Raw genomic sequence first — 288,358 nt, forward strand, 5'->3', positions numbered from 1 at the left:
ACGTACTGAAAAGTACTTAATCTAGCTTTGGTTGCTTGTAATGAATTTTTTAAAAATCATTTATGTAATAATGAACATTTGAGTAATATCGTGCCTAGTGTTATCAGTAGTGACTGTCATCACAATGATTTAATTATTAACATTGAATACAACTGACAGCACTGAATTATTGTATTGAAAATATGTATCACTGAATTCTTACTTTGTATTTTGCTGATAAGACTTTCTGTATCAATAACACCACAGTTTTTTATTTGGACTTAGCACATATTTAGAATCGCATCACTAAAGAAAGAATACGACTCTTTTAATTCTGGTATGATGGTCGTAGTAGCGTCGGTAAACAAGGGCACGTTACACTTACCTCGAATTTGTAGAAAGGAAACAAGCGCACTACTAGTGTTACTCCAGAATTATTCGACTTGCCTTTGCTGTGATTCTGTATACTCTTCGTGAGAAAGAGGAACTGACTATGGATATGATTAAAGGAAAAAAAATCTGCAGATATAAATGTGCCAAAAGTTTTAGACACCATTTTAGACAAGGAAATATGATAAAATTTCTTTGACAAAGATCTTTGACGTGGCGCTAGAAAGGGGTATTACACTGTCGTCTATCTTTCGTCAAAATTCAAGATTCCGGATAACAACTTGTTATTATGTTCTACATTTGCTAGTACTAGTGTGTGTATTTGGAAGAAAAGCGACGGGAGAAAAGGAAACATATTTGGATGAATCCGTAGGTAAGTAAAAGCATTCAGTAAAATTTGCTACAAGAGCTGCAAGTGGAAGGCGTCAAGCTTCATATATAAATTAATTACGAATGGATGAGAGTGTATTTAAGTATTTGTTCAGTAAAGTGGTTTCTCATATTACAAAACAATACTCGCTTGAGAAATGCTTGCCGGCCGTGGTGGCCGTGCGGTTCTAGGCACTTCAGTCCGGAACCGCGTGACTGCTACGGTCGCAGGTTCGAATCCTGCCTCGGGCATGGATGTGTGTGATGGCCTTAGGTTAGTTAGGTTTAAGTAGTTCTAAGTTCTAGGGGACTGATGACCTCAGATGTTGAGTCCATAGTGCTCAAAGCCATTTGAGAAATGCAGCAGAAGGCACGCAAACTGTGACGCTGGGATTTCTTCACACAGGAGACAGCTACTCTAATGTACAACACAGCACCCGAATATGAAATTGCACATTAACGAAAATAATTCCAGAGACGCATGTAGCGGTTTATAAGGCGCTCAAGACGGAGTATGTAAAGGTAAATAAATGTTTCGTATACTATATGGGCAATAAGAACTAATTTTACATTTGAATAATTTACTTAATGTAATTAGTGTTCCAGCAACAACAAAATTAAGAAAAAGTACGAAACAGATGAAGTGCTTTTCAACTTGTGGCATCGAGAGTTCGAAAATAGACAATAGAACGGAAAGCTACGAAAGTTCTTTTTTTATTTTAGAGTGTGACCACATCTTCTATTCCAGCTTGCTGAAAAACTGCCGTGATGTTTTCAGATGCAGAGGACGATGGCTGTAGCTGTGATTGTGGAAATATGTCGCCTGCTGCATATTCCACCTGCCCATCAACACACAATTAATAGCATGCACTGTGCTCCTTGCTCATCCCTGCCCCGCCCCGACCCTAATCAAAGCAAGTACATTAAAAAAAGAAAAAAGTAAACAAGTCGGATGACCATATTATCTCTGACAAAGACGTCAATTAGCTGTAGCGACGCCAGCGCTCCAAGTGGCTACATTTCACATTGCAGTGAACAGAAGAAAACGAGTTTTATGATCAAATCTACGGCGAGACCCTAAATTTGATCATATTTGTTTGACGACAGGTGATATTTGACGAAGTTCCCTATTACACCATCAAAATTCTTTGAAATAAATATTTGACATTTCAACTTTGACGAAGAAATATGATAGTGTAAGACCGGCCTTATTATTTTCCCAAGTTGTGATAAAATACGAAAAAGTCCGACATTATAAAATAGTGAACTACTACTCAGTGGAATCTTTGTACCCAATGATAGGTATCAGTCTTTCCCACGCAACACAAAACAAAATAATTCAAACATCGGGAGCTTCATTACAAGCAGTCTCCAGAATATTAAGCAACCGTCTGGAATTTCTTTCCCATAGTTCCAAATCAAAGATTCTGATATTTTGACGTAATTGAAACTGGAACTTACTGTTGCTTTGTTGTTGGAGCGCAGTGTCGTCATACATCCGCTCGTTGCCAAGGGTCTCAAACAAAGGGAGCTGCGTATAGTGTGACCTTGTTTGCCGGCAGTACTACGATCATCTTACCAGGTATTAAAAAAAGCAGTATTCTTCCCGTAATGATCCCATTCCAAAAATGTGGTAAGACCAAATTAAAAATTACATTTTTATTTATACAGAAAGTCTTATCAGCAAAATCCAAAATAAGAATTCAGTATTACTGCAGTGCAGTAATTCAGTATTGTCAGTTGTATTCAGTGTCAATAACTAAACCACTGTAATGATACGCACTGGTGATAATGAATGGCGCAATAGTAGTCAAATGTTAGTTGTTACGTAAATGTTTTTGAACAAATTCCTTTCAAGCCAAGCGTACCTTCAGTACGCTTATTACTGTATTAATTACTACTTGTCATTGGCACGTAAGGGAATTAATTAAAAGTCCGTTAGCATGTATTTAACTCTGTGTTAGTTGGTAGATTCTCTTGTTTCCGTCCGTAGTGTAGAAGGTACCGTGTGCCAGTATCGACAGACGACGAGCGAGAGGTGCGACTCCCGAGCGGGAGGTGGCCATGCAGCTGGTCGTAACGTGTGTGAAATATGCAGAGAGCCAGACTTGCAGAACTGCCTTCCAGCTGACAGCCACGCTGGGAGAATTTGCCGCTCCGCTCCTGACTCGTTGCTCTACCACTCCGATTGATGCCAGAGCCCTTACCACAATAATTTAATTATTAAGTAACGCCTTTCTTGGAACATACTAACACATTTACGTAAGCCAACAGACTGTAATTAATTACTTATTCACACAAAAAAGAAACGTGAACAGACCGATAATGTAAAAAAAAACGGTTATCAAAACATAACAGTGTTGTTCTAGATATCACTGAAGATACCCTAGCGTGAAAAAAGGAGAAACGCGTGTAGAAAAAAAAATTACTGTGCAGCAAGAGAAGGCGATTTTACTTACAAAACAAGTATTTTAATGAGTTAAGAGACAGAGCAAGAGCACGAAAATCAACAAAAGAGTAAACAAAATGTAAACTTCTACGTGCTATAAATTTACAGACGTTATGCTGTCAAGTGATGACACTAGATGACTGTCAGTCTAGCTGTAAGTGAACTCGGTAATAGGTGAGTGCTTGAAGTCAATTACAATGAAGCGCTGTTGTCTCTAACACATAAACTTGTCGACTTAACGCAGATTGATCCGCCGACATAAGGTCTCAGTCCACCGCCGAAATGGGGAGGTGTCAGTACTCAGCACACCGTTCTTTATGTCGTTGTTATTTATTCCCCCCCCCCCCCCCCCCAAGAACCATGGACCTTGCCATTAGTGGGGAGCCTTGTGTGCCTCACCGATACAGATAGCCGTACCGTAGATGCAATCTCAACGGAGCGGTATCTGTTGAGAGGACAGCAAACGTGTGGTTCCTGAAGAGGGGCAGCAGCCTTTTCAGCAGTTGCAGGGGCAACAATCTGGATGACTGACTGATCTGGCCTTGTAACATTTACCAAAACGGCCTTTCTGTGCTGGTACTGCGAACGGCTGAAAGCAAGGGGAAACTACGGCCGTAATTTTTCCCGAGGACATGCAGCTTTACTGTATGGTCAAATGATGATAGCGTCCTCTTGGGTAAAATATTCCGGAGGTAAAACAGCCCCCCATTCGGATCTCCGGGCGGGGACTACTCAGGAAGACGTTGTTATCACGAGAAAGAAAACTGGGGTCCCATATGTCGGAACGTGGAATGTCAGATCTCTTAATCGGGCAAGTAGGTTAGAAAATTTAAAAAAGGAAATGGATAGGTTAAAGTTAGATATAGTGGGAATTAAAAGTGAAGTTCGGTGGCAGGAGGAACAAGACATCTGGTCAGGTGAAAACATGGCTATAAATACAAAATCAAATAGGGGTAATGCAGGAGTAGGTATAATAATGAATAAAAAAATAGGAGTGCGGGTAAGCTACTACATACAGCAAGTGAACGCGTTATTGTGGCCAAGATACACACGAAGCCCATGCCTACCACAGTAGTAAAAGTTTATATGCCAACTAGCTCCGTAGATGCTGAAGAGACTGATGAAATGTATGAGGGGCTAAAAGAAATTATTCAGATAGTAAAGGGAGACGAAAATTTAATAGTCATGGGTGACTGGAATCCGATAGTAGGAAAAGGAAGAGAAGGAAACGTAGCAGGTGAATATGGAATGAGGTAAGAAATGAAAGCTGGAGCCGCCTGGTAGAATTTTGTTCAGAGCATAACTTAATCATAGCTAACACTTGGTTCAATAATCATAAAAGAAGGTTGTATACATGGAAGAGGCCTGGAGATACTCGAAGGTATCAAATAGATTATATAATGGTAAGACAGAGATTTAGTAACCAGGTTTTAAATTGTAAGACATTTCCAGGGGCAGATGTGGACTCTGACCACAATCTATTGGTTATGAACTGTATATTAAAACTGAAGAAACTGCAAGAAGGTGAGAAATTTAAGGAGATGGGATCTGGATAAACTGATAGAAACAGAGGTTGTAGAGAGTTTCAGGGCAAGCATTAGGGAACGATTGACAGTAATGGGGGAAAGAAATAGAGTAGAAGAAGGATGGGTAACTTTGAGGGATGAAATAGTGAAGGCAGCAGAGAATCAAGTAGGTAATAAAACAAGGGCTGGTAGAAATCCTTGGGTAACAGAGCAGATATTGAATTTAATTGATGAAAGGAGAAAATATAAAAATGCAGTAAATAAAGCAGGGAAAAAAGAATAAAAACGTCTCAAAAATGAGATCGACAGTAAGTGCAAAATGGCTGAGCAGGCATGGATAGAGGACAAATGAAAGTATGTAGAGGCTTATCTCACTAGGAGTAAGATAGATACTGCCTACAGGAAAAATAAAGGGACTTTTGCAGAAAAGAGAACCACTTGTATGAATGTATCAAGAGCTCAGATGGAAACCCAATTCTAAGTAAAGAAGAGAAAGAAAGGTGGAAGGAGTACATAGTGGATCTGTACAAGGGTGATGTACTTGAGGACAATATTATGGAAATGGAAGAGGATGTAGATGAAGATAAAATGGGAGATATGATACTGCGTGAAGAGTTGGACAGAGCACTGACACACGTAAGCCGAAACAAGGCCCCGGGAGTAGACAACATTCCATTAGAACTACTAATAGCCTTGGGAGAGCCAGCCCTGACAAAACTCTATCGTCTGGTGAGCAAGATATATTAGACAGGCGAAATACCCTCAGACTTCAAGAACAATATAATAATTCCAATCCCAAAGAAAGCAGGTGTTGACAGGTGTGAAAATTACCATACTATAAGTTTAATAATCCACGGCTGCAAAATACTAACACGAAATCGTTACAGACGAATGGAAAAAGTGGTAGAAGCCGACCTCGGGGAAGATCAGTTTGATTCCGTAGAAATGTTGGAACACGTGAGGCAATGTTGACCCTACGACTTATCTTAGAAAATAGATTAAGGAGAGCCAAACCTACGTTTCTAGCATTTGTAGACTTAGAGAAAGCTTTTGACAAATTTGACTGGAATACTCTCTTTCAAATTCTGAAGGTGGCAGGGATAAAATACAGGGAGCCAAAGGCTATTTACAATTTATGCAGAAACCAGATGGCAGTTATAAGAGTCGACTGCCATGAAAGGGAAGCAGTAATTGGGAAGGGAGTGAGACAGGGTGGTAGCCTCTCCCCGATGTTGTTCAATCTGTATATTGGTCAAGCAGTAAAGGAAACTAAAGAAAAATTCGGAGTAGGATTTAAAATCCATGGAGAAGAAACAAAAACTTTCTGGTTTGCAAATGACATTGTAATTCTGTCAGAGACAGCAAAGGACGTTGAAGAGCAGTTGAAAGGAATGGACAGTGTCTTGAAAAGACGATATAAGATGAACATCAATAAAAGCAAAACGTGGATAATGGAATGTAGTCGAATTAAGTCGGCGATGCTGAGGGAAATAGGTTAGGAAATGAGACGCTTAAAGTAGTAAAGGAGTTTTGCTATTTGTGTAGGAAAATAACTGATGGTGGTCGAAATAGAGAGGATATAAAATGTAGACTGGAAATGACAAGGAAAGCGTTTCTGAAGAAGAGAAGTTTGTTAACATCGAGTACAGATTTAGTCGTTAGGAAGTCGTTTCTGAAAGTATTTGTATGGAGTGTGGTCATATATGGAAGTGAAACATGGGCGATAAATAGTTCGGACAAGAAGAGAATAGAAGCTTTTGACATGTGGTGCTGCAGAAGAATGCTGAAGATTAGAGGGGTAAATCATATAACTAATGAGGAGGTATTGAATAGAATTAGGGAGAAGAGAAATTTGTGGCATACCTTGACTAGAAGAAGGGATCGGTTGGTAGGACATGTTCTGAGGCATCAAGGGATGGCCAATTTACTATTGGAGGGCAGCGTGGAGGGTAAAAGTCATAGAGCGAGACCAAGAGATGAATACGCTAAGCAGATTCAGAAGGTTGTAGGTTGTAGTAGGTACTGGGAGATGAAGAAACTTGCGCAGGACAGAGTAGCATGGAGAGCAGCATCAAACCATTCTCAGGACTGAAGGCAGCAACAACAACAACAACAACATTTATCACGTAGCGTCTCAGTTGTTTCTAGGGGCTCCATCCACTTTGTTGCTGCCTTCCTGTCGCCGAATATGTCCTTCTTGTATCAGAAATCAAACTCGCTTCCTGACATGTCAGCCACAGAGGCCATCAATAGACACATTGCACTACGTGAGTATTAGAATCGTAATGAGGTCATTATACGTAAGTTTCCACATAAAAATGGTAAAATAATTAGATGACAAATGTAAAAGTGTACCAAGCCCAAAGGTTGTTTTGAACACCACAATGTTGTACTAATTACAGTCACATTCCAGTTGGATTAAATATTGTCCTTTTCCAGCCTGTGAATCGTGTAACGTAGCTAGAACGAAAATTGTGTAAGATATGCAGCAAACAAGGAGCGACGCTTTATCTATTTTACTTAATCTTGGCGATGACACAATACGCCGTAACTACGTCTGAAGGCAGTAAGTGAGAATAATTTGGCATAGATTTCTTGTATGAGATGTGTTCAAGCTCTAAGATATTCGTTTATCCTTCACAGGGCTGGGAACTGACAGAAACAAACGATTCGGCTTAAAATACGCGGGCAGTAGTGTATGTGCGACGCAAATGATAGTAGTCCTCATCGTACACAGAATTCTAGCAACTGTGGTGAGAGTTAGGTGCGGATTTGGTACTAGAAACAGTGACGTTTCCAGATGTTCCTTATTTCAATATTTGATCACAATATGAATTCTTTAGACGGGTTGCAATAATGACTGTGTGGACGATGCGGCATATTCTACACCTTAGTTTAGATCTATATGACGATGCTATGCTGATTATATTTGTATGTTTTGGCGATGACATTAAGGCCTTATCACTTTAGGACATGGTGTGAAAAATATTTGATGATGGTCATTACGGACTGAAACCGGTCATCATCTGAAGAATTCATATTGTGATCAAAGACTGAAATAAAAAACATTTGACAGTATTGGATCACTGTTTGTCTACGCGACCATGTCGCAGTTGGTGAAAGTGGCGTTTCCATTAGATAATAGCGATTATTCATTCTTTTTCTCCGCTTGTGTGGTGTGACATCCATTGAAATTCATTGCCAGTTGAATGAGACGTGTGGTAATAGCGTCATGAACGTGAAGGCCGTACGCTAGGGTGTGACTGTTCGAAGAAGGCCGAAGCCGTATGAAAACAAAGCAAGAGCCTGTCTGACAGTGTGGCGGTCGGGGCGGCCGAGCTGTTCTAGGCGCTACAGTCTGGAACCGCGCGACCGCTAAGGGTCGCAGGTTCGAATCCTGCCTCGGGAATGGATGAATGTGTGTCATTAGGTCAGTTAGGTTTAAGTAGTTCTAAGTTCTAGGGGACTGATAACCTTAGAAGTTGAGTCCCATAGTGCTCAGAGCCATTTGAACGCGAGTGGAGGCAGTCTTTGGATGATTGTTCATTGCCTGTGGAACATATTGCCTCCAGCGTTTTCATTTCTGTGGATTGTGCTCAGTCCCGCATAATGACCTGAAAATGCAGTAAGTACCCTGCAGCTGGGAGTTGCGACTGTCGGAGACGAGGTGATAGCGTGATTGCGGCTTTCTTTTAAACAACTGAACCACTTATTTTTAAAAGGAGACAACTCGCGATTGAGAAATTACTCAGGAGAAATACAAAAATTCACAAATTTATTTAACAATTTAATGGTGAATTTATTTCTGCTGTGGAAAACAACTTTTTGACTGTGTGATGCTAACGTTACCTTGTTTCGAAAATATTTGTTCCTGCTTTGGTAATTTTTATTTCTTTGCGTTCTCCTCTTACAGCAATAAATGGGAAATAAATATATTCCAAGAAAATTATTAAAATTACGTGAAAGTATGAACTTATGATCAATGAATGACAGCGTGGTGAGTGCAGTAATGTAATGTAAATACGCCCGTCTGAGAGTACTATTACATTTGAATGAAATCTAATTAACATGGCGTTTCTCAATGCTTCTGAACCAAAATAACTCAGTACGTTTAATATCAACTTTAGCATACTATGTGTTCAGAAAGCTGCCTGAAGTCCATACAAAAATGAATACAAATCATGTTCCAAACAAGATTGGTTCTAATCAACTTCATCCACTTCTGTACTAGGCCACGTCTCCATTATAAATGACGTGATATTGTGGAGCTGTAATGTATTTCAGTAATTTCTCAGTTTCATCTTGCCCTTTCTTTTGCCGGCCGGTGTGGCTGAGCGGGTCTAGGCGCTACAGTCTGGAACCGCGCTTCCGCTACGGTCGCAGGCTCGAATCCTGCCTCGGGCATGGATGTGTGTGATGTCCTTAGGTTAGTGAGGTTTAAGTAGTTCTAAGTTCTAGGGGACTGATGACCTCAGAAATTAAGTCCCATAGTGCTCAGAGCCATTTGAACCCTTTCTTTTCTGAACTACTTACAGCAAAAATCACTGATTGGTTCACCACCATTTCATGCCTGCGACACATTTATTTCTACACCGTGACAAATCTTGCAGTTGTCCCCTATTAGAAATGATTTAAGACTTCAGTCCGCTCTCTACAAGAGGCAAGACAATGACGACATCCCGTTTTAGTTCCAGACGATCCATCTGTGTGTCAATTAACCTAACGTGACAATTTTGTTCCTTTTTTAATTTTTGAGGAGATATCCTGTGTTAGTAATAAACAATTCATTTGCGACAGCCGATGAAACGAACCACTGGTATCCTCAAGGGATGCAAAAAAGTGTGAGTGGGGCAGTCAAGGCATAATCTTCACTCATTAAATCCGAAAGTGAACACTTTGAAGACAAATGCGAGCTGGCCATGCACTTTGATGAACAGCTCTTCTAATACAGTGAGATCGGTCAAACTTGCGGGTGGTGTGGTCCTAGCGGTTAGCTAGCGACGTGGGTGTCCGTCCGTCCCTTATCGTAGGGCCTTCCAGCTTAACACGGTTCTGCTCTCGGCTTCTGTTCTCGTTTCTCCCCTCGGAACTGCGTCTGTCTCACGGTGGGAAGGTATGACATGCATTTAGGCATTCTTGTGTTAGTCTGTGGTATTCCATTTGCTCACACGTTACTCGTATTACTTTGGTTAATTTAATGTCACGATTTATTCGGAGCTATGTGACATACTACTGGATTTGCTTATCATGTCAGGGTTTTCATGGAAGGTGTTGGATTTGCCTGACACCTTACAATATCAGTGGATGAATCAACTTAAAGAAAGGTGAGACTTTCTCGTGTGTGTTAGGTATCACATAAGCTTCATGATGAGACATACAGAAATTCCATTGCCGGTCCGGTCAGACAATCAGTTTTAATCGGCCATAACGTTTCATAACGGCGCATACTTCGCTTCAGAATGAAAGATTTATACTGGGTCTGAGCGAGTGATTATAAATAGCACTAGCTTTGCAGAGTATTGACGAATGAAAAAAGTACACGGAAAATAAGAACGAGAGATATAAAGTGTGTGTGTGTGTGTGTGTGTAAATAGCGTTCGGAGTGTCACAGTATTTTTGAAACTTAATGTATCGTTTTTTTTTGTTTTTTTGAGGCGTTAGCTCAAATGAGCTTGGAAAATTGCCTAGAGACCATATTCAGGCTAATCGGTGCAGCAGGTCAACAACCGTCTGTGGCTGAGGTACACCTCACTGTCTTGCAAGACATAGCACTGCACGTTAAACTATAATCGAACAGGTCATCGTCAATTTTTTGTAGTAGTTATGTATTACATCAAATCCAGTCTGCATCTATTGACTAAAGTCGTCTAATATAGATTTTGTACTGTGTTTTCCCTGGTTTCATGTTCAAAACTGAATGAAATTGTTATAACCAGTACATGAAAGTCCAAGTGCGAGCAACAAATACGTTCATTGACACGACACCCTATGTGTGCCCACTGCTTCACTTGAACGAGACAATCAAACTGACAAATACAAATAATATGTTGTGCGGTAGCAGGAGTATCCGGCTGCAAAGTTAAAATAAAATGATTCTGACCCTAAGTAATGAAAAATGTGAGATCATCTACACGAGTGATGAAAGGAATCCGCTCGAATTCGGTTATACGATAGATCAGTCGAATCCAAAGGCCGTCAATTCATCTAAATACCAAGGAATTACAATTACAAACAACTTAAATTGGAGAGAACGAATGTGAGATGTTGTGTGGGAGGCGAAACAAACTGTGCGCTTTCTTGTCAGAACACTTAAAAGATGCAACAAATCTACCAAAGAGACTGCCTAGACTACTGCTGTCCGTCCTCTTTTGGAGTACTGCTACGCGGCAGGGGAGAGAGTTTCACGGACATGATACAGAATTTGGGGTGTACATCATTAAAACAAAGGCGTTTCTCATTGTGGCGCGAACTTCTCAAGAAATTTCAGTCACTAACTTCCTCCTTAATAAAATAAGGGAAATCAGGGGTCGCGCGGAAAGATATAGGTGTTCGTTTTTTCTTCGCGCTGTTCCAGGGTGATAAAATAGAGAATTAGTGTGCCTGGCAGAGTATCCATGTAGATGCAGATGTTCGAGTGGTACAGAGAATCCAGTACGATGGGGAAACTCTAGAAGAGACAGAGAAAAGTTCTGGAGACGGCTTATTAAGGGCCGAAATGGTATTAGAAAAAAGTAAGTAAACACTGCGATCAAGAAGTTATACATTCCCATTTCAGAAAGGGAAAGCTGCTCTCTCCTAAAGATGTGGTATGCAGCTTGACAAAATATTAAAATATTACGGGGTTACGCGCAATAGTAGAATCGTCGCTTCAGAGATTACTAATCGTAAAGTATTATTCTTGAAAGCGCTGTAATTAATCCGATGTGTTTTACCAGTAGTCGCGAAGAATGACAAAGACACTGTTCCCTACGCCATTTGGTTGCTGCACGAGATTACATTCCCGTGTGGGCAGTGGCCACCGCTAGCAGCACTTAAACAGCACTCTCCACTCGCCGCCCTGCTTGTGACAGCAGACTACGGCGACCGCCTGTTTAATCTTGCATCGCTCCCTGTCGGGAGCCGGCCCCGCCGACAAGTAATCCAACACTGTCAGTGCGACGTAATGGGACACGCGTCCCGGCACCCCTAACGCAATAAAACTCTGCCTTCCGCCTCTCTGATGTCATATTATCGACGGCTCCCTCGGGCAGCGTTTTGCGTTTCACACGACCGGCCCCTGGGCTGACTTCAGGCTCTCCCTTCCGGGTAGGTCTTTCACAGAATTACCTAGGCTCTTTCTATTCCTCTCCCTCCTCTTCCATCCTGCTTTCATACACACACACACACTACGTATCTCCTTTTTGCTTCTCTATATTTGTCACGCATCTTATTCCCTAACAAATGTGAGACAGATTGGACCGAAACAATAGCACTGAGGCGCGAGACGCGGCAGGGAAGGTATAGAAGCGGAGCAGAGACGAATGGAAAATCTTTGTAGCCACGATTCGAGCCACGAACTGAAAACGGTTCATATAAACGACTTTGACAAAACATCGCCTTCTCTGTAACCCAGGATATGCTGCGATGTGTAACAGAAGTAACGACAGATTACGAAGTTGGTGCAGGCACAAGTGTTTCGCTGCCTGCCTTCTCTGTATGTTGTGGAACATAGGACTGCGCGGCAGGTAACCGGTACGTGGTCTCATGTTGGCCCAAAGATATCGCCAATTGTGGGCACGGGCAAATAACTAACCAGTAATTTGAGGGAACTGCATGACTTATGCACACATATCTGGCGCTACATATCTCCAGAAAACTACCAAAGGATTTGTTGAATCCATCACACGCAGACTCGCTGATGTGTTGCGTTCCGGACGTGGACCAGCAAAGTAGCAAGAAGGTGCTTATAATGTTTTGGATCCTCAGAGCATCCTTAAATAGAAACGGTTCAAATGGCTCTGAGCACTATGGGACTTATCTTCTGAGTTCATCAGTCCCCTAGAACTTAGAACTACTTAAACCTCACTAACCTAAGGACAACACACACATCCATGCCCGAGGCAGGATTCGAACCTGCGACCTTAGCGGTCGCACGGTTCCAGTCTGTAGCACCCAGAACCGCTCAGCCACCCTGGCCGGCCCTTACATAGAGGTTAGATTTTTTATGTGTATGGAAAATGAGACAGATAACGCCTCACGGAATGGAAATGTTTTGCACTATTTCTCAAGCTAACAAGTAATGATTGCTATTTTTCTACAGCACAAAAATTACATGTCATAAGAGCGAACATAAAACTATCCACGAATAAAATGAATATATTATAAGGATTTTGTGGAGTTGCTTCCTCTAACATAAGCACGTTTCTCATAAAATACACAGATACAGAGTTGTAAAGCTACCGCAACCTGCTGTAGACTATCGTAAATAAGTGTAGAATACGTTAGTTTTCCTAGTAACTTTGGTCAGCTAAATCATAATCGCGTTACTTGTACATTACCTTTGTTGCATAAATATCATGCGTTACCTCATTTCGATCGCTGTGTTTGAGTATGCTATCAGTGTCTTATTCGATTCTCTCGGAAACCGTAAGCGGTAAACCATCCAGTGAGTGAGGATATACAGAGTTTTTCCATAACAGCGTGAAAAAATTTAACAAGACATAGAGGATACTCCACTGAACAAGTTGAGGTAGGGAACCTGGACTCGGAGACGCCAGATTAAGGAGGAAATAGGAATAAAATCACATTACTGTGCACTTTTTTATTTACGGTAGTTACAATTAACTGAAAATACTATCACTGACAGAATGAACGTATCATTTCTACTAAACCCTACAAAATGTGTTGAAACTGACGGCCATCAATCTCAATGCAAACATGACATCGGCGAACAAGAAATTTGATACAGAAGTACGGGGGTCCATAAGTTTTCTTTAGAGCATAAGACTTACATAACTTTAAAACTGTACTAGATATTAACAAATGGTTATCAGCATGTGATAAGACAACTGATAAAGCTTCTTTTACTTCTAGGTGACATAATTTGACACAAAATGTAACTTGAAAAGCTGATAAAATGTGGACGCCAAAGAAGAAAGCTCAGTGTGTCCTGGTTCACACAGACGATGTCCGATACCTAAATGCAATGAAACTTTCCAACTCGGAACGGATGGCAACCACCGTCGCGATCAACTATTCGGGCTTACGTCAGTTATGGAAACAGAAAGCGTTCTCCATAAAAATGTTGCCCATCTGTTTCTTAGGCCAACGTGGACCTGGTTCGGCATCCGTTTGCAAGATGTTCGACAAAATCGGTGTGTAAGGCGGCCAGAAAGTAGAAAATGAGACAATCAACACTGCATAATGTCTTGCATTAGAGATTACGGCTACATCCCTACAAGGATGGGGGTGTTTCAGGTGTTAAAACCCAATGACAAACTTCAGCGGGAACATTTTGCAACGGATATGCTAGGCAAGATTGACAGAAAAATAACTTATTTTTGGAAAGGATTTGTTTCTCCAATGGAAAGAGAGAGTCCCAGGGTCAACGCTTAGTGCTGACTGATGCAAAATTATATCATTGGTCCATTCTTCTTCATCGAGTCTGGCGTCAACGGCGGCGCTTACCTGCACATGATACAAGTTTGCTCTGCCACTATCCGAACCCTGAAACCTGGTGTCATATTCCAGCAGGGTAGGGCACCACCCCGCTGGTCTGTAAATGTCAGTCAATTTCTAGATAAAGAGTTTCCGAATAGATGGATAGGACTAGACGATCGAATTCGATGGGTGCCACTACCACCTGACCTCACACACTAGACTTCTTCCTCTGGATTTTTGTACAGAATATGGTGTACCGAAACAAGCTTAGAGATATACAGGGCTTGAAGGCACGTATCTGCGGTTCAGTTTATCATGTCACCGTGGAGGCCTTGCATCGTACGTGAAGAGAAATGTAATTCCGGCTACACATTATCTGTGCCATTTAAGGGTACCCCGCCCCCCCCCCCCACGAACCATGGGCCATGCCGTTGGTGGGGAGGGTTGCGTGCCTCAATGATACAGATAGCCGTACCGTAGGTGCAACCACAACGGAGGGATATCTGTTGAGAGGGCAGACAAACGTGTAGTTCCTGAAGAGTGGCAACAGCCTTTTCAGTAGCTGCTGGGGCAACAGTCTAACAGTCTGGATGATTGACTGATCTGGCCCTGTAACACTAACCAAAACGGCCTTGCTGTTGTGGTACTGCGAACGGCTGAAAGCAAGGGGAAACTACAGCCGTAATTTTTCCCGAGGGCATGCAGCTTTACTGTATGATTAAATGATGATGGAGTCCTCTTGGGTAAAATATTCCGGAGGTAAAATAGTCCCCCATTCAGATCTCCGGGCGGGCACTTCTCGGCGTCGTTATCAAGAGAAAGAAAACTGGCGTTCTACGGATCGGAGCGTGGAATGTCAGATCCCCTTAATGGGGCAGGTAGGTTAAAAAATTTAAAAAGGGAAATGGATAGGTTAAAGTTGGATATAGTGGGAATTAGTGAAGTTCGGTGGCAGGAGGAACAAGCCTTTTGGTCAGGTGAATACAGGGTTATAAATACAAAATCAAATAGGGGTAATGCAGGAGTAGGTTTAACAATGAATAAAAAAATAGGAGTGCGGGTAAGCTACTGCAGACAGCATAGTGAACGCATTATTGTGGCCAAGATAGACACGAAGCCCACGCCTACTACAGTAGTACAAGTTTATATGCCAACTAGCTCCGCAGATGATGAAGAAATTGATAAATTGTATGATGAGATAAAAGATCTTATTCAGGTTGTGAAGGGAGACGAAAATTTAATAGTCATGGGTGACTGGAACTCGACAGCAGGAAAAGGAAGAGAAGTAAACGTAGTAGATGAATATTGATTGGGGCTAAGGAATGAAAGTGGAAGCCGCCTGGTAGAAGTTTGCACAGAGCATAACTTAATCATAGCTAACATTTGGTTCAAGAATGATGAAAGAAAGTTGTATACATGGAAGAACCCTGGAGATACTAAAAGGTTTCAGATTTAGGAACCAGATTTTAAATTGTAAGACATTTCCAGGGGCAGATGTGGACTCTGACCACAATCTATTGCTTATGATGATGAAAGGAGAAAATACAAAAATGCAGTAAGTGAAGCAGGCAAAAAGGAATACAAACGTCTCAAAAATGAAATCGACAGGAAGTGCAAAATGGCTCAGCAGGGATGGCTAGAGGACAAATGTAAGGATGTAGAGGCTTATTTCACTAGGTGTAAGATAGATACTACCTACAGGAAAATTAAAGAGATATTTGGAGAAAAGAGAGCCACTTGTATGAATATCAAGAGCTCAGATGGAAACCAAGTTCTAAGCAAAGAAGGGAAAGCAGACAGGTGGAAGGAGTATATAGAGAGTCTATATAGGAGCGATGTTCTTGAGGACAATATTATGGAAATGGAAGAGGAGGTAGATGAAGATGAAATGGGAGATATCATACTGCGTAAAGAGTTTGACAGAGCACTGAAAGACCTATGTCGAAACAAGGCCCCGGGAGTAGACAACATTTCATTAGAACTACTGACAGCCTTGGGAGAGCCAGCCCTGACAAAACTCTACCATGTGGTGAGTAAGATGTATGAGACAGGCGAAATACCCTCAGACTTCAAGAAGAATATAATAATTCCAATCCCAAAGAAAGCAGGTGCTGTCAGATGTGAAAATTACCGAACTATCAGTTTAACAAGTCACAGCTGCAAAATACTAACGCGAATTCCTTACAGACGAATGGAAAAACTGGTTGAAGCTGACCTCGGGGAAGATCAGTTTGGATTCCGTAGAAATGTTGGAACACGTGAGGCAATACTGACCCTACGACTTATCTTGGAAGAAAGATTAAGGAAAGGCAAACCTACGTTTTTAGCGTTTGTAGACTTAGAGAAAGCTTTTGACAATGTTGACTGGAATACTCTCTTTCAAATTCTGAAGGTGGCAGGTGTAAAATACAGGGAGCGAAAAGCTATTTACAATTCGTACAGAAACCAGATGGCAGTTATAAGAGTCGAGGTACATGAAAGGGAAACAGTGGTTTGGAAGAGAGTGAGACAGGGTTGTAGCCTGTCCCCGATGCTATGCAATCAGTATATTGAGCAAGTAGTAAAGGAGTAGGTATTAAAATCCCTGGAGAAGAAATAAAAACATTGTAATTCTGTCAGAGACAGCAAAGGACTCGGAAGAGCAGTTGAACGGAATGGACAGTGTCCTGAAAGGAGGGTATAAGATGAACAGCAACAAAAGCAAAACGAGGATAATGGAATGTAGTCGAATTAAATCGGGTGATGCTGAGGGAGTTAGATTAGGAAATGAGACACTTAAAATAATAAAGGAGTTTTGCTATTTGGGGAGCAAAATAACTGATGATGGTCGAAGTAGAGAGGATATAAAATGTAGACTGGCAATGGCAAGGAAAGCGTTTCTGAAGAAGAGAAATTTGTTAACATCGAGTATAGATTTAAGTGTCAGGAAGTCGTTTCTGAAAGTATTTGTATGGAGTGTAGCCATGTATGGAAGTGAAACATGGACGATAAATAGTTTAGACAAGAAGAGAATACAAGCTTTCCAAATGTGGTGCTATAGAAGAATGCTGAAGATTAGATGGGTAGATCACGTAACTAATGAGGAGGTATTGAATAGGATTGGGGAGAAGACGAGTTTGTGGCACAACTTGACTAGAAGGAGGGATCGGTTGGTAGGACATGTTCTGAGGCATCAAGGGATGACCGATTTGGTACTGGAGGGCAGCGTGGAGGGTAAAAATCATAGAGGGAGACCTAGAGATAAATACACTAAACAGATTCAGAAGGATGTAGGCTGCAGTAGGTACTGGGAGATGAATAAGGTTGCACAGGATAGAGTAGCATGGAGAGCTGCATCAAACCAGTCTTAGGACTGAAGACAACAACAACAACAACAACAACAACAACAACAACAAATGACTTATCTCATCACATCTGGAAAACAATTAAAATCTAGTATAGTTTCAATGGTATTAAAATCTTAAGTTGTAATGTTAATTGAAGGACACTCTTTATTTGTATCATGAGTCTGGAAAGTGGCAGAAGACAGATCAATGAGCTAATAACAATGTTATCAAGTTCTTTAAACTGTTAAAACACCATATATCGTCCTATGACCGTCCAACAAAGGTGAATGGCTCAAATGGTTCAAATGACTCTGAGCACTATGGGACTACTGTGGTCATCAGTCCCCTAGAACTTAGAACTACTTAAACCTAACCAACCCAAGGACACCACACACATCCATGGCCGAGGCAGGATTCGAACCAGCGACGGTAGCAGTCGCGCGGTTCCGGACTGCTCGCCTAGAACCGCTAGACCACCGCGGCCGGCAAAGGTAAATGGCCAAGAGAGAAAAATATATTTGACTTCCCTATTGACTAAAATATTAAAAGTCAAGAAGCCACTTGGAATTTACATACAATTTATTCCGTTCGATACTCTAGAAGCTACGTCCAGTGACTGGAAAAGAATTCAACTCTCAACCTATTACAAGAAGGTCTCTTATTGCTTACACCTACGGCTAGGCGATAAATTCCTCGAACAGGCCTCTTACGTTGCGACATAAAGTCGCGCAGGAGACTTGCGATCATTTTGTGAATATTGGGCATGCCTTTGTTAACGACTTCATTCCGCCGCTAGTAATAACAATGTTAAAAATATTTATTTGTTCGAACTTTTCGAACATCTACATCTATACGCTGCAAACCACAGTGAAATGCATGGCAGAGTGTACGTCCCATTGAACCAGTTATTAGCGTTTCTGCCTGTTCCATTCGCGTATGGAGCGTGGGAAGAATGATTGTTTGAATACCTCTGTGCGTGCAGTAATTCTCCTAATCTTATCCTCACGATCCCTGTGTGTGAATGATACGTAGGGGTTTGTAGTATATCACTAGAGTAATCATTTAAAGCCGATTCTTGAAACTCTGCTAACAGACTGTCTCGGGATAGTTTCCATCTGTCTTGAAGAGTGTGCCGTTTAAGTTCCTTCAGTATCTCTGTGACATTCTCCCATGGATTAAACAAATTCTAGAACGAGTCGCACGAGTGATTTGTAAGCAATCTCCTTTGTGGACTGATTGCACTTCCCCAGTATTTTACCAATAAATTGAAGTCTACCACCTTCTTTACCCACGAATGAGCCTATGTGATCATTCCATTTCACATCCCTACAAAGCGTTATAACCAGGTATTTATAAAAGTGTTTCACCCAGGTATTTGTATGAGTTGACCGATTACAACAGGGACTCATTGATATTATAGTCTTAGGATACTACTTTTTTCGTTTTGTGAAGTGCAAAATTTTACATTTCAGGACATTTAGAGCAAGTTGCAAATCTCTGCACCATGTTGAAATCTTATCAAAATCTGACTGAATATTTTTGCAGCTTCTCTCAGAACGTACTTCATTATAGATAACTGCATCATTTGCAAAAAGCCTGATTTTACTGTTAATATTTTCTGCAAGGTGATTAATATACAGGGTGAGCACAAAGTCTTGCCCTGATTACAACAATTTATTACAGAATAACCGCTTGATATAATAATTTACATTTGATGCCGTTACATAGGTTAGTGTTGTTAGTTTTTTGTAAGACCACTGACGTTAGTAAACCTCAATGTGTGCTTCCTTACTAGCTCGGAGAACGTCGAGGCGGTATTCCAGTCCCCGCCAGATGTTTCGTAACATGTGTTCTGTCACAGTACCCACAGCAGCTTGTATCATAGACTTCAGTTCGTCGACGTCAGCAACTGGTGTGACGAAGACTCTGTCCTTAATATAGCCCCAGAAAAAGAAGGGACCTAATGTCTGGAGAGCGGTGTGGCCAGGGTGTTGGACCGTTCCTTCCAGTGACGGAAATGTTTCACCCAGGAAACCACGCACTATCAAATCCCAATTGGGGAGGGGGGGAGGAGGTGCTTCATCTTGCTGGAAAATTATCCATGGTTGATATTCTTCGAATTATGGGCCAATGAACTGTTGCAAAACCTCTAAGTAAATGTTTGCGGTAATGATTTTTTCCGCGAAGAAAAACGGTCTAAAAACATTGTTGTGCATGAGGCCGCACCAAACATTTACTTTTTCGCTGTCTTGCTTTAACTGTACAGTAGCATGTGTAGATACTGAACCCCATATACTGACATTATGACTAGTTACCATTCCACTGACATGAAAGGTGGATTCATCGGTAAAGCATATGTGATTTTAGTAATCGTTAGCGCCATCAATCCTGTTGAGATTCACAGTTGCAAATTCAGCATGTGTCAGCAAATCATTCAGCTACATGGCCTGGACGATTTGCACTTTGTAAGCATGCAACCTAAGCCTTTCATGAAGAATCTTCACCATACTTGCTTGCGGTATTTGAAGTTCACGTGATGCTTGATGAGTTGATTTAGACAGACTCCGTTGAAACGACTGCCGAACACGATCAACAGTTGCGTCACTCACACGAGGACTGCCACTTCGAGGACGATCTTCAACGCTGCCTGTTTCGTTAAACTTTGCATACCATCGTTTTATTGATTTAAAGTCAGGAGGGTTGCTTCCATAAGAATCCCAAAATTCACGCTGAACACTGATGGGCGATTTCGTTTCGTGAAACCAAATTACACATTGCGCTTTCTGCTGCTTCGATGCCATTTCGCCAACAACTATCGTGACCTAACAGACCGCGTCGGTGTTGTGGAGCACTAGTGTCATCTATTGGTCACAACAACTAGTAACACTAACCTATGTAACGGCAACAAATGTAACTTACTATGTCAAACGGTTATTCTGTTATAATTTTTTATAATCAGGGCAAGACTTTGTGCTCACCCTGTACAAGATGAACAGCAAGGATCCCAACACACTTCCCGGCTTCACACCCGAAATTACTTCTACATCTGACTATGACTCTACAGCCAAGATAACATGCTTTGTCGTGACTACCAAAAAGTCCTCAATCCAGTCACAAATTTCACTTGATACTCCGTATGGTCGCACTTTTGACTATAGGCATTTGTGCAGTACTGAGCAAATGGTTTTCGGAAATCAAGAAACACTGCCTCTATCTGTTGTCTTGATCCAAAGCTTTCAGCGTGTCATGTGAAAAAAGTGCGAGTTGGGTTTCACATGATCGTTGTTTTCAGAAACCCTACTGGTTAACACTGCGGTCATTCAGTTCAAGATACCTCATTATGCTTGATCTCATAATATGCCCTAAGATTCTACAACAAATCGATGTCAAGGACATTTGGGCGGTAGTTTTGTCGATCATTTCTACTACCCTTTTTGCAGAAGGGTGTGACCTATGCCTTTTGCCACGAACTCAGCATGGTTTTTTGTTCGAGGGATCTACAATAGACTGTTGTGAGAAGAGGGGCTAACTCAGCTAGAAATTCAGTATAGACTCTGACTGAAGCTTTGTTCAGTTTTAACGAGTTCAGCTGTTTCTCAACACCATGACACTAATACTTATGTCGTTCATGTTTTTGCTGGTACGAGAATTAAATTGGCGCAATTCTCCAGGGTTTTCCTTTGTAAAGAAACGTTTGAAAACGGAGTTAGGCATATCAGCTTTTGCTCTGATACCCTCAATTTCAGTTCCTGTCTCATTCGCTAGGGGCTGGACACTAACTTTGGTGCCACTAACAGCCTTCACATACGACCAGAATTTCTTTGGGTTTTGTGAAATGTCACTTTATAATATTCTGCTACGCTAGTTCCTGAAGGCATCACGCAATGCTCTCTTGACAGCCAAACTTGTTTTATTCAGCATCTCTCTATCTATGGCACTACGATTTATTTCACCTCTATTATGCAGTAATCTCCTTTTCTTTAGAAGTTTCTTTACAGTGACTGTATACCATGCAGGTTCCCTCCCATTATGAACTGTTCTACTGGGTACATATCTATCCAGTGCGCGGTCAACTATTCGTTTAAACTTCAGCCGAGGTTCCTCCACATGCTCCTGCCCTGTGCTGAAAGTTCCAAGTCCTCATTGAGATATGACACTTCTGATTTTTTATCTAGTTTACTGCCCATATAGATCTTCCTGCTTCTTTTAGTTGTCCTTTATACTTTGGTAATGATTGTTGCCACAAACGCGTCATGGTCACTGATACCAGTTTCGATGTGGGCATTCCGAAAGAGGTCAGGTCTATTTGTTGCCATTAGGTCCAATATATTTGCATCTTGATTAGCGTTCCTAATTATCTGTTCTAGGTAGTTTCCACAGAAGGCATTTCGTAAAGTCTCACAAGTTGCCTTATCAGGGCCACCACTAACAAAACTGTAATTGTTCCAATTAATTGTTGGGGGATTAAAGCCTCCACCGATGATTGCAGTATGATTGAGGAACTTACATACAAGTGAACTGAGAGTTTCTCTAAAGTTTTCAGTTACGTCAGGGGACGAGTCTTGTTGGCAATAGAAGGATCCAATTATCATTGTATGTCCACCCCTGTTACTGTCTTGCCCAAACAATCTTACATGCATCTTTATGTTCTGTCTCGGTGGATTTTCATTTCTGGTCTAGTGCAACAAATACAGCACCTCCATTTCCCATTTACCTATCCTTTCGATATACACTTAAATTTTCCCCAACGATCTCACTGCTCTCAATTTCAGATTTCATCAAGTCTTCTGTAGCTGGTATTATGTGAGATTGACTGCTTTTCATGAGCGCTTCAAACTCTGGCACTTTGGTGAGAATTCTTCTGCAGTTTACCATTAGTATTTTAATACTATCACCTATAGAAGGCATTTCATTCGATATTACAATGGTACTTCTGGGTTTCCTACAGCTATCATTATCTGGATTGGATGGAGGGTAACCTACTCTAAAAAAAACCTTGTGTGCACCACACACACACACACACACACAGTCAGTTGCATGAGTAGCAGTCTCTGATGTGTAGTGCACACCTGACCTATTCGTGGGGACCCTACGGTTCTTTACCCTGTGGCGCAAGCCCAGGAAGTAGCAGCCTATCTTTTCAAATAACTCTCGAAGTCTCTGGTCCAGTCCTTCCAGCCTATTGAGCCGTGCCACGACCTATCGATAACCGTAGCACGTCTTTGAGGCAAAGATTCTGATTTCCGGAAAGGGTCAGTGAGGTGCGTGTGGTGAAAAACGGAGATCTGGCTGTACGACGCGACGCGAGGCGGACGGAGCTGAGTGGTGGTTGCGGATTGAAGCGGTGCGATGTTAGGCCGTGGCATTCTGGCCTCTCGTGTTTCTGGGTCCGACAGAAGACGCTGTGATCACACAAGACGCGGGGCGTGGGGAGTGCGACTCTGGTTGGGACGTCTGGTGATCGATGCAGATCAGTTTGACGGATGGTTCAGGGCTCCGCAGTAACGGTTCCCGCCAGAATCATAGCGGTCGCTAGTTGCACTGTCTGTAGTGTATTTTTGACAAAGTTCTGTAGACTGGTTCCTCTCTGCCTCCCTGTATTGTAAGTGTTCCCGGATTAGTGGTACTTGTGTCCACTCAGATGTGTTCCTTATATGACAGGTCATAATACCCGTGTCTACCTGGCCGTTGACTTGTGGGTTCTGGTTATATAAACTTTGCTGATTATTTTCTGAGTAAGATACTAGTGCTGTGGTAATTGATACCATACCTAAAAACGGGAATAGGAATAATCCACTGAATTAAAGGCTCATATCACTAACGTCGATTTTCAGTAGGGTTTTGGAACATATACTGTGCTCGAACATTGTGAATTACCTCAAAGGAAACTATTTATTGGCACATAGTCAGCACGGATTCAGAAAATATCGTTCTTGCGATACACAACTAGCTCTTTATACTCGTGAAGTAATGAGTGTCATCGGCAGGGGATGTCAAATTGTTTCCATATTTTTAGATCTCCAGAAAGCTTTCGCCACTGATCCTCACAATCGTCTTCTAACCAAACTGCGTGCTTATGGAATAGCGTCTCAGTTGTATGACTGGATTCGTGATTACTTGTCAGAAAGGTCACAGTTCGTAGTAATAGATGGAAAGTCATCGAGTAAAACAGAAATAATATCCGGCGTTCCCCAAGCAAGTGTTATAGTCCCTCTATTGTTCCTGATCTGTATTAATGACATAGGAACAATCTGAGTAGCCCTATTAAATTGTTAGCAGATGACGCTGACATTTACCGTCTTGTAAAGTCATCAGACGACGAAAACGGATTGCAAAATGATTTAGATGAGATGTTTGCTTGGTCTGGAAAGTGGCAATTGAGACAAGTGTGAAGTTATTCACACGAGTACTAAAAGAAATCCGATAAATTCCGATTACGCGATAAGTCACGCAAATCTGAATGCTGTAAATTCAACTAAATACTTAGAGACTACAAACAACCCATATTGGAACGAACACACGGATAGTGCTGTGGGTAGAGCAAACCAAAGACTGCGCTTCGCCTGCAGAAGTCTTAGAAGTTGCTACAAGTCTAGTAAAGGGACTGCTTACACTACGTTTATCCACCCTATTCTGGAGTATTGCTGTGCAGTGTGGGCTCTGCATCAGGTGGGACTGACAGATGACGTCGAAATAGTCCAAAGAAGGGAAGCTCGCTTTGTATTATAGAGAAATTGGGGAGATGTGCCACAGACATGAAACGTGAATTGAAGTGGCAATCATTAAACCAAAGGTGTATCTCGTTGCAACGGATCTTCTCATGAAATTTCAATCTTTGTTTTTCTCCTCCGATTGCGCAGACATTCTGTTGGTACCCACCTACATAGGGAGAATTGGCCATCACCATAAAATAAGAGAAATCAGGGCTCGCACAAAAAAATTTAAGTGCTCGTTTTTCCCGCGCGCAGTTCGAGATTGGAGCTTGATGGTGGTTCATTGAACCTTCTGCCCGGCTTTATATTATGAATAGCGGAGTAATACAGGGTGCTCCATTGATCGTGACTGGGCCAAATATCTCACAAAATAAGGGTCAAACGAAAAAACTACACATAACGAAACTTGTCTAGCTTGAAGGGGGAAATCAGATGGCGCTATGGTTGGACCGCTAGATGGCGCTGCCATAGGTCCAACGGATATCAACTGCGTTTTTTTAAAATAAGAACTCCCATTTTTATTACAAATTCATGTAGTACGTAAATAAATATAAATGTTTTAGTTGGACCACTATTTTCGCTTTGTGATAGATGGCGCTGTAATAGTCACAAACATATGGCTCACAATTTTAGACGAACAGTTGGTAACAGGAAGGTTTTTTAAATTAAAATACAGAAAGTATGTTCATTTGAACATTTTATTTCGGTTGTTCCAATGTGATACATGTACACTCTTTGACATAAAACTCGACCGGCGGCCGGCCGCTTCAGAGGCTAAGTCCCCGCCGATCGCGACATGGGACAAAAAAACTGGCCAACTCGCTAATTCTCAAAGTCCGGTTATCTGCACGATCGGGCAACACTGTAGACTGCGGCACTTCCTGGAAGAAAACTTCTCCCATGATAGAGAAAGCCTACGCTGATTACGCCTGTGGTCTAGCGGTAGCGTGCGTTGTTTTTGTTCATAATGTCAGTGGATCGAGAGCAGCTGGCATAAAATATTTTTATAGCCTCTTCTGTCTGAATGCTGAAGACGTGACTGTAATGGAAGCGCTGATTCAATCTATTTCGCTTTCTGACACACCGATATCAAAATTTTATCCTGTAACGATTTTGCAGCAGATTTCCTGCAGACTGTCCTCCTCTGGACGCCGTTTGCGGCAAAGCTCCGGGATCCATTTGCTGGCTACTGGCAGCGGCCGTGGCGACAGCAGAGGCGCTGCACTCCCCCGTTCTTTATCGAAAGCGCCTGCTACCGCTCATCGCTTTTGTTGATTTAAAACGCTTTATTATTAAATGTTGCTCCACAGAAAATTTCTACAATTTCCATTCACGTCCAAGAGCAACGGAGACAGACGCACTGATTAGTAGGCGGGTATTATATTACATTAATCGGCAAGAGCTGAGTATGGCCCGAAATTAATTTTATAGACTGGGACGAAATTAAATCACCTCACTACATTCGATGAATTTATAAATGCTTCGTACCTCGTTTCTTTTCCTTTCAAACTCAATTATTTGTGCAACTTTTGGTCAATGTTTGGATGTTTTCGTCAAGCCAGAGTGAGCGTCTGTGGTGTAAAGTGTATTACAGTTCTTGTTTCATTCCTTATGGTAAGTCTATGCGATAAACTGTGTGAATAGCATGCAATGCATGCTCTGTAGCAGTGCAGGAACACTGCACATTTGGAGTTCCATGTATGGGTTCATGAAGTATTTATTGTTGATCGGAAGGGATAGTTAAGATCATCAAATTTAAACCAGAAAAATTTGTCGTTTTGAAGGTTTCAGAGAACGGAAAGGAATTGCTAACGCCGGTCTTAGAAAACGTCTACAGTTAAATGCTATTGCAAAAATTTAGAAGAAGGGAACTATATTAATCAACATGTGCACAGTCGGTTTGAATCTTTTCAGGACCTATTTTACAGTGAAGCACCTTGGCATTTGCAAAGCAGACATCCATGGTATTAACTTAATTTACTAAGTTGAAATCGGACGAAGATTGATGTTTAAAGGCATTCTTCAGATTTCGCATAAGGAATTTTTACTAGCAGTTTGGAACTCCATTAACTAAAATGGAAAATAAAAGGTTGTAGTCAGCGGCTTCTACCGTGATTCGAACTGCTATGTCATATAGTACGAGCACTGCAACGCACAAGGGAACCTCTGAGCTAACGACACACTGGCGGCAAGAGGCGGACTATAGTCACTGCGATGTTGCCTGAGCCTCAAAACGCAACCTTAAACATACAAACAGAGGAGGAGGAGATTACTGTTTTAACGTCCCGTCGACAACGATGTCATTAGAGATGGAGCACAAGCTCGGATTATGGAAGCATGGGGAAGGAAATCGGCCGTGCCCTTCCTAAGGAACCATCCCGGCATTTGCCTGAAGCGATTTAGGGAAATCATTGAAAACCTAAATCAGGATGGCCGGCGCGGGATTGCACCGTCGTCCTCCCGAATGCACACACAAACAGGTGTTACTTATGTGAAGAACGCTGTTCTTGGAGTCCAGAAATTAAATATACTTTCTAATTGTGTCGTCTTACAGTGGATTATATCGTACGAGTCTTCGATGTGGAAAACGAATGTCAAGTGAATTTAGCGAGGTAATGCCGGCCTACACCCGGAAGTAAATGCACTATCAGAGTGTTGACAAGTACTTGGTACGACGCTGCCATTTCTCGGCTCTCTGACGAGGCAGCTCTTCAGCGAAATGCTTGCCGTGATTCTCTGATACGGTTCTTCAGAGTGGAGACGCGCGTGCACGTTTGGTCTTTATGCGGCGTTCTCCCCTGATGGTTTCTGATGTCGCCTTGTGGGCTATGTATACATTTGAGACATTCAATTATCATTAATCCAGAATGATACAAGTGTCAGCTTCCGGCGTGGAAGAAGGCTGTTGACGCCGACATTATATCATTTCAACGTAGGGAAAGCAAAACGGATCATTCAATGTTTCTCATTCGACATAAAGCATGTGAGATAATTTTCCGTAACGTTCATAATCATCTAAAAATACAAACGAAGTAAAAATACATCGGAAGCTTATTCGAATTGAATATAATGTAAGATACCAAACGCTTTGCACCTCGATGTCGAATTTGTCCACGTGCAATCTTTTGCAGCATACACACAGAATGTCATGATTACCACGAGAATGAAGAAATATGTTGGTAAGGATGGAAGCAAGAAGAGACGCAGTCAACAAATATTCGATTCCTCATGGCATTCATTTCATTTGAGACGTAAGAAGAGGTAAAGCGGGAATTTACTTTCTTTAACACGAAAGATATGCCGCACATATTGATAACGAGGTAGTCTGCATCTTCATACGTTTCCTCCTTGAAATCTGTATGCTCTATTATATACTAAGTAGCCCGATCACTGTTTCAGTAATGTTACCCTCTTGTTTGACCCCGTAACGATGAACAGATTCCAAATGCATGTCTCTGCATGAAAGTTAGCTGTTCGAACCCTTCCTGGTTTGTTTTTTGTGTTTTATTGCTTGGAATTCCTGAAGCAGACCATTGCGCCTTCGCCCCTCGTGGGTTAGGTCTCAAAACTAAACCGCTTTTTATCCAATGGCATAATTTATTCAGACAGCATCAGCACAAGACTATCAAACAAAGCCTTCCATTTACAGTTGCAACACTCTAACCAGCACTGACCGAAGTATAATCCACGGTCATGGTCCGAAATTAGCAGCTGTCTGCTACTGTGGCAAATTCCGTACTACAGTTTCGATTCCGCAGCACCATTTTATCTGGTAACACTGTGTAGTTGCAGAATTGTGCCAGCATGTCTGTCCTCACACTGTCAACTTTATGTATCTCACGTCTCCTGTAGCGTAGATCACGAGGAGCCGAAGTAAATGAGTGTATTCTGCATGACGTAACATTCAGTATTCCCTTCTTTCATAGCCACTCTTCATGTGCATCGATACCAAATAGGAATGTGAAAACTCTTGCGAGTGAGAGAATGACAATAACAATCGTAACAAGAACAGGCAAATAATGGATGATGTTTATTCCAACGCAGAACGAGAATGGCTTTAAATACAAAAATCTATATGTATATCTGTATCCACATCTACTGATCTTTGAGTTGGCACAATGCAAATATATTCTTAGCATTTAGTTACTGAATTTAGTTCTGGATGTTTGCAGAGAAAAGGAAAAATCGGTACTTCTCGCTAGTGTAATATAATGTGAACCAGCAACTACCCTTTCCTTAGAACACGACTCAAGCAAGTCCTCAAGTAAGTATCAAGGCACTGCTGCATTCTGTTCCCTGTCATTGCTCTGATGACGGTTAATGCAGATAGTTCCGATTATGAAATACAAAACGTATTGCAGGTTAGTTTCTAGGATGGTAACATTAAATTTGCGTTGTAGACGGCACATGAACGTGACGATTATCCATATTACTCATCAATATAAAAAGACAATATTATGGGAATTTAGCAGGATTACTCAACATAAATTCTGAAATTGGGTGACTGACCGCACAGGTGTATACGATGTCCTAATCGCATTAGGAATATGAAGATCGTCTTCGACAGCTCGCAACTTTCACATTGCTATCTCCACCCTACTCCAGACAGCCCTCGGTGGAGTTGCACTACGTTGCCGATGTTATGTAAGGCCTTCAAACCGACAACAGACCACATATTGAAAAATACAAGCGAATTCTCTTGCAGCGTATGCTTATTGTAACTAATCTAAAAATTATTGGAGAGGAGCATTGTCCTATTCAAAAAAAGTAAAATGTTACACATTGTTGACGTCAAACGGACATAATCTATGTCCTGTCTTGTGTCCTACTCATCTATAATATCAAGTGTACTGTCAAAATGATTATATATAATGGATGAGAATGTAATTCATTGATACCAGATGGTGGGGGCTGGCCGGTGTGGCCGTGCGGTTCTAGGCGCTTCAGTCTGGATCCGCACGACCGCTACGTTCGCAGGTTCGAATCCCGCCTCGGGCATGGATGTGGGTGATGTCCTTAGGTTAGTTAGGGTTAAGTAGTTCTAAGTTCTAGGGGACTGATGACCACAAATGTGAAGCCCCATAGTGCTCAGAGCCATTTGAACCATTTGAACCAGATGGTGGGTTCACAACAGTATTGATGCGAAAATAAAACAGAAGTTCGCAAAAGTGCAGTTGTGCGTTTTCGTACGTTTTCACCTCGAGATGTACAGTCGTGCTCAAAAGTATCCGAACGACCAGAATTGCATTTCGCCTGATTCGCATGCAACCGGCATAACGCAGCTGTCTAGCAGGTCCTCTAATCGCTCCTTGGTACAGTCGTTTGACTATTGAAAATGGTTCCAATAAGTCACCACTAGAAAACACTGCTCTGTATCGCAATAACTCAAGATGTAAAGTAATACCACGATACTACAAATATCAGGGAACACCTTATCACAGATAAGACTGTCCTTAAGGCTTGTAAGCTCACATTTATTACAATAAATGACATACCTGAAATGTTACCACTCTCATTATTACGTCGGAATGGTATTGCACGTAATAAGTTCGTAGTATTCATGATTTTCTCTTCAATGTAACATACCGTACTTATTATTTAACACAAAATGACATTAAAAATTTAAGTTATTCACGAGCAGCTAGTTGAGATTATGTATGAACTTTAAATGACACGACAAACCGTCTTGTTCCGCATATGGATTCAAACCCAGCTCATGCAGACTAAGCAAAGATTTCGTGACTGACGGAAACTAACAGTCATTCCTGATTAGGCATAGAGAGAGTGATATACCTCGATTTTAGACAGTACCAGTTAGCAAATATCAACTTTAAATTGCGTAACGCAAACATTTTTAACAGACGCGAATTCCTACCCAGCATCTGTTGTCCCTGTTAACGAACTACGAGGGATGTTAAATATTGCTTCTTCACAAGTAACTTACTTGAAATGCCGTGATGTAAAGCTTTGTGTTGGACACAGATTCGAACCCAGAACCTAATCGGATTGCTATCGAAGAACAGTCAAATGTGACATATCGGATTTTCGCGGCAGTAGCTAGATGTTTTAACTGAAATGACGAGACGAAACATTAATTCTTTCCTTCTCAGGACTCCAACCCGGCACCTATTGCTGTTATATTCTAGAGAAAACGAACGTTAAATATGGGTTTGTTGCACCAGCAGTGACATGTGAGCATGTTTGAACTAGAAATAATATGACGAAGAGTTCAGCGCTCACTGGGAATAGAGCCCCATACATATCGTTGTTGACTACACACAAAGAGACGTCAGCTACCGAATTTTTCTCCACCAGCTGCTTAGGATACCATCTAGAACTTACAGTCATCTCGCAAATAGTTCTGTGTCTCACTGGGAGTTAAAAACGTCGGATATCGTTGGTGTTGACAACGAATGAAAATACATTAAAAATCAAAATTATTATCCAGCAGCAGATAGGTGTTCTCATGCTAGAGCTTGATAATACATAATTAAATCTTTAGTGCCGGGCCAGGATTCGATCCCATTCACGCGTAATATGTGAAGGTGTTGAGTAATCTGCAGTTTTGAACAAACAACAGATTGTAGCCGAGCTGTATTGCCACGAAATGATCAAATTCCGCGTTAAGGGCGGTCTGAGTTGCATTCCCAGTTCAGAACCAATTTTATCGACGTACAAAGAGAAAGATGGAATAAGTGTCCTGTGACCATACATAGCGATTGTTTCGTCACTTGAAATAAATAACTAGTATAAGAAAGGTTACTGGTGATAGAGTTTCTACATGTCGCCACTCCAGACTTGATTGTGGTTCAACCTACCGTCTACTTGGTAGACAAGGAATATCATCTTTAATGTGAATTTTCAAATCACGTAACTGCCACCTACACAGAACTGCCAACAGTGTAGGATGCAGAAGTTTAAATAGGGAGTGTTCCTTTCCACTTGAGCTATTCTATTGCGCCATCTGTTACTAGAAAAAGTCGTTCAGTCCAAAAGAAAAGCTGTAACTGTTTGTCTCTCAGAAGTCAAGACCTGGCCATATGCATAATCTTACAGTGCTGTGGAATCCAAAAGCTCTGGAGGAATAGTTGTCGAGCTCTGGAGCTGTTGCAGCTACGTGTCAGCTTGTAGCATAGATAAGATGTCGCGAATTCGGATACATTCAGTGCTACATTTTTTAAAAGGCAATTCTGCTGTCTGCTGAAGTTATCAATCTAATGGAACTTTGAACATAATTCCCTTCACTTCTCAACCCAAAGTAGCCGCATGTGGAAAAAGGGATAACTACTGTGACATTTTGTTCTATTCAGGTTTAATAGACAGCAGGCAGCAGATGCATCTCGAAGATGTGTAGGGAGAGCGCATCGTGCCATAATATGTCAGAAAAGTATTTCCTACATTAGCTGTCGTGTGGTAGTGAGATTTTATTCTTCTTCAAACTTTGTTTGACAGCTTTAACTCAGAACAAGTTTTCTACATGCATGTAATCAATAAACTGCATGTGCATTGTCAGACTGTCATAGGTAACGTCAGAGAATTCGCATATATCGTTGATGATTAATTTCTCTCTCATGTTTACTATTGTTTTAACAACACTAAAGGAAACCTTACGAAAATTGTGCACTGTATTATAAGAAATGCAATAAAACTAACAACGATAACCTTGCGACGAAAGTCTGTTTTAATAAAACCGAGTATCTGTACACAAGCATGCCTCTATCGACACGAATTAGTAAAATACTACTCGCTTAGATTTTGATTGGGTCTGTGTTTAATTGGTATGCTATATCATACTCAAGAGGTAAGCAAATGTGGCATTTCATAAATATAGTTACGTATTCCTAGAAACCCCAAATTCCCTTGTCAGCAGCGGAAAGAGGCGTTACCCGTTGTGCAGCATTGTAAGTTTTTCAACATTGCACTATGAGCTGAAAGCATTTTCTTGCGATTTCCTTATTGACGATTGAACCGATTGCTTGTAGCTCTTTCACAGAAGGGATAAAAACGTTGCAGCCAGTGAGACTGGAACTGCGAACCATAACAGACGCTTTTTCACATGTCAGCACTTTACCACAGAGCTGGCGAAAAGGTATGGGTCTCAGCTTATTATTACGAGGGCAATAGTAACCAGAACTCGTAAACCGCTATTTAAAGGTCGAGATTAGTTGAGATTTCCACCTGCAACGACTTTCCTGGGCTGAAAACCGTAAATTTACAATCTTTTGTTACCCTTCAAGCGATAATAACTCAGATTATTCAATGGAAATGACAGGTAAAATCAAGTGAACTTTGAGGCTTAATTCCGTGCACACCAGGAAGTAACTCGTCGATCACAGAGTTGCCAAACACACGTTACCTTGTTGCCAAATCTCAGTTACAGTACCAGCAGGAAGAAGACGAACCGATGTGATCCTACAGCGGGCTGGGAAGTGACCATAGCTGGTGTCTCCAAGTCGCGGCTGCTACGGCCTGGAATACGTAATGCGTCTGATTCGCTTTCTGTAACTAGTTTTAGGGACTGGAGCTTAGTTACTAATAATACTCAGAACTGACTGCAAACTGAGCATCATAAATCAGCAACTCTCATTGTTGTTTTTATATTTCTTTCGTAAGTGTACTCAAAACTAAGAAACTCATTCACAGGCGTTTTCGTGCCTCGCCGATAGTCGAACATAACATACAAATAAAAACAGAAAAGAATGTGTTTGTATGTGTGTGTGTGTGTGTGTGTGTGTGTGTGTGTGTGTGTGTATGAGAAAGAGACAGAGAGAGAGAGAGAGAGAGAGAAATAAAAAGCTATGAGAGTGTAAAAAGTTGTTGTAAAGAAATTGAATCATGGTATTAAAAGAAATCTTTCATTAAAATGACACGTTCCACATCATTACGAAATGTCGTATTCATGATCTATGGAACAAGAGTTAATCTAATGTAATCTAATCTAATCTAATCACATCATATTGATGATTAGCCATGAAGAGTCATGAATTACCGAAATTTTTGCCAATACCAGTAACAAAATCTAAACTTGAAAATAAAAGACGACAATTTTTGTAATAAACCGTGACTCCTATCAAGACCCTTTCGTCCCTGTTATCCAACCACGAAAGATGTCTGATATACCTCCATTCTGAAGTAACAAAGTGTGCATGCATTTAAAGATGAAGTGCATGATGTGAAGATCTGTGACGGAGATACGAACCCAACACGTAATCGGATTGTTAACTAAGAGAAATCAAATGTTACGCATCGGTTTCTCTTACGAACCGCTAGGTGTCTGAATCTAAAATAAGGATACAACCTTTTGTGCCTAAGTGACAATCAAACTGCACACCTACCGTTCATCCACGAATATAGCTTAAGTATCAGTTGCTTACTCATGAACAGTAAGATGTGTGCGTGTTTGACCAGAAATAACGACACCTGTTGCGATTGTTGGCAACACATGAACAGACATTGAAAATGCGCGTTAATTTTCACTAGCAGGTGGGTGCGCTCTTGATAAAGCTTGAAATGAAATTATGAATATTTTTGTACTGAATCAGGTTTCAGACCCACATTCTTACGTTTGGAGGAGACCTAGAGAAGATTGCAGTCTTGGGAAAAGGAACGAAATGACTGAACTGTACTGTTCCGAGGGATTCAGATCCTCGAAAGAGGACATACGAATTCGCATCACAGTCCAGTACCAAATTTTTAAACGTCTGTAGTTCAATCAAGTACAAGTAAAATAAGAGCCCTGTCCCTTTAAATGGTTATCGGTTCATCAAATAAAATGAAATATCCTAATGTAAGTAAGTTTACTGGCGACAGTATTTCTGTTTACCATCACTCCGCTTATGTCATTTCCCAACGTAAACCGGCTCTGCCCAGTTGGTAATGAAGGAACCTGATGTTTAATGCGGATCCTGGATTATAACGTCTTCCTCTTGAGGTTACCAGAGGTAAAATAAATCTGTTTGTGCCTCTTAAAAGTAAATGCCTGAACCCACCCATTGCACCCGTGTTAGTTCGTTCCACCAGACCATTGTGGCCACATTACCCAGCCCCAGGAGTGTGCTGTAACGGATGATATGCTTAGCTTACAAAATTAGTCACGGTGGAAAAAATGCGAGTCTATTAAATGGTCAAGTAGAAGCAACCTTCTGACGAAGAGATTATGCTATTCTCATATCATCAGGATGTAAAGACTCTTCTAGGCATCGTAGGCTGGATATGAAGCCATTTTGATTTTTCACATATTCAGTAAATTTCTTAGTTCGAGAAAATCCACTGTGAAGTGTGAAGTTTCCGGATAATTCGTATATTACTGTTATTATAACTATAATTTTATTCATACCGCTGCTGGAACGCGACCGTAGTCTGGTGGAACGAACTATCACGGCTGCAATGCGTGGGTTCAGGCATTTACTTTTAAGAGGCACAAACAGATTTATTTTACCTCTGGTAACCTCAAGAGGAAGACGTTATAATCCAGGATCCGCATTAAACATCACGTTCCTTCATTACCAACTGGGCAGGGCCGGTTTACGTTGGGAAATGACATAAGCGGAGTGATCGTAAAGAGAAATACTGTCGCCAGTAAACTTACTTACATTAGAAACTTTTATTTTATTTGATTGAACTACAGACGTTTAAAAATTTGGTGCTGGACTGTGATGCGAATTCGTATGTCCTCTTTCGAGGATCTGAATCCCTCGGAACAGTACAGTTCAGTCATTTCGTTCCTTTTCCCAAGACTGCAATCTTCTCTAGGTCTCCTCCAAACGTAAGAATGTGGGTCTGAAACCTGATCCAGTACAAAAATATTCATAATTTCATTTAAGGCTTTATCAAGTGCACACCCACCTGCTAGTGAAAATTAACGCGCATTTTCAATGTCTGTTCATGTGTTGCCAACAATCGCAACAGGTGTCGTTATTTCTGGTCAAACACGCACACATCTTACTGTTCATGAGTAAGCAACTGATACTTAAGCTATATTCGTGGCTGAACGGTAGGTGTGCAGTTTGATTGTCACTTAGGCACAAAAGGTTGTATCCTTATTTTAGATTCAGACACCTAGCGGTTCGTAAGAGAAACCGATGCGTAACATTTGATTTCTCTTAGTTAACAATCCGATAACGTGTTGGGTTCGTATCACAGTCACAGAACTTCACATCATGCACTTCATCTTTAAATGCATGCACACTTTGTTACTTCAGAATGGAGGTATATCAGAGATCTTTCGTGGTTAGATAACAGGGACGAAAGGGTCTTGATAGGAGTCACGGTTTATTACAAAAATTGTCGTCTTTTATTTTCAAGTTTAGATTTTGTTACTGGTATTGGCAAAAATTTCGGTAATTCATGACTCTTCATGGCTAATCATCAATATGATGTGATTAGATTAGATTAGATTACATTAGATTAACTCTTGTTCCATAGATCATGAATACGACATTTCGTAATGATGTGGAACGTGTCATTTTAATGAAAGATTTCTTTTAATACCATGATTCAATTTCCTTACGACATCTTTTTACACTCTCATAGCTTTTTATTTCTCTCTCTCTCTCTCTCTCTCTGTCTCTTTCTCATACACACACACACACACACACACACACACACACATACAAACACATTCTTTTCTGTTTTTATTTGTATGTTATGTTCGACTATCGGCGAGGCACGAAAACGCCTGTGAATGAGTTTCTTAGTTTTGAGTACACTTACGAAAGAAATATAAAAACAACAATGAGAGTTGCTGATTTATGATGCTCAGTTTGCAGTCAGTTCTGAGTATTATTAGTAACTACGCTCCAGGCCCTAAACCTAGTTACAGAAAGCGAATCAGACGCATTACGTATTCCAGGCCGTAGCAGCCGTGACTTGGAGACACCAGCTATGGTCACTTCCCAGCCCGCTGTAGGATCACATCGGTTCGTCTTCTTCCTGCTGGTACTGTAACTGAGATTTGGCAACAAGGCAACGTATGTTTGGCAACTCTGTGATCGACGAGTTACTTCCTGGTGTGCACGGAATTAAGCCTCAAAGTTCACTTGATTTTATCTGTCATTTCCATTGAATAATCTGAGTTATTATCGCTTGAAGGGTAACAAAAGATTGTAAATTTACGGTTTTCAGCCCAGGAAAGTCGTTGCAGGTGGAAATCTCAACTAATCTCGACCTTCAAATAGCGGTTTACGAGTTCTGGTTACTATTGCCCTCGTAATAATAAGCTGAGACCCATACCTTTTCGCCAGCTCTGTGGTAACGTGCTGACATGTGAAAAAGCGTCTGTTATGGTTCGCAGTTCCAGTCTCACTGGCTGCAACGTTTTTATCCCTTCTGTGAAAGAGCTACAAGCAATCGGTTCAATCGTCAATAAGGAAATCGCAAGAAAATGCTTTCAGCTCATAGTGCAATGTTGAAAAACTTACAATGCTGCACAACGGGTAACGCCTCTTTCCGCTGCTGACAAGGGAATTTGGGGTTTCTAGGAATACGTAACTATATTTATGAAATGCCACATTTGCTTACCTCTTGAGTATGACACAGCATACCAATTAAACACAGACCCAATCAAAATCTAAGCGAGTAGTATTTTACTAATTCGTGTCGATAGAGGCATGCTTGTGTACAGATACTCGGTTTTATTAAAACAGACTTTCGTCGCAAGGTTATCGTGGTTAGTTTTATTTCATTTCTTATAATACAGTGCACAATTTTCGTAAGGTTTCCTTTAGTATTGTTAAAACAATAGTAAACATGAGAGAGAAATTAATCATCAACGATATATGCGAATTCTCTGACGTTACCTATGACAGTCTGACAATGCACATGCAGTTTATTGATTACATGCATGTAGAAAACTTGTTCTGAGTTAAAGCTGTCAAACAAAGTTTGAAGAAGAATAAAATCTCACTACCACACGACAGCTAATGTAGGAAATACTTTTCTGACATATTATGGCACGATGCGCTCTCCCTACACATCTTCGAGATGCATCTGCTGCCTGCTGTCTATTAAACCTGAATAGAACAAAATGTCACAGTAGTTATCCCTTTTTCCACATGCGGCTACTTTGGGTTGAGAAGTGAAGGGAATTATGTTCAAAGTTCCATTAGATTGATAACTTCAGCAGACAGCAGAATTGCCTTTTAAAAAATGTAGCACTGAATGTATCCGAACTCGCGACATCTTATCTATGCTACAAGCTGACACGTAGCTGCAACAGCTCCAGAGCTCGACAACTATTCCTCCAGAGCTTTTGGATTCCACAGCACTGTAAGATTATGCATATGGCCAGGTCTTGACTTCTGAGAGACAAACAGTTACAGCTTTTCTTTTGGACTGAACGACTTTTTCTAGTAACAGATGGCGCAATAGAATAGCTCAAGTGGAAAGGAACACTCCCTATTTAAACTTCTGCATCCTACACTGTTGGCAGTTCTGTGTAGGTGGCAGTTACGTGATTTGAAAATTCACATTAAAGATGATATTCCTTGTCTACCAAGTAGACGGTAGGTTGAACCACAATCAAGTCTGGAGTGGCGACATGTAGAAACTCTATCACCAGTAACCTTTCTTATACTAATTATTTATTTCAAGTGACGAAACAATCGCTATGTATGGTCACAGGACACTTATTTCATCTTTCTCTTTGTACGTCGATAAAATTGGTTCTGAACTGGGAATGCAACTCAGACCGCCCTTAACGCGGAATTTGATCATTTCGTGGCAATACAGCTCGGCTACAATCTGTTGTTTGTTCAAAACTGCAGATTACTCAACACCTTCACATATTACGCGTGAATGGGATCGAATCCTGGCCCGGCACTAAAGATTTAATTATGTATTATCAAGCTCTAGCATGAGAACACCTATCTGCTGCTGGATAATAATTTTGATTTTTAATGTATTTTCATTCGTTGTCAACACTAATGATATCTGACGTTTTTAACTCCCAGTGAGACACAGAACTATTTGCGAGATGACTGTAAGTCCAAGATGCTATCCTGAGCAGCTGGTGGAGAAAAATTCGGTAGCTGACGTCTCTTTGTGTGTAGTCAACAACGATATGTATGGGGCTCTATTCCCAGTGAGCGCTGAACTCTTCGTCATATTATTTCTAGTTCAAACATGCTCACATGTCACTGCTGGTGCAACAAACCCAAATTTGACGTTCGTTTTCTCTAGAATATAACAGCGATAGGTGCCGAGTTGGAGTCCTGGGAAGGAAAAAATTAATGTTTCGTCTCGTCATTTCAGTTAAAACATCTAGCTACTGCCGCGAAAATCCGATATGTCACATTTGACTGTTCTTCGATAGCAATCCGATTAGGTTCTGGGTTCGAATCTGTGTCCAACACAAAGCTTTACCTCACGGCATTTCAAGTAAGTTACTTGTGAAGAAGCAATATTTAACATCCCTCGTAGTTCGTTAACAGGGACAACAGATGCTGGGTAGGAATTCGCGTCTGTTAAAAATGTTTGCGTTACGCAATTTAAAGTTGATATTTGCTAACTGATACTGTCCAAATCGAGGTATATCACTCTCTGTATGCCTAATCAGGAATGACTGTTAGTTTCCGTCAGTCACGAAATCTTTGCTTAGTCTGCATGAGCTGGGTTTGAATCCATATGCGGAACAAGACGGTTTGTCGTGTCATTTAAAGTTCATACATAATCTCAACTAGCTGCTCGTGAATAACTTAAATTTTTAATGTCATTTTGTGTTAAATAATAAGTACGGTATGTTACTTTGAAGAGAAAATCATGAATACTACGAACTTACTACGTGCATTACCAATCTGACGTAATAATGAGAGTGGTAACATTTCAGGTATGTCATTTATTGTAATAAATGTGAGCTTACAAGCCTTAAGGACAGTCTTATCTGTGATAAGGTGTTCCCTGATATTTGTAGTATCGTGGTATTACTTTACATCTTGAGTTATTGCGATACAGAGCAGTGTTTTCTAGTGGTGACTTATTGGAACCATTTTCAATAGTCAAACGACTGTACCAAGGAGCGATTAGAGGACCTGCTAGACAGCTGCGTTATGCCGGTTGCATGCGAATCAGGCGAAATGCAATTCTGGTCGTTCGGATACTTTTGAGCACGACTGTACATCTCGAGGTGAAAACGTACGAAAACGCACAACTGCACTTTTGCGAACTTCTGTTTTATTTTCGCATCAATACTGTTGTGAACCCACCATCTGGTTCAAATGGTTCAAATGGCTCTGAGCACTATGGGACTTCACATCTGTGGTCATCAGTCCCCTAGAACTTAGAACTACTTAAACCTAACTAACCTAAGGACATCACCCACATCCATGCCCGAGGCGGGATTCGAACCTGCGAACGTAGCGGTCGTGCGGATCCAGACTGAAGCGCCTAGAACCGCACGGCCACACCGGCCAGCCCCCACCATCTGGTATCAATGAATTACATTATCATCCATTATATATAATCATTTGACAGTACACTTGATATTATAGATGAGTAGGACACAAGACAGCACATAGATAATGTCCGTTTGACGTCAACAGTGTGTAACATTTTCCTTTTTTTTTAATAGGACAATGTTCCTCTCCAATAATTTTTAGATTAGTTACAATAAGCATACGCTGCAAGAGAATTCGCTTGTATTTTTCAATATGTGGTCTGTTGTCGGTTTGAAGGCCTTACATAACATCGGCAACGTAGTGCAACTCCACCGAGGGCTGTCTGGAGTAGGGCGGAGATAGCAATATGAAAGTTGCGAGCTGTCGAAGACGATCTTCATATTCCTAATGCGATTAGGACATCGTATACACCTGTGCGGTCAGTCACCCAATTTCAGAATTTATGTTGAGTAATCCTGCTAAATTCCCATAATATTGTCTTTTTATATTGATGAGTAATATGGATAGTCGTCACGTTCATGTGCCGTCTACAACGCATATTTAATGTTACTATCCTAGGAACTAACCTGCAATACGTTTTTGTATTTTCATAATCGGAACTATCTGTATTAACCGTCATCAGAGCAATGCAGCAGTGCCTTGGTACTTACTTGAGGACCTGCTTGAGACGTGTTCTAAGGAAAGGGTAGTTGCTGGTTCACATTATATTACAGTAGCGAGAAGTACCGATTTTTCCTTTTCTCTGCAAACATCCAGAACTAAATTCAGTAACTAAATGCTAAGAATATATTTGCATTGTGCCAACTCAAAGATCAGTAGATGTGGATACAGATATACATATAGATTTTTATATTTAAAGCCATTCTCGTTCTGCGTTTGGAATAAACATCATCCATTATTTTCCTGTTCTTGTTACGATTGTTATTGTCATTCTCTCACTCGTAAGAGTTTTCACATTCCTATTTGGTATCGATGCACATGAAGAGTGGCTATGAAAGAAGGGAATACTGAATGTTACGTCATGCAGAATACACTCATTTACTTCGGCTCCTCGTGATCAACGCTACAGGAGAAGTGAGATACATAAAGTTGACAGTGTGAGGACAGACATGCTGGCACAATTCTGCAACTACACAGTGTTACCAGATAAAATGGTGCTGCGGAATCGAAACTGTAGTACGGAATTTGCCACAGTATCAGACAGCTGCTAATTTTGGACCATGACCGTGGATTATACTTCGGTCAGTGCTGGTTAGAGTGTTGCAACTGTAAATGGAAGGCTTTGTTTGATAGTCTTGTGCTGATGCTGTCTGAATAAATTATGCCATTGGATAAAAAGCGGTTTAGTTTTGAGACCTAACCCACGAGGGGCGAAGGCGCAGTGGTCTGCTTCAGGAATTCCAAGCAATAAAACACAAAAAACAACCCAGGAAGGGTTCGAACAGCTAACTTTCATGCAGAGACATGCATTTGGAATCTGTTCATCGTTACGGGGTCAAACAAGAGGGTAACATTACTGAAACAATGATCGGGCTACTTAGTATATAATAGAGCATACAGATTTCAAGGAGGAAACGTATGAAGATGCAGACTACCTCGTTATCAATATGTGCGGCATATCTTTCGTGTTAACGAAAGTAAATTCCCGCTTTACCTCTTCTTACGTCTCAAATGAAATGAATGCCATGAGGAATCGAATATTTGTTGACTGCGTCTCTTCTTGCTTCCATCCTTACCAACATATTTCTTCATTCTCGTGGTAATCATGACATTCTGTGTGTATGCTGCAAAAGATTGCACGTGGACAAATTCGACATCGAGGTGCAAAGCGTTTGGTATCTTACATTATATTCAATTCGAATAAGCTTCCGATGTATTTTTACTTCGTTTGTATTTTTAGATGATTATGAACGTTACGGAAAATTATCTCACATGCTTTATGTCGAATGAGAAACATTGAATGATCCGTTTTGCTTTCCCTACGTTGAAATGATATAATGTCGGCGTCAACAGCCTTCTTCCACGCCGGAAGCTGACACTTGTATCATTCTGGATTAATGATAATTGAATGTCTCAAATGTATACATAGCCCACAAGGCGACGTCAGAAACCATCAGGGGAGAACGCCGCATAAAGACCAAACGTGCACGCGCGTCTCCATTCTGAAGAACCGTATCGGAGAATCACGGCAAGCATTTCGCTGAAGAGCTGCCTCGTCAGAGAGCCGAGATATGGCAGCGTCGTACCAAGTACTTGTTAACACTCTGATAGTGCATTTACTTCTGGGTGTAGGCCGGCATTACCTCGCTAAATTCACATGACATTCGTTTTCCACATCGAAGACTCGTACGATATAATCCACTGTAAGATGACACAATTAGAAAGTATATTTAATTTCTGGACTCCAAGAACAGCGTTCTTCACATAAGTAACACCTGTTTGTGTGTGCATTCGGGAGGACGACGGTGCAATCCCGCGCCCGGCCATCCTGATTTAGGTTTTCAGTGATTTCCCTAAATCGCTTCAGGCAAATTAGGAAGGGCACGGCCGATTTCCTTCCCCATCCTTCCCTAATCCGAGCTTGTGCTCCGTCTCTAATGACATCGTTGTCGACGGGACGTTAAAACAGTAATCTCCTCCTCCTCTGTTTGTAAGTTTAAGGTTGCGTTTTGAGGCTCAGGCAACATCGCAGTGACTATAGTCCGCCTCTTGCCGCCAGTGTGTCGTTAGCTCAGTTCAGTGACAGCGTGGTGGTGGTGGTGTTGATTAAGTGCCTTTGATGCAGGTAACGTTCTACAATGGCTCGTTGGCAAGTTCTGGTGCCAGTTTTTCTGTGTTTAGTATGCTACGTTGTTGCTGCGGAGGGTGATCAAAAGAAAGGCCCTAAAGTAACAGATAAGGTATGGTTTCACATAAAGATCGGAGATGAGACTGTGGGCAGAATAGAGATTGGTCTGTTCGGTAAAACTGTTCCAAAGACAGGTAAGAATTTTGTTGAGCTTGCACAAAAGCCTCCAGGTGAAGGTTACAAGGGAAGTAAGTTTCATAGAGTGATTAAAGACTTCATGATACAAGGAGGTGATTTTACCAGGGGTGATGGAACTGGAGGTCGAAGCATCTATGGAGATAAGTTTGCTGATGAAAATTTCAAGCTAAAGCACTATGGAGCAGGTTGGCTCTCAATGGCCAATGCAGGAAAGGACACAAATGGCTCTCAGTTCTTCATCACCACAAAACAAACACCATGGCTTGATGGGAGGCATGTTGTATTTGGAAAAGTGTTGAAGGGAATGGATGTTGTAAGGAAGATTGAATCCACACCTACGGATGCAAGAGACAGGCCAAACCAAGATGTTGTTATAGCAGACTCTGGTGCAGAAACTGTCTCTGAACCCTTTTCAGTGGCTAAGGAAGACGCGACCGAATGAAGATGTGTAAGTGGAACTCGAAGTGAAAGAACATCACAGAAGCAGAAGTTACAGTGAACTCAGTGGGAAGGTCATTCCAGAAATGTTTGATAAATGATCTTTGTATAACTTTGAACTTTTGTGTGTCTGTTTCTACAAGTGGAGAATAAAGATTTTTTTATAAAAAAAAAAAAAAAAAAAAAAAGTGGTTCCCTTGTGCGTTGCAGTGCTCGTACTATATGACATAGCAGTTCGAATCACGGTAGAAGCCGCTGACTACAACCTTTTATTTTCCATTTTAATTAATGGAGTTCCAAACTGCTAGTAAAAATTCCTTATGCGAAATCTGAAGAATGCCTTTAAACATCAATCTTCGTCCGATTTCAACTTAGTAAATTAAGTTAATATCATGGATGTCTGCTTTGCAAATGCCAAGGTGCTTCACTGTAAAATAGGTCCTGAAAAGATTCAAACCGACTGTGCACATGTTGTTGATTAATATAGTTCCCTTCTTCTAAATTTTTGCAATAGCATTTAACTGTAGACGTTTTCTAAGACCGGCGTTAGCAATTCCTTTCCGTTCTCTGAAACCTTCAAAATGACAAATTTTTCTGGTTTAAATCTGATGATCTTAACTATCACTTCCGATCAACAATAAATACTTCATGAACCCATACATGGAACTCCAAATGTGCAGTGTTCCTGCACTGCTACAGAGCATGTATTGCAAGGTATTCACACAGTATATCGCAAAGACTTACCATAAGAAATGAAATAAGAACTGTAATACACTCTACAGCACAGACGCTCACTCTGGCTTGACGAAAACATCCAAACATTGACCAAAAGTTGCACAAATAATTGAGTTTGAAAGGAAAAGAAACGAGGTATGAAGCATATATAATTTCATCGAATGTAGTGAGGTGGTTTAATTTCGTCCCAGTCTATAAAATTAATTTCGGGCCATACTCAGCTCTTGCCGATTAATGTAATATAATACCCGCCTACTAATCAGGGTGTCTGTCTCCGTTGCTTTTGAGCGTGAATGGAAATTGTAGAAATTTCTGTGGAGCAACATTTAATAATAAAGCGTTTTAAATCATCAAAAGCGATGAGCGGTAGCAGGCGCTTTCGATAAAGAACGGGGGAGTGCAGCGCCTCTGCTGTCGCCACGGCCGCTGCCAGTAGCCAGCAAATGGATCCCGGAGCTTTGCCGCATACGGCGTCCAGAGGAGGACAGTCTGCAGGAAATCTGCTGCAAAATCGTTACAGGATAAAATTTTGATATCGGTGTGTCAGAGAGCGAAATAGATTGAATCTGCGCTGCTATTACATTCACGTCTTCAGCATTCAGACAGAAGAGGCTATAAAAATATTTTATGCCAGCTGCTCTCGATCCACTGACATTATGAACAAAAACAACCCACGCTACCGCTAGACCACAGGCGTAATCAGCCTAGGGTTTCTCTATCATGGGACAAGTTTTCTTCCAGGAAGTGCCGCAGTCTACAGTGTTGCCAGATTGTGCAGATAACCGGACTTAGAGAATTAGCGAGTTGGCCAGTTTTTTTGTCCCATGTCGCGATCGGCACGGACTTAGCCTCTGAAGCGGCTGGCCGCCGGTCGAGTTTTATGTCAAAGAGTGTACCTTTGTGAACTTATCATTTCTGAGAACGGATGTTGTTACAGTGTGATTACCTGTAAATACCACATTAATGCAATAAATGCTCAAAATGTTGTCCGTCAACCTCAATGCATTTGGCAATACGTGTAACGACATTCCTCTCAGCAGCGAGTATTTCGCCTTCCGCAATGTTCGCACATGCATTGACAACGCGCTGACGCATGTTGTCAGGCGTTGTCGGTGGATCACGATAGCAAATATCCATCAACTTTCCCCACAGAAAGAAATACGGGGACGCCATATCCAGTGAACGTGCGGGCCATGGTATGGTTCATCGACAACCAATCCACCGGTCATGAAATATGCTATTCAATACCGCTTCAACCGCACGCGACCTATGTGCCGGACGTCCATCATGTTGGAAGTACATCGTCATTCTGTCATGCAGTGAAACATCTTGTAGTGACATCGGTAGAACATTACGTACGAAATCAGCATACATTGCACCATTTAGATTGCAATCGATAAAATGGGGACAAATTATCCATCCTTCCATAATGCCGCACCATAGATTAACCCGCCAAGGTCGCTGATGTTCCACTTGTCGCAGCCATCGTGGATTTTCCGTTGCCCAATAGTGCATATTATGCCTGTTTACGTTACCACTGTTGGTGAATTTGACGCTTCGTCGCTAAATAGAACGCGTGCAAAAAATCAGTCATCGTCTCGTAATTTCTCTTGGCCCAGTGGCAGAACTGCACACTGCATTCAAAGTCGTCGCCATGCAATTCCTGCTGCATAGAAATATGGTACAGGTACAATCGATGTTGATGTAGCATTCTCAACACCGACATTTTGGATATCCCGAATCTACTTGGGCATCATTATTTGTTGCAGGTCGTGGTTGACGTTTCACATGTGGCTAAACACTTCCTGTTTCCTTAAATAACTAACTATCCAGCGAAAGGTCCAGACACTTGGATGATGTCGTCCAGGATACCGAGCAGCATACTTAGCACAGGCACGGTGGGCATTTTGATCACAGTTGCCATATATCAACACGATATAGACCTTTTCCGCAATTGGTAAACGATCCATTTTAACACGGATAATGTATCACGAAGCAAATACCGTCCGCATTGGCGGAATGTTACGTGATAACACGTACTTACAGCGCAGTCTATCACAAAGCGAAAAAAGTGGTCCAACTAAAACATTCATATTTCTTTACGTACTACATGAATATGTAATAAAAATTGGGGTTCCTATTTAAAAAAAGGCAGTTGATATCCGTTTGACCTATGGCAGCGCCATCTAGCGGGCCAACCATAGCGCCATCTGGTTTCCCCCTTCAAGCTAGACAAGTTTCGTCCTTTGTAGTTTTTTCGTTTGACGCTTATTTCGTGAGATATTTGGCCCGGTCACTATCAACGGTCAACCCTGTATATATATATATTCTGCGTGTATAGAGCAATTGTAACGTGTTGTATGCAACTGTCGTTAAATAGGTAACGTTTAATTATTTTTATCACTGATCTCCTTAAGCTGTTTCAAACTGTAAAAATCTGGACGCAGACTTATTTCACCCAGTGGTTCCATGCGCTAAATAATTGATTATTATTATTTCCTTTTATTGAAGTTACTTTAACGTACAGTTAACTTACTGCACATCGAAGGGATGGCCACATAAGAACATGAAGGCTTTTGGTGTCAGGGTTTGAAACATTAGGGTTTGAAACGTCCCCTTTGAAGAATTATACATGACTGTGCTTAAACTGACATAAAATATTTTTAGCGCAACGCAATCTATCAAAGATCCCTGCGAAAGAATGGCCCTGACTAACATTAACCTATACCTTTCACAAATCACTTACCTCACAAAAATCTTCGCTACTCAAGCTACTGCAATACAGCGAACGCCACTACTGCCAGCTAAATAAAAGATTCAAACTACTGAAGGCACTAACTACTGATAGGGATAGTTAGCAAATGAAAGATATTAATAGAGAACAAACAATGTATTTACCTTAATATCATCACAAGTCATAATATATATATCAGTTCATGACAAATTACAAACCTCCGCCATCTCTCTCCCCACATCCACCACTGCTGGCGGCTCACCTCCAACTGCGCAACGCTACACGCTGTTAACATCCAGCTGCCCCTCTACAATGGCAGACAACAATGCAAACTAGCCACAGACTGCACACAGCACAGCCAGTGATTTCATTTTCATACAGAGAGCGCTACGTGGCGGCGGCGTTACCAATATAAGAACCTAAACAGCCTACTTACATAAAGAAAACATAAACAGCCTACTTGCATAGCCCCCATGCTCCCCACAAAAAATTTTTACAAATGGTGTGGGGCACTGGCCAATACAGATTTGACAAAATTTGTTCACAATTACAGTAACAAAGATATAAAATGCACACACTTATTGATACAATGTTGGTCAAAAGCTAAAATTTTCTCACGGTCCATAAAGATAGTCCTGATCATTCATCATAATAGTAATTACAGTTTCTCATTAGTAAAAGAAATTGCACACAGAAGTAGTGGATTTCCATACAGTCTTGAAGAAGTAGTGTTGTCATTCCAACGGAAAGACAGTGCTGGCTCTTGACATGCTGACAGGTAATGGGCCACAACAGAGCAAACCCACAGCAGAGTCATTCGAAGTTGGTGAATATAGGTAGGTAGGTCATCACAGAGCAGACCCACTGTAGTCCTTGTAGAGATTACGATATTGGTGGGCCACCAGAGGTGCAGACCCACTGTAGTCCTTGTAGAAATAATGGTATTGGTGGGTCATCAAAGATGCAGACCCACTGTAGTCCTTGTAGAGATGGCCAGCAGCCATCTGTTGTGACTGTGCAGGTGCACAATCACCATTGAAGAGTCTTGCGGAGAATATAGCAAGTCCATAAACCACCACTTGTGCACTCACAAAGTTTTTGGAATTGTCCTTAGAACCAGCAATGCTGTTATCCAGTCCCTTGCTGAATTATCATCACACGTGCAAACACTAACAATCTCTGCTTCTCACATATTGTCCATATACTATGACCAACAGAAACGTGTGCAGCGAAATGGAACTTACAAGTTAAGAATATGATGAACTGGTGTCAATTACAATTTTATAACATAAGAATACAATTACAAAGGAACAAAACAATACAGACAACATTTGTAGTACAGGATTTACAAAAGAATTGAAATAACATATACATCAGTGTTACAGGAAATATGACATAAGTAAATACATAAAAGATCAGAATAACTTGCGAAACATCAACTTCACACATGAGCATTTAAACAGAATGAATAATGTCTAACATCTTTACAAAGTAAATAACATATTATTAATGCCAATTATATTTGAGGTTAACAGTATTCCTCATCATAGTGAATGTAGCTTAATATTAAAAGAAGAAAAAATTCTATGAAACTACACAGAGACAGGAAGAAAACAACTACACAAGGGTACACAAACACATAGTGGGATAACATAAAAGGAAAGGACAGGGTTTGTTTCATTGCAGTATTTTGCAAACAAAACTTTCTTTGCTTCTTGGAGATCTCCCTTCATTCATCATTATTCCCAAAAGTCCTATCTAAGCTTGCCTTCTGTATTCTGTTCACATCCTCTGCCAAAAATAGTTTTTCTCCACTGTACAGTATCCTTCTTTTTCGCCCAAACCATTTTCATATAGCTTCTCAACACATTTCTTCCAAGTCATCATAGTTAGTTTCTTATATAGTCTACCCCTCTTAAGCTAACTTAAATCTACTGAGCCCAGATATATATACCAACGGACGAGGCAATGCAGCATCACATAAAACAATTAATATAAACAGCAATGAAAAAAAACGCAGATTTGCAAAGCAAGCAGCATTAAGAAATTAGAAAAGCAATTGTAATATGACAACTAATCTAAGGCAATGTGCAGCAAACAATAAAAATAAATCATTAGTAAAAATGGCTTAACAGAATAATACAAAGTCAAATTCAATAACACTATGCCTGGCAAACAGCAGCAACTTATACCTAAACATGACATAGCTCAAGCAGAAAAAATATTACAGTAAAAACAACAATGCAGAAAAGGAAAATGTATATTCACATCTTAATGTCTATGTAATTAAAGTGGTGCACCACAACAACTTATTGTAAAAAAAATATTACCATGTACTTGAAAAGAAAATTATGTGTCCAGTTACTGTTACTAGTCCCTTCTTATTGTTCTTTCCTTTCCAAGTGCTCCTTTTTTTTTAAGAATGTGGATTACAAAATTATTATTTAATAGATCTGTTGACAGAAAGTGTTCACATTAGCAAATGCATTTTATTTTATAAAAGCAATGCTGCAACACAGCTGGAAACTAGATATCACATGAAATAAGCAACTATGAAAAGCAAAGCATAAAAATATCATTCAATAGTCATGTGACATTTCATAAGCTAGTAGAAATTCTCTCAACTCTCGTAGAAAGACGCTTGTCATAATCAGGTGTGCAGATGTAAAAATATTTCTCGTCATTTCATTAGGCATTTCAGTAAATATCATAAATTACGAGCTCCACAGTATGCTTTCAACAAGGAAATGTCAATATGGAGGATAATGGCCTCCCCCCCTTTTTTTTTTTTTCTACCTGTGCTTCCGGAAAGGCACACCCTAATGGCTTGTTCTCCAGGTGTCTGACACAGCGGTGTGCCAACGACGCACGTGCAGGTGGTCACTTAACTTTCTTACGGAAATATTTACGACAGCAGTTTCCGCTACAGTGACAGTCTCACATAAAAATATTTCACAGGTCAAGAATTAGCGTTGCAAATCTGTAGAAAGAAAATCCTATAAATATAAGTGTCCAAATAAAATATTCGTCAGCATTGTGATACAGTCACGCATTTACGCACATTTCATAACTCTTAAAGTACGATTCTTGGTTTCCAACATACTTCTTATTCCTCATATACGGTAGCATCATCTTATTGATCATAAACATATCTCAACAGCATAGTACACATCGTCGCCGTAATAATAACATCATAACACCTCAGTCAAATCTCAAAAACGTCGTAGCTTTCTGCAATAATTTCAAACCCTAAAAAAAATTCTCTGCTCATTTCAAACGTGTCATCTACCTCAAACGTACTTTAAAATCATGCTCCCTTACCAAATACATCATTCAAAGCTCTCATAGTATCACAATGATTCCGAAAAAATATGAACAGTTTACAAAGTACAGACAAAATACATTTTCATAAGTGTGAAGTTACCCAACTGTGTATTGCGTAAACATGTGTCACTGATGTAGTAAAAAAATGTTTATCTCTCAGTTAAATGATCAGATAGCTGTGTAATTTGTGTGTTAGAGAAATATGGTACCGATGTGTAAAGTTGTAGAAGCAAATACCATATTAGCTAGGGTTCCTTGTGGTTGCCACACACATGGTACACAACGTAAGCGTGTACCCCCCTGAGGATTAATGTAATTATGCTCCCAGGTGTTACAAATTACAGCAATGGAATGAAATGTATCATGGAAAACTTTCTTTGTAATTAAAAAAAATCTTTAAAAATAAGTGTTTTAAGTATAAGATTAATCACTCAAATGCGTGTACTGTAGCGCTAAACTGTGCATCTTGTCGCAACATAATCTCTGTGGAAGTGTCGTAGTTATCGTCCTCCGAAAGCTAAGTTCTGCAGAAGTCAATGTACTTACCACATGATAAACAAAAGTGAAATGCTTTGCGTATAGATATCGTAGTTATTATGCTTATTGGCGTGATGAAGAAATTACTGTACAGTAACGTATTGTTATGCCACGAAAAAGGCTGTCTCATTGTTGCTATACCACAAAAGTTACTACTAAAACATGTTTTTCTTCCTAGAAGAATTCAGAAAACTGTGCAGATATAAAACAGATACACTGCAAAAGCAACATTGTGAATTGTCACTCATTAGTAGCGTCGTGATAACATCGTGTAGCTGTCACATAAACTAACCACTGTGTCCTCTGGTATCTCACAGAAAGTACTTTAAACCCAGAATGTATTTTCAAGTAAACCAAAAGTTGCATTAAAATCTCATTAGCAGTACCAGTATGTGTCCTAAGTATGTAAGCCTGATAGTCGTTACGTAATCGTGCAACTAACAAGCAAGAATGTACAATTAACAACACTGTGTCGTCTGTTCATTATAACAATGCATTCGTAATTTCTGTTTAAATAAGTTCTCTTGGTTCTTGACTGGATATTTCACTTCAAACATTGTTACATGTTAACAGATTCTAAATCTGACAAAGCATACTAGAAATGTGAAGTGAAAAGTTTTATGGCAAAGACAAAGTTAAAAAGCAGATTATCTTTCGATAAACGGTTTTACATGTGAAATGTGGTGTAAACCTTTACTCTTCCTAGTACGCAGAGTTTCAACTTCAACGCAATTATCATGTGGTATACGTCGGATTCTGTAAGGTCCATTGTAAACTAGAAAGAATTTGTGACTCAAGTGTTTCTTCTTATGTGACAATGAATGAGCTTTAATGAGAACTTTCTGACCAATATACAATTTCTTTGCATTTGCTTTACCGTGTAGTTTTCTCCTTTTGTCTGCTGCAGATTTTATATTTTTAAGAGCCAAATCAATTATGTCTTTGTGTCGAAGTTTACGTGTATTTGGGAAAGGTACAAGCTCTCTGATTCTGTTCGGTGGTTCTTCATTCTTTAGTACAAGAGTAGGTGGTAAAGCAGTGGAATCATGAGGCATTTCATTCAGCACATTTTGAAATAAGTGTAAATATCTGTCCCAATGCTGATGCTTTCTGTGACAATAAAGTCTGCAAAGCTTATTGATTTCTTTCATAATCCGTTCAGACGGGTTACAATGTGGTGAGTACAATGAAATAAAAACAGGTTTGATTTTATGGTTGCGAAGCATGCGTGACGAAACAGCAGATCTGAATTGCGGTCCGTTATCTGAAATGACTTTACTAACGTGTCCAACTTCACGTAAGAAATTTTTAACAAAGGCGTTGGATACAGATCGTCCAGTGGCTTTACGTAACGGAGTGAAAGAAACAAATTTTGAAGTAAGTTCAACAGCGACTAGAACGTACGAAAATCCATTAGATGTTCTGACAAGCGGTCCCAAGAGATCAACAGCAGCAAATTCTTTTAATTTAGAAGGAATGATAGGAAATAACGGAGCACGATGTGAGACAGTAGATGGTTTCGCCTTTTGACAAAGTTTACAAATAGACAAGACTCTTCGAATTCGCTTTTCCATATTGTTAAAATAACAAGTCGTTCGAAGAATATGATAACATTTTCGTGGGCCAAAATGTGCGTAGCTGAAATGAATGTACCAAATGAGCTTATTAGCAAAATCGTCTGGAATGCAAAGTACCCATAGCTTGTCATCAACAGTGCAGCGCTTGAAGAGTGTGTTGTTTCTAACCAGGTAATAATGCCGAATCTGTGTGTGTGTCTTTTCATGCCATTTGCTCTTGATGTCTTTCCAAATCGGATCTTTATCTTGTTCATGAGCAATGTCCTTTAAAGATGTGGTGATGAAGTTTTCAAAGGCGACTTTCTGAATGTAGAGAATACTGAAATTTTTCTCAATGTTGCCTTCTGTGTTACTTTTCTCAAGCCCAGCCGGTGCGCGTGACAGTGCGTCCGCAACAATGTTCTCCTTGCCGGGAATGTAGACTATTGTGAAGCGGAATTCTTGCAGAAACAATGCCCAACGTTTTAACCTGTCATGATTTAATTTCGAAGACATAAGAAATTGTAATGCACGATGATCACTGTATACTTTTACGTGCTTACCAGAAAGAAAGAAACGGAATTTGTTAAATGCCCAAACGATTGCCAAAGCTTCTAATTCAGTAACGGAATAATTTTTTTCAGATTTTGTTAGCACTCGGCTAGCAAAAGCAATGGTTTTCTGAACAGTAATGTCATTTTCTATGGCTTCTTGAAATAAATGGGCACCAAGACCGACTTTAGAAGAATCCGTGCTAAGGCAGAAATCTTGTGATAGATCTGAATGAGCTAATATTGGCGCATGAAGTAACGCTTCTTTTAAAGAATCGAATTCCAACTGTGCTTGTTCGTCCCAGTTCCAAATAGTATTTTTTCCAGTGAGAGAACAAAGTTTTGGTGTAACAAGAATTTGCATATTCAGAAAACGACGGTAAAAATTTACGAGACCTAGAAAACTGCGGACTTGTCTTTTTGTGGATGGAACTGGAATGGCTCTGATTGCTTCTAACTTTTCAGGATCCGGCTGAATGCCTTTAGAAGAAATAATATGTCCCAAAAACTTCACCTTTGTCCTACCGAATTCAGGGTTTGAAACATTAGGGTTTGAAACGTCCCCTTTGAAGAATTATACATGACTGTGCTTAAACTGACATAAAATATTTTTAGCGCAACGCAATCTATCAAAGATCCCTGCAAAAGAATGCCCTGACTAACATTAACCTATACCTTTCACAAATCACTTACCTCACAAAAATCTTCGCTACTCAAGCTACTGCAATACAGCGAACGCCACTACTGCCAGCTAAATAAAAGATTCAAACTACTGAAGGCACTAACTACTGATAGGGATAGTTACCAAATGAAAGATATTAATAGAGAACAAACAATGTATTTACCTTAATATCATCACAAGTCATAATATATATATCAGTTCATGACAAATTACAAACCTCCGCCATCTCTCTCCCCACATCCACCACTGCTGGCGGCTCACCTCCAACTGCGCAACGCTACGCGCTGTTAACATCCAGCTGCCCCTCTACAATGGCAGACAACAATGCAAACTAGCCACAGACTGCACACAGCACAGCCAGTGATTTCATTTTCATACAGAGAGCGCTACGTGGCTGCGGTGTTACCAATATAAGAACCTAAACAGCCTACTTACATAAAGAAAACATAAACAGCCTACTTACAGGTTCTGTATGTATATTTATTTGTAACACACTGGTTTGTTAATTTTAACTGCATGAAGCATATTTAGTTACAGCTTCCTCTGTAATGGTAGCTACGTGAAAAATAACCTGCTCGACATTGTTGGCCCAATATGGCAAAATTTGCAAATTTGCATAAGAAAATGAAAATAATGACGGAGATTCTTTACTACTTTCATAATGCATAAAATGAATAAGTATACTCAACAATATCTGGGCTAGAAGAGTCGTCATTAACAAAAATAGTTGTACCGACCGTAATGGCGGAGAACAATAAGGTAAGATCTTAACTAATAAAACTTTCAGTCACTGCAGGAAAGGGCACAATTTTCCTACAAATAAAAGATGTTTCAATAACAAATAGCATATTGTATTCTGAAAACGATTTAGATAAATTAATAATTATTACTCTTATTATAGACCTCTTAACATTGAATGTAGGAAGAATGTGTCTTGGTAGGGCAGTGGTACTACTCGAAATGTTACAACGTCTTCCGTTTTATCAGACAAATGAAAATTAACAGAGTATGTATTTTCTTCTTTAATCAATGTCTACACAGATAATAAATCGTGCATCCTTTCCACTCGATGCTCTTCACATGAAAAAATGTTAATGTTCTCCTCATATTACAGAAAAATATTAAATCTTTTGCTCAAGTATATTCACAGGGAAAAATACAACAGGTGACGGCACGATTCGCCCTGGTGCGTGCTTGTTCAGTTGTAAAAGCAGTGTCAGCGAACCTACTTCAATTTTATGGCTCTTTCTGTTACTTTTGTGCGCTCTCTTCTCCCATGTTATATTTTGTCAGTAGGATAACCTGACTTCTTTCTGGAGCTCCTAGCAACTTGTTTAATATTCCGGGAGGAGGCGAGGCAGATAACATCTTAAAACCAATAACTCATTGCGTTCTTAACTCGTTCACCCGAATATTTTGTTTCACTGATCTGCCCTAAGCTGAGCTCACACCCAATTTTGCTGTCGGAGCCTTGAATTGGTATTTATAAGAAAGCAGTTTATGTATTAGACGTGTTCTGTTCCCGTGCTTAGCCAGAGGCGCAGTTCCCACCGGCCACGCCGCCAGGTCTTGGTTTCCATGGATATGCCGTGAGCACGCGGCATGGCCGGTTCTGCGTGGCGGTTTGCCCATGCCGAACCACGACCACTGCAGATTCGCGCCGCCATTGACGAATCATCAGTAATGAAATGTGTAAACAGCATATCGTAAGGAAAACAAAGATTGTTAGGTCTTCAGCCAACTCCGTCTTTTTTCCACGTGGGTTCACAGCATAGTTAATGCAATGCACTGCGTCTTTCAGTGGGTCACGGCCCGTACATCAGTGGCGGTCCCGCATTAGCCGTCAATAATTTCTGCCGCTTCCAGGCAGCAACGTCAATGCCGCCAGCTGCCTCGTCACTGCGGAAAACGCTTCAAAATTCAAATGGTTCATATGCCTCCGGGCACTATGGGACTTAACATCTGAGGTCCTCAGTCCCCTAGAACTTATAACCACTTGAACTCAACTGACCTAAGGACATCACACACATCCATGACCGAGGGAGGATTCGAACCTGCGACCGTAACGGTCGCGCGGTTCCAGACTGAAGCGCCTAGAACCGCACGGTCACAACGGCCAGCGGAAAACGCTTGCCGCTGCCGTTACCGCAAGCCGCGTTGCCGGTCTGCATTGGGAAACGGCCTTTAAAGGTCAGTGTAGGGGGTCGGTTGACCACTCGGTGAGGCGTGGGTGGCTACGGCGGTTTCCACAAAATCTCGTGTTGCTGTGTTTATGATACCACTTTAGTTCTATAATTGCTCTTGTTGGTAAAATTTTATTTTAATTTGGCCACACCCCTTGAAATGCTTGATATTTCCCGTTTTGGGTTTCTAAATGTTGTTGTTATTGTCTTCAGTCCTGAGACTGGTTTGATGCAGCTCTCCATGCTACTCTAACCTGTGCAACCCTCTTCCTCTCCCAGTGCATCCTGCAACCTACTTCCTTCTGAATCTGCTTAGTGTATTCATCTCTTGGTCTCCCTCTACGATTTTTACCCTCCACGATGCCCTCCCATGCTAAATTTGTGATCCCTTGATGCCTCAGAACATGTCCTATCAACCGATCCCTTCTTCTTGTCAAGTTGTGCCACAAACTCCTCTCCTCCCCAATTCTATTCAATACCTCCTCATTAGTTATGTGATCTACCCATCTAATCTTCAGCATTCTTCTGTAGCACCACATTTGGAAAGCTTCTATTCTCTTCTTGTCCAAACTACATATCGTCCATGTTTCACTTCCATACATGGCTACACTCCATACAAACACTTTCAGAAACGACTTCCTGACCCTTAATTCTATACTCGATGTTAACAAATTTCTCTTCTTCAGAAACGATTTCCTTGCCATTGCCAGTCTACATTTTATATCCTTTCTACTTTGACCATCATCAGTTATTATGCTCCCCGAATAGCAAAACTCCTTTATTACTTTAAGTGTCTCATTTCCTAGTCTAATTCCCTCAGCATCACCCGATTTAATTCGACTACATCCCATTACCCGCGTTTTGCTTTTGTTGATGTTTATCTTTTACCCTCCTTTCAAGACACTGTCTATTCCATTCAACTGCTCTTCCAAGTCCTTCGCACACTCTGACAGAATTACAATGTCATCGGCGAACATCACAGTTTTTATTTCTTCTCCATGGATTTTAATACCTACTCCGAATTTTTCTTTTGTTTCCTTTACTGCTTGCTCAATATACAGATTGAATAACATCGCTCCCTTCCCAACCGCTGCTTCCCTTTCATACCCCTCGACTCTTATAACTGCCATCTGGTTTCTATACAAATTGTAAACAGCCTTTCGCTCCCTGTATTTTACCCCTGCCACCTTTAGAATTTGAAAGAGAGTATTCCAGTCAACATTGTCAAAAGCTTTCTCTAAGTCTACAAATGCTAGAAATGTAGGTTTGCCTTTCCTTAATCTAGCTTCTAAGATAAGGCGTAGGGTCAGTATTGCCTCACATGTTCCAACATTTCTGCGGAATCCAAACTGATCTCCGTCGAGGTTGGCTTCTACCAGTTTCTCCATTCGTCTGTAAAGAATTTGGGTTAGTATTTTGCAGCTGTGACTCATAAAACTGATAGTTCGGTAATTTTCACATCTGTCAACCCCTGCTTTTTTTTGGGATTGGAATTATTATATTCTTCTTGAAGTCTGACGGTATTTCGCATGTCTCATACATCTTGCTCACCAGATGGTAGAGTTTTGTCAGGACTGGCTCTCCCAAGGCCGTCAGCAGTTCCAGTGGAATGTTGTCTACTCCCGGGGCCTTGTTTCGACTCAGGTCTTTCAGTGCTCTGTCAAACTCTTCACGCAATATCGTATCTTCCATTTCATGTTCATCTATATCCTCTTCCATTTCCATAATTTTGTCCTCAAGTACATTGCCCTTGTATAGACCCTCTATATACTCCTACCACATTTCTGCTTTCCCTTCTTTGCTTAGAACTGGGTTTCCACCCGTGCTCTTGATATTCATACAAGTGGCTCTCTTTTGTCCAAACGTCTCTTTAATTTTCCCGTATGCAGTATCTATCTTACTCCTAGTGAGATAAGCCTCTACATCCTTACATTTGTCCTCTAGCCATCCCTGCTTAGCCATTTTGCACTTCTTGTGGATTTCATTTTTGAGACGTTTGTATACCCTTTTGCCTGCTTCATTCACTGCGTTTTTATATTTTCTCCTTTCATCAATTAAATTCAATATTTTTTCTGTTACCCTCGTCTTTTTAGCTACTTGATTCTCTGCTGGCTTCACTACTTCATCCCTCAGAGCTACCCATTGTTCTTCTAGTGTTTTTCTTTCCCCCATTCCTGTCAATTGTTCCCTTATGCTCTCCCTGAAACTCTGTACAACCTCTGGTTCTTTATCCAGGTCCCATCTCCTTAAGTTCCCACCTTTTTGCAGTTTCTTCAGTTTTAATCTACAGTTAATAACCAATAGATTGTGGTCGGAGTCCACATCTGCCCCTGGAAACGTCTTACAATTTAAAACCTGGTTCCTAAATCTCTGTCTTACCATTACATAATCCATCTGATACCTTCTAGTATCTCCAGGGTTCTTCCATGTATACAACCTTCTTTTATGATTCTTGAACGAAGTGTTAGCTATGATTAAGTTATGCTCTGTGCAAAATTCTACCAGACGGCTTCCTCTTTCATTTCTCTCCCCCAATCCTTATTCACCCACTATGTTTCGTTCTCTCCCTTTTCCTACTCTCGAATTCCAGTCACTCATGACTAATAAATTTTCGTCTCCATTCACCACGTGAATAATTTATTACATCTCATCATACATTTCATCAATTTCTTCATCATCTGCAGAGCTAGTTGGCATATAAACTTGTACTACTGTAGTAGGCATGGGCTTCGTGTCTATCTTGGCCACAATAATGCGTTCACTATGCTGTTGGTAGTAGCTTACCGCACTCCTATATTTTGATTCATTATTAAACATGCTCCTGCATTACCCCTATTTGATTTTGAATTTATAACCGTGTATTCACCTGGCCAAAAGTCTTGTTCCTCCTGCCATCGAACTTCACTAATTCCCACTATATATAACTTCAACCTATCCATTTCCCTTTTTAAATTTTCTAACCTACCTGCCCGATTAAGGGATCTGACATTCCGTAGAACGCCAGTTTCCTTTCTACTGATAACGACGTCCTTTTGAATAGTCCCCGCCCGAAGATCCGAATGGGGGACTATTTTACCTCCGGAATATTTTACCCAAGAGGCCGCCATCATCATTTAACCATACAGTAAAGCTGCATGCCCTCTGAAAAAATTACAGCTGTAATTTCCCCTTGTTTTCAGCCGTTCGCAGTGCCAGCACTGCAAGGCCGTTTTGGTTAGTGTTGTAAGGCCAGATCAGTCAATCATCCAGACTGTTGCCCCTGCAACTACTGAAAAGGCTGCTGCCCCTCTTCAGGAACTACACGTTTGTCTGGCCTCTCAACAGATACCCCTCCGTTGTGGTTGCACCTACGGTACGGCCATCTGTATCGCTGAGGCATGCAAGCCCCCGACCAACGGCAAGGTCCATGGTTCATGGGGGTAGGGGGTTTCTAATTACCGAAGTTAATTATCATTCCTGTAAAGTCTAAAAACTGCTAAATAATCGTTGTTAAATTGTATTCGGTTTGTGCCATGGTTTGCCATTATCATTTCAGAATAATTGTTCTGCTGTTATTTCCAAGCTCTAACGAAGTCTAAAGGCTCTTGTAATGTGTTAATCGAAATATCATTGTCACCACTAAAATTGTTTTAAATATTCTCTGAACATAGCTTTTCCATCTTGTTACGTAATTTTAAATAAATTGTCCTAAGTATGTTACGAATGGTACTAAATATTCATTTTGGCCTAAGTCTTCAAACTCTTGAGCAGTCAATAAATCGCAGGAATCGCATGACACATCGAAGAACGTAATATTATAAGACTTAATACGTAGCACTACACCACACGAATTCAATCTTAACAGCAGTCCTCAACTCAAATGCCGATGATAAAAAATTCAGTTCACGTGACATTTTGATAATTATTGTTGCCACAACCGCGTCACGGCCACTGATACTAGTTTCTTTGTGGACATCCTGAAGGAGGTCAGGTATTTGTTGCCATTAGATCAAATATGTTTCCATCATGAGTAGCGTTCCCAACTATCCGGTCTATGTAGTTTTCACAGAAGGTATTTAGTAAAGTCTTATGAGGGCCACAACTAACAAAACTGTAATTTTCTCAATTAATTGTTGGATGATTAACGCGTCCACGCTGGCCGAAGTGGCCGTGCGGTTCTAGGCGCTGGAGTCTGGAACCGCGAGACCGCTACGGTCGCATGTTCGAATCCTGCCTCGGGCATGGATGTGTGTGATGTCCTTAGGTTAGTTAGGTTTAAGTGGTTCTAAGTTCTAGGGGACTAATGACCTCAGAAGTTGAGTCCCATAGTGCTCAGAGCCATTTGAACCATTTTTTGAACGCGTCCACCGACGATTACAATATGATTGGGTAACTTACGTTCAAGTGAACTGAGCCGGCCGCTGTGGCCGAGCGGTTGTAGGCGCTTAAGTCCGGACCCGCGCTGCTGCTACGGTCGCAGGTTCGAATCCTGCGTCGGGCATGGATGTGTGTGATGTTCTTAGGTTAATTAGGTTTAAGTAGTTCTACGTCTAGGGGACTGATGATCTCAGAAGTTAAGTCCCATAGTGCTTGGAGTCATTTGAACCATTTGAACTGAGGTTTTCTCTGAATATTACGATTACGTCACAAGGTGAGTCTGGTGGGATAAAATTGAATTCAAGTGACACTATACTATGTATTACGTCTATAAGATGTTCTGGTGATGGGCTAATCTTGAAAATCGTAAACAACTAAACGCTTTTAACAAGTGACACATATTATTAGTTACTAAATAAAGTGATAAACAAAGCCTTGGGCAATATTTAAGGAAATATACATTGCTTGGTAGTAAAAAAGAAATAGGAAGGAACTGAGGAAGGAAATAACGAGTGACAGTTCACGTGGTGAGAGGGTATATGATGCTATTCAGTCATTAAGGATCCAAGTAAAATGTAAAAATGTCGTGTGACTGGGGCCTCCCGTCGGGTAGATCGCTCGCCTGGTGCAAGTCTTTCGATCTGACGCCACTTCGGCGACTTGCGCGTCGATGGGGATGTAAGCATGATGATTAGGACAACACAACACCCAGCCCCTGAGCGGAGAGTATCTCCGACCCAGCCGGGAATCGAACTCGGGTCCTTAGGAGTGACATTCTTTCGCGCTAACCACTCAGCTACAGGGGTGGACAAGGATCCAAGTCAAATTTACAAATGAGTATCAGCTCATTAATCATCATGACACTGCACGCCTCTGGGCTGGATGCATTCTCTGATTCAGTTGGGAAGCCGTTGTCTATTCTCCTAAGGCATGATGGCCCACAGGTGTTGCAACTGGTCGGTCCTTCATTCCCTAATCCTGCCAGTGGGACGGAGCTGGTTCCACATATGTTCTGTCAGTGACAGATCTGTGGATCTTGTTGGCCTCGCAGATAGTTCATCGAGAAACGTGTCATACATGGACGATCACTGTCATGTGGAAAAATGGCTCCACGATAATGGACGACCACTGTCATGTGGAAAAATGGATCCACGATAATGTCGCATGAGTTGTAACACGAGAAGACGCCGAATTCCGTGACGTACTCATGTGACGTCAGAGTTCCTTTGTCTTTACCAGCCGAGACCTGAAATCATTCAAGACGGTCCTCCACACCTCGACGCCAGGAGTAACACCGCTGTGCGTGTCCAAAACATTGAAAGGACGGGCCCTCTTCGCTGTCATGTCCATACTCGCCGACAATCTTCCGGAGTAGTCTAGACTCGCGATTCATCACTGGAAACAATACGATGCTATTCAATAGTAGTTTAGGCTCCGTGGACACCACTCCAAACACAACCATTTGTTTTGTGATGGTAATGGCAGCGTACTCATGGGACGATAATACCTTAGTAGGGTTGTTACTAATCTTCACCCAATAGTGTGGGATGACACAGAATGATCCCGGGAGTCTATTACACTACTGGCCATTAAAATTGCTACACCAAGAAGAAATGTAGATGATAAAGGGGTATTCATTAGACCAATATACACTCCTGGAAATTGAAATAAGAACACCGTGAATCCATTGTCCCAGGAAGGGGAAACTTTATTGACACATTCCTGGGGTCAGATACATCACATGATCACACTGACAGAACCACAGGCACATAGACACAGGCAACAGAGCATGCACAATGTCGGCACTAGTACAGTGTATATCCACCTTTCGCAGCAATGCAGGCTGCTATTCTCCCATGGAGACGATCGTAGAGATGATGGATGTAGTCCTGTGGAACGGCTTGCCATGCCATTTCCACCTGGCGCCTCAGTTGGACCAGCGTTCGTGCTGGACGTGCAGACCGCGTGAGGCGACGCTTCATCCAGTCCCAAACATGCTCAATGGGGGACAGATCCGGAGATCTTGCTGGCCAGGGTAGTTGACTTACACCTTCTAGAGCACGTTGGGTGGCACGGGATACATGCGAACGTGCATTGTCCTGTTGGAACAGCAAGTTCCCTTGCCGGTCTAGGAATGGTAGAACGATGGGTTCGATGACGGTTTGGATGTACCGTGCACTATTCAGTGTCCCCTCGACGATCACCAGTGGTGTATGGCCAGTGTAAGAGACCGCTCCCCACACCATGATGCCGGGTGTTGGCCCTGTGTGCCTCGGTCGTATGCAGTCCTGATTGTGGCGCTCACATGCACGGCGCCAAACACGCATACGCCCATCATTGGCACCAAGGCAGAAGCGAATCTCATTGCTGAAGACGACACGTCTCCATTCGTCCCTCCATTCACGCCTGTCGCGACACCACTGGAGGCGGGCTGCACGATGTTGGGGCGTGAGCGGAAGACGGCCTAACGGTGTGCGGGACCGTAGCCCAGCTTCATGGAGACGGTTGCGAATGGTCCTCGCCGATACCCCAGGAGCAACAGTGTCCCTAATTTGCTGGGAAGTGGCGGTGCGGTCCCCTACGGCACTGCGTAGGATCCTACGGTCTTGGCGTGCATCCGTGCGTCGCTGCGGTCCGGTCCCAGGTCGACGGGCACGTGCACCTTCCGCCGACCACTGGCGACAACATCGATGTACTGTGGAGACCTCGCGACCCACGTGTTGAGCAATTCGGCGGTACGTCCACCCGGCCTCCCGCATGCCCACTATACGCCCTCGCTCAAAGTCCGTCAACTGCACATACGGTTCACGTTCACGCTGTCGCGGCATGCTACCAGTGTTAAAGACTGCGATGGAGCTCCGTATGCCACGGCAAACTGGCTGACACTGACGGCGGCGGTGCACAAATGCTGCGCAGCTAGCGCCATTCGACGGCCAACACCGCGGTTCCTGGTGTGTCCACTGTGCCGTGCGTGTGATCATTGCTTGTACAGCCCTCTCGCAGTGTCCGGAGCAAGTATGGTGGGTCTGACACACCGGTGCCAATGTGTTCTTTTTTCCATTTCCAGGAGTGTATTATACTAGAAATGACATGAGATTACATTTTCACTTAATTTGGGTGCGTAGATCTTGAGAAACTAGTACCCAGAACAACCACCTCTGGCCGTAATAACGTCCTTCATACGCCTGGGCATTGAGTCAAACAAAGCGCCTACAGGTACAGCTGCTAATGCAGCTTCAACACGATACCGCAGTTCATCAAGAGTAGTAATTGGCGTATAGTGACGAGCTAGTTGCTCGGCCACCATTGACCAGACGTTTTCAATAGGTGAGAGATCTGGCGAATGCAGTGGCCAGGGCAGCAGTCGAACATTTGCTTTATCCAGAAAGGCCCGTACAGGACCTGCAACATGCGGTCCTGCATTATCCTACTGAAATGTAGGGTTTCGCAGGGATCGAAAGAAGGGTAGAACCACGAATCGTAACACAACTGAAATGTAACGTCCACTGTTCAAATTGCTGTCAATGCGAACAAGAGGTAAGCGAGACGTGAAACCAATACCCCATACCATCACGCCGGGTGGATACGCCAGTATGGCGATGACGAATACACCCTTCCAATGTGCTTTCACCCCGATGTCGCCAAACACGGATGCGACCATCATGATGCTGTAAACAGAACCTTGATTATCCGCAAAAATGACGTTTTGCCGTTCGTGCACCCAGGTTCGTCGTTGAGCACACCATCGCAGGGGCTCCTGTCTGTGATGCAGCGTCATGGGTAACCGCAGCCATGCTCTTCGAGCTGACAGTCCATGCTGCTGCTGCAAACGTCGTCGAACTGTTCATGCAAATTTTTGTTGTCTTGCGAACGTCCCCATTTGTTGACTCAGGGATCGAGACGTGGCTGCATCATCCGTTACAGCCATGCGGATAAGATTCCTGTCATCTTGACTGCTAGTGATACGAGGCCGTTGGGATACCGCACGGCGTTCTGTATTACCCTCCTGAACCCACCGATTCCATATTCTGGTAATAGTGATTGGATCTCGACCAACGTGAGCAGCAATGTCGCGATACGATAAACCGCAATCGCGATAGGCTACCATCCGACCTTTATCAAAGTCGGAAACGTGATAGTACGCATTTCTCCTCCTTACACGAGGCATCACAACAACGTTTCACCAGGCAACACCGGTCAACTGCTGTTTGTGTATGAGAAATCGGTTGGAAACTTTCCTCATGTCATCACGTTGTAGGTGTCGCCACCGGCGCCAGTCTTGTGTGAATGCTCTGAAAAGCTAATCATTTGCATATCACAGCATCTTCTTCCTGTCGGTTAAATTTCTCGTCTGTAGCACTTCATCTTCGTGGTGTAGCAATTTTAATGACCAGTAGTGTACTTATTTTCGGATATCAGGTGCAGGCTAAAGCGATTACGACGCGCTTTAAGCACGATACGGCAATCCTTGTGTGTGGTGATCATGCGCGATCAACCCGAACCCTAATGACGATTGTGCGTGCCCTCCAGTTTACTTGCAGTCAAATATCGGGCCACCGTCGTATTCGATTGCCGCACAAACCTCGATTCTTTTGTCAGGTGCTGATAAATGTGCCTCACACGTGTACGTTGCATCTCTGTGTCTCCTTAGTGAACACTCAACACCTGGCGGTGGTCAAGCCACTTATATACCCTACCCGGCCAGATAAATACAATAAACACGAAGAATACTAACTCACTCTGGTGGTAGTTTGGTCATATAGAATTGCAGCTCTTATCATTAAAACACCCGCTGATGGCGCATCTGTGTATGCATTTGCACTTACTTTTGACCATGGGGTTTGGCTCCTTAATTTTCCTTGCCAGGCAGTTGATTTTTCCCTATGTTAATCCTTACACGATTCTGAAACTTGATACCTAAAAATCAGCTTGCACTGTATCAATTCATATTCTGAAAACACCAAAGCGATAAAATGGAACCGGTGATTCTGAAGTGTCACTAACCATTAGGCTTTTTTACTTCAACTACTTCTGCTGAAAAAATAAATTTATGTTCTATCTGCGAAACAGGGCAATGGCCTTGCTGCAGTGGATACAGCGGTTCCCGTGAGATCACCGAAGTTAAGCGCTGTTGGGTGTGGCCGGCACTTGGATGGGTGACTGCCGCCATGCGCTGTTGCCATTTTTCGGGGTGCAGTCAGCCTCGTGATGCCAATTGAGGAGCTACTCGACCGAATAGTAGCGGCTTCGGTCAAGAATACCATCATAACGACCGGGAGAGCGGTGTGCTGACCCAACGGCCCTCCTATCCGCATCCTCCTCAGAGGCTGACACGGCGGTCGAATGGTCCCGGTAGGCCAGTCGTGGCCTGAAGACGGAGTGCTTTTATCTTCTAAACAACATTTCTGTCTCATATGAAAAAACAATGTGCAACTTGTTGTGAATGTATTAGAGGCTGCTGTATTCTCGGAAAGATGGTATGGGGTAGAATGAAGCCCAAATGTGAGTTGTATTGAATTCATATGCAATTGTGCGAGAGCAGAGAGTGGTGTGGCGTGAGATGACCAGCTAGTGTACCATTTGTTTGTCTACCTACTGGTTCTCCTGGCGAGATGAGTGCTAAAATTCTGGCTGGGTCTGTGAGCCGGAGTGCCCAGATAAGTTCACTTGCGGTTGCGTCCCGGTGAGCAGTCGGTCCAGCTATCAGCCAGCTCCCTCCTCTGCTCTGAAAGTCCTTGCAAGATGCAATTTCGGTATCGAACTAATAAAGAGAAGGGATGCTTCGTGTGTATTTTTCTAATTTGACGAGGAAAGTAAATGCATCATGCTAAGTGGTAGTCATTACAGATCAGAGACCGAAGTGATGAGGAAACCGTTGTTAGAATTTGGAGTAAATAGTAGCTTCGTCGATTGCTGGTAGTTGAAATGGCGCTCTGTAGCTCTCTAAGCTACCTGCCTCTTTTCGAGTAGCTCATGACACTCGTTCTGCCCTTGGTGTTGACCACTTGATTGCTGCGACCAGTAGATTATCGACTTCTTACTGTTCAAGTTGCCGGCCGCTGTGGCCGAGCGGTTTTAGACGCTTCAGTCACGAACTGCTCTGCTGCTAGGTCACAGGTTCGAATCCTGCTCGGGCATGGATGTCTGTAATATTCTTAGGTTAGTTAGGTTTAAGTAGTTCTAAGTCTAGGGGACTAATGACCTCAGATGTAAAGTCCTGTTGTACTTAGACACATTTGAACCATTTGAACTGTTCAAGTTTTAACAGCAACATTTGGCGTCGTTGGAAAAAACAGATAAAAATCTTTGCGGGACACAGTCTCCACACCTTCCAAATTAACAATGTCATTGTAGAAAATACGTGGCTTGGATTCAAATAAATAGTATCGACAGCAATTGAGAGATTTTTACAAAACAAATTAAAAAGGACGCAGCTGATCCCCAATGATACACAAAAAAGATCAGAGCCATGTTTCAAAAATAATGAAGAAAGCATGACAAATTTAAACGAACGCAAATTCCTAAGGATTTTCAATCCCTTACAGAAGCTCGAAATTTAGCACGGGTTTCAATGGAAGGTGCTTACAAAAGTTTCTACAGTGAAACTTTGCCTCTAAACCTGACAGAAAATCCAAAGAGATACTTGTCGTATCTCAAGAATGTTAGGGGCAAGACACAATCAATTCCTTCTCTGTGCGATAGCATTGATAGCATTGAACATACTATCGACACTGGTGGCAAATCAGAGCCCCCTCTCATTTTTCTATCTTACTCTGAGTAATTCGATTTTCCTCTCTAATTGCATGTGGTGAAAAGTTGCTATTCCTTTACACACGGACTTCCCACGCAGCGTCTCTCGTCACCCGGGTAGTCCGGTGACAGGCGGGTTCTGCTGAGTTTGAAAGGGTTAAGTCGACGGGTGTGAGGGAGTCGAGTGGATGTTTTCCAGACGCCGACATTGTCCTAAGAGTGGCGGCAACACGCCCGCAGAGGCCTGAAGAAGCGGCAGGGCTAGAAATTCTGCTACCTCGTAGGAACTTAGTGAAAACACTTTCTGGCGGGCTACCAGCGAGGCGTGGGAATGACTTGTGTTCCCAGGCAGTCTTGGAGGGCAAATTCCCGCGTTTTCTGCAAAATCGTAACTGTGATTGGCTTGCTCAGGGCATAGCTCTGTGACGTAGCAAAATCGGCGCAGAAATTGGCGCCAAGAATATCCATTGGTGGAATGGTAGTGCTTCGGCAATAGAGTGGAGTTTTCCGCCAGTTTTCGAGTTGGTCATTGGAACATTTAACCACGACCTCTGTCGTGGGGGGGGGAATGTTCTGTGTTCGGCTTGTACAGGTGCTCTTGAGAGAGTCGGCTCTCGCCTTTCGGTCGGAGTAGGTTACAAGACTGAGCTCTTGCTGCTCTGGACAGCCTGCCTTCTGTTGGCTGTCTAATATACTTTTATTTCATTGTAACTGTCTGACGAAGTTGCTGAAGTACCGACTTCAACGTAACTTTCCGAGTACAGTTGGCAATTGAGCGTTCTGCGTATAAGCGGCCTATGTTGTCTGTCTTGAGCAGGTTTGGCTAAAGTTGACTCTATCGGAGTTACTGTGTGACTTCCATTGTTAAAATCAATCACTGTACCATCAGTGATTGTGTGGCGAGCCTTCTTCGTCTCCCTCAGAGGCGCATTTGTATTGCTAGGAAGTCTTTAGTCAGGAATAACCAGACCAGTATAATTTGTTTTGGGCTATACTCGCGACATTATCATCACCACGACGGGACGTCGAAGCAACCAGCCATCGCCTCTGGTAAGCCAGATCGTGTTCTTGCAGTTAAGAAGACAGCTAGGTAATGTATGTCCGCAGCACCGGCAGATTAGGGATTTTCCTAGCTGATAATCAGAGCTCAGCACAGCACGCCTGTGCGTCTTTTTCTTTGTTCTGTCTTGGGTGTTCATTGTCTGAGTTCTCACTACTGTAGCAGCAATTAATGTTGGGTTGGCTGTGTGTTTCTCTTAAGATATGAGTTGCAAGGAATTGGCTCCACATACCACTTCGTCATAAATGTCACAATCTAGTTTAGGAACAACTTCACCTTCACAGCATTTATTTGAGTGTCCAATTTGAGCCAATTTGATGCATTGTAAATGTTTCATGTGTTTTGTTTATTATTTTGAGTTTAATCGTAATAAATCATTTTGTTATTTTGGACGGAACTATCATTCTGTTAATCGGTTGAGCAAACCCTTCCATTTCTCACTACTTTAACTTATTTATCAAATTAAATTATTGCAGGTGCCAAACTCTTTTCTACTCCACTTGCAGGGTCGATTACAGTCAGTTCGCTTTTCATTTTAATCCATGTGCAACAGCAAAAGTCGGAGTTAGAATAGGGGGGGCTTAGAACATGATTTATATATGAAAATTCTAGCCCCGGCACCTCGCATAAAATGGCGACCCTTAGCCATGGATCTTTCCTGTGAATCGCTGATAAGCAAACAGTATTATCAGTAGGAACACTCAAAATTGTTTACTTAATTTTTTAATGATTAATACCCATGTTCTTTTTCGTGTAGTTCTGCCATTAGTTTTAAGTAGCGACACATGATTACTGTTTTTGTTTTCAGCGTTTATATTTGTTTGTTTGTTCATTGTTTTATGTGTTTCTTTGATGTCGCGTCTGGACCACATCACACATTGTCGGATTTGTGTGCAGTCTCTGTACCACAACAAATCGTGCATGTCATTACAGCGTTGGAACAGCGTTGTGGAAATTTTATGTCTATGTGGAAAAGTATTGGGAGTAGATGATTTTATTGTGCATTTTCGATAAATTTGTTTTTTCATGAATTATCACGAGAAGTAAGGCACGACTATTATCGAGCGAAACTAAAACAAAAGAGGATAGCATAATGGATAATGGGCACGTTACTGACGAGGATAGGTTCGGAGATGAGATGGGCACATTTCAGGCAGGACAGGACGACAGGGTCATTGATGTGGAAGGTGATTTGGACGCGATGTTAGAGCAACGTCGCGGCCATGATTATGATAGTGAGGTGGAGGATGAAAGACAGACAGGCACACAGGTCGAGACGGTAGCAGAAGTTTATAGTCAAACGAACGAGTGCAGACAGAGGCCAGCTCGGTCACGTCAGAGCTCTAGTGCCCAGGTGTCCAGAGTTACATCGCCCATGTGTGACGAGGATCAAAATGATGACATTAACCCAATACCAAGCTTCCTACGATCAATGAAAGAAGAAGCTGACGAACAACGTAAGAAGGAGAAGGAAGAAGATGAGAAACAACGTAAGAAGGAGAAGGAATAAGATGAGAAACAACGTAAGAAGGAGAAGGAAGAAACTGACGAACAGCGTAAGAAGGACACTCAGACAATAATTTCGCATATAGGGGAAATTCGTGGGGAATTACTAACAATAAAGGAAGAATGTGGAGAAGCAAAACAAATGTCAAAGGTAGCACAAAAAGTAGCAGGCCTAGCCAAAACGGCAGCAACAGGGGCAATGAAAATCGCAAACGTAACTTCTCAACTCGCAGCTCGCTTGCGACGTGCGACAAAAGCCCACTCAAAATCCCTAGCGTTCTTAAAAACCCAAGGTAATACCGAGGTTACGAACATCACGAAACGAATGAAAGAAGTAGAGTATCGAATAGCACAACTAGAGCGAAACGGGCACACGAGCACTGCGCGTTCGGATACCAATGATGGAGTACACAGAATTGTGTCTCCGAGGAAAAGCTCGCCGTGCTCTAGCCCAGTGACAGAGTGCGGAACTAACAGTGCACACGCAGAAACAGCGAGTAATAGCTCCAATAATTGCAGCCCCCTTAGAAGAGTGAATGGTGAGTGCCACTTCCACTGTGATACAGAAGTAGCACATCACAGTTATCATCAAGATAGATCAGTACACTCAGCAGGCGTGCAAGTGTCGGAAACGAGTGACAACACTAGTGCGAGGATCCGGCAGGATTTTGATCACAATCACTTCCTGTCGATACTAAAATTCCAAAAGTTCGAGGTAATGGAGGGTCGATGCATCCCAAGAGCTGGGTGATGCAGTTTACAAATTCACTACCGTCATCATGGCCAACCATGGCAAAATTAGAATTCATGTGTGGACACATCGAAGGCCAAGCCGCGGAAAAGATGAGGGGTGTGGCAGCGACGTGTCAGACTTATCAGGAATTTGTTGATGCGTTCATGGGAATCTACTGGTCAAACGGAACGCAAGACAAGATTAAAGAGGAAATAATATTTTGTCCTGAACTGGAAGTGTCTGGGCAAAGGAGCGCAATCAAATTTTTTGATGATTTACTCAAGAAGAATCAATTTTTAGATAGTCCATATAGCAAGGGAGAAATCATCAAATTTTGTTTTTCCAAATTGCCGGTTAGGTACCAACTGACACTTGTCGGGAAGTGTGGATCTGACATAGAATCATTCAAGAGTCTATTGCGTGAACTCGAAGTTGTCTTTGACAAACAAGACGCAAAGGACAGGAAGAAGGGGCAGAGTAACAAATACCGACGACGAACAAGGGAGGACGACAACATACGGCATAATCGCACTGGTCATTTAGGAAACCAGGGTTACGGAAATCAAGATTACGCTAACCAAGGTTTTGGAAACCAGAGACACGGAAACCAGAACGTCAGGGAACAGGGTCATGCTAGACAAGGAAGAGGGGACAGGAGGAATAACGAACGGCAAAGCGACCGTAATTGGAGAGAGCGAAATCAAGGACAACAGGAGAACCAGGAGATTGAAATTAGACCTGCAAATCCTAATGCACGTCAGAGGAGGGGGAGTCTAACAAGGGATTGGCGCTAGTCCATAGGACTCCACCACATCTCTCACACAAAGAAGTTCATGGAATAATAGTAGTTTAAGTGGTGTACACAGTAGAATAGGTAAATATATGAACCTTTCTTCGGGGAACAATAATCGTTGCATTAATAGATTAAGATTGTTAAAGCATTAACACGCTGCGTTGTCTTGTAAGAGAATTTACTGCTGCTAGTCTTTTTTTTTTTTGGTTTAGGTTCGCGACTTCCCATGTCGATGTAGTAGGAGGCACTACCATTCCATGAGGAATGTTTTTGTCCTTTCCTGTCTGGTGTTCATGTTGAGGGATAATGATGAGTGAGGAGATGTTGCACAAACGGGCGCATACAAGAACGTGCTCTTAGAAGCGTTCTGGGAAGTCGTGATACGCTCCATAGCGGCCACAACCAGTTCGTGAGACGTTCATACCAATGCTTGCAGGCACGCGTCAGTTCACTGCAAGATTGTGGTATATTGCGTGATTTTGAGGATGAATATGGGCAGTATAGTTTTTACAGTGATGCGCCAGCATCGTTGTCTTGCAAGTCGCGGTGAACCTGTGAGCTTTTTACTCCAATGGTGCCCTAGAAGGTAGAAATGCGGGCATAAAGCCTACCATGCCAATTTGCTGGTTGGGGATTTAGCGTGATGCTCGTGACTGTCACAGATGAATAACCAAGGAACTATACTTGGAGATTCGTGACATACTGTGTAGCTGGCGTGCGCTGGGCGACTGAATCCTCAACAGGAACCAGTCCTGGCTTGGTCATATTACATTGCCTCTGGAAAGGTGTGCTTTGATCGCGAAAACCGCATCACATAGAAAAAAAGAAGTTGCAACTATAAATCTATCGTCTTGTATAGCCATGGCTAACCCAGTCTCTGGAGTTTCAGTGAGGCGTAGCGAGAACTCGGAGAGGCCATGTCGTACGACGCGCACATCATTGTCGTCAATAGCGGCGAGCAGCGAGACATCTCAGCGTAACAGGAATTATGTAAGTTGGATAAGGTAAAAAAAAACAAAAAGGGAGAGAGAGAGAGAGAGAGAGAATACTATATGTTAGGATAAGTTAAACTTTAGGATTTAACAATAACTAGATCCTTAATATTGTGGGGGTTTTCTACCACAAGTGTTTGGCGGGCGCCTGTTGGGTTGCTATTTTTCAGGTCACCAAACCACAGACCCGAGATGGAGGGACAACGGGCGAGCGAAAGTAGAATAGTTGCATGTTCTTTATAGCACAGTAAAACTTAAACCTGAATAATAACATAATTTATTCAAAAGACATAGAATGTAGATCGTTGGCATATGGTAGTTAATTCTTGAGCATGTCTACTGTCCATCTATATAAGTAATGGTAATATTAGTGCAGGACCGCACATTTAGTTGTTCATCTAATACATGTACAGTAGTGAAATCGATCTCCACACAAATATCAAAATAAATTATTTCCATGTCTAGGTTAGATACACCAAGATTTTCTTATAATGATAGTCATAGATTAATAACTATAAAATTAAAATAAGAGTGTATGAAATGACAGACCATCAATGTATCGTTATGTAAATTTATTATAACATAGAAGATAATGGAAAAAAGTTAGGCAAAAGATTTTTGTCAGAACTGTGCAGATGACGGGTATCCTGGCAATGCACAGGCCAGCCGGAGCAGGAACAAGAGGTCATCCGCTACCTGCAAGAAGAGGAGAGTCAGTGCGCCACCTGACGAGAAGGGCGCGGGAGCGTCCGGTCCTACAAGCTGTCAGTCACTGGGCCGTATATCTGAGGGATTAGGCGGGAGACAATCCTCGCCGGGCCACAAGCGAAAGTGAGGCTGGCCGTCGACACTGACATGCGACCACCACGCTACAACCAGCTAGCTCTCTGGACGCGGCAGCGATTTGGAGGGATTCACTGCGGCAGACCACGTTGTCGTGAGTACACGAAGAAGATCATGTACGGTGTCACAACCTGTGCCTCATGTGCCTCAGGACAGAAAGAGACGCTATATACTCACCTGTTTGAGTTTTTACAACTCACTAGCATTGTCCGATCTGCATACACGAAGCAGTATCGTGCCACAAACTCTAACAAATGAATAGTCTCATTTGTAACTTCTCCTCTCACTTAGAGAGCAGTTGTAGCAATCGTCGCTCCTAGTTCGATCCTGTCTGGATGACCTCACACACCTGTGGAGTCACTCCACGTGCCATAATCCCTCGTCGAACTGCAATATTGGGAAACGTAAAGTACTGTCCAGGGAGAGAAGATATCTGGTCTAGTGATGTATCCCGACTAGTAGACCACGGAGACAATTAATCGACGTGAGGACAGCCTATCACTATGTCTTCCTACTGTACTGCCGTGATTATATGCGTGGGTCTTGCTGCAATCTCAACAGTGTACTGCAGATGCTCCAGCACTCCCTATTGCTGTTGCAACAATGTAGCAACAATATCCGACGTTTAGCACTATGTGATGTCAGAACTGTGGCTCCATCCCAAAAGCCTCCTCCGATGCTCAAGACATGGAACCACGTGCATCAATGCATATGACTCAACGTACCAACCCCCTCAGAGAAACTAACGAATTTGTGAAGTGCATCGAATATTTCTAACAATGTGATTTACTGCCTCATTCTCACCACAGTCGTGAACATTGTGCAATGTGCAAGCACAACTGGACACCCCATGAACCTTGTTTTCTTCTTAAATTTCCTTCTCTAGTGTTGTTTTTGTAATGTATGTTAAACCTTGCATGTGTTTGTGTTTTGCACTGTAATTCTTACGTAAGTGATAGAGTAAGGCACACAAATTACAAATTACTGTACTGTTCTCTACACCATGTTTTTCTTTGTATTCTGTACTTATTGTTGTGTGCAAGCAAACAGTGTGCCTGAAGTCCCCATAAACTGAAGCAGATACCACCACTGCCATTGTGAATGGACCATCAGTTCAGGGAACATTTTGTAAAGGTTATTCTTGCTGCAGGGAGACAGAATGAATCGGAGGTTGTAATTAGATTCTGAAAGCCGCTAAACCTGACAGAAAATCCAAAGAGATACTGGTTGTACCGCAAGACTATTAGGGGCAAGACTCAATCAATTCCCTCTATGCGCGATAGCATTGAACATACTATTGACACTGCTGCCAACTCAGAGCCCCCTTTCATTATTCTATTGTACTATGAGTAATTCAACTTTCCTCTTTAAATTGCATGTGGTGAAAAGTTGCTATTCCTTCACACGCGGACTTCCCATGCAGCGTCTCTCGTCACCCGGGTGGTCCAGTGACAGGCGAGTTCTGCTTAGCTTGAAAGGGTTAAGTCGACAGATATGAGGGAGTCGAGTGGATGCTTTCCAGACGCCAACATTGTCATAAGAGCGGTGGCGACACGCCCGCAGGGGCCTGTGCTAGAGATTCTGTTACTTCGCAGAAACTTAGTGAAAACACTTTCTGGCGGGCTACCAGCGAGGCGTGGGAATGACTTGTGTTCCCAGGCAGTCTTGGCGGGCAAATTCCCGCGTTTTCTCCAAAATCGTAACTGTGATTGGTTTGCTCAGGGCATAGCTCTGTGACGTAGGAAAATCGGCGCAGAAATTGACGCCAAGAATGTCCATTGGTGGAATGATAGTGCTTCGGCAATAGAGTGGAATTTTCCGCTGGTTTTCGAGTTGCTCATTGGAACATTTAACCACGACCTCTGTCGTGGAGGCGGGAATATTCTGCGTTCGGCTTGTAGGAGTGCTCTCGAGAGAGTCGGCTCTCACCTTTCGGTCGGAGTAGGTTACAAGACTGAGCTCTCGCTGCTCTGGACAGCCTGCCTTCCGTTGGCTGTCTAATATACTTTTATTTCATTGTAACTGTTTGATGAAGTTGCTGAAGTTCCGACTTCAACGTAACTCTCGAGTAAGTTGGCAATTGACTTTTCTGCGTATAAGCGGCCTATGTTGTCTGTCTTGAGCAGATTTGGCTAAAGTTGACTGTATTGGAGTTACTGTGTGACTTCGATTGTTAAAATCAATCACTGTACCGTCAGTGATTGTGTGGCGAGCCTTCTTCATCTCCCTCAGAGGCGCATTAGTATTGCTAGGAAGTCTTTAGTCAGGAATAACCAGACCAGGATACTTTGTTTCGGGCTACACTCGTGACATTATTATCACCACGACGGGACGTTGAAGCAACCAGCCATCGCCTCTGGTAAGCCAGATCGTGTTCTTGCAGTTAAGAAGACAGCTTGGTATTGTATGTCCGCAGCACCGGCAGATTAGGAATTTGCCTAGGTGATAATCAGAGCTCAGCACAGCACGCCTGTGCGTCTTTTTCTAACTTTGTTCTGTCTTGGGTGTTCATTGTCTGAGTTCTCACTACTGTAGCAGCAATTAATGTTGGGTTGGCTGTGTGTTTCTCTTAAGATTTGAGTTGCAAGGAATTGGCTCCACTTCGTCATAAATGTCACAATCTAGTTTAGGAACAACTTCACCTTCACAGCATTTATTTGAGTTTCCAATTTGAGCCAATTTGATGCATTGTAAATGTTTCATGTGTTTTGTTTATTATTTTGAGTTTAGTCGTAATAAATCGTATTGTTATTTTGGACAGAACTGTCATTCTGTTAATCGGTTGATCGGTTGAGCAACCCTTCCATTTCTCACTACTTTAATGAAACTTCGCTTTATTTAACTTATTTATCAAATTAAATTATTGCAGGTGCCCAACTCTTTTCTAGTCCACTTGCAGGGTCGATTACAGTCAGTTAGCGTTTCTTTTTAATCCATGTGCAACAGCAAAAGTCGGAGTTAGAAAAGGGGGGGGGGGCTTACAGCATCATTTATATATGAAAATTGTAGAAGAATTTATTGTTAAATAAACTGCTAGCCCCGGCACCTCGCAACGTAACCGGCTTGTAGTGAAACTGCATAATTAAATAATATCGTCTCAGTTATGCCACTGGATTCGTGATCTACTGTCAGAGAGGTCACAGTTCGTAGTAACTCAAGGAGCGTCATCGAGTAAAACAGAAGTGATTTCTTGCACTTCCCAATTTAGTGTTATAGGCCCTCTGCTGCTCCTTATCTACAGAAACGACCTAGGAGACAATCTCAGTAGCTGTCTCAGGATGTCTGGCATTGACGCTGTCGTTTATCGTCTAGTAAAATCGTCAGAAAATCAAAACCAAATGCAAACATCTGTATGGGGCAGAATGTCCCTAAATGTTGAAAGTATGAAGTCATCCACATGGGTGCTAATAGGAATGCGTTAAACTTTAGCTACACGATGAATCAATGAAGACCATAAATACACAGCATTTGCAAATACGAACAACTTAAATTGCGAAGAACGTATAGAAAATGTTGTGGGGAGGCGAATCAACGACTGCGTTTTATTGACGGAACACTTAGAAGGTGCAAGAGATCAACCAAAGAGACTGCCTACACTACCGTTGTCGGTCTTCTCTTGGAGTACTGCTGCACGTTTTTTGGATCCTTACCAAATAGGATTAACGGAGGACATCGAGAAAGTTCAAAGAAGGGCAGCGCGCTTTCTGTTACCGAGAAATAATGGAAAGATTGGCGCTGACCTGATATAGGATTTGGGATGGAAATTATTAATTGAAAGGAGTTTTTCGTTTGCAGCGTGATCTTCTCAGGGAATTTCAACCACCGGCATTCTCCTCCGCATGCGAAAACATTTTGTTGACGTCGACCTACATAGGGAGAAAATATCATCACAATCAAATAAGGGAAATCAGAGATCGCACGGAAGAATGTAAGTTCAAAAATGGCTCTGAGCACTATGGGACTTAACAGCTGATGTCATCAGTTCCTAGAACTTAGAAGTACTTAAACCTAACTAACCTAAGGACATCACACACATCCACGCCCGAGGCAGGATTGGAACCTGCGACGGTAGCGGTGGCGCGGTTGCAGACTGAAGCGCCTAGAAGCGCGCGGCCACTCCGGCCAGCAGGATGTAAGTATTATTTTCTTCCGAGGGCTGTTCGAGAGTGACTACTAGAGAATTAGTGTGGGGGTGGTTTGATGAACCTTCTGCCATACACTTCAGTGTCACTTCCAGAGTAGCCATGTAGATGTAGATGTAGAAGGCCTTCATCCCCATGTGTTGATTTCGCTCCTAATTCATAGCACCGTACGACGTAAGAACTTGTTGACGTTAGTTACAATGCTTTGCTGTGCTTCGTTATCAGCATCATCAGGCTAGCTTTCTGCGGCTGCAGCCCTCTTTCACCACATCTATTACGTCGTTTGAATCCCCACATTTCCAGACGGTAAACCTATTCTGTCAGGGTTGTAATCTTTTAATTCTCCCAGGGGAAGCCCACTTTCGCTATTTCCTGGGTCACCTGCCAAAGACTTAACGTATTCAAGCCACATGAGCATTTCGGTTACAGCTGTCTCTAATATTACTTATAATTCCGACTGTCCCTCCTATTTCTCAACTTTTTATACATCCCTTCTTAATCAACAGCCGGACATCCAGTGTTGTATTCTTCATATTTCACTTTTTTCTGCTTTTTAATTTCCCAGGTATAATATCCATTTATAGTACTTTGGACTATTGTTTTGTATATTCCGTTCTTTGTAACCAGAACATCTCCAATTCACAGTTCCACTTTTCTTTGTTTTATTGCTATCCTACATTGACCAACTCTTCACAATTTTTGCTACTGACAGCGGAAAAAATTATGAATCATCGAGAAAAATGCAGCGCGTACAGAATATCTACGTCAACTTCTAAGTAACTACTTTGCAATTCACACTTAAGTGGCTGGTAAAGGTCTCATAGAACACCTTCATTTTCCAACCCAGAAACAGTCTTGCTTGCAGGGGAAACAATGATTATACTGATGCGTTTCAACCTTCAGGACATCATGAGAAAATCTATGAGGAAAAAGGAATAATGTTCGCATTGATTGACTGTTGCGTCGTTTCTTCGTAGAATATTTTTATACATTACCAATGAATCACACACAACATTCGTGTTTACAGTATTTATTATTTGTTAGACGAACCGGACTTCGCCTGTTACGCCGTCATCAGGTACAAAGATAAGTATGTGGAGCAGTGTAATTTGTTTGGATCACAGATTTTTAACTAGTGCATGTAAAGAGTACCTCTATTTCCAGAGAAGAAAAATTTTAACTTTACAATTACGAATACAATAAGCGGGATTATTTCAGTGTATATACGATGCAAGTTTATTTAACTAAGATAAAATAGTTCATTAGTTAAAGTGTCACATGTGTTAACTATCCCTTGTTTTATTATGATGATCGTTTCTCTCTATGTACATCAGCGTCAACAAAATGATTTCGAATTCGGAGGAGAATGTTGGTGATTGAAATTTCGTGAGTAGATACCGCCGCAGCGAAAAACTCTTTTAATTTAACGATTTCCACTTCGAATTCTGCATCACGTCTTTGCCACTCGCTTCCCTATATCTCGATAGTACGAAACATGCTGCCCTTCTTTGAACTTTCACGACGTCCTCAGTTAATTCTATTTGATAAGGATCCCAAAACGCGCAGCAGTACTCCAAAAGAGGACCGACACCAGTAGTGTAGGCATTCCCTTTGGTAGATCTCTTGCATCTTCTACGTGTTTCGCTAATAAAACGCAGTCTTTGATTCGCCTTCTGCACAACATTTTCTATGCGATCTTTCCAATTTAAGTTGTTCATTCCTAGATAGTTACTTTGATTGATTTATGTGTAACTCAAGTTTAACGCATTCGTTTTAGCACTCAAGTGGACCTCATACTTTTTATCATTTTAGGTCAATTGCTAATTTTTGCACCGTACGGATACCTTATGTATATCATTTTGCGTTTGTTTTTGATCTTCTGACGACTTTACTAGACGATAAACGACAGCATCATTGCCATACATCCTAAGACGGATGCACATATTGTCTTCTAAACCGTTTCGATAGACAAGAAACATCAGAGGGCCTATAACACTATCTTAGGGAACACCATAAATTTCTTCTGTTTCACTCGATGACTTCCCTTGATTAACTACGGTCTGTGACCTCTATGACAGGAAACAGCGAATCCAATTTCCAAAAGTACGCAATTTCGCTACAAACCGCATATGAGGCACCGTGTCGAAAGCCTTCTGGAAATCTAGAAATGTGGAATCAATTTGAATCCCTTGTCGATAGCACTCAACACTTCGTATAAGTAAAGATCTAGTTTTGTTTGACAAGAACGATGTTTTCTAAATCCGTGTTGACTATTTGGCAAAAGACCGTTCTCTTCGAAGTAATTCATGATGTTCGAACACACATGCTCCAAAATTCTGCTGCATATCGACGTTAATGAGATGCGTCTCTAATTTCTTCAATATTGTTGTGACCTGTGCAACTTACCAGTCTTTGGGTTTGAGTCTTTTGTCGTGCGAGCGTTTGTATATTATTGTTAAGTATGGAGCTATCGCACCAGCATATTCTGAAAGGAACGTAATTGATAGGAACACTTGTTTTTATTAAGTGATTTAAGCTGATCAAATATTCCGAGGACATCTACTTCTACGTTACTCATATTGGCAGCTGTTCTTGATTCGAATTCTGGAATATTTACTTCGTTTTCTTTGTAGAAGAAATTTCGAAAGGCTGTGTTTAGTAACTCCGCTTTAGCAACACTGTCACCAATAGTATTTCCATTGCTGTCACGCAGAGAAGGCATCGATTGTGTGTTCCCACTAGCATGCTTTGCATAAGACCAGAATGGAATTGTACTAAGCAAAAATTTTTCAACACATCGAGAGCAGTTATAGTAACTCCTATTTCCTCTCAAGAACACTGGTGTGATTTATGCACCTTCCAGTCTTTATGTACGGATCTTTGTTCGAGTGAGTGGCTGTGTATATTGCTAAGTATGGAGCTATTCTGTCAACATATTCTGAAAGGAACCTCACTGGATCGGAAGATTTGCGTTTGTTAAATGATTTAAGCAGCTTCCCTACACCGAGGACATTTATTTCTGATTTACTGATGTTCTTAATTCAGATTCTGGAGTATTTACCACGTCTTCTGTGATGAAAGCATGTCGAAAACCTGTGCCTGAGCTACTAAATAAAGCTCAAAACTGAATGAAATGAAATGCCAAGGTAGGGTATAACCTTCCTAATGGTTTAATCTGTGAATCGCTTTGAAATTGCGAGCACTGTTGTTCTGGAACACTACTCTACCAGCTCAGACGTCACGATATTCACTAAGTTATGCTTGTTATCCATTTATATCAATGACAAGGGCTCATTCAGAATAATGTTATTTCCAAATAGTCAATGACTAGAGAATGGGTAACTGAGAAGAACCTTAATGCTCATAGAAGACGTCATCACATTTACTGCAACATAATGAAATATAAATGGAACAGCTTTCTGACACTATGATACTAATTATTTTTCATCATTTGCCGGTGATTAAAATGATCTGATTTGCAGAAACGGCGCTACCAAAATTAAAAACACAAAATATTCAACAGTAAAGTGGACATCTAGGTAACGCAGAACCAAAGAGATGCTGCATACTTACAGTTTTTGTACATGTATAGTACATGAGATGTTTAAGCAACTGGACTCATTTTCATCGAACATCAAATGTAACAAATATCAGCATGCAGCAGATTCTGGCCGTACTTCACCCATAAGTATAGTTTACTCTTGCATAATTTGTGTTTCCTCCCCATGAACCATCGACGTTGCCGTTGGTGGCGAGGCTTGCGTGCCTCAGCGATACAGATAGCCGTACCGTAGGTGCAACCGTAGCGGAGCGGTATCTGTTCAGAGGCCAGACAAACGTGTGGTTGCTGAAGAGGGGCAGCAGCCTTTTCAGTAGTTGCAGGGGCAACAGTCTGAATGACTGACTAATCTGCCCTTGTAACATCAACCAAAACGGCCTTGCCGTGCAGGTTCTACGAACGGCTGAAACCGAGGGCAGACTCACTACAGCCGTAATTTTTCTCGAGGGAGTGCAGCTCTGCTTTATGGTTATATGATGATGGCATCCTCTTGGGAAAAATATTGCAGGGGTAAAATAGTCTCCCTTTCGGATCTGTGGGCGGGGACTATTCAGGAGAACGTCGTTATCAGGAGAAACAAAACTGGCGTTCTACTCATCGGAGCGTGGAATAACAGATCCCAAAATTGGGCAGGTAAATTAGAAAATTTACAGAGGGAAATGGATAGGTTAAGGTAAAATATAGTGGGAATTAGTGAAGTTCGGTCGTGGGAGGAACTGGATTTCTGGTCAGGTGAATACAGGGTTATAAATAGAAAATCAAATGGGAGTAATGCAGGAGAAAGTTTAATAATGACTAAATTATGGTAACGTGGATAAGCTACTATGAACAACATTGTGAACGCATTATTGTAGTCAAGATAGACACGAAACACACAGCCCATACAGTAGTACAAGTTTATATACCAACTAGCTCCGCAGATGAGGACGAGATTGAGGAAATGTATGATGAGATAAAAGATATTATTCAGATAGCTAAGGGAGGTGATAACTTAATTGTCATCGGGGAATGCAATTCGATAGTAAGAAAAGAAAGAGAAGGAAAAGTATTAAGTGAATATGGACTCGGGGAAAGGAATAAAAGAGGAAGCCACCTGGTAGAATTTTGCACAGAGAATAATTTAATCATAGCTAACACGTGGTTTAATAATCATGAGAGAAGGTTGTGTACGTGGAAGAGACCTGGAGACACCCGAAGGCTTCAGATTGATTATATATATTGGGATTTAGGAACCAGATTTTAAATTGCATGACATTTCCAGCGGCATATGTTGACTATGACCACAATTTATTGATTATGAACTGCAGATTAAAACTCAAGGAATTGCAAAAAGGTAACAATTTAAAAAAGATGGGACCTGGATAAACTCAAAGAACCAGAGGTTGTAGAGGGTTTCAGAGGGAGCATTATGGAACAATTTACAAGAACAGGGGAAAGGAATACAATAGAAGAAGAGTGGGAAGCTCTGACAGATGAAATAGTGCAGTCAAAAGAGGGTCAAGTAGGTAAAAAGACGAGGGCCAGTAGAAATCCTTGGGTAACACAAGAGATATTGAATTTAATCGATGAAAGGAGAAAATATAAAAATGCAATAAATGAAGCGTCTAAAAAACGAAATCGACAGGAATTGAAAAATTGCTAAGCAGGAATGGCTAGAGGACAAATGTAGAAGCATATATCACTAGTGGTAAGATAGATACTACCTGCAGTAAAATTAATAGGACCTTCGGAGAAAAGAGAACCACCTGTACGACTATCAAGAGCTCAGGTGAGAAACCATTCCTAGGCAAAGAAGGGAAAGCAGAGAGGTGGAACAGTATATAGAGCGTCTGTACAAGAGCGATGCAGTTAAGGGCAATATTATGGAACCGGAAGAGGACGTAGAGGAATATGAGAAAGGAGACATGATACTGCGTGAAGAATTTGACAAATCACTGAAAGACTTAAGTCAAAACATGTCCACAGGATGACCGCAACTCGTGGTCGTGCGGTAGCGTTCTCGCTTCCCGCGCACCGGTTCCCGGGTTCGATTCCCGGCGGGGTCAGGAATTTTCTCTGCCTCGAGATGAGGTGTTGTGTAATGTCCTTAGGTTAGTTAGGATTAAGTACTTCTAAGTTCTCGGGGACTGATGACCATAGATGTTAAGTCCCATAGTGCTCAGAGCCATTTTTTTTTTTTTGCCCCAGGAGTAGACAACATTCCGTTAAGAGTCACTGATAGCTCTGGGAGACCTAGCCATGACAAAACTTCTCCATCCGGTGAGAATGATGTACATTATGAGACAGGTGAAATACCCGCAGACTTTAAGAATAACTTAACAATCCCAGTTCCAAAGACAGCAGGTGCTGACAGATGTGAAAATTACCGAACTATCAGTTCAATAAGTCAGGGCTGTAAAATACTGATACAAATCCTTTACAGAAGATGGAAAAACTGGTAGAAGCTGATCTCGGGGAAGATCAGTATGTTTTCCGGAGAAATGTAGGAATACGCGAGGCAATACCAACCATACGAAATTTCATAGGAAATAGGTTAAGGAAGAGCAAACCTACGTTTATAGCAATCGTAGACTTAGAGACAGCTTTGGACAATGTTGACTGGAACACCCTCATTCAAATTATAAAGGTGGCAGAGGTAAAACACAGGAGCGAAATGCTATTTCCAATTTGTATACAAACCAGATGGCAGTTATAAGAGTCTAGAGGCATGGAAGGGAAGCAGTGGATGAGAAGGGAGTGAGACAAGTTTGTAGCCTATCCCCGATGTTACTCAATCTGTATATTAAGCAAACAGTAAATGAAACAAAAGGAAAATTGGAGCAGGGAGTAAGGTCCAGAGAGACGACATTGTAATTCTGTCAGCCAGAGTGAAGAAATAAAAACTTCGAGATTTTCCGATGACATTGTAATTCTCTCAGAGACAGCAAATGACATAGAAGAGGAGTTGAACGGAATGGACAGTGTTTTGACAGGAGGACATAAGATGTACATCAACAAAAGCAAAACGAGGATAATGGAATGTAGTCGAATTAAATGGATGTTACTGAGGAAATCAGATTAGGAAAAATGTGTGGTAAGTTCCTACGGGACCAAACTGCTGGGATGATCGGGCGGTCCCCAGGTTTACACAGAACTTAATCCAACTTAAACTAACTTACGCTAAGGACAACAAACACCCATGCCCGAGGGAGGACTCGAACCTCCGACGAGAGGAACAGCGCGAACCATGGCAAGGTGCCCTAGACCGCTAGGCTACCCCTCGCGGCTCAGGTTAGGGAATAAGACGCTTAAAGTAGTAGATACGTTTTGCTATTTGGGATGCAAAATAACGGATGATGGTCGAAGTACGGAGGACATGAAATGTAGGCTGACAATGGCAACAAAAGCGTTTCCGAAGAAGAGAAATTCGTTAACATCGAGTATAGATACAAGTGTCAGGAAGTCCTTTCTGAAAGTATTTATATGGAGTGCAGCCATGTATGTAAGTGAAACATGGACGACAAACAATTTAGACAAGAAGAGAATAGAAGCCTTTGAAATGAGGTACTACAGAAGAATGCTGAAGATTGGGTGGGTCGATCACGTAACTAATGAGGAGGTAATGAATAGAAAAGGGGAGAAGGGGAATTTGTGGGACAACTTGACTAGATGAAGAGATTGGTTGGTAGGAAACATTCTGACGCATCAAGCGATCGCCAGGTTAGTTCTGGAGGGAAGCGTGAGGAGTAAAAATCGTAGAGGGAGACCAGATTCAGGGGAATGCAGGTTTCAATAGTTACTCGGAGATGAAGAGACTTCCACAGGATATAGTGGCAAGGAGAGCTGAGTCAAACCAGTCTTTGGATGAAGCCGACCAGAGTGGCCGAGCGGTTAAAGGCGCTACAGTCTGGAACCGCATGACCGCTACGGTCGCAGGTTCGAATCCTGCCTCGGACATGGATTTGTGTGATGTTCTTAGGTTAGTTCGGTTTAAGTAGTTCTAAGTTCCAGGGGACTTATGACCACAGCAGTTGAGTCCCATAGTGCTCAGAGCCCTTTGAACCATTTTTTTGGATGAAGACCACAACAACAGCAACAATTTATGTTTGTAATTTAGTAATACTGATTCTAAGGAAAAATGTTTTTATCATTAGAGAAAGAAAAAACGCAATTAGTTTTTCACTTTACCCGCCGCAGTAAAAAGTGATCTGTGCTCTACACAAATACCAATAACGTAACTACATATTGCCTCATCTGAAGATTATAGTTTGAACTGTCGAAACGTGTGCTTTAACAATAAACAAGTGTTGACTCCGTCACTTACGAAAGGAAGACTTCGTAGCGAATAGGACAATTTCACTTCATTTGTAAATCGACAAAAACTCCCCAACGTTGTAAACAGGAATTAACGTTCTGCAGTACACGTCCTCAGACTGACAAATGTTGATGAAATTATATACCTTATTTATTATTGCCAGCTTCACAGAAGCAACTATCTTTCTCTCGTTTCCCCTGTTAGTATTTCGTTCATAATATCAACACCCTCGATACCCATACCCTCGATACATGTCCTGTACCTAGGCTCTAACAACTGAGATCCGATCCTCTGGAAAACGAGTAGATGAAAGACACAATCGAAGCGAGTGCCTCCTATTTCTGGAAACTGCGCTCGGTGTAATAGTTGAATAACGCCGCGCTGCGTCCAGTGAGATCCTCCTCGGGTGCGCTCTGCAGCGGACGCTGAATTTTGCAGGCGCCCCTTTTTTCCGTACGTCTCTGCAAACAGGCAACTTGCCGGCCGGCCTCTGCAGCGCTAACAATGGCCGCTGCCCCAGCACGGCGCCCATTGTCTCCGCGTAATAACCGCCACGGAATGCAGCGCCGCGCTGAGGCGCGCCGCCTGCTCCTGGGGGACAGTCGCTGCTACAATTTGTCAGTCCCCTGGAAAATTGTTTTGTTGCTGCTCACGCGGAATATTACACTTTACACGTGTTCTTTCACGTGCATATACGTGGAGGACAGTTCAGGAAGCTACGTGTTGTTCTGTTCATTCGTGTGCTCGTAGGGCGATTCTGTCCGAGATATCTGTCTTTGAAATTCATCATCAGTTTTGTCTGCTGATTAATTGCATAATGACTCCGCGCTAATCTTAAATCACTTAGTTATCATGGAAGAACGTACCACTACTAGCTGGCCAAAGTCATTTAATTGCCCTTCAAAAGCGGCAAGCTTTTCTACTTGTCTCTCCTCATTCAGTACGATACAAAATTCAACGACTGCTTGGTAACCTGTTGTATTTATTACCTTTTTCACATTTAATCTTTTGCTGGGTCTAAACTCTGCTTTTCTGAGAGAGCTTGGCAACAGCACGCACAGTGGATGCAGGACAGACGATGCAGGATGTAACAGAGAAAAGCAGGGCTTGGTATACAGCTGAGACATAAACATTTGGAGAAACATAGCCAGGCCATGCCACAGGTAGAGAGAGAAGTGTTGTCAGAGTGAAAATTGTGTCACCAGACGACTTCCTGTCGGACTACAGCTGTTGTTCGGTTTTATGGCATGTTTACACTCTAGCCATAAAATCAGAGAACTGTTGGATTGCAGAAAGAACTTGCATCAGCAGGTTGCTGGCCCACTGCCCACGCTAAAAATTTGGTTCAAATGGCTCTGAGCACTATGGGACTTAACATCTGAGGTCATCAGTCCCATAGAACTTAGAACTACTTAAACCTAACTAACCTACGGACATCACACACGTCCATGCCCGAGGCAGGATTCGAACCTGCGACCGTGGCAGTCGCGCGGTTTCGGACTGAAGCGCCTAGAACCGCACGCCCAGCGCGGCTGGCCCACTCTAAAAATAGTGCCTTCGTCAGATATGAATCTCTAGCTTTCCAAAAACATGAAGTTATTACAAAATTAGCTGCTAGTCTCGAGCACAGTTCCTCAACTTTCCAAGGACCTGGCAAATGACGCTAGCTGCTGGATACAAAAATGCCCATTGGTAAAATGCATGTAACATCATGATACCGGATCTTGTATAAGGAAGTATTTTAGAGTAGAGAAGAGAACAGAAAATGAAGTGAGCGTATGGCATTGTTGGCCTGGAGGCCCAGTCCAGGGAAGTTCGGCCGCCAGGTGCAAGTCTTATTGCAGGTGACGCCACATTGGGTGACTTGCCCCTCGGTGATGACCAGATGATGACAACACAACACCCAGTCCATTGGCGGAGAAAATCTCCAACCCGACCGGGAATCGAACCCGGGCCCGCTACGTGCACGTTGCTACTCAGCTAAGCAGGCGGGCAGGAGACGACAGGCAAATCATTAAAGCTTTTAGCGAGACACGCTTCCTTGGTAGGATATTTTGCTAAAGAAGCATTTATACCACTGGCAGAGAAAGAGTACTTGTAAAATGATTGGTGGTCATGTTTTCTTGGCGAAGAAAAAGAGCAGTCTGTTCGACTCAGACAGCTCCCTGCTCGTCTTATTCTTACAATTCACGGTGAGCAGTAATGGTAGCACTGGCATTTTACGACAATCCCTGATCAGGATTCTGTCTGAGCATTGCAAGCAATTTTTCCAGGTGCATGAATGCATATGTAGATCCATAAGGTTTGTTTTGTTTCTTTCTTTTTTTTTTTTAATTCAGCATTCAGCGAACGAACCTTTGTAATCGACCAGTAAGAAATTCGTGAGGTATTTCAGAACATCTGTTGTGGTTATAGGTGCCATTTTCAAACTTTTGAAGTAACTTTCCCAACTGGAAGACTCAATTTATTTGTAGCTCTTGTACGTTTTAGGATTTTTTAATTTTGTTTAACAGCAGGTAGTCAGACGCATTTACGTATTTCTGCTTTGTCTGAACAAATTAATGTCCTCACTCAAATCTTGTTAGCACCTTAAATATTTTCACTTTTTATATTAGGTAGTTTCCACCCCCTCCCCTCCTTTAACATCCACTGCAAAGACATTAAAATTGCGTTGCGTTAAGTAGTCCATTTATGAACAGCAGTTTAGCTTGGGTCTTAAGGATGTACCTGTGTGATAACAACTTTTCTGATTCAGTTTATTACGTTCTATGCACGTGGGGTTTGTACCTTCAGGGACACCGACTCAGTGGGTGCTCAGCGGGTGTCATACTCGCACCCCGTCGCATCCCCTACTCAGCATCCCTGATTTTTTATGGGCGCTCAGTACCCACACAAAATGGGGAAGGAAAAAAAAGACAAAATATAAAAGTCGTTACTCATGCAAATTCTGATGTCACACTCTCACGTTGGCCCATGCACGCACGACCTAGCACTTCTCTGTCCTCTAGAAACAACTTGACAAGTGCCCAGTGCCACTCTCTTGCGGAAGTTTTCCAGCGCTTCGCCCAACGGTCAACAGCCGGCAGAGATTTCGAGAGAACAGGGTTACTAGAGAACATGGACTTGGTAGCAGGAATAAAAAAAGTAGGGAAACTAATTGAGTTTCGCTATAAATTTCAGATGGTAACAGCGAATACTCTGTTCGGTAATCACAAGAGAAGGAGTTATACTTGGAAAACACCGGGTATAAGGAAAGATTTCCGTTATATTACATCATGGTCAGACAGAGATTCCGAAATCAGATACTGGACTGTAAGGCGTACCCAGGATCAGATATAGACTCAGATGAAGAGTAGGCTAAAATTTAAGAGATTAGTCACGAAAAATCAATGAGCAAAGAAGTGGGATACGGAAGCACTAAGGAATAAAGAGATACGCTTTAAGTTCTCTAAGGCTAAAGATACTGTGATAACGAATAGCTCAGAAGGCAGTTCACTTGAAGAAATGCAAGCACAGAAACTGGAAAGGAAAATGTAGATACAAAGAAATGAAGAGCGAAGAATAAATACTTCTATTGGTAGATGAAAGAAGGCTACAAAAATATTCAGGGAAATTTAGAAGTACAGAAATAAAAGTCATTTAGGAATGAAATAAACAAAAAGTGCAGGGAAGCCGAGGAGAAATGCCTACATGAAAAACAGGAAGAAATTACTCGTAAAAAAGGAATGATTGTCGGAAGGACTGACTCAGCATACAGAAAAGTCAAAGAGATCTTCAGTGACATAAAAAAACAAGGGTAATAATATGAAGAGTGTAATGGCGATTTCACTGTTAACTGCAGAGGAGAGAGCGGATAGGAGGAAGAAGTACACTGAGGGTCTCTATTAGGAGGAGGACACGTCCGACGACATGTTAGAAGAGGAAGAATCAGGAGTTGATAGGGAACAGGTACGGGGTCCAGCATTAAAATCAGAATTTAGAAGAGCTTTGAAAGACTTAAAATCAAATAAGGCAGAAGGGTAGGATAATATTCAATCGGAGTTTCTAAAAATTGTTGCGGGACGTGGCAGCAAAACGATTATTTATGTCAGTGTGTAGAATGTATGAAGCTGGCGATATACCCTCAAACTTTCTGAGTAACATCATACACACAGTTTCCAAGATTGCAAGAGGCGACAAGTGCGAGAATTATCACAGAATCACCTTACCATCTCATACTTCCAAGCTGCAGACAAGGTTAGAGTACAGAAGAATGGTTCTGTTAGGTGTCGATCAGTTTGGTTTTAGGAAAGGTAAACGCACCGCAGAGGCAGTTCTGACGCTGTCGTTGATAATGGAAGCAAGACTGAAGGAAAATCACGATATGTTCATGGGATGTGTCGAACAGGGAAAAGCGTTCGGCAACGTAAAATTGTGCAAGATGTTCAGAGTCCTGAGACCTATAGTGTTTAGCTGTAGGGAAAGACGGGAATTATATGATATGTACAAGAACCAGGAGGGAAGACCGAGAACGAAGTGTCGGGATTAAAAAGGGTGTAATGCAGGGATGTAGTCTCTCGCCCCTGCTGTTCAACCTACACGTCAAAAAAGCAATGACTGAAAGGAAAGGTTAAAGAGTGGGAATAACATTCAAGGTGAAAGGATATCAATGTTAAGATTCACTGATGATATTTATGTTCTCAGTGAAAGTGAAGAAGCGTTAGAGGATCTGTTGTGAAACTTAGAACAATTATACGTGACTGTGCTTAAACTGATACACAATATTTCTTAGCGCAACGCAATCTGACTTTCAAAAAATCCCTACAAAAGAATGGCCCTGTCTAACATTAACCTATACGTTTCACAAATCACTTACCTCACCAAAAATCTTCGTTACTCGAACTACTGCAAAACAGCGAGCGCCACTACTGCCAGCTAAATAAAAGATTCAAACTACGGAAGGCACTAACTACTGATAGGCATAGTTAGCAAATGAAAGATTTTAATAGAGAACAAACAATGTATTTACCTTAATAGTCATAATATATATAGCAGTTCATGACAAATTTCAAAACTCCGCCATCTCTCTCCCCACATCCACCACTGCTGGCGGCTCACCTCCAACTGCGCAACGCTACGCACGGTTCACATCCAGCTGCCGCTGCCCAACACTACAATGTCAGACAACAATGCAAACTAGACACAGACTGCACACAGCACAGCCAGTGATTTTTATACAGAGGTGGCGTTACCAATAAAAAAAAACCCTAAACAGCCTACTTACAGTTGAATGGAATTTACAATCTAATGAACACAAAGTGTGGATTGTGGTTCAAATGGCTCTGAGCACTATGGGACTTAACTTCTAAGGTCATCAGTCCCCTAGAACTTAAAACTACTTAAACCTAACTAACCTAAGGACATCACACACATCCATGCCCGAGGCAGGATTCGAACCTGCGACTGGAGCGGTCGCGCGGTTCCAGACTGTAGCGCCTTTAACCGCTTGGCCACCACGGCCGGCGTGGATTGTGAGTAAATCGAAGAGAGACGAAAGAAAAGAGAAGTAGCAGAAATGGGATCACCGAGAAACTTTAGGTCAGGACTGGTTTGAAGTTAAGGAATTCTGCTACCTAGGCAACAAAATGACCCAGGACGGTCGGAGCAAGGAGGACATCAAAAACAGATTAGCATAGGCAGAAAGGGTATTTCTGCCTAGGAAAAGTCTACTAGTATCGAACATAGGCTTTAATTTGAGGAAGAAATTTGTGAGAATATACGTTTGGACCACAGCGTTGTTTGATAAAACTCGGACTGTAGGAAAACCAGAAAAGAAGAGAATCGAAACATTTGAGATGTAGTGCTGCAGAAGAATGTTGAAAATTAGTTGCACTTAAGAATGTTGAAAACTCGGTGGACTTACAAGGGATGAGGAGGTTTTCCACAGAATCGGTGAGGAAAGGAGTATATGGAAAAGATGATGGGAGAGGATGACAGTACATCTGTAGAGATGTCAGGGAATAAGTTCCATGGTATTAGAGAGGGTTGTAGAGCATAAAAACTGTAGAGGGACACAGAGACTGGGATACATCCAGCAAATAACTGAGGACGTAGGTTGTTAGTGCTACTTTGACATGGAAAAATTAACACTGGAGAGGAATACGTGGCGGGCGCATCAAACCTGTCAGAAAATTGATGACTCAAAAAAAAAATTAGTTTACATTTTTCTTGCGTAGCACAGTATTATTTGCAATTACAATATATTTTATTTATTTGTTTGTTGTAGTTGGTTTATGGAATTGATAAATTCAATGTTTACTCGTCAATGAAGAAATGTGATTGAGCTATGACATACGCAAGTATTGCTTCAGGTGGCTCCGATTCATCTGCTTTATCAAATGAAACAAGGAGAGCTGGTGGTGGCCGTTGTCTTCAGAAATAGACAAATAAAAGTGGAAAGACAAAAAGAAGTGGATATTACTCGAAGAGAAATGTGGTAAAATCTTTTATTTTGTGTGTAAGGAAATGAGTAGTAGACCTCTCGCGAAGAAAACTAAACAAGACGAAGTCGTAATAAAAGTATTCGCTGAAGTCGGTTTTCTTCTTGGAACAAAGCGTTAGAAAGGTTTACTTGTCATGAAAAGTGGAATTATCGTGTGTCTTGTTGTAGTAGGAAGTGTGCAACTGATAAAAGTGTGAACTTGGAACTCTAACACTACAACACAGTTTCTCACGTATTTTTGTAGCTACTTGATTTTATTAGTTTAGAATCATTTTTAAGTATCTGTATGTATGAATTTTATCAGTAATTAGTGTTCATTAAAATTTAATCTACGTTGAAAAAATATGCAAGAAATAATTAGATCAGATCTTTGTATTAAACACGCTGACAATTTCATGGAAATTTATATCATACAAAGCACGAATAATATCTTTACTGTAATATAACTTCATTGGCGGTAGAGCGCGCAGTCAAAGATGTAAGGGCAGAGAGAGCTGCAAAGCATCTGTGGTGTGGTACAGATCTCTGTGTGTTGGCGTGCAAATACCAAATGGAAACTGTGATGAAAATGATGTTATATTATGTGGCAAGATAAGGTACGAGTGAACCAGCGCGTATATGTGCCCAGTACATGGTCGCAAAAAAGATTTTGAAATTAATGAAGACTGCTGTGACCCCAATTTATTAAACCTGTTCGATAATTACGAAGAGGCTATTAGCCAGTAATGAATTTCATAACAAGCATTACGACGCGCAACAAGCAACTCATGCTAAAGGAAGATCGAGCCAGTATTTTGTAGCTTTGAAATAGGTATTCCAGCGTTATGTTAAGGTTGTTTTGGAACATTGAAGTGTGTTTTGTCAAAGCACAATCTTTGCGAGTGAAATTTTGTTGACCCAAGTTGTTAACGACCAGCTGGGTCCTATCCTTCTCATCCACATGAGCCTTAGGAAGTCATAAATGAACCAAAAATATTGGCATCTTACCTAAAACAGCCAAAATTATAAAACACATGAGCCTTAGGAAGTCATAAATGAACCAAAAATATTGGCATCTTAACTACGAAAGCCAAAATTATAAATACATAAAACTAACTTCCGAGAAAGTTATAATTGAAGAAATAGTTAATCAGAAAAATGGTTCATTTAGATTTACAGTTGATTTTCAGTCAAGCAGTTGCTGTAGTGAAGAGCAGTAGTAACAAAATTATGATTTAAATGTATGCTCACTCGCAGCCAATATCTGTATTTCATTTACATCTTTATTCCTAATGGCTACTAGACCAAAATGGTGCCTGTTCTTTAGGACATACATATAATTTCAAAATCATTTCAGTCATTACTATTACGTTGATGCATAGGTTTGTAGCATGTGGCCATATATGCATCTCTGCTTGCTTGTCACCAATTAGCTCATGAACAACACCCGACCATTCCTGTTCAGCATTGTTACTGTTGACGAGAAATGGCGTGCTTATAGTAACATAAGGAAAAGAAAGGAGTGGTTGAGCCAAAACAAAGCAGCAAATGCGCGTTCAGACCTGCGCGCATCCACAAAAGATAATGTTATGCAACTGGTCGCACAGCGATGGTGTGGTGTACTACGAATTGCTTCTCCGAGACGTAACCATCACTGCTGACATTTCTTGTCAACAATTGAGACATCTTGCAGACGCAAACCAACACCAACGAACAGAAGACTGCGTGAAGTGATGCTCCTCGCTGCTCGATGATAACGTCTGCCCATATTCTGCCAGACTGACAAACTGTATACATGAGTTGTATTGGGGGTGTCATTTGACACCCTCCTTATTCACCTGACTTTGCGCCCTCAGATTTTCATCTTTTCCACACTCTATCGAACAACTTTCTAGGAACTTCCTTTCCCGATGAAAATGCTTCCCAAAATGTTTCGACGAGTTCTTCCTACAGTAGCAGAATCACACCGAGCGAGGTGGCGCAGTGGTTAGCACACTGGACTCGCATTCGGGAGGACGACGGTTCAATCCCGCGTCCGACCATCCTGATTTAGGTTTTCCGTGATTTCCCTAAATCGCTCCAGGCAAATGCCGGGATGGTTCCTTTGAAAGGGCGCGGTCGACTTCCTTCCCTAATCCGATGAGACCGATGACCTCGCTGTTTGGTCTCTTCCCCCAAACAATCCAACAAAAAGTAGCAGAATCGAAAAGTTACCCCAGCATTGGTAGACTTTTGTAAATAATGAAGGGGGATATATTATTGATGATAAAGTCTCTGTTATGTGTATATGTTGCGTTTATTAAACTTATGGAAAAACGCTACGGACTTATGCACCAATAAATGTAACCTTTGCTCATTTTGGAGCTGGCGACCGTCTTTGTTCTGCAATGTAAATTCATTCGGGGAGTTTTGTTAAACAAAATTACGGCAAACTATTTAAGTGGGCTGTTTAGGTTTTTATGTTGGTACCACCATGTAGCGCTCTGTATGAAAATCGCTGACTGTGCTGTGTGCAGTCTGTGGTTGGTTTGCATTGTTGGAATTTGCTATTGTAGTGTTGGACAGTTGGCTGTTAACAGCGCGTAGCGTTGCGCAGTTGGAAGTGTGCCACCAGCAGTGGTGGATGTGGGGAGTGAGATGGCGGAGTTTTGAGAGCGGATGATCTGGACGTGTGTCCATTAGAAAGACTAAATTTGTAAGACTGGATGTCATGAACTGATCACTATTAAGGTAAATACATTATTTATTCTCTATCAAAATCTTTCATTTGCTAACTATGCATATCAGTAGTTAGTGCCTTCAGTAGTTAGAATCTTTTATTCAGCTGGCAGTATTGGCGCACGCTCTATTGCAGTAGTTTGAGTAACGAAGATTTTTGTGAGGTAAGTGAGTCATGAAAGATATAGGTTATTGTTAGTCAGGGCCATTCTTTTGTAGGGATTTTTGGAAGTCAGATTGCGCTGCGCTAAAAATATTGTGTGTCAGTTTAAGCACAGTCATTTATAATTTTTCTAAGGGGACGTTTCACAACTACAATGGCTCTTTACCATTTTTTTTTAACTTTCTATCGTTGTACACAATAAACACTCGTGCAATAACGATCTTCGTGTAAGCACTGATCTTCGGATTTGATGCCTTGTTTCCATTTGCTACGGAATATGAGGTACACATGTCACTAAAACCCTTTTTATACACCGGGGAGTGTAGGTATATTATGCACTGTTTAAAGTCTAAGAGCAAGGAGAGAGAAATGAAGTGTGCAAGAACAGTTTTGTTCAGAATGTTATCTTCACTGCAGGGCTTAGCAATCCGTGTCATACAGATGTAAATCATAATTGCAATGGAATAGCTGTTACCCGCGGCTACACTCGCATATCAGCAGTTCTGTTACGATAAGTAATGGTGGGGAAGTGTGCTATTGATCTATAAATACCTGGGTATAGAGTGATGTAGATATGTATTGGGTGTGAATGAATGTTTATAGTGCTCGTTTGTACATACGCAATGAAAGGGCGAGTAACACAGCGTTTTTAGAAATAATTTGACTGTCGTTATTTGTCAGACACTTTCTTCATTAAATACGCTGTAAGGAAGCGCAGAGATGCTGACATTTCTCCCTTTGGCTAGCCTATGTAGCTACTGTCGTTAGGAATGCTACATTACAGCGTTTTGTACTTGTTTTCAGGGAAGCTCACTTTAAATAAAAGTTGAATATATTTTATTTATCTTTTAGATCAAGCCACATGCTTCTTCTGCTATTAATTGTTTAATATACATATTCAGAACGTTTCCACGTATGCATAAACTGTTGACAGACCACATTCCGACCTTAAGTACGTTGAAGTTTATGTTTCTGCGAAAACTGTGTCATGGAGCCACAGAAATATTTTAATTTTAACGAATGAGGAGGATCTATAAAGTACAGCGAATATACTGGGCGATGGATGCCGCAGAATGTGATTCATTGTAAACACGCAATTGATAGTCGTTTATTTGTAACCGTGGGAAATGTTGCGTACAGACGCTACACGCGTACAGGCTACAACAGTGCGCTGCTGCTCGCTGCAGACGTTTACAGGACGTTGCTCCGTTCACACATGGCAGGTCCCCCGTCAGCGGTCCTTGCGTTTAAAGCGGATGGCAGCTTGTGTATTTCCCTTCTAGAGCAACAAATATACGGGGATAGAACATCTACACAAAGGCGAAGTAAGGTGGTGAGAATTGTGAGTAGGGTGAGCTGAATAATGTTGGTAGTTTGTAAAGAGTCACAGTTCTAGTCTCCCTATAAGGTTATAGTAAGTTATGAGACGATGTTGCCTCAGAACTGGCCATGTTTCTTACGATTATCAATTGCGACAATTGGCGTGCTGCAACTAATACTGCTCAGTTAATATGAATGTTGTCTGCGTTTGAATCGGGTTCCTAACCTGTCAGGGAGTTTGATACTAGCACAAAATTGCCTTGTAATGTACACTGCTGGCCACTAAAATTGCAACATCATGATGGCGACATGCGACAAATGTCAAATCTGTATGAAGTGTACCATACGCTTCTATATACAAACCGTTAGGATTACAGCACAACCACACCAAGTATGTAGGCGAAATACTATCTATGCTCTTTATATGAACGGTCTAGTATAATTAATGTGACCACCATTTATCTCGAATTCAGCGTGCAGTAACCACAGGCAGACAACAGGTGTCAGCACTAGCAGTGGGCTGTATACAACGCGAGTCAGGGGCAAACTGAAAACATTGCAGTCGTTGTCGTAAAGTGGAAACGGAGCGATTTATCTGACGTCCAACAGGGCATGATCATTAGCTTTCGGGTCAAGGGTGAAACTACTTCCGAAACGACGAAGTTTGTAAATTGTTCATGTGCAGCTATGATTAAAGTGCACCACGTATGGAAAAATCCAAAAACAGCGTCGAGGCAACTGTAGTACACAACTGGCCATAGATGACAGAGGTGAACGACGGTTGCGGATAAGTGTACGGGCGACAGAAGTGCAACAGTTGAGCAGTGGCCACCCAGATCAACTAAGGACTACCTGTAGCGTCTCCCCAACGACCGTCCGGCGTGCTTTGTTGTGTATGGGCCTCTCCAGGAGGTGCCTTGTTGATGCACCCATGGCGAATACTGTTCACCGACGACAACGACCGGAATTTGCACAGCAACATCGCAACTGGACATCCACCGAGTGGCGAGAGGCGGCCTTTTCGGTTGAATCACATTTTATGCTCCATCAGACAGATGGCCATTGGATCGTCGGAAGGGTTTATGCTGGAGGAGGGAGCGGTTTGGTCTGGAGAATGTTTTCGTGCCACTCCCTGATCTCGTCATGTTAAAAGGCCCAATGGATCAACACAAGTACGCATCTGTCCTCGCGGACCGTGTCCATCCCTACATGCAGATTGTCTTCCCTCAGCACGGTGGCATCTATCGGCAGCACTGTGCAGCGTGTGGCACAACTCGCAGTGTACATGCGTGGTTCGAAGAGTACCAGGATGTGTTTACCTTAATCCCCTGGTCATCAGACTACCCGGATTTAAACCCAATCGAGAATCTGCAGAACATCCTCGATCGGACTGTTCGCACCACGGATCCTCAGCCGAGAAACCTATCGCAGCTGGCCACACCACGGAGTTGGCATCGCTCCACATCGCAGTAGGTACCTCATTAACTCTCTTCTTGCATGTCTCGCAGTTATTTACGTTTTCGACAGGTGTCTCACTAATGTGACTGTACAATGTTGAATAAAAATAAAATTATACGGACATGTGCCCTAAAACGATTTATTTCCTTTTAAAGCTCGTTTCCAGCGTCTCTTCATCATATATTAATCGTGTGAAACACCAAGGTCCAGGACATACCAAAGTAGCACTTGAAATTATTTCTTACTTATATTGGTCTGCTTTAACCTTGATACATGCATCAACATGCCGTCGCACTGAATGTCGAATGCACTAATTCGCTCTACTGTACTGCGCATGGTATTGAATTTTTCCACAATGCAGACCAGAAGACTGTCTACATTTCATACTACAGATCAATACAGAAGAGCTTTCAACAGCATCAGCCGATAGGTATGATGAGTTTCGGTCCGGAGAAGTTGGAAGCCAGCGAATTAATCCACTTATTCTAACCACCTGTCACAGGAACTAATTCCGTGATGAATATCAGCAAACAACTGCTCGCCAAGTTCGTAGCGATCGCTTAAACGATTGATTATAAGTCTAAATAAGCTAATGAAGTGAGCCACACATCTACAAAGCAATGAAGTGACTTGCATCTCAGCATTACCTTTGATCAAGTGAAACACAAAATACTGAAGCTAGGAATTACAGTTTAATCAGACGTCACATACACTGGGTTGTAGGACGGCCGGGATAGCCGATCGGTTCCGCTGCGGTCGCAGGTTCGAATCCTGCCTCGGGCATGGATGTGTGTGACGTCCTTAGGTTAGTTAGGTTTAAGTAGTTCTAAGTCCTAGGGGACTAATGACCTCAGAAGTTTAGTCACATAGTGCTCAGAGCCATTTGAACCATTTTTGAACTGAGTTGTAGGAAAAGAGTCCCGATAGAGAAATAAACCTTTTCGGACCCACGGCCATAAAATACATTTTCTTATTATACATGTGAGGATTATCTCTTGGTTTGAACGTATTTTTGCTGTTGTGTTATGGGAAATATATATAATTTTGTTTAGCTATGAAGTAGATAAGTCAGTCTCAATAAGTAACTACCGCTCATCACATTTTTCCATGCGACTCCCAGCGTTAGCGGAAAGCGTCGGTTTATTTTACTCACGCATAAAAGACCTTTTAAAGTTGAATTTTGTGTACTAATTCATCTGTTCAACAGCACTATCAGCAGAGAAAATTCGAAAAGTGCCCAGGAATCTAGCAGCGACCTACCAGTACTGTCGCACCGCAGTGGTGGCACGCTAACAGCACGGCATGAGCCGCCACACGGGATAATCACAAATTTTCAACAATATCACAAGTGATAGGGAACATACCGTTAAACTAAATATCGTATTAGATTAATGTCAGACCCTCACGTAGAACAGACCAAGCAGAAAACCACTTCAATAGAAAACTGTTTCTAACGAGAGGCAAAGCCACCTTTCCCGTTAACAATGGGCATCGCAAGAAAGAAGTGATTAACAGAATTTTTTGATGTAAGTCCTTCTACATACTGAAACTTCAGTTATTTTCCGAAAAAGTGGAGAAAATAGACGTTGATGATTTGGGAGTGTCATCAACAGCGTTTGTGTACATTAAGAACATCACCGACGAATTATTTCCTGGTAAAAATGGTAAAGCAAGTAATATCGCCGAAACTATTTTCATTGTTTTGACTGAATGGAAGGAAATACGCATCAGAATTAATCCAGACCAGTTAGACAATTCACTCTTTCCAGATAATATTGTACTTCCGGGTAATGACAACGAACTCTGGTTTCTAGCCTCATTTATGGTACTTACTATAAACCTCTCGAAGATGGAACAATATTTAAAAAGTCCGCGAAGCATGGAACCGTCATCTTTGGAACAAAGACACTAAAACAACTAAAAAGTATGTAAGTTTAACGTTAAATGAGCACATAGGTCGCTTTTGAGCGCTATAGCTGATGCACAGTTGGTGCCATGCGCCCATATGACACTCCACCGCTGACGTATGGCGTGGTAACGAGGCAGCGTGGTGGTACGGAATCCGCGCAGTAAGACTTTTCGACGTGGAGACTGACAGAATGGGAAAAGGAGTGAACTTATTGGCGTGTTCATGGCCGTGTCATGAACGAAGTAGCCCTATTTGTTGCTATATTAATGTGCACTGTCCATAGTCCTTACAAGGAATAGCGGTGCCACTCGCTACCTTATAATACGGCGTAAGAACAGTAGTCGTCAAAATGTCCGACTCGACAGGGACCGGAGACGAGTGTCACCCGTTGTCAATGACAATCGGTTTCAGTCTACATCTACATTTGAATTTGCATTTACATACTTTGTAAGTCACCATACGGTGCATGACAGTCATTTTTTTTTTCCTGTTCCACTCGCAAACAGAACGAGGAGGAGGAGGAGGAGGAGGAGGAGATTACTGTTTAACGTCCCGTCGACAACGAGGTCATTAGAGACGGAGCACAAGCTCGAATTACGGAAGGACGGGTAAGGAAATCGGCCGTGCCCTTTCTAAGGAACCATTCCGGCATTTGCCTCAAGCGATTTAGGAAAATCACGGACAACGTAAATCAGGATGGCCTGACGCAGGATTGAACCGTCGTCCTCCCGAATGCGAGTCCAGTGTGCTAACCACTGCACCACCTCGCTCGGTCAAACAGAACGAGCGGAAAAGAGCTGTGTCTATGTTTCAGTGCGAACCATAATTTCTCGGATATATTCCTCGTGATATTTGTGGGAAGTGTATATTGGCGGCAATATAATCGTCCAGCTGTCAGCTTCAAATGCCGGTTCTCTCAATTTTCTCAGCAGGGTTCCGTGAAAAGAGCGTCGTCTTGCCACCAGAGGTCCCAATTTGAGCCCACGAAGCATCTCTGTAACAGTCTCGTGATGGTCGAATCTACCGCTAACAACTATAAGAGCACGCCTCTGCATTGCTTTGATTTCTTTCTTCAATAGGACCTGGTGGGGAGTATAAACACTCGAGTAGCACTCAAGAATGGTCCGCATTAGTTTCCATACGCTGTCTTCTTTACAGATCAACTAAACTTTCCTAAAATTGGCCCAATATATCGAAGTAGAACGCTGACCTTCCTAACTACCATACTTACGCGCTCGCACCGTGTCATATCGCTTTGCAGTGTTACATCTACATACGAGGCGTGTTTTTTAAGTAAGGTCCGTTTTGTTGCAGACAGTAGTATTTCAGGCGCATTCCGCAACGAGCGCATGCCTCGTGTACTGGCATGCCTCTGGAACAACTGTGCTCAGTTTCAGCTCTGTAGCTAACCTGTACAGTTCTGTTCTGCGCTTTCAATATGTTCAAGTCTATCAAGTCGCCCACCGCGTATGAGGTTCGCTCAGTGATACGGTTTTTGTCAGCAAGGAACCAGTCTGCTGCAGAAATTCATCGATAGGTTTATGAAGTGTACGGTGATACTGTTATGAGTGAAAGCAAAGCGCGAAAATGGCTACGAGAATTCAAAGATGGCCGTGACAACGTCCATGATGAAGACCGCTTCGGTCGCCCTTCTTTAATTACAGTCGATCAGGTGGCTTCAGTTGAAGGGAGGATTCGTGAGAACAGGCGCTTCACAATAACAGGTCCCCAAACGAATTTCCTGACGTGTCGAGATCAGTGTTTACAACATTGTTTCTGAACACCTAATGTTTAGGAAACTGTGCTCCCGTTGGGTCCCAAAACTCCTAACAGAGGACCACAAAAACCAAAGATGAGTGTGTGATGAAGTTCTTGAGTCATTATCGCGAAGAAGGTAACGGCTTCTTGAGTCAGATCGTAACTGGAGACGAAACATGGGCTTCGCATATCACGCCCGAATCGAAGCAACAGAGCATGAAATGGAGACATACACACTCTCCTGTAAAAGTGAAAGCCAAAATGGCTCTATCCCAGCGCAAAATCATTGTGTCTGTGTTTTGGGATAGACATGGTGTTTTGTTGGTCGACGTCATGCAATGTGGAACCACTATCAATACAGATGCATACTGCCAAACCCTCAGAAAGCTACGCGGAGCGATTCAAAATAAAAGATGTACCATGCTGACTAAGGGAATTGTCCTTCTCCATGACAATGCAACCCGCGATTTATTGGACACTTTCGGCTGGGAAGTTTTAAACCACCCGCCCTACAGTCCTGATCTTGCTCCGAGCGATTACTATCTGTTCTTCCACCTCAAACAAAACCTTAGTGCAACCGTTACAATGATGATGACGACGTGAAAACGGCAGTGAACTCTTTGTTATCGGAGCAGGCGGCAAGTATTTATGAAGAGGGTATTTTAAAATTGGTTGGGAGGTACGATACATGTTTCAACAAACTTGGCAACTATGTAGAAAAATAGAGTGAAGTATGTACTTTCTGAAAATAAATTTACTTTTTTGAAATAACCTTTCGTTGTGTAGTTATGTTCAAACGGACCTTACTTAAAAAACACGCCTCATATTTATTGGGCGTGACTGTGACAGGCAGCGCACTACCGATGCTTTATTAGAACGTTACAGAACAAATTCTCCTACTGATCTCCATTAAACTACATTTTTCCATATTTAGAGGAAGCAACCACTCATCACTCCAATGGAAATTTTGTTTGAGTCATGTTTACTCCTCCTTTTTGTCATTCATTTTCTAACGTTTTTGGTGCGGCCTGCCACGGATTCCTCTCCTGCTCCATCCTCTTCATATCAGAGTAGCACTTGCAACCTGCGTCCTAAATTATTTGGTGAATGCATTCAAATCTCTGTCTTCCTCTACAGTTTTTACCCTCCGCAGTACGCTGTAGTACCATTGAAAATATTCCCCGATGTCTTAACAGATATCCTATCATCCTGTCCCTTGTCAGTATTTTCCGTAAATCCCTTCCTTCCACCGATTCTGCGCAGAACCTCCTCATTCCTTATCAGTCCACCTACTTTTCAACATTCTTCTCCTATAGTAGCTCAACGGTAACACATTCCCGTAAATCACAGCACCACAAGCCAACAGCGGCAGGCTGCTGCTTACCCTGTTGGTCATTCATGTCTATAGAGAAGAATAACGGTCCTATCACACTTACCCGGAGCACTGATATATCCTCGTCTGTGATGGAAAGTGGCCATCATGGTAAACGTACTGCGTACTGTTACGGGACAAGTCTTCGAGCGATTCCAAAATCAGGGTACCTACTCCATATGCTTGGTTGTTCTGAGTCAGGCACCGTGTCAAACGCTTTCCGGAAATGTGTGGATACCGAAAGAATCTGCCTCTGTCGGTGAAGATTGGTACATCTCAACCAGTTTCCCTAAGCAACAAAGAAGCTGGACAGAGGTCGAGTGGAGTCGTGCAGTGGGGTCAGCCGAGTCATGATTTTGCCTCTTTTCAGATGATGGGATGCGTCTAGTGCACCAGACGGCCCAATGAGGTGTTTAACTAGCAGTGTGTGGGGATTGTAGTTCAGGCCACAGCTAATTCTGTGATGTTTCGGGGGCGTTTTTCGTAACGCGGTCCAGTCATTCAGAATACCGTGAAATGCCAAAGGACAGGGCGTGTGGAAAGAAGAAAAATCGATGGGGGGTGGAGACCAGCAGCTCTAGAGTGGTACCCAATAGAGGGGAATGTCACAAAAGGCATACACTTTCAAGAACGTACTGTTTGCATGTACAACTAATGTTAGTAAATGGTATATATAAGGAATCCTTAATTTGTCAAAATATGTCTAACTGATTAGCTTCAACTCTGAAAGTTGTGGAAAATAAGAAAATAAAAACACAGTTATTCATTTTATTCCTTTTTCATACACCACAGAAATTCCAACAATTTTTACAACAGGAGATAGGGTCGGTGCCTTGTGCTAATTTTTATTGGGGTTCAGTACCTCAATCGGTAAAAATGGAACCCTTATAAGCCCACTTCCTTGTCCATCTATCTGTCTGTCTGTCCATCCGACAATTAAAAACCATTTTTGTCTGGAACGGGTAGACGCCTCAAGCTGAAATTGATGTCAAACACTAAGATCTATGGTCCATTAGCGGTATAATAAACGTTAGTTTCTATGCAATCAGAAGGTACTGCCATTCATACCACATGTTTTGATAGACGCAAACTCACTCGTCGAAACTTGTAGTATACTTCCCGTTGATGTACAATCATGAAATCTGGCAAGAAGCAAGGTTTCAAAGTACAAGTAAAGAAAAACTCCCAAAAATTATTAATTTGTAACTTTCACACGAAAATGATTCTCCTTTTGTCATTTGTTATCAGACGTCAAACTGAGAATTAATACAATGAGTAGTTCTGCTTTCAGGCTGACTGGATCGTAATCGTAAAAGTGAAACATCAGGGAAGGCATGATTTAATTGTTCATATGACGCGTTTCGGAATTTATCCAGCATCAGATACCCAAGAGCGATTACTGAACTGGAAACGCCATGTCTTCGTACAATGATCGCTCTGTGGGTATCTGGTGACGGTTAAATTAGTGACGGATAAATTACGAAACGCATCATATGATAAATAAAGTTATCACTTGCCTGATGTTTGACTTTTACCATTGCAGCCCAGTCAGGCTGAATGCGGAACTGCTGATTGTTGTAATAATGGTCGCCTGCCTCCTGAATGACTTCATGCCACATTTATATTAGTGAAATTAAAACTTTTCTAAAATCTTGGAATCTCTGGGACCGATATCTTGCGAGTATCAATGTCGGTACAAGACAAAAATTATCGAGATACTCGATTCCCGTTATAGGTGAACTAACTGTATGCTATGCGCACCAGGCCTACTTTTCTTCTGTTTTATGTTATTTATTATTATTATTATTATTTTAATCTCGATTTAGTAAATCTTAACCATTACATTTGGAAGACGTCTCGCTGCTCTTACCCTTTATTCTATTACCTGTTAGCCACAACAATCTATTAATGTACTATAGTGCCGAAATGACCATAGATGATTGTGTTCAGTTTGTTTTCACTGTATTAATAAGTCTTTTCGATAAAATGAATAATTAATCTTTTACTGGTACTTCACCGAAGCTATCTACTTGCTTCAATTTTAACTGCGTTGTTGACTGTTATGAAGGACAGATGTTATGGCTGCTGTGCTCGAGGAACGTGAAAATCGCCCCCTAGTGTTCTGCATCTTCCCTCGGGAGGCTTCCGTCCTCTAACAATCCCTGCACCCGATCTACGAGTAAAACCTTACTACTCTACAATCGCCTACCTACCTTACGATAGCACTCAGTCAATACATAGCATGAAAATCCCCAGTACGAGGGCCAATCTGCCGATAATTGTAGTATTAAAAGCTAAATTTCGTGTGCGTGTGTGTGTGGTGTGAATGTGTGTGTTTGTGTGTGCGTGTACGTGTGTGTGTGTGTGTTCGTGCTTACGCAGAAAGGGTAAATTCGGGGTACTGGAGCACTCTTTTCTTCAGCATAAAATTTGTGTATTTAACTTTTGACTTCTGGCATCTTGTTCGTACGTAGTGCACTGTACTAGTGAGGCAGTTCTACTTAAAATACGGGAGATATGATAAAATGAAAATATACATGAGGGTTCTGGGAGTGACACACGCTATAAAGTTCCACTTGTTACCGAATGCTGAACAACACTCATGGGACCATCGTGAACAGGAAACACACGGAATGCACTTGTCTTTTTTATTAATTTATAATTGTTTTCACCGTACCCAACGCATTCATTTTCACCTCGTTTATCAGACCTACTTTCGTAATCTTCTACAGTGTCTTCAGTATTCTGCATCTGACGAGCACCATGATTTATTCACAGTATTTCTCTTTTTTTAGCTTATATTCTTTTTCTCTTCACAAGTTACTTGCCGTGGTGATCTTTTTTGTTTGTGTTTTTTGTTTCCTTTCTTTCCCCGTCCATATTTTTCTTTACAGTTTCAATATTTTCTGGAGAGTTTAAATTTTTGGATGCAGTTGTTGCCTTCCTCATATAATTTGTAATGGTATAAATGGAAAGAAAGGTGATATTTCTTTCAAACGTTTCGTAGGTGTTGGCTTAGAAGCAGTCAGTTTCTAGGAGGAGTGGAGTCCGAAGTTCTTTCAGTGAAAGAATTTGACTTGTGCGTCTAACTCTTGTCTTTTAATGTGCTTGGATTCACATGTTCTTTTGATGAGCTTTCAAATGGAATGGTTGACCTGTGCGTGACATTCAGCTCTTCCATTTGTTAGCACATACGGATATTCCGACAAATAAGCATCGTCTAGGACTGCAGTCTTATTTAGTGGTATTATTCCGTTTGCCTTGAAGACACTTGCTAGCATTTTCATTGTTGGCTGATGTAGCCCACTCTGGGTTAAGCAGTTTTCCAAATTGAAGACTGTTAATTTTTATGGGTGGATTATTCGTCACGATAATGATGCAGGCGTTGTAAAAGCAACATTCCTATTATTTGAAAAATGATTGGTCCAGGGGCTGCAGTCAGTGGGATTTATGTGGAAGTAGGCTCATTAAAAATGGTTCAAATGGCTCTAAGAACTATGGGACTTAACATCTGAGGTCATCAGTCCCCTAGACTTAGTACTACTTAAACCTAACTAACCTAAGGACAGCACACGTATCCATGCCCGAGGCAGGATTCGAACCTGCGACCGTAGCAGCAGCGTGGTTCCGGACTGAAGCGCCTAGAACCTCTCGGCCACAGCGGCCGGTTAGACCCATTAAAATAATCCCCTGTTCCTCTGAAAACTACAATGTTTCCAAACAGCTTGCGTGGGACACGCTTGCATCATGTACAGGCAGTACTTTGCCAGCTGGTCTCCTGAACGTGAAATGGGTTTCTAGCCAATACCAATACCAACTATGAAAAAACACATGTATTTCTGTCCCTTTTAAAAAAATAAATTACACTCCCATTATCACCTATGCTAAATTTAACTGTGGCCTAAATCTCTCACGTTAAAACGTGTGGTCCATTGCTCCCCATTGCCCGGTAGCGACGCAATATCGAGACTTCTGTCCATAGAAAGCGAGCTCGGTGGTAATTTTATGCTAGTTTCATACCTACACATTTGTCAAACTGGCAGTAAAAAACTGCATTGCTATTGTGCGAAGTAACCCATAAAATTAAAAACGCGTAATTACATAATAAACCTTTTTGGCTTACCAGAACATAGAATGAGATTTTTCTCGAGAACTAACGTGAAAATAACAGCAACACTTTTACGCCACCTTCGTTCACAAAAGAGCCTACTCACAAGCAGCGTGAGGTATGCAACAGCTGCGCATTTGTGAAATACACCACAGGTCCGTCTCACCCAGTGATCCAACTCTCCCTCACTTAACCTGCTTGGGTTTGTGTGTTTATTTATTTGTATGTGTGTGTGTGTGTGTGTGTGTGTGTGTTTTGTATCTACATGAGCTTACGTATGCCAACCTCTGCTTTATTCCTCACATGTCTTGATCGCTGCTTCGTCAGTGCTAACACGGATCTCAGCGATCTATCGAATTTGGCAAAGCCCCCCAGAAAGTTGGTGCTCGCCTTTCAGCGGGACTGACAAACGGCGCGGGGCGCACGCCGGCCGCTACCTGTTGCTTTCTGTGCGCCCTCTGCTAATCTTCGCTCGTTTTTGTCGATTAGACGCCTGCTCCGTGTCTTGCCGCAGCCGCAGATCTCAATGAGGTCGGAGCGTTCCTGCGCGAGAAAATCGGTTTGCGAGATAGCGATGCCACCGCCTGCTCCATCTGGATGGAAAATACTGCAGCTACGGTATCTTCCTGACGGTAATGAGATTTCGCGCTGCGTCTGGTTGCACACAGAGAAAAAGCAATTTCCGGGACGGTATGCGCCGGCTGGAATGCTCGTTTAACACAATTTCTGAGGACGTAAAAGTGTTCTTCATTTCAGATGTGCTTTTTTCTCCGTACCGTTTGCAGTGGATAGGAATTCTGAAAATATAAATCGCATAGCTGTCTTGTTGAGATGAAATCTCAGATAATAAATATTACATATAGAAACAGTTGGTATCAATCCCTACCAACAGTTTCCAGGACCCTAATCACATCACCATCATATTAAAGAGATATACATCACGTTTACGCTCATACTATCATAAAAATCATCCCTTATTTTTCAATTGCTACATTATTATACATGAATCTAGAACTTCTATGTAATCCAGTGGGTGAAGAGTGGAAACTTGGACTCTGATAAAACGCCCCTAGTTAACCTGTCTCTCTCCATCTCCCCCTTCCTATCTTAATCTCTTTCTCCTTTCAGTATCTCTGTTAGTCGCTTATTTCCTTTCCCTCTATCCATTTTCTCCTCTCCCCTCTCCACAAAGTTTGATGACCAAAATTGAGAAAAGGTCATTTGCCAAAGATACCACTGTTTTATGTATTTAAATTTCATTCAGCTATTATTCCATCATCCAGCGCATAATACTACAGCGATTTGACGTCTTTCTGTCAATCTCCGTCTTCCCGCTTTCTATTTCCATTTCCTCCCACCCCACTGCCCACCTTCCCCCACCCCTTTCCCCCCACTCTGCCAATGTACATTGTTTGAAGCTATTGCAAATTCAGATTCTGTAGTAGTATTCTAATAATCCATAAGTACAACTTTCTTGCTTGCTGACAGTGTTTCACTGTATGTGCTTAAACGTTTATTATAGTAACATGTAAATATTTGAAGTCAATCGAAAAGGTTGGAAGTAGGCTGTTTAGATTTTTATGTTGGCAACGCCACGTAGCGCTCTCTACGAAAATCACTGACTGTGCTGTGTGCAGTCTGTGGCTGGTTAGCATTGTTGGAATATTTGCTATTGTAGTGTTGGGCGGTTGGATGTGAACAGCGCGTAGGGTTGCACAGTTGGAGGTGAGCCGCCAGCAGTGGTGGATGTGGGGAGGAAGATGGCAGAGTTTTGAGAGCGGACGTGTCACTGTCAGAGTAAGGAAGTTTCTAAGACTGGATATCATGAACTGTTGAACACTATTAAAGTAAATACATTGTTTGTTCTCTATCAAAATCTTTCATTTGCTAACTATGCCTATCAGTAGTTAGTGCCTTCAGTAATTAGAATCTTTTAGTTGGCAGTATTGGCGCTCGCTGTATTCCAATATTTCAAGTACCGAAGAATTTTGTGAGGTAAGTGATTCATGAAAGGTATAGGTTATTATTAGTCAGGGCCATTCTTTTGTAGGTATTATTTAAAGTCAGATAGCGTTGCGCTAAAAATATTGTGTGTCAGAGTAGTGAAGATCAGAATCAGTAAAGAGAAAGCTGTTTAAGTACGTTGAGTTTTGCTCAGCTGTTTGAAAATCATATAACGTAAGAGGTTTATGAGCACAGTCATTTATAATTTTTCTAAGGGGACGTTTCAAGGTATATTTGAGATTTTTGGTAAAAATATTATATATATATATATATATATATATACTTTGATGAATTCGATACCTGGAAATACGCCTGTATTAGACCAAACCAACAGTTATATTTTTATAACGTTCCCCCTTTAATTACTTACGAATTACATGCATTCCCTATGGCATTCCAGTAGGTATATATAAACATTTGAGTATTCGAATACAACGTTATGAGAAAATTTCAAAGAAATTAGTGAAGAATCTTCGAAGATTAACGATTTTGAACAAAGAAACATTTACATTTTTATAACGTTCTCCCTTTGCCTCCATGTATATTACATACATACTAGATAACGTTCCATTAGATATATGAAAGGACTCGAGTATTCGAATAAAATGTTGTGTCAAAAATTCAGAGCAATCGGTGAAGAACTTTCTGGGATACGAGATTTTGAAGAACCGAACATATACGTTTGTACTTATAGAGAATCTGTAAACGCTACTAATCGCACATATCCGAAACTTTTGACCAAATAGTTTGAAATTTTGAAACAAGATTGTGATGAAATACGCGACCCTTTATATATATACATATATATATATATATATATATATATATATATATATATATATATATATATATATATATTTCAATACACCTAATAAATATTTTTATAGGTTTAATAATGAGGAAACGTTGGTACAAATAGTCACAAAAAGTATATATATAAAGAACGTTCTGAGACACAGAATTTTGAGCAAACCGACCATTTACTTTTTTATTTACATGGATGGTTTTTCGTAGACAACGCTCTTATCGAATGATCTACGAGGCTTTTAATCTAGTCAACCTCCTTCCTCTATCTGACTCATTTTATCTCAAAACCTCAGAGCTGACAGCCTCTCCAATGCATCTCGGCATCAATGATAAAAATCAGTTATAGTTCCTAGATTATTTATATCTATTTCTAAAAAGGAAAGCACAACCATTTTTCAGTACCTGTGTACCATCTTCAGGCGCATATTAAAATATGAGTCCATAAATCATGCATAACTGGGGTTAAAATAAATTGAATTATGTTAAAATATGCATTTCTGGTACTTGGCATGAAACAGGGTATCCTCTTCGATCCCAGTCCTGCCAACTCGCTAGACCAGCATTCTTGGGAGACAAAACGTTGTGAGGAGGGGTGTAGCGACTGCGCAGCGTTTGTTTACAGGCTGATTCTTTCACTCTGTGACGCAGTGTATAATGTTGTCAAGCCTTCCGAAAGATTAACCAGAGTCACCGGCAGAGGGAAGCTGTGAGGGTTGCTGGTGAGTCGTGTCTGCACACCTCGGTGGTCAATCTATAGGTCTGTAGACTGACGACGTAACTTATATTACGATATGATAATAGTGTATTACTCATGGTTTTATCATCTGACAATAATGATTTTATATTTCGCGTTCACCTTTATTAACCGGATGATGGTCAGACGACTGAAACTGCTTTTATAAATAAAGTATTTTACCAGCAGCTCAACGCGATAATAAGATATTTTTCACATCTATAAGAGCTGTGTGAAATCACCAGCTGAAAATGAGCTAAACTGGCTGCAGTCCGTCCCAGAAGGCTTTTCCCAGGGTTCACTTGCACTATGCAAATATGAATAGGGCAGAGCCATATTTATTTCGTGAAACAATTCAAAATAAATATTAACAATTTCACAAGCTGTGACATGGTCGCGAATAAAACAGTGACCCGAATATAGAATACATTTCCTTTCCTTTACGTATATGGTCACAAATTTTTTGTTATCAGGCTACCAGTTTCGGTCTATAATGACTATCTTGAGATCTGTTTTATAAAAACATGTCCTAATGTACAGCCACTGTGACTGCTGTACATTAGGACATGTTTTTATAAAACAGGTCTGAAGCTGGTCAATATAGATCGAAATCGGTAGTCTCATGACAAACAATTTGTGACCATAGATGTAAAGGAAAGAAAATTCACAGTGACAACAGCCATCGGTCATTTTTATCGACTGTTGCCAATCTACTCTTGGAACACGTTCACAGAGATGCGAGTGTTGTCGGTCTCAACGACCTACCTCATTGTGAAGTCCTCTTCGAGTAACTTTTTGTAAATTTAAGGCACTTTAAGAACTTTTGTACTACTTATGAAAATAATTTTTGAAGGAAAGAAATATTGTTGGGAAAAGTAATGAACACTGAAAAGTGGTCCACCTGTCGAAAATATTAAGATACGCTGATAAAGGCTACAGGAATCACCAATGTCTTTAAAGAGCTAAAATTAGTATGCGGAAAATAAAATGTGGCACTATATATCTCGTCGTGAGAACGGATCTATTTGCTAAGAGGAAGAAAAGTATGCTGCGCCTTGACGAAAACGATATTATCGCATAACAGTGTGTAATGAAAAAAAATCGATTTCTTGATAATTGGACTTTTGTTTTTAGAGGGTGTTATATAACAAGAGCATCAGAATTTGTTGTAGAATTTAATAAATTAATTGAGTTATTTTTATTTGTGAAAACTGGAAGTTATGGGCGTGTTTAGTTTGAAACAAGCCCTGGTATTTTGTAAGTAAGCAGAATGAAATACGTAATATCCTTGAGAACAACGTTAGAAAGAGCATACATTTTCATAAATTCACAACCATAGAAGAAATTGAGTCCCTCCATATCAAAATATTGCATGTGGTACGCGAATGAACTACCTCGTAAACTGCACTGGATGCTGTGAACATGTATCAGCCTTTCACTTGTAGCGTCTAGCTTTGGAATGAGGCAGTCTCCCCACATTAGTAAACATAAACACGAAGTGTGTAACATTATTAGCTAACAGAATAATCGTTTAACAGAACCCTAGCTTCCAGTCGAACACTTTATCAGAGTCCAGTGACACAGTGCAGTCACATGTCTCGCAATAGCACCCAGCATTACAGCATACACAGTCCCATGTTACCCAGTCCCTGTAACATAACTAGCACGCACAGGATTGCCATTTATTACTGTTGTACTTCAGTCATGACATAGCAATCGTAAATTTAAGAATCAGAGTGACTTCCTCTTCAACAGTTACGATACGATGGCTGACAGTCAGTGTGGTGCACTCAGACCGACTGTAAACAAAGAATGACATGTTCTTCTGTAAAGTAAAATCGTGAGAAGTGAGTTTAGCCGAAAGCATGCAGAGGTCAACTATGTAATTCCGAAAGTATATTTAAAACAACGATTCCAAGTATTAGTTCCACAATCAAACGTAACAGACTTCAATCTGTGATAAAACTAGCTTCAGGAGAGGTAAGACCTTGAATTTATAATAACAAAAAGTGTCATACGTAGTACGTAACGCACTAAGTATCTTCCAAACAGTTTTTAATTAGCAACCTATTTGCTACTTCTTCACTGCACAGAATCTTGCCACGGGATCTACACGCTGATGAATACCCATAACATTACCAGCTAACACTACACGCAAAACTAAACTACGTCGCTATATATAAATTTATCTTAATCGAACTCCTTGTAAATCGTAATGTCTGCCAAACAGCGTGCGTCTCCGTCAAACCAAGGTCTATTGTTTCTCAACACTACACAGTTCGGTCGTAACCGAGCAACTCAGAACAGACACCAGACCAAACCAGCATGGAAATAAGAGTGATAGAATGGTAATGGCTCATTCTCTGCGAAGTAGAAAGCCACACCGTTCGCAGCCAGCTGCTGGGTAAGAGGAAAGTCACTCGCCAAAGACTTCATACTAACACAGTGACTAAGCAAAGAGGTTGCGAAATAGCTTGTATCGATAATGAAACTGGTTACAGCGAGATCTCATAGATTAATAACAAAATATGTAGCTCGATTCACAAAAAAGGTAAAATATTCTTCGAAAAATATATTGTGAAACTGACATCCTTCAGCTTCTCCGTTTGATCACTGTTCCTACCATTAACTTGATTGCGTAATATACTGACACCTTCATACAGTTGTTATTCGTAGACAATCGGTTGTTATGCCAAAATGTCCTTCCAAAATCGAAATCTAATCGCTACTGATTTCCTGACTGTAAACAACTGAGCATCGGTATTCTAGGAGCGGTGTTACCAAAATAGAATGTATCTCGTAGACGCATTCTTAACGTCAGACATGGTTACATGGAATGTGCGCTCGTTCTAAGGAATTTCGTCATGCAATTCTACTCGCGTTTCAGCAAACCTGATGACTAGTTGTTGACATTAGCGATCTTGATGTTTCTTTCAAATTTAATTTAGTTCCAAGACCAGGTAGTGCGATAACAAATCCCTTTTTTCTGATACTTATTCGCTACCGTGATTAATTCTATTAACTTTTCAGTAAAACTGCTGGCGAGTTGTTGACATTAGCAATCTTGATGTTTCTTTCAAATCTAGTTTATTTCCAAAACTAGGTAGTGCAATAGCAAATCCCTTTTTTCTCATACTAATTCGCTACTGTGATTAAATTAGCTGTAGAGCGGAAGTAAAAATGGTCATTTCTACTGGGAGAAGCAAAAAATTTGGCCTGTGAGGACAAAGATTTGTATTTCGTTGTTATATTCAAACGCGTAGTACTGTTAACACATTTACAAAAGGCGCGTTCACATATTGAAATACCACAAGTTATTTCTTCTCGGTCTTCATGTTGTTAAAAGTAAATAACTGTAAAATTATTTTCCCACTACCCTTGGAACGTGTAATAGGAACATTCCATTCTCTCACTGTTTTCTCCTACATCGGATCTTATCAACTTTCTTTCAAGTTTAGCACAACGGTTTTGAAAGCCTTCCTGTGTTACCATTTAATCAACTGGTGAACTTTTGAAGTTTTCGGTTCGCTAATCCATTCCGGGTTCTTACAAACTTCGGCCGTTTGTCGGATTATGCTGTTCCGGCAACGCAGCCGCAAGTGGGAAAACTTCTGTAAATATTGGAGGCTCCCTCACAGAGGGCGAGAAATGAAAACATCCGGCACCTCATCTAGTACGGCTTGTTTGGTTGAGCGTTTGTTCTGTTTTTCTTTCCGCACTCTTTCCTCCGTCAGGGACCAATAAAACGATCACAAGCCTTCTTTTTCTCTTATAGCCTGACCTGTTATCGTAGCATGTTACATACATAGGCGTCTCGTGTACCGAACAAAAACTTTCATTTAAAGCCTAATTCCACCGCATTTGCCCGGGAGCGAATGAAAAAAAAATTCCAGTCACTTTCCGAGAATTGTGCTGCTATTTACAATAGAAGATGATAAGGCAAGGTACAGCTTTGTATTCCTTCTTTAAATAATTAATTTCTTCTCAAAACAACACGGTTTATGTATATTTTACTGTTCACTATGTGGTTCCATTTTAGCGCGGCGTCTGTCATTAACTTAAAGTACATAACGCCTGAGTAAATACTACCTCCAATGTAATGTATATCTCCATTACTTTTTATTCACATCCGTCCAGTTCCAAGCTACCAACTCACTATCAGCTGTATTGTTAAAAGTGAGGCTAGAAAGAATTTGCGGCGCACATATCAATGACGTAATTTTCAAAAATCTAGTAAAACTAAAGTATTAAGGATAAGGACAACCACTCGGTTTGAAGATGAGCCATTTGCTAAAAAGTTTAGGTTCTTCTATTACACATCAGTAATATCTTTAATGATCTTCGACACAGAGAGTTTCGGAAATATCTGTGCTCTGGAAGTGAGCGTGTCTTTTGTACCTCCATAATCAAGAATACATTACATGGAAACTATTTCAGGAATGATTAGCTATACGAACTATTCGGCACAAGTTAAAGGAAATAAAGAAATGCTGTCTGTAATAGGAAGCGTAGGGCTTCAGTTATCTTGCAGCTACGATTGCAGGTTTGAAAGATCTCCCATGGTACGGAAGATCCAGTGAGTAATTTCCGTTCCTGAAAAGCGTTACCAGCTATGGTTACAATAATCTTTATTCCTATGATTTCTTTAGTGTGGAAATAGATGGCAGATGTAGAGAAAAAAATCTAGCTTCTCATCCCTTTATTTTCCCATTTTGATTGTAGTTTTACACTACGTTTGACGAACGGCACTTTGCGGCGCCATTCCTGAAGTTGCTCTTCAGCGCACAATGAAAACGGTAGTTGGTAATAAATAGTTGTGATCCGGACGGTGATTGATTACTTATTTAACATACACAGCTGTTACATACGCATTCGCAATAAAGTGTTGCGCATATTGTCCATTTTTTGTTCTGTGGCTATATTACTGGGCGTCGTCAAGGCTGGAAATTTTTAACAAACGCCCGACTACTTCTGATTTAGTCGCCCATTTCATAATCGTTGAATCGGAGGAGCAGAAACGTTGTAAGACTTCAAAAACTTTGGGTTAATTTCTTTTGCATTAAACCGCCTAATGAAACGAAAAAAATTCCATGATATTCTATTCAAATGAAAAACACATATTTTGAGAATTTGTTACAGCCATGTTCGATACTATTCCACAAATCAAGAGTCGAATTTATTTACGTTTTTCCACAACACTTATCCACATAAGTAAATAATTTTATTGATATCAACTTCGTCTTGGTAACAGACAGGAATCATTTCACATTTCCCTCTTGTAGGAAGACATTTAACGTAGTCTGAATGTTATTACAGGATATCTGGCCTGCATGCTCTGCACAAGAGTACACGTCGTACTTTCACAGGCAGGAGTCTAAGATACATGATATTTGAAGAGTAGTTGCAAATAATTTCACATGCTATTTTGTCGCTGAGATGTGTTCCTGTGATTCAAATGGTTCACTTCAGGAAAACTGGATTTTACTTCCTAGCATGGTTTGAATTTAATACAAATTCCGCTATCGATCTAAATATCTTATCATGATAGAACTGTTCGTTGCGGATAAATCCGTACGTGAATCTAGAGCAAAAGAGACATTAATAGCAGCAGTGAAGATAGTGACACAGAGCGCAAGAGCACTAGTTTGAAGAGAGCAGCTCGCTGTGGTTTCCACAACGTAGCCGCCGACGTCCATGTTTCCCACAGAACGAGAATCCGCTGCATCCTTCTTCATCACAGACGGCACTTGTATTGTCACATTATCATGGAAGTAAATTTGATGTTATTTATGACTGTGTCATACAAGTGTTTTTCATGTTTGAATGGTATTACGTGCATGCATGTGAAGTTCCTACAAATGAAAGTCTGACTGAACAAAAAGTTTGATGATGAAAATTGAGAAAAGGTCATTTGCCAAAGAGACCACTGCTTTATGTATATAAATTTCATTCGGCTATTATTCCATCATCCAGCTCGTAATACTATAGCGATTTGACGTAAATATTGGTGGAAGGAACGGGTGAATGTCTGTTTTTTTTTTGTTTTTTTCTTAATTGGACTGTGTGAATTCTCAGTCTAAGTCTATGCTGGAAAATATTTCTTTCGAAAATGTGAAATAATGAGTAATAACCTAATCATTTTTGTTATACGTACTTTATCGTAAGGCCGAGCTTTTTACAATACATTTAGTCTCAGTTCAGTGCGGCTTCTTGTACTGGTGAGACACTAAAGGTGATATGTTCATGTTCTTAAACAAGAAGGTGGACATACCATTATCATTTGATTTACTATGTATAATTTCGACTTCATTAACGCAACTGACTGCACCGCATGTAGCGTTTTAATCTTTGAAGTGTGAAAGCTTTGTAACAATAATTAATAATTTGCACAAGTTGTCTCACATAATTAAAAATTGTTAGCCTGTACGGACATAGCAGCAATATCTTTCTAGGAGATTAAAATTCACACTGGAGCCTCTACATCTTTAGTATAAATGGGTCCCCTTCAGTTACTTCAGAAACCTACTGAATTCTGTTACTGACCCCAAAACAGGACACGTAGCTTACCAGCTGGCGAGAAAAACTTTGTGTCAGCATGCAAAACGAAGTATAGATAGCAGTACACTGAATATTCAGTGCTGGTTTTTCTGTAAACATATCAGCCAGTGCTACTTACCTCAATGTCTAGTGCCGTCACACTAGAGTTAGTACCGCGTACCTGTAACAGGGAAAAAACGATGTTACTGCAAAACAGATTTAAAGACTTACTTACTTAAACCCCTAGTTTCCAAGGGAATTTTTATATTTAAATTCCGAATTTATGAAAAAAGGGCACAATGTCTTTCAATTTTAGTAAACTAAAAAGAAATACAGGTAAGAATTCCCTTCTACATTCGACGCCCACTGGAACTGCAAGACGTAGGCAGTTTATACACCAAATTCGTTTCTCCCTTATTTATTTCCTATAACACACGTTTGTCATCATGCTCGTTCCTCACGTGCAGCGGAGTTGCGTACTCAGCTGATTTTCGTCTCGGAAGCTGCAATCATGAACATATACACTCCTGGAAATTGAAATAAGAACACCGTGAATTCATTGTCCCAGGAAGGGGAAACTTTATTGACACACTCCTGGGGTCAGATACATCACATGATCACACTGACAGAACCACAGGCACATAGACACAGGCAACAGAGCATGCACAATGTCGGCACTAGTACAGTGTATATCCACCTTTCGCAGCAATGCAGGCTGATATTCTCCCATGGAGACGATCGTAGAGATGCTGGATGTAGTCCTGTGGAACGGCTTGCCATGCCATTTCCACCTGGCGCCTCAGTTGGACCAGCGTTCGTGCTGGTCGTGCAGACCGCGTGAGACGACGCTTCATCCAGTCCCAAACGTGCTCAATGGGGGACAGATCCGGAGATCTTGCTGGCCAGGGTAGTTGACTTACACTTCTAGAGCACGTTGGGTGGCACGGGATACATGCGGACGTGCATTGTCCTGTTGGAACAGCAAGTTCCCTTGCCGGTCTAGGAATGGTAGAACGATGGGTTCGATGACGGTTTGGATGTACCGTGCACTATTCAGTGTCCCCTCGACGATCACCAGTGGTGTACGGCCAGTGTAGGAGATCGCTCCCCACACCATGATACCGGGTGTTGGCCCTGTGTGCCTTGGTCGTATGCAGTCCTGATTGTGGCGCTCACCTGCACGGCGCCAAACACGCATACGACCATCATTGGCACCAAGGCAGAAGCGACTCTCATCGCTGAAGACGACACGTCTCCATTCGTCCCTCCATTCACGCTTGTCGCGACACCACTGGAGGCGGGCTGCACGATGTTGGGGCGTGAGCGGAAGACGGCCTAACGGTGTGCGGGACCGTAGCCCAGCTTCATGGAGACGGTTGCGAATGGTCCTCGCCGATACCCCTGGAGCAACAGTGTCCCTAATTTGCTGGGAAGTGGCGGTGCGGTCCCCTACGGCACTGCGTAGGATCCTACGGTCTTGGCGTGCATCCGTGCGTCGCTGCGGTCCGGTCCCAGGTCGACGGGCACGTGCACCTTCCGCCGACCACTGGTGACAACATCGATGTACTGTGGAGACCTCACGCCCCACGTGTTGAGCAATTCGGCGGTACGTCCACCCGGCCTCCCGCATGCCCACTATACGCCCTCGCTCAGAGTCCGTCAACTGCACATACGGTTCACGTCCACGCTGTCGCGGCATGCTACCAGTGTTAAAGACTGCGATGGAGCTCCGTATGCCACGGCAAACTGGCTGACACTGACGGCGGCGGTGCACAAATGCTGCGCAGCTAGCGCCATTCGACGGCCAACACCGCGGTTCCTGGTGTGTCCGCTGTGCCGTGCGTGTGATCATTGCTTGTACAGCCCTCTCGCAGTGTCCGGAGCAAGTATGGTGGGTCTGACACACCGGTGTCAATGTGTTCTTTTTTCCATTTCCAGGAGTGTAGATGAACTTAGCACTGACCTATGGGCGAGTGGGGCTGTGACTCGTTGTGTAGCGTTGCAATGTGTTAACGTTGTCAAGGCATAAGGCATAACAGGGCGTCAATACCGCCTATGCATTCTCCGAGAAAAGTAACCTTAAAGAACCTTCAGAAATTGGAGATATACTTTTCTTCGTGTGTCGCCTGCGCGGCATTCACGTTCAGGACCACACATTTATCCGAATGGTAGAAGTCTTCTTCGCACGTCATCATAAGTCAGTTAATTTTTGAACTTCAATGTGTGATGTATCCATGCGCCGCTCGGTGTATTTTTCGTGTGGGTACCATCGACTGGGGACAGAAATGGGGGAGAAAACAATAAAACTCCAAATCATTGTCTAAGCGAGAGTTGCTACCAAGGAGGACGCAACTTTTTGAAGAGACCACATTGTAACTGGCCATCTAACAGCTTTGCTGACGAAACCTGCGATTACAGTCCGAGCGAAATAGGTGTAAAGTTTATTATTTCTACATTTTGTCGAGAGAAACGTAAGCATTTTTCCTCCGTAGTTCTAGACACATCTCAAGTTCGCGAGATCAGTCTGCTGACTAGTTGCAACAGTCTTATTGAAGCTGTTATCACTGAAACGAGGGCTGTCGACACTAAAGTGAAATTTCAAGTGATCGTCTTTACAGGTCGCAGACTTTGACGGTAATGGAGAAGCCCTTAACAATAATAAACATCCTCTAAAGAGTAAGACGAATCAACCCCAAATGTGGCTGGAGAACGCAACGAATTATTCGCCATGGAATGTAAACTAGGAGGGACGTTTGAACATACACTATACATGACTGGTGCCTGTACTGTCGGAAATGTACGACAGAGATCACTCATGATGACGTAGCAGTAAGATATATGTAAACATAGAATGTAGGAAGGGGAGAGAAAAAGGGAAGGAAAAGGATCTGAGGGAAATAGTGACGGCTAGACGCACAGGGTATAGTGGCAATGTAATGGCGCAAGTTCAAAATCTAGAACCCGGGTTTACCACTTCTCATGAGTGGTTGCTTTAACCGCTTTGACCATCCAGATAAAGTCCCTCACCGATACAAATTTCCAATTTATCGGACGCTTCAATGCTGCGTCCCGCGTCCATGAAACTCTCTACTCGCAAATCCTGATTCTGGTAGGAGTCCAGACGATATTTGTGCATTCATATGAAATAAATGTCGAGAACTCGTTATCTTCTTTTTCAGAAATATGTCAGCTCTGCTGGACTTGCCTGGCCCGAAATCTAATTGACTGGAGCGGCACTGTATTCAGCGATGCGTCTCGCTTCGAGCTGACCTAAGGCGTGTCTGGTGATGGCCCGGGCAGTCGCCCGACATTCGGCCTATCAACCAGGGAATGATGGTCTGGGTGCCATTTTGGTTGTAAACCGCGGATCCCTTACAGCACAGCGGTATGTCGGCGGTATTCTATGCCCCGTTTTGTTCCCCTTCTTGGCAAGACATCCTGGGTTTACATTTCAGCAAGATAATGCCAGCTCGTATACGGCTAGTTTCTATTGCCTGTCCTCGTGCTCTGACCGGTAAGATCGCGTGATGTCTCCCCGACTGACAACGTTAGAAGCGTTATGGGCAGGGCCCTCCTAGCAGTTCAGGATTCTGAAGGTCTAGCGCCCCCGATATGTAGAATTAGGCACGATATCCATCAGGACGACATCCGACAACTCTGTCAATGTCATGCCAAACAACTGCATACATAAGAGCCAGAGGTGGACCATGGCTGTACTGACCTCAATTTGGGAAGCTCTTTCTCTTCCAGAAATCATCCATTTTCTTCTGAAATTGTAATCACTTGCCGGCCGCTGTGGCCGAGCGGTTCTAGGCGCTTCTCTCCGGAACCGTGCGACTGCTATGGTCGCAGGTTCGAATCCTGCCTCGGGCATGGATGTGTGTGATGTCCTTAGGTTAGTTAGGTTTAAGTAGTTCTAAGTTCTATGGGACTGATGACCTCAGATGTTAAGTCCCATAGTACTCAGAGCCATTTGAACCATTTTTATAATCACTTGTTTGTCTGAATATATAAGTCGCATCTAACTGTTCCTTCCCATTTGGATATATCTTTCGTGGTGCGTTGCTTCCTTTCTTCTTTTTTCTTAGGGCGTGTTCTGTTAGCTGCTACGACGCCAGAGGATGCATATTTGTTACACATTATTCGTTGTAGGTATACAGGTTGGAGAAAAATTGTGTTACGAAATTTTAATCCTGGATAGCTGATGCCAGTAGGAACCAAAATTACTAATGATGTGTAGGTCGACGACGCACCATTTTTAAACTACAGAAATTTGACGCCACCCGCTCCGATTGGCCGTGGCATTCCCCTATTGCCGTTCGTCGGTTGACGAGCAGCGCTATGGTTTTCGGTTCACACATACATCCGTCCCTCGTACCGTCACTGCCCCAAAGTGATACAAACAAGTAGCGAATAGTTCTTGCTGCTTGTCTCTGCCCCACCTCACGTCAGAGGCATTCACACGTAAGCTTCGCTTCGGTGCGCACACACGTCACCTGCGATGTAGTCATACAGTAAGCATGGCGACACAGTATTCGTTTGAAGAACAGCGAGATATGGTTTTTGTTTATGGACTAGCCGACGGTGATGCATATGAAGCTCGACGGTTGTATGAGGATCGGTACCCAGCAAATCGCCACCCAGACCCGCAAATGTTTACAGCAGTCCGCCGGCGACTTGGCGAAACAACCTCGTTAGCGGGATATCATGGTGATGCTGGAAGACGTCGAAGACAACGGGTTGCTGCGTTTGAAGAGACTGTTCTCGAGCGCTTCGAAGAAGCGTTTACGACAAGACTCGAGCGGTTGGACACGACATGGGGGTCACTCACGGTTAGTCTGGGAGGTTTTGAGGGATGACGGCCAGCATCTATTTAGTTTCCACCCTGTCCCAGACCTAAATCATACGGCGGACTATGTACACAGGTTGGGTTTTATTCGGTCGTTTCTGCGATGTGTTGCACGAGATCTCGACTTCCCTTCCGTTTTGTTGTTTACCGAAGAGTGCACCTTGCACCAGGGTGGCCTTTGTAACACTCTAAACGTTCGTTAATGGGCAAGGGGAAATCCTCACGTCAAGTACGTCAACGGACACCAGGAACTATTTTGGCTCAACATTTGGGCAGGCATTGCGGTTAACCAACTGATTGGGCCGCTCCTTCTATCTCCTCGATTTACAAGTGCAAATTACCTTCACTTTTTGCAAGAAACTCTACCCGGCCTGCTGGAAGATGTTTCCCTGGACGCATATGGTTGCAGCATAAAGCCGCGTCCGCAAATAAAAGTGGTGCTGTGCGCGGATATTTAAATGAACTCTTTGACGGCTGGATAATTGGCAGTGGTGCTCATAGGACATGGCCCCCGCGATCACCATACTTCACGCCACTGGATTTTTTCCTGTGAGGATTCTTCAAGGTTCTAGTTCACCCACCCGGACGCGAACCACCTAGAAACGAAGAGGAACTAATGGATCGTGTTTAACAGGCTGCCAATCACATCACGGCAATTCCAGGAAAGCTTGAAAGAGTTCGGCAAAACACCGTGCTACTTTACCAAGCTTGTGTCGTGTCAGAGGGTCGCCAGTTCGAGCACCTGCTTTAAGAAAAAAATCCTAGCTACAAAATATTCCCTTTTCAGGGCCGACATAGTTTGTAAAAGACTTTCTGTACGTGAACTGACAGTTGTTGACGGGTTTGTTCTCGGTACGTCTTATCATGAATCTACAATGGATGTGTCAGGACCGCGGCAGATTCGCCCCCTGGAACCCAGAATGGATGGCTGGCGCACTACCACCGAGCGTGCTGGCCGCCTTGGATACTTCACCATCTCCGGCAGGCAAAGCATTTGTGGTCATGCGTTGTCCAGAGCATCTGGCAATAGAGCAATCCCGTAGCCTATCGGAGCGCGTGGCACCAAGTTTCCATCGTTTAAAGATAGTGCGTTGTCGACCTACAAAACATTAGTAATTTTGGTTACTACTGGCATCAGCTTTCCAGTGTTCAAATTTCGTGACAATTTTTCTCCACCCCGTAGAACTCAAAATTGTGAGTGAACAGTATTTTACACTCAATAGGAACTCGAAGGTCAATAATTAGATAATAATGTTTCCACTCTGCTATGTAGATCATGACATGCTGACGAACGGAGGGCTGAAAATTATTCTTTTGGTAAGACATGTATGGCATCCCTGTTCTTCCGTACTGCTACAGCTTTTTTCGATGGTAAACTGTTGATATTAGCAATAAATGAATTAACGATAACTAACCAGTTTTCCATGGAGCTCGTAGCCGAAATATCAACAAACATTGAAATCCTGCTCCTTAAGCACGCTTCATTAATTTTGAACTCAAACCCCTCGACTCGACCCCACCACAGTTTTTTCCTCCATTATTAGAGCCTTCGTCAATAAAATACGCTCACTGGAATCCGAAAGAAACGCCAATAAAATATTCAGTAATTTCCACTTTTTATTGCCGCAGACGCCGGTGGAGGGATATTTTGCGGACGGGGAACTGGCTTATTGGAGTCCTAAGGAGTGAGGCAAAGAATGGGACCGACACGGCACAGCCGGGTTTACGCAGGGCTTATAATGTGAAATAGACGTATAGGCCGCCGGCGTGTTTTAATGCCGATTTGAATACGGGATCTCATGCGGACCATGCATTTAGGGAATAAACGGGGTGGAGCCGCTCTAAACAGGCAATAAACAGATAACTGCCGGCGACGATTTATTGGCAGCGCTGCCGACAGCCTTATCCGGCGATGCTGGCTGGCGTGCACAGGGCCACCGGGGTTTCCGTTCAGGGGCGGATAGGTCACTGCCGGTCTCACCTCCCTAAAGGTACTTCGTGAGATTACGAGGCTGCCACCTCTTAGTAACATACACATTTGTGCAGTGGGCGTCGGGACATTGCGTGGTCTGCCAGACAAAAAACTTTGGCCCTCTGTCTTAGGGTCGACCACACACGATCGTAATATGTTACCCCTGAATTTTAAGTTTTAGTATTTATGGTTTGTAGTAGCTGTTATACAAATGCAACAAATTACTTTCACACTATAATTTTTAGTACGATATTGCTATAAATAGTTCTGAATCGATCGGTACTAAATGTCTCGAGACCGACTCAGTTAAATTTAAATTTGTCTAATTTACCACTGAAACGTTTGTGAAAGACATATTTAAAAAACTGATACATGTTCATCTATGGTTACGTAATTGTGACATTACTGTCAAATACAGCTTCGCGATGTTAATTCACTTCCTGCCTCTTTTTCGCGGCTGTTTTAGTGAGGATACTGGAGGAGTGTCTTTGGAAAGGCAGCCTTGTGTTGGCCACACTGTGGTGGTGTGACGGCAAACTGGTATCTACGGCCATTTTTGTCGCCAGAAGGCCACCTGTGATTTTATTGGGTCAAGACGGGCTGCTGTGGGGACACGGGCAGTTTTGCCTAAGCTGGCAAGCGACCCGCCCCGCAACTATACGACTGGCCATTGAAATTGCTACACCACGAAGATGACGTGCTACAGACGCGAAATTTAACCGACAGGAAGAAGATGCTGTGATATGCAAATAATTAGCTTTTCAGAGCATTCACACAAAGTTGGCACCGGTGGCGACACCTACAACGTGCTGACATGAGGAAAGTTTCCAAACGATTTCTCATTCACAAAAAGTAGTTGACCGGCGTTACCTCGTGAAACGTTGTTGTGATGCCTCGTGTAAGGAGGAGAAATGTGTACCATCACGTTTCCTACTTTAATAGAGGTCGTATTGTAGCCTATCGCGATTGCGCTTTATCGTATCGCTACATTGCTGCTCGCGTTGGTATAGATGCAATGACTGTTAGCAGAATATGGAGTCAGTGGGTTCAGGAGGGTAATACGTAACGCCGTGCTGGATCCCAACGGCCTCGTATCACTAGCAGTCGAGATGACAGGCATCACATCCGCATGGCTGTAACGGATCGTGCAGCCACGTCTCAATCCCTGAGCCAACCGATGGGGACGTTTGCAAGACAACAACCACCTGCACGAACAGTTCGACGACGTTTGCAGCAGCATGGAGTATCAGCTCAGAGACCATGGCTGCGGTTACCCTTGACGATGCTTCATAGACAGAAGCGCCTGCGATGGTGTACTCAACGACGAACCTGGGTGCACGAATGGCAAAACGTCATTTTTTCCGATGAATCCAGGTTCTGTTTACAGCATCATGATGGTCGCATCCGTGTTTGGCCACATAGCGGTGAACGCACATTGGAAGCATGTATTCGTCATCGCTATACTGGCGTAGCACCCGGCGTGATGGTATGGGGTGCCATTGGTTACACTTCTTGGTCAGGTCTTGTTCGCATTGGCGGCCCTTTGAACAGTGGACGTTACATTTCATTTGTGTTAGGACCCGTGGCTCTACCTTCATTGGATCCTTGCGAAACCCTACATTTCAGCAGGATAATGCACGACCGCATGTTGCAGGTCCTGTACGGGCCTTTCTGGATACAGAAAATGTTCGACTGCTGCCCTGGCCAGCACATTCTCCAGATCTCTCACCAATTGAAAACGTCTGGTCAATGGTGGCCGAGAAACTGGCTCGTCACAATACGCCAGGGACTACTCTTGATGAACTGTGGTATCGTGTTGAAGCTGCATGGGCGGGTGTACCTGTACACGCCATCCAAGCTCTGTTTGACTCAATGCCCAGGCGTATCAATGCCGCTATTACGGCAAGAGGTGCTTGTTCTGGGTACTGATTTCTCAGGATATATGCACCCAAATTGCGTGAAAATGTAATCACATGTCAGTTCTAGTATAATATATTTGTCCAATGAATACTCGTTCATCATCTGCATTTTTTCTTGGTGTAGCAATTTTAATGGCCAGTAGTGTATTAAATACCGGGCAAGTGTCTCCACATCTATTGTTAGCGCAGCCGCCCCACAGAATAACTGAGCATGACATTTTTGTTGTTGCAGAGAAGTGGTCGTCTCCGGCGCTGTCTGTTGCTGACTGGAGCAGTCTGCACGATACAGTGACATTAATGGGACCACCACCTACGATGGACATCAGTGTGAAATGACCACTCACAGACGGCAGGTTGGCGTATTAGCAGTGCGGGTATATAAAGCGTGTCAGGGGGATGCGGAAAACACTGCGGTCATTGTCGTAATGCGGAAATGGAGCGGTTTACCTGACGTCCAAAACTCCCTCATCTTTGGCTTTTGGGTCAAGGATGGAGGCATCTCCGAAATGGCTAAGCTTGTAAACTGTTTGCTTGTCGCTGTGCTTAAAATACACCGTGTATGGCAAAATGGCGCTATCCAAAATTAGAACTGAGGCAAGTGTGGTGCACCAGGGACCATGGATGAAAGGGGGTGAAAGACGGCTGCAGAGATGTGTGCGGGCGAGTAGGCAGGAAACTGTTGAGAAACAGACGTCCCAGTTGAACCAAGGGGCTGGCAATAGTGCGTCCTCAACGACCATCTAGTGAACGTTGCTGTGTGCGGGCGTCCGCAGCAGGCGCCTGGTTCAAGCGCCAGTGCTGGCTGCTGTTCATAGGCGACGAAAGTTGGAATTTGCAGTCCAGTACGGCAGCTGGACGTCCACTGAGTGGCGGCAGCTGAGTCACGTTTTTTGTTCCACAAGACAGATGGCCGTTGACGTGTACGGCGTGAAACTTCTGAAGGCAAGCTAGAGTGAGCGTTATTACAGAGACGAAAAACACCCTTGTAAACATATGTTATTGGTGCTGCTAATGGACAAGATTTTTTTCGGAGTAATTTCTCAAGATAAACAATAGATGCGAAAGAGTGAAATGTTTGTTTATTAACTGAAGGAAAACTTTGTCCCTTAGATAACTATTAACATTCACGGTGTATGTTAATTTGATTTCTTCTTTTACATTTTGTCACAAATAACGCAACTGGTTTAAATGCCTGTAACTTTTGTTACGAGAGAATTTCGTAACTGTTAGAGGCTTCTTATGTTGTACAGTCTTCTTTTTGTCAATAATCACAGTGTAATTCCTTAGGATCGGTTTCTTTCGAGTAAAACACATCCCTGTCATTTTTAGTAATTTTTTTAATGTTTTGCCGTGTGTGCACCTTATGCCACACGAAGCCACACATTGTTTCTGACAGGCAAAACCAAATTTGGTAATGAATGTTTTATTTTTTCTTACTGAATCTGCTGATTTTAATTTGCTTTCGAGAACAATACATCAGACATAAAACTGCAGGGTGAACGAGAGGAAAGTTATTTTTATTTCAGGCCAGATCTCACTTTGCATTCTTATGAGGAAGCACTCCGTAGTCAGAATCAACAGGTGTTGTGTTAAGCAAGCAGACTAATTTACAGTGAGCAGTGTAGGTAATTTCAGATTGTTATTTTCCTTCTGAGCAGAGCAGTATTCCATTTTTGTGGACATTTCAAGTCAGAAACTGCACTTCGTATTACGCAACTTTCATAATGTACTTCAGTATTGAGTCTCAGTTAAATAGTCTTCACTGAGTACATAATTAGTTCCTTTTATAATTTAATCATATTCATTTGTTTCACAATTTTTTCATAATGTGGGGCCACAGTCATAATATATTTCTTTAAACTCAGTACCGCCATTAGACTGTTTATTATTTGCAGTGTTACATTTACACGGTCATGATTTCGGCTTTACAATGCCATTATCAAGTGGTTTAATGTTATACAGTGACTTAGATGGCATACTGTCGTATTTAAAATACGCTATTAGACACATTGTCTAAGTGTCAATATTTCTGGTAAAAGCCTACAGCTTTGTTTTATCGCTGAGTATACCATCTCGTTGAGTATACGATGTTGAGTCAAGATGGCATACTCAGTGATAAAACAAAGCAGTAGGCCTTGGCAGGCATCCTAAATATGAAAATAGCACCTGTGGAAATGTAATGAAAAACGCCTACGACCGGTTGCAAGAGCAAACATCACTACACAACATTTCTGCTTATTGGTTAACTTTAAGTTGAAAGTTTGAATAACTTAATTGGAATGGTAACGTAAATATGGCGTTTCTGCGAAAAATCAAGTTAAGAATTTTATATAACGTCTACACTTATTTAATAAAAATCAGGAAAAATAATACTTGATTACTCACTTTACTTAATATAACGATTATATGGAATCCTGGCCCATCATCAGTAATGCCAAACAGAAGTAGCATTTTTATCCAACATCTCCTAACTATGAAGACTACAAGAGCCATCACGCAGAGCATCTACACTCACCAGAGTCTCAAAATGGAATGCCTAACCGTCTCCCCTCATCCAGGGTTCACACACGGTGGCCGGAAGGGCTCAGAGAGTCTGCACAGCGGCTATTTGCCTACCTAATGGGGCCTGCTAAAGCGCGGGGAACATGTCTCTCTGGTTGGCTGAACTGCATCTCCACATTCACAGAACCCACAGCAGACAGCCCACGCCTACATGAGCAGACGACCCGCATTCACACTTGCAGACTTTACTAAGAGTGATAATGTAACATAATTCCGAATAATAAATCTTATATTGCTCTTCCCTGAGTGTCGGATGGGTACCCAGGTGTGTTCTAAGTATGAGACTACTGTGTCAAACTATGTAGCGTCTCACATGGAGCCGTTACACACTCGTGCAAAACACAGTAACTACTATAGCTTTTCCTTTTCTTTCTGGAATGATTCCTATTCGGTGTTGCAGTCGTCAAAGTCATGTATGCATTAAGCCTTCACATTCTGCTAGTATCCTAGTTTTGAAGCTAATTTTCCCACGGTAGCTGTGAATCCTCTCAATCATTCTTCTCTGTAAATGTTGTCCGTCCGATTCGATGCAACACGCAATTTAGCTGTTTTAGGTAGGACCCCAGTATTAAAATCTGCTACTAGTTTGTGCATTAACCCCGCCAAGTACTTCGTTACGAGCTTTACAGGTAAAATGCTAATTTGCTCTATGCCATATAACTACATAGCGACTACTTAACAAATAATCTGTCATTTGTTGTATGATGTTCCTTGTATGATTTATTCTGCTGACCGCATTGTGCCCGATTTACGTGATTTGGATTATGAAGTCTTATGAACAATATTGCCAACAGTATTTGGATTTTGTTAAAATATACAACTTGGAAATGCTTACTTGAACACGTTGATTCTCGATGTCATGTACTGATTCTGCTTGCTTCTAATGTACTTTCATGCAGTTAAAAATAATCACGAACTGAAGACATTACGTAACTTTCTGCTACTTTACGTGGCAAATCCTCTAATACCTTGTCAGTTATAGTGTAGTCAGCACCATATCATAAACAAAGAATGTACTGACGTAGAAATAAATTAGCTTCTGTGACTGCAGCCCACAATATTGTAATAAATTTCAAGCTAGAAAAAAAATCACAAAACGAACACAGGCACATAGAAGATAAAAGTCTACTTACAAATAATTATTGTTTCTTCTCATGTGACAGTTAAACCTTAACATGCTGCTCCGGACAAGTATTAAATGGTAGCCGTTTAAATCAGTAACATTGTTCGCGGTTGAACTCCTACACCTGGCATGATAATTAACAGTTTACTAGACGCTGTATTCAAGTTAGAAACAATGTTTGCTTTGATTTTAGCCTGTTGTTTTCTTTTCTGGGGTATGAAAATACACACACACATGAGTTTATTAATTGCAGTTTGGGAAACACTGTGTAGTAATTCCCTGCCACAATTCCCAGGGCGGTCCGATGAACTGTTCTATGCTCTTTTTAGTCAGAGAAGTTCCCCAGTATAAGTATTCGGGGTGGGAACTCCAGTTTCGCCTTTAGCCTGATGACCGAAGCCAACCCACCAAAGGCATTGGATGAAATGAGAGAATGGAACAACTACCAGTTTGTGAAAATGTTGTAGTACGAAAGCAAAATCCAACGATTAACAAGTAACATAGTTAATTCCAGCCCTGTTAACATCAAAAGTCAAGCTTTGTGTCTTCATTTTTTTTAAATATAAGGTTACATCACAAGTCAACGCTGCCTAAAAATGAAGTATACAGAGCTGTGGCGAACAATGGACAAAAATATTGCCTCGAAAAACTTTCCAAGAGGGTAAACGTCAGAGAAATGTGAACTTCGTGTTGAAGGTAGGCACGACCCGATGCAAAACGGACAACGTTATTTCCAAATAATTGATTTGTTTTATAAGGCCCGGGGTTAGTTTCATGGCGTCAGATATGTGGTATTACCTTCCACGTGGTACTTTCTTTGGATGGCGGCTGTTACGTCGACTTCTTAAGATGCATTTGATTCATGCTCATGGCACACGTTTTAACGAAGATGGACGACATTTTTCGACTTGACATGTTGCTGGTCCGTGAGTAAGCAAGTGAGTACTAGAGACGCGTTTCGGCTTTGTGTGTCACTTCAGAGCTTTCCAAACAAATTTTACTCATGTGCTTCATAGCCCACTGCAAGGCATTCTAAGTGGCACACTTTGGGCTGTTTGGTGTCAGACGTTTTAAACGTAACTATGTCGTGTGTGTGACTGTGATGCATGTGTGTATAATGTATTGTAGTGCATGTGAAGTGTTGATATTGACAAAAGGGAACTGAGTGGGTAAGACTTTCAAAAATTCCAAATGATCTCATACCTTTTTTTCCCCGCATTTATGCATTTATCCAGCATGAAGCGCTAACTGAAAGAAAGCTGGACAGATGTCCAGTCAGAGCTTGATAACGCTTCAAAGTGGTGCTAATTTGGCTATTTGCTTTAAATGGAGAAAAATGTAAAATAGTGTACTTCACAAAACACCTGAAAGTAGAGTCATATGACTAAAATATTAGCGCGTCACGACTGAAACCAATGAAGTCATGCAAATGTCTCGATGTAGCGATATGAGGAGATATGAAAAAATGAACTCATAAACTAAGTCGTAGGTAAACTGGAGACTTCAAACAATAGTTCAACTGGCTCTGAGCACTATGGGACTTAACTTCTGAGGTCATCAGTCCCCTAGAACTTAGAACTACATAAACGTAACCTAACGACATCACACACATCCATGCCCGAGACACGATTCGAACCTGCGACCGTAGCGGTCGCTCGGTTGGAGACTTCCTTTAATTGGCAGGCTACTGGGAAAATTCAGCCTGGCTGCGACAGAGATTGCTTAAAAGGCACTTGTGCGCTCCATGTCAGTAAAGAGATCTCAAGTGTGGAATGCACAGCAAATACAATTAACAGGGAATGTTCAACATATACAAAGAAGGGAAGCCCATACGATCACGTCTGACTCCTGGTAGAGCGTCACGGAAACGGCGAAAAATGGAAAGTGACAGAGTCTGAAGGTTGTCGTCAATTTCTCAGCGGCAGCCTACTTGCGAAGTTTCAAGAATGTGAATGAAGAATCTAATAATATACCGCAACTCACCATGTATCGCTCCCGTAAGGGTCACTAAGATAAGATTAGTTAATTACAACATACACAGAAGTATTTGAGCAAATAGTCTTCCTCCACTCCATATGTGAATTGAAAATGTAATGTTACACAATGGGATGTATCATCTGCTATGCACTTCAAAGTGGTTGGCACGGTATGGGTAGATGTGCGAGGAGCATACAGTAAGTAATGGAGCACATTTTTTTCTAAAAGCAGATTGGTTTTACTCAGGATTTCAATACAACATATTATTTCCCACTCATTGGCTACAAAGCACTATTTTTCAGTATTGTCTCCTTTTAATGCGACGGCTGTACGTCACCTTACTATGAGAGCCTGTACGCCCACTTGGTAGCACTTTACTGGTCGACGTCGGAGCCAGCGCCTTGCTGCATCAATAACTTCGCCATCATCCACGCACTGCATCCCGCAGAGTGGATCCTTTATTGGACCAGACAGATGGAGGTCGACAGGTGCAAGATGTACTTTGAATGAGGAAGAATAGCCCAATGAAGTTTTGTGAGCTCCTCTCGGGTGCGCCTTGCGTTGTGAGACCCTGCGCTGTCTCGCACAAGGAGAAGTTCGTTGGCATTTTTGTGACCATGGCCATGCAGAAGTAATTTCTTCAATTCCCTGATGGGAGCACAGTACACTTGAGAGTTGTTTGTTGCACCATGAGGGAGGACATCAAGCGAAACAACCCCTTCAGGGTCCCAGAAGATCGTCGCCTGACTTTACCAGCTAAGGGTGCCACTTTGATCTTTTTCTTCGAAGGAGAGGTGGTGTGGCGACACTTCACGTGTTATCACTTTGTTTCGGGTTCGAAGTGTTGAACCAATGTCTCATCGCCTGTGACGGTGCCTGACCAAAAATTTTCACGATCAGCCTCATTACACGCTAGTAGTTCACAGAGAGCGTCCTTCGCTCTTCTTTATGATCTCCTGTTAAGCGGCGAGGAACCCAGTAGGCAGACACCAACTGGTGGATGGATGCGTCAACACTATCAAAACAAACGTCCAGGTAAGCAGCGAGGTGTTTGACCGCCATCCGTTGATCTCCTCGAATGAGAGTGTCCGCACGTTCCAACACTGCAGGAGTCACAGCTTTCTGCCGCCGGCCGGCACGTGGGAGATCGGACAAGTTTGTGCAACCTTGTTGCGATGATGACAGAGGCCTCGCCTAACGAGTCTTTGCCAGAATTCCGTAGACATTCTGTAAGCATCTGTTAATAGCTGCGATGCTCTGGTTTTTCGCCAAAAGAAACCCAACGACAGCTCCGTCACAGGCGCCATTTTGAAGGCTGCGTACGCGCCGCCATAAATCGGAACTTCATGAAACTGTAGGGGCTGAAGCGGGAAGATTGCACTATGTCCCACAACAAATTCCACTTTTCTCCAATCGAAATTCGCCTACAAAAAAAGTGTTGCATTATTTATTGAACACCACTCGAAGATGTCCTTATTACGTGGGTCACTGGGAAGAAGTTCAGGATTATAACTAACATACATGAACAAAAATTACAAATGATCACAAGGTACCCGACCAAACAGCTGTATCTCCCAGTAAATATGTAAGACCTATGGACATGTATTACAGTAGTCTGCCAAGCAGTAAATCAGACGACTCTTTCGTTTGATGTTGTGACGTATCTTGTGTGACACCAACGTTTGTATTGCCTGTGGCAGAGTCCACTAACACCGACCAAGCGCGACAATCTGGTCTTTTTTCCTTCATTTTAATTTCGTGGCTCTATGACTTTCTCGTCGCAATAACGTCTGTAATCCTATGGGCGGCAAGTCGTGAGCTTCGTGTTTTTGTGTACAGTTCGAGGTGTGTTGAGACGGTATTATTTTTTCAGTTTTTTGTGTATGAGACGGAGGTGAGCGTCAGCCCAAAATTTGCGTAGACAACTGTGGAAAACAACATAGAAACTACATTCCGGCTATCATGAGCCTGAGACGAATGATTGGTCAACCAGTACGTGGATTCAATCAATTTCATTTTCATGTCTTACTAGCCATCATGCTGCACAGTAAGTTAATTGAGCGTCGGTAAATAAATAATTTTCTTTTTGTTCCAAGTGATACAAGAAAATATTCTTCCATATGATTCAAATCTGCTTTCATTAGAGTTGTGGAACTCTCTCTTCGTTGTGGGTGTAACCCCTCAATCTCGTCCGGCTTTTTTAAGGATTTATCAAATTTATTTTGATTTTGTGGTCTCATGCCCTTTCTATCACCACAGCGTTCAGAATACTTAAGGAAAGTCGTGTGGGACAGTTGCCTGTGAAAGTGTACATTTTGTTGTGTTTATTATCGTATTGTAATTGGTTTTTTGAGGCAGAGTTTGGGGGGCAGTTGCCTAAGCAGGCAGGTGAAACCACCTAAAAACCATACCCAGGATAGACAGTGTACCAAATCAACGGCCGTTAATTCACCACCCGGATTCTATTCGGGTTTGGCTGACTGCCTGTCCCGTAAGCAATCGAGCTAAGCCTTAATCGGAATCCATGTGTCAGCAGAGCCTTGAAACTGCCTCATGGAAATCATGCCATGTCACTATCGTGGTAGTAGAGGGTAAACATACAGTATTTCAAGTTCACTGTGAATGTAATCCTATTTAACCGTTTTACGGTTGTGAAAAGGCTTTTTTGGTTTTCTTATTATGTAAAATGTGAACCGGTGTTTTCGAAATTTTTATGATTAGGCTTACATATTTAGAACGCTGTTGAACGTGAAATGTCTTACTATGATTTCGTCGATGAGTAACATCTGTAAGTAGGCTGTTTAGGTTTTTATGTTGGTAACGTCACCTAACGCCCTGTATGAAAATCACTGGCTGTGCTGTGTGCAGTCTGTGGATGGTTGGCATTGTTGGAATATTCGCCATTGTAGTGTTGAGCAGTTGGATGTGAACAGCGCGTAGCGTTGCGCAGTTGGAGGTGAGCCGCCCGCAATGGTCAGAGACAGTAAATTTGTAAGACTGGATGTTATGAACTGATATATATATATATATATATATATATATATATATATATATATATATATATGTCTTTTGAACATTATTAAGGTAAATACATTGTTTGATCTTTATCAAAATCTTTCATTTGCTGACTATGCCTATCAGTAGTTAGTGCCTTCAGTAGTTAGAATCTTTTACTTAGCTGGCAGTAGTGGCGCTCGCTGTAATGCAGTAGTTCGAGTAACGAAGATTTTTGTGAGTTAAGTGATTCATGAAAGATATAGGTTATTGTTAGTCAGGGCCATTCTTTTGTAGGGATTATTGAAAGTCAGATTGCGTTGCGCTAAAAATATTGTGTGTCAGTTGAAGCACAGTCATTTACAATTTTTCAAGGGGGACGTTTCACATCGTGTTTAGAAAAACATGGGCTCATCTACTGACTTTGCTTAACAACTGGGTACAAGTATTTCTTAAAGTTTCCTAGCTTGACGTCTTAATCTTCTAGCACGGAGTTTCGGTTTCTCGACGAAAACATGTGTAGTGTTTATCATTGGACGCCTCCTGCGATTGTATAATTTTTGACCAAAACACGCTACACGCTCACGCTTTTGGAAGTTTTGTCCTTGCACACTGTCACACCTGGTTTTAACGAATGCTTCTCAATCACTAGGCGACTGACTATCAGTGAGCAGTGAACGGCTAGCAGGCGATGTGCCACATTCTGCGAACCCACCCTCCGCGAGAACGGCTCGGAACGTGTAAGCCGCCACCTGTTGGAATCAATGCTGCCCACTCTTTTCAGCATTGGACGGCAGTAATTCGAAGTCTAATTCACATTCATGGAATCGATTTGTAAGAGCCTAATGAATAATGCAGATATTAATCGCAACGGCGCCCAATGTAATTGAGATAAAGAGATGAGGGTGATTGTTTCTAATGAATCCGGCTGAAAACGTGCGAAAAGCGTCGCTCTCTGCTACAGTTAGGCGTGTGCTAACAGAATGAAAAATTATTTATGCATTTTGTTGGTTCAGTGCTCCGCAGCTACCACTGGCTGTGAGATTAATGTGAAGCCATTGTTCCCTTTCGACTGCGCAATATCGCCTTTACGGTAGGTATTTACTTTGCGACATTTTTCGGCCGCGAGCCATTTTAAACCAATAGATATAACGTAAATACATGCCATACACGTATAAAATGGCTCTGAGCACTATGGGACTTAACTGCTGAGGTCCCCTAGAACGTAGAACTAGTTTAACCTAACTAAACTAAGGACATCACACACATCCATGCCCGAGGCAGGATTCGAACCTGCGACCGTAGCGGTCTCGCAGTTCCAGACTGTAGCGCCTAGAACCGCTCGGCCACTTCGGCCGACCATACACGTATCAGCAGGCATTCTCTAATGTGATAGAGCCACAGGTAAGACTTGAATTACACGGCGCGTACTGTACTATCTTGATTGTTTGAGCTGTACGTAATGTCCGGTAGTAGATACACGCTTTATATATTAACACCTAAGCTCTAATACAGTAGTTAGTTATACGTCACTAGAATGGGTGAAAAGCATGTTGATAGTCCGGGTGCGACGTGTTGAAGCTGTAAGTATTGTTTGGAAACATCAGCTTCGGTACATCTGGTGAAATTTGATAACACGGGTCGCCTAACAACGGGACAAATGGTAATAGGCAGGGTTTTCAAGTGAAAGTCGGTTTCACAATTAGCAGACTTTTATTCAGTTTTGAAGACCAACATGAAAACTTACTGCAGTGTTACTCTTAAAAACAGAAACACAGAAAACTAAGGAGAAAAACTGAAGCTTATTATGTGCTATACCACATTTTTCGCGTCGACGAGTACTGCAACACCATTATAAGTAAGGCATCCAAGACCAACCGGAATAAAACAAGAAGACAAAGAAGTGAAGCTTAACGCAGTGCACTTACTGTGTGTGTGAAGTGCGTCAGTGAACGCCTAGGCAACGTCATCCGCCGATGATGTTTCAACCGAATTTCCGCAGCAGCCACAGGATGCATGATACGGTAGGTTTCATAAAGGACGCAGTGAACAACGTAAATAATGCAGGAAAATATGAGCTACAACGTGAGTGCAGAGCCGTCTACATAGGGGAGACAGGGAAGCCAATCATCACATGTGTGGTAGAACATGAATGCTACGTGCTATCAGAATAGCAGAATCAGTCGGCGATAGAGGGACATGACCGTAATCATGAACAACCTATCCTGTTTCAGGAAGCCCGTCTACTAGTAAAAAATTGTGGATGCGCCAATTCTAAATTCGAAAAGCTCTTCAAATTATCAAGCAGCCAGGCAACATTGATAGGGAGGGCGGCTACAAACTCCCGGCGTCCTGGCTGCCAGCTACCTCAGTCCGACGGGCAGAAGCCTTCCCGGACACGGACGCGACAGCCCGTACAAACAGCTACAGACGGACTGACGGTGCATTTCCAAGCACACCAGCAAGAAATCAGAAGCCAAGCGCTGGTTCGTGAGACTGGTGCCAACAACTAAAAAGCCAGATAGTCAACGAATAGCCTCCTTCCTACCCTCTCCCATTGGTGTTGACTAGTCTGTTATATTCCAGGGCCAAAAAAATCCAGAAATATGTCGTATTGACACAGATAGTTTTCAATAAATAGGGGCACCCTTCCTCCAGTAATACCAGTCATCCCCTGAGTTTTAAAATGGCCGAAAAGTTGGTTATATAGTTTATGCATTGCAAAGTATTTTATACACTGAGTGATACAACATCCAGAATAACGTTAATCATCGTGACCAATTTGTTTCATGTTAATAACAAATCTCGTAAAGGATTCATCTAAATTATTACAGAAAGAATAACGCATGCCGTACAAAGTGATTCAGTTATGGAGCGTGTTGTTACGTAGATTAATTTCTTTATTAGTTTTCCGTCGTGAGAGTTGTGTGGAGCTCAGGGCGAGGTGACAGTCAGGCATACAGGGAAGGTCTACGTGCGCCTCCTAGCCTTCTACGGCATTCGAGAAAGATGTAATTTTCCCATGCAACGGGTACTCAAACTCCTTTCGTTAGAATAGTCTTGGTGAGGCAAAGCTGTTCTAACGGTATCAGTTTGAGTATGCGTGTCATGGGAAAATTAAATCTTTCTCGAAGACCCTAGGAACTAGGTGGCGCACGTCGCCCCGTCGTAGCATGAAAGCAGCTATAAAGGAGTCCCCTTTGATTATCTGCAGGACAAGATATCGAGGTACTGCTGACGCCAGGAAATAGTACGCTAGATTATGTAATCCTTCGGGTTAACTACAATTTATTAAATACCAGAACAAATCCAGAAATGTGGAATGGGACCTCAAAAGACCTGTTATACTTAATTATGTATATCAGGTCACCTATAAATACGAGCTGAAATAGGAGCGGTTCCTAAAGCCTTTGCGCGCACCCTACGCAAAGTACAGACGTATCTACAGACATATTAACCATCGCTAGGTAAAATACTAGCATCAGTACTAGAGCCAACTTTTATAACTGATAATGAAGTCGCCGAGAGCTCAGAAGTGTTATTCAAAATGGCTGTAGAATTTAGATATACGTATATAAAAACCAGTGTACTTGCCGATCAGGCAGTGACATTTATCCGATGAAAAGTACGTTTCTGACTGTACCGTTGTTCAGGATGATGTTAGTTCAAGTTCTTGATGGTGCAGCTACTTCGAGATGAATAACTGCTTCTGGGGCTTGGCTTCGCATTTGCTTTTCTCGATGTTGCTTAGCTTCCACGCAGCCTAATAACCTATTGGTCGTTGAGGAATGACCGAAAATTCCTCGGTGTAGTTGAATTTATTGTACTTCAATTTCCGAGTTTCAAGGTCATTTCTGAACTACGTTACTTAAAGGGTAAAAATATGATAATAAATGAACCGTCAGTTACATATTCCATTGTTCAAGCGATAAGACCAACAGTATTATTATTTTCAATTTTGCTGTTTCGAATAACTACTAGAGTGATTGAAATGAAAACCTTAAATTTGTAATAACAAATCGAACTTTCGCGACGTTATCCTGTAAGTTGGTAAGCGTGCTACAAACAGCGCGCAGAATGGTCTGTAGGTGGCAGCATAGTGTAGATGCACACGTACCGTCGCAGTATCAGTATAAAGATGGCCGCCCCACTTGCGACTTGCACCAGGGAAGAACAGCGTTCTGTTATTCGGTTTTTGCGTACTGAAGGTGTGAAACCTATTGAAATTTTTCGACGAATGAAGGTTCAGTACGGTGATGCGTGTTTGTCACAGCAGGAAGTCTACGAATGAAGTAGGAAGTTTGCAAATGGTGTGACTTCAGTGGAAGATGCTCCTCGTCCAGGTCAAGCACAATGAGTTGTGAGTCCACAGAACATTGCAGCAGTTGAAGCCATAGTGAAGGAAAACCGCCAAGTGACACTCAATGACATTGCAGTATGTTTACCGATTAGTCATGGGTCAGCACACCACATTGTGCAAGATGTGCTCCAGTTTCACAAAGTATCTGCAAGATGGATGCCACGGCAGCTGACTCCTGAAATGAGAGGACGATGTGTTGATGCTTGTGAAGAACTTCTTCGGCGCTTTGAACGATAAGGTGATGGCATCCTTGCAAGAATCGTTACTGGGGACGAAACCTGGGTTCACTTCCACCAACCAGAACCGATGAGAGCGAGCAAGGAATGGCGCCATTCCTCATCATCAAAACCAAAGAAGTTTCGAACAGAACCATCAGCAGGGAAGGCTATGCTGAGTCTCTTTTGGGACGTAAAAGGCGTCATTTTGGAGCATTAGATGCCTAGAGGGACCACTGTCGCCAGTGCATCATACACAGATCTCCTAAAAATTCATCTGCGGCCTGCAATCAAATCAAAGCGACGTGGATTGCTGTCAGCAGGTGTCCTTTCGCAACATGACAATGCAAGATCCCATAGTCTCCGTACAGGAGTTGCAACAATCACAGACCTGCATCTTGAGTGTCTTCCTCATCCACCATACTCACCAGACCTTGCCTCAACTAATTTTCATATGTTTGGACCACTCAAAGACGCAATGGGAGGAAAGAAGTTCCGTTCTGAAGAGGTACGCCACGCGGTGCATGAGTGGTTGCGCGAACTACCAAAACAATTTTTTCTAAAGGAATTTATGCACTTTGTAAGTGCTGGGGGACTTGCATTGAGCGTGGGGGAGATTATTTTGAAAAGTGATACAGCTTTGAACCTCTTCTGCACCAAAAATAATATTTAAAAAAAAAATTTAAGGATTTCATTTGACTCACCCTCGTATTTTTGTAATAATCAAACGATTTATCTTTCGCACTTCTCTCCGGATCTTATTTCAGCTTGAATGATGGCCATCTTGTAAAGGTACTATTAGAGAGGCTGTATCTGAAGACCATCATCCACATGTACTCACACTTAAGTGCCGAACATGACTGTATTCACTAAACCCATGCATTCTTGTACTGCGAACGTAAGAAGACTATGCTCCTCGCTAGTAAAATCTGTCAACTTCATAATACTGGCTACATTACTTCACTGACTTAATACAACCTAGAAAGGGTAACTACAGCGTGTATCAGCAAGGATGGAGCAGCAGGGTTACATTTGAATACAACACGTACAGCGGGTGGACAAAAATACGGAAACACCTCGAGAAATGCATGCCTGAAGATGAATGCAGGTGCTAGGATACCCTGCGGGTTGCGCTGTTATACCTGACAAACAAAGGCACCTGTAGAATCTCTTCATTACTTTTCAAATGTCAATCGTGGTCAGAACCGTGTTCCACGTACTCGTGAGTGCAGTACACAGGGTGTTACAAAAAGGTACAGGAAACATTCCTCACACACAAACAAGGAAAAGATGTTATGTGAACATGTGTCCGGAAACTCTTAATTTCCATGTTAGAGCTCATTTTAGTTTCGTCTATGTACTGTACTTCCTCGATTAACCGCCAGTTGGCCCAATTGAAGGAAGGTAATGTTGACTTCGGTGCTTGTGTTGACATGCGACTCATTGGTCTACAGTACCAGCATCAAGCACATCAGTACGTAGCATCAACAGGTTAGTGTTCATCACGAACGTGGTTTTGCAGTCAGTGCAATGTTTACAAATGCAGAGTTGGCAGATGCCCATTTGATGTATGGATTAACACGGGGCAATAGCCGTGGCGCGGTATGTTTGTATCAAGACAGATTTCCAGAACGAAGGTGTCCCGACAGGAAGACGTTCGAAGCAATTGACCGGCGTCTTAGGGAGCACGGAACGTTCCAGCCTATGACTCGCGACCCTAATGTCAGCGTCAGAGAAGTTGCTGCTGTACAAGTTAACTTTGACCACGTCACTGTATGGAGAGTGCTATGAGAGAACCAATTGTTTCCGTACCATGTACAGCGTGTGCAGGCACTATCAGCAGCTGATTGGCCTCCACGGGTACACTTCTGCAAATGGTTCACCCACAATGTGTCAATCCTCATTTCAGTGCAAATATTCTCTTTACGGACGAGGCTTCATTCCAACGTGATCAAATTGTAAATTTTCGCTATCAACATGTGTGGGCTGACGAGAATCCGCACGCAATTGTGCAATCACGTCATCAACACAGATTTTCTGTGAACGTTTGGGCAGGCATTGTTGGTGATGTCTTGATTAGGCCCCATGTTCTTCCACCTACGCTCAATGGAGCACGTTATCATGATTTCATACGGAATACTCTACCTGTGCTGTAGAACATGTGCCTTTACAATTACGACACAACATGTGGTTCATGCACGATGGAGCTCCTGCAAATTATAGTCGAAGTGTTCGTACGCTTCTCAACAACAGATTCGGTGGCCGATGGATTGGTAGAGGCGGACCAATTCCATGGTCTCCACGCTCTCCTGACCTCAACCCTCTTGACTTTCATTTATGGGGGCATTTGAAAGCTCTTGTCTACGGAACCCTGGTACCAAAGGTAGAGACTTTTCGCACTCGTATTGTGGACGGCTGTGATACAGTACGCCATTCTCCAGGGCTGCATCAACGCATCAGGGATTCCATGCGACGGAGGGTGGCTGCATGTATCCTCGCTAACGGAGGACATTTTGAACATTTCCTGTAAGAAAGTGTTTGACGTGACGCTGGTACGTTCTGTTGCTGTGTGTTTCCATTCCATGATTAATGTGATTTGAAGAAAAGTAATAAAATGAGCTCTAACATGGAAAGTAAGCGTTTCCGGACACATGTCCACATAACATATTTTCTTTCTTTGTGTATGAGGAATGTTTCCTGAAAGTTTGTACCTTTTTGTAACTCCCTGTATAGGAGATAAGTGAGTTCGAACGTGGCCAAATTGTTGGCGCTCGTACGGTGGATGCTTTCGTAACCAATGTAACGAAGTGTTCAGTGTTTCAAGAGGCGCCGTATCGAAGAGATTTATACCACCTACAGATCACTGCAGAACCGAGTGGCGCACTCACGAACCCTGTCAGCACCGAGGCGTCAAAGGGAGCGCTGTAAGCAGGGAATTACAGAGCGAGCTGGAAATACAAAATCGTTCATCAGTGGTGCAGATACCCGTAACGGGAACAGGTGGTGCCGATGCCACAAAATATGGGCTATGGAGAGATGGAAGAAAGTCATTTGGTCAAATGAACCTCGTTCCACTCTCTTTCCCCCTAATGACCGAGTTTACTTCCGAAGAGTGAAACATAGCAGGGGTACTGTCATTATTTGTGCAGCCATATAGTGACATTCCGTGGGCCCATGGGTAATCCGCAAGGACGCATTACTGCCAAGGATTGTGTGACATCTTGGCTGATCAGATCCGTTCCACATATAAGGTTTGTTACCCAATGGTTACGCTGTTTTCCAAGTCGAGAGGGCCCTGGTTCATTCGCGTCGTCCAGGACAGGTTTACTGAGCACCAGGACAAATTGTCGCATCTCCCCTGGCCATCACAATCTCAGGATACCGATACTGTTAATTCTATAACTGACCGATCTACTGCCTTCTACTTAAAATAAAATATCGTAGTGTAATCTGTTTTATTTGTCGTTGTTATTAACTATTGTTATCGTCACCTAAGTTATGATTTAAATTGTATCGACTTAACTTTGAACTTTTGGTAATACATGAGCGACAATGAGATTTTCACTCTGCAGCGGAGTGTGCACTCATATGAAACTTCCTGGCCCATTAGAACTGTTTGCCGGACCGAGACTCGAACTCGGGGCCTTTACCTTTGCCGAGCAAGTGCTCTACCAACTGAGTCCGGCACACAATTTTAATCTGCAACGAAGTTTCATATCAGCGTACTCTCCGCTGCAGAGCGAAAATCTCAGTCTGGAAACATCCCCTAGGCTGTGGCTAAGCCATATCTCCGCATTATCCTTTCTTTCACGACTGCTGGTCCTGCATGGTTGGCAGGAGAGCTTCTGTAAAGTTTGGAAGGTAGGAGACCAGATACTGGCGGAAGTAAAGCTGTGAGGACGGGGCGTGAGTCGTGCTTGGGTAGCTCAGTTGGTAGAGCACTTGCCCACGAAAGGCAAAGGTCCCGAGTTAGCGTCTCGGTCCGGCACACAGTTTTAAACTGCCAGGAAGTTTCAATACATGAGCGAAATTGTCCATACTCGAACTATTTCACACTTTGGAGCAGAAAACAAGTCATGCCGAAAATAGCTGTACACATTCACTGCAAATGTACGTTCTCCTTCGTTAATATATTAGTACAAGCTTGTTCAATTAACTTACGGAAATGTAGTGGGATAACGTTCTCGAAACCGCCGGTATTTCGACAGATGCACATCCTTTCATTTTAAACATATAAAATAAAGGAGAGATCCCTCTTCGTGCAATTGAAGCCCTCAGTGGGCAGGGCTACGCCCATCAGGAGCAGAAAATGACTGCGTATGGAGAAATACAACGCACACACAGCACACTATTAGCGTTATCACGAAGGCAAACAGAACCAGCATCAGACGCGCTCAACAGCGAAATGAAAATTAACAACGGGCGAGCAATTAGCGCTAATTCAGTACCTCTACTGTTTGACTAACGAGACCGCAGGGATCCAGAGTTCAAGCAGAAGTCTCGGTATACCTTTGTAAGTTCACTAGTAGTTTAGTAAACTTCAACCGCTACCTTAATTAATATTTCACTATCGAAAACGTCTTACGTAGATCTTTGGTCGCGTCCTGGCGCTTCTTGTATACAAAGTGCATCGTCTTTCTGCATACGCTGTCATTTGGTTCCTGGTTGGCGTAGCTCCACCCACCGACTGTTTAACTTGCAGTGCACAACCATCTCTTCTTTCATTTGTCCATTGAAAACGACGAGTCGTCGAACTGCGGAGGTAGTCGAGGGTTTTTACCCTAAGCTACATTCAATTATCCCCCAGAATCTCAGGTTTCAGATGCTACAAGCTTCCCTATAATATATTTATGGTTCAAATGGCTCTGAGCACTATGGGACTTAACATCTGAGGTCGTCAGTCCCCTAGAACTTAGAACTACTTAAACCTAACTAACCTAAGGACATCACACACATCCATGCCCGAGGCAGGATTCGAACCTGCGACCGTAGCGGTAGCGTGGTTCCATACTGAAGCGCCTAGAACCGCTCGGCCACATATATTTATGGATACCGACAATGCTCGGAAGAGGAACCCATGCAAGTCGCAAACCTCCAGAAGTTAGTTCTACAAGAGGCAGAGGGCCATCGGCTGTGGGACCACAGCAGACCAAGCCACCTAGTTCCCATAACAGAGGCAGCGCAGACTGTCCACAATTCGGCGTCGTATCGGTCCTGTGAGATCCATCAGTGTGCGTTTAAACTCTTAGATGACGGAGTTTGTGCACAGGCTCTGTGTGTAATGATTTGCTTACATATCAGGACTACCGCTGGGCTTTCTCCGGCATCCGCTCTAATATGTTACATTGCCTTGTGCAATAATAATAGATGGCTACGTAAATGCATATATTATGCGCCGTACTACTACACTGCCGCCTGCCGGAGTGGCCGTGCGGTTCTAGGCGCTACAGTCTGGAACAGCGAGATCGCTACGGTCGCAGGTTCGAATCCTGCCTCGGGCATGGATGTGTGTGATATCCTTAGGTTAGTTAGGTTTAAGTAGTTCTAAGTTCTAGGGGACTCATGACCTCAGAAGTTGAGTCTCAAAGTGCTCAGAGCCATTTTTGAACTACACGGCCTTCCTCGAGGACGGTTGCCTTACCGTGGCGAGGAGGTTTGTGCACTCTGCTGTGATCCAGAGAGCTATGTTGGAGGGAGCATCAAGTAGAAAAAGTATTGATCTCTCGCTGACGACTAAAGCGAGCAAAAAAGGCTAAGAATAAAAGGAGTGGCAAAATGTTGAAATTAGGCACATGGAAGGTAGAGGAATAAAATATTAAAAAAGAAAAACTACCAAGGGAACTAAACAGTGCAAAATTTGACATGGTTATAGTATCAGAAACAAAGAAGTAACTAAAAGGCCCTGAAGTACAGTGGAGCAAGCAGAACTGGATGAACAAAAGCTGGAGTTGCAGTTTTGATCAAAAGTTGCTGCCATCATATACGTCCATAAGTGAAAGACTGATACATGCACAGTTAAAGATACTGGGGAAGCTGGTGAATATACTTGGTGGACTTGCGTCAGTGGAAGAGAAGAGAGAAGAAACGCATGATACCTACGAATGCCAGCAGACGACGATTTATGGAATATCTAACGCAGAATATTTAATGGTTGCTGTAGGTTTCAGCGCAGGGATAGGTGAATCTACCATTAAAGCAATACGGGACCTCATGGAGATCGCACTAAAATGCATAATAGAGATTATTTAAGAGATTTTTCTCTCTTGAAGCACTTAAGTATAGCAAATAGTTTTTCCTCCATAAAGTTATTCATAAATTTGCATAGGACGCTAAGGGAACTAGACCTCTAATGCAATTGAAAAAGCCATCCCATTAACAGAAGACACCAAAGCCTTCACATAATTTTATGTTATTGCCGACCATTTTTTGGTGATATCAAAACCAAGAAAGCCACTGTATAACAATAAAGCGCAATCAAAATCAAAAACGAGAAGAAGTTTACAGAACACATTTACTATACGATCCAACTATGAGGTGGTTGCGCGGAAAACGTTTAGAAGAGATACTAAAACATGTCGAAGAAAAACAGAACATTAATGAATAGCGGAAAGAAATAGTAAGAGTAATACATCTAGCTACTAGTAAAGCTTTAGGGAAAAGGAAGAAATATAAAAACAAAGGGGGACTTCCAGTCTGGAACCAAGAACTAGCAGACACAAGAAAATGCAAGAAATAGGCCCACCTGCAATATCTACAATCAAAGAAACAAGAAGACTACATCGAGCATAAGCGGCACACAGCAGTGGTCAGAAAAGAGACAATAAAAGTAAAGTTGGGAAAATTTTCTGAGTGAAATGGAACATGGTGTCCATGGGAAACAAAATAATGCCTATGAAATTCTGAAACAACTTAATAGTGATGAAAGAGGTGTGGTTGAAATTAATCCAATTTGAGGAAATAAGTGGCTGGATTATTTCCCAAATCTATGGACAGGTGATGAAGAAAACGTGAAAACAGCGGTTAGTGACGAGCATGTCGATCGTATATCAGTGGAAGAACTAAAGATTGTGTTAAAAAGTCCAAAAACAGAAAATCCGCAGGAGAAGACAACCTCAATGCGGAATTATTAAATATGCTTCGGAATTATTACTCATAACACTATCGAATTTTGTAGACAATTGTTAGAAACACAACAAACAAGAAGATTGGCAAACATCAGTTGTTATCCCATTATTTCAAAAATGGGATGGAAGAAAGTGTGACAGTTATCGAGGTGTTAGCTTCTTGAACGCTGGGACCTAATAACAAATAGGCTAAAGGTATTTTCGAAAACGTTTCTTACAGAAGAACAGAATGGGTTTCGGATGGGAAGATCTTGCTTAGAAAGTGTTTTTTCAGTCCGTCAAATTAATGAAAAACACAGACAATAAAATCATTTCACGTGCATAGTCTTCATTGACAATGAGAAAGTTTAAGATTAAGTTAACAAAGTTAAATTATGGGAAATTTTAAAAAACAACGATATACCCCAGCATCTAACAAGTGTAATACAAAGGACGCATATACATAGCAAAAGTATAAAAAGGAAGTCCGTTTGCAAGAAACATCTCTCAAGGAGTGAGACAAGAGTATCCTTTATCAACAATTTGATTTAAAATGCAAATAGACGAAGTTATAAAGACATGGCAGAATAAAGTAGTGCACCAGTACAAACTTAATTATGAAGTTAAAAATACACTCCTGTCTGCAGATGATCAAATAATCTTAGCGGGTTCAGAAAAATTACAGAGAGCAATTTGGTCCTTCCACGAGGTAACAAATGGTTATATATGACAATATCTAACGGTAAAACTAAAATAATCGAATTCAATGGTAAGGTGCATTCAAGAGCTAATGTAATAATAAATGATAAACCTCTAGAACAAATAAATACATGTAAATAACGGGGATGTCAGCTCTCATATGTCACACGATGATCAAAAATACAAACAGCAAAAATTCCAGTTGGTAGATACTATGAATCGCACTCTCCTCAAAAAAGTTAGAAAAGAGACAATACGGAAATTTTGTAATGTTGTGGCAGTGGCAGTTCCAATGTATGAGTCAGAGAGTTTGACGCTAACAGCCATAGTTAAAAGAGAAGCACTGAGGCAGCGGAGATGAGATTCCTAAGACCTCTAGCTGGTTACGAACTCGTAGGTAGGATAAAATATAGTGACATAGGGAATTAACTGGGCGTCAAAAAGCATACTTAAGAAAATAGGGGAGTACAGAAAGAAATGGGGTGAACATATTGAAAGGATGTCAAATGAAGGAATACATAAATTAACATACAAATATACATCCTAAGAACAGATGGGAAGATCAGCTGCATTCTGCTTGAAATTGGAATAGGCAAGGATGCCTAAATCAAAATTGTACGTGTCAGTGATGACTACTACATTGCTTGTCAAAACTGCAACATGCTGTGGGAGGCAGGCGGGCAACAAACGTCGTCAAACCACCATTAAGTACACAAGGTGCTTGAATGTCCAACAGTTAGCATTTCAACACAGCCGCGTATAGTAGGCAGCCGTAAGGCCGTCTACATTATGTACACAATTAAAATTAAAGCAGCGAATTTTTATTCAGAAACTGCGTTTGATTTTTGGGTTTCTGAGAATACCATGCTATGCATCGTAAAGGAAGGAAAACTGTCTACCGGCATTCAATAGGAACTGGAAAGCTGCAGGACAGCAGGCTATCGGGAGTCCGGTTTATCATCCTACGATACTGCTGCTCGCGTTTGTCGGGGTCTCGCGATTGTCATGAAATACGGAATCGATGGTTTCATGAGAACCACACTCAACGCCATCCCAGGTGTGAAAGATCCCACGCGGCTAGCGCTCACCCGTGCATGACAGGACAGCCATGCAGAAATCCGTGCAGGATACGGTGGCCGACGTGCAGTGAGCAGTTTTCGTCCAAAGCGCTGGGCGAGTTCTTTCGTTTGTTAGGAAGGGGACGCACACACTGCATGCCATCTTTCGGCCTGTCAGCGGTGACACAATCGAGGCGCACGCCCTACAATCTTTCTCAAACGATTTTACAGGAAGTATTCGTCAAAAAAAATCATTTTTTGAATACGTTACACGTTTATTTTATACCGAGGTTCTGCGTTTTCATAAGATGCAGACCTTACTTTTCTTCAGTTCCTCGCTTAATAAACCAGTGTTTGGAATACTCTAGTAATTACGTCTGCACAACACGTTAGTGAGGTGAGACTGTGTAAAGTAGGCTTCAGTTTGGAACGGCTCTTCCCCTCCAGCACCTGCCCGCACCTCCATCCCCAACTACCCCCCCCCCTCTACCCCCCTCCCCCCAACCGCGCATGCACTGCCTTGAGCGCATCAAATACCCGCCACGGTATTCTGCACAGACTCTACCATACGGTACCTGAAGTAGGCAAATGGACTTATTTTCAGCGAGACAGACATCCACACGGACATTTCGACGACGCCTGGAGCGTTACGAAGTGTCAGTACGCCGTACACTGTTGTGACTTCGTTTGACATGGAATCAAACAGCGGCGTAGCAAGAGTGGTGTACTTGACGTTCATATTAATACGTGTACTTGACGTTCACATTAATACAGGAACGGTACCACATTAGAATTTCAGACATGGCCCGCCCGTTTCTGCACTTGTCGTCACAACTGAATGTATCACTGAGCGGAGGTTCCGCAGAGAATGAGCGTTGCCAGACTGCTGTGGACTGTTTTCGAAGTCTGTGGCACTTCGTCTTTCGACAAGATAACGCAAGGCTGCAAGATGAACGAGCTTCTTGACCTGTATTAGTACAGTGAGCCTTCGAAAGTTGCCCGGCCAGCAAATTTTTCAGATCTTCCACCCCCTGAAAACATCCCAGCATGTCGTGCGAGAGAATGGCACACCATCACCAACCATCCACTATGATTAACGATCTCTGGCACAGAACAGCGTGTAATGACGTACCCGTACCTGTCAGGTAAGTTCGGTTCGATTCCCAACCGGATTAAGTGAATTGAATTTCGCACCCCAAATTACCTGTAAATGTATTCATCTATTCTTCCTAGAAAACACTCAATAAGTAAAATCTCGTTTGTTGCTATCGTTTCAGAAACAGCATACTTTAACGATCAACAATGCGTTTGTGTGTGTATGTGTGTGTGTGTGTGTGTGTGTGTGTGTGTGTGTGTGTATGTGTGTGTGTGTGTGTGTGCGTGCGTGTGCGTGTGCTTGTGTTAATAGACATACACTCCTGGAAATTGAAATAAGAACACCGTGAATTCATTGTCCCAGGAAGGGGAAACTTTATTGACACATTCCTGGGGTCAGATACATCACATGATCACATTGACAGAACCACAGGCACATAGACACAGGCAACAGAGCATGCACAATGTCGGCACTAGTACAGTGTATATCCACCTTTTGCAGCAATGCAGGCTGCTGTTCTCCCATGGAGACGATCGTAGAGATGCTGGATGTAGTCCTGTGGAACGGCTTGCCATGCCATTTCCACCTGGCGCCTCAGTTGGACCAGCGTTTGTGCTGGACGTGCAGACCGCGTGAGACGACGCTTCATCCAGTCCCAAACATGCTCAATGGGGGACAGATCCGGAGATCTTGCTGGTCAGGGTAGTTGACTTACACCTTCTAGAGCACGTTGGATGGCACGGGATACATGAGGACGTGCATTGTCCTGTTGGAACAGCAAGTTCCCTTGCCGGTCTAGGAATGGTAGAACGATGGGTTCGATGACGGTTTGGATGTACCGTGCACTATTCAGTGTCCCCTCGACGATCACCAGTGGTGTACGGCCAGTGTAGGAGATCGCTCCACACACCATGATGCCGGGTGTTGGACCTGTGTGCCTCGGTCGTATGCAGTCCTGATTGTGGCGCTCACCTGCACGGCACCAAACACGCATACGACCATCATTGGCACCAAGGCAGAAGCGACTCTCATCGCTGAAGACGACACGTCTCCATTCGTCCCTCCATTCACGCCTGTCGCGACACCACTGGAGGCAGGCTGCACGATGTTGGGGCGTGAGCGGAAGACGGCCTAACGGTGTGCGGGACCGTAGCCCAGCTTCATGGAGACGGTTGCGAATGGTCCTCGCCGATACCCCTGGAGCAACAGTGTCCCTAATTTGCTGGGAAGTGGCGGTGCGGTCCCCTACGGCACTGCGTAGGATCCTACGGTCTTGGCGTGCATCCGTGCGTCGCTGCGGTCCGGTCCCAGGTCGACGGGCACGTGCATCTTCCGCCGACCACTGGCGACAACATCGATGTACTGTGGAGACCTCACGCCCCACGTGTTGAGCAATTCGGCGGTACGTCCACCCGGCCTCCCGCATGCCCACTATACGCCCTCGCTCAAAGTCCGTCAACTGCACATACGGTTCACGTCCACGCTGTCGCGGCATGCTACCAGTGTTAAAGACTTTTTTTTTTTTTTTTCACTTGCTGCTCTTTATTTATTGACCCACCTTCTAATTGCTTATGGTGGGTCGTATTAAGCCGCTTAGCCACTGTGACTGGGCTCGGGCCCAGGAGTGGTTATGTGAGTTACCTCCCCTGTTCCCGATCCCACTCACACTGTTGCCCAAGTCTTGCCACGTGGAGGCGGGCTTTTACGTTATTTGTTCGTTTTTGTCCGTTGTGCAGCTTTTAGATACATTACAAATAATATAAATAATACGGAAATGGAAAACAATTTCATTTTGAATTTAAGAAGGAGTAAACAGAAAGATAGGAAAGAAAAGGGTAGAGAAATTACCACCACCTATGTGTGGGTTGCGGTCAGGGTCTTGGAATGACCTTCAAGACGCTGGCCGCCACTCACAGTTCACATATGTACTTGTATACTTCATTAGCTTATTACTACTTACATAGTGCAAAATTAAATATTAACTAGTCTAGATGTGATGGAGTGATTTTATTGAATTTGTTTAGGTCTGTGTTTGTGTCATTATGTGTGGTTGTGGGTGTGTGTGTGTGCTTGTCAGACAAGTTCTCGCTTGATGAATGATTGGCACCTCCCGGCTATATGGCAACTCAGCCTGGACGGTGGTTTTCCCCGATCTACATTGTGTATCTGTCGGGTTGGGCCCAGCTAAGGGGAACCACAATTAAGATCCCTCCATCCAGGCCCAGTGTTGCCTCTCGTCGGGAGGCGTAGGTTCGTATGGTAGGTGCCTATCTTGGAGTTAACCCTTGTTTACAGGTGTCATGTCACCTTTGACTGCATATCCTCTTGTGTGTGTTCTTGTATATATGTGCTATGTGCGTGTGTGTGTATGTGTGTACATGTGCATGTAAGACCAGTTCCCGCCTCCTGGTTACGCGGCAACTCAGCCTGGACGGTGGTTTTCCCCGATCTACGTTAAGTATCCGTCGGGTTGGGCCCAGCTAAGGGGAACCACAGTTAAGATCCTTCCATCCAGGCTGGGTGTTGCTTCTCGCCAGGATGCGTAGGTCCTTGGGGTAAGTGCCTGGCTTTTGACTATTACTCATTTGTGATTTTGTGTGCATGTGTGTGTTCTTTAGTGTTGTTCAGGTACCTAGACTACTCATACGCAGGTTGCCACAATGGGTCGTCGACATGGCTCATCTCAACATCTGTGTCTTCGCCCGAGGTGTTTGTACTGCTATCCATCTCATGGGCACTCTGTGGTCTGCGTCCCCGGCCTTGCCTTCTGAATGGTCTATTGTTTAGATATTCGGTATACAGAGACCTGGATATTTCGTCAGTTAGTGTATTAAGTTTGTCGCATAGGTCTGGGTCTCGTAGAATGGTGTATATTTCATCTTGGGTATTCTGCCGGGTAATGTGTAGTGTGTGTCTAATGTTTGTGCGTTGCCCGCAGAACAGGACAGTGTGTTCTGGGGAGCCTTCTTCCCCACATGTGCATCTGGTAGTCTGCTGCAGACTCATGCGGCTCAGGTGCGTGGGATAAGGGCCGTGGCCTGTCAGAAAATGTACCATACCGCGGCTAGGATCGATATGCTTCAGTCTTAATCGTTCTTTGATGTCAGGGAAAAAGCTATAGACTCGTCGGCCCTTATCGCTGTTAGCCCACTCGCTCTGCCAGGTATCCACACGCCATGCTTTGAGTTGACGTGATGTAGCATATGGTACACCAGTGATCTGCCGAACCTGGTCTAATTTCCCCATCTTTAGCCAGTACCTTGCCGCACGGTATCTTATGGTTACGTCTATTGGGAAGATTCCCATCACGACGCAAAGTGCGTCGACTGAGGTTGTGTTGAAGGCTCCTGTTAGTCGAAGCAGAATGCTTCTTTGCCCCCGCCGTACGGCGGTTCTGTTAGTGGATAGGCTGAGTCTATGGGCCCACGTGCTGGCAGCAAAACATAGTACCGACTCGAAGAGAGCGCAATGATATGTTCGTATGACTGACAGTGGTAGTCTGTATTGTTTCGAGTTTAGCCTTGCCAGTTTGTGCAGTATTTTTTCTGCTTTGCCCGTGGATATTCGTATGTGTTCGTGGAAGTTCAACCGTTCGTCTATGTAGACTCCAAGGTAGCGTGTTACTTTTGATCTTTTAATGTTTGTGTCCCCGATTTTGACTGCTGGGTTCCTATGCAGGATGCCCTTTAGTAGTGTGTAAGTTGTTTTATTTTCTGCTACCTTGAGCTTGTTGTCTGTGCACCATTGTGTAATTGTTTTGAGTGTATCATTGGCTCTGTCTTCTAGCTGGGCACGGTTGTTTGCTGACACTGCCACAAGCAGGTCGTCAGCGTAAGCGACAACTCCATCTGTCGCATTGTGCTCCTCAAGTAATTCTAGGAGCGGTTCTAACATTATGTCCCAGAAGATGGGGCCGCAGATCGATCCTTGTGGACAACCTTTGGTAATGCGTTTGATTACTTTCTTGTCGTCCATGTGCCAAGCGACTGTTCTGTCCCTGCAGTAGTCTACAAGACTGTTGTACAGGGATTCCGGTACCTGCAGGTGTCTGAGCCTCTTGAAGAGGGCCGGCCACCATAGATTGTCAAATGCACCCGAGATGTCAATCATAATGGCTAGTGTGTACTTTGTAGGTGTGTTGTGTACAATTTGAAGTGCTTTGTTGATTGCATCGTCAATAGACTTTCCTTCCCGAAAGCCATATTGGTGTGGTGTCAGTCCCCGAAGTGTGCGATGTGTTTGTAATCTTTTGCAAAGGTGTTTTTCTTGTGTTTTAGCGAGTGTATTGATGAGGCATATGGGTCTGTATGATTTGGGTTCTGAGGGGTCTTTGTCTGGTGCTTTTTTGATGATGACCGCCCTAGAGGCTTTCCACACTGCAGGCACACGGCCTAGCCTTAATGCGTCGTTCAGCAGTGTTGTGAGGTATGGGGTGATCTGCGGTGCTATCTGTTTTAGTACCTCAGAGTGGATACCATCTGGTCCAGGCGCTTTCTTATTTTTAAGTTCTGAGATCGCTATCGCCACCTCTTCCTGCGCAAACGGACAGGTGACGGTTGGTGTGGTGTAGGCTGTGGTAAGTTCTCGTCTCAATGCTGCTTGTTCAGGTGTGTCTGTGGTGGCGATGTCGTCAGGAAGGAGTTTGCCTAGCAGGTACTCCGCTGTGCCTCTCCATCCTTTAGTCATCACCCCGTCATCCTGTCGTAGCGTTCCCAGAACCAGTGGGCTCTTGATTTTTTCGGTCACGATCTTGTAAGGTTCCCCCCATATGTTAAGTTGTGTTTGTCTTGCTACGTAGTCATTCCATTGGTCTTTTCTAGTCTTATTTAGTTCTTGTTTGTATCTGTCCTTGGCAAGCCGGTATTCATGTAGTCTTACTTGTCTTTCTCTGTCTGAGATTGCCCTTTGGTAGAGTCTGCGTCTACGTCTGGTGTCCTGCTTGAGTTGTGTTAGGTGTGCTGTCCAAGGGCTGGTCTGCTGTTTTGTTTTGCGTGATGTGGGGATGCAGGTGTTTTGTATGTGTGTAATGATTTCTGTTAACTTGTGTGCTCTGTAGTCAACACTGCCTCTGATGTTCTGCAGTGATTGTTCCTGTATCTTGTGTCTTACTGTGTCCCAGTCTGTCCTATGAAAGAGCAGTCTTCTGGGTTGTGTTGCAGTGTTGTTGTTTGCTGTCTTCTGTAGAGTTAGTGTGATAACATTATGGTCACTCGTGGTAATGTGGTCATGTACCGTCCAGTCTAGTATGTAGGTAGTCGCGGCGTTATTTGCAAGGGTGATGTCTATGTTGGATGAGGAGCCGTCATGCCCTGTGAATGTAGGATGGTGTCCTTCCTCGTTGATGACGTTCAGTCCATTTTCATGTATTACGTCATTGATTATTCGTCCTCTGTCATCTGTTCTGTTGGAGTGCCATAGAGTGGATTTTGCATTAATATCTGCACAGATTAATAATTTTTTATTGCCGGCGTATTGTGCAATTTTTCTGATAGCATTTGCATAGGGATTAATGCAATGGCTGTATTGAGCATAAATCGATGCAACGACCCATGTATCGCCCCTGTACGTAATCTCCACTGTAGCAACGTGTTCTGTGCATAATTCCGTTATTTTAACTGGGTGAATGTCTGTGTTGAGGATTATGACTGACGCCTTGCAGTCTGCCTTACCCGATATTGATATCGCGTGGGTGGGGATATTGGTGATATGGCCTTGTTTCGTATATGGCTCCTGTATGCACAGGATATCGCAGTTTAGCTCATTCAGGACCTGTGGAAGTTCCAGACTGACGTGTGTGCTTCTCATGGCGTTCAGTTGAGCAACCCTCAGATCGGATGCTTCACGTGAACGTACCACTTACTTCCAGTTTGACTGAAATCGAAGTAGGTCCTTCCATAGGCCCTAACGTGTTAAAGACTGCGATGGAGCTCCGTATGCCACGGCAAACTGGCTGACACTGACGGAGGCGGTGCACAAATGCTGCGCAGCTAGCGCCATTCGACGGCCAACACCGCGGTTCCTGGTGTGTCCGCTGTGCCGTGCGTGTGATCATTGCTTGTACAGCCCTCTCGCAGTGTCCGGAGCAAGTATGGTGGGTCTGACACACCGGTGTCAATGTGTTCTTTTTTCCATTTCTAGGAGTGTATTTTGATGATGACATGAAGTCGACCATGCATTACTTCGCCTGTAGGTGTAGGACAAAAATAAGAAATGTGTGCTTGGACGTAAATGCAGGTGACAGCCAAGCAAGCAGTTGCTATCTTCTATTAGACCACGAACGGCCCCGGTGCAACGTCCTCAATGCATAGCGCCAGTCGTGGTCAGAATAGTATTCCGTGCAGTTATGAGCGTATTATGTCGTAGCTAGATGACTCCGAAGGTGGCCAAATTGTTGGTGCTCGTATGGGAGGTACGTCCGTGACCAAGACAGTCTAAGTGTTTATTCGAGAATGAGATTTTCACTCTGCAGCGGAGCGTGCGCTTTTATGAAACTTCCTGGCATATTAAAACTGTGTGCCGGACCGAGACTTGAACTCGGGACCTTTGTCTTTCGCGGGAAAATGCTCTACCATCTGTGCACCCAATAAGAACTCACGCCCCGTCCTCACAGCTTCACTTCTGCCAGTACCTCGTCTCCTACGACGAGACGAGACGAGGTACTGGCAGAAGTGAAGCTGTGAGGACGGGGCGTGAGTCATGCTTGGGTAGCTCAGATGGTAGAGCACTTGCCCGCGAAAGGCAAAGGTCCCGAGTTCTGCAGTGTCACATTACAGCCAAGTGTTATGTCACCCACATGACTTATCTGGTCCATCCTATGGTACAACGTTTGTTACCCAATGGTGAGACTGTTTTCCAAGATGGCAGCGTCCTTGTTCACACAGCTGGCCTCGTTCAGAACTGATGGTCTTTGGTTTCTCGTAAGTTGCTGTAAATGTTTTCCCAAGCTCTATTAAGCGAATAAATAATCTACCAATGAGTGATGATTGTGCTTTAAGCATTGTTCATCTATCCCCATTCCCAAACGAAATTTGGATGATAACTACTGTCAATGGTTTCATTATTACGTGCAGATATCATTACGACACCCAGGCGATACTGTTTCAACAAATTTTATCGGTGTATAAAAGAAAAATATCGCTCGTTGGGAAATTCCGTGGGGTTTCAGCAGCTTGAATTGGAAAATTTTCCATATTCACTTCTACTGCACAACTTTCTATTGAGGAATGTGGGTGTTATGTTTGAAGTGAGGAGTTTCGTGAAAGCGGGTGTGTTAAGTGTTTGAAGCCAACAGTGGTACCGGCAGCAACAGGCCGACCAACAGACTAACCGACATACAACTTTTCATATACATCGTGTTATCCAAACACACGGCAGCGGGCATTCGCGGCATCAGAGTGGCAAAGTGCAGCACCATCGCGGGTCTGGTGTGTGTGTGTGTGTGTGTGTGTGTGTGTGTGTGTGAATTCATATGCGACCAAACTGCTGAGGTCATCGCTCCCTAGGCTTACGTACTTATTTTAACTTATGCTAAGAACAACACACACACCCACGCCCGAGGGAGGACTCGAACATCCGGAGGGAGGGGCCGCACAATCCGTGACATAGCGCATCAAACCGCGCGGCCACTCCGCACGCTGCTGCTATGGAAATGTTCGCCTGCGGAGCTGAGTGTCAGCTGGCGGCTGTCAACAAAGAGGGAGCGCCACAAAACACGGGAAGGCTTGGCCGGCCGGTGTTTGATGTATCCCGGGAAGACTGCCTGCAGTGCTCGAACGCGGTTGTTATTGGTGTTGTGCACCCTATGCGCAGGATCACTTAACGAAGCTTTCAAGCATTGCAGTGTGCATCTAGTAATCTTTGAAACATGTCACCGATATCACATAGTTGTGCCCTCGTTTTACTTTGAAATTGTGTCTCTAACTGCTCACATTCTACTTCAGACGATTGAAGACGCAATATACCAGTTGGTTGTACTGACGGAGGTCCAGTCTGGGCTGTGTTTATTGTACGGCAGCGAAATTTGATAGATATGCTAATGCCGTAATGTGGAATCGATTTACGCTAGAAAAATCTCTTCCAGTTTTGGCTACCAGGTTCAAATCTGGCGTTGTAGAGCAAGTCGTCAACGACTCCGATGCTTATATTGAACGAACTGTGCAAGTGGCACTTGATAATAAAATCAACATTATGCCTCTCTCACTGTTTTGAGCTTTTCTGACCACGTCCCGTTCCTCATCCATTACATATGGAAACATTACGTACATATGTGATTGGAGGCTTTCCCGGCGTATGCGTGGTTCTGATCAGAGCCACTTCAAGAAAGCGGTAAGGTTATTTGCCGAAATATCGTGGGACTTCAACGGTCGCATCCTGCTGGAGACCCGCGAGCCCTGGAAACATTTCAGTACATCTTTCTTGCATTCACAGCACCAGATGTAATGTGTTAATGCGGAAACGATTCGCCATGCCACCAGATGCACAATATCTAGCAAGTTTCGCTGTCATACGATAATAACAGCTCACACTTGACCTTTGTGAGTAGCTGCACTTTAATTATAGCCACCTGCCAATGAGCATAGTGAGTTTGCTACCTTGCTCAACCTCATTGCTACCGTTAGTGGGAAGGCCTTAGGACAGATTCGTGTTTTTACTGATGAAACGTTGTACGTGGTTATTCGGTTTTAGTTTTAGTTTTAGTTGTAATATTATTTTATGCTTCTTAGATTAGGATTTTTGTGTTAAATTGTTGATTATTCTCTCATTGAGTGTTTCAAATATTATTGAGTTCGAAACCCTACTGAATTCTGAGACTCGTAATATACGTGCACAGTGATTTACTTCCAATGATGGTGAACTACTGATAATGCTATTTCACTCACTGAACAATTTTTTGTTTCTGTGTTTGGGGGCTATTATTACTGACTCCCAACAAGCACGATTTTCCCTGTATTATTGTGCTCTTTTAAAATAATTGTTTGTGGACATGGTATCGCTGATAAACTATCATTAGGCCTTCGCCACCCGAAACTACATTAATCTCTGAAGATTTTTGATCTTTAAGAATGATTTTCTCTGATTTTTCTTAGGAACATTTCAATTTAATTACAAAGTAGGCGTGACATACCTTACGCTCGTATTTTGGGCGACAGTGTGTAACTATCTAGAAAGCATTCCGTTAGACAAGAAATAGTGAACTGGGTTCCATACGATCTTTGTTTGCTGAATCTATTTTCAATCTTAAAGAAAACGTTTTCGATTTCCAAAAAGCGGGCATAAAGTTTTTTACAAAATTAAACAACAGATTGACGTCTGCGATATGGGTCTATAGTAGTGTGTGTGTGTGTGTGTGTGTGTGTGTGTGTGTGTGTGTGTGTGTGTGCGCGCGTGTTTTCCACGACCCTTCGTGAAAACTGAAATGAGTAGCGTATTTTTTCAACCAGTTGAAACATGTGTACCTTCAGTGACCTACAGCGTAGTGCATAATGTAGAACTATAGCGATATTTCATAAGGAGCACAAGCCTTTCCTCTGATAATCAACTTCAGTTCATTTTTTCTGTTCCACGGTCACTCATTTCGACGTCCGTCACTATGGTCTTCACGTGGCGATTTGTTAGGAGGAACCACATTCCGTTCTCCCTCAATGAAACAATTTTGGAAAAGGGGTAGAGCATTTCGGCCTTCTCTCGGTTATCCTCTCTTGAGGTGCCAATAAGGTCAGTGGTCTTACAAATGACACACTTTTACTCAGTTAATTTAACATTCGAACTTCCCCGGATTTTGTCTGATATTGGTAGATAGAATGGTACTTTCGCTCAGTTTGTACTCATTTTGGGTTCGTTCAGTGTTTGTTCATTTACATTTATAGCCGAGAACAAATTTTTAGTTGAACATCGTGTTGAGTATAGGATGCAAGCATGAATTTATAATGTCGATAAAAGGCATTCCAGAACCATCCTTTTCCCTAATCTCTTCTTTCCAGTGAGAAAGTTTTGTAAAACGAAATCGAGTTATATACTACATGGAGATCAGACACAGAACAATTATGAGCCAGTCTCTCCAACCCCTTCCCATACTCGGAGGAAACTGATGTCGAGGCGATCAGTTTCGGTTAAGGACGAAACGAGCTCCTGGCCCGGCGGCCTGGCACTTTCCACCCTCGAGGTAGTTAACGGCACGTTTGGATTGCGTCCAGTTAAGTTTTTATTATGTTCGGGACGACAAGGAGAAAAAAGGATGGAGATTAACTTCAAATTTTTTATACTGAAATGTTCTCCTGCGGCCAAACTAGTCAACTCCCAGAAATTTCCAATAATTTACGATTGCCGTGGAGCCAAGATTTGCAGCAAGTGTCCATTAATCTGGCGGAATAGGGGTAGATGGCGAGGGGAGAACGATGGACTACTTACCAGCCACTTCATTAAAAGGGAAGGTGATTAATTCGCTTAATGAACGATGGACATTTTTAATGTCACCGACCAGTAACTGTTCAAGCTTCTGCGGTCGTAAAATGACTGCAAATATGTTATCCGGTAACAAAATTTAATGGGGCGGAAGATATGGCAGTAGGAGCCAGTGCAATCGTCGTTTGCCACAAGCTTATGACATCCACTCATAGAGAACCACAGTGAAATGCTTCGGAATTTGTACTCTTCATTGTACACTACCGGAGAAATCCGGCGTTGCCCAGGTACTGATTTAGAGCCGTTCGTCTATACGCGCACCGCACAGAGTATGGCCTTGTGCTTACTGTTTATGACGTGGTATCTCCTGAACTATGTCTCGTACAATGTTATAATTCCTTAGGCACATTCAGCGGTATATGTGACTACTGTTTACAAAATTTCTTGAGAAGGAATTTACTAGCAACGAAGTAATACATTTAAACGTCCTGTACGATGCGGCATTTTTTTACGCAGGTCACTGTTTATGACAATAATACAATCTTGTAGGTACCATATCTTGTGGATACTGCATGAGAATTTCATTGCGAATAGAATTAGTTGCAAAGAAGTAATAACTTCAAACTTCATGGATGATGCGGCAGCTTTTCACGCATCTCATTATTCATCACGTCTTATCTGCGGAACAATGTGTCGTACAATGATATAGTTTTTCACTTACATTCAGTGTGTCTGTAAAAATGAACACAATCAGCATTAAATAAGGAATAAATTAAAACGTTATGCTTCACGTGACAGTTTTACTGCGCGAACAGAAGAGGAATAGTAAGCGATAAACATTTTTCCTTTCATCATTTTGTAGGGGTTGATAACGAGAAAATAATATTTAACGGTTTCAAATTATGCGTAAATTTTGATGGAAGTCGCTAAGTGCTCTCATTCCCAAATTCTTGATGAACGAAGTCTGAGAAATCACGCATCGTGGTCTACGTTTCTTTTTCAGATTTACCCTCCTCCATTCGATAGGTGGATGGTTCTTACTGCTACAGCGATTCTTTGCCTGACAGTAAGATACGCGTACCAAGTTTGGCTGAAATCGGCCCAGTGGCTTAGGAGCAGATGTGGAACACACACTGGTACACTTACACACACACACACACACACACACACACACACACACACAAATACAAATATTTTTTTTACAATATGTTTGGATTAGTATTTCTTCTCGTTCCAATCGCGATGGAGTGTTAGAAACACGAGTGATCGTATCGTGCAACTATGTAACAGCTGATGTTTTAACCCAACTTTGTTAGTGCGCCTTCTGCGCAACAAATACGTAGGGACATGAAAAATATACATAGCTTCTGCTGTGAAAGACGATTCCCATTTTTGTAACCAGGAACGTCACGAGATGACTTTTCTTTGATCGCTTGTTGGTTAAGGATTTTCGATTTTTTTTTTTACAGTCTGCCGCCATCAGACAAGTTTACGACTGTTCCCCGGGCCTTCTTGCACTTGTCAGAAACCACCAGTAAGTCTTGTGTTTCATACGGGTCCGACACACTTAAGCCTATGGGGCACACAGATATTTTGTATTCAGTCACAATTATAGGAAATCTTTATCCCCAGTATTCTACCAATAAATCGTTGCGTACCATTTCCTTTATCAGCAAATGAACTCGCTCCACTTGAAATCTCTACACGTCGTTATTACTACTCGGAAGAAAGTGTGTGTTGAGTGATCATGACAGACGGTCATTCAAAAGGATTGTGACGAATGATAAGAGGATGACAGATGCAGAAGTCACTGCAGAACTGAATATCCCGCTCGCGAACCCTGTCAGCATAAAACACCACGAAGGGTGCTGTATAAGCAGGGAATTGCAGGGTGAGATGGCATTCCAGCGAGTTATCAATTATGCGAATACTCGTAACAGGAAAACGTGGTGCTGAAGCCACAAATCCTGGACTATAGAGGAATGGAAGGAAGTCATTTGGTCGGATGAGTCTTGTTTTACATTGTTTACAACTTCTGGCCGAATTTACGTCCCAAGAGTGGAACATGACGAATATTCCGTGATGATTTAGACAGCGATATCGTGGTATTCCCGCGTGGTTACACGGTAAGGTATCGTTACTACGAAGGATTTTCTGACTATTGTGCTATTGTGGCTGGTCAATACCATACCTTGATATAATCTTTGTTCTTCAGTAGTAACGATATGTTCCTATACAACAGGAACTCAATTAACAAAGATCACGATTCAGGACTGCTTTTATGAGCACGAGGATGAACTTTCGCTTCCTTCCCCAAAATCACCGCATCTCAATGTTATTGAGCCTTTACTTTGGAGGGAAGTGTTCGTGATCCACCTCCGTCATCTTTTCCCTGACATCCCACGATCTTGCAGGAGGAATTATCCGAAATGTCTTTTAAAATCATTTCGAGACGGATTTAAGCTATTTTCAATACCAACGGGTCTCCTATTTTATATCATCAATCTGCTAATTGGTTTGATGCAGCCCACCACGAATTCCTCTCCTATGAAATCCACTTCAACTCAGAGTAGCACTTGCAAACTAAGTCTTCAATTATTTTCTGCGTATATTTCAATCTCTCTCTTCCTCTACAGTTTCAACTCTCTTCCGCTCCCTCTAGTGCCACAGAAGTTATTCCTTGATGTTTTAACAGAAGTCTTTTCATCGTGTCCCTTATTCATATCAGTGTTTTCCATGTATTCCTTTCCTCGTTCCTTATCTTATCAGTCAGTCTAATTTTCAAAATTCTTCTACAGCGCCACATCTCAAGTGCTTCGTTTCTCTTCTGTTCCGGTTTTTCCCACAGTCTATGTTTTGCTATAATATATTGCTGCGCTCAAAACGTACATTCTCAGAAATTTCTTCCTCAAATTAAGGCCTGTGTTTCATACAGTCGACATCTCTTGGCCAGGGGAAGGCCCATTTTGCAGAGTTCAAAAATGGCTCTGAGCACTATGGGACTTAACATCTGAGGTCATCAGTCCCCTAGAACTTAGAACTACTTAAACCTAACTAACCTAAGGACATCACACACATCCATGCCCGAGGCAGGATTCGAACCTGCGACCGTAGCGGTCGCGCGGATCCAGACTGAAGCGCCTTTAACCGCGTGGCCACACTGGCCGGCTTTGCAGAGTTTTCTGCTTTTTATGTCCTCCTTGCTCCGTCCGTCGTGCGTTATTTTGCTGCCTGTATAGCAGACTTCCTTAACTTCATTTGCTTTGTGACCACCAATCTTGACGTTAAGCTTCCCGCTGATCTCATTTCTGCTACTTCTCATTACTTTCGCCTTTCTTCGATTTTCTCTCAATCCATATTCTGGACTAAACAGACAATTCAGTACATTCACCAGAAATTGCAATTCTTCTTCACTTTCACTCTGTATAGTAATGTCATCAGCGAATCGTATCATTGACATTCTTTCACCTTGAACTAAAATTCCACTTCCGAACCCTTCTTCTATTTCCATCATTGTTTCTTCGAAGTGCAGATTGAACATAGGGGCAAAAGACTACATTCTTGTCTTACAGTCCTTTTAATCCGAGCATTTCGTTCTTGGTCGTGCACTCTTATTATCCGATCTTTCATATTTTTGAAACTTCCTAGCAGATTAGAACTGTGTGCCGGACCGAGACTCGAACTCGGGACCTTTGCCTTTCGCGGGAAAGTGCTCTACCAACTGAGCTACCCAAGCAAGACTCACGCCCCGTCCTCACAGCTTTAATTCCGCCAGTACCTCGTCTCCTACCTTCCAAACTTCACAGAAGGTCTCCTGCATAGCTTGCAGATTAAAACTGTGTGCCGGACCGAGACTCGAACTCGGTACCTTTACCTTTCGCTGGCAAGTGCTCTACTATATTTTTGTCCCTCCCCCCTACCTGACCACTCTGCGTCCTGCACAACACTCCTGAACAGCGGGTAGTCGGCAGACTAGTGCAGGCGCTCCTTCCATACAGGCCCTGCCTCCCACCGGGAGACAAGTCACGCGCCTAGCGCCGCTAGTACACCGCACGTTTTGCGACAAGAGTCACAGCACACAGACCAGAAAACCCCTGTTGGAACGACGACCTCCAGCAGATGCCACCAGGGGCACATTCTCGCTCTCAAGCAGAGCGAGCCTGAACTAATCACTGATGGGCTTGTTCTCATCAGATTCCACAGCAAACGCAGCATATGCGGTCGTAATTGAAAAGGTATCATGGTGATCTCCACAGTGACAAAAGATTCCAGATTAGACCTCCATTCAGATCTGCGATATGGAACAGCCAAGGGGCAGGCGACCATGAGAAAAAGATGGAAGAGCCAATGATGGAATAACATTCTGCTGCTGTTGATACTGCCCTATATTCTTTGAACTGGAAATCCTCATGTTCTTCTCGTTTCAATTTAGTGACCCTCACTACACCTAGATTGAGACTTTGTGTGTCCCTTTTCCGATTTTCTAGCTTTCTAACTACGTTCAATCTCCTAACATTCCATATTTCTACTAGTACAATGTTATAAAGGGAGTAAACTTCATTGTGAACAGGGAAGTAAGGAGCCACTGTGAACAGTTCAGTGATATGGTTGTTCTCCTCAGATTCTACAGCAGACCAACGCTGACAACGAAAAGTCATACACACATGCCGAAGTGGCAAGCATACGAGAACACTGAACAAATATAGGCTTCGCAGTAGGAATGACACAGGCGAAAGACTGATTGAGCTTTGCAATAAATTTCAGACGGTAATAACGACTATTCTGTTCAAGAATCTCAACAGGTGTTGCTGGATTGTAATGCGTACGAAAGTGTTGTAAGGCATCCGGAGGTGCAAATATGGACTCAGATAACAATTTAGTAATGATGAAGATTATATAGAAGTTTAAAAGGATTGTCCGGAAGAATCAGTACTGAGGAAGGATGGGACCCGTTTGAAGTTAACAAGGATAAAGATATTGCAATAGCGAATACCATAGTGGGCAGTTCAGCTGAAGAGGGCAATCACCGATGTTGGGCTGACAAACATGGGTACAAGGAGGGTATCTATGAAGAAATCTTGACGATATGCTTGATCGACGAAATATGGAAGTACAAAAACAATCAAGAAAAGACAGAAAAATATAAATACAAAACACTTATCAATGAAATAAACAGGGTGTGCAGAGAAGCCAAGGCGTAACTGATGCATGAAAAAGTGTGAAGTCTTCGAAAAACAAGTGGTTATCGGATGGACAGATTCAACACATAGAAATTGAAGAGCATTAACATTAAGAGAACAGTGTTAATTCTACAGTCAAGCTCAGACGATATATGGCTCTTAGCACTATGGGACTTACCATCTATGGTCATCAGTCCCCTAGAACTTAGAACTACTTAAACCTAACTTACCTAAGGACATCACACAACACCCAGTCATCACGTCAGACGATATAACTGAGGAGTGGAAAAACCTTACTGAAGGCTTCTACGATGGGCAGAACATATCATATGACGTGATAGAACACGGAGTGGGAGTCGATATGGTAGACATAGGGGATCGGGTATTAGAGTTGGAGTTTAACTTAACTTGGGAAAATTTGCTATCAAATATGCCAGAACGGATTGGTAAAATCCCTTCTGAATATCTAAAATCATTTGGGGGAAGTGGCAGCGAAACATCTATTCAAGTATTGGCGTAGAATCTATGATACTGGAGATGTATCATCAGACTTTCGGAAAAATATCCAGAAGATAGCAAAGAGAAGTGCAAACATTAGTGTGCATCCAGCTTAACAGCTAATGCATCTACGTTGCTGACAAGAATAATACACAGAATAATGGAAGACGTAATTCAGTATCTGATGGATGAAGATCAATTTTTATTTCGGAAAAGTGAAAGCACCAAAGCCGCAATTCTGACCTTGCACTTGATACGGGAAGATAGTTCGAGGTGAAATAATGTCAAGGATAAAATTCGCTGATTACACTCTTATCCTGAGTGAAAGTGAAAAAGAAGAAGTACAGGCCTTGTTGAATGGAATGAACGATGTTATACGGAGACAGCAGATTTTTCAAGTACTTGGCTGTTGCGTACGTAAGTACCCCAATATTACTGACAATTGGGCGTAGGGGCACGCCCTCCTTGTGTATTTCAGGCAGACCATGTAGTCTTGGTGGCACTGGTGCTTTTCCTCGTATGTTCTGAAGTTCTTATCAGGCATCCCTATTTCCTTCAGGATAGTCCTGGTCTTCTTGTCCGCCTTGTCAGTAGGGTCACACTCCAAAGTCCTGTATGCAGGGTCCCTCAGAAGTTGGCGTACTTTCTCGTCATAATCCACCCGTTGCAAAGTGACCGTAGAGTTCCTTTGTCTGATGGCCTTCCATTCCCCACATGCTGACTTACCCGTGCAGTAAAACTGCTGTCGTTATAACGATAAACATTTACATATCTACACATAATTAACTTGCGTATATTTATGGGAATCTCATTATGGCAATGCCGTTAAATGCAAACAGTCCAACAGTCTGCTGTACCGTTACAGTTGCTTCCTGCAAAACATGTTACTTACTGAATGTTCATTGGAGCCACGTGCGCTGGCTACGTCAGTACGTTTCTTCGGCTTGTCTTCTCTGCTAACTGTAGTGTACATTGTGTGTTGTACTGTACATTGTGTGAAGTAACAGATGAAGTTGTGGATTTACCTCCTACAGTTCTGTCAGTGACACATGAATGCGAACGAAAAATATTGATTGCTTTCGTAAAGTTTTGTCGAGCGGAATGACAAACTGTCTGAAGCTCTTTGAGTTCTTTTTGCTAAGATACACTGTTCGAATCCATAATTAGGTTTTCCGAGGTATCTTCGATTGTACGACCGATGGATTTCTTTTCACACTAAATGAATTTTTTTCCGTTAAAAACCTCGAATTTCACCTTTTTATATACATAGTGTGTATTATTAATCTAAAAATACATATATCAACTGTACAGTAGTCAGTAAGTCAGTCCGAAGTCGACTTTTGCGGCACAGAAAATGATTCAGATATTGTTGACAGACACAGGAAGAAAGTAAACGAACTGCACTGATTCTCGAAAAGCAAGCCGGAGGTTTTGCCTTTCTGTCTCTCTTTCCCGGCCTCTCTATCTCTCTCTCTCTCTCTCTCTCTCTCTCTCTCTGACAACACGCAGGCGGATTGTGACAGCTGCCATTAATGTGCTCAGCAGTCTGTATGAAATGTTAAAAGTGACATAAGTGATTTAAAATATTACAAAACGTTAAAAATGAAAGGTTAAGTATATTAACTCTTGATGATAGCTGGGTGACGTTTGCAATATGATGGCTGTACACTGCTGGTAAATGAACAGTTGCGTCTAGTAAATGCAGAAGTGCAGGTGTATGGAATGCGTAGTATAATGGCTAGCAGAAGCTCTCTTCTGTAGATGCATGTTCAAGATACTGTTAATATGTGGTCTAAGTAGTAGTGGAGTACTTAGAATCAGTAACTAACGATTGATTTATTGAAGTGACATGAAAAGAACTCATTATGCGCTGTCGTGTGTAGGTGAAGAGGAACAAGTGTCTGTTGATAGAAGAACGACTGCGATCCGGGTTGTATGAGGGCAGCAGAGCAGATGGGAGATATATATATATATATATATATATATATATATATATATATATATATATAATATCTCACTATATAAGTGTCTAACGAAAAAGCTACATAGAACGAAACTTCTCTAGCTTGAAGTGGGAAACCAGATGGCGCTATGGTTGGCCCGCTAGATGGCGCTGCCATAGGTCAAACGGATACCAACTGCATTTTTAAAAATAAGAATTCCCATTTTTTATTACAGATTCGTGTAGTACATAAAGAAATATGAATGTTTTAGTTGGACCACTTTTTCGCTTTGTGATAGATGGCGCTGTAATAGTCACAAACGTATGGCTCACAATTTTAGACGAACAGTTGGTAATAGGTAGGCTTTTTAAATTAAAATACAGAACGTAGGTTCGTTTGAACATTTTATTTCGGTTGTTCCAATGTGATATATGATCCTTTGTGAACTTATCATTTCTGAGAACGCTTGCTGTAACAGCGTGATTACCTGTAGATACCACATTAATGCAATAAAATGATGTCCGTCATCCTCATGGTTTTTCAATACATGTAACGACATTCCTCTCAACAGCGAGTAGCTCGTCTTCCGTAATGTACACACATGCATTAACAATGCGCTGACGCACGTTGTCAGGCGTTGTCGGTGAATCATGATAGCAAATATCCTTCAACTTTCCCCCCAGAAAGAAATCCGGGGACGTCAGATCCGGTGAATGTGCGGGCCATGGTATGGTGCTTCGACGACCAATCCACCTGTCATGAAAAATGCTATTCAATACCGCTTCAAACGCACGCGAGCTATGTGCCGGACATCCATCATGTTGGAAGTACATCGTCATTCTGTCATGCAGTGAAACATCTTGTAGTAACATCGGTAGAACATTACGTTGGAAATCAGCATACATTGCACCATTTAAATTGCCACCGATAAAATGCGGGCCCATTATCCTTCCTGCCATAATGCCGCACCGTACATTAATCAGCCAAGGTAGCTGATGTTCCACTTGCCGCAGTCATAGTGGATTTTCCGTTGCCCAATAGTGCATATTATGCCGGTTTACGTTACCGCTATTGGTGAATGACGCTTCGTCGCAAAATAGAACGCGCGCAAAAAATCTGTCATCGTCCCGCAATTTCTCTTGTGCCCAGTGGCAGAACTGTACACGACGTTCAAAGTCGTCGCCATGCAATTCCTGGTGCATAGAAATATGGAACGGGTGCAATCGATGTTGATGTAACATTCTCAACACCGACGTTTTTGAGATTCCCGATTCTCGCGCAATTTGTCTGCTTGTGATGTACTGATTAGCCGCAACAGCAGCTAAAACACCTACTTGGGCACCATCATTTGTTGCAGGTCGTGGTTGACGTTCCACATGTAGCTGAACGCTTCCTGTTTCCTTAAATAACGTGACTAACCGGCAAAGGAACCAGACGCTTGGATGATGTCGTCCAGGATACTGAGCTGCATACATAGCACACGCCCATAAGGCATTTTGATCACAATAGCCATACATCGACACGATATCGACCTTCTCCGCAATTGGTAAACGATCAATTTTAACACGGATAATGCATCACGAAGCAAATACCGTCCGCACTGGCGGGATGATATGTGATATCACGTACTTATACGTTTGTGACTATTACAGCGCCATCTATCACAAATCGAACATGTTTTTTGCTCGCGTATCATGTCATTTCTGGAAACCCAGAATCTACTATGTAGGAATCAACATGGATTCCGGAAACAGCGATCGTGTGAGACCCAACTAGCTTTATTTGTTCATGAGACCCAGAAAATATTAGATACAGGCTCCCAGGTAGATGCTGTTTTTCTTGACTTCCGGAAGGCGTTCGATACAGTTCCGCACTGTCGCCTGATAAACAAAGTAAGAGCCTACGGAATATCAGACCAGCTGTGTGGCTGGATTGAAGAGTTTTTAGCAAACAGAACACAGTATGTTGTTATCAATGGAGAGACGTCTACAGACGTTAAAGTAACCTCTGGCGTGCCACAGGGGAGTGTTATGGGACCATTGCTTTTCACAATATATATAAATGACCTAGTAGATAGTGTCGGAAGTTCGATGCGGCTTTTCGCGGATGATGCTGAAGTATACAGAGAAGTTACAGCATTAGAAAATTGTAGCGAAATGCAGGAAGATCTGCAGCGGATAGGCACTTGGTGCAGGGAGTGGCAACTGACCCTTAACATAGACAAATGTAATGTATTGCGAATACATAGAAAGAAGGATCCTTTATTGTATGATTATATGATAGCGGAACAAACACTGGTAGCAGTTACTTCTGTAAAATATCTGGGAGTATGCGTGCGGAACGATTTGAAGTGGAATGATCATATAAAATTAATTGTTGGTAAGGCGGGTACCAGGTTGAGATTCATTGGGAGAGTGCTTAGAAAATGTAGTCCATCAACAAAGGAGGTGGCTTACAAAACACTCGTTCGACCTATACTTGAGCATTGCTCATCAGTGTGGGATCCGTACCAGATCGGTCTGACGGAGGAGATAGAGAAGATCCAAAGAAGAGCGGCGCGTTTCGTCACAGGGTTATTTGGTAACCGTGATAGCGTTACGGAGATGTTTGATAAACTCAAGTGGCAGACTCTGCAAGAGAGGTGCTCTGCATCGCGGTGTAGCTTGCTCGCCAGGTTTCGAGAGGGTGCGTTTCTGGATGAGGTATCGAATATATTGCTTCCCCCTACTTATACCTCCCGAGGAGATCACGAATGTAAAATTAGAGAGATTAGAGCGCGCACGGAGGCTTTCAGACAGTCGTTCTTCCCGCGAACCATACGCGACTGGAACAGGAAAGGGAGGTAATGACAGTGGCACGTAAAGTGCCCTCCGCCACACACCGTTGGGTGGCTTGCGGAGTATCAATGTAGATGTAGATGTAGAACTAAAACATTCATAATACTTTACGTACTACACGAAGTATGAAGACCCACTTGTGTACCTTTGATGATGCACGACACAAAGCTTTACGCCTCGCTTGGGCCCGACAACACCGACAATGGACGTTGATGACTGGAAACATGTTGCCTAGTATGACGAGTCTCGTTTCAAATTGTATCACGCAGATGGACGTGTACGGGTATGGAGAAAACCTCTTGAATTCATGGACCCTGCATTTTATGTCGGCAGGTGCAGGCTCTGTAATGGTGTATGCAGTTGGGATGATATGAGGCCGGTAATACCTGTAGATACGATTCTTGACAGATGACACGTTCGTGAGCATCCTGTCTGATCGCCTAAATCCATGCATGTCCAATGTGCATTCCGTAGGCAATTCCAGCAGGCCAACGTGACACTCCACACGCCAAGAATTTCTACAGAGTGGCTCCAAGAACACTAGTCTGAGTTGAAACACTTTATGGACAGCCTTGCAGGATTTCTGGCATCAGATCCCTCCAGCAGTACTTCAGACATTAATCAAGCCTATGCCGTGCCGTGTTGCGGCACTTCTACGCGCTCGCGGGCGCTCTGCACGAAATTAGGCAGTTGTACTAGTTCCTTTGGCTCTCCAGTGTATAAGAAGAGACCACGGGCGTTTTATTTCGTAAGGTTCCATGTACAGGTACAGACTACATGGATAAATGTGTAGTTCCAGCGATCTATACCTAATACGATAATACGATGGGAGTAAATTCTTTCCCATAATCTCTGCAGAGTCCGACATGTATGTCATCCGATCCAAAAGCCTTTCCATCATTGAGTGATTTAGTTTTCTATTCTGTGGTAAACAAAAACAAAATGATCCTATGGCATTGTCGGCCGGGATGTCCCATTCGGGTCGGCCGCCAAGTGCAAGACTTATTTCATCCGGCACTTGACTTGCGCCCGATGATGAGGAAGAAATTAGGATGAGGACAACTCAACACCCAGTCTACGAGCGGAAAAATCTGCGACCCGGCCGGGAATAAAACCCGGGCCCACTGCAACGGAGGCAATCAAGTTACAACCCAGCTCACTTTTTTTTGTTTTTCGATATAATTCGTTGCGTTTGGTCCGGGCGGATATCACAAGACGTCCGTTCAAGTTGATCGTTGATGCCTTGACTCAGCCCTCTGACCGAACACGCTGATCTACCGTGCCGGCGCTAAGCAGGCGGACACTATTCTGTGGGCACTTGTCTTAATAACAGCTTTTTGCCATAAGTGCGATAACTGAAAGGACGAAGCGTGTCTCATTCTTCCGCGGTGAAACAATTCCAGAATTATCTCTTTACTATTTCGGCATTCGCTCTGTCATATCCTGTTTCGGGATCATTTTGATCCGTGGCAACTGAATAGGTGATTTAGATCTACTTCCTGATTTTATATAAGACACACTTGTTAGGACTTTTGGAAAAATCGGCTGGCAGAATCTTACTCGCGAATTCAGTGAAAACTTGTCACATTGCACTTCTTGTGCTGATTTGGCCATTTTGGATTCGTTCAGCTTTTACTTGTGAATTAAATCTATGAAGATGCGCTCTTTTCTTTCGTTGCAAGTTCCTAAACAAATGGTGTAGCACTGTGGGTCGTTACTATTCCTCGCAACCTTCCTCGGCACACACTTATGTCAGGGGTGTTAAACAGTGGTTTTGAATTTCTTCCTATTTTGCTCCACATCTTCGTCATCAGAGCTGGATATTTGATCTTTACTACACATATAGTTTTATTCCTATCGTGTGAAATTTTTTATGTAAAAATATATTTTACCTTTCCTAAAACTCCTTGGAACACGCAGTGACGCAGTAACAGCTCCATGATTACTAATACCCTCCCTCTTTATTAAATGAATCGAAAAGCTCTAGTATATTAGTAATACGAAGATACATTATTAAAACCAAGGAAGTTTAAGACATTACCTTCACGAGACGGCTCTCCAACTTAAGATCCGCAGAAGTAAAGCAAAAGGTTTTTGCTTATGGTAATTTACAATATTGTTGACAGTTAACTGTAGAGAATGTTTCTGATAGTCATGTCGTTTTATTGTACCACATTTCAAAAAGTAAAAAAAAACGTAAATACTGCCTTAGACCTTTTCAACTCGCCGACTACCGCCCACAGGTCAATATAATGCGCGAACAATGGTCGGGGAACACGTGATTAGCCAATCTCTTCTCTCACCTTTGTTGCAGGCAGACGAAGACTGACGAGGACGCAGTTTCTTTAATCAAGAAGCCCTTCCCTCATTTAACCTCATGTGGCTGAGTGGACTTCGTTCGAGACCTCCCTATGTCAGAAACAAACCTGAGGAGGTATCGGGATTCGATCTAGATTCCTTCTACACTTAAAACAGCGACGCTGACGATTGGGCTACAGAGACGGTCGTAAAAAATTTTTTAAAACTCATGAGAAAATTTTACGTGATATACAAATTCCTAATTATTACTGTTCTTATTTCGAAATACATTTTATGAAAATACGAACAAAACAAATTCCAATTTATAGTAACTCCTCCCTCCCACGCTCTCCCCTCCCACTGGAAGACATTCCTTTGCCAAAGAGCAGTTGGATTCACATTCAGCAGGACTGGTGTTCGTTCTCCAGCTGGTTAGATTTACATTTTCCGTGGTTTTCTTTAATCAGTATACGCGAATGAGGTCAAAGTGCCCTTGAGAGAGACATAGTATTTTTATTTCCCCATTCCTGTCTAATTTTAATCTGTACTCCACCTCTAACAACCCTGATATCCCACTTTTAATTTTTTATTTAAATTTTTTTCTTAGCCACTCTTTCCCTGATCGAGAGCCTTGCCGTTGTTGAGCACTTGTCTAGCACACAATTTTAATTTAGCAAGAGAAATTTATTTCCATACTGAGCAGTGGTATAATTCCCGTAAAAACTGTGAATTTATACTGACGAGGAGAACGCAGCAAGCGCTGTGATCCGATTTCCCAGGAACGTTGCTCAGTGGGAGGGGGGTCACATGAAGCGAACAATTGTCTAGGCTTATACGTAGATACTCGATCGTTGCTGAGGAAACGATGGTCTAGGTGTTGGAGGGGCTTCATGTGTACTTTAAAACGAAAATAGTTCAACAGAAGCGGTGGCGCAGTGGCTATCGGGGCTGCTTCACAGTTATGCGCCCTGTGGTCGAAACGCGATTATTACTTTCGTTTTTGCTTTCCATTTTTCTACCCATCTCCATAGAGGATTACTACACTAATGTTTTCCAGTGTATTCTGAAACAATGTTGTTCTTATTCTTCTACTAATTAAAAGTCTGGTGAATGAATTTAAAAATAACCAATAAATGAATCAGAAAATTATTCGAAATTGTTTTCTGAAAAATTCGTGTAATTTATCTTACTTCATAATCAAATTCATACGCCGGCTTTCGGAAAAACAATCTGTTATGCGTGGTTTACCGCGTAAAGTTAACGATTCAACCAAGTTAACGATTCTTTCCCAAGCAAGATTCATATGAAGAAATGTCATTGTGCAAAACGTGCCTTCCTGTGACGCTCGTGGTATTTAGGGAATTTCTATGTTTTCAATGTTGCACTAAATCGTCGAGAAGAATAAACACAAGAATAAAAAATAAGAATTAATACAAAATGAAATATAATAACATGAGAATTAAAAAAGATTGTGACTCCCGAAAATACCACACACATCGATTAGATAATAAATCTATGACACTTATTGTGAAACCCATTATAGTTCTACATTATTTACATTGCGACCCTGTATCCCCTAGCTTGATAAGAAACATTCGTGTGGGGTAACCTTCTGCAGACATGGGTAGATAAATGAAAAAAATGAAATAATAAAAACAGTAATATGGTTTCGAACACGACGCGCAAAAGTGATAGGCCATGACGTCAGCCACTTTTTTTATTGGCACAAAAACGAGATGTCAAAACTGGCAATGGTGGGATTTGAACCCACGTGCCCGAGGAGACTGGTGCCTAAAACCAGCGCCCTAGATCGCTTTTTTCCCACCAGTCTGCCAACCTTTTTTATTTTTTTTTATTTTTTTGAAGTTTGAAGCCTGTCGACATTTTTTTACTTTCTTTGGGCAGTTCCTTGCCACTTTGTTCTTTTTTTACGGTCGGCTTCCAATTCTTTATAAGCCAGCCACCGTAACCAACTCCGCCTGGGGTCAGTTGCCTTGCAACAGCCACTGCCTGTCCCAAGCCCGGATAAAGGAGAAGGGTTGGGCGTTGGGCTAACAACCCAGTCCTCTAAAAAAACTCCTTGTTACCAAATACAAACTTGCTCGGATATGGATGGATATAATGGAATATGAAAACTGCAAAGGAAAAACTTTATACGATTAACAAATTTTAATTTTGAATCTTGGAATGTTCAGAGCCTGTATAGACCATGAACCATACAGACTATGGTCTCAGAAATTAACCAATGTAAACTGGACCTGGCGGCGGTACAAAAGACAAGATAGCTGGGAGAGGGAACTCACAAAGAGGATGGATACACACCATTCTATGGCGGATGTGTAGATAAACGCGAATTTGACACCGGTTGTGTAATACATAACAAAGCAGCAAGTTCGGTAAACGAATTCAAGGCTGTTAACAAGAGAATATCCCACATAGTACTTGGAAACCAAGTGTCAGACATCACATTCATCAATGTTCATGACCCGACTGAGGATAAAACAGATGAGGAAAATGAAGAGTTCTATGCCCAACTTGGAAACCAAGTGTCAGACATCACATTCATCAATGTTCATGACCCGACTGAGGATAAAACAGATGAGGAAAATGAAGAGTTCTATGCCCAACTAGAACAAAGAATTGAGAGCACACTAACTAGAAATATCAGGACAATGCTTGGAGATTTTAATGGAAAAGCAGGAAAAGAAGAATTCTACATACCAACTTTAGGAAGGCACAGTTTGCTTGATGAGACCAATGAGAGTGATCAGAGGATGATCAACTTAGCTGTCTCAAAGCACCTGAGAGTAGGTCCGACTTACTTCGAACACGAGAGAATACGTAAGGGAACATGGTACTCACTGTATGGAAAACCACCAACCAGATAGATCACACCTCGGAGGACCAGTGCTATAGCCATAGACTCAAGGTCGTCAGGTCGTATAGAGGAATCGACTGTGTGTCAGACCACTTCCTCGTTGTGTGCAGGCTTAAACTTATGTTCACCTACATGCATAAGAAGAAGCTGCTTTGAATGTTGAGAAACTACGAGAAAGTGCCATTAAAGAACAATATGCTACAGAAATCAAAAACCGTTTTGAGGTACTAGAGACCCTGGAACCAAGAGAGAACGTGGAGGAAAAGTGGATAGAAATAAAGTCCACGGTACTAAGTGTAGCGGAGGATATATTGGGAAGAAAGAAGATAATGAAGAAGAGGAAATGGTTCAACGACACATGCCAGAAGGCTGCAGAAAAGAGAAGGAAGGTGAGGGAGAAGTGGCTAGCTGACAGGGAGAATGAGCAGAAGATGGTACATTTTAGCAACGTCAGAAGGAAGACAAAGCGAATCCTAAGAGCAGAGAAGAGAATGTATCTAACCACTTTTCTAGAACAAGTTGAGGCAGAGAGCCAAAACAAGAATTCAAAGCAATTCTTCCCATACATAAAAAATTGCAAACGTGGATTTCAGAGCCCAATTTTTTTGATTAACATAAGAACGGCAACTTGATAAATGACAGGGAAAGAATTGTAGAAAGATGGAGAGAATACTTCTCAGAATTGTTGAATTGTAGAGAGATTGAAGGAATACTTCTCAAAACTGTTAATCGCCCAGACCCAGGTGAGATGTTACCTGCAGACACTACGGAGCAAAGGAAAGATGAAAAGGAATAGGAAGTTAGTGAATAATACGTGAAGATCGCAATCAAAGGACCCAGAAACAACGAAGCCCCAGGGGAGGACAGAATAACATCTGAATTAATGAAGGATGGAGGTGATAGCTTACACTTAGAGATATATAAACTGATCCAGTTGATATGGGAGAAGAAGACACTGCCAGAAAAATGGAAATTGGCTATAATATGCCCAATATAAAAGAAAGGAAGCAAAATGGAATCTGGCAACTACAGAAAAAGTTTTGAATGGAACGTATTTGGTACTGTCCATCATTATCCTCAGAAAATTGCAACCATTCATAGAGACCAATATACAGGAGTACCAATCTGGCTTTCGGCCAAACCGATCGACAATTGATCACATTTTCACATTAAGACAATTCTTTGGAAAACTCTGGAAATATGATAAAGATATTTACATCCTGTTCGTCGATTTTCAACGTGCATATGACAGCATCCTCAGGAATAGCTTATACAATGCAATGCGTGACTTCAGAATCCCTGAGCATCTAGTGAGAATGGTAGAAGTTGTATGGACAGGTCAAAGGCAGCAGTACATTTCCGAGGAGCCGCATCAGCAACATTTGAGATTGAAACAGGCCTCTGACAAGGGGACGCTCTCTCATGTGTTAAGTCCAGTGTCATCTTAGAGAAAGTAATAAAAGAATGGGCAACACGAGTGGGCTGGTGTACGGATGGACGGTAACTTCAATTGTTTTGCATATGCAGATGACATAGTACTACTAAGTGAATCAAAGTGTGAGTTGAAAGGAATGTACCAGAAAATGGAAAATTGTGAACAGAAGGTAGGGCTCAAAGCAAATCAAGACAAAACAGAGTTCATGCAATTAGGAGCAGGAAGTATTTCTTGAGATAGACGGCAAGAGGTTCAAGAGACTACACCAGTTCAAGTACTACGGATCTTGGTTTACCACGGACAGTAACATAAAAAAGGACATCAAGGAAAGAATAACATTGGGCATGAAATGCATGCATTTCCTCAGAGAGACGCTTGGTTCTAAATCGATCTCAGTGAACACTAAGATGAAAATCTACAACACAGTGATTTGCCCAGCAGTAATGTACGATTCAGAAACATTGAACATGACTAAGCGAGAAAAGGAAAAACTATAAATATTTGAAAGAAGAGTAATGAGGAATATATGGGGACCAGTTTTGGACAACAGAGAATGGAGGAGGAGGAAAAACGAGGAAATCTACCTTACCATCCGACAACAAACTTCCTACAGAAGACAAAGAGCAAACGAATACAATGGGTGGGCCGTGTAATCCATGTGCCAGATGGAAGACAGGCGAAGATTGCACTAGGGGGGAAACCAAACACCAAACGACCCATTTGACGAACAAGGCAGAGCTGAATGGACGACCCGTTGAAGGATCTAGCAGCCCTGGGGATTGAAGACACTTGGAGGAACCTGCCACAAAACAGGAAGGAATGGAGGCGTTTTGTGGAAGCAGCGCGTGGGCTGCAGGGCCTGTGATCGCTGGATATCTATCTATCTAGACGCCTTAACCACTTTCTTTTTTCTTTTTTGCTAATATAAAGGAAATAAATAGTTCTTCTTAATATTAATTAAAGGAAATTGATCTTCCTCTTGAGAATGGAAAGACAGGTAAATTGGAGTAAACTGAACGTGAAGTCTCTCATCTTCGTAAGGAAGACATAAAATCTTGTCTCCCCTTGAAGTTAAAACTTTTTTAGAACATAAAACTTCTTTTCTTATCACACAATGTGATTAAAAATAGAATAAAATAAAATAATACAATAAAAGAAATTTTTGTCTAATTTCTTCATGAGGATGTTTCTTGCCGCGGACTCCATTTCTTTTCTGCAATTTCTTGTGAAAGGATCTCAGACATTCTTGTGCCAGTTATCTGTAACTGTGCAAAACTATCATTTCCTGAAATCCATACCAATCTTCATCTATTATTTTCTCTTTACCATTTTATTCCATGGTTATATCTAAGAAGCATTCATAATTTTTTTGTAGCTTTTGTCCGCATTGAGATGATGGTGCTGAGTCATTAGGTACATCCTGTTATCTTCTTTGCTATTATTTTCTGCCTTCAGTATATAGTGGGTGCCCTTTCAGCCAGTTGACCGCTTTTCTTAGATTATTATGATATGGCACTGCGTCTGGAGCCAGAAAATCTGCGGCAGTGAAGATGGTTGGAGATGTTCTGTTGAAGGTCGCTAACTTCTTCTAACCTATATGGCAACATTCTCTTACTGTTTCACACACAAATTGGTATTGGAGGTTGCATGCCGCACACATGGGCAAATATGTCAGATGTATACCATGCAGTTTGGAATTAGATGACATTTTCCTGTTGACTGCATTACACCAACTTGCTTTCAACTTGGAGGGTAATTTCCAGTCCAGGATGTTTTCCCAAATTGCAAACCAGTCGTTGTTAGGGTAAATGTGTTTCAATGATATTTCCTTCCTTAGTTTCCATCAAATTTGTATGGATGTCCTTTACTTTCGTCAACTGCTAGTCTAAGAGCCACGTTGAGATATAACTGTGTTCAACGAGAAAAATTTTCAGATGACAAAGAGCATCTGGTATATGCTGCACATCTATTGGCAGCTGCATGTTTGCAGGAGCAATCTCATTCAGGAAGTGGGCCGTTAAGCTGTCCGGCGACTGCTTCCACTGCTTGTATATTCGATACACGCATAACACTACTGACTTGTAACTGTCATCAACGGGGTTTAACCCTCCTTTCCTTGTGGGGAGTCTTAGTGTAACGAACTTCACTTCAAATGTTTCCTTGGCTTTCAAAGCTTCCTTTTTTTTTTGGGTCATCAGTCTACTGACTGGTTTGATGCGGCCCGCCACGAATTCCTTTCCTGTGCTAACCTCTTCATCTCAGAGTAGCACTTGCAACCTACGTCCTCAATTATTTGCTTGACGTATTCCAATCTCTGTCTTCCTCTACAGATTTTGCCCACTACAGCTCCCTCTAGTACCATGGAAGTCATTCCCTCATGTCTTAGCAGATGTCCTCTCATCCTGTCCCTTCTCCTTATCAGTGTTTTCCACATACTCTTTTCCTCTCCGATTCTGCGTAGAACCTCCTCATTCCTTACCTTATCAGTCCACCTAATTTTCAACATTCGTCTGTAGCACCACATCTCAAATGCTTCGATTCTCTTCTGTTCCGGTTTTCCCACTACCATACAATGCTGTACTCCAGACGTACATCTTCAGAAATTTCTTACTCAAATTAAGGCCGGAATTTGATATTAGTAGACTTCTCTTGGCCAGAAATGTCTTTTTTGCCATAGCGAGTCTACTTTTGATGTCCTCCTTGCTCCGTCCGTCATTGGTTATTTTACTGCCTAGGTAGCAGAATTCCTTAACTTCATTGACTTCGTGACCATCAATCCTGATGTTAAGTTTCTCGCTGTTCTCATTTCTACTACTTCTCATTACCTTCGTCTTTCTCCGATTTACACTCAAGCCATACTGTGTACTCATTAGACTGTTCATTCCGTTCAGCAGATCATTTAATTCTTCTTCACTTTCACTCAGGATAGCAATGTCATCAGCGAATCGTATCATTGATATCCTTTCACCTTGTATTTTAATTGCACTCCTGAACCTTTCTTTTATTTCCATCATTGCTTCCTCGATGTACAGATTGAAGAGTAGGGGCGAAAGGCTACAGCCTTGTCTTACACCCTTCTTAATACGAGCACATCGTTCTTGATCGTCCACTCTTATTATTCCCTCTTGGTTGTTGTACATATTGTATATGACCCAACTCCCCCTATAGCTTACCCCTACTTTCTTCAGAATCTCGAGCAGCTTGCACCATTTTATATTGTCGAACGCTTTTACCAGGTCGACAAATCCTATGACAGTGTCTTGATTTTTCTTTAGCCTTGCTTCCATTATTAGCCGTAACGTCAGAATTGCCTCTCTCGTCCCTTTGCTTTTCCTAAAGCCAAACTGATCGTCACCTAGCGCATTCTCAATTTTCTTTTCCATTCTTCTGTATATTATTGTTGTAAGCAGCTTCGATGCATGAGCTGTTAAGCTGATTGTGCGATAATTCTCGCACTTGTCAGCTCTTGCCGTCTTCGGAATTGTGTGGATGATGCTTTTCCGAAAGTCAGATGGTATATCGCCAGACTCATATATTCTACACACCAACGCAAATAGTCGTTTTGTTGCCACTTCCCCCAATGAATTTAGAAATTCTGATGGAATGTTATCAATGCCTTCTGCCTTATTTGACCGTAAGTCCTCCAAAGCTCTTTTAAATTCCGATTCTAATACTGGATCCCCTATCTCTTCTAAATCGACTCCTGTTTCTTCTTCTATCACATCAACCTCATAGAGGCTTTCAATGTATTCTTTCCACCTATCTGCTCTCTCCTCTGCATTTAACAGTGGAATTCCCGTTGCACTCTTAATGTTACCACCGTTGCTTTTAATGTCACCAAAGGTTGTTTTGACTTTCCTGTGTGCTGAGTCTGTCCTTCCGACAATCATATCTTTTTCGATGTCTTCACATTTTTCCTGCAGCCATTTCGTCTTAGCTTCCCTACACTTCCTATTTATTTCATTCCTCAGCGACTTGTATTTCTGTATTCCTGATTTTCCCGGAACATGTTTGTACTTCCTCCTTTCATCAGTCAACTGAAGTATTTCTTCTGTTACCCATGGTTTCTTCGCAGCTACCTTCTTTGTACCTATGTTTTCCTTCCCAACTTCTGTGATGGCCCATTTTAGAGATGTCGATTCCTCTTCAACTGTACTGCCTACTGCGCTATTCCTTATTGCTGTATCTATAGCGTTAGAGAACTTCAAACATATCTCGTCATTCCTTAGTACTTCCGTATCCCACTTCTTTGCGTATTGATTCTTCCTGACTAATGTCTTGAACTTCAGCCTACTCTTCATCACTACTATATTGTGATCTGAGTCTATATCTGCTCCTGGGTACGCCTTACAATCCGGTATCTGATTTCGAAATCTCTGTCTGACCATGATGGAATCTAATTGAAATCTTCCCGTATCTCCTGGCCTTTTCCAAGTATACCTCCTCCTCTTGTGATTCTTGAGCAGGGTATTAGCTATTACTAGCTGAAACTTGTTACAGAACTCAATTAGTGTTTCTCCTCTTTCATTCATAGTCCCAAGCCCATATTCTCCTATTCTCCTGTAACCTTTTCTTCTACTCCTTCCCCTACAACTGCATTCCAGTCGCCCATGACTATTAGATTTTCGTCCCCCATTACATACTGCATTACCCTTTCAATATCCTCATACACTTCCTCTATCTGTTCATCTTCAGCTTGCGACGTCGGCATGTATGCCTGAACTATCGTTGTCGGTGTTGGTCTGCTGTCGATTCTGATTAGAACAACCCGGTCACTGAACTGTTCACAGTAACACACCCTCTGCTCTACCTTCCTATTCATAACGAATCCTACACCTGTTATACCATTTTCTGCTGCTGTTGATATTACCCGATACTCATCTGACCAGAAATCCTTTTCCTCCTTCCACTTTACTCTACTGACCCCTACTATATCTAGATTGAGCCTTTGCATTTCCCTTTTCAGATTTTCTAGTTTCCCTACCACGTTCAAGCTTCTGACATTCCACGCCCCGACTCGTAGAACGTTATCCTTTCGTTGATTATTCAGTCTTTTTCTCATGGTAACCTCCCCCTTGGCAGTCCCCTCCCGGAGATCCGAATGGGGGACTATTCCGGAATCTTTTGCCAATGGAGAGATCATCATGACACTTCTTCAATTACAGGCCACATGTCCTGTGGATACACGTTACGTGTCTTTAATGCAGTGGTTTCCATTGCCTTCTGCATCCTCATGTCGTTGATCATTGCTGATTCTTCCCCCTAAGGGGCAATTTCCCACCCCTAGGACAAGAGAGTGCCCTGAACCTCCATCCGCTCCTCCGCCATCTTTGATAAGGCCGTTGGCAGAATGAGGCTGACTTCTTATGCCGGAAGTCTTCGGCCGCCAATGCTGATTATTTATCAAAATTTAGGCAGTGGCGTGGATCGAACCCGGGACCGAAGACGTTTTGATTATGAATCAAAGACGCTACCCCTAGCTTCCTATGGCGGACGTAATTCTTCTGGCTGTTTCTAATAGCATTGGCAAAGCTTGTGCAGCATAGTTAGGTTTGGATGTTATATACGCATCTACTAGAGTGGTTTTCTGTATCTCGCTTAGTTGCCTCACACTGTTTCCTTGTACAGATGCATGTATGCTTGCAAGTAGTTTTTTATAATTGATGGCAATGGTATGTTGGATGTTGCTCCTAAATTCAATACCCAAACATTTCAATTTGGATACTTCTGTCAACTGTCCTTGATTTTCATGTGTATTCCTCTGCCTACGTTTATGATGCCTGACTTCTTTTTATTTAGTTTGGCGCCAGAAAGCGAGTCCATATGTGTGTAAAATCTGAAGAGCTTTCACCACTTCATCTACATTTATGATCAGGACGCCCACATCACCTGCATACGCATTGCGCACTATTTTCTTGCCTTTTATATACAGTCCTTGTAGGTGATGCGTGACTGTCAAGAGGAGAAGTTCTATTGCGAAAAGGGCCACTGACATTGGGCAACGTTGTCGTATGGATCCAGTCATCGCGATCTCTTTGCTTAGTTGTCCATTTATCATTATTCATGCTATACTATTTCTTAATATTCGCTGAATAATCCTCAGGAATCGGGGTGAGAATCCGATGGCTTCCATGATTCCAAGAAGATACTCTGACATGTTTGAGATTGGTTCTGACCTATCTTCCTACCAGAGTTGCGCAAGGACGCTCTGTGAGTGTTTTAGAATTTGGTATGGAACCTATCGCCCGCAAGGTAGGAAGATACCATCTCACGCATGCAGAGTTCAGAAAAGTGCAGCAGTAAGGACAGTGATGTAATCACACAATGACCTCAATGTCGGTGTCACTACACTGCCTGTAAAGGAAACGTTATTACTAACAGAATTAATGTATGGGTTCAGGCGTAACTATATGTTAGCAAAAATGAAAATTTTAGATTTTCGTTAATAATGTTTATTTTTACTCTGAGTTCATAATATAGCAATGTTAGCAAAATTACATGCAGGATGGTAAAATATTCATACTGGGTGTCCACAACTGTGAAGCGAAGTTCCTAACTGTTATAAGGTTCTTTAATGGTAAGATGGTTGATGACCATGTCTGGGGGTCGATAAAAGTACAAACAAATGAAATACAATTGAAGCCACATAAATCAATCACGCTAAAATGCACAATGAAATTACCCAAAATTGAATGGGGGTCGGTAAAGAGCAATCAAAGAGAAGTATATAATTGAAACAATTCACAACTGTACAGTGGCTGATCAATCCTTTTCGTTGGATCAGACATCTCACGTTTCTACTTCAATTAAGTCCGACAATTGGGAATGTGTTTAGCTACAGGTAATGGCTGAATGCACGATAGTTAGGAGAGATGGAGATGACAGCCGTTCTGAGTGTCAATTGAATATCACTTGCTGGCGTGGCACGAGCGCGTGTGTTTACCTTTCGTCGTCGGCGGCTGTGGCGGCTGTCAGCGCGAGCTGTGAACCTGAGAATCTATTCTAAATCTTTCTCATCTATTAAACATCAGTTGAATACATTTCCCATGTCTTCGGTGAAGCCGAGACTCCTAGTTATACCCTAGCTAAGTTAATGGGCTTGGTACATCCTGTTTGGCTGGAATAGTGCATATTTTGTTGCCGTCAAATGGCATGCAAGCGATAATTGTCAGTGCTCCGTGCAATTATCCATACTAGGAGACTCTGCAGTTTATCTCCTTAGGAGTTAAGACGAGCATGTGAACAAGTGTTCACATGATGACTCTCGTAATCGTCTCAGCGTGGCACGAGTCGCCTTGCTCAAACACTCCACGACTTTCGGAAAGAGAAGAGCGAATTACTCTGTCTGCAATTTGCATATAACAAAGCTGGTCAAATGGCTCTGCGCACTATAGGACTTAACAGCTGAAGTCATCAGTCCCCTAGAACTTAGAACTATTTAAACCTAACTAACCTAAGGACATTACACACATCCATGCACGAGGTAGGATTCGAACCTGCAGTCGCGCAGTTCCAGACTGATGCGCCTAAAACCGCTCTTCCACCACGGCCGGCTTATCAAAACTGGTGGCCACGCGTTTTCTTTCTGGCCAATCAGAGCATTCGTACTTGTTACAACTCCACCCACTACAGTTTTGTAGCCTATCACAGGTGTCGTTTCTTTCAAAGGCCAGAGTTTAACTTCTGCTATGTAATACTGAGATAATCATCTTTTTCTTTCGTGCGAGTTTTAATGCAGGTAGCTACAGTGAGTCACTTTTGAGTTGGGTTTCTTCTTTTGCCAGCGGCCTACACAGTGGCTGTGGTGTCTCATTGTGTCTGCTATGTATCCTGTGGTAAGGATTCCAGCCGCACGGGACGGCGTACCGTCATAAAATTCTCCTTTCCCTCAGAACTGTGTTTCGTAGCTCGGGTCGGGGAAATTATTTGCGTGCAATTACTAGTGTGAGAGTTTGTGGTTTATATTCATGAAATGCTGGCTTATTTATTACATACGAATATTAATAAAATTCGTAGAGTTTCACGTACCTACGTCGTGTGACACATCGAGTTAACCGGAATTGTTTCAGGAATTTGAAGCAAGGTGAGCTATTTACAATATTTACCATCTACTTTACACCTACTCTACAATCTACACCTTCTCGAAGTCTAATGACACTAATGCACGTTTTATTTGGCAAACATTTGCGGTTGATTTTATATCGCTATATTAACATATATTCTGATAGATGTTTCTGGACTGTGCGGCTGGTCCCGGCGGGGGTTCCAGTCCTCCCTCGGGCATGAGTGTGTGTGTTGGTCCTTAGGATAATTTAGGTTTAAATAGTGTGTAAGCTTAGGGACTGATGACCTTAGCAGTTAAGTCCCATAAGATTTCACACACAACAATAACACAACAGGTGTTTCTGTCTTTGCCTACACATGTTTCGTGTGGGCCAGTTATAGAGTTAATAAACATTTTCATTCTTCTTGCTAATACGCGGGCCATAATTTCGTAATCACTGTTGAGTGGTGTTACTGGGTGAAGGTTTTCAATTCCTTTGCTAAGTGAGTTTTTGGGAATTAGAACTATGGTCCCTTCAGGAAATTCTTTGGGAATGTCAGCATCTCCGTTCATGAGTCCATTGAATATGCATAGCAATTTGCTTTTTATATGTGGCCAGAACACTTGGTAGAATTCCACAGGGATACAATTAGGTCCTGGAGATTTATTTTTAGGACTATGTGCTACTGTATCTTTCAATTCGTCCTCCTCTATTTCAGGCGTGAGAGTTTCTACTTGCTTCGTGCTAATTCTGCCTGGTACATTTATGACAAGATCTCACCACACCTTGTCGTTGGTAGGTTTGTTGGACATCATATTTGAAACATATTTATGAAACGTATCTTGAATTTTACTCTGTTTTGTGAGTCTAAGCCCATCAGGTAACTTAATTATGTCAATATTTTTCTGTTTTCTTTCTTATTCTCACGCATTACATGGTATATAGCTGTTTCTTCCTCTTTTATAATTTTTTGTATCCTCGCTCTGATTTTAAAACCTTCTGATTGTCGCCACTTCAGTGCTAAAAGCTTTGATTTAATTTTCTGAATCTATGTATAGTTCGTCATTAATCGTGTGTCCAGGATGTGCAAGTCTCTTAAGGCAGCTAAAATAAAACTCAGTCGTCTTTTTAATCCAGACGCTTCTCTGTCATGAGTAGTCAATCAGCATTCTTCTTATTTTAGGGTTAGCACATTGCAGCCACAAGCTATGGCAGAATTGAATTGCAGGAATCGTTTTTCACGTTCTTTCCATACATTAGTAAATGCCACGTGATATGCTTCATCTTGTAGACATGTAATGTTGAGATTCCATATGCTCCTCGCTCGGTAAGTGTTTTGTTTTTCTAAATTTGCTATGGTGATACATGTGGCGTAGTCAGAGAACGTAGTGGGCCAGACAGACTGTAGCACATGGTTCTTTAGGTTGGACAATACGTAGATCCTGTCCACCCTTCTTGCTGAATGGCTGGTAAAATACGTGAAACCGGGCTATGCGCCATGGGTATGTCGGTTAATTGCAATTGATGGACTATTCTTTCCAGCTCTAAGGACTTGTTGAAATTCAGTGTCTCAACTTTTCGGCTAAGGATAGAATTTATAATCGCCGGCTAGGGTTAAATAACCTTGATCTGTAGCGAATAGAGGCATGATTTCACATTTAAGAAAATCCGCTCTATCACGCCTGTTATTGTTGCCAGGTGGTGCATAAACGTTGATGATGTGGGCATTATTAACAGTCACAGCAGTTCATTTACTGTTTACAAGTTTTGCTATTTGTGTGACACGGATGCCTTCTTTCGTGATAATGCCACTTCTCATCTCTGCACCGACACCAGGGTTAGTTATGGCGTTGTACCCGCGTATCTTTTCCAATTTAATGTCTGTTACTTCCTGCAACAGTAGTATATCAACGTCAGCTCCTTATAGGAAACCTTGCACATGTTGTAAATGCAAGGAGGAGCCTGTCTTATTAACATTCAACGTGGCGATTTTGTAGGCTTGTGCTGTGTTCATATTGTCTTACTCATTATCAAAGTCAATATTCGTCATAAGAAGTGCTGTCGGACGTATGCCCTTTGCCGGCCGCGGTGATCTCGCGGTTCTAGGCGCGCAGTCCGGAACCGCGCGACTGCTCCGGTCGCAGGTTCGAATCCTGCCTCGGGCATGGATGTTTGTGCTGTCCTTAGGTTAGTTAGGTTTAAGTAGTTCTACGTTCTAGGAGACTGATGACCACAGATGTTAAGTCCCATAGTGCTCAGAGCCATTTGAACCATTTTGAACGTATGCCCTTTTCCACGTGTATGTTTCGGCAATGTTGTAACCATCGTGTTTGGCTGATCTTGTTGGGCTGGAATCTGTCCCGTTGCTTCAGTTTCATTCATTTCTTCATCTTAGCTTATTTTGTCCGATTCATCAGCTCAGTTTTTGTGAGGGTTAACTCTCAATGTGTCTTTTTCTGCATTTATAATCTCAGGGAAAACATTCTCTGTATGTAAATTGCCTATCAGCTTCAATCTTTCATGTGACAAATGGGGCATGGTGTACCTGTTTTGGCTTGCAATGGGTCAAATGCACACACAGAACCAGATTACTAGACATTTCTTGATTTCTGATTTGCTTTCTCTCACAAGGCTGCCAGTTGTTCAGCGCCCTTGTGAGCCAGTCTCCTTTTTTTATGCATCCTTGCCGGACTGCCTCTTGGGGAGGTTTCAGTGTTTTTCATTGCCTCGTGGATTTCTTGCGCTAGGTCCTGTTCGCTGGCAAATGGTGGCACGGTTTCCTTGTTTTCTGGAGTCTGCTCCGTCTGAAGGACTAAAGTTGGTTTCGGGGTTTGTTCTATTTGAACAGTGATATTAGGTTCTTTTTCTTGACCCTTTGGTTGTGTTGTCACCGTCGAGTCACCAACTTCCATTATTACTTCATTGTCGCTAGCAGCATCATCCTGAGTAGCGTCAGGAGCGTGAAGCGTGTGGAGTTATCCAGCGACTGCCGCTACGTTAAGTTAAAGGCAACGTAGACATGGCTAGGGGTTATCCAGCGACTGCCGCTACGTTAAGTTAAAGGCAACGTAGACATGGCTAGGGGTCTCACAGCTTCGCCCGCAGATAGCTGGGCTACTCGGCGTTGTGCAGACTGCGAGCGGACATGGCCAGTACCGACGCACGACGCACAGGTTCTTGGCTGCCTACCATAAATTACTGTAGCACGATAACTACACATTTATATACGAAGGTATGTGCTTGTGTAAATCAACTCGCAATTACCTCATACCGTCAAGTCAGGGACCTTGTGAGCAGCAGACCACTTTTCTGTAAAATTACTGATTATTCTCCCATAAGGAGCTATCACTGAACTGATCTCCTCAGCAGTAATTATAAAGGATACCTCGAAGATACGGACAGTCTATAATCCAAATCCAGCAAGCGTAACACAGACTTCAATAATATTACCATCAAGATGTTTGTACTTACACGTTACGCCACTAGATTCTACAATTTTGTCACTGTTTTGTTTACTGTTTTCTTCTACGCATGCCGGCCGCGGTAGCCGAGCGGTTCTAGGCGCTTCAGTCCGGAACCGCGTGACTGCTACGGTCGCAGGTACGAATTCTGCCTCTGGCATGGATGTGTGTGATGTCCTTACGTTAGTTAGGTTTAAGTAGTTCTACGTTCTAGGGGATGTTAAGTCCCATAGTGCTCAGAGTCATTTGAACTTCTGCGCATATTTGTTTAAGGAGTATTCCACCACTTTTTTGGTGCTTTGAATTTTATTGTACAGGCAACAAAGTGCGGGTCAGAAAAGATGTGTACGACCTTGAGTGTATTACCAAACTGGGAATAATTATGCTGGGGAGACTGTAAAGTTTCAAACACGCAGGAAGCGCAACGCGCAGGTGGCGGCGCGGTCGAGCTGCGGTCCGTCTCCCTCGCCTGATCGCAGCCGGAAGTCATCAGGGGAACAATCTCTGGCCGCGTATTGACAATCGCGCGGCGGCGCCGCTAACGGCTTTACTGTCGGCTGCGCCATGAATATTCACGCGGCGCGCCGCCTCAAAAAGAGGCGGACATCGCGCCACACCACCGCCACACTCGGCCGCTTTATTGGCCAGGCCGCGCTGCGGATACCGGGGCAGAATGCCACCGCCGCCATCACCGCCCCCACACGTCTGTCGGCTCTCCTCTGGCGCAGAAAATAAAGCCCGCCGCCGGAGCCGCGACAGCGACTTGCGGTATCTCTGCCCAGAGACCGAAGTGGCATATTACGCTGATTCGGTTGTGAAGCTTCCACTTCCTACTCGCGTTCATACCGTAAGAAATACATGGTGTTGCACATTAAAACTGGTACCCTCGTTGTTGTTGTTGTGGTCTTCAGTCCTGAGACTGGTTTGATGCAGCTCTCCATGCTACTCTGTCCTGTGCAAGCTTCTTCATCTCCCAGTACCCACTGCAACCTACGCCTTACTGAATCCGTTTATTGTATTCATCTTTTGGTCTCCCTCTACGATTATTACCCTCCATGCTGCCCGCCAATACCAAATTGGTGATCCCTAGTTGCCTCAGAATATGCCCTAGCAATCGATCCCTTCTTCTAGTCCAGTTGTGCCAGAAATTTCTCTTTTCTCCAATTCTATTCAATACTCCTCATTAGTTATGTGATCTACCCATCGAATCTTCAGCATTCTTCTATAGCACCACATTTCGAAAGCTTCTATTCTCTTCTTGTCTAAACTATTTATCGTCCACGTCTCACTTCCATACATGGCTAAACTCCATACAAATACTTTCACAAACGACTTCCTGACACTTAAATCTATACTCGATGTTAACAAATTTCTCTTCTCCAGAAACGCTATCCTTGCCATTGCCCGTCTACATTTTGTAGCCTCTCTACTTCGATCTCCATAAGTTATTTTGCTCCCCAAATAGCAAAACTCCTTTACTACTTTAAGCGTCTCTTTTCCCAATCTAATTCCCGCAGCATTACCCGATTTATTTCGACTACGTTCCATTATCCTCGTTTTGCTTTTGTTGATGTTCATCTTATATCCTCCTTTCAAGACACTGTCCATTCCGTTCAGCTGCTCTTCCAGGTTCTCTGCTGTCTCTGACAGAATTACAATGTCATCGGCGAACCATGGATTTTACTTCCTACTCCGAATTTTTCTTTTGTTTCCTTTACTGCTTGCTCAATATACGGATTGAATAACATCGAAACTAGGCTACAGCCCTGTCTCGCTCCCTTCCCAGCCACTGCTTCCCTTTCATGCCCCTCGACTCGTATAACTGCCTTCTGGTTTCTGTACAAATTGTAAATGGCCTTTCGCTCCCTGTATTTTACCCCTGCCAACTTCAGAATTTGAAAGAGAGTATTCCATTCAACACTGTCAAAAGCTTTCTCTAAGTCTACAAATGCTAGAAACCTAGGTTTGCCTTTCCTTAATCTATTTTCTAAGGTAAGTCGTAGGATAAGTATTGCCTCACGTTTTCCAACATTACTACGGAATCCAAACTGATCTTCCCTGATGTCGGCTTCTACCAGTTTTTCAATTAGTCTGTAAAGAATTCGTGTTAGTATTTTGAAGCCGTGGCTTATTAAACTGATATTTCGGTAATTTTCACATTTGTCAACACCTGCTTTCTTTGGAATTGGAATTATTATTTTCTTCTTGAAGTCTGAAGGTATTTCGCCTGTCTCATACATCTTGCTCACTAGATGGTAGAGTTTTGTTATGCCTGGCTCTCCCAAGGCTGTCTGTAGTTCTAATGGAATGTTGTCTACTCCCGAGGCCTTGTTTCGACTCAGGTCTTTCAGTGCTCTGTCAAACTCTTCACGAAGTATCATATCTCCTATTTCACCTCCTCTTCCATTTCCACAATATTGTCCTCAAGAACATCGCCCCTGTATAGACCCTCTGTATACTCTTTCCACCTTTCTGCTTTCCTTTCTTTGGTTAGAACTGGGTTTCCATCTGAGCTCTTGATAATCATGCAAGTGGTTCTCTTTTCTCCAAAGGTCTCTTTAATTTTCCTGTAGGCAGTATCTGTCTTACCCCTCATGAGATAAGCCTCTACATCCTTACATTTGTCCTCTAGCCATGCCTGCTTAGCCATTTTGCACTTCCTGTCGATCTCATTTTTGAGACGTTTGTATTCCTTTTTGCCTGTTTCACTTACTGCATTTTTATATTTTCTGCTTTCATCAATTAAATTCAATATTTCTTCTGTTACCCAAGGATTTCTACTATCCCTCGTCTTTTTACCTACTTGATCCTCTGCTGCCTTCACTACTTCATCCCTCAAAGCTACCCATTCTTCTTCTACTGTATTTATTTCCCCCATTCCTGTCAATTGCTCCCTTATGCTCTCCCTGAAACTCTGTACAACCTCTGGTGCTTTCAGTTTATCCAGGTCCTATCTCCTCAAATTCCCACCTTTTTGCAGTTTCTTAGTTTAATCCACAGTTCATAACCAATAGATTGTGGTCAGAGTCCACATCTGCCCTTGGAAATGTCTTACAATTTAAAACCTGTTCCTGAATCTCTGTCTTACCATTATATAATCTATCTGAAATCTTCGAGTATCTCCAGGCTTCTTCCATGTATACAACTTTCTTTCATAATTCTTGAACCAAGTGTTAGCTATAATTAAGTTATGCTCTATGCAAAATTCTACCAGACGGCTTCCTCTTTCATTCCTTACTCGAATACCATGTTCACCAACAACGTTTCCTTCTTTTCCTTTCCCTACTGTCGAGTTACAGTCAGCCATTACTATTAAATTTTCGTCTCCCTTCACTATCTGAATAATTTCTTTTATCTCATCATACATTTCATCAATCTCTTCGTCATCTGTGGAGCTAGTTGGCATATCAACTTGTACTACCGTGGTAGGCGTGGGCTTCGTATTTATCTAGGCCACAATAATGCGTTCACTATGCTGTTTGTAGTAGTTTATCCACATTCCTATTTTCCTATTCATTATTAAACCTTCTCCTCCATTTGCGCTATTTGATTTTGTATTTATAACCCTGTATTCACCTGATCAGAAGTCTTGTTCCTCCTGCCACCGAACTTCACGAATTCCCACTATATCTAACTTTAACCTATCCATTTCCCTTTTTAAATTTTCCAACCTACCTGCCCTACTAAGGGATCTGATATTCCACGCTCCGATCCGTAGAACGCCAGTTTTCTTTCTCCTGATAACAACGTCCTCTTGAGTAGTCCCCGCCCGGAGATCCGAATGGGGGAGTATTTTACCTCCGGAATATTTTAATCAATAGGACGCCATCATCATTTAACCATACAGTAAAGGTGCATGCCCTCGGGGAAAATTACGGCTGTAGTTTCCCCTTGCTTTCAGCCCTTAGCAGTACCAGCGCAGCAAGGCCGTTTTGGTTAGTGGTACAAGGCCAGGTCAGTCAATCATCCAGACTGTTGCCCATGCAACTACTGAAAAGGCTACTGCCGCTCTTCAGGAACCACTCGTTTGTGTGGCCTCTCAACAGATACCCCTTCGTTGTGGTTGCACCTTCGGTATGGCTATCTGTATCGCTGAGGCACGCAAGCCTCCCCACCAACGGCAAGGCCCTTGTTTCATGGCGGTTTATGGTACCCTCACGTACTGGTTAATCATCTCCAGTCGAAACTCTGTCTCGAACGTTGGCTCCAGTACATTTTATCGGAATATTGATTCCAGTTGTATGTTCGTGCATCGGTTGTTGTGGAATGCTCGTCTTGTTTAGCTGTTATAGAAATGAGACAGTTTGCATTAGAAAGCGAATAAAAATTCTGGAGTTTTACATAAAGACACGCTCTATCAAGAATGTAAATAAATGTTTCAAGCGAACTATCCTGGTAGGAAACTCCCCATGACGAGTACCATCCAAGATCTGTACAAGTAATGGAGAGCTGTAGGACCCGTTCACAATGTGCAGAGGAATAGGCGACCGACTATGAGAGCTGCTGAAACTATGGACGGAGTTCATATGAACATTGCGAGAAGTCTGCGTAAGGCAGTAAGGATGTTATCGCAACAGGTGTACTAAAATATACGAAATTAAAAGTCCATCGTGTGAGTGGTGCAAGAGTTCAAATTTGAGGATCAGGAAAAGAAAAAAGAATTCATTATTGTAACTGGCTGTTACATCAACTGCGGACGGTTCCTTGGACACCTCGCTTTACTTCATGTCAGTGAGACCTGTTTCTATTTGTCAGGTTACGTAAACATCCAGAATTGCTAATACTAATCACAAGGCAAACCACATATTCTACTTGAAGGACCTCTCCATTCAGAGAAGATAGGAGTTTGGTGTGCATTGTCCGGTATGCGCACTATTGGCCCAATATCAGTGCCAGATATCTAGAGATCTTTGACTTTCTGTGCACAATTAAAAGATGCCGAAAAAATCGTATGCAATATTCCAACAACCAAAGTATGGTCCACATCAACAATTTGCTCCCTTAAGACAGACTTGTCAGTAGATGCCACTGACTCCCAAGGTCCCCGTGCTTAATGTCATGTGATCAAGGACTACCGTCCGGTTCTATTATCTTGTTTTGGATAAAACCAAGTAGTTCAGTTTCCTTGACTGTAAGTAATTTTAAGTGTATCTTACTTGTCATAGATATGAGTGTCAATATTTTCTGTTTCTTGTACTGGATTCTTGTTTAAAACCGAGATCCATTTTGTTACTGTGATTTCCAAATGCAGTCCTTGTGTCCTTGTGTCATCTAGTTTCTGCCGCTGTATTTCGCTATCTTCAACAGCAATGGGGTGGAGCGTACTTGGCTTCAGAGTATTCAGTGTGTGGCTTACGCTTTCACGCCTGCCAAAATATTTCAGTATTTTGGTAACTCCCAAAGATTGTGTCTTTTTAATTCTTTGTTTCCCCCGCGGGTTCTGACGATGGTAGGCCTCTCCTCTTTCATACTCTACAGACACCGTAAACTGTGTTTTAATATACAGGGTGATCAAAAAGTCAGTATAAATTTGAAAACTTAATTAACCACGGAATAATGTAGATAGAGAGGTAAAAATTGACACGCATGCTTGGAATGACATGGGGTTTTATTAGAACCGAAAAGATACAAAAGTTAAAAAAAAATGTCCGACAGATGGCGCTTCATCTGATTAGCATAACAAAGTAGGACAAAGCAAGGATGATGTTCTTTACAGGAAATGCTCAATATGTCTACCATCATTTCTCAACAATATCTGTTACATTCATTCTGCAACGTCTTGTGCTCATAGGTTTCATCCTATCATACGTGGATTGTCGTGTACTGTCTGTTCTCGTGTTTTCACATTGTTTTGGAGATAGAGCCCATTACTGATGATGCATGGTTCGGATCGGATGCCCATCTGCCGTTTCATCCTATTTTTAAACAAAGAGTGACATGTTTGTATGCGCACTTGCACCTTGGAAGTCGTAGCACATGAAGTATTAATTTTGTGAGTACATTGATTTACCGTCTACTTTCTTCATTAGGTTACGCCGAAAATTGTAAATTTGTTGTAAGTTCCTATGGAAGCAAACTGCTGAGGTCATCGGTCCCTAGGCTTACACACTACTTAATCTAACTTCAACCAACTTACGCTAAGGACAACACACACACAGACACACACACACACACACACACACACACACACACACACACACACACACACACACACCCATGCCCGAGGGAGGACTCGAACCTCCGACTGAGGGAGCCGCGCGAACCGTGGCTAAGGCGCCCCGAACGCGTGACTACCCCGTGCGGTATTATGCAGACTATTAACGCTTTTACTTATGTAGTTTGATTCTATATGCAAATACGACCTGAAGCTGTACCTGCATGTTTAGAAACCGGTCTTCATACAGGGAAAATACAATAAACAGCTGTTGCGGATTTGGGCTTTCACTCGGTTTTATATTGAATATTTGAAAATCTATCATAAATTGATTGTCCTTCACATTATTTAGAAGTTTTTTAGGTGTGGTTGCCCGACCTATAACGTTACTCGTGTGGTTTTTATTTATGAGGCACACTAAAAAGCAAAGTGTATGCTGACAATCCTCGCACAATAGACAATCTTAAAAGGAACATTACCAGAGAAATTAACATCACACATGCAGTATTACAACGTGTTGCCGACAACGTCATCGCACGAAGTCAATGACGCCTGGATGCCCAAGGTCACCATTTCCAGCATCTCTTATAAACAGGTAACTACATGTTTCCTTAACGTTACTGTTATCTATTCTTTTTTAGTTAGCTTATTGACACTTCAGTCTCGAGGGTGAGGAATACCAGTTTTATTTGGGATATCCTGTACGTTCTCCCGAGAGTGCTACATGAGCAATACGAGCAGTGGCGCGAAAGACATTTCAGAGTTACAGAATTTTGGTTAGCTTTATGGTCAAGTTAAAAATCGCTTACTTTTACAGTCAGTTTAATTTCATGGCGTTAAAAATGTAAAGCTGAAAAATAAACTTTCATGAATGAAGAAATAACGATTTAATATTTCCTCGTAATATTTCGAATGTGAAACTAACACAGAATATTTTCTTGTGTGCCAGTTTTTTATTTAAAAGGCGTTATTAACGCTATCGGAATTTTGTAAATCGACACAGTTTCAACATCATGAGTTACCATTATGTTCCAAAACGCTGCGCATAAAAACGGTTTTCTTCCGGAACTCATACCTCGAGTTCCATTGGTAACAGAAAGGTAGGGCCAAGTGTTTTGCATAATCCATGGGCTACGAACCATTTATTTTGGATAGCCCTTGGCCTAGCCACCATTTGTATTCCCAGCAGAAGCATCGTCTTACTTTGCAGTACAGTGTCGAAGTTTGAATGTCACACATGTCCTCCAGCTTGGGCATGAGATATATTCTACGGTGTGCCTTATGGGGCTCGTGGAATCACCGTTTAGCTCATGGGTGGTTTCTCAGAAAACCCGCAAAAAGCGTTTATCATCATTTTCTCGCCGTCAGCAGCACGTATATAAATAACTAACAGCAGCAATTGCTCATCTTTTAACGGTATATTCTCTAGGTATTTATCTAGAAGGGCCTGCTTCCCGTTTTCAAAAATAGTTATCCGTTATCAAGAAACCAAGACAGATTCAAGGATTCCAAGATGGCTATGCACAGCAAATGGCTCAAATTTTTACGATGTATTAATTACGTGACCTCGACAATTTTCTTGATGTCTTTATCCGTGTCCGAGACACAGAGGTTCCACATCTACATCTAATAGATACTCCGCAACCCACCGCACGGCGCGTGTGGAGGGCATCCCATACCACTACTAGTCATTTCCTTTCCTGTTCCAGTAGCAAACAGAGCGAGGGAAAAAAGACTATCTATACCCCTCGATATGATCTATTATTTTTCGTATCTTATCTTCATGGTCCTTACGCTCAATGTATGTTGGAGGCAGTAGAATCGTTTTGCAGTCAGCTTCAAATGCAAATTCTATAAATTTTCTCAGTGGTGTTCCTCGAAGGGAATGTCCCCTTCTCTCCAGGAATTCCAATTTGAGTTTCCAAAGCATGTCCGTAACACTTGCTTCGAAGTTACCCTACTTGTACAGGTAAAATATGCACGTAAAATCCGAACTGAGAGGTAAACGCAGTTTATAAAGTGACTTAACACTGAGATAGACGTTGTAGTGTCACCATTGCCATCAGAAAAATTCTAGGAACAATGTGTTGTAGTACTGAAGCACGTGAAAATTTTTTTTTCACGTAAAGTTCGGTAGGAGGCGTAAAATTACCTTTGCTTTATTTCAGTCTCACATAATTAAACTATCGAAATTTTACTGACCCATAGAGTCCTTTTCATATGACTCACACGCCCTGTTCTTTCAGGGGAAGGAAGGAAATGCTTCCACTAGAGCACAAAAAGTCAAAAATGCTCCCCTTTCAAAGTCTGACTGAGAAGTAGGGTACCAGATGCCTCATTCTAAATTTCAGAGCACCTATAAAAATTTTCCCCGAGTTTCTGACATATTCGAGAGGAGGCGACAGTGGCAGTGGAAAAAGAGACGGGAAAGTAATAAATGCTGAAAGATAGTAGACAGTGGTTGTGGTATAGAAGGAGTAAACCACACAATGGTAGTCTGAGAGAAAGAGAGGGACAAAGTGGCAGTGGGGCATAGTTGACAGTGACAGAACAGTGGTAGTAAGAGAGAAGGAGACACTGCCAGAGGGAGAGGAATAAAGAGAAGAAGAATATGGAAATGGGTAAAAAAAATGGAAATGCCGTGTGGCTAGGGCCTCCCGTCGGGTAGACCGTTCGCCTGGTGCAAGTCTTTCGAGTTGACGCCACTTCAGCGACTTGCGTGTCGATGGGGATGAAATGATGATGAAAGACACACAACACAGAGCCAGTGATAAAAGGACGGTCTATGCCAATGGCGAAGAGGAAGAGAGATTGACAATGAGAAGAGACAGCAGCACTGGGAAGGAATGAATGAGATAGCAGCTGTAAGAGAGAGCAAGAAGGAGACAGTGACAGTGAGATGAGACAGTATAAGTACAACAGAACGAAGGGGACAGTGACAGAGACACAAGGAAGTAATGACAATGAGTTGAGTCAAGTCACAACGGGCGAGTGGAAGTGGACGGGTACGAGCGATTTAGACATATGGACTAGTGGATGTAGCGAGTTACAGTTAGGAGAGCTTGTGGAAGTTGCATGTTAAAAAGAGCACGAATATGTTCGCAAGTCAAAATACTTGAGAAAAATTTTATAGGTGCTGAGGGAGGTAGAATGAGGTAGCTGGTACCCCACTTTTCAATCCTGAGTCTTTTAAACAGTAGCATATTTGTCTTTTCCTCTCGTCTTATATATCTTTAAATGTTATACATGTATATGTTTAAAGATTCAAGCACTATAGCCAGAGAAATTAGTGAGAGGAGCGTGGAGAATGACAGTCGAAGGACAGTTCTGGTGGGCAATGGCTTTTGTTGGCCTTGATGCTGGCAAATTACGCGAGTAAGATTAAAAGTTACAGTGAAGGATATTAAGAATTACGGGCATGGGATGTGGTGTATGTTGACTGCAAGCAGTTGAAGGACAGTGTACTGGAGACAGGTGTAACGGCGCTTGTTGGAGTGGTTCGTCGAACGATACGCGAAAGCTATGATAAACAGCACTATGAATTAATTATCTATGTTGAGTGTGGTGTAAAGAGAGTACGCGCTATTGAAGTTCAAGAGAGGTATTTAAAAGGAACTGTTAAACGACCAGTATGCTTGGTGCTCTACATCTGAACTAGGAAGAACGTCAAATTCATTTGATTTCATAATCGATAAACGATCGCCCACATTATTCTAAAAGAAAAAACAGACTGTACAATCCTATAATACTGCAACAGGAAATTGAGTGAATTTAATATGCAGCCTAGATGAAGAGGCTTTCGTTTACTGTATTACCTGGAATTGATTTTCATAAAATGACTACTTACTCCTAGTCATCAATTAATTACAAGCCACAAATAATTTCAAAGGTGAATTTCGTAGTGTTCAAAAACCAGGCGCCTATCCATCTACAAACGTCATCAGGCAGGAGCAGATTCGTTGCAATCACCTCTGGTCACCGAAAACATTGACGGTAAACTAAAGCGAACATAATACATTCAGTCTGCAGCAAGCGTTATGTGTTGAAGCAACATGAAATTTAAAGATAATTTTTCTTACCGAATGAAACAAACCGTTTACTTGAAAGCAATGTCGCAGACAAAATTACTTGAACATTTGTAATATTTACAACGTCGTTTTGGAATATGTATAACTTGATAGAGACAACCAGTGATCCAAACCTTCCTGCGTGTAACTCATTTACACAGGAGACCGCGCATGAACACTTGTGCGATCCATCCTTGAGTACTGCTAGTTTGATTGGAATCCTGACCATGTCGTATTAAAGGAGAACATCAAAGTAGTTCAGAGGTGTGCTGCTAGATCTGTAACCGGTAGGTATCTATCAACAAAAGAGTTACACGGAAACGCTCTGTGAACTCAAAAGCGTATCCCTGGAGGGAAGGCGACACTATTGACAAACTTTAGAAAACTGTCATTTGCGGGTAACTGCAGCGTGATTCAGCTGCCCCCAGCGCACATCTCGCGTACGGGCCGCGAAGATAACAGACATTAGGACTGGAACAGAGGCATAAAGACAGTCGTTTTTCTCTTGCTCGAGTCGCGAGAGTAACAGGAAAGCAAACGTCTAGCAGTGACACAAGTACCCTCCACCGTGGGAAGTTTGGTGGCTTGCAAAGTATGTATGTGGGTGTAAGTTAACAAAATATTTTTAAGTAACCATCAATAAACTCTTCATCGAAGTGCAGAATTACTTCTTCACTAGCCTAAAACGTTCCCTCTGATGTGAATTTTACATTCGACCGTGTGTATTTAGATGAATTTTCATATCTGCGCTGGGGAATTTTGTTTTAGGCTAACTTAAAGGTTGGCAGTAGGACAAAATATGGACGAAAAATAGTTGTAAAAGTTCAACCATCCTTTTCAAGTCATTTGGACTCTTGATGCCGAAAGCCTGGAGAAACATCGATTATACCCAAATCGTCGAAACTAAATATGATAACTGACACGCTGAAAAAACGGAGGGAAATGAAGTATGCCTTAAATTTGTATTAAAAAAAGTTGTATAAATAATGTAAAGTCGGTTCTAACAGTACCTACGTGGGGTCATTCAGGAGAAGATTTTGTAAGACGACACAAGAGTCTCATGATAACGCTCCTCTGCGGGTGACTGCGGACTCTATAGCAGTGGTGGTAGATGGTCATGATTTTGGGGAATAAAGAGCAGGCAGCTGGCTACCAGATTACTTACCTGTAAACGCAATCACTAAAAAATTGAAGACGCATTTACCAGTATCTCTGATCGTATTGTCATACACGATGTAGTTAAGCTCGTAAATGTAATTGGTTGACCGCACAATTAATAGAGTGAACTCGTCAACCAACATGCTAAAATTACGAGTAGAATGCACACCATACGTTAACAATCTACTTGGAGTCATCAGGAATGGAGGGTGAGTCTCTACTGTCTATTTGTCTCAGTGCGGCGCAAATCCACAAAACCGTTATAACTCGCTTCACGAATCGTTTCAAGTAAAGTGACTGGGAAGCTGTGCCGTCAGCGCGGCAGATAGCTAAGCGGAGGGACTGAGGTTCGACTCCTGGCCGGGCCGAAGATTTTCTTCGCGCAGAGACTGGGTGATGTGTTCTCCTTACGTTCGTATTATTATAAATGACAGTCCACTAAGAGAGGGCTGGATCGTCACGGCCTGAGAGCCCATTAAATTGAAACAAGTAACATAACTATGAAATAACAGGAAAAGCTGTGAACAGAAGTGTGAATTCACGAGTCGTGAGATGAGTATGGTCCGTACGTACTGTAAGACTCTAGACCACCCACAAAGGTAGGTGTAATACAGTAGTGTTACTATTTACTGTAAAATTTAGGCCGCTTACTCAGTGGCGGTCTGACCGCGCGACCCGCTGCGCACCCGCCGGTAGCCGCGGCTGGTCGCGGCGATTCAAAAAATGGCTCTGAGCACTATGGGACTGAACATCCTTGGTCATCAGTCCCCTAGAACTTAGAACTGCTGAAACCTAACTAACCTGTGGACATCACACACATCCAAGCCCGAGACAGGATTCGAACCTGCGACCGTAGCGGTCACGCGGTTCCAGACTGAAGTGCCTAGAACCGCACGGCCACAACGGCCGGCGCGGCGATTCAGCCGCGTTTCATTCTTTTGCACGCGGCTGCAGAGGGAGGGGGGGGGGTCAACAATTGTCGCGTCGCGTGGTTGTGCTGCATTTGTCGTCTGTGATTTGTGACTGTTGAATCACATGCATTTTCTGTGTAATTTTAAGGAAATATCCTTTCTGTTGCAAAAATGACTTTTCACATAGAACTTTTCATCATCGAAGTCGAACGTCATCGGTTAATTTCTGTCACAGGATATAAGCATTAAAGCATTAAGTTCGAAGAATGTTGTTTCTGACTCCGAATATAAACCAGTTATTTCCGAAGTTTCATCCAACTTGAATCCATCTCTTCTACGAACGCAGTTGTGCAAAGGCAACATGCTCCCATTATTATTACAAAAAGGTATCTTTCAAATTTAAGGGAGCTGAAGTATTCGCCATTTGCTGGAGAGGTTCCCATAAGTGCACTCTGTCTTGCGACGCGCCGTCTATAACCTGTAATAGCAAACTTTTCTTTTCTCTGTCAGTTGTCTTCCCACTTATCGTTTTGTTTTTCAAAAGCAATTACTTCATCTCGGACAAAGCATGAAACACGTATGTATTCAGTAGCAGCGATGGCGAGGCATGACAGAATCTCTGACCAGAGAGTTATTTATCGTTGCTAGTCTGCGCTTGACTGCGCAAGAGTTCAGTTGTTGTACGTAGCGAGTCGCGAGAGCATGTAGTTCAGTTGCGAGTTAGCAGTTGCGAGTCGGAGTTGTGTGTGAGGAGTCGGCGGACGTCGACATGGGTCTCTGGTCAAGGTTCGGGACGAGGTATATTGTTAAATAAGGTAATGAAGCAGCATTGCGCTCAGCCAATAACATCTGTTAATTGTAATTAATTTGTTCAAGAAATGCCCCAATAATAATTTTGTTTTCAAAGCAATCGTTTTTAAGAAAAAGAATTATTACAACTGAAACAATATTTTCCATGCTTTTCCTCCCAGAATCAATTTATCAGATTAATTATTGCACAGGGCCTAAGGTCAGTGCAGCTGCCCTTATAAAATTTATCAGGTTCACCTTAACGTCAATTTTGTGGGGACGTAATATTTTTGCACATTTTTATTATCATTGAGTTTTATTACTGTGGGAAGCTAACATTTACCACTATTTGCATTTTTATTCAATTCATATCATTTAAAAATATTACGGGGAGGTTACACTTAGACGATGTCCATTAACATTTAATTAACTATTTTCTTTCATTTTTGTGGGAAGGTTACACTTGGCTATATTCCCATTAACATTTAATTATTGTCATTTTAAAATTCTCTGGGGAGGTTACAAGCAGAATGGAAGAGGCTCACCTGAATCACAGAAAGCCCGAGGCTTTGGTAAATTTGACTAAAGAGGAAAGCTTCAGAACGTGGTTCTGACGCAGAATCAAGAAAAAAAAATATGTATATTTAGATAAGCTAAATTTACTGTCGTCTGTTATTGCCACTAAACCAGCAGGTTTGGAAGAAGCTGTTGTTCATACTGATGAAGCAAATAATTCTCATGTTCAGCCTGGAGCTGCCTCCAGTTTTCTTAAGAGACAAGAATAACAAAGAAGGAGAAATGGTTTTAGGTTTTTTTTTTTCCTTTCCTGTGCAAACCTCTTTATCTCAGAGTAGCACTTGCCACCTACGTCCTCAATTATTTGCTTGACGTATTCCAATCTCTGTCTTCCTCTACAGTTTTGGCCCTCTACAGCTACCTCTAGTACCATGGACGTCATTCCCTCATGTCTTAGCAGATGTCCTATCATCCTCTCCCTTCTCCTTATCAGTGTTTTCCACATATTTCTTTCCTCTCCGATTCTGCGTAGAACCTCCTCATTCCTTACCTTATCAGTCCACCTAATTTTCAACATTCGTCTATAGCACCACATCTCAAATGCTTCGATTCTCTTCTGTTCCGGTTTTCCCACAGTCCATGTTTCACTACCATACAATGCTGTAATCCAGACGTACATCCTCAGAAATTTCTTCCTCAAATTAACGCCGGTATTTGATATTAGTAGACTTCTCTTGGCCAGAAATGCCTTTTTTGCCATAGCGAGTCTGCTTTTGATGTCCTCCTTGCTCCGTCCGTCATTGGTTATTTTACTGCCTAGGTAGCAGAATTCCTTAACTTCATTGTCTTCGTGACCATCAATCCTGACGTTAAGTTTCTCGCTGTTCTCATTTCTACTACTTCTCATTACCTTCGTCTTGCCTCTCTCGTCCCTTTACTTTTCCTAAAGCCAAACTGATCGTCACCTAGCGCATTCTCAATTTTCTTTTCCATTCTTCTGTATTTTATTGTTGTAAGCAGTTTCGATGCATGAGCTGTTAAGCTGATTGTGCGATAATTCTCGCACTTGTCAGCTCTTGCCGTCTTCGGAATTGTGTGGATAATTCTTTTCCGAAAGTCAGTTGGTATATCGCCAGACTCATATATTCTACACACCAACGTGAATAGTCGTTTTGTTGCCACTTCCCCCAATCATTTTAGAAATTCTGATGGAATGTTATCTATCCCTTCTGCTTATTTGACCGTAAGTCCTCCAAAGCTCTTTTAAATTCCGATTCTAATACTGGACCCCCTATCTCTTCTAAATCGACTCCTGTATCTTCTTATATCACATCAGACAAATCTTCGCTCTCATAGAGGCTTTCAATGTATTCTTTCCACCTATCTGCTCTCTCCTCTACATTTAACATTGGAATTCCCGTTGCACTCTTAATGTTACCACCGTTGCTTTTAATGTCACCAAAGGTTGTTTTGACTTTCCTGTATGCTGAGTCTGTCCTTCCGACAATCATGTCTTTTTCGATGTCTTCACATTCTTCCTGCAGCCATTTCGTCTTAGATTCCCTGCACTTCCTATTTATTTCATTCCTCAGCGACTTGTATTTCTGTATTCCTGATTTTCCCGGAACATGTTTGTGCTTCCTCCTTTCATCAATCAACTGAAGTATTTCTTCTGTTACCCATGGTTTCTTCGCAGCTACCTTCTTTGTACCTATGTTTTCCTTCCCAACTTCTGTGATGGCCCTTTTTAGAGATGCCAATTCCTCTTCAACTGTACTGCCTACTGCGCTATTCCTTATTGCTGTATCTATAGCGTTAGAGACCTTCAAACGTATCTCGTCATTCCTTAGTACTTCCGTGTCCCACTTCTTTGCGTATTGATTCTTCCTGACTAATGTCTTGAACTTCAGCCTACTCTTCATCACTACCATATTGTGATGTGAGTCTATATCTGCTCCTGGGTACGCCTTACAATCCCGTATCTGATTTCGGAATCTCTGTCTGACCATGATGTAATCTACACTCCTGGAAATTGAAATAAGAACACCGTGAATTCATTGTCCCAGGAAGGGGAAACTTTATTGACGCATTCCTGGGGTCAGATACATCACATGATCACACTGACAGAACCACAGGCACATAGACACAGGCAACAGAGCATGCACAATGTCGCCACTAGTACAGTGTATATCCACCTTTCGCAGCAATGCAGGCTGCTATTCTCCCATGGAGACGATCGTAGAGATGCTGGATGTAGTCCTGTGGGACGGCTTGCCATTCCATTTCCACCTGGCGCCTCAGTTAGACCAGCGTTCGTGCTGGACGTGCAGACCGCGTGAGACGACGCTTCATCCAGTCCCAAACATGCTCAATGGGGGACAGATCCGGAGATCTTGCTGGCCAGGGTAGTTGACTTACACCTTCTACAGCACGTTGGGTGGCACGGGATACATGCGGACGTGCATTGTCCTGTTGGAACAGCAAGTTCCCTTGCCGGTCTAGGAATGGTAGAACGATGGGTTCGATGACGGTTTGGATGTACCGTGCACTATTCAGTGTCCCCTCGACGATCACCAGTGGTGTACGGCCAGTGTAGGAGATCGCTCCCCACACCATGATGCCGGGTGTTGGCCCTGTGTGCCTCGGTCGTATGCAGTCCTGATTGTGGCGCTCACCTGCACGACGCCAAACGCGCATACGACCATCATTGGCACCAAGGCAGAAGCAACTCTCATCGCTGAAGACGACACGTCTCCATTCGTCCCTCCATTCACGCCTGTCGCGATACCACTGGAGGCAGGCTGCACGATGTTGGGGCGTGAGCGGAGGACGGCCTAACGGTGTGCGGGACCGTAGCCCAGCTTCATGGAGACGGTTGCGAATGGTCCTCGCCGATACCCCAGGAGCAACAGTGTCCCTAATTTGCTGGGAAGTGGCGGTGCGGTCCCCTACGGCACTGCGTAGGATCCTACGGTCTTGGCGTGCATCCGTGCGTCGCTGCGGTCCGGTCCTAGGTCGACGGGCACGTGCACCTTCCGCCGACCACTGGCGACAACATCGATGTACTGTGGAGACCTCACGCCCCATGTGTTGAGCAATTCGGCGGTACGTCCACCCGGCCTCCCGCATGCCCACTATACGCCCTCGCTCAAAGTCCGTCTACTGCACATACGGTTCACGTCGACGCTGTCGCGGCATGCTACCAGTGTTAAAGACTGCGATGGAGCTCCGTATGCCACGGCAAACTGGCTGACACTGACGGCGGCGGACGGTGCACAAATGCTGCGCAGCTAGCGCCATTCGACGGCCAACACCGCGGTTCCTGGTGTGTCCGCTGTGCCGCGCGTGTTATCATTGCTTGTACAGCCCTCCCGCAGTGTCAGGAGCAAGTATGGTGGGTCTGACACACCGGTGTCAATGTGTTCTTTTTTCCATTTCCAGGAGTGTAATTGAAATCTTCCCATATCTCCCGGCCTTTTCCAAGTATACCTCCTCCTCTTGTGATTCTTGAACAGGGTATTCGCTATTACTAGGTGAAACTTTTTCTTCTACTCCTTCCCCTACAACTGCATTCCAGTCGCCCATGACTATTAGACTTTCGTCCTCCTTTACATACTGCATTACCCTTTCAATATCCTCATACACTTTCTCTATCTGTTCATCTTCAGCTTGCGACGTCGGCATGCATACCTGAACTATCGTTGTCGGTGTTGGTCTGCTGTCGATTCTGATTAGAACAACCCGGTCACTGAACTGATCACAGTAACACACCCTCTGCCCTACCTTCCTATTTATAACGAATCCTACACCTGTTATACCATTTTCTACTGCTGTTGATATTACCCGATACTCATCTGACCAGAAATCCTTGTCTTCCTTCCACTTCACTTCACTGACCCCTACTATATCTAGATTGAGCCTTTGCATTTCCCTTTCCAGATTTTCTAGTTTCCCTACCACGTTCAAGCTTCTGACATTCCACGCCCCGACTCGTAGAACATTATCCTTTCGTTGATTATTCAATCTTTGTCTCATGGTAACCTCCCCCTTGGCAGTCCCCTCCCGGAGATCCGAATGGGGGACTATTCCGGAATCTTTTGCTAATGGAGAGATCATCATGACATTTCTTCAATTACAGGCCACATGTCCTGTGGATACACGTTACGTGTCTTTAATGCAGTGGTCTCTATTGCCGTCTGCATCCTCATGTCGTTGATCATTGCTGATTCTTCCGCCTTTAGGGGCAATTTCCCACCCCTAAGACAAGAGAGTGCCCTGAACCTCTATCCGCCCTCCGCCCTCTTTGACAAGGCCGTTGGCAGAATGAGGCTGGCTTCTTATGCCCGGAAGTCTTCGGCCGCCAATGCGGATTATTTATCAAAATTTAGGCAGTGGCGGGGATCGAACCCGGGACCGAAGACGTTTTGATTATGAGTCAAAGACGCTACCCCTAGACCACAGCAAACATTAAGAAAAAAAAAAGCATCAAAAATTGAAGCAGACGACACGGTGAAGCATTTTCTACAGCCATTATTAGATGGTTTTAAGTCTACGCCACACCACTTGAAGACCTAGGTCGAATTTAAAACAATGTCGGTTTTGAGGAGGTACTCCAGTGACTAGATACTCTAGTGCAAAGATGCCACTTGAGGTTTACCATGGCTGGGAGCGTGCCAGCGGCCATCTCATGTTTGTGAGACGCCGCGAGCGCCACAAACCCCAATATGTCACAATCTCGAAAAAAATACGGATAGTTCTGCTAATCTGCTCTCGTAGGTATACGCTGTCATTCTCCAACACACGATCACACTGAAGTGGCCTGGGAAGTAGGGCTGGTTACCCACGAATAAAAATAACAACTGAAATTACCTTCAACTGCAACTGAGAGGCACTTTGTTCTCTACTAAAGATCAGTGACAATAGCTTGGTATTGACAGTTACAGTTGTATTTGGCACCTATTTTTTAAGACGATAGCACACGAAAGACAGTGGTGTCAGGTGAACGTCTTCCCCTGACTACCTTTTGTGATATTTCTATTGGTCTCGTTAAATATAATTCTCCTCACAAATAAAGAACTTACTGGGAAGAGAATCTTTACTCAAGTGCTCTAATCCAAAAATCTGTCTCTAGCACTTGGTAGTTTAACATACTTACGAAACGGAAAAATCAAATGTAAACAAACATGCACTTGCATTAATCAATTTTGCACTGCCATGCGGGTCTTCCACTAATGATTCTAAACTGTATACCTGCTTATCTGCCCATACTAAACGAAATAAAGGATACGGGTTCAATACTTGCTTCAAGCGACCAGCCGGTCATCTGCGTACTGGAACTTTGGAGCCACATCCATCAGAACTCTCCCAACGCTAAGCCATGCGCTGAAATTACTTACCCAACATGTTGGGACAGAATAATGACTTGATAACGCGAAGCTACCTTCTGATAATCGTCACAGACGCTGTTTCGGCCACTAGGAGCAGACTCCTAAAGGCGATAGTACTCGGAAAGTGTTATATTACATCACAAATGAACATTTTTTTCCAAGCGGTCATCTAGGCGACGCGCCTCTTAGGCAGCAGGATAGCAACTTAATGTTACGAGAGCGCCACAGCATAGGTGATGCCCCCTCCTCTGATCATACACGTGTGCGCTCAAGAGTTACAGTAGATGTATCCGCTTAACTTGAAGGGTCAAGAATATCTGGGACTATTTAATGGCTCTGAGCACTATGGGACTTAACATCTGTGGTCATCAGTCCCCTAGAACTTAGAACTACTTTACACCTAACTAACCTAAGGACATCACACACATCCATGCCCGAGGCAGGATTCGAACCTGCGACCGTAGCAGTCGCGCGGTTCCGGACTGCGCGCCTAGAACCGCTAGACCACCGCGGCCGGCACTATTTAATGTCTTTGTGCGATATCTCGATCTATTGCACATCAGACCAGTAACGGGATCCCCCTTCAGCGTAGCACCTCCTCCCGCTTTTAAGGTGACAGGTAGGTTCGCCTACAGATCCTTTTAGAACCATCGAGACGTTTTCTGTGTTCTCCTGCAAACGCCACGCCCATATGACTTCGGCGACTTGCTCTCACCTTCCCGCCTCAGACAGCTCACCGCGTTCCATATATCACGTTCAGTCGTAAGCCTGACTACTGTCATTTCAAGTGCTCTCTCTTACTTCAGCTGCAGTACAAAGAAATATTCTATTTCACTTCGCCTAATGGGTGGCATGAAATTCTCTTTAAATTTTGGTGAAGCCTTCAATTGCTACTATTATTACCAGATGTAAGTAAAAAGAGAAATACAGCCTGGTACATTTATACATTACTACATAAAGTAGTTGCTATGTTACAATAGTATGTGAAAATGATATCAAGAATCGTGATTCCTGTTGACAACATTGAAGCGAAACCTCCCGAACAAGAGAGCTCCCTCTCAAAGAGTAAGGCATAGGTAATTACTGTATATTTGACTCATGTTTTCACCAAAATATTGTTAGAGCGATGGATCTCTATTCAAATGCCTTCACGTCCCCCTAATCTGTCAAAACATTCAAAAAAATGGCTCTGAGCACTGTGGGACTTCACTTCTGAGGTCATCAGTCCCCTAGAACTTAGAACTACTTAAACTTAACTAACCTAAGGAGATCACACAAACCACGCCCGAGGCAGGATTCGAACCTGCGACCATAGCGGTCACGCGGTTCCAGACTGTAGCACCTAAAACCGCTCGGCCACCCTGGCCGGCTCAAAACATTCATTCTGTGTGAATTAGCTACTATAAAGTCAGTGGAAAGAAAGCATGGAGGTTTGAAAGCTGCAACCGTACATTGAGGATACACTTGGTGCTTTAGGTGCAATGTTCACGCGTGTGTCGCAAAGCTACAGTCAAGTAGCGTTATTTTATATCTGTTACAGGACAACAAGATACCGAGACACAAGACAAATCGAGTCTATAGACAATGAGATAGTGGACGACGCTATGCAGTGGTGGGTGAGAGTAAGCACCAAACACTGTTGTCTCAGGGCGATATTGGGAAATGGATGCGCTCGAAGCCAAGAAAGATTTACGAATCAGTAGGACGCAGAGTTTACAGATATCGCTAAACTTAAGATTTTCCTAACATACATTCCTGGCAACACGGTTGCTTCTAGTGAGGGAAAGTAGGGCGTGATTTAAGAGCTATTAAAGTTTCTAGAAGGTATCAGATAGATTATATAACGGTAAGACAGAGATTTAGGAACCAGGTTTTAAATTGTAAGACATTTCCAGGGGCAGCTGTGAACTCTGACCACAATCTATTGGTTATGAACTGTAGATTAAAACTGAAAAAACTGCAAAAAGGTTGGAATTTAAGGAGATGGGACCTGGATAAACTGACTAAACCAGAGGTTGTACAGAGTTTCAGGAAGAGCATAAGGGAACAATTGACAGGAATGGGGGAAAGAAATGCAGTAAAAGAAGCATGGGTAGCTCTGAGGGATGAAGTAGTGAAGGCAGGTAAAAAGACAAAGGCTAGCAGAAATCCTTGGTTAACAGAAGAAATATTGAATCTAATTGATGAAAGGAGAAAATATAAAAATGCAGTAAATAAAGCAGGCAAAATGGAACACAAACGTCTCAAAAATGAGATCGACAGGAAGTGCAAAGTGGCTAAGCAGGGATGGCTAGTGGACAAATGTAAGGATGTAGAGGCTTATCTCACTAGGGGTAAGATAGATACTGCCTACAGGAAAATTAAAGAGACCTTTGGAGAAAAGAGAGCCACTTGTATGCATATCTAGAGCTCAGATGGAAACCCAGTTCTAAGCAAACAAGGGAAAGCAGAAAGGTGGAAGGAGTATATAGAGGGTCTATACAAGGGCGATGTACTTGCGGACAATATTATGGAAACTGAAGAGGATGTAGATGAAGGTGAAATGGGAGACACGATACTGCGTGAAGAGTTTGACAGAGCACTGAAACACCTAAGCCGAAACAAGGCCCTGGGAGTAGACAACATTCCAGTGGAACTACTGACGGCCTTGGGAGAGCCAGTCCTGACAAAACTCCACCATCTGGTGAGCTAGATGTATGAGACGTGCGAAATACCCTCAGACTTCAAGAAAAATATAATAATTCCAATCCCAAAGAAAGCAGGTGTTGACAGATGTGAAAATTACCGAACTATCAGTTTAATAAGTCACAGCTGCAAAATACTAACGCGAATTCTTTACAGACGAATGGAAAAACTGGTAGAAGCCGACCTCGGGGAGGATCAGTTTGTATTCCGTAGAAATGTTGGAACACGTGAGGCAATACTGACCCTACGACCTATCTTAGAAAATAGATTAAGGAAAGGCAAACCTACGTTTCTAGAATTTGTAGACTTAGAGAAAGCTTTCGACAATGTTGACTGGAATACTCTCTTTCAAATTCTGAAGTTGGCAGGGGTAAAATACAGGGAGAGAAAGGCTATTTACTATTTGTACAGAAACCAGATGGCAGTTATAAGAGTCGAGGGGTATTAAAGGGAAGCAGCAGTTGGGAAGGGAGTGAGACAGGGTTGTAGCCTGTCCCCGATGTTATTCAATCTGTATATGGAGCAAGCAGTAAAGGAATCAAAAGAAAAATTCGGAGTAGGAATTAAAATCCATGGAGAAGAAATAAAAACTTTGCGGTTCGCCGATGACATTGTAATTCTGTCAGAGACAGCAAAGGACCTGGAAGACCAGCTGAACGTCATAGACAGTGTCTTGTATGGAGGATATAAGATGAACATCAACAAAAGCAAAACGAGGAAATGGAACGTAGTCCAATTAGATCGGGTGATGCTGCGGGAATTAAATTACGAAATGAGAAGCTTAAACTATTAAATGAGTTTTGCTATTTGGGGAGCGAAAAAAGTGATAATGGTCTGAGAGGATATAAAAGGTTGACTGGCAATGACAAGGAAAGCGTTTCTGAAGCAGAGAAATTTGTCAATATCGAGTATTGATTTACGTGTCATGAAGTCGTTTCTGAAAGTATTTGTATGGAGTGTAACCATGTATGGAAGTGAAACGTGGACGATAAATAGTTTGGACAAGAAGAGAATAGAAGCTTTCGAAATGTGGTGCTACAGAAGAATGCTGAAGATTAGATGGGTAGATCACGTAACTAATGAGGAAGTATTGAATAGAATTGGGGAGGAGAGGAGTTTGTGGCACAACTTGACAAGAAGAAGGGACCGGTTGGTAGGACATGTTCTGAGGCATCAAGGGATCAGAAATTTAGCATTGGAGGGTAGCGTGGAGGGTAAAAATCGGTGAGGGAGACCAAGAGATGAATACACTAAGCAGATTAAGAACAATGTAGGTTGCAGTAAGTACTGGGAGATGAAGGAGCTTGCACAGGATAGAGTAGCATGGAGAGCTACATCAAACCAGTCTCAGGACTGAAGACAACATCAACAACAACAATAAAGTTTCTAACAAACAATTCGACTACGGAAAGGGTCTTTGGACACTTTAATGCTCTGCTTGAAGTCCTCAACGTTTGCTAGGTAGTCACTTGAGATATCTGGCTATGGGGCAATGAGTGACAGTGGGATTCATTGCTGTACACCGGAGTTAGGACGGACTGTTGGTGCAGACAAAGACTGGGCAACGTGTGACGACTCAAAAGTGCTGCATCTCAATGATGCACATTGTTGATGCTCTGCCCAGTTATGCAGTGTATTAACAAACCGAAAAAAGTCCACGTTCATATGATTTTTGATCGAACTTTTCCAATAGTAACCCGTGTCTGGAACCGTACTGTTTCCGTTCTACGGTTCTTTCAGTTCAGATGTTTAAATCATCCACTTCTGCGTGAGTCGTGACGCAAAAATTCGAAAGTAAAGATAACGAAACAGCCATTTATCACCTGAGCAAATTTGTTTGTATTAACACTTAAACATTACGTGTTTACATTATTCTAAAACAAAAAAGAGGCCAGCATACTGTAGGTACAGAACAGTACTGACGCATTACCGCAGCTGCTCGAAGTGGCGACCACCAACGTTGTTACGAACATTTTACCTACGAAGCTTGTTCTGGTAGACGCTCTTCTTCTCTGTTAGCGTCTCTTCAGTGTCTGGTGCAGCCACCAGAGCTCGTATGAACAGATCTTCATCTGTCTCTACAGGAGTCTCGTAAGTTAAACTTTGCGTAAGACCCAACAAGAGGTCGTCAACAGGGTAAATCAGTCGTATGTGGTGGCCATGCGGTTGGATCACGTCGGCCTATCCATCTTTCGCCATGTCGTCCAATGAGATGTCTCCGAATCTCACGTAAGAAGCGAGGTGGTGCATCATAGTGCTGATCCACATCTTCTGACGGACACTCAGTGGCAGTACCCGTCGTCCTGCCTACCCTACTGCATACCAGAAATAAGCAACTCTCAGAGTTTTCTCTTTCCATCAGCAGATATGGACGCGTTACACATCTGAACTGAAACTGTCCTAGAACGGAAACACCATGTTACCGTACATGGGTTCATATTCAAAATGTTATGATTTCACTCCCCTCCCCGAGTCCTAGAAGTTTGTAATGGGCATTTCCGAACCACCTCTATGTTCAGAAATACGCTGCTCGAATTAAGGTTAAAATGAAACTTCCTGGCAGATTAAAACTGTGTGCCCGACCGAGACTCGAACTCGGGACCTTTGCCTTTCGCGGGCAAGCACTTGCCCGCGAAAGGCAAAGGTCCCGAGTTCGAGTCTCGGTCGGGCACACAGTTTTAATCTGCCAGGAAGTTTCATATCAGCGCACACTCCGCTGCAGAGTGAAAATCTCATTCTGGAAACATCCCCCAGGCTGTGGCTAAGCCATGTCTCCGCTATATCCTTTCTTTCAGGAGTGCTAGTTCTGCAAGGTTCGCAGAAGAGCTTCTGTAATGTTTGGAAGGTAGGAGACGAGATACTGGCAGAAGTAAAGCTGTGAGTACCGGGCGTGAGTCGTGCTTCGGTAGCTCAATTGGTTGAGCACTTGCCCGCGAAAGGCAAAGGTCCCGAGTTCGAGTCTCGGTCGGGCACACAGTTTTAATCTGCCAGGAAGTTTCATATCAGCGCACACTCCGCTGCAGAGTGAAAATCTCATTCTGGAAGGTTAAAATGGTTCAATTGGATCTGAGTACTATGGGACTTAACATCTGAGGTCATCAGTCCCCTAGAACTTAGAACTACTTAAACCTAAGTAACCTAAGGACATCACCCACATCCATGTCTGAGGCAGGATTCGAACCGGCAACCGTAGCGGTCGCGCGGTTCCAGACTGAAGCGCCTAGAACCGCTCGCCCACAACGGCCGGCCATTAAGGCTGTGTTTGATAGTAGAAGACGTCTTTTAGCAAGGTAAACACCACTATCATTAAAAAACGTCTGCAGGTAATGGGGCCCAATGATTCTGAACTTGCAAATAAGTTCTGTCAGTGGATTAATGCGTAAAGCCTTCACTGAAACAGGGAAGTTGCTATCAGCTTCAGCATTCGCCCCACTATTTAAGCTGCTTGTTAAAGAAACCGCTTAACATTCATTTCCTATCATTAATACCTTGTCTCAAAGCACTGCGCTCGGCCTTCTCCACTATTTGCACGTTTTTCAGCAAAAGATTTGGGACATGCTGTACACGCAGAGTACGGTAGAGTGTGTTAATTCAGTTTATTGTAACAATCAATTCCAGAATATGACGCAGGTTTCCAATCTTTATATGTGTTTCGTTCCGCAAGATAAGTGATACATGAGAATTAAGCTGAAGTAAATAACGAATGCATAAGCAGTTAAAGCCGATTCTGAATTCAAACAGTTTGCTTCAATTTAATCCTCGTCTTTTCACGTTTATTACCAGCAGCGCTATCCTGCCACAGAGTAAATTTCACGCAGTCGCTGCCGTCGGCTGGAGCGAGGGACACGGCCATTCCGTAACTGACGTTTTAATGTATTTACTTTGAGCACCGGCTGCGGTGATGTTTATTTTCGGCTGGTCCCGCGGCAGGCCGCAGCCTGCAGGAGAATGTCGCTGTCCCCAGTCCAGCCACCCTCCGCCCCTGCAGACCAACCGGCGTGCACCCTCCCACAAACACGGCAGAGGTTTTCGGACGCAGATTCCGCAGCGGCAACGGGCGTGCGTGGCCGCGAAATTGTGCGATTCGAGCAGGGGTTTCTCCCCTCACTACCTTCCCCTCTTCCACCAACCCGGCCATTGTCCTCTTTTTTCGTATGCCTACCTTCCAGGCAGAGCACGGTTCACAGGCGATCCGTGGCTTTGCTGGTCGTAATTGCTTCTGATTCATAGAGGTGGGGCTGCGTTGTGTCGCCGGGCGTAAATCAAAGGCCGCGCCACACTCGCTACAGGTGTGCTCCGTCCCCACGTCCAGGACCCTCGCTACGCTCCACTGCCGCCGTCCCATCGCTCGACTTGGCTTTCTTTTTAATTCTCTAAAAATATGTGATTAAATCACAGGAGTTTCAACCTTTTCTTTCAGCAATTAAAAAGTATTGCACGCCATTCCAATAGTGACTTGCACGTGTCTCCCAACGTGCCCAGTGATACATTACTTTTTCTCCAACTTGGGTGAATGAAATAAAATACAGAACCGGAAACACGATCTAGCATTCCTCTTGACTACATGCAGGGTTAAATTATTGCCAGAGATGATGACAATGATGATAAAAATGTAAATGTCGTGTGACTAGGGCCTCCCGTCGGGTAGACCGTTCGCCGGGAACAAGTCTTTCGATTTGACACCACTTCGGCGACTTGTGCGTCGATAGAGATGAAATTATGATGATTAGGACAACACAACACCCAGTCCCTGAGCGGAGAAAATCTCCGACCCAACCGGGAATCCAATCCGTGCCCTTAGGATTGACTTCCTGTCGCGCTGACCACTGAGCTACCGAGGCGGACACGATTATGGTGATGATGATGACGAAGCTCAGATTTTGCGGGCACAGGACAGCAATATTGCTAGAGAAAATATAACATCGGTGGAACGAATAGTACATGTAAGTGTGGCTCCAGTACCACTGCTTAAAACATTTATTGATTATTACGACATCTGTTTCGGAAGATTTCCATTTTCAAGTACCTACTTATACAAAGTTTGGGAATTACAATGTGCTATAGTTCTACAGGAATTTTAGACCTCATTTTTTTAAGTGAAGAATTTCGTGAGTAATCACCTTTGACTATAGTCTGTTACTATGTAAATATAAAACATCTCTGGTGTGAACTGTCAAAAGTTACAGGAAATATCTACAATATTATATCAAAATATGACGCCGCACTGTATAAAACAGCACAAAATCGACGTGGAATCGATATTTAGAATTTCACGTGAAATACAATGAGAACAGTCACCACCTACAGTCACATCAGATGTTATATATACGCCAGGACAACATAGGCTCAAGTCTCCCTCCTACTTACAAAATTTACCAATATAAAAATTAATTACAACACAGGTCCTTGTGTGACTTATGATAACGAAAATTATGACTTGCAATTTCTGTTGTACCTCAATAACTCACGAAATTCTTCATATGTAAAAAAATTAAGTCTAAAATTCCTATAGAACTGTAGCACATTTTAATTCACAAACTTTGTATACGCCGGTACTTGAAAATGGAAATGTTCCGAAATAGTTGTCGCAATAATCAAATGTTTTAAGCAGTGATACTGCAACGTCACTTACAACGTCCTTTCAAGAGATATATTTCACTACAGGCCCAATCATCATGAGAATAGTATATACTTCAGATAGGCTTCTATAGTTTTCATGAAACTTTGTACTTTTTTCTGTGTTCCTCTAAGATCTGTGGATTATACACAGAAGCAGCTACTGCCGATACGACTTCTTTCATAAACCCACAGCACAAATTTTAGTCACCGCGTTAAAAGAGCTCTGCTTTGAAACGCTGACCATGGTAAAGAGGTGCTATATGGCGGTCACGCGGCCCTCCAACGCTGATGTACACCGTCTGTCCAAAAAGTTCCGAGACCTTTTTATTTTGTGGCGTAAAACCGAGGGCAGTTAAGTAAATACTAACGCAGCTTGACCTAACAACAGAATCGACATGGAGCAACATGTAAAAACCAAGTATTCACGAAGTTCTCCACGATCTTTTGAAGAAGAGAAAAGTGTGTGCAAAATTTGTCCCACACGCCTTGACCCGCGAACAAAAACAAAAGCGCGTGTGTGCCTGCCACGACGTGATAGAAATGCAAAACGTGAACAATTCTTTTGTGGTAAAAAAATAATCACGTGTGACGAGACTCGATGTTATCAATAAGAAACCTAGCACGATACAAAAAGTGAAGAAATTCACATGAAGGCCAACGCTTCGACGACATAATCAACTCTGAAGGAAACGTGAGGCGCGGATTGAACTACATCCCAAAAAAGGTCTTTTCTAACGGTTTGGCACGGTCTAATGGATCCCGTTTGCGTTGTACTTGAGTGGGAGGAGATTTTGTAGAAAATCTGAAGCATTAAAACTACCATCTTAATGTTTTTCTGTTTCTTTTATCTACGCAGTCTCGGAACTTTTTGAACTAATGTAGTAAGCAGTGACACTGATTGACATGGATTCAGTAGAATAAAGTGGGTAGACTTGAATTCGTGAAACAATACCAGATCGGCATTACTCGAGATAAGTAGTTTTTTCTTTCTTTTTTTTTTTAAAAAAAAAAAGTACTTGGCTCTTCTGGTAGATTTGGTGCTTGTTGTGTTAATGTAACGGAAGGTATGATAACGCTTGCCGATTCTAGTACAGTTTTCCGAGGGCCATTTCACAACACACTGGATGAAGTTCAACGTGCCTGAATAAGATCCACAGCGCGGTGGACAACGGCGCTCAGTCTGATGCCGTGTTCCTTGATTTCAGTAAGGAATTTGACATCGTCCCGCATTGCTGTTTAATAAAAAAAATACGAGCTTACGGAATATCGCAGACTTGCGATTGGATTCAAGACTTTCTTGCAGTTAGAACTCAATACGTCGCTCTTAACGGGACAAAATCGACAGATAATGTAACATCCAGAGTACCACAGAGAAGTGTGATAGGATGGTTCAAATGGCTCTGAGCGCTATGGGACTTAACATCTGTGGTCATCAGTCCCCTAGAACTTAGAACTACTTAAACCTAACTAACCTAAGGACATCACACACATCCATGCCCGAGGCAGGATTCGAACCTGCGACCGTAGCAGTCGCGCGGTTCCGGACTGCGCGAAGTGTGATATAACCGTTGCTGTTTATAATATATATAAATGATCTAGTAGAAAGCGTCGGATGCTCTTTAAGGCTATTCGCAGATGATGCAGTTGTCTATACAAAAGTAGCAATGTCTGAAGATAGTGAGAATTTGCAGAACAACCTACAGAGAATTTATGATTGGTGCAGGCCTGACAGTAGACCCTGAACGTAAATAAATGTAGGATATAGCGCATACACATGAAAAGAAATTCACTACTGTACAGCTACACTATTGATGACAAACAGCTGGACACTGCGTCTGCCGTAAAATACAGGACGTTTCAAAAAGAAAGAGCAGATTTCAAACATTTATTTCTCAAAAACTGTGGTGTCACCGCCAGACACCACACTTGCTAGGTGGTAGTTTAAATCGGCCGCGGTCCATGTAGTACATGTCGGACCCGCGTGTCGCCACTGTGATCGCAGACCTAGCGCCACCACCAAGGCAGGTCTCGTGATACGAGAGTGGACTCGACCCCAGTTGTACGAGAACCAAGCTACCGCCCAGTTGTACGCGAACCTAGCTATCGCCCAGTTGTACGAAGCCTTTCTCTCTCATTAGCCGAGAGACAGAATAGCCATAAGCTAAGTACTGGCTACGAACTAGCAAGGAGCCATTTGTATCAGTGCCTATAGCGTACGAGTATTCAAGAGAGATGTATTCCAAGGAATTATTAAAAGTTAAGTAAAAAGCATCTACATACTTTTCTTCTTATTCATTCATAAGTTTTTATGTTCCAGACTTCACGCCCGTATGCTTATTGCCGTGCGTGCACTATCGGCCACAGCGTTAGTTTAGCATTCCTTTTCAGCAATCAACATCACGGTGTCGGTCCAGCTACCGACACTACAATTACTACAAATGATAGAAACACAATTCAAACGTTTCTTGTCAGAGAAAGGTTCAAAGTTTTTCAATGGTCCGCGCAGAAGTTCCATGCAAATCCGCAGTGGCGCTGGCGTTTGTTTGTAGGAAAATGGCGACGACACCACAGGAACGATCATTTTGTGTGCTGCAATTTGCAAAGTTAGAGTCCATTGTTGGTGTGCAACGTGCATTCCGCCGTCAGTTCAACAAACAGCCGCCTCGTCATAAGCAAATTTATGAGTGGCATCACAGATTCGTAGAAGATGGTTGCATCTGCAAGCGAAAAAGCACGGGTCGTCCACGCACATCGGATGAAAATGTCGAGCGTGTCCGTGCAGCTTACGAAAGGAGCCCTAGAAAATCCACGGCACGGGCAAGTCACGAACTAAACATGTCTAAAACAACGGTATGGCGCGTTCTGAGTAACCGTCTGCACATGAAGCCGTACAAACTGCAGTTATTGCAAGCATTGCGTCCTGACGACCACAACAAAAGGTTCGAATTTTCAACTGCAATTCTACAGGACATGGAAGAGGACAATTTTGCCGAACGATTAATTTTTTCAGATGAATCAACGTTTCACATTTCTGGTAAAGTTAATCGGCATAACGTACGAATTTGGGCGAGTGAAACTCCGAGGGACGTTATTCAACATGAAAGAGACTCACCAAAGGTTAACGTCTTTTGTGCAATTTCGGTAAACAAAGTTTATGGACCTTTCTTTTTCATGGAGAAAACTATCACAGGAACCATTTACCTGGACATGTTAGAAAACTGGCTATTTCCTCAACTTCAGGAAGATTCAAATCACTTCATCTTCATGCAAGATGGCGCCCCACCACACTTCTCTGAACCTGTACGACGGTACCTAAATAACACCATTCCAGGACGGTGGATTGGAAGAGCAGGAGCACAAGATCAATGTCATCGTCTGTGGCCTCCCAGGTCACCAGACCTTACTCCCTGCGATTTTTATTTGTGGGGGTACATAAAGGACTGTGTTTATGTCCCACCTATGCCCGCTACTCTTCAAGAGGTACGACATCGAATTGTTGCGGCCATGAATTCGGTAACTAAAGACCAGTTGCGTCGTGTGTGGCAAGAAATGAGATACCGGTTTGATATTTGTCGTGTAACAAATGGTGCTCATATTGAGGTACAGTTTTGATATTTGTTGTGTAACATTTGGTACTCATATTGAGTGAAGGACCGTTGGAATTGTGTTTCTATCATTTGTAGTTTTTGAGAAATAAATGTTTGAAATCTGCTCTTTCTTTTTGAAACGCCCTGTATGTAGGCGTAACTATCTAGAGCGACCTTAAGTGGAATGACCATATAAAAGAGATAGTGGGAAAAGCAGACACCAGACTCAGATTCAGCGGAAGGATCTTAATGAAAAGTGCCTTATAAGGCGCTTGTTCGCCAGATTCTTGAGTATTGTTCATCTATCTGGGATCTCCATCAGGTAGGACTAATAGAGAAGATAGAGAAGACCCAACGAAGAGCGGCGCGTTTCGTCACGGGATCGTTTAGCTGGCGAGAGAACGTTAAGGAGATGCTAAACGAACTCCTCTTACAGACGTTACTAGGGAGGCGTTGTGCATCATGGAGAGATTTACTATTAAAATTTCGGGACAGCATTTTTCAGAAGGAGTCGGACAATATATTGCTTTTTCCCCACATACATCTCGCGTATTGACCACGAGTAGAAAATTCGAGAAATTAGAGCCAACACAAAGGCTTTCCGACAATAATTCTTCCCGCGCACTATTCGCAGTGGCACAGGGTTTGTGGGATCAGATAGTGGTACCGAAAGTACCCTCCGCCACGCAAGCATGTGGTCGAGGAGAGGCCTAGTCCTAGAGCTGCTGACATCAGCATCTGCATTCCTGGAATTCGGAAATCATCATATCCGGCCCGTACACCTAAGCAACGTTATTGTTACTCCAGGAAGTCTGACACCACTGCATCAGTGCCCGGTGAAGACCAGTCTGACCCCGCGCCCACTGGCCCGCAGCCCCGCTAGTCGACGTCTTCGGGCTGTCTGTATATAGCGTAGAAGTTTAGGTTCCCACCGTTCGAGCAATTTTAATTCGACTGCGAAACTTTCGTCATCTGACTGTACTTGAAGGATGAAGAGGCTCCCACGCCTTTCGATCAATATGCTCTCATTCTAGTTCAGTGCTTGGGGTTATGTTGCAACAAAATAATTTTTTTTATTCCAAAAGTATCTGAATGATCTGACGACATCACACATACATTACATTGGTATAAAGTCTCACATACGACACACCGACATAACGTCAAAGCCCATAATTAATTTAGTCCTCTAAAGTGCCTGTATTATTTATCAGTCACGCACTGTTGCTCTCTATTTGATGTCTCTGCTCTGTTGTGAGGAGATCAGATGCTGTAGTGAGAAGCAGAGCTAAAGAAATGGCGAGATAAGGTACTTTGACAGTATAAAACAATGACGTCATGTAACAGTCTGGCCAACGCCCTTGCCACAGTGGTGACACCGTTTTCTGTCAGATCACCGTAGCCAAGCGCCTTAGGGATTCGCTAGTACTTGGATAGGTGACCTCCGAAGCTTGCCGAGAGCTGTTGGAAACGGAGTGCACTCAGCCCTTGTAAGGCCAACTAAGCAAATACTTGACAGAGAAGTAGCGGCTCCTGCAACTAAAACTGACAATGGCTGGAAGAGCAGTGTGCTGATCACATGCCCCTCCATATCCGCATCCACTGACGTCTATCGGCTGAAAATGACACGGCAGTCGGTAGGTACTATTAGTCCTTCGGAGGCGTGTTTGGACGGTGAGAGGAAATACCATAGTCTGGTAAAGGTTAGACTAGTGCCACTAAATCCGGAAATTGATAGTATTGGCTGTACAGTAGGCAAATTGATAGAATGCCAAATACGCAAATTAGCAAAAACTAGTAATGTGGTAGGACACCAAACATAGAAATTGGTAAACTGGGTCTATAATGGGCAAATTGGCATCACAATGTCGTACATGCTCCAAAAATACGCCACATATAACTCCTACATACGCTGTACATATATGGTACACACACCATACGTACCTTGTACATCTACTGTGGCAAGATACTTCGCCAGTACAAAAATAATGACGTCATATCATAGTCCGTAATAAATATTAGTTGAGTCTCCCCAAGTCTGGAAATAGGTGAAGTTGGCTGTAAAAACTGGTGAATTGATAGGACACCAAATCTGCAGATGTACTAGCAAAAAAAAAAAGGAACACTCTATGCAGATATGTGTCTGCCTAACGAGTACCTTCCTACCTGCCTACTAGTGTAAGTTCATCCATTCTCACAGAGATAGATGGATGCAGTACTAATAATTAGCCGGCTGACGTTAAGTATACGTCTTCACCCAACATCACTCGAGTAGGATCTGATCACAATGTCACATTGTACCTTGTACCCAAAAATATCCGAACAATCTGAATTATATATCACTCATCCGCTGTCGCTGTCAGCCAATAGTTGTAGGGGACCATTGCTGTCAGACAATTTGCTCTTCATTCTAGGACCGTCCTCAGTAGTAAGAGGATTACGGTGTGCATATTTGTTATAATAAATTGATTTTTTATTATTATTCCAATTACGTGAGTGCCCACGTCATTACAAGATAACTTCCAAGATCGGCGACTTTGATGTCAGATATCTAGTAATGTAATTGGCCGCGTCGAGCTGGCTCTCATACTCCCGGTGACAAAGCGGCCGTGGCGACTACCACACATGTGTGCGCTGCGCCTTAGATGTTCATTACATCCAGACACCCAGCTTTTAACAATGCTCTTTCGGCGGGTTTTGTACTGTGCTCCAGTGTGAGGAGAGGCCAAAATCATTCTACTTCCAGCCTCTGTGCAAGCAACGTAATTTACTTTGACATACTCTGCTCTGTCCTAAAAGCTTTCCCGATATAAATACGAGTCGACACTGGTTAACTGCACTGCTTGCTCCCCGCCGCGCAATGCAAGAGCGCTCTGGTTAATTTGCATGTAGTGCTGTTTTATCGCCACCACTGAACGCAGACTGCAAAAACTATATATGATGAGCCATTATTATGAGAGAGTATCAAGTGATGCGCGTAATGACTGTCATCACGCTAGCTCAGTGCGCGCAGCCAGCCAGGACGCTCTTCAAAAACGTACTGTAACAACAGCCACAGGGGTATTTTATACATTGCCAATAAAGGTATGAAGTTCATTAGTGCTTACCCGAGTAGAACTGTATCTCATACACACCACAAACAACCCACATAAACGTCACAATACACGAACAAACGGTGGAGCGCTCTCATTTCTTCACTGTCTGTGCGTACAGCTAGGTTCATGGGTTCAATTGCCGAGTCGCTTGCGCTGATCAAAGAAAGTTGTAAACATCTACCACACCGGAGTATGGCAGTCGTGCAACTGAACTGAAGGTATTTGGTATAAAATTTTCTCTATCAGTAATACTTCGAGGTACCCATTTCATGCATTGTATGCAAAAAATTTACACCACCATTTTCCTCATGCTCTATGCCGAAGGTGATATCCTGATATAACGTATTAAACCGTTGGTAAAATGTATTAGCTACATCAAGAGTGCTACAGAAAAGGAAAAGTGCTTCGTCTAGAGAACGATGCTAATATGCAACTTCTTTTAGTCAGATCATCATAAAGTTCATGAAATTTGTTTTCAAAGTGACATAAAAATATGTGTGTGACTGTTCCTGATAGGCACTTCACCGCAGCAAAGGTTTTTTTGGTAATGTAAGTGTCCATTGAAGGTAAAAAAGTTTAGTATCAAGACTAACATTATAAAGTCCCCGAGCTCATTAGTTTCTACATCGCTCATTCTATTAAACTCGGTTGGTAGGACATGTTCTGAGGCATCAAGGGATCACCAATTTAGTATTGGAGGGCAGCGTGGAGGGTAAAAATCGTAGAGGGAGACCAAGAGATGAATACGCTAAACAGATTCAGAAGGATGTAGGTTGCAGTAGGTACTGGGAGATGAAGAAGCTTGCGCAGGATAGAGTAGCATGGACTAAAGACCGCAACAACAACAACAACAACAAGCTCATTTTGATACTGAATGTAATTTTAGCTACAGGGATGTCCGTGTACATGTTAGTGACGTACCATCTACGAATGTATAACAAGAATTAAATTTTATATAGTTGTGCACGAGTATGCGAAACTGTGTAATGGTCTTCCTTCCTCTTCGCTTGGTTAGATTTTTTTAATTCGTAGAGAAAAGCTGTACATTAAGATTGAAAGAGTGTGCTATTCCCTATACGTTACGAAATGCTTGTCGAATATTTGAAAAGACGACGTAGTGACTTCTTGGGCGACAGTAACTTTTTTCGCGCCGAGAAGTAAACGCATATTTCATGAATGTAATGCTGGATGTCTTGTTCGACTAACGACATGTACCCTTTTTACGATCCGGCGTATATTTAGCAGTTACTTACATTCGATGGTGAACAGATAGGTGATTAAAAAGTTAAAGAATGACTTGATTGAGCATGTCCGCTTGCAAAATGTTTTTCTGGGAAATTGCTACTACTAGAACTGCCGTGTTGTCAGCAGTCGAGTAACAATCTGTGTCATAAAAACCTCCAGTAGCACATAATTACGCGTTTCAGAACGCTGCAGGAACTTTGCAAAGTTTCTATTATATTTGGTTGGTTCCCATACTATCATTTTTTATTCTTTCTTCCAATTATGTGTGAAGTGTACTGCTCTCATTACGCTTGCAAACATTTTAATTGGCTGATGCTAGAAAGGCGGGCGAGAAAATACATTGCCGTCGTTTCTGGAATGGCAGCAGACCATATTCCAAAATGAAACTGTAACGACCGCATGATATAAAACTTTACAGTTGACCATTTACCACATGCACCGATCGATGGCGTCACTCCGCAATGACGTAAGCTTAGAAAGGAGGACTGAAACAGTTCCACAGTTTTGCGTGAAATACAACCACAAAGCTGTTTCAGCAGTCTAAGCTATTTCTGTCAGTTGTCTGAGCCATCGAACCCAAAGACAACAGTGGAAAGTAAGATGTGTATCGAATGCAAGCCGACCCCTCCGTATTTCAAAACCTGTATTCTCATATTTGTTACTGAAAATGAGGTTTTAAGCTACGTGTACGGATATGCGCACGCCAACAAAGAAATTGCTGGAAAACATTTACACTGATATACTACAATAAGGATGGGTAAATTTCTTATTACTCGTCCTTTACGCATGTTCCTATACCCCAAGGCCTTAACACCCTTACAGGCTATTCACGACGTTAAATTTTCTAAACTACTAGGTATAGTGTACGAAAATATGAATAAAAACACATGATAACACTGGTGTGTAAGATTTTAAGTTGCTAGGTTTATTAAAATCAGACACGAAAAATTGATATTTTATTAATGTGGAAATTGGAAATTTGTGGTAAGTTCCTGTGGGACCAAAGTACTGAGATCATCGGTCCCTAGGCTTAGACACTACTTAATCTAACTTAAACTATCTTACGCTAAGGAACACAAACACACACACACACACACACACACACACACACACACACACACACACACACACACCTGGGAGGACACGAACCTCCGACGGGAGGAGCCGCGCAAACCGTGGCAAGGCGCCTGAGATTGTGCGGCTACCCCGCGAAGCTTATTAATATGGCTTGAACTGTAACAAGTTTCGTTTTTATTTATCTGTCGCAATTCCGCAGACGCTATGAGAAAATTTATTAAACTGTACACTTACAATTTCTCATTGCATACATTGCAAAAAAAAAGCTTTTATTTCTGTACGAAACAGTTTTCAGATACTTTACTCGTTTTCACGTATCGTCATTTATGCGATGAAAGATTAGTAGAGGACTGTGTTGAATGTAGCAACGAAGATATATAAATCGAAACCGAGATTAAACGTAAGGTCTACATTACACATATTACGGTTGTGCAAGAACTCTCTCTTATAAACTAAAAGAATCTTCGCATTGCAAAGTGTTCGGTTTGCAGTTATCCCTAACCGAAGATTATGCTTCAGAAATTTTAATCCAGTTAGTGTCATAAGATTTTTATCCAAATTATACAATCATGTTCAGGAAAAAGCAGAGTATCTTGAACGACTAAAGGAAGGACGTTCATATGCACAGGACATATACATTAGCATGTTCTGCAGAAATGATCAGCATTTCAGTCACCTCAGTTCAACATGTGTCTTGTTGCCTAGTAAGCGCAGGGTACGTCTTGGCCCCTGATAAATTATTGTTCCATGCGCGATGACATCGACGCGTATAAGGTGCGAATGGGGTGCCTTGTGGTACAGCCATCCATGCTGCACTCACCTGGTTCCAAAATTCGTCTGTGTTTTTTGGCCTTGGGTCACAGCGTTGCACCCGTCGGTTCACATATCCCACATATTTTCGATTGCCGACGAGCCTGGTGATCAGACGGGACAGGGCAAACGGTTGACTTCCAGTGACACCAAGAAGATACGTGTTCGCGCACCAACATGAGTCGTGCATTGTCTTGCTGAAAAATAGCGTCTGGGGTGTTTGCAGAAAGGGTATGGCTACGGGTGGCAGAATTCACAGTGCCTTGAACACGCAGGAGTTGCGTTTTGCGGATGTAACTATTAGTACCCCACACCATAACGCCTTGAGTTGGCCCTATATGTCTTGTGCGAATGCAGCCACTGTCGTGCCGCTCCCCCTGTCTGCGCCAAACTAAAATTCGGCCATCATTTTCAAACAGAACCTGTGTTCGTCCGAAAACACTATCTGAAGCTATTCCTGTCCCAGTGACGTCTTTCCATACACCATTGCCATCTAGCATGTTTCTGTACATTAGCCAAAGGAAGGCGGACACGTGAGTGATGCGCACGTAACCCATGACGTAATAGACGCGCGACGGACTGTCACCTCTGACTGTCTACGGTGAGTTACATTGCTACACCGTTGCTCCAGAGTCGAGGAGACAGCATATCATTCCTGCAGTGGCATTCGAATGACATGTTTATCTTCTAGGGGGAGGGTCCTGATGGTGCGACCTAACCCATCTCGTCACGTTCTAAGGCCTTCCGTGACCCATTCTGCACACACCAGTTGCACTACCGAAATACTTTCATCCCACAAGAGCAGCGATTCCCCGGATGGGTGCATCACATTCTCTCATGCCAATAACGCTCCCTCCTTTAAACTCACGGTTCACGCGTACGTTTGCAAGACATCCTGCACGTCTGCTCAAGTCACACTGGTCCTTTACCTGCGGTTCACTGCGACACCGAGACCCGCAGGCACATTTTACCGGTAGGTGGTGTTGTGCTGCGATACCGATGTCGATCTTGAACCCGCGGACTGACATGTTTCAAATGCTAATCATTTTTGCACAACATACTAACGTACATGTCCTGTGAATATGAACTGAATATGAACTTTCTGTTTTTATCCGAACATGACTGTATATTTGTGTTTTGCTATCGAGGCAATACTGTGCAAATGTGGAATCAAACTTCGGCAGCTTCCAGCTTCATTTGGTATTGTTAAGTACGGTGACGTAGTATGTCGTAAGAAAAATAATAGGAAGGAGTATTGCATATCGGCTCTACTGCCTGAGTGGCCTTCCGACGTTGAATTTCATGGAAGCTTCTGAATAGATCAGTTGCGATTACTTTTGAATCATATGGACATCATCGTCGTTATATTGACGATCTTCCATTGTCTCTAGACTATAATCTGACAGGACAATAGTCTGATAAGGGAATATCTTTTCAGCAAATTTGTGTTCTTCGTGATTGCATCATATTCTTCCAACAGATGCCCGCTGCTGTAGACAGAACAATACTTGTACATTAAGCAAAAAGCTTTCTGTTTTGAAATACAGACTTCGTCAGAGATTTACTGAAGGACTCAAAGTTTACAGATTCTTAATTTTTAATCTTTCTTTCCTGATCCAGTGTCGTATTAGGCCAATAGCTGTACTAATTTTTTATGCTAGCCGTAAATGTTCTTTGTTTTGAATAGTAGCTATATCTGCACTTATGGTCACAGTATTTTGTTTCTGCAAAATTTTATATCACGTAGTTTCTGTTAAGTGCTGAATATAAAGAGGAATCTGGTCAGAAAGCTTCGAGCTCTACCAAAATTTAGCGGAACTTGAGTGCATTACTGACTTTGGTATGTTCCACACGAAACTGGGGTAGTGGTCATTTCATGTGCAAATTACGTAACTTTTTTATTTATGTAGTTCAACTTTTAACTCATTTGTTCTGTAACAAACGTTTTCGTAACAAGTCATAATGGACTGTATTAGGCTATATATTTTTGTTGGATGGCTGCGTGACTTCTTGTTCTAAACTTAATAGTGGATCCATGCTTCGTCATATTTCACATTTCTTCCCTCTCAGAAAATACGACTACCAGCAGATAATTGTCTTACTTTTTTGAAAGTTTATAGTCATGGGAAGTGGATGACATGAATCAAGTATTAATTTGACTACTTTTAAACGTTCCCTTCCATCTGTAGACGGCCAGTCTGTCAACACTGCAGACATGGTGCGGTTTACGCACTTACAAACTAAGTTAAGTATGTTTTTCTCCACACGAATTAGATGAAATAGTTAAAGACTGTCGACAAGTTACGGAGTCGGAAAGTATGACATGAAACGAATACAAATAGCTTTGCTAGAACACTTGTCACCTGCCTAAAGCTGATGATAACAGCACTAACAGCAGAATGTCATTACTGTTGTATTTGTGCCTTCGAATTGAAGGTCTTCACTGTCCTCCTATATCTGCATTTGCGTCTATACAAGCTTAACCATTGTATAATGAGACTGTTTCCTTATTTCTTATATATACTGCTTATTCGGGTTCACTAAGGACTTGTTCTGATGGCACTGTTCAGGTATTTATAAATCAGAGCCTATCTACACATTCTCTTCTGGGGATACACATAAGGGGCTGAAAAATATTTGCATTCGGCTGAAAACCGCTTCTTCAAAATTCTTAGTGGAATTTCACGCGATATCGATGTCTTTTCCGAGTTTCTGAAAATTATTTTTTATAATTCGCAAGAAAACAATCCTTCAACATTTTGGGCTATCTTCTTCGGGAGTGAGACTCACTACAGCTGTGATTCACGATTAAATGGGTTCCGCTAGCATGTATTCTTTACTCAATAAGCAACCATTTCAGTTGTATCGCTATATACATACATTATAATATACCTTTCTTTCCATAGTGAGGACACCCTCAGCAATGTACAACTTGTGAAATAAGAAGAATACATAATACATATTAGAACAGAGATATGATAATATCCTTTCCACAGATTTTTAACGTTTTCATGAAAGTGGTATATCTGAAAATAAATCTGAAACATATATTAATTTAAGAAAAAACGTGTCACAGATCATATAAATGTACGGTACACCGTGGGGGCGTATTGTACACTGAGGGAAAAAATCGCAACACCAACAAATAGTTAATGTACAATAATGAAGTTTATGGAACGCATTTGTCTAGGTAACACATTTAAGTAATTAACATTGAAAGATGACAGGTTAATTTAAGCGCGAGATAAGCCACTGGAAATGTGGAATGCTGGTACATTAACGGCCGGTGTAACCACCAGAATGATGAATGCAAGCATGCAAACGTGCAGGTGTTTTGATTAGGTGGCGAGTGCCAGTTTGTGAGAGTTCCATGCCTACTACAGGTGCAGGTATAGTGTGTCTAGCAAGCAGACCCGTTGTTGCAGGACCTCAACTGATCTCTTCCTAGCCAACAAACAGCCATCACCGGCACCGAGGCACCATCAGGTTTCATCAGAAACCACAACAGAATTCCACCCATGCCCTCTAATGAGCTCTCGCTAGACACCACTAAAGTCGCAAAAGGCGCTGGATTGGGGTCAGTGGGATGCACGCTACAGAGCGTCTGCTCGAAGATATCCTCGAAGTAACCGATTTGTATCATCTCGTTGTGTCATGTGACACCGACTGTTGCTGAAATTGCTGCTGCAGCTGCAGTACGATGCGTCACAGCCATATCCAGAGCACGATGGTCTTCCGTCTCGGTAGTGCCACGTGGATGTCCGGAGCCCGATCTTCACGTTAACGTATGTTCCCTTGACCATTACTGCCAGCATACATGTACAGCGGCTACACTCTTGACAAGTCTTTCCGCAGTATTTCAGAAGAACATCCAGCTTCTTGTAGCCCTCTTACACGACCTCGTTCAAACTTTGTGAGGTGTTGATAATGGCACATTTGTCTTTCTAAAGGTATTCCTGACTAACACAACTCAGCACGACTAGTCTCAAAGGTAAACAACGCTCACAACTATTATAGCGTGAATATAAAGCAAATCCGATTTGCATCCTCATAGTCGCGCTATAAGCGTCAATCTTATGCGGTTGGCGCTAAATTTGAACAGACATCATTTTTCTGATGCATAAACAAGCCTACCATACTACGTGTATGCCGCACGAGTTCTTCGTGGTGTTAAGATTTTTTTCGGTCCGTGTATTTCTTAGGCTATTGTAACCAGGTGCTATCAAAGAGAATAATGCAATACAAATTTAAATTCATCATATTACTTCACTGATTTGCAGAAGTCATATTTTATGTTACACTCGTGTTATTTAATTTTGTTTATGATATACACACAAGTCGTTTGTTATTCGGGAATGAAGAAGGGGAAATAGGCTATCAATAAGTCCACCAGGAGCCTCTTAAACTGAAATTTATTAGCAGTTAAACTTTTTACGGCTACTGGCAGTCTGTGCGGCAGGTCCCGGCGGAGGTTCGAGTCCTCCCTCGGGCATCGGTGTGTGTGTGTTTGTCCTTAGGATAATTTAGGTTAAGTATTGTGTACGGTTAGGGACTGATGACCTTAGCAGTTAAGTCCCATAAGATTCCACACACATTTGAACATTTTTTGCTACTGGCAGTGTAAGATCCAAAGAAAAGTTTTCCGCAGGTGAGAATATAGTAGTTAACTGCCGAAGCATACTCAATGGAGTGCCAGGTTTTGATATGTTCCTAGAAAGCGCTGAAGCTCACATAATACTAGGCACAGAAGGTTGGATAATGGCTGAAGCTGGCAGTAGGGGCATCTTTGGGGAAAGTTTAAGCCGTATTGTGAAAGGATGCAGAAATGGAAAATGAAGATGGTGTATTTCTCCCGTAGACAAGAAACTCAAATCCTCCGATACAGAAACTAAAGCTCCATGTGTGATTTTTAGGGAAAGAATTGCTATCAAGGGTGAGCATAAAACTCTATTAGAGTTCTGAATGGTGGGCTCCATATGGTTCCCAAGTTGTGCAGCGACCGCAAACCATAAATTTACCAAATAAGCAGCAACCAGTCGCAAAATAATGTTTACTTTATTTACTTTTGCAAATCGATTTCAACTGATTAACAGCCATCATTGGTGGTACAAATACAAGAATAAAAATAAAAATAATTAATAACAGTGACCAAAGGTATCACTTTATGTTTGACCTGTGCTTAAGACAGTGTTACTACCCAGGGAACATATACGTTGAAAGGTAAATTTGTATGTGCATTTTAAATGGTTGAATGCGTCCGTATACATTTTATTGGTTTTACGTTGCTTCTGTACATTTATTCATTTGGTCACTGTTATTAATTATTTTTATTTTTATTCTTTTATTTGTAGCACCGATGATGGCTGTTAATCAGTTGAAATCGATTTGCAAAAGTAAATAAAGTGAACATGATTTTGCGACTGGTTGCTGCTTATTTGGTAATTCTGTTAGAGTTCTTTTGTCGACCAGCAGACTCACCTCCGGCTGCAACTGCAAACTTTAGAGGAAAACTCAGTTCGCTTGTACGTAAGTTCCCTAATCATGCTGTACCCATTGGAGGAGAATTTAACTATTCGCCAATCAACTGGGGTTATTACGGTTTTGTTTGTGGTGACAAGACATCCGTGCATTACTGAATGCCTTTTCTGAAATCTATATTGAACAGGTAGTTTGGAGCCCCACTCATGGTGAAATACATTGGACCTAATGGCAACAAACAGACCTGACCTCTTTGAGGAAGTCCACATTGTAAATGGTATCAGTGACCATGAGGGAGTTATAGTAATACTAAATACCAAAGCGCGAAGGCAAACTAAAAAGTAGAATGAGTTATATGTTGAACAAACTAGACAAGGAAATAGTAATGTCATTTCTCAAAGAAGTACTTGAAACTTTAAGCACAGGACAGGACTGTGTAGAGAACCACTGTATGACTCAAGTTTAAAAGAATAGTTGATTACGCACTGGGTAGATATGTACCCAGTAGAATAGTTCATGAAGGAAGAGATGCTACGTGGTATACAATTACTATAAAGGAACTTCTATAAAAACCAGACACTATTACATAATAAATATTTAAAAGAAAGAATAGGGCTATAGATAGAGGGATGCTGATTGAAACGGGTTTGACATTCAGGAGAGGAATGCGTGAAGCCTTCAGTCACCACCGTAGCTGAATACTACCGAAAGATAGTGCACAAAACCCAAAGCAAAAAGACTTTAGGAAGTGCCCAGTCATTCATGGACAAGACCAGAATTGAAATTGAGAGTAGCAAACGAAAAGCAGAATTGCTTAACGCTGTTTTCAAATCTTCGTTTACAAAGGAATAGCCAGGAGTATTGCATTAGTTTAACTCTCGTAACACTGATGAATGAAGTAGATATTGTGTCACTGACTTCGAGACACAGCCGAATTGTTAAAACTGAATAAAGTCCCACAGCCCGATGGAATCCTTATCAGATTGTATACCAAATTTTCGGTTGCGTTAGCACCTCTGTTAACTGTAATCTGTCGTAGATCCCTCGAACAAAATGCCAAGTCCAGTAGCTCGAAGGAACCACAGATCACACTTGTCTACGAGAAAAGGGTATCAGAAGTGATCCGTGCAGCTACAGTCCTATTTTCTTTACATCCGTTTGCTGTAAAATCTTAGAACACACACTGAGCTCAAAGATAATGCGTATCTCGATTATAACGACATCCAGTACGAATTTAGAAAATATGTATGATATGAAACCCAACTTGGACTCTGCCCACATGATATCCTGAAGGCCTTAGATCAAGGCAATCAGGAAGACGCAGTATTTTTCGATTTCCATAAACCTTTTGATGCAGTACCACTCCTACGTTTATTATCAAAAGTGCCACAGTGTGAGGCATCAGATGATATATGTGTCAGGATTGAGGATTTCTTGGTAGGGAGTATGCAGCATGTTATCTTGTATGAAGCGTATTCGACAAATGTAAAAATAACTTCGGGTGTACGCAGAGAAGTGTGATGTTTTACATTAATGACATAGCGCACAGTGTTAATAAAAACAGTAAACTTTTCGCAGATGATACCGTTATCTATAATGTAGTCAGAACGAAGCCTTGATAAGATATCAAAGTGGTAAGGGAGCGGAAACTTGCTTTAAATGTTCGAAAACGTAAAATGTGCACTTCATCAAACCAAAAGAACGTAATCTCCTATGAATATCATATCAGAGAGTCAGCTGGAAATCGGTAAACTCATACCGATACTTAGTAGGGTCATTGAATGAAACGATCACATAGGCTCAATCATGGCTAAAGCTGGTAGCAGATTACGGTTTATTGTAGAATATTAGGGACATTCAGTTAGTCTATAATGGAGGTTACTTACAAGCCACTTGTGCGATCCGTCCTAGGATATTGCTCAACTGTGTGGCATCCGTACCAAATAGGGTTAACAGGGGATACTCAAGTATACAAAGGACTGCACAAATGATTAAAGGTTTGATCTGCGGGAGAGTGTCACATAGATTTCGATAAAACTGTATTGGCAGGCCATTGAAGACAGACGGAAACTATCCCGAGATAGTCCACTGACAAATTTGCAAGAATCGGATTTAAATGATGAACCTAAAAGTGTAGTACAGCCCCCTACACATAGCTCCGAAGACATTGTGAGAGCAAAGTTAGATTAATTACACGACACACAGGGACATTCAAACAATGATTCCTTCCGCACTCCATACGTGAACAGAACGGGAAAAAGCCCTAACGAATGGTACAGTGGTACGTATCCTCTGCTATGCGCTTCAAGTAGTTAGCAGAATATAGTTACGGCTGCAGATGTAGACACTGAAATTTTGTGTTCCAGGACAACGGAAAAGTTTCAGGGCCGAAGTAAATAACTTTTAACTTTTTCGAAGATTGTTATCATTTGTAGTACTGATGCCATGAACTACTGATTTGAAAAAGACATACATTATTTAAGACAAATTACATTAAGTAATAAACATATAGGTGGGAGTAGTAGTAATTAGTACCCGCAGTTCCTGAATGTGAAGTGATTGTTTTTCCCCCGTAATAGATTTGTTTTGATGTCCGTATTGCTGTCTTCGGTATTTTGCATTATGTCTCTAATGAGCTGTGACATCACCATCAGAGTTGTTTGTAACCGACAGATAAAGTTTCCTTTTTCTACTGCGAAATATGTTTTTGCCGTGACTATTCCACGTTTTTTTTGTGTTTAGTATAAACAGGATTACTTCAGAGGGGAGTGGGTGGAGGGAGGCGAGAACACTCTGGTCGATGATTTCCGTTTTCTACTTTCTTGATGTTGCAGACCATATAGAAATGTCTGGTTTTCATAACGACCTAATCTTTTGACACATCCTGCTGAACGCATATTGCTGTGCTCGCAGGATCTACCGTGTTTGGCGCCAATGAAATGTCGGGGGTTAAAAGGTCAGCAGTCCAACGTCAGCAACAAAGGGCGATAGAGGCAGTAACACAGCTGCAGCAACATATGTTTTGCCGTAGGCAGATGCGGTGAACACCTCCAACATTGGCCGTGGACGTTCTGATTTGAACAGCGCACCCCACTGTCTGGTTGCGCGTTAGTATGCAAAAAGAACCGTATGGAACACGAAAAGGAAGTTTAGCTGTGGAGTTATTTAAGACTATATAACAGTGATCACAAAACAAATCTTGTTGGTTACTTGTAGACTACGCTACGTTTCGTTCGGCAGTTTTCTTTTTATATTTGTACACTTGTAACGCCGGAAATGCATATCCTCCTATTTCCATCTATTGTACTATTATTTTTTTCCTTGTTTTGTTACCTCAAGATATGACATATCTGTCTCTTTATATATTGTAATTGTTTTACTGTTTGTATATATATATTTGTGCATTTATGTCGATGTATAATTGGTTTGTTGTGTAAAGATTATTTGTATTTTACGCTGGGTCTTGCCTAGGGAAAACTGCTATCGAACGATTACATCGATAGGTCGTGTGAAGACTCAAGTGTGTACGATCTTTGGTAGTGTTAACTCTGCCGCTTGGAGCGCGGGCAGAGCTGTTGGAGTCTGGCTAGAGTAGCGAGTGGAGCAGGTGTATTGTATGACGCTCCCGCGAGTTGCCTCGCTTTCGGGGTTTGGCAGCATGTAATTGCGCTCGACTCGCGATGATAGTTTCTGACATGGTGTCGCGGACGGGAAGCATTAGCTGGCGCACATCAAGAGCCCGTTTCGCCTGGTGACCGTGTCGAGAAGAAGGCGCGCCAACATCCAGCTTCTGCAACAGCGACGGCCGACAATGAGTGACTGTCGCCACCTCCTCGATCGACGGCTTCAAACCTTCAATCAACCAACAAGGAAGACTAAAGGCACGTAAAGTTTCAGAACTGTATGGCAGACCTCAGCTTTTCAAATTGTTCCATTTGCCTCGCAAAATTACAGCAACTTAGCATGAACCTTTGTTGCTCATTGTCCCAATTGCATTGCCAAGCAGGGTCCCTTCCTTTTCCGAAATGAACCCGAGTGTCGTTGAAATTCAAACGCCAGCATAATTCCATTTCACTGCTTTAATTTCAAAGTTCAATTTAAGTATTCATAGCTGGCTACAATAGTTAGATTACACAAGAACAAATTAAGAGTGCGAGTTTTGTTACCGTATTTTAGCTTACCTGTGACTGCAGCTCAGCTTGGTACGTACTAAATTTTACTATTGTTAATTGTTCAGAATCGTTTAATTCAAGTTCTAAGTTAAATCTCTTCTTTCTAAATTGCGTAGATTCAAGTAGCTTTAGAAACGATTGTTGAGGTAGTCCAAGACTAACTGTATTTCGATGTGCTTCAGAAAGAAAGCTCACTATTAACTTCAGTCACTAAATTAACTTTCGATTTTCCGGTTTCATTAATTCTTTTGCTAAATTAAGTGTAGCGAAATTTATTACTTCTGACAAACTTTCAGTTTTCACACTACATGTGTCAACCTTCAGTTGCCACGCTTCTAGTGCTAATTATATGTGTAATAACCTTTCTTTTTCAGTTATTATAGTAATTGTCCATAGGACTGGCGACCGTAATTTCCCCCAAATCTCAAATATCTAATTACCGCTAGTTGATTGTTAACGTAACGGCCGCACATTTACTTTCTTTATTAACTTTATCCCTATTACAAAATTAATTTCCACCAGTTTCACCTCGCATTTTTCCTTTCATTTAGATGTAACCCTTTCCTCCCTATTTACCGACAGGTTAACTTCGGTGACGATTGCTTTTCCAAAATTCCCATTAGGTACACGCGGTTTCATTTTTCACTGTCATTAAGGTCGATAAGTGAGGGGGAGGTTACACGTGGCGACCTGGTGACAGGACAATCTTCAAATTTGAGGTTGTTCTGGACACGAATTTTGCATTGTACAAATCTTGTAACAAAGTACTGGTTACGAAATGGTCGATGCGTCAGCGAGAATATTAGTGTGAGGAATCCTAATTAGATTTGAGATTTGGCATTTGTATTAAAACTTATTAAAATGAGTGAAGGCAACAATTACCAAAATTTGGTAGGCTTGGATAAGGAACAATCGGTCGAACAGTGGAGAACGCGCACCGCGGTACCCATTGTTCAGGGACAGGCGGCTAGCATGAAAGACGCGACCGCCGAAACGCAACAAAGAGCAGAAATGGAATTCCACACTTTAGAAAATGTTTCGGAGTCGGAAGTGAAAATCAAATGCGAATCCCTTGATGACGAATACGGGGGGACAATTAAAGAGGAAGCCGCTACGGAAGTAAAACCGGTAGTTTCCGGGAATTTAACTGATTTATTGAATGTTTTGATTAACGAAATCAAGAGTCAATCGGCCAAGCAAGAAGCTCAGTCTGAAAAAATTGAACGAAAGCTAGACAGTCACAACAAAGCTATTAATGTTGTTAACAACAATGTTGGAGTTGTTAACACAAAAGTTGATAAAATCAAAGAAGATGTTGTTGTGATTAATCGCGAAATCGGTAATCTTAAACAGGAAATGATAGGCGTTCAGGCGGAAATTGCGAGCATAAATACTCGTTTTTATTCCGAAATTAGCAGAATCGAGAAAAGTGTAGGAGAATCAGTTGCTCTGATCATCGAGAATAAGGTGACGGAACAAATTCAATTAGTGAAAAAAGAGGATCAAAAGAAGGTGGAAACTTTAAAGGCTTTAGTATCCGAAGTAGATACCAAAGTGACGAAGCAGGCTAATTCCTGCGAAGAGAAAAAAAAGGAAGTAGAAACGCTTGCGACAACCACTTGCCAAGTAATTACGAGAGTGTCGGAATTAGAAAAGAAACTTGACGAAAAACAGAGCTATGTGCCAATCTGTGCACATAGTTCGGAATTGTTGACGAAAGAGGGGCGGTTCGACCCCTTGAAAAAAGGCGGTATACACGCGACCGATTTCATTAAAAATTGTGAAAGAGTTTTACCCAGATCATGGACTAATGAGAGAAAAATTAATGCGGTTATTGATGTGTTGGCTGGTGATGCCAAGCGTTGGGGCTTAAACCTCAACATTACAAACCTGACTTTTGGCGAATTTAAAAATTTGTTTCTGGCTGAATACTGGTCAGAGCAAAAACAGCAAAGTGTCTGGCGCGAATTTGTCGTATCGAGGCCTTTCGATGCGAATTCGCGCGGTTCGATGAAGGAGTTTTGTGAGGGCTGGATCCGCAAGTTGGAATATTTGCGTGATCGCCGCACGGAATCCGAAATAGTCTGGGAACTCTACATGAAGCTTCCAGATGATACAAAACGCTACGTAGGAAGCAATTACAGGACAATCAATGATTTCCTGGAAAGAGTTGAGGACGAGGACAATTGGTGCAATAATCGCGGTACTGGTAGAGGCTGTGGTAACAACAACGGGTACCACAGCAACCACAACAATGATAACTATGGGAATAATGCATACCGCAATCTTGGCAGCGATAACAATAATGGTTCGGGCCGTAATGACAATCGGTACAATGCGAATAATAACAGGAATGACGGAAACCAGTATCACACTAACGTGATACGGGCTTCACAGAACAGTAATAACGCCAGAGGGTGTGATCAGCCGCCTCAGCAGCATCCGAGGAGCGTATCTGCTGGGACGAGACAGGGAAACCATTAGCCGCGCCGGTGAGGGGCCGACCGGGCGTGGAGAAATGTTGGCGGCCCAATAACAGTAGAAAACCGAAGTGTCGTCGTTATGAAAATTCCGTATGGAATAATCAACGGCGGGAGAGTGTGCCAGTGTTAAGAGAAAGGAGTGCGCCCACAAGTAGTAGATCAGCTGTATACACGGCAGTAGAAGGTACATTCACTGTCAGTGAGAACAATTTAAGTAGCGTTCCGGAAATCGATTATAAGGTGCCAGCTGTAATACCCACAGCGGAACTGGAGATTGAGTTTAAGAATGATTCGCAGTTGTTGAGAGAAGATCAGATGTCGGATAACACGTCCGTCATTGAGCGAGGGGATGCAGAGAGGGATGAGGTCTGGTTAAGGCAGTTCGGTCGCTTATACGACGAACTAAGAGATTATAGGGGCCTGTACGGGAGAGCGCGGGCAGAATTTGCCTCGTCTCGTCCCACAGGAAGATAGTATTTGTGAAGTGATGGAAAGTTCTGGCCCTAACCGGCAGACTTTACCAGAAATAGTTGATGTTAATGGGGAGCACGAGCAAGATGCGTCGTGTTTCGTCCCGCAGGAGTTAGATGTTGAAGTAGTAACGGAAAGTTCTGGCCCTAACCGGCAGACTTTACCGAAAGTTATAGTGGTAGAAGTAGCCGACCCATCCGACGCAAACCTCCAGTTTAAACGTTGCGAGAGTATTAAGGAGAAAGATTACGAAAATTTTACTAATAGCCGGACACGATTGGTAGAAAAGCACATAGATTACAGCGAGTATGAGGTTAGAGCTGACAATGTACGGTCAGACGATAGCAGTGTGGGTTGCGCAGATCTGGAGGAAGTAATTGCAGATACTACTGGGCATATTTCTCCAGGTAGATTGGCAGATGAGATCAATCTGACAAAAGAGGAATCAACGAAGGTGACAATTAGTGAATTGATAGCAATGCAACACTCACTAGTTGACGAGTTACAGGAAAAGGTTTCGGTATTGGAGGCGAAGCTACAGACTAAGTCTCAAGACAAACGTGTTGAAATTAAAACTGTATGTGAACAGAGGCTGAAAAAGCCGCCAGATAAACCGGATTTAGGATCAAAGCCGGATGGTTTTTTCTGGAATGACCTGGATATAGACGAGGATTTACTGTGGGAAAATAAAGAAACAGTCGAGGGCAAGTGTAGACAGATAGTAGTGTCTGTTAATATGCACGACCTACAACTAAACGTGTTGATTGACACCGGTGCAGAATTGAGTGCTGTATCTGGGAAAATATTTGAGTTACTGAAAGACAGACCTGGCATCGTAGTTATGCCAGTAACAGGAGTGAAAATTATCGGTGCTGCTGGGAAGGCCAGTAAACCGGTCACAAAACAGATTTTTGTCAACTTCGAGATATGTGGGGCACGATTTGAACAAGAGTTTGCCGTCGTGCCAGACTTAACTACGGAAGTAATTATCGGGTTAGATTGGCTATTAAAGTACCGTGCAGTGATTAATTGCGAAAGCAAAACTTTGACATGTACGTCACAAGATAAAACAATAGTAGTTAGTTTTGACGAGGCAGGAGATGGTGTGCATAGGCAATACCAGCCTATACACATTGTTAACTGGCCGGATGACATTGACGTAGGAATGAATTTGAACTGCCGTAACGTGAGGAATCACGACATTGACAGAAGTAAAAGTTTAGTGGAAGAGATAATCAAATTCCCTCCACGGATTGACATTAGTATTGGTGTGAAAAAAGATCGTTTGCGAGAAGTAATGAAGCTAAAAGCCGATGCTCGCATACGTCGTCATGACGCTAAAGCGCGTTTTGCTAAGTTTGCAATCGAAGGCTTAGTACTTGTAAAAGCTCATGAGAAATCGAGCGAGATAGACCATGAAATCCCTAAATTTAAGTTTGTTTATAATGGACCATATAAAGTCATTGGTATACCTCACACAAATGCTTATTGCTTAGAGTATCCAAGCTCTGGAAAGCTATTAGGTATACGGAACATTGTAGACCTGAAATTGTACCAACCAAGGATTGATTAATACCACAGAAAGGGTAATTTGTACAGTATGTAAATATAGAGTGTAAGATTTAAGGATGTGCCATGTTGCGATGCTTTTGCCTGACCTAGAGGTCACTAAAGAAGCTGTAATTAATAAGTAATTAATGTTGATTAAATGATTTAAGAGTTACTGAATATAATCAATTTTAAAACCAAGCTGCTAGTTTAAGTTTTCAGCTGAGTCACAGTAGATTAAGGAATGTAAATATGATTTTGTAACTTGCTGTAAGATTTAATGAATGTGTGTTTTATTAGTCATTGCCGATGTACTTAGACTCTGTTTTAAGTTTCAGGCTAGTACATGCGTGTGATGATGGACAGTGTTGAGTTATCCACTGTGATAGTATTAAGGGACTCCTTGAGATTACTCGGGAGTGAGTTTTACCGAAAGAATTCAGTGAAACGGACGTTCTGGAAATGCCGTTACAAGGGCGAGAGAGATCAAGCGTGCCGCACAGGCGGGCGCAACAATACTGGCGGGGCGGAACCGCACTCGGCTCTTGTGCCGCTGTCGGCTCTTGTGCCGCTGTCGGCATTCTTTGTACTTGCGAGTACGGAAGGCGGAGTTGTTTTTCTTCCCGGACAGCTGATACGAAAGAATTCTGTTGTCAATATTTATGTTTTTGTCGATCTGCTGTATATTATTTTCTTGTTTAGCGTTAAGTGCACACTCATGACGAGAATATTAATTATGAAAAGTTTATATAAAATACGTATTCTATGTATTTAATTATTTATTTGCGTATTTTGATCTACCTGTTTTTATGACCATGCACTCTAATTAATTTTGCAAATAGTATTCCATTTCTCATAGTGTTACGAATTTTAATGGTTTTGGAATAGCTAAACCATTTTCTATATTTTCTATGAATTTTAATATGTTGTCACCCTGTTTTATTTTGTGCGAGATGACAGAGTGGAATAAGATTAGGAGTGTCTCCACTAAATTATTATGGTCTAAAAATTGATTTATGGTTAATTAGACGAATGCTAAATTTTGTTGATGTTTTGAGCATATGCATTTCCGCTGTTTCTTTTTTGGGACCTTTTCTGAGTCTGTTTACGTTACACGAACATCCTCAGACAATGTGGGGCACGTGTAACGCCGGAAATGCATATCCTCCTATTTCCATCTATTGTACTATTATTTTTTTCCTTGTTTTGTTACCTCAAGATATGACATTTCTGTCTCTTTATATATTGTAATTGTTTTACTGTTTGTATATATATATTTGTGCATTTATGTCGATGTATAATTGGTTTGTTGTGTAAAGATTATTGGTATTTTACGCTGGGTCTTGCCTAGGGAAAACTGCTATCGAACGATTACATCGATAGGTCGTGTGAAGACTCAAGTGTGTAGGATCTTTGGTAGTGTTAACTCTGCCGCGTGGAGCGCGGGCAGAGCTGTTGGAGTCCGGCTGGAGTAGCGAGTGGAGCAGGTGTGTTGTGTGACGCTCCCGCGAGTTGCCTCGCTTTCGGGGTTTGGCAGCATGTAATTGCGCTCGACTCGCGATGATAGTTTCTGACATGGTGTCGCGGACGGGAAGCATTAGCTGGCGCACATCAAGAGCCCGTTTCGCCTGGTGACCGTGTCGAGAAGAAGGCGCGCCAACATCCAGCTTCTGCAACAGCAACGGCCGACAATGAGTGACTGTCGCCACCTCCTCGATCGACGGCTTCAAACCTTCAATCAACCAACAAGGAAGACTAAAGGCACGTAAAGTTTCAGAACTGTATGGCAGACCTCAGCTTTTCAAATTGTTCCATTTGCCTCGCAAAATTACAGCAACTTAGCATGAACCTTTGTTGCTCATTGTCCCAATTGCATTGCCAAGCAGGGTCCCTTCCTTTTCCGAAATGAACCCGAGTGTCGTTGAAATTCAAACGCCAGCATAATTCCATTTCACTGCTTTAATTTCAAAGTTCAATTTAAGTATTCATAGCTGGCTACAATAGTTAGATTACACAAGAACAAATTAAGAGTGCGAGTTTTGTTACCGTATTTTAGCTTACCTGTGACTGCAGCTCAGCTTGGTACGTACTAAATTTTACTATTGTTAATTGTTCAGAATCGTTTAATTCAAGTTCTAAGTTAAATCTCTTCTTTCTAAATTGCGTAGATTCAAGTAGCTTTAGAAACGATTGTTGAGGTAGTCCAAGACTAACTGTATTTCGATGTGCTTCAGAAAGAAAGCTCACTATTAACTTCAGTCACTAAATTAACTTTCGATTTTCCGGTTTCATTAATTCTTTTGCTAAATTAAGTGTAGCGAAATTTATTACTTCTGACAAACTTTCAGTTTTCACACTACACGTGTCAACCTTCAGTTGCCACGCTTCTAGTGCTAATTATATGTGTAATAACCTTTCTTTTTCAGTTATTATAGTAATTGTCCATAGGACTGGCGACCGTAATTTCCCCCAAATCTCAAATATCTAATTACCGCTAGTTGATTGTTAACGTAACGGCCGCACATTTACTTTCTTTATTAACTTTATCCCTATTTCAAAATTAATTTCCACCAGTTTCACTTGCATTTTTCCTTTCATTTAGATGTAACCCTTTCCTCCCTCTTTACCGACAGGTTAACTTCGGTGACGATTGCTTTTCCAAAATTCCCATTAGGTACACGCGGTTTCATTTTTCACTGTCATTAAGGTCGATAAGTGAGGGGGAGGTTACACACTCTACAGCAAAAAATGGGCCACTGCCTTCAAAACGGCAGAAAATTCGGACCATTTGGCAGTACCATCAGAGGTACTGGTCCAAGGCGTGACGTCAGACAGAGAAAGTGTGGTATTGATTCAGGAAATGTATCCGATGCTCATTCTGTGACTTATTGCCCATGTGTAAAGATTGCTTACTCGACTGACTGGAAGAGGGCGCTACAGGACGCCTGCTGGTTACAAGTCAGATTATGAAACTGATTGAACTTTCGAAAAGCGGCGAAAGCAACTGAGTATCATCATATATGAGGCACTGAAGCTATCAAATATTTAAGAATGAGTGTAGACTTATAGACTTATCTGTTTAGAGTTCTCTTATACCTAGATGGTAAAATCACCTATCTAAATCTTCAGGGAACGCAATTTTTGAATGCACATTTATGCCAAAGAATTATCTGCCACAAGTATATGGACTTGTGTTGTTATGGAGAACGTTCCCTCACGTCAGTCGTCTCGTGGCCTAATGGTTTCTGGCGTGGAGTGGTGATCTGAAATATTTATGGTTTTAGCGAACGAATTTCACTAGAAAGAAAGCAACAGGGAAGTTTAGGAGAATATTTAGCCAAATATCGGTATCGAATATGTGATTAGTGAAATTAACCGCATATAGGGTGCACTGTAATTCAAATACTTTTATTCTTCAGAAAGCAGTGAAAGATACGGTGTCATATATCAGAAAGAGTATCCAACTACAAAAACAAATTTTCGGAGTGTGATTCTTAAAAGAAAGAACCGTTCTTCCTCTCTCTGTCTCTGTCCCTGTCTCTGTCTCTCTCTGTCTCTCTCTCTCTCTCTCTCTCACTCACTCACTCACTTCCGTCTTTTACTTTCCTCTTGTACCATTATTCTGAAAATACATGAATTAGTTTAATTTTAAATATCCTACTTCGCAACGCATTCTTCGTTTCAAAACATCCATAGGCAGTATTCTTACATACTTCATTGCCTCGTTCTACTTTGCACTTATAGTCTCCTCCATTTTCCTAACTTCCTCCATCCCTTCTTCCTTCCATACCTTTCGTCCACCTCTCTCTATCATTCCCAAATTCCCTCCCTCCTTTCCAGCCCCTCCATCCCTCACCCCTCCCCTCTCTTGCTCGCTCTCTCTCATACGTGCTTACACGAACACGCAAGATTACTGCCTTACTCACTCTTACACACACACACACACACACACACACACACACACACACAAACACACACACGCACACACACAGGACTTTCCTAATAGTTTTAATGCTATGCATGAAAATTCGGACTACTCTGAGTTTTTTTTTCATATACAACTTGAAACGCGATATCTATGTGCAATAATCACTCTTGGACGTTTGATGATAGATAAATTCCGAAAAACATTGTGCTTAGTTAACACAGTAGCCGCCCACAGAACTCGGTCTTGTTGAACGATGGAGTTATCGCTGCTACTTTGTTGGGCTATTGGAAGAGTTTAGGGAGCGATTGCTGAAGCAATATGCTATTTAATGGAAGACTTCTCATTTTTACTGATTTCTACCAACTGAAGAGTGGAGTGAGACGCTTCCGCGGAGGAAGCGAACAGGAAAGGTGGACGGGATACGTAATTTGTTTTCTCTTACAGCCAGCGATTTTTGCTGCTGTCAAGCTTCTGGTGGTAAGATCTGCTGTGTAAGTAGAAAGAGATCAGGAATAAATCTTCCGTGGTTGCTTAATAATGTTATGGAAGTTGTTAGTCGCCGTGCATACTCCTTTTGTCTAAGCTGAAGTTCCGTGTAAGCAAGCGTATATTCTGCTGTTAGCCCTTCTGTTGCTGTGCGCGTGTATACATGGTCTGCTACACCATTCCGCAGGTGCTGGAGAATTCTATATGCACACCACTTATGTTTTCCTACAATGCTAAGGATGTCTGTGTGCATCTTGGCCGCTGACCTCTCACTGTTGTGAACGTGTTACTTCTATATACAAGGAGGTGTCGACAAATAACCAGAATTATTTATTTAGTGGAAAAAAACTGCTCACCCTTATCCAAATTCCATTACAGGCCCTGAAAGTAATCTACCTCAGGCACACTACAACGATTCCAGCGTTCAGTCCAATGTTCAAAACACTCCGTGATTGCTTAGCTCTCAATCACTCTGGAGAATACGACCCCGAAGCTCATGTTTCACTGCAAGACGTAGGTGGAAGTCACACGGCACTCGGTATGGTGAATAAGGTGGATGTGGCATCACTTCATTACCTAATTCAGTGACTGTTTCTTGAGTCTCGGTGGCGACATGAGCCAGTGCATTTTATTGATGAAGGATCCATCCCATTTGACCAAGATGTGGCCTTTTTGTTGCAGTTTTTCTCTCTAATGGCTCCCTCAGTACGTCATATAGTAATTCGTGGTGACAGTACGTTGTTCATCCACCATATGATCGTACACAATACTTTGCTTATCAAAGAAGACAAAACGCACGACTTTTTCTATGCTTGGTTGAAATTGCGTTTTCAGGTCTTGGACTTGAAAGATGTTTCTATTGGACACCCTTGTTTCGTCTATGTGTCGTAATGATGAAACCAGGATTCGTCGCATGTGATGACTTCGTCTAAAAGATCTGGTTTTCGCTGAAACCTTCCCTTCCACTGCTGGCACGCATCACACAGTGAGCCTCCTGTTCGTTACTGATCACACGAGGCACCCACTTTGCTGCATTTTTTTCTGTACTGTGGAACATTTCCTACAATGTCTTCAGCTGATCCGTAGGATATATTTATAATCTCTGCAATCTTTGTTAACGATAAACTACTGTCTCCTCGCAACATGACATCAGTTGTATTGACACTGGTTTCAGTCTCCGAAGTTTACGGCCTTCCGGGGCGTGGAGCACCCACAAGCTCATTTTCACCTTCCTGAAATCTTTTATGCCACTTGAAAACTTGTGTTTTTCCCACAGCTGGCTCTTTGTAAGCTTGCTGCAACATTTCCAATATTTGTGATGAAGTTTTGTCAAGAAGAACGCAAAATGTAATTGACACGCGTTGCTGCAACTTGAGATCCATGTTGCATACAGTAAACACGCCCGTACACTCCTTGTTTCCCACCAATTACGTAACGCCAGGCGACTGTCGCATGTAGTATTACGTCACTCACGGTCAGACCCCTCCGGTGCTGCCAAAACTAATCTCAAAAGTCGGCGCAAAAAAAGAAATAGTAATAATCGCAGTAATCCGTTATTTTTTGACATCACGTCGTAACGACGAATCAAAATGTCTCGAGTATTTATGATATGTGCCTCATTGAATGCTATTATTTGCAAAAAAAACATCGTTTCGATATCTCGAGTCGTTTGAGATATGATGATGTTATGACCTCCAGATTCGCACTGCGCTAGGACGTGTATGGGCACGTCACGAGCGTCCATCCATCGGATAAAACCTAATAACTCAAGACCGAAATGAAATATCATTCTGTTCTCACTTTTAAATGAAATTTGGAAGTCTTGTCTACGTTTTATTCACGCCAATGTGTAAACTAAAATCAGCCATATGCAAAGCTTAAGCAATGCGATTCTACATCTGCGAAATCTTTGAAATTGACTGCAATGTTTTACTTAACTAGATGCAGCGCAGTAGATATGACGAGTAGGGAAAGATATTTCAGTTCCTTATAGAGCGAAGATATCAGACTGAAAGATGTGCATAAATAAAACGTTTTCACCAAATAGTTTTCGAAAAACTTGCTGATCAGTATTTCATATCGGCCGGAACGCCATCTCTCAGGAAGCAACAGCATTTAGCGAGCAGTACATCCATAATAAAACCCGCCCTCAGTACGTAATGCAGAGAGCACTTCTGTAACAGAGAAAGGATTACTAATCGATTCCATTGCTCAAGGTTCAGGTAGCTAGATGTAGATCCTATTTGGGTATTACGTATTATGTCTCTATTCTTTGATAGAATGAATCTCTGACACAGACTAAAGCGTCAATAGTCTTAAGTTTGTGATCACTATACTAAACGTTTAACCTACGGAGCTCTTGAAACAACTCTTACTGGACAGTTTATTTTCAATAATGTTTCTGTTTTATGCCCGCCGCTCGTGGTCTCGCGGTAGCTTTCTCGCTTCCCGAGCATGCGGTTCTGGGTTGTCTTAGATGTAAGCCATAGCCAGTAAGATAATACTACAACTATATTTTGTGAGATGCCATACTGTGGGTCCAGACCAATATCTCTCCATAAAGTCAGAAACTCTGAAGTGATAGAATTAACAACCCATAAAATTATCAAAAACCCAAACAAAAACTGAAAAAAGAATGGAAATCTCAATGCCCGTCTGACATGCACACCTACAGGACTAGACCTAAAATAAAACCACGGCAACATTGTAAATCAGTCTGCAAGCGACCAGTATATAAGCAAATAGACAATGGAAAACAAATTTATGTACCAGAAATCAATGTCACCAAAAGATAAGAAAAAGGCTGTCGATAACTAACAGTAAATGAACAGAAGAAATTGAAAGGTACCTTCATACGTATCACTGTATTGTAATCTTGTAAATAAAAGTTTATTACGTTACAAAAAGAAGAAAGAAAAAGGTTCGATTCCCGGCGGGGTCAGGGATTTTCTTCTGCCCCGAGATGACTGAGTGTTGTTGTGTCGTGTTTATCATCATCAGTCATCCCAATTGCGGTCGGAGGAAGGCAACGGCAAACCACCTCCATTAGGACCTTGCCTAGTACGGCGCTTCCCCTATGCTCTGTCAACAAGCATGGGACTTCATTTCCATTCTCTTTTATTGAATGTGCTTAAGCAATTATAAAATTTCATACATCTTCGTTAAAAAAATTACAGAAATGTAGTTTCTTGGCGGGATGGGAGTAAAGGACGCATCTTCAGCAGTTTCGCCACGGGCATAGTATGTCCTTGATACGGATATGATCAAGCCACTTTGTTTTAGTGACAAGTAAGTAAAAACACCTACAGCCGTCCTTATGATTTTATTTTATTTTGTCGCTACTAGTTTCAAAGCTTCATTGCGTCATCTTCAGGCTGTGTTTCATGCGATACAGGTTGATATAATCTCCACGCATACGAAATCTGTTGCCATCATTACTGGATACGCAGATAATGTGTCAGCACTCCAACCATCAAATGCCAACTCAGTTGATGGTTGGAGCGCTGATACATTATCTGCGTATCCAGTAATGCTGGCAACAGATGTGGTATGCATGGGGATCATATCAACCTGCATCTCATCAAAAACAGCCTGAAGATGACGCAATGAAGCTTTGAAACTAGTAGCGACAAAATAAAATAAAATCATAAGGACGGCTGTAGGTGTGTCTATTTACTTGTCACTATAGTGAACGGGCGTCGTCCCAGAGACCTCCCGCTAAAACGCTGGACATACAAAAGCTTTGTTTTGGAGCTCACAGTCAGTTTTACGAGGTCTCGCTTTGGCTGGTGTCAGATGCGTCGCAGCTTTAACTGCAACTCCTAAGCGCTGCTCGGTTGGTGGGCCCCACAGTTTAATTACGCGTAGCGGAGTGCCTCGGCGGCTCTTGCAGACGCGTGCAGCGCCAGCGTCGCGAGCCGTGCGGTGCGCAGCGTACAGCCCACAGCCTGCAGACCGCAGCGGAGCGGAACCACCTGTTACCTGCTGCCGCGCCGCACCGGGCCGGACCCTTTTGGAGCGGCATCGCGCCTCATTTCCTTCGGAAAGTGCGCGCTGCCGTCGCTGTGTGATCCCATTGGCTGCCGCGTCGCTGCGTCCTTTGTGTGTCGCATCTTCCAGCCAATCAGCTGCGCGTTCTCTACTATTCACGGCGACCTCAGCATAATTTTCCCCCTTCTAATCAATTTCACCTTCCACCTCGTGTTCGCCGATGCGGACGGACGAGGGGGGCTCGTCACGGGTGCGTAGTACCTCTGGGCTTAGCAGAGGGGCGGAGCAGTGACTGTCTGTGGCAACTTCCTACCTCAGTTGCCGGTCGACGACTGCATTCATATAGAGAGAGAGCTCTGTGATATAACCAGTAACCTTGCTTTCAGTATCCTTAGGCTCTTGTATGCTCTGGTACATGAGCCGTACACGGTTCGCGTTTATCCTATTTATTGTTTGTCATCTTCTATTACGGTAATGCCGCCTCGTTTTCTTATTCCATTTACTGGCGTCACTAACTTCCTGCTTTATTTGTCCGTGAGCGGCAGCAGAAGCGCGTATCGATAAGTGCACTGTCGTACCACCTCTGGAGCGACCGATAGTATTTCCGGTTTGTCGTGTGACTGGAGTCTGCTCGCGACGGACCAGCAGTGCAGTCGGGACGCAGTAGCAGTGAAATCGGGGGACGGAGCGCCGGTGAGGCGCTGACAGCAGCCAATGCTCCCCACCCGCTGGTGACACACATGAACTGTCCGACGGAGGGAAACTGGAGCGGGGCGACCGTTGGTTGGTCGTTCGGCAGGTCGTCTCATCGCCCGGCGTATATTTAGTCCTTTTACCGTTTCCGGTCCTGGGCAGTTAATTGGATGGCGTGCAGCAGCGAGGAAGTCTCCGTGGCACCCGTATGGCCGGGGCCTGCTGGCGGCGCCCACGTGCGGTCGGAGTGTGTGGTGCTGTTCCCATTGCTACGAGGTCTGTGGCTCACCGATCCAGGACACGAAAGTTGAGTCTTTACTTAATCTACCACCCAACCTCAACTGTTCACATTGTGTTGTGGGCGCCGATACCGTCTGCGTGGTTCCATTGAACTTCCTGTGGTGTGTTAATCGGGTGAAGCGGAAGTTATCCTCTCGCTTGGTGCGTTGGCTTTCTGTCGGTTGGGTAGTCGTCGAATCGACAATGGTTGGACCGACTGCCTGTCTCACGTAAGCGAGCTATAGTGTTAGAATTCCAGGCCGACCCTCGGAACTTCTGAGCGCCCTTGGTTGTACTGCGTTTTCTTGTTTGTTCTTGATGTCTGTGCTTGTATGGCTTCTTGCCGATTTTTAGATTTTTCCCTTAAGGCGTCAGATGGTTTGGGCCTTCACGCTAATTTAAGAACTTCTACATAAAGCCTTTGGCATTTTTAAAATTAATTTTATAAGTGTTGGGTCTTCAACCGATTTTGAATTTAAGTTGTTTGCTCTTAAAGTGTCAGATTCTTTGGGCCTTCAGCCTAATTAATGGCCGGCCGGAGTGGCCGAGCGGTTCTAGGCACTACAGCCTGTTACCGCGCGACCGCTACGGTCGCAGGTTCGAATGCTGCCTCGGACATGGATGTGTGTGATGTCCTAAGGTTAGTTAGGTTTAAGTAGTTCTAAGTTCTAGTGGACTGATGACCTCAGAATTTAAGTCTCATAGTGCTCAGAGCCATTTGAACAATTTTTTTGAACCTAATTAAGGAACTGTTTTATGATAAGGCCTTGCCTTTTAAATTTCTGATTTTGGTTGAGCTTTAAGTATTGGCTTTCAGCCGTTTTGAAATTAAAGTCTTATTGCCCTTAAGGCATGAGATTGTACGGCGCATTCATCCGCTAATTAATTTCCAAAACTAAAGCTGTGTTTTTTTTTTAATTTTTCTTGGTTCTTGTAATGTTTGATCAAATAAAACGTTGTATGTTTGAGTGTAACTGACAGCCGCTTATTTTGGCCATTTTCCACAGCTTAAACTGCCTGTCAAAATGGTCAAATGGCTCTGAGCACTATGGGACTCAACTGCTGTGGTCATAAGTCCCCTAGAACTTAGAACTACTTAAACCTAACTAACCTAAGGACAGCACACAACACCCAGCCATCACGAGGAAGAGAAAATCCCTGACCGCGCCGGGAATCGAACCCGGGAACCTGGGCGTGGGAAGCGAGAACGCTACCGCACGACCACGAGATGCGGGCTAAACTGCCTGTCCTGTCCTGCAGGTTTAGCAGTGTCTCTCACAACATATTAGCTGCGCACAGGGAAGAACATATCTTGAGAGGGTGCTGACAGAGTATTAACATTTTGACTTCTGTGTACGGAATATATACGCGATGTAACGGGTTAACTACAGGTATTTCTGTTGGTGAAAGAGGACGATGTGCTCAAGACCTTACGTTTTACGTCATTTGCAGTCTAATAATTATAGCTACTCCAAGTGGTATCTTTATCGGTTGATTAGTATCTCCCAAGTACGAGTGGCAAGTGTGAGCTATTTATGCTTATTTTCCGCTGGGCAGCAGCTCACAAGGGAAAGTCTCCACGTCACCCCCCTTCGGATTTAGTGGTAAAATGGTCCACTCGATAGCTCGTCAGATACTAAACATAGATTAAGTATGGAAACAGGAAGAAGATATGCTGCTCTGTGAAAAAAGAAGCAAAATAGAAACAGTGAACGGTTCAAGCTCAAGATGTGCAACATCGAGAGAACTGCAAGAAATCCGTTGTCGTGGTGTTGGACTGCAAAGCGAGAGATCCGCGTTGAAATCTCCCCTGTTCTCCATTTTTTTTTTTTTTTTTTTTTTTTTTTTTTTTTTTTTTTTTTTTTTTTTGTCCAGAGTTATCAACTTTCCGTTCGATCATCTGCATGTCTGGTCTCCTTCTGTAGACTTGGCAATTGTCATACTATACATGGGTTTTAGAATATGAGTTATGTGATAGGAATATATTACCGTCGCAAGTAAACGTGATGAGTGGTGAGAGCGTATGGCGTATGGCTGTGGCACATCGTACTGCAAATGCAGCAGCAGTCTGAGCAGCAGTTGGCACTACAGAGACACAACAAACTACTACAAATCGATTACTTCAAAGACAGCTCCGAGTGAGACTACTTGTGGTGTGCATTCCACTCAGACAAAACCACCGCCATTTGCGACTTCAATGGTGTCAAGCGAAAGCTTATTCGAGAATAGTGGAGGACTGTTGTGTTTTCTGATGAAAGCTGGTTCTGCCACGGAGCCAATGATGGCTGTGTGTTGATTAGAAGGAGACCAGTTGAGGGCAATCTATCTGCGTGCTAGACACACTGGACCTGCCCCTGGGGTTGTGGTCTGCTGCCCCTGGAGTTGTGGTCTTGGATGCGATTTCGTAGGAGGAGATGCACTCTATTGGTTATCCGACGCACCCTGACACCAAATTTGTACTTCAGTCTTATGATTCGACATGTTGTGCTGCCATTCACGAACAGCATTCTAGGGGGTGTTTTCCAACAGGATAACGCTCGCCCACCTATCGCTGTTGTAACCCAACATGCCCTACCGAGTGCTGACAAGTTGCCTTCGCCGATTCGATAATCAGATCTGTCTCCAATCGCACACATATGGGAGATCATCGGACGAAAACTCCAGCGTCATCCACAAACAGCATTAACCATCCCTGTATAGACCGAGCAACTACAACAGGTATGAAACTCCATCCCACAAATTGACAACCGGCACCTGCAGAACAGAATCCATGCACATTTGTATTCTGACTGTCACAATGGTTATTAATATTCCAGCATCTCACTTTTGCGATGGCTTATCTCGCACTTACATTAATCCGTGATCTTGCAATGTTAATCACTCAAATCTGGTACCTAGACAAATTTGTTCCAGACATTCCATTGCTCTATATTAGTTTTTTGTGTTGCTATATTTGTTCCGTCAGTGTATTTAAATGCAACAAAATTTCTTTTGTATATAAAATTGTTTATTAACTCGCCAAAAAAACCACAATAACGTTTTTTTGTTCGATATGGAAAGCTGTAAAATAATTGAGTGGTGGTCTTTCACTACCGAACATTCTACGGAATAAGATAAAACTCACAACAGACTTAATAAACGTTTACGGGCTTACCTTTTGTTACAGTAAATTTTACTTAAGACAAGTTTGTATTTAATGTAATGAAGATCATCAGCGGTGATCGCAAGAAGATGTAGACACATGTTTGAACATAAAAAGCATAATAGCTGCGTAACAGACGGACCGAAATTTCTACTTTATTTCTGAAAATAATATCTGCTTAGTTGCCGTATCCCCCAACGGCTTTAGTAGCTACGAACTAATAATACAGGGTGTTTATAAATGAATATCGCTGTTTTAACGCTTTATAATATTTATTACATTAAAGTTACAGTTATAAATGATATGTCAAATGAAAGAGCAACTCAAACAGTTTTACCAAGAACCTTATAAATGTTCAATGTGAGCACCATCTGACACACGACACACATCAAGTCTATACCCGAGTTCTTACCAAACGTTAATAAGCGTGTCTTCAGTGATTGTAGCACCAGCTTCTTCAGTCCGGTTTCTTCATTCAGGGAGGTCTGCTGGTAGCAGAGGCACGTACATACGATCCTTGATGAAGCCCCAAAGGAAAAAATCGGATGGCGTTAGGTCGGGTGAACGTGGAGGCAATGCAAAGCAAACCCTGTCATTGGGCCCCTTGTGGCCTATCCAGCGCTCGGCTGTAGACTTTATGTGTGCTGTGTGACTAATGGTGCTCACATTGAACATTTACAATGTTCTTGGTACAACTTTTCGAGTTGCTCTTTCATTTAACATATCATTTATAAGTGTAAGTTTAACGTAATAAATATTGTAAAGTGTTGAAACCCCGATATTCATTTATAAACACCCTGCATCTATCTCGTGTGCCAGTTCCCTCTCCCCCTCTCCCCAGAGGAGCTCAGTGTTGTTCTCCAAATTATCCACTCTCTGACTTGAACAGCGGAACTCCTTTTGCGCTATTGATGTTGGCACCAATGCCATTAATTTTACCGAACTTTCTGATGGACATTTTGTTCCCAATTTGTTCTTATATTTCCTGCAGCACTTCTAATTTCGTCTTAGCTTCCTTGCACTTACTTCTGATTCCATATAGCTTAAGTTGCTATGTTCCTTTCTTTTTATGAACATTATTTAGTTTTATGTTCGATCAACTGAAATATTTCTTCCGTTTGTGAAGTATTTGTTCGTAACTAACTTCTTTATGCCTATGTCTGTCTCTCCAACTTTTGTGATTGCCCTCGTTAGGGGTGTCCATCACTATTATAAGATGGTCTCTCTAAGATATCTGTGTGTTCTATAAGTAATTTTTAACTGCCAACAGTAATGTACTTGTGCGAAAATTTACAACATTTTTGTTTACAAACGGCCTACATAACGGAATTGTTAATATCATTTGTACATTGTTAGGCAAATTTAACTAAAAATGGCAGAAAATAACCACTTGAACAAATATAAATTCATCAGGGTGTTTAACATAGCGGTAATGTCTCGAATCGATGTGAGTAATTAATTTGCTAGAGGTTATTCGAAAATGAGGCGAAATATCATTGACTGAATTAAGCAGGAAAGCGTAATGGACCGGTAATTTCCTCCCTGTTAATGGAATGTTGTAACTGCATCGAAGAGTGTCATGAGTTCGAATGCCTCTTGCTTGCAGTGTTAGTTTGAAACGATATGTTATTTTGTGGTCCCACTTACTTGTTGGGCTTAATGTGTGTTCTAGTTACTGCTGAAAGGCTATATTTAGTTACTGCCTGTTCCACAATGAACCACAAACCAAACGTTTTCCTGGTTTAAATTTAAAATTGTGCTTGGTAGCGTCAGAAAAGCGGCCAGTGCATACACGTACCATACGGGCAGAGTATTCTGGTGGTGAGAGCCCGGGACGCAGATTGTACCCGCTGCCCCGTGGGAGAAAGGCTTTGCGTAAGTTATGCGGATTTTCGGAAGGCGGCTGGGGAGAGTGCTTTGCCAGAGAAGGCACTCCCAAGACTTGGCGGCTATGGTCCGTGAATACCCGCCCGGGGGAGCTTCCGTCAGGCGCGATGGCCGCCTTGTTCCCCTCTGATCTACTGCACTCCCGACTCTGTCTCCAGCGCCCCTGTGGGACTCGCAACTCATCCGCACGGCTGGGCCGTGACGTCACCGTACACAAAACGTAGCAACACCACGGCCGATCCAGCTGTCTTAAGCCGTCCTCTCACGGGACGTAGAACCACACGTGAACGAGGAGATGGTGACGTCACGGCGTGGAATTCTGCGCTCGACTACACTGCAGTGCGTGAAAGAAAGAATCGGGTAGCCCAGGTTTTTTTGCTCGTGGAGAGGAACGTTGCCAGTGACATGCGACGTCGTCGTGCGTTGCAAGCAGAACATAGCAGCCGCCGTATTGTGTGAAGCTAAACAACGTATTTGGTGGGTTTTCTTTCTCGCAGAGTTCGTGGTATGAATACAATCTATTCCAAAGCATCAACAAATTAAGGCTCTCTAAAACGTGTCGTTCTAGCTGGGATTTGTTATAACAATGGACTGTAAAAGGCAACGTGTAGTTGATGTTTTAGCGGTGTCACTTGTGTGCAACGACAGTATACCGTTCTAGTGCTACAGTAGAATGATGGTCTATCTTTTTGCCACACTTTGCATATTAAATATCAAACAATGACACATGTAGACACTGTCTTTAGAGAGTCTACGCGGTACACGGAATCTCCGTTGCTGTGTCGAAGTCATAGCGTGATTAATAGCGCAGTCAGTTCTTGAGTTATGATGAGAAAGTTACAGGTTAGCGTACACCTTCTAATTTTTTTAACGTTTAGTTTTATGTAATATTCTGAGGCTTTCTTATTCATTCAATGCAAGTATTATCTCAAAACTCCATGTTATTTACCATAAATAATGAACTTGCTGCAAATCTTGTCGCAAAGACCACGACTAGAATGTGTCGTCAGTGGCCATAAATCTTAAAATGACTGGCAGTCTATGTCTCAGCGTAAACACAACACGTTTTTGCTGTTATGTAACCTTCTGTAAAATATACCAGTCTCCGGTTTTATGGACTGGTTTATAACTTGCCGGTAAACATATTACTCAATGATGGTGAGCAACTTCGAAAAAACATCCTCTTCCATTTGACTGAATTTACGAAAAGCGTCTCGATCTTGAAATCTATGTGATGAAGTTCGTTTTTACGACAATGCAACATCGAGAATACGGGTACTGTCGAACAAATCGACATTAGACACTAAGCCTTGACAATGTTCAGCTTAAAACCGAAAATGGGATGAAAATTTGAGTTAACCAGTAACTAATACTAGTATATTTTTCAGATCGTTGTACAGCATTATGTGATGCTCCTCTGCCAGCAGTTCGCTGTTCAGCCATCGACGAGTCCAGAATTTGCTTCTCTATTTTCTCCGCTCTTCTTCGATAATCGCCATCATAGTTAACGAAACTGCTTTACGTGCATTCATTCTCATAAAGCAGCTGTGTGGTTTGCGAGCCAGAAGTCGACAACGACCGCTGAAAGCGAAGATCACGTTAACTGGCTCGTCGCGCGTGCCGTGGCGCTCTCTTGCGTGAGGTGGGGTGAGCCGTCCGGGTGCACACCAACCTTAGCTGCCAACTGCGGCTGCCTCGTCCCGAGTGAGGACGGCCTTAGAGTGTCGCATATCTTTAACATTATATTGCCGTTCTGATTAGGTGTTTTTTTTAGGCTATTTGATTTGGAGGATTGTTTCAAAACAATATTACGGAAAACTTGAAACGTGTCGCGAATTGTCAAACCATCACTCCAAGCACTTGTATTGAAATTTAATATATTGCTTGACTTACGTAGAGACACCACAGGTTGTTCGCAAATATCCCAGTTGGAGGAAGGACAGCATAAACGCGCACGGGCGGGACACTGACGTATCACAGTGGGACAACACAGATTTCATTACAGGTTGCCTCTATAGGAATGAAAGGCTCCTTGTCAGGCAAACTGCGCAAATAATTCAGACATAGATACTGAATATTAATCGATCTAGTAAAGAAGGAAGTGAGGAGGCTCTTCATAGAATCGGGGAGGAATGGAGTGCATGTAAAACATGAACTGGAAGAAGGGACATTCGAGGGAATCTCTGTTGAAACGTCAAGATTGATGCCCAGTGCAGTAAAGGGAAGCACAGAGAGAAGAAATTCTAAGGGAAGACATATTTTAGATTTTATACAACAAATAACTGAGAAGTTAAGTGTGTTATATGAAGAGTTGTGTTGTATGAAGATGGGCACAGAAGAGGGAATTATGGCAGGCCACATCAAACGAGTAAGAATGAATTTTCAACCTGCTGAATAGTGTGCGGTATTCCCGAAATTTCTGACAGATTGAAACTTCGCGAAGGGCCGGGATTGGAACCTGGGAATTCGGTCTTTCGTGAACAGCTACGCTACAGAGCCAGCCAAGCATGACCGATGACAGATCACACAAATCTAATTACGCCAGTTCCTCTTCTCCGTGAGATAATGACGGAAGCAAAGCTATGAGGGTGGATACCTGGATAGTTTAGTCGGTAGAGTGCTTGCCCGCGAAAGCCAAGCGTCCTAATTTCGACTCGCAGTCCAGCAGACTGTTTTAAGTGCAACACGTCACCGGGCTGCGCCTAAACATACACAGTGCCTTTGATCTTAATTGAGTGACCGCGTTCAATATGGAGATCGCTCCCCTACTATTCAGGTGTATTTAATAAACTTCATTTAATAAACTGTGTGCAAAGGAAACGGAAAGAAAAGGGATGGCCCGAACGAGTGAGCCGAGAGTGTGGCTCTTGCTGACGTTAGTAGTGCTAAGTGGGATTTTGATTCATGTGTAGATACCGAAGTGAAAGTGAAATGTACCAGGAGTACGCCTGAAGGACGGGCAACCCTTCGGACAGAGAGGCAATCGCATACATACTTTCCTGGGAAGGCTTCTCACAGGAATTCGGCCACTGGCGACACTTATATCGAAGTAGGTAGACGGCGGGCAGGCACCTCCTTGCTGAGGATCTGCTTCCCACCTCCGAGTCACGTGCGCGGAAATAGGTCCACAACAGTACCTCCGCGCGACGGTTTTTATAGCGACGCAGTTCCTTTCATAGGTAGTTCTTCGCCGACGCTGTGGGCCAATTAATATGCCGCCTAATCCTAGCCCTGCAATCACAGCCCCGCGAGAGCCGCCGCTGCGCGACTTTTAATCTCTCCAACATCGCCCCGAGACGTATTTCCGACCAGCTTCCGCCGATTACGCTTTACTTTCTTCACATGGGAAACTTCCTTGAATCAGTCTTTACGTCGCGTCATCTTCATTTTTTTGTTTTCCAGGCTTACGCCAGAGGGAAGACTGAATGGGTTTTGTATTAATTTCTGAGAGGAGTTTCTGTTTTCTCAGTGCCCTGTTCTTTCGTAAATAAGCCTTTCTCTGGTTGATTAGGAACATGTTATCTCTTAGGCTCCTCACTAAGTGAAATATAGCAGAAAGGGTAATATGTGAGACCATCATCATCTTCTACAGGAGAAACAGCTCGTGACAAATACGTGATAGGTAACTCATTCGCACAGTGGAGTCAACTAGAAATCGTAACATAAAACATATATATTTTCACAGTTGCCATGAACTGAACCTCAAGGCCCACCTGGATGCCAAAAGCATAGTTTGCTAACTAACTCAAGAGGTCAGTGAAGTACAGTAAGTGCAGAATTTCGCTTCTGACATGATGGGAGGGTCGTTTAGGTGGTATTAGGAAAACACATGGAGGAACCCATGTAACTGACTCATGGTTAGGCCATCCACTACCAGGGCGTGCTTTTAAACGAGACGTTCCATGGCTTAACTGAAGACGTGCGTACTCCTCTCTCCTCACTAACATCTCGTAACAATGTACTGCCTGAACTTACCAATTGTAGGAGACGAAAAGGCGAGCTGCAACCTCAGCTACTGCTGATGGTATCTGCGCTGCGAAAATTGCTACAGCCCGGACAGAGGATGAATCTCTTGTCTCAGACCTTGACCACGCGTCTCTACTGCTTCAGGTCCCGACCGAGTGACTTAACTTCTTCTCGTCCCGACAAAAAGAAAACTTAAAACCACGCTCCTTTGAGCTCTTTGCGGAGATACCGTACAAAATTACTAACTGCCCAACCAGACCGAAATAAGAAACGCCACCAATAACAGACCACGTAGGAAACCTTGCCTTATCCTGAAAAGATTCTTACTACAATAGCCTACACTTTTAACAAACTTAAAACAGTTTTCTGTAAGGCTCTTATCCTGGGAAACAGTGACACATGGGATAAGTCTGAAATAATTTGAGTCACCATCCCTCCGAAAGACGACGCCACCCCCCCCCCTCCATCCCTGCTTGGGTGGTGTTGTGTACATAGTTCCGCGTAGTCAGCGCGCCCCCCTAAGCACAACAGCGCAAGCGCAGCGCTCGTCCGTCTCCGCACTACGAGATGGCGCGCCCGTAGAGACGGACAAAATTCTGCTTCTGCCGATCCGCTTATTAATATGTAACGCAGCCAATGAGATTGCTGCTAACGTAGAACCTTTTCGCCTCGCGGATCACACTCGCGCAGTGATACATGAACGCGCGACGTATTATAACGAGTGTAAAGACCTCCGATTAGTCAGTCCGCATTTGTCTGCACCAGTCTGTACCAGACTGCATTAGTCTGTACCAGTCTGTACGAGTTCCACATTTTTCTGTACCAGTCTATAGTCAAGTTTCAGTCTGCGACTAATAAGATTACCATATTCCTGTACATAGCCATGAAGATAAATGTATAGACACTTTTGTCAAGTATCAGAGATATGTGAGAATAAGATTAACGTACCAAGACCAAAGGAACTTCAGATTGTCAATTGTAAATAGCATCTAGAACCAAGTTAAGTAATTTTTATGCTTGTTATTATTTTAATAAATTTGCGTGAAAATTAATCAAGATCTCTTTAAAGTTGGTCACCGTCAATCTGCTACTCTAAGCGTGCAAGTGGCATTTCTTTCGTCTGACCTAACGGCAGAAGATATACACGTCACGATAAGACCACGAGATATATTGCTGACACTCGCCTACTTCGTTACAGCGTCAAGTCAAATAATCTGATGGTGTGTGTACTGAAGGTCTTACCGTACGCACACCACAGGTGGATAATGTCTAGGCGTCGGTAACAGGGAGGTGAAAAGGAAATGCAAGAGTGAACTGAAGGTGAGACGGCTCCCGCACGACCTAGTCTGACAACCAAACTTTCCAGCAGCAGCCACTTTGCGCGCCGGTCCGGCACCAGCTGTGACATGAAGTTCCTGCCTGGGGCTAATGTGCAGATCACTGTCCCACTACGGCCTCCAAAAGATTACATCTGTGGCCAACACATTTGCCAATAATCCTAAGATACAGACAACGCCCGGAGACGTTGACCTTCACCTGATATCAAGGCCACCCTTATACTGCACATCGAGGGTGTCTCCGGGACTGGGCCGCCGGAACGGTGTACGGACACATGTGAAAGCGGACACTTGCGCCGCCGGATATTTGTGGTTACCTGCTCCGGAGAGATAACACCACCTTGGTCGAAACACAAGCCCTTACGCTCTCTTTGCTTCCGAAGTTCCTACTGTGACCATCAGTGCGGTAGGTATTACAACGACCAAGGGCAGGCTCATGACAATGGTTACCCGTATCGTAAAGGATTCTAAAGAGGGAGTTGTTACGTGGGCATGCTTACACCACAAATCTGATCGCTGCAAGGGAAAGGATGCGTTCGAAGAACGGAGAAGTGTTTCACGTCTCAGAACATCTCTGTGGTGATGCAGTTCTGGAAGGGAAGAAGTAAGTGGAGAGGGTGAAGAGGAGTGCTTGAAAAGAAACTTCGCAGCTAGCCGAGATATACGTGGATGCAATGGGAAATCTATATAATAAAGGTTAAGACTTTGTTGCAATGAATCCTAACTTAGAATTTACACTGACGGAAAAATATCGCAACACCAAAAGGAGCTGTGTGACCATAAACGAAAGTTAGTGTGGCGTGTTTCTACATTTGAAATATAATCAAATTTCACACTAGTCGCATAAGACTGGAGCTAGCAGCGCCACTGTGAGGATGAATATCAGGTTCGCTTCCACACGCTCTAACTGTCGTGAGCGTTAGTTACGTTTGACATCGCACGTGATGAGTTGGTATTAGTCAACAACGTCTTTAAGTCGACAAAGACGCCATTATCAGCACGTCACTGATTTTGAAAGAGGTCGTATAATAGGATTGCGAGAAGCTGATTGTTATTTCTGCGACATTCCAGAAAGACTTGGAAGGAATGTAGCCGCCGTACATGTTCGCTGGCAGCAGTGGTCACGAGAATGTACGGTCGCAAGAAGACCGAGCTGTGACGGCCAAGTGGTGCTATAGAGAGAGAAGACCGTTGTGGTCGGCGCATGGCTCTGTCGCATCTTACTACGTCTGCAGCAGCAATTTGTGCGGCAGTTACCATCACAGTGACACAACGAACTGATACGAATCGGTTACTTCAAGAAGATCTTTCAAGCAAGAAGCATGCATTCCAAGGACCCCAAACCACCACCATTTGCGACTTTAGTGGTGTCAGGCGAGAGCGGGCGGGGTGGAGGTCTCTTATGTTTTCTAATGGAAGATGGCTCTGCCTAGGTGCCAGTGATGACCGTGTCGTAGGTACGAGAAGACCAGTTGAGGATCTACATCCAGCCTGTCTGCGTGCCTGCCAGGACTCACTGGAGCTACACCTGTAGTTACGGTCTGAGGTGCTACTTCTTATGACAGGGGGAACAGTCCCCTCGTTATCCTAATAATCCTGATTGCAAAATTGTACTTATTAGATCTGTTGTGCTGCCATTCGTGAACAGTATTCCAGATTTCTTTTTTTCCAACAGGATAAGCCTCGCTCTAACACTGGTGTTGTAACCCAACATGGTCTACGGAGAGTTGACATGTTACCTTGGCCCGCAAATTCACCGGATCTCTCTTCAATCGAGCAGATATGGGACATCGTCGGACGACAACTCCAGCGTCATCCACAAACAGCTTTAATCATACCTGTATTGACCTATCAAGTGCAACAGGCATAGAACTCCATCCCACCGACCGACATCTGGCTCCAATAGAACACAACGCTTGCACTTCTGCAGGCTTGCAATCAACATTCTAGCGGTTACACTGGTTATTAATGCACCAGCACTTCACATTTGCAGTGGCTTATCTAGCGATTACATTAACCTGTGATCTTGCAACGTTAATCTCTTAAACATGTTACCCTGACAAATGAATTCCAGGAATTTCATTACTCTACATGAATTATATTTTGGTGTTGCGATTTTTTTTTTTTCGTCAGTATATGAAGAGCATCTTTCATCATCAGCAGAGTCAAATGTGGTGAACCAACAAGTACCCAAGAAGTGTTCTGAAGTTGCTTTTCATGAAGATCCCTTAAAATTGTGGATGGCAGTAGTTTCCTTCTAGAATACGATTGGTTAGAGGAGATGATAATCATTTTTGTGGAAATAAAGGAAAAGAAAGCACAACAAGTCTTTACATTTTGTATTGATGAAACCTTTAAGAACTGAAGCGAACATTTTGCTCAAATTCACACCACACACTTAGGACGTTCGAGTGAAGAAACAAACTTTTTTCGAGCCGGATTTGCACTGCTCCCTGATAAGAAAAAAGACGCGCATATTCGCATGTTACATGTGATTAAACAAACTGTTTCTCAGTGGTGTCCTAGAGAAGTAAACTTCATTTTGAGGTAGCTACGATTTCTGCCATTCTCCTCAAGTCGGATAAATGCATGTTGTTTTCACATGTAGAAGAGTTTATGGAAAAGAGTTAGAGATCATGATCTAACTGAGAATTAGCGCCAGAACGAGGTTTAGGACTGTATGTCAACATGTGAGTAAAAATAAATAACGGATGGATCTTTCAGTTTTTTGTCTCTTTATGGATAAATGACTACAGAATGAACATATCCTCATAGCAGTGTGGAATTGCTATGGAAAAAGGGAAGGGTGGCACAACAAAATAAATAATATTGGTAATCCTCACCCTAGAATCATTTATTTCGTGGTGTGCTTGAAGAAGGAAGCGGAGCTGACCAACGGCATGTTGGATATCAATCTTGAAGGAATGACGAGGAAAACAAGTACTTGTAGCTGGACGTCAGGATATAGGACCGCGAAAGATTACGAAGAGACACAACATTAGATCCTGGCTGAATGCCGTTACCCATATCCAGAAATTGAAATAAAATATGTTAAAAAGTAATTATGAAAAAAACTATCAAGACCACAGAGTCCTCGCACGTTATTTTATTAAAACTATTATGTATATTGAAGTAGCATTATCGACGCTAATATTAAGTTACAGTTATAAATAAAGTGTACTGTAGTTCTTGTATATTAGGTACAACTTCTATATCTAAAACATATCTACGTAGTGGGTCACCATCAATAACTATACCTGTATTTTCACTTGGCAATGTTATTCCAAGAAACCAAGACGTCGAAGAAGGCCGTTACGTACTGGGCGTGTCGGGCACGATGCGGAAATGACGGATTGAAAGTGGACTGGGTGAGGACGAGGAAGAGCCTCCGTTCCCTGTGGGATAGCTGCTCATACTACCTGGCGAAATGGGTGACCGCAAATGTCAAGCAAATACTGCTGACTGCAGATGTCCGCCATCCCAATTGTTCAACATCCACCGGACCACCCACAGCGCTGCCGAGGTTTACCTGAGGGGCATTTATGCACGGGCCCCTGTACACCCGGCCCCCTGCAACGCTTCGCCACCCGTAGCCGGCACGATGCCAGTCAGAACTCCGAAAAAACTCTGGCCAGTCCGACGTGCAAACCATCGAGTACCTACTGGAAGAAAATATTTTGTTGCAGGGAAATAACACAATCCGCAACCACCACCACAAGATTCATTTGCATATCAACACACGCATTGTACTAATCCAGGCGCCATAAAGGTCTCTTTATATCTCGACTGAATAACTGATACTATTTAATGAGAATTAAACCAGCAGGCTGGCTCGAGCCTGGTGCGTTAATAGTTTGGCACGTAGTTTCAAAGAAAATTATATTCGTCTAAGATGCTGAACAAGGTTTCGAACCTCTCTGTGTATAAACTAACTGAACTTTAAATGAATTTCAACGGACGTTTATGGCAGAACCAGTCTGACAGCGCGTGGAAGTTTGGTTGCTAATTGAGCTCAGTGACTGGATGGAAACAGAGAGTCAATGTTTAATGCAACTAATATCCTAGCGTCCTATGTGCTCTCTCCTCTGTATTTCTGCAGATCACAAGCTCCTGTTACAATCGCACTGCGAATGCAGAAATTGTGTTCTGTCACACCAAAACGGAACACAAAAGTAGTTGTTGTCCTTCGGACTCGTATCTTCCACTAACGTCCCTGGACAGAAATAGCTTCTGGGTCATTGATCTGAGGCTGTAATGAAAGTAAATAGTGAGTAGATTAAGGCCCCCAATTCTACTAAATAAAGATCGGTTTCAAAGTCAGAAATACGAATGACTTTAACAAACGAAACAATGTAGCAGATCAAGTTTACAAACTACTAACGAGTGACAGAACAATTGTTAGACTGTGATGGCACTCCTTACACACTGAAATGACACGACATAGATTTCCTCTTGATAGCGTGTCAGACCTTCTTCTGCACGGCGTGCGGCAGCAAATCAACATGCCATGAACTCATTAAGTCGTTAGAAGTCCAAAGTAGAAATACTAAGCAATGTTGCCTCTATTTTTTGCTTTGTTTTGTTTTTGGGTCATCAGTCTTCTGACTGGTTTGATGCTGTCCGCTACGAATTCCTCTCCTATGCCAACATCTTCATCTCAGAGTAGCACTTGCATCCTACATTCTCAGTTATTTGCTGGATGTTTTCAAATTTCTATCATCCTCTACATCCGCTCTAGTACCATGTAAGTCATTCCCTCATGTCTTAACAGATGTCATGTCATCCAGAACCTTCTCCTTCCTAGTGGTTTCCACACATTCCCTTCCTCTCCGATTCTGCGCAGAACCTCCTCATTTCTTACCTTGTCAGACCATCTAATTTTCAACATTAATCTGTAGCAGAACATCTCAAATGCTTCGATTCTCTTCCGATCCGGTTTTTCCATAGTCCATAGAATGCTGTACTCCTAAATTTATTCCTCAAATTAAGGCCCATATTTAATACTAGAAGTCATCTCTTGGCCAGGAATGCCCTTTTTGCCTGTGATACTCTGCTTTTGATGTCCTCCTTACTCCGTCCACGATTGGTTATTTTGCTGCCTAGGTAGCAGAATTCCTTAACTTCTACTTCATGACCATCAATCCTGATTTTAAGTTTCTCGCTGTTCTAATTTCTGCTACTTCTCATTACTTTCATCTTTCTTCGCTTTAATCTCAGTCCATATTCTGTACTCACTGAATTGTTCATTCCATTCAGCAGATCATGTAATTTTTTGCCACTTTCACCCAGGATAGCAAAGTCATCAGCGAATCGTATCATTCATAACATTTCACCTTGAATTTTAATTAGACTCCTGAAACTTTCTTTTATTTTCATTATTGCTCCTTGGATGTACAGATTGAACAGTAGGGGCGAAAGACTATATATCCCTTTCTTTTGCCCTTTTTAACCCGAGCACTAAACCGTGCATTAAAGACACGTAACGTGTATCCACAGGACATGTACCCTGTAATTGAAGAAGTGTCATGATGATCTCACCATTGGCAAAAGATTCCGGAATATTCCCCATTCGGATCTCCGGGAGGGGACTGCCAAGGGGGAGGTTACCATGAGAAAAAGATTGAATAATCAACGAAAGAATAACGTTCTACGAGTCGGGGCGTGGAATGTCAGAAGCTTGAACGTGGTAGGGAAGCTAGAAAATCTGAAAAGGGAAATGCAAAGGCTCAATCTAGATATAGTAGGGGTCAGTGAACTGAAGTGGAAGGAAGACAAGGATTTCTGGTCAGATGAGTATCGGGTAATAACAACAGCAGCAGAAAGTGGTATAACAGGTATAGGATTCGTTATGAATAGGAAGGTAGGGCAGAGGGTGTGTTACTGTGAACAGTTCAGTGACCGGGTTGTTCTAATCAGAATCGACAGCAGACCAACACCGACAACGATGGTTCAGGTATACATGCCGACGTCGCAAGCTGAAGATGAACAGATAGAGAAAGTGTATGAGGATATTGAAAGGGTAATGCAGTATGTAAAAGGGGACGAAAATCTAATAGTCATGGGCGACTGGAATGCAGTTGTAGGGGAAGGAGTGGAAGAAAAGGTTACGTGAGAATATGGGCTTGGGACAAGGAATGAAAGAGGAGAAAGACTAATTGAGTTCTGTAACATGTTTCAGCTAGTAATAGCGAATACCCTGTTCAAGAATCACAAGAGGAGGAGGTATACTTGGAAAAGGCCGAGAGATACGGGAAGGTTTCAATTAGATTACATCATGGTCAGACAGAGATTACGAAATCAGATACTGGACCGTAAGGCGTACGTAGGAGCAGATATAGACTCAGATCACAATATAGTAGTGATGAAGAGTAGGCTGGAGAGATTAGTGAGGAAGAATCAATACGCAAAGAAGTGGGATACGGAAGTACTAAGGAATGACGAGATACGTTTGAAGTTCTCTAACGCTATAGATACAGCAATAAGGAATAGCGCAGTAGGCAGTACAGTTGAAGAGGAACGGACATCTCTAAAAAGGGCCATCACAGAAGTTGGGAAGGAAAACATAGGTACAAAGAAGGTTGCTGCGAAGAAACCATGGGTAACAGAAGAAATACTTCAGTTGATTGATGATAGGAGGAAGTACAAACATGTTCCGGGAAAATCAGGAATACAGAAATACAAGTCGCTGAGGAATGAAATAAATAAGAAGTGCAGGGAAGCTAAGACGAAATGGCTGCAGGAAAAATGTGAAGACATCGAAAAAGATATCATTGTCGGAAGGACAGACTCAGCATACAGGAAAGTCAAAACTACCTTTGATGACATTAAAAGCAACGGTGGTAACATTAAGAGTGCAACGGGATTCCACTGTTAAATGCAGAGGAGAGAGCAGATAGGTACAAATAATACCTTGAAAGCCTCTATGAGGGTGGAGATTTGTCTGATGTGATAGAAGAAGAAACAGGAGTCGATTTAGAAGAGATAGGGGATCCAATAACAGAATCAGAATTTAAAAGAGCTTTGGAGGACTTACGGTCAAATAAGGCTGAAGGGATAGATAACATTCCATTAGAATTTCTAAAATCATTGGGAGAAGGGGCAACAAAACGACTATTCACGTTGGTGTGTAGAATATATGAGTTTGGCGACATACCATCTGACTTTCGGAAAAGCATCATCCACACAATTCCGAAGACGGCAAGAGCTGACAAGTGCGAGAATTATCGCACAATCAGCTTAACAGCTCATGCATCGAAGCTGCTTACAAGAATAATATACAGAAGAATGGAAAAGAAAATTGAGAATGCGCTAGGTGACGATTAGTTTGGCTTTAGGAAAAGTAAAGGGACGAGAGAGGCAATTCTGACCTTACGGCTAATAATGGAAGCAAGGCTATAGAACAATCAAGACGCTTTCATAGGATTTGCCGCCCTGGAAAAAGCGTTCGACAATATAAAATGGTGCAAGCTGTTCGAGATTCTGAAAAAAGCAGGGGTAAGCTATAGGGAGAGACGGGTCATATACAATATGTACAACAACCAAGAGGGAATAATAAGAGTAGACGATCAAGAACGAAGTGCTCGTATTAAGAAGGGTGTAAGACAAGGCTGTAGCCTTTCGCCCCTACTCTTCAATCTGTACATCCAGAAAGCAATGATGGAAATAAAAGAAAGGTTCAGGTGTGGAATTAAAATACAAGGTGAAACGGTATCAATGATACGATTCGCTGATGTCATTGCTATCCTGAGTGAAAGTGAAGAAGAATTAAATGATCTGCTGAACGGAATGAACAGTCTAATAAGTACACAGTATGGTCTGAGAGTAAATCGTAGAAAGACGATGGTAATGAGAAGTGGTAGAAATGAGAACAGCGAGAAACTTAACGTCAGGATTGATGGTCACGAAGTCAATGAAGTTAAGGAATTCTGCTACCTAGGCAGTAAAATAACCAATGACGGACGGAGCAAGGAGGACATCAAAAACAGACTCGCTATGGCAAAAAAGGCATTTCTGGCCAAGAGAAGTCTACTAATATCAAATACCGGCCTTAATTTGAGGAAGAAATTTCTGAGGATGTACGTCTGGAGTACAGCATTGTATGGTAGTGAAACATGGACTGTGGGAAAACCGGAACAGAAGAGAATCGAAGCGTTTGAGATGTGGTGCTATAGACGAATGTTAAAAATTAGGTGGACTGATAAGGTAAGGAATGAGGAGGTTCTACGCAGAATCGGAGAGGAAAGGAATATGTGGAAAACACTGATAAGGAGAAGGGACAGGATGATAGGACATCTGCTAAGACATGAGGGAATGACTTCCATGGTACTAGAGGGAGCTGTAGAGGGCAAAAACTGTAGAGGAAGACAGAGATTGGAATATGTCAAGCAAATAATTGAGGACGTAGGTAGTAAGTGCTGCTCTGAGATGAAGAGGTTAGCACAGGAAAGGAATTCGTGGTGGGCCGCATTAACCAGTCAGTAGACTGATGACCAAAAAAAAAACCGAGCAGTTCGTTCTTAGTCGTCCACTCTCATTATTCTACTCGTATCTTGGTTCTTGTACATATTGAGTATTACCCGTCTCTCCCTACGACTTACCCTCTTTATCACAGAATTTCCAACATCTTGCATCATTTTGTTTTGTCGAACAAATTTGCCGGTCGACAAACCCTATGAACGTGTCTCGGTTTTTCTTTAGTCTTGCTTCCATTATCAACCGCAACGTTAGAATTGCCTCTGATGTCTTTACCTTTTCTAACGTCAAAGTGACCATCATCTAACACATCCCCAATTTTCTTTTCCATTCATCTGTATATTATTATTGTCAACAACTCGGATGTATGAGCTGTTAAGTTGATTGTGCGATAATTCTCGTACTTGTCAGCCCTTACATATTCGGTATTGTGTGGATAATATTTTTTCGAAAGTCAGATGTTATGTCGCCTGACTCATACATTTCTCCCAATAACGTGAACAGTCGTTTTGTTGTCATTTCCCCCACTGATTTCAGAAATTCTGTTGGAGTGTTGTCAATCCCTTCTGCCTTATTTGATCTTCATTCCTCCAAAGCTCTTTTAAATTCTGATTCTAATACTGGATCCCCTACACATTCTAAATCGACTCCTGTTTCTTCTTCACATCAGACAAATATTCCCCGTCTTAGAGGCTTTCAATGTATTTTTCACACTCATCCGCTCTCTCCTCTGCACTTAACAGTGAAATTCCCGTTGCACTCTTATGGTTACCATCTACGCTTTTACTCCAACTGTTTTGACTTTTCTGTATGCATAGTCTGTCCTTCCGACAATGATTTCCTTTCTAATTTTGTCAGTTTTTGATTCAGTAATTTCGTCTTAGGTTCTCTGCACTTCCGATTTATTTGATTCCTCAGTGACTTGTATTTCTGTGTTCTTGAGTTTCCCGGAACATTCTTGTACTTCCTCCTTTCACCAGTCAACTGAAGTATTTCCTCTGTTACCCATGATTTCTTCTCAGTTTCCTTCTTTGTACTTATGTTTTTCTTTCCAACTTCTGTGATTGCTGTTTTTATAGATGTCCAGTCCTCTTCAATTGTACTACCTACTGAGCCATTCCTTATTGCTGTATCTATAGCAATAGAGAACTTCAAGCGTATCTCAACATTCCTTAGTACATTCGTATTCCACTACTTTGCGTATTAATATTTCCTTACTAATCTCCTAAACTTCAGCCTACTCTTCGTCACTACTACATTGTGGTCTGAGTCTACAGGGTGTTACAAAAAGGGACGGCCAGACTTCCAGGAAACATTCCTCACACACAAATAAAGAAAAGATGTTATGTGGACATGTGTCCGGAAACGCTTAATTCCCATGTTAGAGCTTATTTCAGTTTCGTCAGTATGTACTGTACTTCCTCGATTCACCGCCAGTTGGCCCAATTGAAGGAAGGTAATGTTGACTTCGGTGCTTGTGTTGACATGCGACTCATTGCTCTACAGTACTAGCATCAAGCACATCAGTACGTAGCATCAACAGGTTAGTGTTCATCACGAACGTGGTCTGCAGTCAGTACAATGTTTACAAATGCGGAGTTGGCAGATGCCCATTTTATGTATGGATTAGCACGGGGCAATAGCCGTGGCGCGGTACGTTTGTATCGAGACAGATTTCCAGAACGAAGGTGTCCCGACAGGAAGACGTTCGAAGCAATTGATCGGCGTCTTAGGGAGCACGGAACATTCCAGCCTATGACTCGCGACTGGGGAAGACCTAGAACGACGAGGACACCTGCAAAGGGCGAGGCAATTCTTCGTGCAGTTGACGATAACTCTAATGTCAGCGTCAGAGAAGTTGCTACTATACAAGGTAACGTTGACCACGTCACTGTATGGAGAGTGCTACGGGAGAACCAGTTGTTTCCGTACCATGTACAGCGTGTGTAGGCACTATCAGCAGCTGATTGGCCTCCACGGGTACACTTCTGCGAATGGTTCATCCAACAATGTGTCAATCCTCATTTCAGTGCAAATGTTTTCTTTACGGATGAGTCTTCATTCCAACGTGATCAAATTGTAAATTTTCACAATCAACATGTGTGGGCTGACGAGAATCCGCACGCAATTGTGCATTCACGTCATCAACACAGATTTTCTGTGAACGTTTGGGCAGGCATTGTTGGTGATGTCTTGATTGGGCCCCATGTTCTTCCACCTACGCTCAGTGGAGCACGTTATTATGATTGCATACGGGCTACTCTACCTGTGCTGCTAGAACATGTGGTTCATGCACGATGGAGCTCCTGCACATTTCATTCGAATTGTTCGTACGCTTCTCAACAACAGATTCAGTGACCGATGGATTGGTAGAGGCGGAGCATTTCCATGGCCTCCACGCTCTCCTGACCTCAATCCTCTTGACTTTCATTTATGGGGGCATTTGAAAGCTCTTGTCTACGCAACCCCGGTACCAAATGTAGAGACTCTTCGTGCTCGTATTGTGGACGGCTGTGATACAATACGCCATTCTCCAGGGCTGCATCAGCACATCAGCGATTCCATGCGACAGAGGGTGGATGCATGTAACCTCGCTAACGGAGGACATTTTGAACATTTCCTAACAAAGTGTTTGAAGTCACGCTGGTACGTTCTGTTGCTGTGTGTTTCCATTCCATGATTAATGTGATTTGAAGAGAAGTAATAAAATGTGCTCTAACATGGAAAGTAAGCGCTTCCGGACACATGTCCACATAACATATTTTCTTTCTTTGTGTGTGAGGAATGTTTCCTGAAAGTTTGGCCTTACCTTTTTGTAACACGCTGTACATCTGCTCCTAGATACGCCTTACACCTGACCATGATGTAATCCAATTGAAATCTTTCACCCGGCCTTATCCAAGAATGCCTCCTCCTCTCGTGATTCTTGAATAGAGTATTCGTTGTTACCAGCTGAAACTTGTTACAGAAATCAATTAATCGTTCTCCTTTCACATTCCTTGTCCCAAGCCCATATTCTCCTGTTATATTTTCTTCCACTCCGTTCCCTCCAACTGCATTCCAGTCGGCCATGACTGATAGATTTTCATATCTCTTTACGTAGTGTATTACCCTATCAGTAACCTCATATACTTTCTCTATCTCTTCATCCTCATCTGGTGACATCGGCATGTGTACCTGAACTACCGTTGTCGGTGTTGGTTTGCTATCGATTGTGATAAGAACAACGCATTTAATAAGCTGTTCACTCTTTGCCTGGTTTGCTTCTTCCAAAAGCGATATTAAGAAGTACATAGACTACAGCGTCATTAAAAATAGTGGGTCAAGCATAGAGAAAATAAGGACTGGTAGAATGTGCGGCGAGACGAAGCATTGCAGACGGGCGCCCTACCTTCCTATTCATTGCGAATCCTCCAGTTATAGCATTTTCTGCTGCTGTTGATATTAACCTACACTCATCTGACCAGACATTTTTTTCTTCTTTCCATTTCACTTCACTGGCCCCTACTATATTTAGACTGAACTTTCGCATTTCCCTTTTCAGATTTTCTACCTTCCCTACCATGTTTAAGCTTCTGACATCCCCGCCCCGACTAGTAGAACGTTATCCTTTCATTGGCTGTTCAAACTTTTTCTCATGGTCACCTCTCAATTGCAGTCGACTCCCGGAGATCCGATTGGGGGAATTCCGGAATCTTTTGCCAATGGAGAGATCGTTGTGACACATTTTCAGTTACAGGCCACATATGCTCTATATACATGGTACATGTCTTCAGTACAGTGGTTTCCCTTGCCTTCTGCATCCTCATTCATTCTCGTGTCATTGATCATTGCTGATTATTCTGCCTTTAGGGGCAATATCCCACCACTAGGACAAGAGTACTCTGAACTTCTGTCCGCTCCTCGACCCTCTTTAACAAGGCGTTTGGCAGAATGAGGGTGACTTCTTATGGCGAAAGTGTTCGGCGGCCAATGCTGATTATCAATCAAAATTTAAGCAGTGGCGGCTTTTGATCCTGAGACCGAGGACGCTTTGATTACTAATCAAAGACGCTGTGCCTTTATCATGTATACAAATACATGCCTCTATAGCTGTCGATAATTGCGAAAGTTTTGCCGGTGCCAGTCCTTGTGCCCAGGATAACCTCTTATTTATGTTTCGTAAGGCAAAACGAGAGTAATCGAATGTAGTCGAATTAAGTCGGGTGATGCTGAGGGAATTAGATTGGGAAATGAGACACTTAAAGTAGTAAAGGAGTTTTGCTATTTGGGGAGCAAAATAACTGATGGTGGTCGAAGTAGAGAGGATATAAAATGTAGACTGGCAATGGCAATGAAAGCATTTCTGAAGAAGAGAAATTTGTTAACATCGAGTATAGATTTAAATGTCAGGAAGTCGCTTCTGACAGTATTTGTATGGAGTGTAGCCATGTATGGAAGTGAAACATGGACGATAAATATTTTGGACAAGAAGAGAATAGAATCTTTCGAAATGTGGTGCTACAGAAGAATGCTGAAGATTAGATGGGTAGATCACATAACTAATGAGGAAATGTTGAACAGGACTGGGGAGAAGAGAAGTTTGTGGCACAGCTTGAATAGAAGAAGGGATCAGTTGGTAGGACATGTTCTGAGGCATCAAGGGACCACCAGTTTAGTATTGGAGGGCAGAATACACTAAACAGATTCAGAAGGATGTAGGTTGCAGTAGATACTGGGAGATGAAGAATCTTGCACAGGATAGAGTAGCATGGAGAGCTGCATCAAACCAGTCTCAGGACTGAAGACCACAACAACAACAAATGTTCGATAGGATTCATGTTGGTCTATCAGGGTGGCAAAATCATTCGCTCGAGCTGTCAAGACTGCTCTTCAAAACAATGGCGAACAATTGTGGTGCGGTGACATGGCACAATGTCACACATAAAAAGTGCATGGTTTATTTGGGAACACGAATTCAGAACAAATCAATATGGAGTCAAAGATCGTTTCAGATGACCAGAGAAGCCACACTATTCTAGGCAAACACAGCCCACACAATTGTGGGGCCACCACCAGCTTGCACAGTGCCTTGTTGTCAACCTGGGTTCATGGTTTCATGGTGTCTGCACCGCACTCAAACCCTATCATCAGCTCTTAACAACTGTAATCGGGACTGCATCTTCCAGGCCACCGTTCTCCAGTCGTCTACGTTCCAACCGATATCGTCACAAGTGCAAGAGAGTTGCTGCAGTCGATGTCGTGCAGTTAACAGAGTAATTCGCATAGGTCGTCTTCTGCCATGGCCCATTAACGCCAAATGTGGCTGCTCTGTCCTAAGGATACGTTCGTCGTACGTCCCACATTGCTTTCCGCTGTTATTACATTCAGTGTTGCTTGTGTTATAGTACTGACAACTCTACGCAAACGTCGTTGCTCTCAGTCGTTCAGTGAAGGCTATCGCCCACTGTGAGAGGTAATGCCTGAAATGTGTTTCTTTTTCGGCACTCTCCTAACACTGTGGATCTCGAAATACTCATTCCCTAACGATTTCCGAAATTGAGTGTCCCATCCGTAGTCCGCGTTCAAATTTTGTTAATTCCCGCTGTGCGGCGATATCACGTCGGACACCTTTCCACATGCACCATATGATTACAAATGATAGCTCCGCCAATGCACTCCCCTTTTATATCTTCTGTATGCGATACTGCTGCCGTCTATTTGTGTGTGTATCGCTGGCCCATGACATTTGTCACCTCAGTGTACAGTTTACTCTGTTAACATTGATAATATTTGTCCATTATAAGTTTACATACAATTCTGGTCAAAATTATTTCCTGTATGTACATTCCGCTTTGCATTGCGCGCGAAGTCGGGGTACATAAATATACACATTCTCAGCGAGAAAATAAGATAACACTAATGTAGCATTCTCTGCAACGAACCGCACAACTGCTGTAGCCTCTCCCTCACCTCTACAGCACTCGAGTCCAACTACTGCATATCGGTTCAAAACACTGGCTCAGTTCGCACTGTTGTCGCGTTGAAAGCGCACGAAGTGGTTCGTCTGCACTGCATCATAATGCTAACATTAATAAAGAAAACTGGCAATGACAGAAATCTGAATAACCTGTATGATAGTTTACTATTGAGTATATCTCTTATCAATGTGAATCACATCTGAATATAGATATAAAGAAACTTTAGTAACTGAAAGTATCATTTATCCGTTTCCGTCGTTCTTTTGTTGCTTCAAAATTTCAGTTGATGGTGGTATGTTCTGTGTTTGCAATTAAATGAAAGGCAGATTGTTTCTTGCCGTACGCCTTTCCCTTCTTTTATTTTTTAATTATCTTCAGTGGCTTGTAATAAACATTCGTATATGTAACCGAACATTGAAAAATAAAAGAAGTGTAAGGTGTACGGCCAAAATCTTTAATTTAGTTGTTAAGACAGATGATACGTCCATGGAAATACGAGGTGCGACAATAAAGTAATGAGACTGATTTTCTTTGCGAAATGTGGCAACCCTGCAGGCTTGGGTAGGCAGAATATCTTTGACCTTGGTCTATAAGCTGCTTCTAGTCCAAGCAGCACACCGATGCAACTGCTCAGTCGTGAGTTGTGCTGTAATAAGTTAACACGTGTTTGTGTCTCACGTTACGGAAATGGAGCCGCATAATATTGCGCAACGGTATGCCATTTCTTTTTGCGTTAAATTGGGTGAAAACACGATGACAACTTACGGTAAGCTTCAGAAGGCTTTTGGAGAAGAGGTTATGTCAAGAGCTCAAGTTTTTCGTTGGCATAAAATGTTTAGTGAAGGCAGAACGAATGTTGAAGATGAAGACCGCAGTGGACGACCATCCACCTCACGTATGGATGTCAACTTGGCCAGGGTGCGTGAACTCGTACGACCTGATCGAAGATTATTCGTGAAAATGACTGCAGAAGAACTGAACATCAATCGAGAAACGGTTCGTCTAATTATAACTGAAGATCTTGGTATGAGAAAGATTTGTGCAAAAATTGTCCCCAAAAATCTCACACCACAACAGCTAGAAACACGGAACAATGTGGCAGCCGATCTGTTAGAGCAAACGAAATCAATCCAGAATTGTCGAGCCGTGTTGTCACAGTTTTTTTTTTTTTCAGTACGAACCAGAGACAAAACGCGAAAGTTCGCAGTGGTGCTCAAAGGGATCACCCTGACCAAAAAACGCTCGCATGTCAAAGTCAAAAGTGAAATGCATGCTTGTGTGCTTCTTTGATTCCAAGGGAATTGTTCATAAAGAATGGGGCCTTCTGGACAAACAGTCAACCGGTATTACTACAAAGAAATTTTAGAAAGACTTCGCAACAGAGTTCTTCGTGACAGTGCCAACATTGCTGATAATTTGATTCTGCATCACGAATATGTGCCATCCCATACTGCTCTGTCAGTACAGCAATTTTTAACCTCAAAACAAATTTCAGTACTACTACAGCCACCTTATTCGCCTCATATTGCTCCGTGTGACTTTTTTCTTTTTCCAAGAGCTGCGGTCAAGGGACACCATTTTCAAACAACACAAGATGTCCAAAAAGCAGTGATGAGGGTCTTGGAGGATATTACAGAAGATGAGTTCCAGGAATGTTACCATCAATGGCAGAAGCTCTGTAAAAAGTGTGTGCAATCATAAGGGAACTACTTTGAAGGAGACAACACTAAACTTGACTAAAACGGTAAGCAACATTTTTTTTTTCACATCAGTCTCATTACTCGATTGTCGCACCTCGTAAGTATATATTTATACCTCACATCATTTCTTACTTCAAACGACACCCGTAATCCCCCTTAGCTATTAAGTGATCTTTTGGAGTGAATGTTGTGGCACTCAGAGCCAAAAATGTTGAAGTTCATGACCGTTTAACATACTTTAAGGTGCATTATATTCTGAAAAACGGAAAAAGGAAGAATTGTCTGGATCCTCACGTGGTAAGACTACGAACCGAGTTATAATGCCGTGCTGTAAAACTGTTATTTGGTTGACTGATCAGATCTGTGTACAGGCTGCTCAACGTAGAAATGACCAGTACCCCTACTAAAATAAATTGAAATCATGTGGCTCATACCATTGAAATTGCGTTTCAAACGGTATAACGTGAAATACAAACTGATCCACACTGACCTCTTCTTACCCAACTGCATTCACGCTTTCACACAGATTCACAAGATACATGATGCTCAGTAAATTGCAATTTTGTAAAATCCATTGCTCCAATACAAATGGTTCAAATGGCTCTGAGCACTATGGGACTTAACATCTATGGTCATCAGTCCCCTGGAACTTAGAACTACTTAAACCTAACTAACCTAAGGACAGCACACAACACCCAGTCATCACGAGGCAGAGAAAATCCCTGACCCCGCCGGGAATCGAACCCGGGAACCCGGGCGCCGGAAGCGAGAACGCTACCGTACGACCGGAATGCTCCAATTCACACATTTTACATGACAGCTAAATAACGTAAGATTAAACTGCGATTTGCTGTTCACTAGGGGAAAAAATAAGATGTCACTCACCCTGCAGGACAGGCGCTACACAGAAACTTAAAATAAGGATCTCATTCCTTCCACCGTTCCCTAAAATGGAGGGTAGATCAGCTAGTTAGATGGCTGCAGCCCACATTCTGTTAAAATATGATGCGCAGATGTCAGTATCAAAAGCACTTCATACTGGTGGAACTTCTCGCTGGATCAGGTGGTACAGTAAATTTACTTCCCCCTTCTTCATCGGCCAGGAAGAGGAGGCGCCGCCATCGTATCGCCTTTTATACCGACCGCTGCTTATTGTTCAGAAACGATAGCCACTCTTTCTTCCGCAGACGAATGATTCTGTGTCTCAGCAGTGAGAAAACTGCATGTTCGGTGGCACCACTCTGTGAAATGGTATTTTCCGTTCAGGCATTCATAGTGGCTTAGTCTTCTGCTTCAGTAACCTGAATTCCCTCGAGTTCTGGTACCGGCTATAATGGCACCTTGTTGTTCTGCCTCTGCAGGAGGAAAGGCGAGTTGTGGATCATCTGGATATGTTTTTCTGCTCGGCATACGAGATGGAAAACGTGAATGGCGCTTAGAGAGCCAGTACAGATGAAGAATTTGCTAGTATAATTACACATCATCTGCTTCAGCGCCATTAACATCGCGTACAATTCAGCATCGTACACCGCGAAGTAACTCGATAACGAAGGTAGGCAGTATATTCAGGAAATAGGACAGCGCAGCCGGTGAAGGTAGTCATCTTAGACTCATCAGTGTAAACTACAACAAAATTGTGCGTTCGGACTAAATTCAGTAAAACGTGGATTTAAAAACAACCAGGGATACTTTTTGCACCGGAATACATTAAAAGTAATTCTGAGTCTCCTTATTAAACAGGGTGGTCAACGGGTCCACCCTCCGTTACGCACAGTAATATCGTCCGCGTTAAGTGCCACTAGGTGCATCATCCTGGTCTCGTTGGTCTATTTCTGCTTGTGGATATTCGCTTCATTGGTATTATGGTATAGTTTTTGTAACGTTCTTTTAAAAAAAATAAGCTTTTAAAAGATTACGTTGAATGAATGTCTGATCGGAATGAGTACTGACCTCGAATTGTCGTGTTGCGTGTTGTAAGTGCATGTGGTGTGCTTACTGTGTGTTATTGTTAGCAAAACTTTATATGAACTGATTGTGCAATGCAACTCGCAATACCAATAAAGAAATACAGTCACTGCAAAATACATTAGGCACTGAATCATCTGGCCCAGTTCAAAACTGATAACTCTGATCCCCACGCACATAACAAACAAATTAAATTGTCTTACTTAGTGCAGCAGCGATGGAACTCGATATATTCTGGTTTCTCACAAAAATATAAATATGCTAGCTACCTGCTCAGCAGTGTGCTATGCTGGCCATAATACTTGGAAATGCACATGAAATTCTTTTGGCTGATAAATGAGAAAATCCAACTTCCTTAGAAAATATATGACCTAGACAGGGAAGCTGTACTGATTGTTGTGAATTACTAATACTGACTTTTTGTTTAGCGAAATTATATTGCACATTAACTTTTTGTTTAAAGAAACATTTGATAACTGAAGCTACATTTTTACTAAGTGATCCACAAACAATGGTATTTATACACAAGTATTCTCCAACCTCACTAAATCAGCATAAATGCAGATCATCAAATTACATATAGCTCGGTTAACATATCTTAGAAACATTACGAAGTGAAATATCTAACTAGCCTTTTTATCAAAACAGTTACTCAGCAATTACAAATTATCAGCGAACTCATCTCTGCTAACGCGCTGGCAAAAACAAAAATCATAATTATTTAACACCTTTACTTTGCTTTCATGAAGACTTCTTCTTCCAAGTTCAACAATACTGACATTCGTAAATTAGCCTAATACTTGGTGGCTTCATACAGCACACCACAAAAACTGCCTATGCCATCGTCTTTCGCTCACAGTCAGCTACCTACAACTGCGCGCCAAGCGCTCTCTTATTCCAACACTAGCAGTATCTCTGGGTCTGCAGTCTTACACAGTCAGCGATATAAAGCCTATCAAAGACATACATCGTTTATAAAATCACATTCGGGCGCTACATACAAATGTGCCCTAGTATACTCCTTTCATGTTATGCTACTATACAAAGTACTACTACCTGAAGTAACCGATAAATGAATCACGCACAATGCGGGAGACAGTTTCGAGAAAACAACCGGTTAGTACATAATACGAAGTAATAGAAATAAAATTTGGATATGTGCCTGAAGATTTTTGAGTTAATATGAGATTCACTACGTGTTCGATACATCATAATACGAAAAACGGAGATCAATTATCAACACAAACGTTACACTGAGCGATTCGACAAACATAATACGGATGAAACTACCACAACTATAACACACGCGTCTTCTACAGAACCGTAATTACCTGAAGAGAGAAAACAGATGTGATTTAAATGCTGTGGTATACGATGGTAGGGATGTTGCTGAATTAATTAGAAGTGTCACGAAGCCTCTCCAGCTGTTGTACATGATGTGATGTTCCATCATAAATTCATTGTAGTAAATCTTATGGCTATGTGGAATCTTCCGTACGGCTATCTGTATCGCTGAGTCGCGCATCTCACCCAACGGTGGGAAGATCAAGGTGCGGGAGCACGCGTAAACGGAACTTTGCTGCAGCCAGTAACGACTCGGTCTGCATATCGGACACTCAAATGCGCTACGAGTCCCCATGAAAATGTCCTCCGTAAATGGGTACGAAACACTGGGTTTTAATGTGAAATCCATTCAACCACGACATAATAGCCGGGAAGTTTACATTTTACAGTTACAGGTTTTTAAACCATACTTGTGGTGTTTGCTGTTTAAAACTATAAAACGTTATAACTGCACTGCCGCCACGGTTCTCACAGTGCCTACGCTCGACAAGATAACACATGGGGCAGTGGTTCACAATCTTCCTGAGACAACACCACCTGAATTGCCATCAGATATTGTCCGGCACCCCAGCTCTCTCTTCCCCCTACCTCCCCCTCCACACGTCTCCCAACGTGATAAACGTTAGTTCCTAATTAAAGTTTAGAATAAAAAATTCCTTTCAATACCTTTTTTTCTAAAATGACGAAAGATAAATGATATGTAGCGTTTGTAAGTCTTCCTATCATGAGACAGTTATTACTAATTATTCCCGGTACCATATTTTATAGAACGATGAAACAGTTGCCAGTGCATCGCGAGTGCTAGCTACCGCTCTTTCTCAGAATGGTAAGCTAATACCGGCAGTGAGGGTAATCACTCATTATCAGACATGTTTCCACTGCCCCCTTCCCTTCCTGTAGACTCTTGGTTCATCCTTACCCTGCACCTCCGTTTAAAATCAACCAAGTTAAAATGTGTACCAGTAAAGAGCTGTGTGAGTGCTTTCTTTGCAACAAGCGAGTAATGAGCCGTACATCCATTGTGCTGGTACCCGATCATCTACGTTTAGACGTTCGCCCACCTAATTGAGTAGTCAGCGTGTCTGACTACCATGCAGCGGTCCCGGGTTGGATTTCCGGCTGGGTAGGAGGTTATCTGCGCTCGGGGACTGCGGATCGTGTTGTCCTCATCATAATTTCATTATCATAGAGACGCAAGTCGCCCAATGTCGCGTGAAGTAGAAAGACTTACAACTCAGCGGCTGAACTTCCCCAGATGGTGACTTAGGCAGCAATGCCATACAATCATTTCATTTTCATTTCGTCTAGGAGCACTGGTACCATGGCGGTAAGAAATGGTGCGTGTCTTACACCCGTTAAGTACTCTAAAATGATTTAAGGACCAATGACAGTGTCTCCCAAGATACAGCTCCAGACGTTCACACTCCGCTGCCTCTAATGTTCAAGCTGCCTTGCCAACGCCGATTCTAAGCGGCCCATCTTACCGTTATTTGTAAAGGTAACGTCATCAGCAAAGAGAATTCTTTGACAAGAGAATCTGTTTTTATGATGTCGCATTACAGCCGAGCGAGAAAATTCCAAGCGTCTCCCTCAAATCCACTGGTCAACTTGCTGTGACGTGCGACGTAATATGGATAGTAGCTGTCTGCACATAAAATGCGGACAACGCTGGCCTGATTTATTAAAGAGGTACTCACAGTTTCTCTGGAGCTAACATGTTGATCGTGAGTGACAGATGTCTGGAGAGCTATTTCGTTCGCTCCGCTCGTTGCAAGCTCCATATTTGTCCTCTGCGCAGTACTCCATTGTCCCTCCACTAACAATTTTTCGGACATTCTCGTTGGGCACGTTCAGTTGGGGTACTCTGTGTGCAGCTCAAATGTTATCGCATTCTTTCTGCGCTCTCCATAAATAAGTTTCTCTTTAAGAAACATTATTTTTTCAAATTAAGAACCCTCGACAGACGTGAACCACACAGACGAAATAAGAGCTACATTTCCTCTGTGCGCTTTTATAGCGCTATCTTGGTGGTGCACCACTGTTTCCTCCTCAACCGACGTGACGTATTACCCTGCTTGATTGTAAAATCACGATCTTCCACATAAGTTAACAATCGGTTTCATGTTCAAAACAGATAAACATTAAGTTCTAACTAAGTATTGTAATGTCTGAAACTAGAAGGGTATTTCAAACAGTAAGTTACAGATTATCATGGAAGACCAAGGAGCTTTTACTGACTACTGCTCCACGCTTCAAGTGACACAGATATTTTACAGTATTTTTCAACGTAGTAACAAGGTCTCCTAAAAAGTGGTCAGAGCGGTCTACCAGTCGTTCATTCCTCAACCACAGAAAACCGTTCCTTGGTTACGGAGCTATTCAAGAATTCTTTTTTGAATGTCCTAGTCGTTATAAAATCTATTTCCTCCCTCTCCTACGTCCTTCATCGACTAATTGTACATTGCCCTCTACGGTCAATGTCGACGATATTCTTTCCCCGTCAGCACCACCCACGTCTTTTGACGTCTTGGTCAAATTTTTGGCATCGTTTCACTACGACTGCATGCGACAGTGCATCTGGTTCACATACCGCCAGGAATTCACGGTGAAGCTGTCTGAAATTCAGATGATTTGGACACAGAAATCGTATTGTCAATCGTACTTTAACTTTGGAACACGTTTCTAGTTGCCGTGCAATTTCACTACCTCACTGTGATGCACTTGTTATTCGCACCGTAGCATTACTTTGTCTGCAGGAGAACCGGAGTATGTACTCTCCTGTCACAATGTACCACTCTTGTTGCACAATGGTCTTAACGCAGAATGACACGTGTAACTTACTTTTTTGAACATCCTACCTAGTAATCGAAACTTTAAAAGAATCATATACTGTCTAGTCCATCTCTTTGACTTTTGATACCAGAAGCAGAAATTGGAGTAGTTCCGTTTAAATACGTTAAGTTGATACGGATATCACAGTCACTGAAGCAGCTAAGAAACCTTACCTTGAAAATGACAGTGTGATCACGTAGTCGACATCACCGGGCTGCATTCCCGAAAATTATTTGAACACTGTATACGACGGGAGAAAATCAGATCATAGACCACACGTCGTTAGTGTGTCACACAACTCATCTGAGAACAAAATTATTATATCTTAAACAGCTCCGAAAATATTTGAGGTGAATAGCGTAACTGAATCACTCCTATATCGCAGAATTTGTAAGTGTTCGCATTTTGGAAGATATTAGGACAGGCAAGGAAAAAAATGCCTAACGACATCTGCAGTATATAGGTACAGATGCAAAAAGAGACACGGAGAGAGGAAGCGAGAGAGAAAGAAAGAAAGAGAGAGAGAGAGAGAGAGAAAGAGAGAGAGAGAGAGAGCTAGAGAGACAGGGGGAAGCAAAGAAATGGAGCAGGAGGATGAGGGGTTTCGTTGGCGAATGTGGGGCACGGAGGAGGACGAACGGGAGATTAGTTGTTTCATCACAGCTCAATTGCTTGCAATAACTAACGGTGTGGGGACATTGGGCGGCCGTAAATCAGACAGGACATGCGTCTCGGCACGCGGCGTATTGTACGCGGTGACGACTGGCAGCGTGCCAGGGCAGCAGTGGTTAAAAGAGAAGCACGGTGCTGCGACCGCCATACGCCAACTGACCGCGTCGCTCGAACGCGACGTTTTGGCATCTCCAGTTGTGTACCAGAATTCAGTTAGCCTGCAGTCAGAGGTTCTTCCGCTGGGCTAGAGGGAACTCAGGTAGCAGCTTGAGTCCTACGCGTCAACATCCCGAGAAATATAGTTCACTACCTATTACGGTGTTTCAGGGCACTCGAAATGACAGCCAGTCAATTGCAAAGTACATATTTGTAAACCTTGACCGTGGTTTCGACAGTTTTAAAACCGGCATTTAAATATAAAACATGGCCCTTGCACGCACAGTTGCTGTAGTGCGGCCAAGTAAAACTAAAGACTAGTCATCTCAGTAGTCACGTGTAGTGCAAGGGGGCAATCAACCCACCCTCCATATAATTTTGTGGCTGTACACTGTGAATAACCACGTTTTACGGCACGGAACGCTGCGAGACATGCAAGAAAGGAGTCAGTGAGGTTCTGGAAGGCATCGACAGGGTTGTGGAGCCAAGTCCACTACAGTGGCGCGGCCAGTTGCGCCAGGTTTTCCAATTGAGGATCTACGGCACCAACAGCTCAATCGAAGTGGTCCCACATATTCTCTATTGGGGATAAATCCGGGGAGTTTGGTGGCCAGGTGAATAAGGTAAACTCGCCCTGGTGCGCTTAGAACCACGCATGTATACTGCGAGCAGCGTGACAGGTTGTATGTTGCTGCAGGTAGCTACCGTTGTGCAGAGGAGAAACGATCTGCATGGAGGAGTGCACGTGGTTCTCGAGGCCACATGCATACTTGTGTTGACCCACTTTACCTTTCAGAATGATGTGGTCACCCAGAGAATGCCAGAAAATATTCATCGAATATCGTACAATAACGTTGTTGAATAGTGTTTACTTTCGTACGTTTCACGCCGTACACACCAAACGCCATCTGTCCATTCTGAATAGGCCGCCTTCACCATAAAGCTGACGTCTGGTGGCGGTATTGGCCTGCAAATTCCAGCCTTCATCGCCGATGCACGGCAGGCAGCATGAGTAAATGGACCAGACGCCTGCAGTGGAGGCCCATACGCAGCAACGTTCAGTGAACGCTCGTTGAGGAGACACCACTGGTATTGGTTCATCTCGGATGTCAGTTACTTTCATTTACGTTCAGGATCAACTGCCACAACCTGCAACATTCAACAGTTCTCTGCAGGTATTTCTGCTAATCGATACTTTATTCTGCCATTGATAGATTCTTATAGACAACCGTATCATTTGTGATCAGTCTTAAAGATCATCCGAATCCTTTTACTAGATCCTTTACATGCATTGTAAACAATATCGGTCCTCTTACACGTCCTTGGAGTACCCAGTAAATTGACTCTACCCCTGTCGACTTTATTCCGTTAACAGCGACATGTTGAGTTCTGTCTGCGAGGTAGTCCTGTATCCAATCGCAAATCTGGTTCAATACTCGTTGATACTGCGGTAAGGACGTATATCAAAACAAAAGAACCACTCAGATTCTTAGAGGGAGGGGCTGGTAAAGCTGGGAAACATATCTAACATCGCGTGTTACCTAGCGATCCTTATAACCAATGTACTTAAAATCAAAACTCTTTACCAACATATTACAAGGTCCTAGCATAAATGTCTATCTTCTTTAGACCAATACAAATTTTAGAGAACGCCAAGCATAAATGTCCGTTTTCTTTAGAACAAGACAAACTGTTAAAGAACCCGAAGCATAAACGACGCTCTCCTTTAGAACAATATAAACCTTAAAGAACACCAAGCATAAATGTTTCTTTTCTTTAGAACCAACAATCTTCAGGAAATACCATTTTACTCTAACCTCACTTTAATTTTTAACTATCTCTCAAGATATTCTGGTCGCAAGAAGGAAGTGTAACAATCATGAATAGATTGTAACTGATCAGGCCGACGTAGGATCGTGGAGCAAACCCACAAGAGGCAAAACAGACTCAGCAGTAGACATAGGGCACCAGCCCCGGTTCCAACAACACAAGCAAACACCGAAAATCTCTCTCAGAGTGGCTATGTAAGGACACAACAATAAACTTTTGGGCAGCCTCAAGGATAGATATAGCACTCGGGGCAAATGCAAATTCGAGAGTAGCAAAAATTCAAAAATTATTAAAGCATTAAACGTAGAATGCACTGACAGCGCCTTAACTAATGTAAGGATAGAAATCAGAAAATGATCCCCTCAAGCTGCAAGGACGCAACCATCAACCTCTGGCCCATCCCAATAACAACACACTTCAGGCAAATACAAATGCGGGTGCAGAAAAATTCAAAACATTATTCAATTATTAAACATAGAAAATTTTAAAACCACCTTAATAAATGTAAAGTTAGGCTTCAGAAGAAAATCCCCAAAGCTGCAAGGACATAACTATAAACCTCCCGTCCTCCCCACAATACTTAAGGCAAATACAAATGCGTGTGCAGGAAATTCAAAAATTGTTAAATTATTAAACATGGAAAAACTTAAAACCACCTTAACAGATGCAAAAGAAGCCCTCAGAAAATATCCTCCAGAAGCGAGGTGACTAGCCACACAGTCTAGACAAATTTAGTGGCTTTAGTTATCTTTACAAACCACAAAAAGTAGTTGATAAAACAACATCAAACAGAATTTACTACTAGCCGTACCGCAAGGTTTCTGTGGCACCTTAAAATACAGATTTTGCTACTAAGTACAATTAGGATGGCTGCCCCAAGGCAGCCCTGACATTTCTTCTTGACCCAACACAACTGTAAGATCCAGCGTACAGCAGAGCCCAGCCCGCTAGGCTTAATATCAAAATCCGAGTCAGAATCATTAAATCTTAACTTAAAACAGGGAGCCCGCAGTTTGCTCGAGAGCAACAAACTCTAATAGGCAAACCAATTGGTCTACGGTAGGGAGCTTAGCACCTTTCGACCTTTCATTTAGCAATGGACGAATCGATCACCGTGCAACCATATGACTACTAACTTCAAACAGCGCGGGGATGCAGGCACCACGTTGCTCCAACACAACAAGCTGTCGACGACAGAGACAAGTTTTTCGAGAATTCTCGCAAATTACACTCACCGTGGAGTAAATGGTGGCAATCTCGGTGCTCTGTTCCCAATGAGGGAACCCAAGGAAGACGCAGGCCTGACGCAGCCGGGGAAGCACGCAGCGACAGCAACCACACGTCTCCATCCCACAAGGTCGGCACTCAACACACCTTCAGAAAAATGCTTGCGCCGGAAATACTGGCCACGCCTCCCGAAGAAACAAGTACATTGGTCCTTGCACGCAGCTCACACTGACTGCTCAGCTCCGACTTCTCGTCTCCCCACCGGAACCTCTCTCTCCTGTCCACGGTCCACCAAAGAAGACACTCTCATGAGCAAAGACACTGTACAACTCACCGGGCCAAGGTATCGATCACGCCGCACGGCTCACTCGGCAAGCTCGTAATTTTTTTACTAAACGGCGGCGAGGGAAGTGCATCTAAATTACAGTTTGAAGATTGGTGTGAGACATACTACCTACTCATCTTCTACAAGTATTACTGTTCCACATCCATTACTTCTATCATATTGGCAAAAATTATTGGTATAGAAATAAAACAAGTCATCCTGATAACTGGCGGATGCATTCCAAGTTTTCACTGTAGACTACAGTAAAACATTCTGCCACGACACAAAAAAGGCTCTGTGAAAAGGATTATGCTTTCTACGAATAGCTACTTGATTCAGAGCACAAAGAAACCAGTTCATTAGATACATAAAGACTCAAGCAAGCAAGATTGTTTTTAACGTCCAGTCGGCATTCAGGTACTTATATAAGAAGCACAAGCTCGGATTGTGTCAAGGATCGGGAAGAAAATCGACCGTTCCCTCTCAAGGGGAACTATTTAGGAAAATCGCGGAAAGCTTGTATTTGGCTGGCTGGACGCGGGTTTTAATTGTCGTCCACCCGAATGTGAGCCACTGTTCTAACCACTGTGCCACGTAGCTCGATGATGAAGACTCAATCGTAGTTGAACTTGAGCTGAGTTTGGATAACATCATTACGCATCAGTGACGCTACCAGGTCCCTGTTTTGCAACCCAAAATCCTTGGACGTCCAAGAGCTTGTCATACCCAAAATTCTGTCTACGAGGAAAGTACTCTCCGCAGATGAATCTCGCTTTCCCGTGTGATACTATTCTCGTCTCACATTCATCTGCAGGAAAGTCGTGGAAAGTGTTACCATCGAGCCCCATGGCCCTTGGTCCCTGACAGGATGAGGTATCCTGTAATAGAAGTGTAAAAGCTTTAACTCTTGATAGTTGAAAGAACGCTGTCAGTGTAAGGAGATAAAGCGGTGAGGTATGAAACATTTGCGATTTTCCAGACATGCAATAAGCCTAGACTTCATCATTATGTTTATGTTAGAGGTGTAAAAATTCTCTCCTTCCAGCCTGCCTGCCACTGTCCGCAACGCTACAATTAAAGTAGCTCAACCTGCCGCAACGGAGACACAAGAGTGCATGTGTACTGAAGCCCAGAGATCAAATCAGGCCAACTTGAGTTTCCTGAAGCCTGGCAAGCTTCACGGGACCCATTCAGCGAGCTGCGACTACAAGCAGATTGCGCTATCAATCCAACGTGGTTTGCGTAGGTAGTTTCACTGCAGTTCATTTATCATAACGGTGGGAGCAGCAAAATGAGCAAATCAAACTTAGCGAAATTGAGGAGAAGTTAAGAATTGGAAAATATATACCTGTCATCAAACTAAACCCATGTCCAGGAGGGGAAAACTTATCATGTATTCATGAGGCAGCTTCAAATAAACCAGTAAATTTCTCGCAATGCATATTGTGTAAAATGTTGCTAAAGATCCATTCAGAAACCTCGAGTATGTTACGACATGTTTGTAAATTTGGCGGCCAGTTTCCTCACTCCATAAATATTTTGAATGAAGATAACGACTTAGCGGCTGACAGGTGTATTGAAACGTGTATTAAAGGACACGTGATCATTTAGCGGTATATAGGTCTTCTAAATTTTGGGCAAACATTGCCTGAAATAGGAAAAAATACGGCTCAATGGATATTAGAAACCACATGCTGGTGGTATGTAATGTAGTGCTATGCAAGTTTAGTATGGAAGAAAAGTTTCTTCTTTAACACATGTATTTTTTTAGATTAACATAACATGTAAAATAAAGTTCGCGTTTACTACAATGCATTTGGGGAAATTAGAATGAACTATTTTGGCCACTTAGAATGAACTCAGCGAACCCACAATACACGTTATGAAAAAAGTCATTAAAATCGGCACAACTGGGGTCAAATTTGGCTGAAACACACTAAGGCTACAGAAACTAAATTTTTGAAACCTTACTTTAGTTGCTGTTGCAGTATAGTAGACATATTCAGGTTCTTAGGTGCAAACGATCTGAACATTCAGACATGGTTCTGTTACCATAGAAAACATGTAGGGTACAGCGGGGTTTTAAGACTGATTTCAACTTACATGAAATTTTTCCGGAAAATTATTGACTAAATTTTGGTTTTTTGCATGTAGTATCCTAGTGATGAATGATGGTTGTACATGTTCGTCAAACATTTATTCGATTTACCTTCCTGATTGGACAAAAGTGAATTTCAATGGGGCACGGATTGTGGCCGGAGCTATTTGAATAAGATAAATTATGGGCGGATACATAATTGCAAATCACCTGCTGCGTCCACAGCAAAATTGCTTACGACACCTCGCACGGCCATAGGATTCATGATAACAGGTGGTACACTTCTGGCATTGTATCCAACATGTTCGTCTCCACATTTTCATTCTATCGCCTTATCTTCAGCATCATTTAGGGGCTCAAGATCGTTGACAGTGCCATCTGTATCGGTGTCTCAAACTTTTCTTTTAATTTTGTTAGCTGCCTTCTTCAATAGGCCAACATTAGCTCACTTACTGGTTCTGCCACTTTTTATCCGTCACCATTAGGGTCAGAAGCTTTCTTGTTTGCTACTTTCTCGATAAGTAGATCAGACTCCTTCTTTGCTCTCATTGCAGCAATGTTCTATGGACATGATGTGTAACAAGCGTTTGGTACAACTCTGAAGGTTTTTTTTCCAGATAGTTTCTGTGGAGAAGGAAGGATATCCCTGGGGCTGCTGCTGACGAATTACCGATTTTTACACCATTATCTGTGATTGTTTCCGTGTTTGCTCTTAGGGCTCCAGAAGGATCAAACTGCCAATCCTCAATCGCATCTGGATTAAATGGATAGATCTCTGTACAGGAAAATCCACGTACTGCTAAGCTAACTGAGGAACATTGCTTACGTCCTCTCGAACCGACACGATATTTATGACATCCATGCATCGCTGAATATCCCATTGAAATAAACTTTGCACTTTTGGTATAGGGATTTCTTTGATGCCATTTTGTTCCATCTCAAAGTAATGTGTTTTGAGGGTCTTAAAAACACATCTGTCCAAGGGCTATAGAACTTTGGTAGAGTGTGGCGGTAGACAGAAAATTTCGATCTCATTCTCCAGGCAGAATTCCGGTGCTGATAGTGGAGAACGTGACAGAAGCCGATCCTAAATAAAAAGTACACTTTCTAGTACTGTGTTTGATCTGTTTCAGAAATATTACCTCATTTATCCATTTACTTTCACTTTTGCATGAAATGGACCCATTGGGCAAGTTAAATGTCGGCTCCGACCTGTGTCTTTGGCCCTTGAGGACAACAAGTAATGGTGAATATGCACCGGCTGCGTTGCAACAAGTAATAAGCCTAAGGTTCTCACCTCTTCCAGAGCTGGTTAAAGAAGGCATCTCTTTTGTTGCATTCTCTGCAATGACCTTCGGAGGTCTATTGTTGAGAGGCAAACCTATTTCGTCCTTGTCATATATATATATATATATATATATATATATATATATATATAGAGAGAGAGAGAGAGAGAGAGAGAGAGAGAGAGAGAGAGAGAGTCGGTTTGTCATCCAGAGAGAGATATGAAACAAACTCAATTAAAAGTTTGAAGCGCTTTCTCACAGTCTCTGCGCTTAGTTTGGTTGCTCTTGCTTTCGGGAGCCCTTCTGGTTTTCTCAGGGACAGATTGTTTGTCTTACGGAATGCAAGACACCAATCCTTTCCAGCTATGTCTTTCCGTCTTTCCAGGGTTTTTGACGTTGTTCTTGACATCTAGGTTGAAGGCTTCTATACGCACATCTTTCTGTGTCAGTCCAAATCCTCTTTCTCTCAAATATATTACTCTGTTGGCAATATACACTACTGGCCATTAAAATTGCTACACCAAAAGAAATGCAGATGATAAACGGGTATTCATTGGACAAATATTTTATACTAAAACTGACATGTGATCACATTTTCACGCAATTTGGGTGCATAGATCCTGAGAAACCAGTACCCAGAACAACCACCTCTGGCCGTAATAGCGGCCTTGATACGCCCGGGCATTGAGTCAAACAGAGCTTGGATGGCGTGTACAGGTACAGCTACCCATTCAGATTCAACACGAT

At 42.5% G+C, this 288,358-nt stretch overlaps 1 protein-coding gene across 1 annotated transcript; it reads left to right on the forward strand.

Annotated features, from left to right (window-relative positions):
- The first annotated feature begins 42,520 nt into the window (after positions 1 to 42,520).
- On the forward strand, positions 42,521 to 43,385 carry LOC124776676 (peptidyl-prolyl cis-trans isomerase 5-like). Its single transcript, XM_047251777.1, has one exon. The coding sequence runs from the start codon at positions 42,582 to 42,584 to the stop codon at positions 43,209 to 43,211; it is 630 nt and encodes a 209-aa protein (XP_047107733.1). The 5' UTR covers positions 42,521 to 42,581; the 3' UTR covers positions 43,212 to 43,385.
- The last annotated feature ends 244,973 nt before the right edge of the window (positions 43,386 to 288,358 follow it).

Source organism: Schistocerca piceifrons, chromosome 2 (assembly GCF_021461385.2).
Source record: "Schistocerca piceifrons isolate TAMUIC-IGC-003096 chromosome 2, iqSchPice1.1, whole genome shotgun sequence".
Classification (NCBI taxonomy): Eukaryota; Metazoa; Arthropoda; class Insecta; order Orthoptera; family Acrididae; genus Schistocerca; species Schistocerca piceifrons.

Coding starts and splice junctions, on each gene's coding strand:
- LOC124776676 (XM_047251777.1), top strand. CDS start 42,582: ATGGCTCGTTGGCAAGTTCTGGTGCCAGTTTTTCTGTGTTTAGTATGC.